This window comes from Botrytis deweyae (assembly GCF_014898535.1).
Source record: "Botrytis deweyae strain B1 chromosome Unknown BDEW_029, whole genome shotgun sequence".
NCBI classification, from domain to species: domain Eukaryota; kingdom Fungi; phylum Ascomycota; class Leotiomycetes; order Helotiales; family Sclerotiniaceae; genus Botrytis; species Botrytis deweyae.
In genome coordinates, this window is record NW_024066236.1 from 1 (window position 1) to 232,288 (window position 232,288).

Here is a 232,288-nt window from a genome sequence, read left to right on the forward strand (position 1 = left end):
CGATTCGATTCGCGACGCAAGGACGGAGTACGGAGGTAAATCCGTGATGATGAGTTGGTGCCGATAGGTGGATAGACGCATCGAAGCTCTTTCGATAGTCGGTGGAACTGGGTGGAGTGACTCCGATTTTTCGCAAGATGTCTGGGTAGAGGGACTAGAGGAAAGGAAAGACTCCATAATTTGATGAAAATATCTAGGGATCCATCGTGCGTTTCTCGATCGAGAAGTTCCGGAGTATCGGTCTGACACGAGAGAAATAGATACCTGGTCGGTCGGCTTGGGCTGCTTCTTGTGAAGTTGTGATATGTCACATGTGTTGATTAGTGTTTGGGAGAACGGCGATGAAGGTTACTCGCTCGGCTTTGGAGCTTGTACAGTAGTTCGATGTGCGAAGTGGTCGCGTGAGGTTGTGCGTAGGTACATATACAGAACAGACTACCTAGTATCGGGATGAGATATCACGATACCGGTATACATTCGAGATAAGGAAATGAAGATTTGATAGATCGATAAGGCAGTGAGTTACCTTACCGTAGTTCGTTCGGATTATCGCTGATTCTCCGTTCCGAGTGGGATTTATGCAATTCGAGGTGGCACCGCATCAGGAAACGTTTGGGTGCGGGTGCGATGTGTGAATGATGGAATTGATTGGATTCGACATCTACCGAAGTTTCCGGAGCTTACAGTCATTGTACAGTAACTTTGAGGCTATTAGACGACAAGCTCGACAAGCACGGCAAGGCGTATTTATATACCAAGAAAGGTGTAGCTTGTTGATTGCGCTGCGCCCACTGATGAAAGAGGCACTGCACTGTTGGAAGTTATCGGCATCATCATATCAATTACGGTACATACGGTACACCAGTATTGTTCTTGTCAAGACTCAAGATGTCTCATTGCGCTTAATTATCTTGACTTGCCTTGCCATGCCAGACTTGGGGCGCGATACGATACTGAGATAGCGAGGCGTATTGAGCTTTGATATCGATAACGACTCATGAGCAATTAAAAAATAGTGAAACATGACGATTTGTGCTGAGATGATCCTCATCATGGGAATTTTGGTACGCGCTTCCGTGGGTGGCTGGGCAATGCTTGGTGGGAGAGAATCCATGGAAATGGTGGACGTTGACCCAGGCAGTCATCAACTGAAAACACGGGCAACACGGGCAACACTGGCGCAGCAGCACAGCATAAAAAGTATACCCATTGGGAAGTTGGAACCCCGCAGTTAATGTGGAAGGAGGTTGATTCCGTACATGCCCAGGTGCAGGTGGCCATGGGAATCCTATAACATCAAAAGTTTTGTGGTCACTGGTGAGTGGCTGAGAAAAGCTTGTAAGCGACACTTGGAGCATCCATGTGAAACTTTCTTTCGTAAAACAACGCGACGACGTCTCCAAGGGCATGAAAGGAGATGAGTTGAGATGAATTGAAGACGTCCTTGATGCGAACTGTTGGAGCTGCGAGTTCAAAACCTGGAGTTCCTCCGCATGCGCCCGAGGGATATCATTTGAGGGTTTCACAGACTGCAAGAGGAATTGTTGAGTACTCCGTGAAGGTTGGATGTTTCCGTCTCATCAGGGGCATCGAACCCACAATCTGTAATCTGTACATACATATGTATCCCGTACTTTGATTGATACCTAATCATTTGCAACATGATATACCACGCATCTCTCCCCTTCCCTTGAAAGATGTGCGAGGCCGTAATTTCGATATTGAATTTGAATCAATACTTAGATATGTACTGCTACTGCTACTGCGACTCCTACTCCTACTGCGGTATCACCACTGGCACTCATCCTTCACCATCCCATCCTCATTTCCTTTAAGTGAAGAATCTTTGCGAGGAAGCCTTAATAAGAGGACTATGAAGTCCAATGCAGCCAATGACAGACGCAGACGGCATGTTCGGAAAAGCGGTCTTTGTTTCTCACGACAAGGGGCTTTAAATTTTGATGTGCGAAAGTTGATGAACGAGACATGGGATTTCATCCAATCATGTCATCCTCCGCCATTTTTCTTTTTCTTTCCGGGTCTGGCGATTCCACTGCATAAAATTGTGCAGGCAATTAGAGGCTCGAGAGGGTGGATGGGGATGGATGGGGATGGATGGAGATTGGGCTAAAGATGGAGCTTATCATCATGGTGAAGCATGGGACTTTGGGAAAAGTATCTTATTTGATATGCTATACAGTGGTATACGGTGGTATCCGCATGGCTGTGAAGAGTTGATAATCTTTATCAAACAGTCGATGTCTTTGATAGTATCTCAGTTTGATATAAATAACAATATAAATAACAATCATATAGATTCTATCGTAGCTACCTATCGTATGAATTTCGAAATGACCCTTTTGAGTTCCGTCGTACTCGTACTTACCGTAGGACCTAGTAGATATAGCAAGCAGCTCTTTCTCTTTCTCTTTGTTCGAAACTCTCTTCACGGGTAATCTCACAGCTTAAACATTTTATAATCCATTCATTCAAATTCATATACATCAGCAGTACCCTGTTTGACATCATTTTGTATCGTCTCCCGCCGCATTTGTAAGTAGAAAGTATGTTCCTTTCAAGTTTTCCCGTTCCATTGCCCGCGGGCAACCTTGGAAATCTCGTGTGGCGGCGATGATTAGTCGTAGTCGGATTCGGATAGCTCGCATTGGTATTCTTTGGGTTACTGAACGGAGCAATAGATTGGAGGTTGGATGGATGGGTGTATGTCCATATTAGGTATGTACGATATACGATGTACGCAACAATTTATTACTTACATACAGGTCTACCCGCCTGTTGAGGATTGAAGCGCGTAGCTAGATTAGATTTTTTTCTTGACCAGTACTTTCAAATCCTGACTACCTCTCGAGATATGCAAGACTCACTTCAAACAGCCCTCACCTCACCTCACCTCACCTCTTGATATTGTTTTACCTTTCTTCCGACCGTTTTCGTTATTAATCTTTTGCAACTAGAACTTCTGACATGATGACCAATTTACAAGAAAGACTCAACAAACAATCATATATTCATTACAAATTCACATGGAAACCATTGAGATTAAAATCAATAAACAAATCAATCAATAATGAAATCAACTGCAAAAAATACCAGTAGAACCTTGTTTACACTTCCGTACTCCGTGTGAGTGTACCTAGTCCCAGGATTTGATCATATATTTTGTTGCTATGAATCGATGTGCCAAGATCACTCATACACTCTCATTCCCTTGCCAAGATCCACCTGCAGTCTTTTTTCTTTCTTCTCTCACTTTTTTACATTGCCCATGGGCCATGGCCCCGGAGCTTAGCTGACATAAGTGATGAACCCAGTCATAATTAAAAAAAGACCTGGTGCGCGAAACCCAGACGAGATCCCGGCCCCAGTTTAGTCAAAGGGAAGAAGGGAGGGAAAATAAGGGAAAGGGCAAGGGAAGGAGGAGAGAAGAGAAGAAAAGGAAAGCAAAGGAAAGGAAACTTAAAAAGGACCAGGGACTAAAAGAAGAAGAAGAAGACTAACAACCCAAAAGATCCAAAAGATCCAAAAGATCCAAAAGATCCAAAAGATCCAAAAGATCCAAAAGATCCAAAAAAGACCTTCTTTTCATTACTTGGTACTTGGTACTTGGTACTTGGTACCTTCGGACTACTTGACTAGTCCCGCGCCATATCCTCCTAAACCCGATTTTCTTATTTTTGGTTGCTTCCATCACTTCCATCACTTCCATCATACATCCGCCTCTTCCCTCTTCCCTCTTCCCTCTTTCCTCATCAATCTTGTGATAATCAGTCTTCTCTTATACATCACACTCCTCCCTCCACCTCTCCTCTGTCCTGTCCTATCTGACCTTCCTTCCCTTCCAAAGTCTTTTATACTTTTGGGTTTCACTACAACGACAACGTCAATTTTAATTTTATGATTCGATAAAATTAGATAATCACATCTTCTCTCTCTCTCTCTCTCTCTCTCTCACACACACACACACAATAAAACACATACAAACAAATCAACAAACAAACATTATCCATCATTCATGAGATAATCTTACATTTCGTCAATTATAAATCAGCATCCTTCCTCTTAAACTCCGCCATCTTCCTTTGCGCGTATCCGCCGATCCCGTAGAAACGCCTCACTCTCACTCTCACTCTCACCCTCACCGTGTGAACAAAAAAAAAGTCTCAACGGCTTCAACATCATCTTCGACCTCTACTTGATCATTCCTTTGATAACTTTACCTCCCTCATAATTTGCCATGCCGGAAACAAATTATTACTCGTCGACAACGTCGCCAACATTTACAAAATCCAAGATGCCGTTCTCATGGCCGTCGATACCAAATCCTATACCTCGTAGAATGAGAAGGAGGCTGAGGTCCAAGTTTCGTTCAAATTTACCTCCGGCTTCATCGATAGCTTCAATTGAGACGTCTTTCAATCCAAAGGATACATTACGAGCTCTCAGGTCACATAGATGGTCGGTGTACGATGGTCAATATTTGATCTTGATCATTATCGCAATCTTCTCGCTTTCAATCAGTCAAGCTCCTGGGCCTCTCATGAAGACTGGAGCTGCTACTCTCTTAATGCTTGCACTTCTCATGCCAGTAACAAGACAATTCTTCTTACCAGTTCTCCCAATCTTCACCTGGTTGGTTTTCTTTTTCAATGCTCGGTATGTGTACCCTTCAATTCACATTGCGATTCATTTTGTCGCTCTCTTTGAACTACTCTGAAACTCCTCTCCAACATCAAATACACGCCAGACCGCTTTGTTTCTAACAGATTTCATAGATTTATTCCTGCCGAATATCGACCACATATCTGGGTTAAAGTTCTACCTGCCCTCGAAAACATCTTTTATGGCGCAAATATTAGCAACATTCTCTCGGCACACCAATATGTCGTTCTTGATGTCCTAGCATGGTTACCCTACGGAATTCTACACTTTGGAGGACCGTTTGTTTGGGCCGCCTTGATGTTTCTTTTCGGTCCTCCCGGTACCGTACCAGTATTCGCACGAACCTTCGGTTATCTGAACATTATTGGGGTTGCCATTCAATTGATCTTTCCTTGTTCGCCTCCATGGTATGAGAATTTGTATGGTCTTGCGCCTGCCAACTATTCCATGGAAGGATCACCTGCAGGTCTCGCGCGAATCGATTTACTGTTCGGTTTTGACATGTACACTACGAACTTTACCGCATCACCTTTAGTGTTTGGAGCCTTCCCATCATTGCATTCGGGTAATGCAGTATTGGAAGCACTTTTCATGAGCCATTGCTTCCCAAAACTCAGACCATTCGTTATTGGATACGCCATGTGGATGTGGTGGGCAACCATGTATCTATCTCACCATTATGCCGTTGATCTCGTAGCCGGAGGCTTCCTTGCCGCCATTGCTTTCTACATCTCCAAGACAAACTTCTTGCCAAGAATCCAATCAGACAAGATGTTCCGTTGGGATTATGACTATGTTGAGAGAGGTGATGCACCTGCCGGCATTTACGAATACGGACTTGCAGTTCTCGAGCAAGATTTCCGTCATGATAGCAGTGACGAGTGGACCATGGGATCATCCTCTTCATTTTCTTCTGGATCAAGAAGCCCAACTGATGAAAACGGATCAGCATGGGAAGGTGATACCCTAGCATCTCAAGCTTCGGATAGTGAGCTTAGTGAGGTCGTTGTTAGGTGATTTTTTCACATCTGCAATAATATTGCACTCGACAAGAGTAATTTCTCTTAACTTTCCAAGTTGATAGAAATTCTCATCATGATTTAACGGCATTATCATGTTACGGCGTTTCCACATGAGCGACTTCTATCCTAATTCGACTTCCGATTTCCGACATTCCCTGGATTACTGGACAGTTCGAACATTTGTACATATACCTCTTTTAACTATTTTCGGGACCATTCAATTCGAAGATTTGGATACACGAGTTCCTTACAGTATATACTAATGATAATACTGCCGGAATCAACTGAACCATGCCGATCTGCTGCGTCATTTCGACATGGCAAGCGATTTCTGGCTAAAACATTTCGATTTCAACTTCATTTCTTACTGTTCATAATACACCTATCATGGTTGATTATGAACATGGGCACTTTTTTTTCTTATTCGCCCACTTTGTGTGAATAAACCGTCCAACTATCGCTAGAGTTACCGCCGCTTTTACCTCTTCTCTTAGGGGGTGTTTTTATAGAGAAAAGTTTGTGCTGGGCTCGCTATACATGTATATTCTCTTCATTTTTTTAATGAGAATTACTTTTTAAAGTCTCTCGCTGAATATAGATTCTGAGATTATTCTTTATTACTTCAGTTGTTTTGTTGGTGGTGGTGATAAGATGAGGAAATGGGGGATTTTAATGTCATGGATGGATGTAATGAGCGTGGGATAAGGGATTATAGATGGATTTCCTAAATGGTTTACCATAACATAGCATAACCTAATTTTGGTTTGGGCTTACATCTGTCGTTATAGACACGATTCGGATTGGATCGAATCGAATTGATGGGATCATCACACACTTTTGGATTTGGAATGACTTTAGGGTGTGATGTATAAAGATGAGATGGAAAGGAGATCGAGGGAAGGGAGTGATTCTCTTTTCTCACGAAGGAATGGCAAGGGAAAAGAAAAAGGAGAGTGTAGTTGAAGTAATGAAATGAAATGAAAAAGAACAAGATGAAGATATAAAGATTAAGATGAAGATCAAGATGAAGGCGATTGATATGAGTTGAATGAAATGAAATCTAGATGAATGAATGAATGGATTTGAATATATTTTGCTTGTGCTTGTGCTTGTGTTTACATGAATGAAGTTTACTCTGTCTGTCTGATTTTGTGCTTGAGAAGTTATTACCAGGTAATAGAGTAGGTAATAATAATTACCTACCTACTGGTTGTAGGTAGGAGTAGGTAGGTAGGTAGGTAGGTATTTATAGGTAGGTAAGTTAAGTTAGATGCTGATTATTATAGTGACTAGTGATTAGTGACTAGTGATTAGTGATTATAGAACATACTATAATGACTAGCGATTAGACTAGCGATTAGACTAGACTAGACTAGAGTGGCGATATTGAGGAGGGAGAGGAGGGAGAGGAGGGAGAGGAGGGAGAGGAGGGGTAGATAGTTAGATAGTTAGATAGTTAGATAGTTAGATAGTTAGATAATGAGTTATTAGTTTATGATTTATTGATTTATTAGTTTATTAGTTTATTAGTTTATTAGTTTATTAGTTTATTAGTTTATTAGTTTATTAGTTTATTAGTTTATTAGTTTATTAGTTTATATATATGAAATGAGATATATATTTGTATATATGTTTGTATATTTATATTAAATTTGAGTTTTTTATAAATAGAGATAAGATATGATTGAGGTTGAGGTTAAGGTTGAGGTTGAGGTTGAGATTGAGATTGAGATTAAGATTAAGATTAAGATTAAGATTGAGGTTGAGGTTAAGATTATGAATATAGATGTGGGTATGAGTATAAATATAAATATAAATATATGAGTTATAGTAATTGAATTAATTATTAAATGAATTAGTTATAAAGAGGTATTTGGGATTTGAGATTTGGGATTTTTGAGATTTGAGGTTTGAGGCTTGAAGCTTGAAGTTGAGAGGTGAGAGGTGAGAGGTAAGAGGTGAGAGATGAGAGGTGAGAGATGAGAGGTAAAAGGTAAGAGGTGAGAGATGAAAGGTGAGAGGTGAGAGGTGAGAGGTGAAAGGTGAGAGATGAGATTTTTAAAGTAAGGATTTATTTATACAGTTTGATGAGTTTAGTTAGATGATAAGGAGAGGAAAAGAGGAGTTTTGAATTTTGAATTTGAATTTTAAGGGAGGAGAAGGGAGTGTTTATATTTAATTAGTGAATAGAATAGAATTAAAAGAGAGGGAAAAGAGAAGAAGTAATAATAGAGTATAAGAAAAATATCAAGATTTCTAATTCTTGAAATAAGATTAGTAAATAAAGGGAAGAGTATTTATATATAGATAGTTATCTAAAGATAGATATAGGTAATAATATTATAGTGGATTTTTATAGTATTAGTATGAAAATATATATTTATTTGAGAAATATAAAATAGTAGGTAGTTTGTATTTAGCGATTAGAAAGTAGGTTGTAATAAAGAGAGAATAGAATATATATAAAAAGAGGGGAAAAGGAAATAAGGAAATAGATGAGAATAGGAAGGATTTAATACTATAATATAATAGGAGCTATGAGAATGAGATATCGATTGTAGATATTCATACATGCGATTGAAACAAGTATATTGTATTTTATTACTATGAAATGAAATGAGAATTGATACTTATAAATAGTATAATACTAGGTACTCTTTTTACGTTATCCTCACTTGTAATTTTAATTTTATTAGGATTTCTCTATAAGGTTATATCTCAACGACGATTCGTATTTAAAAGTAGTAAAAAAGTATACGAATGTAAGATATATAAATTATTTTTTCATGATAAGATTCTTTTATATATATATATATATAATATCCCGGGTATGAAGAAATAATACACGTTCTATTGAATCAAACCGGGTGATGATGTGACTATATGACTTTCGATATCGAGATATTGAGGATTCAAATACTCGATAAAGCGTGGGAAGGTATCATCGCTAGAATATAATTTCAGTAGTAGATATTCGATTGTATGACATGGAAGGATTGCAGATATTGTATTGAGTGATAGATTGTTTTAATTGGAATGTAGAATGAGATGAGATGGATAGAGATTAATCTGTAGTCTGATTGTGTGTCGAGGTGAGATGCATATGAACGATACACAGTGATGATTAGTTGAAGGAATTGAAGAATAAGCGAGGATTTATGATTTTAGTAGAATTGTATCTAGAGGTGCCAGGAGATGGGGACAGGATTTCATATATTGATAGACATGATAGTACTCATGTATTATGAAGTTCAGGAGGGGTATTGGAGTAGGAACTAATGAAAATAATAAATTTGACACTCGGCTTCCTTTTGCAAACCTCTTAGCTTTTTGGTTGATAAAGAATGCGATGTGTAAGGAATCGCGGATAATGTGAAAATGAAGTTTCCTCAATAGCCCGTGAGTGAGCCTCATGAATACGCGGGCGAAAATATTCCTAAAATCAAACCTTGCAGCTTCCCATGATATATCTCAGAGTTGCTAGAACTAAATTTGGTTCTTGATTTTGCCCTTTGGTTTTCGGGGCGAGCTGGTGTTAGTATAAAAAACAATACCAAGAATTATAATCAGCTGATTTTGATACGCTTTCGTGTATGTACATTTTTAGCAACTTGTTTATTTCTGATGATGACATCTATAGTTTTGGATTATTCTACTCGGAATACGTTTAAAATTTTAGCTCTGTAGAATAGTAAGTATCCTGTTTCGTGTGAATTTTCTTATCCAAGATCTTATATGGCATCGAATTCCTTCTTCTTTAAACGAGGAGTGAGAATTTGCATGGTGTTTTAGTTGCTTTGCATTTCGAGATAAGCAGTTACATATATAGTCAGAGATATCCTATCCATGCATTATTTTCTCTCCACGAGTACTACATTTTCAGAGGTTGTGGTGGGGAAAGCGTGATAAAATTGAGGGCAGCAAGTAAGAAACTGGATGCGGAGCGAATTTCTAGAAGGGCGTCTCTAGTGGCTTAAAGTTGATAATCTTTAATCTACTTGGAGCGGTCTTGTATTTCTGAGCTTTAGGGGTATTCCTTCAAATTTTGAACTAACCGAATTGTAATGAATATAATTTCATGTCTTCTTGTAACGCTTGTGTAACAGAATTCTCTATGATAAACATGCATGTGATCATTATCTTTTTGAAGCCTACAAACGCACCTTGCCGTATACTCGCATGCTACTAGTCAGCAATCGGTACATCCATGGTCTACCTCTTGGTGATCCAATTCGTTTGTTGCTGATAAGCAATCATGTCCATTCAAGGGGCTATGTCCTGCGTCGATTATCATTTCTAACCTCTCTTCTCAAAAACCAACTCGATGAGATGATGTCTACCCAAAATTCATGAGCAGATGGCCTCTGGGAACTCTTGGAGACACCAGGGAACAAGATACAGAGTAGCTATCCACACTCTTGAAATGGAAAGTCGATTGACTATTGATGTCAATAGAAAAAGCATGCCGCAATCCACTGCGCAAACGAAATGCCGATTTACATAATTTTATGATCAGAGGCATCGATTGTGTCTATTTGCAAGCGCCCCACGTGAAAGCGACAGAAGATGTTAAAGATTTCTTATCCTTCGTCAAAGCCTGGTGCTCTTTTGTGAAGCATCACCACGACGTCGAGGAAGAGCTCATGCACCCTCAGCTTGACAGTTTTACCAATAGCCCCGGCTGCAAGAGCGCCAACTTTGCGCAACATGCAATTTTCGAACCTGGACTTCACGAACTTGTTGATTATTCAGAGAAGACCTCGCCTTCCAAATTCAGCGCCACCAAGTACGCTCGTTGATCGACGGATTTGCGGATGCCCTACGGAATTATCTAAAAGCAGAAATTCCGGCACTGCTAGCACTGCAGCCCTACAAGAGCGAGGGTACCATGAAGATGTTCAAGGAATGTGAGATTGCAGGTTTCAATCAGCCAGATGTTGGTATTACCTAGCAATATGATCTTACGGTTACAAGACTAAGCGAAGACTGGATACAGCATTGCCACTGATACTGGGTCTGGCAGATAACACGTTCGAGAATGGAAAATACGTTTTCCAAGAAGTACCAGGGTTTGCAAGATATCTTGTCCATTATTGATTGGTATTGTCGTACACATCAGGGCGCGTGGAGGTTTTGACCTTGTGATATGTGGGGTATGCCGAGACCTTTAGCATTCTTGAATTAGATATGCCAGGGTAAAGGCGGTCGTTCAATCTGTCAATTTAAACGAGCACAATACAAACACGAGTATGAGTAGGTAGAGCACGAACAAGTGTATATCTCGACTCGGTAAGTTATGAAGGAGGTAGTGGTTCTACCACAGATATTCGTTTTTCATTTTCTACATCCCATTCAGCAATGACCGTGTGGAAAGCGATTGGAATTCGATAGTACGAGAGCGCATTTCAAACACAATATCATAGAAAACTATTTTTGTAGAGTCTGGTGATGAAGCTACACCTGTGTGGATCTCCTTTTGATTCCTTGATCTTATTGTAAAGCTGAGCAGTTGTCATGTAAGAAGATCTCAAAAGTGTGACTACATTAGAAGAAGTAATATTCTTGAGGTAGACGGTATAAAAGAAATATAATTTAATGAAAAGTCCAAAGGTTTATGGAAGTATTGATGAGTTAATACCTAACTTCAAGTCGATACCTGGGTACTGTATCAATCTGCATGTCAGGATGCTGTTGCATTTCGGCAAGAGTAACCATGTAAAATCGGCCGAACCAGGAAGCGAGATGGCCGACGCCGATGAACCTTAATTCCACCTCAAATGCACTCTAGATGTTACATTGCAATTGACAACCGCAAGAAAGGAATTCTAATAGTTAGGTTACTAATATCTAGTTTCGAGAGGCATCAAACGCTGTGGAGGTTGTCGTAAGCTGTGTATACTTTTTCTTACTGGGAGGTATGCAAGTTCAAATCAGAAACTCACGGATTTGACACAATATCTAACTCGAAGTATTTCTTTGCAAATGCAAAGGCACTTCCCACGCAAAAATCTCCTGGTGTGAGTGAAAAATTTCTTGTCATGTTACATTTGATTTGGAAGAGATCAATCTGCAAACTTCAAGTACGTCATGAGTATGACTTTTTGACCCTGGAGATGTTGAAGCAAAAGTTTTCATTCTCAATATCACAAAGGTTGTGTATTAAGTGATGCTATAATCCAATGATGATATTGACAGGCTATGATGAGTGATAAGGACTACAAGAGCATCATGAATAGTGTCCATGCAAACTTTTCCTTAAGAGAAGTCAGAGTGGTGCTCTGGTTCTTCCACCTTGTCACGATTCACGTTCATTCTTTTGGGGAAAAGCCTTTGTTATTTGTTGATTTTAGGAGAGGTTCTTTTCATCTTAGCAAAATGAATTTGAGTCCTTTGTTTCACAATGCAGCAGAGTCCAGACCTCTGTGCTCTCATTCTATATGGTCTCAAACCTATTGTATAATTCTACCATGAGAACATAGATGCATACTGTCCTCTCCAGGAACAACCATTCAAAAGCATCTCTTTGTGGCAGAATCCACCAGATTGTGCATTTATATTTTCGTAAGAAGGATCTACAGTTCCTGTAGCTTATTGTGAGAAGGAGTTCCAAGGGCTCAGCCTTCCATGTATGGAGAACCATGATTTTCACAGGGAGGAGACTTAATGATTGATGATTTTGGTTTGCTCCTAGAACCCTGTGGTTTTTGCTTCCAAGGTTAGTGTAGAATTGTCCATAAAGAAAGTCATATCTATCAAACATCCTTGCTCGAGCAGTGAATAACTTCGTCTGGCCATTTCGGAACTATCTTTCTCCGGTGTTTACCTAGCAGTTATCCAGTCATATATTTCACACATCTCAGCTTTCTCTATTTTACTTGAATTTACATTGTATCAAACTTTTTACTGTCATTCTTGCAATTATTTTGTCGTTTCCTTCTCTTTCCATCAAATTCAACTCAACAAATAAACACTATTCAATCTCTAATAAACCCCAATAATAACGAAACTGCTCCTCTAAGCTTTGTTTAATTGAATCTCTTATTATGTTTGTCGTTTTTCGAGAGTCATTGGCTCAATTTCAGACCATGATTATGTTAATTTTCATACTGGTCTGGGGACTCTTAAGTGGACTTGCAGCTTCTACAACTTCAACTGATATCAACGCAAATTTCTTTTATCTTACTCTTGATCCAAATGCAACAATAACAACTGTAAGATGATCACTTTCAATCTACTAAACTACTTGTTTGATAGCAAGCTGACAAGTCGAAGTTCCAAAGTATTCAAGTGGTTCCCTCCTCCTCCAACGCACTAGTCATCCCAGGCAATGTTCAAGCTATATGGCCTGCGCTTCAAAACAATAAAGGTATTATTCAAACCGTGGTTGCAAACCAAGGAAGCATCGGAGAGTGGTTTTACATTGGATTAGAATTTTGTTGCACGTATGTATATGTTACATCTTTCTTCACAATTCAATCTTCATTGTTATCCGAGATTGGTGGAAAATAGTTGAAGTGACAAAGCTGACTTGTATAAAACATGCAGACCTGAAGACTGGCAAGCTGATAAAGCTCAGCAGGGTAAGCTCAATGCATATCGCAATATTTATACGCAGGCAGTGGAGCTGATACATATACAGTATATCCAGGAGATCGTATCACTACAAAGTACCAATTGATGAGTGCAAGTACTGGAGTATATAATGTTACATGGAAGGTTGAGAGGGGTTACTCCGGTATTCAAGCTGCCGAGATGTCCTTTACTGCAGAATCTCTTTTCAATCCTCAAGAGCATCGTAAGTCATTCGGCGCACTTTCATTCGCTATGCAGAGCCCATGGCCCAGAAGTAGAATATGCTAACGAGGATAATCAACAGCAACCCCTGGTGGCCAAGGCCCATTTAATAAGGCAAGCAGCTCGGATTGCCTTTGATCCTCCTTCATGATCTTCTGATGTAAACTAACTATCTTTAGGCACTTTTCGCAATCGAAACACAAGGAGGAAGTAAGTGGGACTTTGGGCCAGTTCAATGGGACCAAATCACTATACAAGCCGACACCACTAGAAGTGATTGGTGTCTTAAGTATGTCCTTAACCTTTTCTCTCATTCAATTTGTTCACCCACTCCATGGGCGGTAGTACTCACTCATTAAATGAATCCACGAACTAACAGTTCACGGACCTACCAATAATACGGACTTCCAACATTACTTTTCCACTCCCACGGTTTTCGTCTCCGACAATCAAGTAATCTGCGAATATTCTTCGCTGATCTTTGGTGACACAAAACCACCTGCAGCTCTCTCATCTCTCGCAACCTCACACACTGAATCTGGACCCACCACACAAGATCTGGTTTTCTCACCTACCACAAGCTCAAAAGCTGCAGTTTTCGTATATCGTCAAGAGCCACCTCTTCCAACACCAAGTCTCGATGGCCCAGGTAATGCTCCCACCTCGACGCTCTCGAACGGCCTTCCAGATCCCTCCTATTCTGCGCTTTCAGCTTCCTGGGAATCAGCCAATAACTACTTCAGTTCCTACAATTCAGTCCAAATGTCTAAATACACCGTCGCACTAGAAGTCGATCTGAAGAGCGTCTTTGGAACTACTACCATCACGACGGTGGATGGGGATAGTGCGTTGACTACCATCACAACAGATAACTACAAAGCATGGGCTACCGCTTACGCCGCGGCACATGGAAATGAAACGGGTAATTCTACAATTGCGGATGCTGATCAAGATGCTGTCCACCTTGTTCCGATGCCCCTTCCGTGGTTAATGGCTATGCTTGTCATCATGAGCTCGGTGATCGTGGGTGCTGCTGCTTTTTTTATCTACAGGCCTAGACACAGGGAGGTTTCATGAGGGTGTTCTCATTTCAAGTATGATGAACACTAGCTGTACACTAGATTCTTCAAGAGGTTTAGACACGATTTTTTCTAGAGATGGAGTTTCGAATAGGAATAATTGAGTAATTCGAGAAACTCGTTTCAAAATTCCAAATCAGAGTCTATGTATTACCGTGACATATTTGAACTTTGAGATGTTTTTTTACAAGGTCATAACGAAACCTGGCAGGTACTATTGGAGGAAGGATGTAAGTAGGTACCCACCTATTTCTCTACAACTCAAATGAAAGTTTGCAATCTCCTACGTTATTTGCAAGATGCATTAGTATCCCTTTCTGGTCTCAGATTCAAAGCACTGCACTCTCGCTCCAATGTTTGAATTAATAATACAGATTTGCTTCCAAAATCCAATTTCAAATTTTTAAATCATTTTAGATATTGCTACCTAGACTTCAAATAATTTTACACATCAGATCCTAAGCGATTTCAGAAATTCAAATTCATATATGTTTATACAACTCCTACGATTGAGGCCAGAGATTGACATTCGGCTAATTGGTATCAGAGATCTTGCATGATCTCATCCATACCTTGTGGTTCTAAATCAATAGATCTTCTGGACTGGTTTCGGTGCTTCGAATGTTCAGATATCCTGCAGTTATTAGGATTGGGAGGGAATTTGGTAGACGGTATCAAGGTCGGTAAGAGGTCTAACTATTAAGAATAGGGTAAAGATTATTAGCCAAAAAAGGCAGACATTGCGTGATCATGAGGAAAGAGTAGTCTCTGTCCATGAGGTCTAAAAGTGGATCAATTGCAAGGCACTACTCTTTATCAAATACAGATCATATCTGCGCTCACAAATTCACATATTTGGTTTTAGACGTAAGCAATGGTTTCTATTCGTGATGCGCCTTAGAGAATACTGTATTTGATACATGAGATAGTATGCCATACATAGAAATATACTTTTTTGCGATGACGTTGAATTGGTTATTAATCATGTTATTCTCGACTCGAGACATGGCGCACTATGCAGAGATACCATTACTGAAAGCATCCCACGCATCCTTCTTCCACGGTGCGACCATAATACCCCTCTGAGCGTCACAGACCTTCCCAGTACCGGCATACGCAGTTGATAAATCCTCAGCACCCAAGACTCCACGTGGAGGGACGGATTTCTTCGCCGTCAGTACTGCCATCTCAGCCGCCTTTGCATCGCCAGTTGTATTTGCCAATCTCGACCAACCATGGGTTGAACCTGGATAAAGAATCACATCTTTCTGGACCTCGCTCATTACTTGAATCTGCGAATCCTCTTCGGAAAATGCAGCAATAGAACGAAGAACTTCGCCAACACGTGCTTGTTCTGCACCCGTGATAACTCTATCAGTGCGGAGAGTTTGTAATTCCGCAGTTACTGCTTCGATTCCTTCGGTATCTGAATTGAATAGAGCTATAATTCCGAGAAGTAACACAGATTGTACGTGATTGGGATGAGACTCCACACATTCATAGAGAATATCTTGTGCTTTGGTGCGGGATGATTCGGTTCCATGAGCCCACAAAACTTTAGCAAGGACGCATACTGCATCAGGATTTCCTTTAGATTCTTTGAGAGCGGGCTCAAAATATTCAAGAGCTGTATCGAGATTTTTCAGGTAGTAATGGGCTAGGCCGACAGTAAGATGCGCCGATAGTCTACATTTCTGACGATCTTCTGCAGAAAGCTCATTGCCGCTATCTTCATCGCAGAGTTGTAAAGCGAGGTCTCCACTTTCTACAGCTCCTTCATACTGTTGATTTGCTAATTGAGATCGAGCGAGATCTGCTTTGGCTAAAGCAAATCGAGATAATGATTCTGGTGATTCTGTAACTTCGTAATCAGCTTCAGCTGCTCCACAAATTGTGGTCAAGGTTGTTACAGCTGAAGAAATATCGTGTGCACGCTCAGCAAAAAGTGATGAGAGATGCTTTGAGACAAGATCATCAGGAGCCATCGATTGCACTTGGTTCAGCGCAAACAAAGGCTGAACCAAGTCTGCCACATTGGTGACATTCTTCGCAGCCAGAACTTGATCAAAAGTTGACTGTGAGTATTGCCGATGCGTGATCAAAGAAGACGATCCAGAGATCTCCATAGCATGAGTAAAAAGGAGATTGGCTTCTTTCACATCGCCCAACATGAGAGCAAGAAGTCCCTGTCCAATCCAAGCATGCGAGTAATCCGGATCTGTAGATTGAGCTCTTGTAAAGGCATCATTGGCAAGCTGGTGATCGTTCTGTTGTAAATATAATGATCCTAGATTAGTCCATGTCTGAGCACTTCTCTCATTCAAGTAGAGACTTCGAACAAAAGAATGCTGTGCAACCTTTGGATTTAGATCACTGGTAACTATACCCAAAGCGTTCCAGAACTCTGAGTTGCCTGCTTCTAATTCGATGGCTCTTTTGAAACATCGCACTGCGGCTTTCTGATATCTGGTAGATTTCTTTCTCAAACTGGGTGCCAAGCAGACATGAGCACGATGCTCAACCCAACCGAGGTTGTAATAAGCAACTGCCTGGGCGTGTGTATCGTGAGATGAGGCATGTATAGCTCGCTTGTGAGCTAAAATCGCTGCATGAAGACATCGAGTTCGGCGCACTCCATCCTCTTCGTCGGCAGGAAATAGTCCCTTTGCTAAAACGACATCAACAGATACTCCATCGACCTCAGCGAAAACATCATAAGCAGTTGCCCATTCTTCAAGCAATTTTTTGATATTCGCATCTGGGAACTCGTTGATGCGGCTCCAAACCCAAGAGTAAACAGCACAAGCATCGCCTACAGCTCGCCAGAGGTTGAAAGCATCAGCTCTGCTCTCGAAAACTTGACTAGCAACTTCTATAGCCTCGGTCGCACGTTGAGCTGCTTGTCCAAAAAGCCCTTTCTCAATACTATCCCAGGCACTATCAACTAAAGTCTGAATCAGAGCAATAGAAACGCCAAATTCCGCGGGACGATTTTGAAGTACTGATTTATAGCCCTCAATGGCATCATCAAAATTTCCTAGCTCACGCTTTACATTGGCGAGCATATGCTTTGCAAACCAAGTCTCACCATCCTGTCTTTGTTCAATTTCACTCTCGAATTGTTCCGCATGGTGAAAAGCTTTTGTGGCAGCAATGTAACGTCCGGAATTGTGATAACTTTCGCCTAGGCCGACCCATGAATGATAATCAGAAGGTGCAATGCGCAATGCGGATTGGAAAGAAACAATGCTCTTGGAGTAGTCTTGTTTATTCAACTCGGCAGTTCCAAGAGCAGCAAATGGCCAACTGATGCCCTTTTTCTTTGAACCAGGTGCTGGTCTGACCTTTCCTGAATTGACAACTCGTTGAGCAACTGATTCGACCAGCTCCCACTCGCCCTGGCCTGCGAATATCCTAGCCAAGCGCTCAGCAGCTTCCACTTCCGAGGATGAAAGCTCAAAGGCTTTCTGAAAACACTTTCGAGACCTCTTTTTGTCATTCGAATAATCTGCGTAAAATATACCTAGACTGGTATATGCCGGGGCAAAATTGAGGTTACTTTTCAGTGATGCTAAGAAATATGAATATGCCCCCTTTCTGTCTTTGCGAGCGGATTTCGAAGTATCTATGTTCCATAAGCAAACACCGACACGATATTGTGTCTGGGCCAGCAATTCTCGAGACTTCATATCTTTAGCTTCGATTTGAGGTAAGCATTCTTCTAACTCCTCACGTCCACGAATATAATCGCCATTGATAGCCTTGACCCATGCGGCTTCAGCCTTCACTCGGATATTCGCAGGATCTCGTTGTAAAGCACGTTCAAGGAAGTCGATAGCGGCAACAAAGTCGTCTTCTTCCTCATAAATCAAACCAATTCCTATGAGAGCAGGAGTTGAGGTTGGATTTTCTTTCAACAGACCATCGAATAAAGCTTTTGCTTCCGGATGATTCTTCGGCGATTGATAAAATACGAGAGCAGTACCCAACAAGGCTTTGAAAGATTGGGACGCATTTTTGAACTTTCTGCCAATTTTGTTGGACTCTTCTAATGCAAGCCGATTTGCGTTCCGCATGAGTTCAACCACGCTTTCGTGCTCATCTAAAAATTGATAATACTCTCCCATGAGACGATGTGCCAGTATTGATGTGGGAGAATCCGTCATGCCTTCCATCATCATTGCCAGGCGATCTTCTGCAAGCATCGCAAAGTCATCCAACGTCACTCCTCCTCCGTCGTCTTCATCCGAACTACTTTCATCACCTTTCTCGTTCTTCGTGGGAGCCGGAGTTCGTGGCGGTGGCGGGAATGGCGATATCTCACTGGACATGAATCCTCGAAGAACCTGAGCAAGACCACTCGTAGGAAAGAAATCTATGTATTCCCGCAAATTGTTGACATCCAAGCCTTGAACATGGTCGGGATCTTGCCACTCAATAGCAATATCCCAAGCCAGCTTGTACGGATGCTTAATTAAAACCATATCTGTAGCCAGCTTGAATAGTTTTGATCGTTTTTCTGTCTTTGAGTCTCCGGGTGGGAGAATAACCAGAGTGTCTAGGCATCTTTTAATGAGTTTCTCTTCGTATTGACGGCGAATCTCATCATCAGTGGTCCAGTCTATGATTTTATTGTAAATTTCTTCCAAATCACTATCTTTCAAGACTTCCCGTTTTACTTCGACTGTGACTTGACTAATTTTGGCACCTAATCTTGTTCGCCGCTCTCCTATTTCCTTGTTGATACGCTCTTTCTCTTCGAATTCGGTAATCTGAGCTATGATTTGATAGGTATGCGAGGGATGATGAACGCGACCTTCCAGATATTGATAGATTGGGCTGTCAGGTAAAATGACTTCCAAGGACTTCCTGTGCTGCCAGCGGGATCCTTCATTTTTGGCAAATGCGAGAAATTTGTCAATAACATCTTGACATTTGTATTTGTCGTCGTGAGCTTGATAGATTTGAGCTAATTGCAAAGCTGCTGTTTGGTATTGCTCAACCTTGGAACCGCCTTGCTTCTCGTATAACTGAATGAGACCTTGCCATGCCTGTGGCTCCCCTTCTTTGACTTTCGTCGCAGCGTCGTAAGCCTTCTCCGCTTCTAAGTATTTCGCTTGTTTACTATAGGCAAATCCTAAGAAGATATTCCTGCGGACTGGAAGTTAGAGAGAGATGTTGCTTCCGAGAAAGATATATAAATGCATGTGCAGTGGTACAGAGTTTAACTTACGCCTGGTAGCTATTTGGATCCGAATCAAGAAGCTTCCGGGCTTGCTCGACAGCTTCATCATACTTTTGAGATTGAACTGCAGCATTTATAGCTTTCAGCGCGGCTTTGGTTCCTGACATGTTGTATTACTGAGTAATTTATCCGGCATAGTTATCTCAACAAATCAGGTTTGATTTGTGAGAAAGTGTTGAAGATCAAACGACAAGCTCTAAACTACACATGATGTAGAATTCTAGCAAGCACTAATAAGCTGGGTAGGTACATCATACATTTTTTGATCACAGCCTTGTCCTTCTTGGTGGGGTCTAGCCTGACCTGTCCTGCGCTTGCCATGTCTCCTCGTGCCTGTTCGGCTCGGATCATCTTCGTTAGATAGCGAGTTGTCCGAAGAACGAAGAACGAAGAACGAAGATAGCGAGTTGTACGAAGTAAGTTCGATTAACAGGGTCTTTTCATTGGGTGCGTTTTACCCCTGTGATAGTCGCATCCCCATCTGACATCGTCATTGTTGCCCCCAGATATCAAAACTACCTAGGCGGTACAAATAGAAGGAACCAAGAACCCGAATACGTGGATTGGTACTAGTGTTTGTTTAATTGTTCCTCTCACACTCATATGACTTTTCATCCACTTCATATAAATATCTCTTTCTATACTGCAATTAGGACGATAGAGACATAATTGCTGTCAATCAATCGAGAGAGATTGATAACAGGAACCACACCGATATCGTGTCAAAGCAAGCAAATCACTAAGCGCTGTCTACCAAGAATTAAAGCCATCTCGTACTCTCGCTGCTGTGCGAGACCAATTCTTGAACCTTTCTCGCTCTCTCCCTCGAAGAACTCCTCCACGCCATGTCACCACTGCGCTTAACGATCGAGAATGGCCTCTTCCGCGATTCCCATGGCCGTGAAGTTACCCTTCGTGGAATCAATCTTGCTGGGGACGCCAAGTACCCTAGCAATCCGAACCAACCCTCACATATTGTAAAGGACTTCTTCGATGGGGATCATGTCAACTTCCATACTCGTCCATTTTCTCCAGAAGACGCACATACTCATTTGGCGCGATTGAAACGTTGGGGTTACAATACGATACGATATGTTTTCACCTGGGAGGCAATAGAATCGGCAGGCCCAGGTATATATGACGAAACATGGATTCAGCATACCATTGAAATTCTGCGATTAGCAAAAAGTTATGGTTTCTATATTTTTATGGACCCCCATCAAGATGTCGTAAGTATACAGCCTTCAGGCAATATTTAAAAGACTAACAAAATAGTGGTCGAGATTTTCAGGTGGATCAGGAGCTCCAATGTGGACTCTCTATGCTTGCGGACTTGATCCTAAAAAGTTCGCTGTGACAGAAGCGGCAGTCGTACACAATACATATCCAGATCCCGAGAATTTTCCAAAAATGATTTGGTCTACGAATTATACACGTTTAGCTTGTCAAACGATATTTACGTTTTTCTTTGCCGGTCGGGACTTTGCACCTAAATGTATCATTGATGGTAAGAACATACAGGATTATCTTCAAGAACACTTCGTAAATGCTTGCGCCCACCTTGCAAAGCGCATTCATGAAGCTGGAGATCTCGAAAATGAAGTGGTCATTGGCTGGGAAAGTATGAATGAGCCTAATCGAGGCTTTGCCGGCTGGTCAGATTTATCTACCATCCCAAGCGAACAGAAGTTGCAAAAAGGAACGTCCCCGACTGCATTTCAAGCCATGTTGACTGGGTCCGGAAGAGCATGTGAAATAGCTACATGGGATTTTGGGGGAATGGGACCATACAAATCTGGCACGACTTTTGTTGATCCCCAAGGAGAGACAACATGGTTATCAGCAGACTATGACGAATCAAGATATGGCTACAAGCGAGACCCGGGTTGGAAACTCGGCGAGTGTATCTGGGCTCAGCACGGCGTATGGGATCCATCCACAGATACTCTGTTAAAGAAAGATTACTTTAAGAAGAATCCTCGAACAGGGCAAGAACTTAGCTATGAAGAGTTTACAAACTCATACTTTATGGATTACTACCGCAAACACCGAGATGCCATCAGAGCTCATCATAAAGACTCAATCTTGTTTTGTCAGCCACCAGTATTGGAAATTCCTCCATCAATTAAAGGTACCAAAGATGACGATCCTCTTATGGTATATGCGCCTCACTACTATGACGGGGTCACGCTTATGACCAAAAAGTGGAATCGTCACTGGAACGTTGATGTTTTTGGCATCTTGCGAGGTCGATATTGGACACCGGCCTTAGCTATAAAGATTGGAGAGACAGCAATTAGGAATTGTTTCAAAGATCAACTTGCGGCGATCAAGAAAGAGGGTGAAGACTATATGGGAAATCATCCATGTGTTTTGACAGAATTTGGTATTCCTTATGACATGGATGATAAGTATGCTTACAAAACTGGTGATTATTCTAGTCAATCAGGCGCAATGGATGCAAATCACTTTGCCGTAGAAGGAAGTGCCATGGCAGGTTACACCCTATGGCTTTATATGTGCGAGGTAAGTTACCGGAATTCTCATGACTTGATTTTCACTAACGGTTTACAGAATAAACATTCCCTCGGCGACCAATGGAATGGCGAGGATCTTTCAATTTTTTCCTTGGATGATTTACCACTACCACTCGAAGCCAACCCTTCAACACCCAGCGATTCAAGTACATCGCTAGTAGACCACACAGCTGGACCCAATACCAAAAAACAAAACTCAGACGAGTCAACTGTCAATCCAGGTAATTTAAAAGCAACATTGAAAACTCCCTCAATTTTGTCGAAGCAAACTGATAGCCCTCCTGAACTCACCACTTCCCCTGGTTACCGAGCCGCCGAGGCCTATATTCGTCCATCCCCCATTGCAACGGTTGGTAAAGTTTTGAACTACGGATTCGATCTTCGAAAGTGTACCTTCACATTGCGACTTCATGCCGGCCAAGCAACATCGGAAGACACGCCCTCCGAAGTCTTTCTTCCCGAATTCCATTTCCCGAAGGATAAATGCGACGTTGAAGTTAGCGCGGGGAAGTGGACAATTAGTACTGATGATGCGGATGGAGGGTTGATTCAAAGACTTAGATGGTGGCATGCGGAAGGTGAACATTCGATTAAAGTCACGGGAGTTATAAGTAAACAGAATGTGAACACGGGGGAAGAAGATGATGAGGGTTATTATAAAAACATGCTGGGGTTTGCAAAGTCTTGCACGTTGATGTAATGAATGATATGAGATGAAGAATATATATGGGGGTTTTGAGCATGATTTGGTGTTCGGAGCGAGGTTTATAGGTTATTGACTGAGGATTGTTGGGATGGATGGGTATTGGTTGTTAATAGTTAGACCTACCTATTCTCATAGCGTTGTTTCAAGATTCGAGATTCGAGATTCGAGATGTTCGTTAGTTGAATACCAGCTTGTTGGATGAGATTGTTTGTGCTTGGGGTTTTGCTTGTGTATGTGTATGTGTATGTGTATGTGTATGTGTATGTGTATGTGTATGTGTATGTGTATGTGTATGTGTATGTGTATGTGTATGTGTATGTGTATGTGTATGTGTATGTGTATGTGTATGTGTATGTGTGTTGGGTTACTAAAGAGAGCTTTTCTTGAAGTAGGTAGATAGGATATATGGGATGGGAAATACTTGGGTGTATTTGATATTGAGTATGGATATTTGAGGATGAGAGTGAGAGATTGTGGTGTGGTGTGGTGTGGTGTGGTGATGTAGTGTGGTTACTGGTTTATATAACTACTAAGTTGAGGTAGGATTTACTATATAGATGTTTATGAGTATTAGTAGATATAGTAGGTAGGTATACTAGATAGGTATACTAGGTAGGTGGGTATAATTTAAGGGGAGTTATAGGGGAGTTGGTTATAAGAGGAGTTATAAGAGGAGTTATAAGAGGAGTTATAAGAGGAGTTATAAGAGGAGTTATAAGAGGAGTTATAAGAGGAGTTATAAGAGGAGTTATAAGAGGAGTTATAAGAGGATTTATAAGAGGAGTTATAAGAAAAGTTATAAAAAGAGTTATAAGAGGAGTTATAGGAGAGTTATTTATAAAGGAATAAATAATTAATAATTATTAGATATATAAGGGATAATAAGTTATGAGATTTTGTATTATATTATATTATGTTATATATATGTGAAATTTATTTGAGTATTTTTGGGGGATTTTTTAGATTTTTTTGGATTTTTATATAATATGTTTGGGATTTGGGATTTATAGTTTATACTAGATAAGTTGTAGATGATTATAAATAGATACTCGTTTCGTTTATATATATGTATTATAAAAATGCTTGCTTGCTTGCTTGTAAATCATGAGATTATAGATTGGATTGGATAGTATTGAATAGATAGCATTCTCTCGAGTCTAGAGCTTGTGAAGCTAGGTATGAGGTGGTGTTTCGAAGAATATGTAGTAGTGAGTGAGTGAGTGGGTAGGGTAGGGTTATGGAGATATGAAGGTATAGGAGCATGAAGGTATGAAGTATTAAAGTAATCTTGAAAGTAAGCATTAAGCATTAAGCATAAATAATTAAGCGTTTGCTTGTATTTGTATGATGTTGTGATCTGGATTCTTGGTAGGTATAGATAGATGGATGGATGGATCTGGATCTGGATTTTGAGGGAAATGACTAGGGAGGGTGTATGGATGTATGTAGTATGTAGATGTAGTATGTAGATGTAGTATGTAGATGTAGTATGTAGATGTAGTATGTATTATGATTTATGGTATTGGGATTTTGGGGTGTGGTTTTGAGATGGGGATGGGGATGGGGATGAGGAGTGGAAGGTTTGATTATAGTAGATAGATAGGTAGATAGATAGGTAGATAGATAGGTAGATAGATAGGTAGATAGATAGGTAGATAGATAGGTAAATAGATAGGTAGATAGATAGGTAGATAGATAGATGCAAATGCAAATGAGAATAGACTCCCTCCGTATAACCTAAGTCAAAAGGGAAAATCAAAAAGTGAAACCAAACGGGTAGCAATAAGGACCGGGATGATGAAAGGAGGTGTTTCGTCTGGAGAAATGTCAAACGGGGTGGCGTGCGGGAGGGGAAATCGATTGGGTGATGAGATTTGAGTTTCTGGGTGGTGGGGGAGCGCAATGCGTAGGGTAGGCTCGAGGTAGGGTAGGGTAGGGTAGGGTGGTGGGAATGATGCGCTTGGAGCTTGGAGCTTGGAGCTTGGAGGGCTTTGTAGAGGATATTGGAATGAGGAGGTCAAAACTTGGGGTTGGGGTTGGGGTTGGAGAAGGATGGGGAGGAGGGTTGCTCTTGGGGTGGATGGATTTGTTGTTTTGTGTTGTGTTAAGTTGGGTTGAGTTGAGGTATTGTGATGGTGATTTGATGATGGGATATGGTTTGGCTGGATATTTATATGGTGATCGGGTATGCTGATGAGAGGGGTCGTATATAATAAGTGTTAAGGTTGAGGGAGTGAAAATAAGAGTGACGATCAGATCACGGGCCACATGATCGAAGTCAGGTCAGGTCAGGTCAGGTCAGGTCAGAAGGATTTAGATGCCTCAAGCCAGAGACTCCGTGTGGGTGTTTGTTTGAGAAGTGGATGACAGTTGATGGGCCGATTAATTTATATGAGATGTTTTTGGTTTCTGCTCGAGGAGATACGAAGGCTGGGTTGTAAGTGGTGATGTTTTTCGATGCTGCTGTACTGTGGATATGATGAGGCTTGTGAAAGGAGATTGAGGATGATGGAATGAAACAAAAGAACAGTTAGGTAGCTATATATCATGATTCATAGATCATAGTAGACAATTCTGGATTCGGATCATGCATCTTTTCTAGAAGGAGATCGCAAAGCTCCTCGCACGAATGTCAATGTGGATATGAGATGCTATAGATACGATGCTATACATATGGATCTTCGTCTTGGATGAATCTGGGTAGGTATCTGTCAATGGATTAAACACTGGTCCCTCAGAGGACGCTCTGATGATACGATTCATCTTGTATCATCTTCGTACCCACGGGAGGAAAAGAGAAATGAAGTCTGTGGATTGGCAAGTAGGTAGCGGTTGATCAAATGCACATTCTTGGTATTTCTGTTCACAGGAGAATCTCAGTCCCTGGGTAGGTAGTTGATGAATATCAAAATCACAATCGCTATTTTAAGGATCTTCTCGAGTGTGAACATAGGTATGCTCGTATGTAACACAAATACCTACCCAGGTATAATTTCCACACACAGGAATATCTGTTGATTGGTTCCATGAGCAAGACCAACGGCTGTGCTGTGTGAAACAGACGCATAAGCGAGTGAAATTTTCAAATCATGGCCATCCAGTGGTTGTCAGAGTTTGGTTGGAGAGGTTGATTTGATCTCACCTACCTCGTAAGTGACATTTCTATGTGATGGAATTTTGAAATTTCCAGTTGGGCGCTTAGAGAGAAGAGAATTGAGGTCTGTGAGGTTGTGAAGAGTACATTCTGGGTGGGCTCGTGGGGTCCTTTTCTTATGAGAGAGCCAGCCTGTTGTTATTTGTATTTGGATGTAAGGTTACAATTGGTGGTTGATGGAGACATTTATTATTTTGTATGAGAAAGTCAAAGGTAGATTCTTTGATTTGATATTGATATTGATTGAAAAACATACATAGCCACCAAACATTAGACAAATGAGGTCTCTCATGTATCTCTTTGCCTTGGAAATATAATAATCAGTCCGTCATCTCTATACCTATCAATTCTCACACCATTGGTACTAATAATATTGTAGTCTTCATCTTGTCTATTTCTTCGTATAATATCCATAATATTTATACTTAGGTGCCAATATCACTTCTTCCTCGGAACAATTACTGACTAGGCAATTACTAGTATTTTTTATATCATATAACCTACCATATACCTTATACCATGTACCATATACCATATACCATATACCATATACCAAATACCAAAGTATTCAACTACTGTTTGAGATCTTTCTCCGTCGTCCCTGAATTTGGACTTTGGAATACTTTTTGCCTTTCTGGACTTGGACCTTGGACCTTGGACCATTCATTGCTTGCTTGACCTCTTTACCTCTTGGATCTTTTCCCTCTTGGATCTTTTCCCTCTTAGGTCGTAGATTAGGTAGAGAAAAGAAGGGACCCAGCTTATCCATCTCATCCCACTCCACTAAAAAGCTTCCAATCAGCACCAAAGTTCCCCCCTCATTCAAAACCACTTACACCCGTGCTTTTTACTACTTTACTTTCAACAACAACCTCCATCACCCACTGACTACCACTTATTAACTTGATTACTTGACTATTCGGAAGAAAGAGAACTTATTTGCAAAAGGATTCCATTCCTCTCTTCTTTTCTTCCTTCCTTATCTGAAGTCTTAATCCCTTCCATCTCTCCTAAACATCATTCTCAACTCTGCGACAAGTCACCTTTCTCCGAATTCAAAGGTCCAACGTGAAATCTTGGAAAAAAGGAAACCTCATCCTTGTAGCGGGGCAATCTGAACCTCTTGGTCTGGAACACATATTGGGAAAGATTACAGTACAGGTACAGCATATCTCCTTTCCCAACTGTTTATATATCGGATGAATGGTCTCCAATCTTCGTATTCAATTTGCGCATTTGTTAGAAGAAGTCTCGAGTTGTTCTGGAAGCTCTAGAATCTTTTTGAGGTTGGTCTCTATGCGAGAAGAGAAGGAGATGTGTGTGAAAGCGGGACACGAATAAGAGAGAACAAGAAAGGCTGATTGTGTTTACTTGCCCATACAGATAAACCACGATTCCCATTACCTTCTATCAACCTTCTTCACTGTTAGATCATCTCAGCTGGCTACATTCTGGTAATTACGACTTTGCTGGAGTTATATCAAAGCTGCGACAAGCTGAAGATATTCTTTACCTTCACAACAGGACCGAGCGCAAGCAGGTACAAGTGTTGAGAACAACCTTCACAACTTACTTTCGAGAAAGATCAATCAAATCTTTTCAATCAAAAGCTTGTTGTCTTTGTACAAATCTAGCTTCCAACAACAATTTGTTCTAGAGAAAAGAAAGCCCACCAGCTGAAAGAATATTGAAAGACAAGGTTCAAAAAAAGGGTAAATCGATCCATACTTTGCTTTGACATCGCTTGGAACATCTCCAACTAATGACAACAAAGAAAAGTTCCCGAGCTTCGACATCTCTATTTACAATAAAAATAGCATCCTTCAACTTCAGCACTTACGGTTTATTCCTGTAATCTTTCAGTAAAAGCTGTCTATTAGTGTTTATAACTGGTAGACAAGTTTCCAGCTCTTCAATTCTGCAATACACGATCTTCTTGCTCCATATACCCACCATTGCACCATGGCAGCTCGTGCGCCTAATCCTGCCTCGGGATCTCGAAAGATCTCTTTCAATGTCAGCGAACAATATGATATCCAGGATGTTGTAGGAGAAGGAGCTTATGGTGTTGTCTGGTATGCTACCCCACTTTGTTACTCGCACAATCTTTCGAATGGAGGCAGAGGACGGGAACTTGCAGAGGATGGAGATGTGCTAATTCGATTTCTCTTTATAGTTCAGCTTTGCACAAGCCTTCGGGCCAAAAGGTCGCTATCAAGAAGATCACTCCATTCGATCATTCCATGTTCTGTTTGCGAACACTCCGTGAGATGAAGCTACTCCGATACTTCAATCACGAAAACATCATCTCCATTCTCGATATCCAGAAGCCAAGAAACTATGAATCCTTCACCGAAGTTTATCTTATTCAGGTATGTAAATTTGCAGTGTCAGGTGGAAATAAGACAAATGTACTAACGCAATAGCAGGAACTCATGGAGACCGATATGCATCGTGTAATTCGCACCCAAGATTTATCCGACGACCACTGCCAATACTTTATCTACCAAACCCTCCGAGCCTTGAAAGCTATGCACTCCGCAAATGTTTTACACAGAGATTTGAAGCCATCTAATCTGTTACTCAATGCCAACTGCGACTTGAAGGTCTGCGATTTTGGTCTTGCTAGATCGGCTGCATCCCAAGAAGATAACTCTGGTTTCATGACAGAATATGTCGCGACCAGATGGTATCGTGCTCCGGAAATTATGTTGACATTCAAGGAATACACCAAGGCTATTGATGTCTGGTCTGTTGGATGTATCTTGGCCGAGATGTTAAGCGGAAAGCCCCTGTTCCCTGGAAAGGATTGTGAGTGACGCCTGTACAGAAGCGATGCTCTTTGCTAATAATTCATAGACCACCACCAACTCACACTTATTCTTGACGTTCTTGGTACTCCAACCATGGAAGATTACTACGGTATCAAATCTCGTCGTGCAAGAGAATATATCCGATCGTTGCCATTCAAGAAGAAGGTCCCTTTCAAGACCATGTTCCCAAAGACCTCGGATCTCGCTTTGGACCTCCTCGAGAAGCTTCTCGCTTTTAACCCAGTCAAGAGAATCACTGTCGAAGAAGCACTGAAGCACCCATACCTTGAACCATACCATGACCCCGAAGATGAGCCAACCGCCCAACCCATTCCAGAAGAATTCTTTGATTTCGACAAAAACAAGGACAATCTCACCAAGGAACAACTCAAAAAATTGATTTATGAAGAGATCATGAGATAGACTTTGCCTTTAATTTTGTTTTTAATTGCTTCGGATATCCTTCAACGCATTATTTGGAAATTTAAATCTTGAACTATTGATTAATTTAGTCCTAGAGAGAAGGTACTTGTGGCATTGAAATTTCAAACATTTGAAACTGTACTTGCAACTTTCTGTTCTGGACCGTATTTATCTCGCTTCACTTGGTGACGCAATCTTCACTCGATTTGTGTAGTCTCAAAAGAGAGTCTTTAAATAACCGGATCTTACGAAGATGGTATAAGAGAATATGGCTATCAAACTTGCTTTTTGAGTTGGATAGCCTGAGTGAGGGTGGGATGACGAACAGGGGAGACTCAAAGAGCATTTTCTTTTCATAACTTACAGGATGGAATTCCAGATGGGGTGGCTGAGAATTAGTCAGAAGCGGGATATCATTTGAGATGATTTTTTTGAAAGTGAGATGATGATGGGATGGGATGGGATGGGGATGGAGGATGGAATGCAAATTATGATGGCATGAAATCATGTTACGTACGCCTTCTTCTTTTTTATGTTTCTTTTCATTTGCTAGGGTTCTTTTTCTATTTCATAAAGGTTCATAAAGATTCAGACATGATATGATATGATATGATATGATGTTTACGTGTGTTTGTTGTAACTTGTGTTTGGATGTGACTGGTATTGGTATTGGCATTGCTACGCTTTTCTTTGCTTTTATGATGTTCTAGAGAGATTGGATAGGATGTTTGATTTCTATTGCGTGAAGCATGGTGTGTCCCTTCTCGTGCATTGTCCAGTAATAGCGGATACGAACTGCTCTTGTCTAAATACTTCGTTCTTGCCCTTGTTGAATGGGATCTACGAGCTTTGAGTCATAGATCTTTCTCTCTCTCCCCTAGCTTGAATTTGTCGGTGGAATACATAGGCATGTAGTGTCTACACGACTGGTATAGTGATTTGTAGAAATGACGAGGTGTGGATGGATGGATGGATAAGCGGATATGATGTCTTCATATCGATATCAGTATTGCTACCGTCAACTGAGCATCCTAGTTGATCCCAAATATGATCATCAGCATCTTCCCCCACGCATCCGTACAATCAACTCTCCACTTCACTCCGCTCATTCACCCCCACCCCTCCCCTTCTCAATACTCTCCCGCAATCTCCCCTCCCAGCCCTCTCTCCAAGCCCGATCTAATCCCTCCACCCGTCCCCCAAGCACAATACACGTATTCGCCTCCAACCTCACCATCCCCCTATGCACCCGCGTTCCCCGCTGCAAAAGTATCTTACAGCCGATATTCATTTTCGGGGGAAACCCAATTTTTCCCTGCAGAGGAGAAGACGCGGGGAGAGAAGTCGTAAATGCGTAGATGGTTGCGCCGGTGCGGTCTTGGAGGTGGAGTTTGAAAGGACCGGGGGAGTGGGATGGGGTTGATTTATTTTGGGGTGGGTGGTTGGGGAGTATTTGTGTGGAGGCTGAAGATCCGAGATCGAGGGGGGAGGAAGAGGAGGATTCGTCTGCGACGCGGATGATGGAACGGCCTTGGGTGCGCTCGCCTAGACGCTCGGCTTCCAGATCGAGGAGGAGATCGCTTTGGGAGCGGCTGATGTCTTGGATGTCGAGGACTTGGACGGGGATGTCGGTTTCGAGGAGGATTTCTTTGACGAGGGGGTTTGAGAGGGAGGGGGGGAGGGAGGGGGTTTCTGGGGAGAGGAGGTTGGGGCTTGTGAGGGAGGTGGAGAGGAGACGGTGGCGGGTTGTGGCGAGGAGGGAGGGGAGGGAGGGGAGAGAGGAGAGGTGCGTGGTGGACGGGGTGAGGATGGCGGTTAGGAAGGTGGGGCTGGGGAGGGGGAGGTGCGAGCTGGAGAGGGAGTGGAGGAGTTGTTTGTGTAGGGTTGAGGAATTGGGGGTGCTCATTTTTTTCCTTTTTGGTTCTTGGAGAGAGGAGTGGGTTGAGATGGGATGAGGAGGGAGTGCTTGTTGAGTTATGGAAATTAATGAACGAACTGATTTTCTAGAGGACAGCTAGAAATTGGTGGTGATCGATTGCGCGAAAGACATAATATGTCGTATCGTAATAGCTTTATTAGGATAACATGGTATGACAAGGGAAAGAAGGAGAGAAGCTGTATCTGAATACATTTACTCGTATGTACACTTACGATATTTGCGAAATAATAAAGCAAGTATTGGTAGCCTTGTTCATGTCTTGTATTCCCATCAGCCTTGCAGCCTTCCGGAAGCTTGGGCCGTCAGGCTATAGTGTTTATCAGCCGCGCCCCGGTGAGTTTCTTTTGCCCCAGATCAGAAGGAAATTAGAGCCAGATTTGAGACGAATGTTCTTCCCGGGTAGAGTCGAGGGTGTCACTGTAGTAGGAAAATTTCCCGCGTATATGAAAATCGAGATTCAACAATTTCCCATCTAGTAGCTCGCCGGGTGGGTTTTGTTAAATCTGTAGGAACAAAACTGACAACTTACGGGTCAATCAGATATTGAAAGTGACACACTTTTCTTTATGAAAACACACTTACGACACACATAGATATACAATAGACGTTGACTCAATTACGCTTCATACAAGTTGACAATATATGGAAAGCATATTAACTCACATTCATCCACACTCTTGTTTGCTAAATTGCTTCGAATTGCCTTGAATACATACATACATACTAATTTTGCTAGTCTCTAACCACTGGCTGCATCGAATGATCTATTCCCTCTAGATTCATTCACAACAACACCCACCCACTGCTTATTACCCATCCCTCAAATTTAAAACATCCCTAACAAATCCTCGTTTGTTTTCTTCGCACCACCCTGCTGTAACTGCGTTTGCGCACTAGGAGGTTGGCTAGTACCACTCAAATCTAGCCCTGCAAAACCATTCATCATATCATTCCCCATTCCGCCCATTCCCATGCCGCCAGCAGCTGGAGCAGGAGCAGGAGCATCAAATAAGCCCATCATATCTGCCATACTACCACCAGCATTGGCGCCCGCGGCTGGACTATCTACTCTTTGAGGCGTGCCTGCCAATCCTTCTAATCCACTGGTTCCAGCACTGGGAGGTGCATCTGCACTTGCTGGAGCTGCACCATCAAAATCAATGTCAAGGAGATTCTCGGCGTTATTTTGAGCAGGAGCACCATTTGCGGCTGCGGCGACGGCAGCTGCAATTGGATTTTCGACGGCGTTTTGACGTTGTTCCTGAATAGCGGCGTGCTGGATAGCATCGGCGCCGTAGCGACCTTGGCCCACAAATGTCTCAGGAGGTTTATGGTATACAGAAGCGAGAGTGCTGAGTTCAGTCAAAAGTTGATCGAGGAGTGCTGGGGGAAGGGATGTCATGGTTGTGGTGATAGGGGGCTTATCGGAAAGAATAATGTTCTAGATTTGTTGTTAGTATTCTGATCTTGGTTAGAGAATATTACGGTCATAAATACCTTTGCTATTGAAAGATCACCTGACAACAAACGCCAATATACATAAGCTCTGTCTCTAATATCTGGGTTGTCATTTTCGGCGGTCGATACTTGTAGAACTTTTTGGACGAGTCCCTGATTGTTATCTGGCTTCTTCAAAAATAACTTAACAACAGCTGTCAAGATTTGAAGTTGAGTTTGGGTAAATTCCTCCATGAAACCTTCAACAAATCCTGCAAGGATTTCATCTGCATTGCTGATCTTCTCGGCATACTCGCCAACAATCCAAATTAAAGCTCCCCGCGCGTTTGGCTCATCTAATTCGTCGATATACTTGCACAAGGTTGGAATAATACCCTCGTATCCTGGGTATTTTCTAAAGATGTCTTTGATAACGACAATTGCCTCCTGTACAACGTAGTTGACCTTTGTAGCAATCAAGTCGAGTAATGTGTTGACACACTTTTCGCTCGCGCTCTCAATTTTGATGGCTGCTTGACCAATAGCCTTAACTGCTCTTCGAACAAAATCCATGTCAACTTCAAGAGCGTATTCTTTAAGCTCCGATAATAGTTGATCAACATTCTTGTCGTTCGCTATCCGTACCATAATCTCCAATTTCTGAAGTTTTACATAAGGCGGATCGTTGTATTTGCAGAAGAAGACTCTCAACTCCTTACTAAGAATATCTGGCTTTGCTTGCAAGAGAAGATCTATGTTTCTCAAGGCAACATATTGGACTTCGGGTGCGGAAGCAACAAGAGTTACTACAACTAATTAGCTCAATCCTCCCTCAAGGTTCTCAATAGTCCGGACTGCAATCCAACAACCAGAAGCTTTCCGTTTCTGGATTCGTGTAATTAAAATGCTCTGGAATACTGAATTGCATTGGGAAATCATGGTTCTTCGGAACACCGAGAGCTTTTATCATGTCTGCCAGTCCAGACTAGGACACCTTGTTTTCCTTGAACATAAATATTTCACTTACCAAGAGGTGGAGCCATCTTTTTCAAATATTGCTTTCCCAAATCCGCGTTGACGTTCTTCATATGGAGGAAAACAACTTTGACGGCAGCCAAGACAACACTTGGGTTAACGTGTTGAAACTGAGGAGATACCCTTTCACAAATATGTTCTGACTCCTTAATATCCGAAGCCTTATAATCTGCCAGAGTAGATAAAATAGTTACTCTTCCCCATTCGGTACATTCGTTCAAGGCCATAAGCATCTTCTTTAATGTCGCAGATGTGATACGTAAAGCCTTTGTCTCTGGCGCAGTCTCATTGATTTCCACGAGCGCCGTTACAGAATTAGCCACAACCATAGGGTTAGGATCTCCAATCAATTCTTGCAGAGTTTCTAAGAAGCCGTTCTCGAGACACATTGTAGGATTAAGGTCGAACAATTTCGCAACACAGATTGCTGCAGTCTTTCGTACGTATGGTGATTCATCCCTTAACGTTTTCCGCAGTGGTTCCTCCATATAATCTACCATCTTATCTACTCGAATACAGCCCATTGTCCGAATCGCAAGAGCTCGCACCAGTGGATTTGGATCTTCGGAATCTTGTACGAAAGTATTGACCGCTAGAATACAAAGGTCGGGATGCGATTTGGCATAATTCCTAATGATGAACATTAGCAACATCATTCATCCAAGTCCCAATAAAGAGTCTTGACAAACATTAAATACAAATACACCAGCTTCTTCTGGTCTAAATCTGATGTAGCAATATTCTTTAAAACATCTGGAAACAGCGCAGACACATCTTTGCCCAGGGTCATGGACATGATGGTCTTTTGAATCGCTTCTTTGCGCTCGTAAGCATATTGAGATACTAAACCAGCTCTCAACTCGTATGTTTCTCCCTTCTTGGGTGGTGCAAAGGCACCTTTAATCCTATTCACCGCCATCGCTCACACAGATGGCGACCTTGAGGGTGCCCCTCATACGCCGATGGCTAAGTTGTCGATTGACGGTAAGGCCACGGTTCGTGGAAAGGGTTAACTAAGGTGAGCTTTGAAATTTCCTGGAGGGAATCCGCAAGTGTTTCGTATAGAAAGGGAGAATCGTGAGATTCGTGGATTGTGTTGTAATTGAAGTATAGGGTCAAAGTGGTGGGCAGATTGTTGATACCAGATAGCTTCAGCCTGGTGCGCTTTGTACAGGACTCGCTAGATCTTGAAAGAACAGGGGACCAGCAATCGTGCTTCCAGATGTGAATCCCCTGTCAGATAAAAGTCATATGAAACAAATTGTTGGATAAACTCCTGGAAGACTTCAATATGGTAACATTCATCAATCCCCCTTTTTATTTTTGTTGAGTTGCGAAACTAACGATGGCTTTCTCTAAGGCAAATTTACCCAATCTTCGAAGGCTCTTTGTTGAAGCAAGAACAGATGCTGAAGAGAGCACATATTCAAGGAATGCTGTATGTTTCCTTCAAGATTGAAGATCTATGGCTTTCAGCTCATGAATTATAGTTCTACAACATAGTCTTATTCATATCATCTATTGCAGTATTCAGTGTTGTTGCACAGCGTGTCAGCAAAGTTCAAACCTGATTACTAGCGATGGAATGCTCTATCCAGGCAACTGGAAAGAGACGTCAACAATTTGCTGTACGAAACTTTTCATTATCTTGGCTTTCTAGAGGCTTGAATAAAGTTCCTGGGCCTCGTATGATTGAGCGTGCAGGACTCTGGAATGTGTGAATGAAGAACTCAAGAGTCCAACACACCTGCTTTGGAAGACACTGTCCCTGATCTTCACAGGGCCGGGGTGTAGAGAAGCATCGTGATCACAAACGCAGTGATCCCTTTTGCTTTACCACAGTGCCAAGATGAAATACTACCCACATGGCCTATTACATAAGGGCTCAATCACAAACAGATTTTCTCCTTCCCGGTGACTCCTTGGTATATCATAGCTCTTCTTCCCCGTTCCCCATTGTCCCCGTAAACCCCGTTCCTCTCCCCGTCCGATTGCTATCATCACCCCGGAAGCTGTGGTATAGGTCCATTCTGCGCCAGAACTCCGATTCCTTCTCCCTCTCAAGCGGTTTTCCCATCCACAACCTCCCCAGTAGTGTTCTTTCCTGGCGCAACTGCCTCCTTGCCGTCCTCTTTCTGCTTCTCCCATTGTTCCGGTGTATAGCACTTGGGAGTCCAGGCATGGATGGCCGCAATCTCCGCCTTCAGCGCTCCGTTCACCAACCTATGCCTTGCCAATGTAGTCTTCTTCTCGAATTGCGGTGAAACAATCACGGCAGAGAATGCCTGTCCACAACCTCCTATAGACCAGAATCAATCAGCATGGCGGGGATACTGCGGGGCAGTTGAAGGTATCCGTACCTGACATGTCTTCAATTTCGACGTGACTTGCATTTAATAACTCTGTGATCTTGACCTTGAGAGCTTCAGCAGATACGCCTGAGGCTTCTGCCATTGTTTCTGTGGTGATATAATATCGGTATATGTCAAACACTGTGTTAGAACTTTTTCGAAATTATTGTTATGCGAAATCGGGGATTGCGATTGCGATTGTGATGATGCGAAAATGGCGCCGCTTTAATACATTACACTCTGGAAGAAAGTCATCGCTAGTTGGGCTGTAGACAAAATAAACTCAATATGAACGTGATGTTCTCAAGAATAGTTTCCAAGAACATTGCAATATCAAAGAGAACCATGTCTACAACTTCTTCTCCGTTCACTCAAGCTGTTGTTGCGGCTATGAGAAAGTTGTAAGTTATGGTCAATCAATATCTCCCAAATAGTCCATTTCTCATGGTGCATTGCAGATATCCAGAAAAGCTCGCGGACAGCAGTTTTGATAACACGGGGCGTGAGTTTGATTACCCATCTCTGAGAATCTTTCACTCATAATATTCAAGTTCTGTTGGAGGCACCACATCGTGAAAATCACCTTAAGGATTCAGTTCTTCTGACTGTTGATCTCACAAAGGGGGTTGCAGATGAAGCTATCCGCAGGAAAGATTCAATCATTGTCACATATCGTAAGTATATTTGGTGTCTATTAGAGCGAAGGTATCATATTTCTAATCATTTTTAAGATCCTATCATATTTCGTGGCCTGAAAGCAGTCACCCTTGCCAACTCCCAACAGAGTTCTCTGCTCCGTCTTGCCCAAGAGGGAATCAGTGTTTACAGTCCTCATACAGCTGTAGATGCTGCGCCAGAAGGCCTCAATGACTGGCTTGCCGATATAGTCACCAATCGACCCTTGAAAAAGAATCAAGCGTATGCTCAAATTTTAATGCTACTCGTGAAATGAGACTGATATAAAATAGTATTGGTATCGAATCCATTGATCACGAACGCTCGATTATTAATTCCATCAAGGATATACCCGATGGGTTCGAAGGTGCCGGATATGGCCGAATCGTTCGATTCAAGCAACCTCAGAAGCTAGGAGATCTTGTTGCACGGATGCAATCTTCACTCCAAATTGGAGACCGTATATCCGGACTTTCCGTTGCGGTTCCACAATCCATACCTAGAGGAGAAAAGTCATCTATTGAAATTTCTTCCATTGGCATATGTGCCGGATCTGGAGGATCCATGCTGAACGGCTTGGACGTTGACTTATTATTCACTGGCGAATTGAGCCACCATGAAGCCTTGGCAGCGGTTGAGCAGGGTAAATGTGTTGTCACCGCATTCCATAGCAACACTGAGAGAGCCTATTTAAAGGACCGAATGCAGTCTGCATTGGCGGAGGCAATGGAGGGCAATGCGGATATTGCGGTAAGTGAGATCGATAGGGATCCCTTTGATATAATTCACAAGGATGAGGTGAACTGGTAAGATACTGGGTGTCCTTGCAAGTATATACGAATAACTGTCCGCTTGTGTTCGATAAACAATAATAGTTCGTGTGCTGTCGTGCTATCGCTGTCACTGCGGTATCGTTATACTCTCAAAATGTTACCGCTATGCTGTCGTGCTGTCGTTGCTGTGCTGTGATGAAACTATCGCCGTCATGATGATCTCTTTGCTCTTATGTTAACCCAGCTCTTCTCATTTGGAGGCTCGCCCCTCAAAGCTGCCTCTCCGTCTTCTATACATGCCTGCACGTCACTTCCCCCTACACCTCTCTCTTTCCATCTTCTTAGCAGCGTTAAGACTTTTTCCCATTCCAATCTGGCTTCGTCTTCATTGCCCCCTGTGACCAATGATCTCAGCTTCTCAGGTGTCTCCAATACTTGAAGTACAAGCTTCTTCATGTTTTGTTTTTTCTGGAATGCCGCCCTTTCCTCTGCCCCCATCTCCATGAGTCTCCTTTGTGATTCCGGAATGCCTTCCTTCAACTCAACCTTGATCTTCTCAGCCCTTTCGTAGATACTCGCGATAGCCGGGTCGAGCGTACTGGCCATTGGATTTAATGGGTCCATGTTTGTCCTCATCTTCCTGATTGTCTCTGTTGCCGTAATCAACTTGCTGTAATTATCATAAACCAGTGCCTTTTTCTCCGCGTCTAGGGCCCTTATATCGGTCAGAACTCCATTGTAGGTCCGCAATAGCTCTCCCAGTGTTTGCTTTTCCAGAACCTCCTTCACATATTTCTCCCCGTCAAATCCGTCCTTGTCCATTTCGCTTTCTTGTACCTCACTATCAAAGTGTATTGAGGAAACTTCGGATGCCGCATCGTCAGTAGGAGCGTCTTGTCCCTTTCTGAGGTTATAATATTCTCGCAAAGCGGCACGGTTGCGTCGAGGTATCGCGACTGAGGATCCTCGATTCGGAGACGGCTCAGCTGAACGGGAATGATCTAGACTCGGTCGTGTTGAGGAAGTAGGTGTAGTGAGTAAAGGAACGCGACGCCCGTTAACGGAGCTTTCTCGAGGTTGGGCAATTGTAGACATGATGCGCGGGGTCAATATTTCGCATCAATAAGTGTATAATGCTTCTTGGTTGAATAAGGAGACGGGAATGAGGTGGTGGCTCGAGCGTAAGGCTGAGCTGCCAAACTACAGTTCGCTCTCATGAATCGCATCCGTTGTCCAATGATATAATCACGTCAAAACGATGCGGTGTAATCCTAGACCCTGAGACAAGCGAAAACAAGCTTTTGGTGTGACCTTCATATCCTTGCTTGACGTTCTTACCGAAATTACATACGATCTATATTGGGAAGCCATTGACATGTTTATTTACGCGTAAACACAAAATAAAATGGGCCAACTGTCTAAATTGCACAAACTTCACTCGGTGCTCCCGTGTGTACGGACCGACCGGAACTGGATTAGCGACCCCTAGACTTCGCAACTTCATCTCAATGCAGATCTCGCGTGTGATGTGAACGCGTAGGCATGTCACTCTCAGCTGTATACGAGTGAGATCTTCGATAGAATGTTCCCTTCTCCCCGGACTAAATTGTCCTTACCCCTGAAATGAATTTCAAAGCACATCTCTAAAGGGATTGTTCCCCGATGAGTTCTTAGCTATGAGTGGCTAGGTGCCAGGTAGTCCCTTCTCCTGTCTTTGGATGACAGCTTCTAAAATCTTCACACCGTCTTTATCCTAGTACCCAGTCATCCCCGCCTGTTGCTAGTGCACCGATTAAATGCTCATTTCCGAATAACGAGTTAATGGCAAGCCTTTGCAGACTTGCAAGTTGCAACAATGTAATTAATATAATTTTGGGGCACCAAAACAAGTGTTGGTTGATAAACCACCGAGGTAACGAAGCAGATGTACCGTTGCACGCTGACTTGAGATCGTTATATACGAGATGGCTTCCCCTCTTCGAAGTTTCTTTTATGCCGTTTGCTCCATTGCAAATTGCCTCCTTTCTAAAACATAAAGATGATTGCTATCAAGGCCGTTGTGATTGCAGCTTGTGCAGTTCAAACTGCCTACGCTTTGCCCACTAATGCTTCCCTACCAGTCGTTGATCTTGACTACGCACTTCACCGGGCTACGATAAATGTATGCCATCTCAAATCGGTCACGTTCTGGAGTGGATGCTAAATACAATTACAGGAGACAGGACAGTACTACAACTTCTCGAATATTCGATATGCAGCCCCGCCTATAGGAAATCTTCGATTTGCCGCTCCGATCGAACCAACTGAAGTAAACCGAACCATCAACGATGGCCAGCAGGGTGCTATCTGTGCGCAGGGAACACCTTATTGGGAACAAGTCGCTTCGTACTATTTTCAAGGTGCTAATACATCTACATTGGAATTCGTCGAGGCAGAAGTAGAGGCAGTCGAGAAGAATCTCACTATCTCGGGACTCGCCGCGCCAGCACCATTGACTTCAGAGGACTGCTTGTTCCTCGATGTCATTGTCCCAAAGTCTATATACGATTCTTGTGGTGAAAGTAGCGCCCCCGTTGTTGTTTGGGTTTATGGAGGTGGTTATGTCGCCGGATCAAAATTTGGTTCAGGCAACCCGGCCACGTTGATTTCAAGGAGTCAAGAGAATGGGGATCAAGGTGTAGTTTATGTTGCTCTAAACTACAGACTTGGTCTCTTTGTAAGTTCATATCCATTGATTTGGAGGAAAGTAATTGACCAGGTATAGGGATGGCTTTCTGGTCCCACATTCGAGGAAAGTGGAGCAGCAAATGCTGCTCTTCTTGATCAAAGATTGGCTTTGGAATGGATTCAAAAGTATATTTACCTCTTTGGTGGAGATGCGGATCGAGTGACAGTTATTGGCGAATCGGCTGGAGCTGGGTCGATCATGCATCACATTACAGCATATGGTGGTAGCAATGGCAATGCGCCTTTCTCTCAAGCCATCCTACAAAGTCCTGGCTACCCACCCGTTTATTCCGATGCCCAACAAGAGGCGACTTTTCAAAACGTCATCACTCAAGCACAAGAACTTATTGGACCTAACATCACCTCCGTATCGGATTTGAGAAATCTTGACTTCGCCACGCTGGCCGGGCTTAATACTATTATTACTGCGCGATCGGCTCCGTATGGCACTTTTACTTTCGGACCGGCAGTTGACGGTACTTATGTACCTGAGTTACCGGCCAAATTACTTCTTGAGGGCAAATTCGATACGAACGTCAAGATCATGACAGGGCACAATTCCAATGAAGGTGCATCCTTCACATCTCCCTTCTTCTCTACAGACGCCGATATCGCTACCGATCTTACAACAACTCTGCCCACCATATCCAATTCCACACTGGCCTACGTGACTGGAACCCTTTATCCACCAGTCTACAATGGTTCTTATCCATACACGAGTGTTTGGGAACGAGCATCCCTGATCACAGCCGAAATTGTTTTCACGTGCAACACTCGCTACCTGAACACCGCGTTCCTCAACGAAACACACTCCTACTACTTTGCCGTTCCACCCGGACTTCACGGCGAAGATATTGCATACACGTTCTTCAATGGTGACACTACTACCTCAAACGATGGACTGCCAGTAAACGCTACCATAGCAGCTGATTTACAAAGATACATCATGAACTTCGCTATGACAGGTAATCCCAATGGGGTCGGAGTGCCATTCTTCCCAGAATACCAAAGCAATGCCACGACAATCGTTCTTGGAACTACTGGTTTGGGGAGTGTGCAAACTGATACCACTGCAAACAACAGATGTGCATGGTGGCAACAAGCGTTGTACGAATAGTTTGGGTGTGGATGCGGATTGATGCGAAATATTAATATTCACGTATATAAACACTAGTTGTGGTTTTAATGTTTAAGTTTAGTTTATATACATGTATAGCATACGTTTTTGAGTTCATTGTTTGCCCGTTTGTTGCCTCATGACTAGTACTCTAGCTTGTGTTGATCCGTATTTTTTCAAAGAGGAAATGGCTACCTCAAACCAGATCAGTGTATTCGATGGTCCAGAACACAACCCAATAGCGACAGTCTCTTGGGTTTTGGCATTATGCCATTAATGAGTTTATTGAAATAACGAATTCCTAAAAGTTTGAAGAATTTCAAGTCAGACAATGGATCAATAAACTCATAGCGAGGTCACAAACGAGATGCTCCCCCAGATGGCAGATTTGTCTAAGTATTTTATCCCATACATAAACCTACCCTTTTCATCAATAATTTCTTTTCAATAGATCGTGTAACATGTTCTCACGTGAAAAGTCCGAGACTTCTCAATTCTCAGCCCCTTTTCTGATAATACAAAACTTCCATATACTCTCTAGTAAGCGCGAATCCACTAATCACGAGCATAAATCAAGGACGAACTAGGTTAATTTCTACTTCAATCCTACCAACGCTGATATGCTTTCAACTTCAAGTTTCAATAGACTGACTGTCATGTTAGACTTTGCAATCGTGAGTTTACATGGCAAAGCCACATATTGTGGCGTATGTTCTGTGATACGATAATGGTCGCCTCCGCATGCATGCATGACATGATTAATATTTCACACCTTCATTAAATGGCTCACAAAAATCATCCATAAATCTAGCATCATGACTCAAGACTTTAACTGGAATCTCCTAGGACTTAATAAACGAGAATTCACTGCCTACGCAAATCTTCTTGCACTTCGAAACGATGGACAAGTTGAGCCAGTCTCCTTGGGCACGGAGCTGTCTGACAAGAACGAGTCTACTACCGACAGCGATGCGATTAGTGTAGACACAAGCTACCGTGACCAAATTTCAGATTCAGCATATAATCAATTGAAGACAAAGTTCCTGGATTGCCTGGCGGAATTGACTGCCAATAGGAAAGGCGGCAAATATGTTGCATGTTCCAGTATGATGGAGGGCGAGGAGAATGTGACACTTTGGATCACCCGAAATGGAGGCTTTCAGATTGTGGACAATATTTTCTTTGAGAAGTTAAGCAAGCGTCTAAGTGGCTTGTTCCACGGAAAAGGTACCTGTTAACCAATCAACCCTTGAGCCAAATCTAACTTTTTGTGAAGACTTGCCGAACCGAATAGTCGAGGAGGTGTTTTGGAATGAAATGTTGGCGTATTATGAAGACCGTCTCGAAGAAACTTATATTCCGAACCTGAGGCTGAGCCTCAAGAGTTGCAACACCACATTAAACGATGACAATAACGACAAGCTAGCTACAGCACGTAACGAACTTTTGGTTCTTCAAAATCAGACCTTTGCTAGGCTAGAGGCGGGTCAGAGGTTGATCGACAGACATGGCACGCTTGTCACAAAAGCATATGAACTACGAAAGAGCAAAGTCGTCGAGGAGCTTCTCCAAACATCTCCGAAGTCTACGAAACGGACTGGGGGACTATGGAATGATATTTGTTTTCTCGGTAGGCTTCGGGTCATACTTGAGAAGTTCAAAGAGGTTTCTCTCAAGCTCCCAAGTTTCAGCAATGTCACCATAATCCCAGTGACCGGTGATAGGATACCGCAAAAGGCGCTCAAGGATGCACTCAAGCTAAGAGATACCTTGAATCTCCTTGATCTACCGACCGACACCTTGACAGTCGAAACTGTGATCGGGCCAAGCTGGACTGTTGCCAAGGCTGAGCGGGAGTACGGGAAGTTGCAAAAGCAGGCACTTAACATACATGCTGAGATTCAAATGATTCTGTTCTTGAGTAAGAATGAGCGGTTATTGGATCAATCATTCGCCTATTTTGGTTGCAGCAAGTATAGCTGTTTCATGTGCTCGCGTTTCCTCAAAGCATATGGCAAAATTGGTACAAGAGGTTGCCATGGACGACTATTCAAACCCTGGACGGTACCCGAGGTAACAGGACTAGCTTCTAGCCAGGCGGATAAAGTAGCCAAATCATTGGTACAAGTGCAAAAGGACATTGAGAAAGAATTGAAGTCAGACTTTCACAAAGCAGTACGACTTGAAAAAACGTCTGTTGTTGGTGGAAGCAGCATATTCAGTGACCACAAGGCTGAAAATTCAGGTAAGCACCTGGTAATAGAGCGAAGAAAAAAGAAAATGGAGCAAGAAAGAGTTGCTGGGCTATTCAATAGGTAAGAAGGATCGAGATACAATCTTTCATTTGTTGAAACTGTTATGCAAGAGCTGAGACCCGGACAGATTATCGGTAGGAAAGAGTGATACCGCTTCCCCGAAGCCTACCTGGGGAAATCTGTCAGACGGCACATTGGTAGAGTCAGAAGAACTTGGTGAATGCAACACCTGTGACATCGCGACATCGCGACTGTGCAGTATCTGTAATATAGATTTCTATTGCAGTGAATCATGCAAAACCAGAACACACGGGTCGCATGTGTTCACGTGTGCCAAGCGACCGCTCACCTAGGCTGATTATCTATATAGAAATATATCTGAGGATACCATTCCTGATGAGGAGGAAGTGCTTGAGGATTTTGGTTTCAATCATCTGTCGTCATTTGCCGATCGATCTAATCTTTTGGGGCTGTATAAGGGGTTGTGGCTCGGCGGTGTCCCAGTCGAAGACATTCACAGATGGCAAGTTGAGAGTACCCTTATTGCTAACATCAAAAAGCACTTCTATCAAATCAGCGAAGCTAACCGAGGGGGGTATTTTCCGTGGTTTCTGGACAATCTACATATTTTAAAGAAACCATTATCTCAAGAGGAGTCAACTCAGAATCTGCTAGCCACATTTTACGACCAAGCCCGAGTTTATTTGGATAAAGAAGACCAGCATAAACAGCCAAGTCAATTAGAACCCGAGGCCAAGATGCAATGCTATGAACTTCTAGCTATGGCTCTTCATATGATGCTTCCAAATCCAATCCAAACGAACTGGTACAACTTTGGCTTTTGCACTTGCAATGGCGAGCGAGAGGAAAGCGCGCTTGGAGTGCTCTATGCACGATTACTACTCGGGAATGAACTTCTTGGGGGCCTTCGAGGCAATACCCAACACTTGTTCTATGGTCCGGCGCCGCCAACAGCTACCTTTGCGGAATTCTGGCATGCGTACGAGTCTGGTACATTAATCGAACTCATAGACTCCAAAGGTCTGACAAAAATGCGATCAGAATTCAAGTTCCTGGAACGGTTTCTATCGGGATCACCCTCCGGACCACAACCTTCAGTCTGGTCTTTGAAACAGTGCGTAGCCATTAACAATCTCGCCGAGTTTCCACCAAACGCAACAATACAAGTGGATTATGGGTTCATGAATTGCCAGACCTTCGAAGAAATCTGCATTCTGTTGGAGATTTACAAGAGACTTCTGAGAGAGGTAAATCCGCTAGAACTTCACGAAGCTTGTTTGGCCGGTAAACTCTTTGAGTTTGCGGAATCATATCATGATATGGATGAGGGTCATAGGATGATGATGAGGAATCCATACCCTTTGCGACGGAAGTGAGAATTAGCTAGTGCACCCGCGGGTTTTTTTTATTCACGACATTCACGACATTCACTAGTTATGATCCCTTCACAAAGCAACAGTTAGTTCTTTGTGAATAACAATATCTACATACCTTACAATCAAGCCCAAGACCAACGCAGACGCTCCAAGTGCAATACCCAATCTGAGTGAGGGTAAGATCAAGCCAAACCTAATCTCGTTTGTGCAATCCCTCGCTTATGAGACCAGGATGAATCAACATACCCCCAATATGGATCTAATTCAGCAGATTTCTGTCACATACGACCATAGACTGAAGAGAATTGGGCATCCCGTCCGCTCTGCCATACACAAGCTTCAGATCGGTGGATTAGTAGTTGGGTGGGTGACCACCAGCGAATCCCCACTGTTGTATGTTTTCTTTTTGCTTTTGTGACGGGGGATGTTCGTCGTCGATATTTCTTGGAGGGCGACGAATAGTAGATTTGTGATGTTGGGTTTATATTCTACTTTTGGTTCGGTGTGAGTTGGTGATGCATGATTGACATGTGTAATGATGGAGAAAGAGGATTATTTTTGAGAGAATTTCTGGCCTGTGTATTGTATGTTACTGATCAGACCATCTATATCTTTTAGCTAGATTATTTTCCCTATATCAGCACTCGCTTCGTTTTGATACCATTCGTCTGGAACATACAGTTGTTTATTAATAGGGTTTGTACTAGATGTGGTAAATGATTTCACCAATACTTACTCCTGACAGAAATCAAAGTAACATCTCACTCATCACAGCACATCAGTGGGTCACAAATAAGGAGTAGAAATAATTTCTCAATTATGCGTATAGTGTATTATATGTATATATGACTTACCTTCAAAACAAACAAATTTATATCCCGCAAAGAATGAGGCAATGCAAAAATGAGAGAAGGAAAGAAAGAACGAAAGAGAAATCAAAGACCTACCTAGAGTACTCACCCTACTTACTCAATAGTCTGAAACCCCGTAATCCTATCCAAAACCCTCCACTCCTCTTTCTTCTCCTTCTTTTTCCCAGGCACCAATTTCCTCAACCTATCCGTCCCCCTCTTCATGACCGCGCCCAACTTTCCTCTCATCCCCTTCCCCTCACATCCCTCCTTCTCCTCACACCCCAAAACCCTCTCTTTAACCACCAACTCCCCTTTCTTCTCCCGTCTCCTCTCTCCCCTTTCCCTCTCCTTCTTCTCCGCTTTCTCCTGAATCCACGTCCTCACCCTCTTAACACTCACCCTCACTCCCCTCCTCCTCCTCTCCAACCCTCCACTCATCATCGTAAACGCAGACCTATCACTCATACTCACATGTTTCTCATCATAGTGATTCGCCGCCTGATGATCAAAATACCAATGCGTATACATCGCTGCACCACGGGGCTCGAGTTCCGAGGCTGGAGTCGCGGGTTCGATTTTGAGGGTGTAGTTTGCTTGCTCTTGAGCTTGCTCTTGAGCTTGCTCTTGAGTTTGTTCCTGAGACAGAGCCTCAGGAGTCAAAGGCGAAACGGGCGAACCAACCCCGCTCCCACGAACAGCAAATGCATCTTCGGGCGAAACGGTAAAGGAAGGAGTATGCACTAAAGGAAAGATGTCAGAATCGGATTCGGTGAAGATACTTACATGGGGTCTTTGAACGGCTCTCTGGGCGAGGGTTCCTCTGCGCTGCAGCTGTGCTTGTTTTTGGCGACGAGCGAGCGTGGGTTCGCGGAAGAGGGCGCGGTTGAGGGTTTGTTGGACGTGGGAGTCGAGGTGCGGACGTTCTTGGAGGGGTTGTCCCGGGGTGCGAGTTTGTTTGGGCATGGCTGGGTGGGTGATGGTTGATTCGCTTTGTGAGGTTCAGAGTGTGGGTTTGATGGATGTTGATGTGTGTGTCTCGAGATTTGTTTAGTGTAGATAATATATGATCGACTGTGAATATAAACGTAAAGGCAGATAGAAGATGAGATGTGTGACTCAAAATGTTTTCGTAAATTGGAAAGGAAGAAAACAGGTCGCGGCACAAGAGGCATTTTAAAGGACGAAGGGCATTGTTCTGTCAATCTCATTGTACTCAATTCTCCCTTGTTAGGAGATAAAGAAAGCTTACAATAGGATTGTAGTGAATGGAAAAGACAAGTATCTTTATTCAGCAGAACAAGAAAACTTAAAATAATTCAAAAAATCGAAATCCTTTGCACTGCTTTGTTCTATTTCGGTTCATCATCTAGAATCTAGCATGCATTGTGTATTTTGCCAGTAGCACCAACCACACAAGCTGCCACCTAATTGATCAAACAAGAGAGAGAGAGGGGCATGGCTCATCCAGTATCTACCCGCCAACCCATCCCCTTGAATTCAAAAGCAGGCTGTCCAAACATAAAAATTGGTGCAGGTCTACCAATACCAAGAATGAAACAGAAGTATGAGGACTACCTCTATAATTTAAGGTTATACTCGTTTGACCTATCCAGTTACTGAAGTAGAAAAGTATGCAAATGCAATGTGCAAAAGAGAGACGGAATATATCAAGGAGGCGGTCCAATTCAGCAGACAGTTCGTTAAGCAAATCATAGATCCAGAAATTTGATATATTCGTGCAAGCAACGAGTTCATATAATCATTTGCTTTCAATACATCTGTTCAGCTCCCCCGTATGCTTCTATTTCCAGCATGTCTTGCGTTCATCATCCCCATACATTTCGATTGTCAATAGGGCACAGCTAAGACTGAAATCTACTATATCATTTCGTTCTCATTCCATTTTTGCTATTTATTTTCCCCAATCCAAACGCCAGCCAGCTTAAAGCCATGCAGACCAGACCAGATCGTAACAGACCGACCATATACATATCGTTCAGTATGCGTGATCCCATCTACCCATTACGAGAGACCTAGATAACAGCTTCCACGCTCCTAACCTCTCTCCAACCCCCTAAAGTGTAGATTCGCTTTACTTCGCAACAGCTGCGCTCAGAACTTGTGTTCTGAAGAATCCTCCCTTCGTCCTCTCAATTACTTGTTGGTATACACTGCTTGGTGGGTGGTTCATGACAACTGTTCCTTCCTTGTAATCAATCTTGGCGTCAACTCTGGTATCTCTGATGAGATTGACAATCCATTTTTCACCATCATCTTGGTTCAAACCCAATCTTGCACTCAAATCCTTGATATCAATTCTTTGATGAATCTTGCAGTAGCTCTCACTGATCAAATGTCTTGCGGCCTCAACAAAGTTTTCAGAGGCGGCGACGAGGAAGAAATCGGAACGGAGAACTTCCTCAGCTTCGGAGAGTTTCTTTTGTGCTTCCTCAAAATCGAAGTCAAGGTATAAAGCCTTGATGAAATCGGTAACGGGGTCTGAATATTCGTAGTTCTCTTGCTTAACAATACGAATGATATCTTTGAGTTGTTTCTGATATTGACCAGTGTTGCGTGTACGGTTACGGTTGGTAATGACTGCAGCAGTCAAGTATCTAAGAATCCATGGGCAGGCGGTTTGAATGGTGTTGATGAATGCTGGGGAGAAGAAGAGGTCGCAGATAACGTCACGAGCGGGTTCGTGGTTGAAGAATGGGAACAAAGCCCAGTGGATGAGCCAGGTGCGGTGATGAAGTTGTGCGAGAGGTTTGTTGAAGAGTTTGGTCTCGATCGATTCCTTCACTTTTTGGACTTCCTCCATAGCGGATTCCCAGTTTCCAGTCAAGATCTCACAAGCCAATTTACCCCATGTTGCTGCAGTGACTTTGTCATCGTCGGTAGAGAGGACTCTGAATTGGTAAAGAAGTTCGGCAGCCGCTCCGTAGTTTCCACAGCTGTATTGGAAGTTACCAAAGTCGTATAAGACGTTAACCATCTCAATTGTGACCTGTTTCTTTGTTAGGTTAAATTTTCAGTGACACAAAATTCCCATACGTACATCATGCTCCTTCTTCAAGAACTCCAAGTTAGCAACCTTGTCGCTTCTCAGTCCAGTAACAACATCCTCTCTGCTTAACAAATCTGTGATTTTCTCGCTCTCTTGTCCGAAAATTTCCAATCTTTGAAGAATTTCTTGTCTCTTATTCGCGTATTCCTTTGGTGCTTCATCCACACCCTCGATTTCGCAGTGGAGACTGGCAACATAATCTGTCATGTTGGTCTTCTTCAACAATTCGAATTTTGCCTTTGTGATTTCTGGCGATGGCTCGTCATCTTGGTCACCGACAAACTGTAGCAAAGGGAAGATTAAATGTCTGTCGAGGTGGGTGATGAGTTTGGGAAGGAGATCGTTCTCTTTGGCGATTTCCTCGGGGCTCTTGGCCGCTGCTTGAGCAGCATCATTAAGAAGGTCATTCGCAGTCGTGGGAGTATTGTCCGCCATGATTGCGATCCTATTGTGCTGTCGTGAGTTGGAAATAGTGGTGGGGTTCACGCTTTCGCAGGATAAAGATGTCGGAATTTGATGATTGTGTGCGCCCGCCTACAAAATTTCGCGCTAGTGGAGGGTAGCTAAAATTATTAGCGTCTTTTTTGTCTTTGAGAAGTTCGCGACGTTCGAATGAAGTTTGGGGAAGATAATTGATCAAAAAATCAATCTTTCCACAACCTCATATCCCTTACGATGTCACTACAATTCCTCAGACCTATGGCTTTGCCTAGACCAACCACTTTACGATATTTCCTAGGTGTTGCTAGACTATCTACGAACCCCTCTTCCCCGAGCCCAACAAAGGAAGCAATTTCAACCTCGACGCCAATTCCTTCACAAACTACACCTGCGACAGCCCCGAATCAACCGTACTATGTATCTCGAACGCTGTCCAAACAACTGCCAGTATATGCACTTTCCAAAGCAGGTGGTAACTTGAAGCAGACAAAAATTAAAAAGATTGAAGGAGATATCATGAAGTTGAAGGAGCAATTAGAAGAGGCATTCTCCGACAAGGAGATTCGGGTCCATCAATTGACGAAGCAGATCATAATCAAGGTATGTTGTGTAGTCCTTATGGAGGTTTAATCCATGAGTTTACTGACCATATCACAGGGGTGGTGTAAACTGGAAGTAAAGGAGTTCCTCAAGGAGCGACATTTTTAGTGGGGGACTTGCAACACATTTATGGACGAGAAAGAATTTATACGGGTTTAGTTGTTTCAAAAGCAATATTTTGCTTTGATTATCATTCTACACACTCAATGCCTATATGTACAATACACTCTTACTTTTCAAGAGAACCCATCACCCCTTGTACACAAACCAATACCAGCCATACCACAAGAATCACAGACATGAAGCAAATGCCACGCCTAGCAGGCAGATATCAAATTACAAACGCCGACTCCATACGCTATTAATTCATGCGTCTATGAACCTTAATACATATATGAAAACCCAACCACTCATTAGCCAAGACTTGTAAAAGTGCACAATTGTCGCAATGCCTCTTTCAGTCTAGGCTGTTTGCGTTCATGTAGTTTTATTATTCGTTCCGTCGTTGGCATTCCAGGTATGGGTATCATAGAGGTCGGGTCTTCAGGGTCTCGTGACTTTTCAGCCAGTCGGCGTAATATTCCAATTCCACCAAGAACTATTTGTAACATTGCCTCTTCCTCTGCCGTTTTAGGTACGGCGGAAACTCTGCCATGCGATGGACCTTGTGGAGCTTCGTGACATAATGTTAATACAAGGTGTGAAAGATTCTTTGCAAACCCATCCTCTGAAGTCAACCAAGCTTTTGCAATGCCACTGTCGTATCCTGGTGCAAGGTTTGCCAGAAGTTCCGCAGCAAGTATGCCTTGCATCAACATTGGCTTTCGGGCTTCAACCAGAGGTAGGAAGGTTCCCCGTTTAGGATCTTTTTGCTGATCAGGTATCACCGAGATAGACAGAGCGAATGTTCTTGTCAGAAGGTCAAAAGGTGGAGACGAAGACACGTCAGAGGCAAAGATCGTTTTGTAATGGGTTCGGTTTGGTTCATCCCGCGCAAGAAGCTTGGCAAGACTATCAACAGCAGGATAGATATAATAATGAATAGTTGGGTCGTACTGCGAAAATGTGATTTTGTCGGATCCCATTACGTTTGGGGGCGGACAGGGCGCAAATGCTAATAGGAAATGCAATAAACATAACGCTTGTTCGCGACCAGGTAACTTGATCTCATGTGCAATGTTCGATAGTAATATAACACCGTCTTTCATAAATTCAAGCGTGTTCTGGTTGGTCCTAAGTAGCATATTTCGAGTTCCCAGATACCGTATTACCACGCAGAAGAATTTAATAACAAACTCTTCTGCAAGGAACAAAAGATTTGGTTCGTGAAATGAGAGGTTGCGCAAGATACTAGTTATGCAAATCAGCTTCTCGACTGCTCGGTCGACCTGATATTCCTCCGATCCAAAAGGTGGAATATCTTGTACGGCATGCTTCTCAGCCTGACAGGCGCGAACGACATCTTCATATGAATTTATGAGCATCATATCCGATACCTCTGCCGCGTTTTCGGCTAACAGTTCAACCTGATCCTCGGCGCAATCCACCAGTGTCTCAACCAAATCATCACACTTCATCAACTCTATTGGTAGCCGTTGTTCGGAGGACACCAAGGCCAGAGTATCTAAAGCCAGACGTACTTCGGCATGTAGTCCGGATTGAAGGCTCATGGTCAAGGCATGGACGTCGATGGTACCAATTTCAGTCAATGGTGGAAAATCTGGCTTTAATTTCAACAAGGAAGTCCCCTCGCCACGGAGAACGTCCAAATCGAGGGCGCCCCCATTTTCATCAGGAATCCGCGAAAAGACCTTCAACTTCTCAGGAAGGACTACGTTCATTAGCTCATCTTGATTTGGCTCATCTAATGACGGCACCATGTTAGGATGAGGTGATGCCAATGATATGCTGCCAGACTTGGGTATTGAGGCTGGAGACGGTATTGGATAAATGCCGGTATTTTGCGGCGGGGTGGCCTCGACACTCCTCGAGAGACTGTTCCGAGCATGGCTTTGAGATCCTAAAGGATGTACTGGCGGGGCTTGTGGGGTTGAGAAACCATTCATGACAGGTTGTTGAGGATGATGTAGAGGTGTCATTTGCTTCATGGGGGAAGTTTGTTGCTGCTGGAGATGCTGCTGTTGGGCGATCTGCTGTTGCATGTAATGTGATGCTTGCATAGAGTTCGATGGAGGCATTTGTTTGGTGGGCGACATTTGGGGTACGCCGATAGCACCGCTCTGCTTCATTGCGGCTGCTCTCTGCCTTTGCATATTGGATTGAAAAGCCTCCTCGAACGCAAGAAGATTTCGCTCATATAGAGCCTTGAGTTGCGGAGGCACGTTTTGATATCTCAAAGGATGTATTTGAATGGCTTGCGCAATTTGTCCCCATGCATTTTGGGCCGTCACATTTCTGTATCCTCCATATTTGGTAACTGCCGCATACAAAACATAAATATTGATATGTCTATCACCTACAAATGGATTCGTCTCTAAAGGCAGACCCTTTGACTGCATGAAAGCAGCCAAGCTTTTGAGAAAATTGTTCTGATTTTGATTTTGGGCCATCGAAGCTTGCTGAGGTCGCATACCAGCAAATTGGCCGTTTGGTGCTTGCATCATCTGCCCTTGAGACAATGGATTTACACCGGGCGACATGTTCTGTCGTTGCGCAGCATGTAGATTGCTCTGTTGTTGATGCTGTTGCTGCTGCTGCTGCTGAAGTGATTGTTGCAGTCGCATCTGATACATTTGCCTGGTTTGGTCCAAAGAAGTGTTCTTTTGTTGCGGTTGGTGATTCGGTGGTTGGGCCTGTTGATTATACATTTGAGGTTGTGACATCGTAGGTGGCATTTGTGGCGTCGACATCGCACTTTGCGGTGGTGCCGAAGTTCGTCCTGGTGGGGGAGTAAAATTTTGACCATAGGCAGGTGCATAGGGAGTGTTCTGGGCAAATGTACTACTTTGTGGTGTCTCGACTCGGCTTCCATGATCAGATTGTGAAGGCGAGAAGGGATGGGGAGAAGCGGTAGAAACTCGTTGTGGTACACCGCCAGGTCGTAGCTGATTAGCCATGATTGGAGACGGACTAGCATTACTCGATCCATTTTGTAGATGCGAATATGGTGTCTGTTGAGGCGCATGTTGTGGGGGGACATTGTTGGGTGAAAAATTGGGGTAGACAGCTTGTTGTGGAGTTTGTGAGCGAGATCCAGGTAGCATGCCCGAAGCTTGCCTGGGTGATGTACCTAGACTGTCTTCCCTTGGCCTTGGTCTCTTTGATGGAATAACAGGATTGGTTTGATACACGGGGTTGTTGAAGGCTGGCGACCCATTGCGCATTCCACCATTTTGCATTCTTTGTTGTAATTGTTGATTCTGGAATTGATTGGGATCAAAGGATGATGAAGTGGGCATAAAACCCGATGGGTCCATCATGTTTCCTCCGGTATTCGATTCGTTCATATGATTGAAGCCTGCGCCATTGTGATTTTGGACGGCAGCGTCGTTCATCCAGGAGCTCATGTCTGTGGATGATAGTAGTGGCAACCCATCTGCAGATGCGCACAAGTGTTAGTTATCATCAAAGTTAAGTTTGAATCCATTGAAATCCAGTAGGGTAAAGGTGCAGACGCAGAAATAAAAGATAGAATCTAGCGCGATGAAGTCGCGACGCGCTGATGGGTCAAATGAAGCAAAGGGGGAAACAATTGCTTCATCAACTTTATTATCAACCGCATCCACGATATTCAATCCACATGCGCATGAATAACTACAATATGTCTCGTGACATCCTTCTAACATAAGGATAGGAATGAGAGGAATGAAAGGCAAGGTCTTACCTATCGACGCGCGCTGTTGAGGTCCCAAATTGTTTTGACAGTCTCGGAGTCTCTCTTCACCTGAATTGTACGCTAACGTAAGATTAGGATTAGTGACTAAAAAAGTAACGCCCCAAAATAACCACGCTTCGTTAATGAAGATCAAAGGGGAAAAGAGACTTTCTAGAATTTCAGAAATTATCAACTCACCAACCAATGACGCGATGATGCAAATAGGTGAGTTGGGATAATAGAATTATAAATAAATAAAAAGAAGAATTGGTTATTTTCTAGAACAAAATATGTTGTGTCAGTCAATTATCCATGGCCATTGGAAGATCCAGAATGGTCGAATTGGTGGGTGCGTGGGTGGAATATGATGGTGAGTATGAAAATGAATAGGTATTTGTGGTGATTTGATGGATGAGTGATGAGTGATGAGTGATGAGTGATGCGATGACAAGAGGTATTGTGTTCCAAAGTAAATGATTGCAACATCACATTGGAGGAGAGTGAAAGCGTGACCAATGAGGAGTGTAAGGATCCAAGGTCACGTTTGTGTTGGGTTGGAGGTGGAGGGAGGGAGGTAGTAGCTTGATGGTTAATAATAAGGTACGGTGGTGAGGTAAGGTAAGGAGAGAAAAGGTATCAAGGCAGCGACGAAGCGGTAAGAAGCCCTCCCGTACAACTTCGCCGGATTTGTGCGGATAAGATACATGGGAAGATCAAGAGATAATTGAAAAGATCGGAACATACCCGTCTCAATCCACGGCTCCAAAACCAAGGTCGAATGAGAATAGGATCGGGCAGAGAATGGGGGTTTGGATCCGACGGTTGGCGAAATAATGCTGTATCGTAAAAATAAAAAAATAAGAATCAATGTGAGAATGCTTGCTGTAACACGTTGGTTGAATCAACTGGTGGACCGAATAAGCAACCCAAAGATAATTGAAATGCCTAGGCAGCGTGGAATGAGACTCCAAAATGCGAATTGGAACTAATGAGAAGTCTTCCGGGGGAGGGTTGTGTGTTGCGTTGTTGAGTAATAAGGAGATTGTCGGATGAATGTCGCGGCCTTCACCTGTTTCTTGCTGATGGATGGATAGATGCTGTATTTTCCTTTCCTTTCCTCGGTCGTCGCTCCATTTTTTTTAGAGAGAAAAAGAGAAAACGGCTAACGATGGTTAAGCCAATCATGTCTCGATATCCTTGGCTCAACTCAATTTGTAACCCTTCCATCCGAAAAGATCATTCTCTCATCTTCAATGGATTCGAATGGGAATTCGAGTCACATCAAAAACCGTATAGACTGATCCTTCATCGAGACCTAGGTTATCCTTATTACTGTCAATACCTATCTTCGCAACGTCCTAAAGATTCCTTGGTTAATGAAATTGGGTGAGTAAGTATAGTAAAAATGAGCGATAGTATGTGTGTTGGACTAGTATGATTGGTTCCCGGTCGTGCCTGTTCCTGATGCGGTGTGAAATTCCTGGTCGCTTTAACCTGACGGATTGATACCATAAGAAAATCCGTGACATAAAGGGAAAAGAACTGGACATTTCCAAGATGAAGAAAGTGAAGGAAAGGTTGCAGAAATCAAGGACAGTGTTCCATGATATAGAGATGACTCCATACGAGCCATTTGATGTTGTGAATCCATTTGCTCCAGTTTGTTGTATTGGGAAAATGGAAGGCCGCCCTGTGTTTCTCTCGACAAGGTTTATGATAGTGCGAGGAGGGAGGATACAGGACGGAGGAATTGAATCAATTCCCAAGAATGGCTCGGAACCAGAAAGAAAACGAAGAAGAAAAGGCCGGTGGAATAGAAGACAGAATCATGATGCCAGGGAGAGAATGGTAGGATGAGAGGAAAAAACAGGAACAGAAGAAAAAGAGGGGGAATGGAGTTTTATTTATTTTATTTAATTGTTCAAAGGTGCAGGGCCAATTTGGAAATCACGTTTCCCACCGGGATATAAGCTTTTGGCGTATAATTCATTGCCTTACCTGACGATCCAGAAAAGATCAGATTGATAGGTTACAAATGCCGTCTCTGAAGGATATGCTGGTATGGCACTCGTTCCTTCTTTCACTTCTCTAGACCCATTTCAATTCTCCTCACATCATGGAGATACTAACCATATCACTCACACAAACACACAGACCAATGAGACCCTTCCAGATTATGCCTCTTGGGTTTGGGATGGGATGGGATGCGTGAGAAACGGGATTGGTAATTTGACCAGTAGACACACAGGTGGGCATACGATATTTAGATCTTTCTTTCCGTGAGGTGCCAATATAGTCTGGGGACCTCGTTTCGTTGACTCGTTATTTCCCGGGGATTTCGTTTGACAATTCCTGTGCGTTTCTTTATGATACCTATGTTTTGTGGTATGTTTGTGGCTTCGATTGACATCCACTAATGAGAATAGGTGAAAGGGAACCAAAAGATTAGACGGGACAATCTATACTGTACTCAGGTCGATCAATGCATCTAGGTTCTGTTTTCATGTCATCTAAATACCTAGTAAGCTTATAGAGCATTGCTATCATTGCCTTGACTGATAGCTCCGTGGTACGCTCTTCCTCCTCACAACCATATTGATTCATTGGAAATCAATGAGACCAGTGAAATGCTGCGCGTGGGAAAACGAAGGGAGGATATCGTGTATGGTATTTTGTGGTGATTACTGCGTATCATGATTCCTGCATCTGAGACTATTTATCCTGCAAGTAATGTGCCGTGAAATTGCAACTTCCCTCGCGTTTTCTTCATATTCATTCGATATCTGCCTCGGAGCCGCCCATCCGAATCCGTCGTTGGTGATTGTGGAGACTCAATATCTCGTTGAAGGTTGCTGGGTGGAAGCACGAAAGCTTTGTGGAAGGAGAGATGCTTTTGACAGAATGGCGTTCATGTTGCTAGGGTTTATTTGAGAAGAGTGCCTCAATGGTCTATCAAGCATGCATAAGACAGGGTCTGATGCCTTTAAAAGCCCAGAACAGCGTGGATGGATGGATGGATGGATGGATGGATAAATGTCCGTTAAATCACACATTAATGAATGTCCAGGTGAGGAACGAGAACAAACGTCTAGTGGCACCATGGAAAAGGAAAAAGATGTCTCTTGTGTAATGTACGAGGTGAATACTATCGAGTTAACTCTCATTCTCATGTGTCTAAACATTCCCCTTCTCAGGATCTGAATAAGTGCCTGCTAGCTACCTCGTAACATTACCGTACTCACCTAGTGTTTCCCTACACTTTAGACACTTTCGTAGGTGGTATTAAAAGGGAGGAGTGCAGATGGTGTAACTGGGGCACAACATAAAAATGGATTAGCTTTTGATTTTAGTTTCGGCAGGCACGAGGCTTCTTGGTCGTCATTTCTTTCGCTTAAGGAAGTTTGGGAAACGCCGAGAAGGTTTTAATCCTTGTTGCTCCATCCAAATAAATATATGGAGGCATTGGAGGCGTTGGAGCTTGGAAAGCTTTGGTGATATTATCTCCATGGGCCCATCAAATCATCCGTTAGCTTATCTACGTCGTGCTAGGGGAATTCACCTCTCTCTTTTCCATTGCATAAACATACAAGGTTTCAAATATCCATTGTGTTTACCATTAATCAAACACAACACACGGTACATACGGTACGAGATGGTCAAGAGAAAGGCCAAAGATGTCGGAGATGAAGTTCACGTAGCGCCTCGGAGATCAAGTCGACAAAAAGTAAACAATACTGAGAGCTTGAAAGAAAAGGCTACAACTTCATCAACTTCGTATCCCTCGGCACCGAATACCAAGAAGGAGATCAAAAAGCAGACGGCAAACAGAGATTCTCAAAAAGAAGCAAATGTTAACGGAGAAGTTACTGCACCAAAACCGACTGTTGTAGGTTGATTATTTTCCATACGTTCAATGTTCTCATGCTCTAGTCTCCCGAGACTTATATACCGACCTAGCATTTACTGCTTCATATTTTGATTCACGAGGACCCTCTTGGACAAGCACGTGCTCTTCACAAATCATGCTTCATACCGACTGGTAGTGATTTTATCTCATGCTCTTCAATCATTTTAATAATTTCATTTTCTATCTCTGCGCTTTCGAGTTTAATTCTGGTCCATTTTTAGAGTTCTACCAAATCCACAGAATCTACCAACCTATCTCTACCAAATGGCACCAAATCTACTACAACAGAAATTCTCTCGGGCGAATCCTCATCAACTCGTCAATATTGGCTAATGAAAGCTGAACCTGAATCACGTATCGAAAAAGGTCATGATATTAAATTCTCCATCGATGATTTGGCAGCCAAAACTGAACCAGAGCCTTGGGATGGTATGTTATTCCTTACACATGTATGACATGTAAATATTAATACTAACGTTTTGAAAGGAATACGAGCATATCCAGGTGTGTCACCTTGCCCCTCTGTTTTACAATACCATCACTTATACATAAATTAGCACGCAACAATCTTCGTGCGATGAAAAAGGGAGATTTGGCCTTCTTTTATCATTCATCATGCAAAGTTCCTGCAATTGTTGGAATCATGGAGATTGTTGAAGAACATTCTCCGGATCGTAATGAATCCCCATCAATCATATACTTTCGATTACCATACTAATGAGAAGAATAGTCTCAGCGCATGATCCTACGGCCCCGTACTACGATCCCAAATCGTCACCGGATGATCCCAAGTGGAGTGTCGTACACGTCGAATTTCGCCAGAAACTAAAAACACCTATCACGCTCAAGGAAATCAAAGCTTGGTTTGAAGAAAAGGGAAATGCATTGAATAATATGCAAATGTTGAAGCTGGCACGGTTGAGTGTAAGCAAAGTAACTAGTGATGAGTGGAGATTCCTGGTAGGTGAAATGGAGAAGAATGGGGATGTGATTAAGGAATAGTATTCTCAAGGCACGATGAAAGTGTGATATTTTAGGGGTATTAAAATCTTCTTGAGGTGGATTAACGATGGATACTCACAATTGCACAACAATTGATTTGAATTAATACTTTATACACAGCATTAAAAAGTCAAAGGAAAATAATACAAGTCTCGCTGAAAACCCGTCAAATTATAGGTGCCACACACACAAAGTCGCATGCTCAACATTCTACAATACACAGATCAGTTCACTACGAATCTACCATCCCCAAAACCTATTGTACTTTATTTCGAATATCGATCTTCCCTTATACCTTTCTCCCCTACCCCTGTTTGCTTGTCATTACATTTTCCTCTCCTTTTCTTATATTCCTCTATTCCTCTTCAATTTCATACAAGATACATCCGCATTCCTACCACCTATCACGCTCTTGAGTCTCTACATTCAGATCAACTTGTTTTTGATGTTTCATTATAAATATTGGAATAGAGAGGTTGTTCGTGGATGGGTAGTATCTAAATGTTTGAATGATGGATGTATGGAATTACTTTGTTAAAATTGGATGGGATGGGATGGGATGGTAATCATTGTTATCTGTAGGGAATTTCTTGGTATGCCCAGGTGTTATTTATCTGTTTATATGATATGCTGCTCTTGTTTCTTTCTTTTGTTTCTCGCCTTTCATGTTTGTAGGCAGTGAAGGGATACTTGGGTCTGAGTTGTTGGTTCTCTCTCTCTTGCGCTCTTCCTAGTATTTCGTAGGGCTAGTCAAGCTTTTTCAAAATCACCATCATGAATCAAATTGGGTTTCTTCGCGCTTGCTTCTATATGGGTAAGGTTTATCTAGCTGTCTGTATAGCTAGTTTTTGTGAAAGGGGATTGTTTTTATAGAAAGAGAAAGGAAGGAAAGGAGGAAGAGAAATGGAAAGAGAAGAGGTGTGGTGATGTTATGTAAGTCTCTAAGCTACACAGGTCTTAGTATGGATAAATTTGGGTTTGGTTGGGATGATTTGAGATTCGAGATTCGAAATGCGAGATGTGATGTGTGAGATTTTGAAGATGTGGGTATAGTAGAGGGAAGGGTGATGCGTTGTGAAGTCTCTGCCTTAGCATTCCAAGGTTATGTATTATGATTTTTGAGACTGATGAGTGTATTGATAGTTTAGATTAGGCGAGAAATGAATGCGTGGGGGAATATCTGCCTCTAGTTTGAGGGAAATAGGGTATGAGACTTAAGCTGATGTACTGGATCGACTGAGGATAAACATTGTATGTAGAATAAATGAAGATTGAACTTTTTGTTTTTATTTATCAAGACTTGAGAGAAATAGGGTGAATAGGGACTTGAAGTTTTGAACATGTAGACATGATCTATAAAGATTGTGTGATGTCAAGAGCTATGAAACGTAATTTTCTAGCCAGCTCGAATACAAGGAAGATTGTTAAATTTACATACTTGGTAGGTTCATGAGTACTACTGTAGCAAGGCAATGTTGTATAGCAATCCTCATCTTTCCTGCAGTTTATTCTGATCAAGCATCTTCTCCAATCTCACTTTCCAACCTTGTGTCAAATACCTCAACAACTCCCTTTGCTAATCAAATAGCTTTAACCGACTGGAAACATAGTTCAATGGTAGAATACTCGCCTCTTAGTGTGGACGGACTGCATGTGGGGCACCTCTGAGTGCTTTCGTGGTTCGGACCTACCGTGAGTATGTGTGATGGGAGTTCGAGTCTCTCTGTTTCTAATAATCATTTTATTTTAGGGGTAGACTGCAGAGAAGAGAGGGTAAATAAACTGAGGAGTAGTAGAGCTGGGTACGCGAAAGTGACTTGTGCAACAGAGGTTTGTTGTTCGAGGATGATCTTTAATATACTCCTTACCCTATCGTCGCAAAACAACACATATAACAGGAAGCGAGAACATACTGTTCGAGATCGAAATAAGAGCATGTACCAGTTTGAGAATCTTTGAATATGTGATATGTTTGCTCCGTGGTTTTCCTGCCCGCGGAGAGTGTTTGGTAGCCCCGATGCTTCGGTTTCCTCGAACAAACAGACGGACGAAGATAAATGGAATGAGTTATAAGCAGGACCCTCTACCTAGCCCACGAAAATACATATACTCCATTTCATTTCAAATTCATTTAAACGGACCTCAAACGAAAGAGAGCATATAGGATATCATAATTAACATACAATATTGGGAGTGTATGCAGCTCAAGTACTGCTCGAGAGACACTTCAGAACAAGTGATCTGTCGACAAAGGACACTAATCAAGTTAGGAAGACAAAGAATCCATGAAAGTTGCGAGAACAGCAGAGGGGGAAGGTTATCAGAAAGGCACTAGTTAAGAAGAATGAACGAAGAGAGCGCCAAAGGAAGTGAGTTCAAAACTACTACGGATCCAAATACGCTGGTATTTCCACCGCACTGCCACATACAGTTGACGAACTGATGGCCCAAACTTTTAGATCTCATAGCAGCGGAAGAAATGGAAATATGACTATCTCAGAAGGCAGCTTAGAAAAATAGTATGGCTAATTTGAACCATAGAACCACAATACATATGATACATAAAACTTTCGATGTATTCGTTGTATTTATTCCAGTTTGATTTGAGATCCTCATCATATCAATGCCTTTAGTCATTTTGTACCACGGGCCTGGGCAAGGTAATATAATTGACGTTGAGAATTCAACCCCGGATCGGAGATTAGATAATTGATGCATTACCGCACCACCGACTTTATAATGATTATGTAATTGATGTGATTGGGTGGGTCCGCAAGGCTGCAGCAACCGCTGAAAACTAGGGAAGAAGGCTACATCTGGATTCACTGTACAAGTGATATTGCTTTGGTTTACTTACTTTAGATCTTCGGTATCAAATCCTCTCTCTACTGTACAATATTCTCGAATGAACGCAGCACACGAGGATTTCATTCAATACCGACTTCCTGTACCTTCTTTAATTACGCTGACACAAAACTCTCACTTTCTATTGATTGTAATTCTCATAAACTTCACTTGAGCGTTTGCGAAGCAATTCGATAAAGCTCTTTGAACATCTAACTCTCACATAAATTTAGGTTAGACCACATAATTCGAGACTCATTCTATAAAGACGGGTATCATTGGGAAATAAAGCTCAAGAATTTGCAAAGATTTTCTTGTCTTTCTAGCTTCCGCCATACAGTGATAGGTCACCATGAACGGGTCTACTAATGGGCACACTACAACTACCAACGAGGTATCAGGTTCTCATGCCAATGGAAACACGGCATTATTGTCACAAATCCACGAAGCCTTGAAACTTGTCCATGCTCCGTATTCATCCAACCAGTCTCGCCAACAAGCCTCGAGCTTCCTAGAGAATATCAAAGCCGAAGACGAAGCTCCTTATCATGGGTTTACCCTAGCATCCGATAAATCGCAAGAACCGGTCGTACGTCACTATGCACTGTCTCTTTTGGAGCACGCGATAAAACATAAATGGGCAGCATATTCGGAAGGGCAAGCAAGTGCGCTGCGGCAATGGGTCATTCAACTCTCGGAGAATTTGGCTCAAGAGGACCCCTCATATCTGCGAAACAAGACAGCACAACTCTGGGTAGAGATTGCGAAGAGGAGCTGGGGATCAGAGTGGATTGATATGGATAAGCTTCTCGTGGGTCTATGGGAGCTTCCAGGTACTGTGGTTTATAAGGAATTTGTTCTGTTTGTTCTCGAAACCCTCTCCGATGAGGTCTTCAACGGCGAAGACGCTGTCACGGTCTTACGCGAGGGTGCTCTGAGCAAAGCTTGTGTCGAAATCTTCACACCTGCAGTTGTACTATCAGAAGCATTCCCAAATCGACAGATAGGTACCGTCTTGAGACATGGAGAAGAAGGTTGGCTTGTGAGAATTGGTGGATTGCTAGGCCAGTGCCTTCAACTGGACATTTCGAGTCCTCAGTATCAGAGCTGTGCAGTGAAGATACTGGCTGTTTATAAATCCGTGGTACCCTGGACCGTACCAAAAGCCATCTCCAGTGCTCAATGCGTGCAATATATGTGCAAATGTCTCGCTGCGCCCAGTACACCCGTGCAACTGGTAAGTTTAAAACAGTACCTGTGAAACTAGCTTCTAGAACTGATATCCTTTGTTAGGCGTCTGTTCAAGCTCTATTCGCACTTTATTCTCGTGTGCATTTTTCGGATGAAGAATTCTTAGAGCTTGTATGCCCGATGTATACCAGCGAAGTGGTTGGTCTACTACGAAATCTATTCCAATGGTCTGTGGTAGACGCAAATGATATTGACGATGAAAAGTATCTATTTGCTAAAAAGTTTTCTGAGGTTTGACACACTTTTGACAACCAACCCGTTCATACTGACCTCGTGTAGATGATGTCAAATCTCGGAGTCTTCATAGAATCTAAAATTTCAGCTATACCCGAATCTTGCGATCTTTCTAACCTCTTGAATCTTTTTCTTGCTATTGCTCAAAGTCAAAGCCTTGTCGTTTCGATACCCATTATTCTTACCTGGACAAAATTGCTTCGCTCGCCAATCATTGGAGGGTCTTCTTTTATAACACCTTTAATTGCTCCTCTTCTAGAACTTTCTAGTTCACGCCTCATTCGATATGAGAACATGCCAGATGACTGCGAAGATCCAGAGTACCTATTTCTACAGGAAGATATCGATACACAGCCTGAAAGACATGCATTTCTAGGAAACTATCGACGATATTGCTCTCAAATCATAGAGCTTGTCGTTCGGCAGAAGCAATCAGAGGCCATCTATCATATTTTAAGCCAAGTGGATAACTCTTTGCAGCACCTTTATGATGGGTGCCCCCCCTTTTCTGGTAGATTGCCTCCTCCCGCCCACCCCGATTCTAAATAGCATTTAATTGACCCAATCTTAGTGGAAAACTATTCCAAAACCTCGATAGCAGTACTACGAGTTGATAAGAATTTCACGGTGGTAGAAGCGGCACTCAAGGGATATATGAAATGGAGAGCAGGCCATGGCTCTGACCCTCAGCGAGATGTAATTACACGCACAACAAGATTGACACATCCAACTGACTATCAGCAGGAACAAGAGCGCACAAGTATAGAAGACAATCTAGAAACTTGGTGTCAACGATTGCTGGAGCTCAAGTTTGAAGTCCGTTGAAGTTACACTTTTCTTGATCTTATCTAACCTCGTCACTAGGATCCAATCATCCAAAAGAGAATTATACAACTTGCCGTCGCCTTTTCAACCACGGCTTTAGATAAGAAAGTGGGCTTCATGCTAAAAGTGCTAGAACACATTTTGATGACACAACCCATGGAGTATCCAAACGCCTCAGCTTATACGGAAGCTGTGAAAGAGCTACAAGCAGAGTCTGCTTATGAGTTGCAACGACTAGCCGGGAAAATGCCTGATCAACTATTGGTGAGTTCTTTCAAATTAATTAAGATGTGTTTACTGACCGAGGCTCGCAGGATGTCTATGATCAACTCCAAGCAAAGGTCGATGAAATTATTTCTACCAGAAATCTCGATAAGAAGCGCCAGACATCTTATCAGACTTTCTTATTCACAATCATGTATGTTGTTCCTCACAGCCAAATATGAGATATCGTACTAATGTTAGCAGCCACCGTAACTCTAAAATTGACCCAGAGATTCGTTTACAAAAGCTGCAAGGATTTTTAACACCTGTGCAAGCAAGTTGGCAAGATTCAGAAATGAATCACGCGGTCGAAGGGTTCTCTGGGTTCTGTGACCTACTTGGGTTGAATCGCGTGAGAGACTTCCTTGTCACAAGGCGAGTTCATGAGATACAGGATTGGTCGACTTATCAGCTTGACTCGGAAGCTCAATCGATACAGAAAGATATGGAAGAAAGATTAAAGGTATATTCAATACTGTTGAACGCAAGGGGCTATTACTAAGCTGAGTACAGGCACTGCCATTGAGAACTACAAAATCATTCCTAGGCTGCTCGACCGAGAAGCTTGAGAAAGAAGACCCTGCCTATAAGGTTTCCTGCACCTTATGGAGAGATGCGTTGCCAATTATATTGCCAACTCTTCTAAGATACTTGAGGTAAGAGTGGAACTGCTTATTTTTCGATGTTCTTACTTATTTTTTATAGTCATGCACATGCCTTTCATAATCCTGCAAATTGGAATGAACTTCCCTCGGAGATGGCACCAATTGTCAGTCGAATTCTGACGGATCGCTTCTGGCAATCTGGAATTTCGGTTGGAAGTAAAGATGACTTCTATGCTAGGGTTACTGGTACCAAATCTACCATGGAAGGTCTTGCATCATCTATACGAGGCTCAATTCGTACTGTTAGAGAGTCTTGTTACTCGATACTTTATTCTATGAGTCGTTTGGATGTTGATTTCTATGGCTTTAGCGAGCTTCCTGGACCACTCGCAAATGCTTTATTCGCAGATGCTCATTGCTTGTCTTCGCATCAACTTATTGCTTTGTTGAATGTTGTGCGACTCATGGTGGATGATTGTCCAGTCGAAGTTCGATCTCATTTTGTGCCTCCTATATTGGCTTCCTGCTTCGCTCAAATGGACGCTAAATGTAGTTCCGAATGGGAGAAATTATCTCATAAGGAAGTGGTTCCTGCAGATGGAGACACTTTGACCGAGGAAATGAAGGAAGAGAGCATTCTGCGACAGTTGACACATACATCTGTCATGATGATTGCTGGATTCCTCGATCCAGCACGACCCAGTAAATTGCCAAAGATCTTCACATATGTTACCAAGACTAACCCTTTGCTAGATATCGGAAGCACACCCGCACCGAGGTCAGCCAAAGAAGCTTCGACATTCATTCAAAATCAAGCGAATTCATATCCAAGCATGAGAAAGTTTTGCTTGACATCACAAGCTATTTTAGAATCTCTTCTACTTTTCTTAACACACGCTATTCGCATGAGAGATACCCGTTGTTGTGGGGTTGTCCTCCGTGTTTTCCGATCCATTGTTCCCGAATTTTCCTCGGGCAACGATTCTTCTCTCGCTTCATCGATCAGAGAATTCATCAGCACCGAAGTACTAAAAGCTGCCATTTCGTCACTAAATGAGCCCTATTTCGTAGAACTACAAAAAGATCTCGCTTCCCTTATCGCATCGATTCTAGCTCACTATGCACCCGTTACAGATACCCCTAAACAAATCCTCCTCAGTCTACCTGGTATTCAAGAAAAAGCAGTAAATAAATGTATTGAAGCGTTGACAGTACAGGGTGTTCAACAGAGAACTCAGCGGGCGCTGATATTGGATTTGTTGAAGGATTTGAAGGGGGTTAGTATTAGTGAACAGGGAAGGATCTCGAAGAGTGCAAGTGTAGTGAGGAAGGAGAGGAGCAAAATGCAAGAGGCTTTTATGAGGGGGCCGGTTGAGGATAATAGGAAGATTAAGAGTGAGATTGATGATTTGGAGGGGGTGGCGGGACTTTTTGATAATTAGATGATTGGTGAGGGGGAGGATGGATGGGTGGAAAAGAAAGGAATGGAAAAGGAAGGCAAGGGAAGGACAGTATTGGAGAGAGAGAAGGAGATAATGATAGAAGGGAAAGGAATGGGGGGATAGAGGTCTGCTGAGAATATACAAGTCACAAAAGATAAATTAGGAAAGTGCGTCGTGGATAGGGGTTAGGGTTGGGGATGGGGATGGAGTGCGCTGGCTCATTGATGGGTTTAGTGGGTGGGTTATTAGGTATAGGTAGCTACAGCTACAGCTGTGGCCTCAACCCGTCTATCTTTCTTCATAATACTTTGCGTGGATAGTTACACAGACAGACAGACAGACAGATAGGTATATCTCAAAATCCCTACTGGGTATTCATCTATCTAGGTACTCGCGGTGTGGTTCACAGATAGCATATTGATATTTATACATGTATGTATGTATCTATCTAAGATTCTATATATAACGTATTGGATTTGTGGCGATGTTGTTTGTTTGTTTGTATATATGTATGTATGTATGTATGTATGTATGTATGTATGTATGTATGTATGTATGTATGTATGTATGTATGTATGTATGTGAGCGTTATAGAATTCGCATATTGAGTTCTGGATTCTAGATCTTTAATGAAGTAGGTATGGTATGCATGATAGATAGTTAGACTTACCAGAAGCACTCAGGAATTGGGTCCTATCCTGAACGAGGGAATGTGAGTTGAAACCTGGAACGTGGAACTTGGATGGCGAGATTGTGGATTATGGATTTTGTGTATGAGGGATATATGGATTTCAGCTAAACATGGGAGACGGAAGATGGGACGAAGCTAAAGGGTTAGGGTTAGAGTGGGAGAAGACAGAAAAAAGTAAGTTTCTACTTAACGCCGTGGTCGGAGATTTGTGTCGTCTCGTCTCGTCGTATCGTATCGTATTGTATGGAGATAGACGATGGAGATGGGTTAGATGAGATGATGTATAGTAGTAGAGTAGTGGTACAGTTACTACGGTAGATGCAAGTGTTCGGATTTAAGACAGGGGTGGGAGGAGAATTTCTTGGTAGTTGTGATTGTGATTGGCGGTTAGGGGAGAAAGGTTGGGGGGACTTGGATGGAGAAAGGGAGAAGGGATGGATGGATCGGGAAATGTTTGCGAATGGGTAGATGGATGGATGGATGGATGGGGATGATGAGTTGAGTTGGGTGATTGGTTTGGAGATGGGGATGGAGATGGAGATTGACGGTAGGGAGGTAGATGGATGGTTCTGTTACCTGTAGGAATGGTAATTTCGATCTCGCATATGCAGCGTGGTACAGTACAGGACGTAGCACTAGCTATATGCAAAGGTATAGGAATAGAATGGAACAGAATGGATGCGGCGGCATGTGAGTGGTGCAGAAAAGGAGTTTGATTGGGGGTCAAGAAATGGGAATGTCATGATGTAGATGATTTTGGGTTGATGTGTGGTTGATGACATCTTGGATGCGTCAATAATGTATGTATTGTTTATGTATGGGGTGGTAGGTATCCGGGTACTGGGGTCTTGTTACACCTTGTTTTTCTTTAGAGGGAACGGGATGGAGGAAGGGGATAGAGATGGAGAGGGCTTTGAGATGGGGGTGAGACGAGATGAGACGAAACGGATTGGATTGAGGTAGGGAAAAACGAGGAGGTGTGTTCACTGGTGGAGAAGAGATGAGGTCTGCTGGGGGAGAATGTGTGTATGCTCAATTGACAGATCTGGTAAACGATCTAAATCGGACATAATCCCTGGCCAAGTTGTCTGTCAGGTCGTCAATCCTTCACGCATATGGTGCGTGCATGCAAAGCAGTCCCGATAAGGTTATTGGTAAGCATGCCCTTGGATTAGGTTACCGTTTTAAGAGTAATTGGGTAGATCGAGTGCGTATACCTTTGTGCATAGAAAGGATGATGAGGAGCTGAAACTAGCGTTTTCATTTCAGAAGCTGATGATATTCCCCTGACCTGACGACATGCATTGATTGTCGTGCAGAGCTTCTAGAGACTTCTCTCGCCGTCAAAAGAATAAGGAATATGCTCTACTAATAGCATACATCGTCTAGTTGAATCGGCCGTTAGCACAAAATGTCTTATATATCAAAAAAAGCAAATTCCAAACCCATGGTTTAGCAGTGGGGCGAGCCATCGTCCATCCATCTTTGATTCCATCATCGGCATCACCATCGATCGATTCGAGGCTACTACCTCACGCCTCATCCTTCCAAGACGATTCCGGAGGCCCGGAGAGATGTAATCTCAGGGTTCGTCTACATTCGCCAAAAATGGTCCAGTGAGATCTTGTTTGCACAATTGAATTGGGAAATATTAGGCGTTAGTTTGAAACCCCAGTCGTTCTGTATATTTTATCCTTGAGGGGGATGTTGCGCTTGGGTCGCGTTCTGGTGGGGTAGGTGGATGGGTTTGGGAGGATGTACGTACGTAGACCTCGAGATACCTAGGAAGCATTATTTGATTTGATTTGACAGATGCGTGTGGATCTGGATGTTGTCGAGGTTGTGTGCTTTTTCGACGAGGCACAGAGATGGAGAATGACTCGAGGAGATTGTGGTTGTGAAGAGGTTGTGAAGAGGTTGTGAAGAATGGGATTGGTAGATGGGGGTATTTTATTTGACAATAGGTGTGGTTGCTAGCATGCATCGATCGGAATAACCTTGTTAGTAAAGAGACTTGGGTTTGATCTTGGGAAATCGGAATGAAGGGGAGATGGAAAGAGGTTCCGGGCTGGACCAAGGAATGGATGGATGGATGGATGGATGGTAAGGTAGAGCGGCTCGGGATCTTGCAGAACGGGAAATCTCAATGGAAATCTGAGATTGGAGATTGAAGGTGGTATCACTGGTATGGCATGCCATTGCCATGCCAGGATAGATTAGGTTTGAAGAGGGTGTGGTGCCAACGTGTATTGTGAATGGATTGTAGACTGTAGTGTCGGTATACATTTGCTTGATCTGGCGAAGAGCGGAAATGAATGTCTGAATTTGTTTTTTGACTATAGGTAGGTACAATTTGTAAGCCGTTTGTGGTCAAATTGGATCACAAATTGCGGTTGATCCATTATCAATGAATGTACCTAGGTGATGAATCATGAATGTCATGAATGTCATGAATGTGATGAATGCAGCCTCATTGTTATTATTAATAGTGGATTTGGATTCAATGCCGATGACCTAGAAATTAGAATGCAGGTGACTTGCGGTAGATGCCGTTATTACGGGACCGTTATTCCACTTATCGTTCGATGTCTCGACTCTCGAGATGTCAAGCAAGTTATTGGAAATGTCTGACTACAAAGTACTTTGATATACAGTACGTCCTGGCTATGTGTAGACAGCAATTGATAGATATATCTACTTAGATACACACATACTCATACACATACACATACACATACATATGTTCACACTCACTCACACCTATACCATATATCCATAGATCCATAGATCTCCAGATCGTATGATTTAGAGTTCAATATATTTCCACGACTTCTTACGACATTGCCGGACCCTTTTCCGAGATCTCCCAAGAAGAACTGTCAAAGGGGACTCTGTAGATCTCTCGCGGCAGTATGACCTGATCTACTTCATTTGTAGAGATACCCATGTAGAAGGTCCAATAATGACCCATACATACCTGCACACAGCTGCACATGCTATGCATGGAAATGCATCCAATCCAAGAACCACCACCGCGAACACAACAAACAAGAACTGGTTTGATGGTCGATCTTTTTGATACGACTGGGGACTCGAGTAAGTATCATTTCGAGTGACACTCCCCGGATAATGAATGAATATACACATATATATATATATATATATCTATTTACCTATATATATATATATATACAAATACAGCCATACATATATATATACAACCATTTAACAGTTGAACTCCCACATTCGCACGCTTAGACAGGTGAAATACCTCCAAAAAATCCAACAGTGAGACTGTCTTTGACGGTTAACCGTCGCACGATAAGAGAGTTCTTTGGAACTTTGCTTCATAATACGCCCCCAAGGAATCATCGCACTGATAGCACGTCGTTTTACCGTTTTGACCAAACTACCCCCGCTTGCTCCACTGCCCCTTTACTTAATCACATTTTCAACCGTTTGGACTTTGCACACGGGAGAATCAAGAGGAATCTAGGCCGGATAACCTATCCACCGGTATACCAAATGTTTCTTTCGTATTTCCTATGCACTGTAGTCTGTCTGTAGGTATGTATAATAACACAAAATCTCCCTACAATTTCCTTATTCTCCGAGGGAGGACGGCAATACCGTTGGGGGATAGTTGCTATCGACAAAGTATACCTACCGGCTTGAGCCGGAGAACTGGTAGGTAATTTCTCCAATTTCTCCAATTTCTTCCGAGGATCGTAATTGAATGAGTGATTGAATGATTACCTATCATCGGTAAATGCGTTTCTCCTAGGGAAATCTTTGAGATCTATTGCCTTTTTCATATATCCATTCTTCATTTTGACTTGCATTTTCATTTTCTATTCAGCTGAGAGTTTTACCCGTACTCTCTCTCTCTCTCTCTCTAATCATCCTCCTCGACTCCAATCCTCTGCAGTGTAAAATGTGTGGAATCTTGGATATCCACCTTCCTTCGTGTCCCCTGCTATTCAAAACATAAAAAGAAGTCTCCCCAAAAGAGGGGTTAGGGGTGGGATTGATCGCTCAGAGGTCTCTCGTCCAGGGGGGACCCTTGACTAAAGGATAGAGTTTGCATCAAACATCCCTTGACATCGGCGACCAGCTGCACGATTGATTCAACTGGTAAGGAAGCTTGTTTGTAAATTGTATGCTTGCTTGCCTGCTCGCCTGCTTGCCTGCTTGTCTGCTTGCCCTTCAATGCTTTTTTTCCCTCTCCCCCAGTTTTACTTGATCATCATTTTTCGATCTTCGAAACAATCTACCGGTAAATCTAGATGGTTTTGTTTTAAATACTGCCTAGTGCTTGCTACTTGCTACTTGCTATTTGCTACTTGGTACCTTTGCTAAAACCCACTAACTAGTATCCGTCTAGGTACCTAGGTAACGGGGATGCTCTACAATTTGCAAAACCCGTACTGCAGGTGGCTCTCTTCCAACGACTTCAAAGCCTTGAACTTATTAACCATTTATTAAACATCCTAGACTGACAGATGTCAATCCATCTTGTTTCTTGCTTTCATCTAAATCATATATTTCACCTCTGTTTCTCCACTGCTACCGGTATCTCTATTGCACCGTCAAGTCAAGTCAATTTGATTAGACCTTCTGTTTTACATGCTTATTCCTAGCACGCACTTTTATTCTTCATTAACTGCTCAAACTTGTGACCGAGGTGTAATCGGGGGAATAAAGCTTGTTCTAGCTTGTCTCATCGGAGCTGTTACCGAGTTGTAACTTCATGTATGAGTTTCAGATCTAAAGCACAGCCATTTGTCCATATCGCATGGGTTTTAGAGCCTCGTCCCATATATCGTTTACTGTATATTCACATCATCTTGTCCCTTTCCTCGAATTTCCTCTGTTCGAAACTTTGGATGATCAATTGTGAGCTGGAAGGAAACAAAGTATTCAGTCAAACCTATTGTTATATCAAGGGTTCATCTTGTCAAAGAATAAACAAAGTCAAGGTATATCAAGATGGTATACTGTGGAAAGCCTTCACGGGGCTGCCAGATGTGCAGAACTCGAAGGATAAAGGTGTGGTCTTTAACGTTGTCTATCACGGAGAACTTTTGGTTTGCTAATATCATCCTCATAGTGTGATGAAACCAAACCCACTTGCAACCAGTGTCAAAAATCAAGACGACAATGTCCAGGATACAAGGATGACTTCGATCTTGTCTTCCGTAATGAGACAAAAGCTACAGAAAGACGAGCACGACGATCATTAATGAACAAGAGGGGCAGCAACAACAACACCCAGATCGGATCAGTGAATAGAAGTGATGCAACTCGCAAGTTTTCAATTGTCTCTAACTCAAGTTCCAACGATGCCGAAATCGTGTATTCAACGACTGGAATGGAGCTGGCCAAGATTGAATCCGATGGCGATGATTCTTCATCTTCAGATGCCCTAGGATTACAAGTGGCCTTCACTAGTCCTATCGAGCAACAAGCACCGTGTTATTTCATGTCAAATTTCGTCATCATACCACAAAGCGGACAAATACGAGGCTCGTTTGACTGGGTATTACCATTGATCAAGACGGAAGCTTCTGACTCGGCGTTGTCACTTTCCTTCCAAGCTGTGGCCATGGCTTCTTTAGCAAATAAACCAAATGCAAGAGGAAGCAATTTGATGTATTTAGCTATTGAGAATTACGCCAAGGCGTTGAAGGTTGTTAACTTGGCGCTACAAAATCCAGTACAACAAAAATCCGATCAGACACTAGCTTCGATTATATTACTGGGATTCTTCGAAACCATTACTCAAGAGAAAGCGAGTATCACGGCTTGGGGATCACATATCGATGGAGCTGTACAAATAGTGAAGATGAGAGGGAAGAAACAGCTAAGGACGAAAGTTGGTGTTGCTTTATTCCAAAGTGTTCGAGGACAAATGGTATGCCAGTTGCCCCTCCTTTTAGTGGATTCGATACTAATATGCATTTAGCTTGTCAACTGTCTATCTTCATCCAAGACTCCTATGCTAGGCGCCGACTGGTGGTGCGCTGATTCTCAGAAAGATGAAGGGGCTGCCTTTGTCAACAGATTAAACCTACAAGTAGCCGAATTGCGTGGCGATCTGAATAGAATACTAATGTCACATCCCCGGTCACCGGAAACTACCGAATTAGTCACTGAGATTATGCATCGTGCTCTAGAGCTAGAGCAAGAGTATCAGAGATGGGAAGAAACGCAAACAAAACAAACAGTGGCATGGGTGGATAATATTCCCGGTGGTGATATAACAAAAGCCGATGTGTGTCCTGGACGAGTTGACCTCTACCCCGATATATTCGCCTGCTCAGCATGGAATTTCTCCCGTGTATCAAGGATATTCATCGCTGCAATAGTTATCCGTTGTGCAGCATGGACATGCTATCCCGTCGACTACCGAACCACGCCGGAATACGCGCAAATGTCGAGGATGGGCCAGGACTTGATTTGTGATATCATCGCTTCTATTCCTTTTATGTTTGGGTGGCATTTAGATGCCGAGGGAAGACTGAAACCGGGAGATCCTATGAGTGGTAACGATGCCACGGGTGTCAAGGCGTTAGGAGGGGCTTATGCAATTTGGCCGCTGTTATCAGTTAGCTGTAGTGATTTCACGACGGATTCGCAGAGGTTGTGGATTAAAGGACGACTCAAATTCATCTCGGAAGTCATGGGCTTGAACCAGGCAAAGGTTGTTAGTACTGTAAGTTGCTTCTTTCCCTTGGCCCTCTCATCTACCATCTCACAAGCATACAAAATTAATGCTAACACACAAAAGCTCCAACTCCGTCTCCCATCTATGATCGTCCGCCGCGATAACATGGGCTACGCACCAGCGAACGCAACGAACTCCGTTAGACCGTCAGGTAAACCGGCAATTATGCCCACGCTCCCCCCTTCCATTTCGGCACTCAATTTTCAACAACGCGAAGCTATGAAGAGGGAAATGTGGGAACGGGAACGGAAAGCTGCGATGGAGAAGGTGAGGGAGGAACAGCAGCAACGACAACAACATTTGGGAAGGAGTGTGTTGGAGACTAGTAGTGGGAATGTAGGGGGAGGAGGGGGATTAAATGGGATTGGAGCGATGAACGGAAATGGGTTAAATAGCAATGTCATGTTTCAATATCAACAGAGTAAATATGGGTTGGGCCTGAGTGGGAACGGGGTAGGAAATGGAAATGGGATGCAGAAAACGGGAGAGGTGGGTTGGAAAATTAGTAATGAGCAGGGGAAGAAATACGCGTGGTTGGAGGGGTTGGGATGGTGGGAGACGACGGTTTGATGTGGGGGTTGGGGAGAGCGAAGTTTTGGATCGGGGTGGGTTTCTTTGGGTGCTGGGTACTGGGTACTGTGCTTTGTAATGGTGCTGGGGTGGGAATGGGAATGGGAATGGAAGGGGTTCGGATTGAAATGGGATGAAGGAAAGGGAAGGGGTGAATGGAGCGTATGGATTTGTTTTGGTTTGACTTGGTTTTGATTTTGGTCACGGAAAGGAAAGGAAAGGAAAGGCAAGGAGCGGAGAGGAAAAGTCCTCGGGTAAGGCGTATACTAGGTATTGTTTACTTTTGTACATCTTGTACATTTCTGTCTTTTACTTTATATTTACAAGACAGTCAGTCAGTCAGTCAGGTAGTAGGCAAAAACTCGGGGTTGTATGGATTTTGGTGCTAAGGTATTCTTTTAAGGAGTTTATGGAGTAGTATAGGGTAGAGAAGGAGGGGGGTTGTTGTCTATTGTATATATATATATTTACTTGTGGAATATATTTATATATATATGTGTGTGTGTGTGTATGTATGTGTGTGTATCTATATATGTCTGTATATATTTATTTATGGAATATATATATATATATACATTATTTTATATTATATTATTTTATTTTACATAGATACTCGAGACTTGAGATTCGAGAGGAATAAATAAATAGAGTAGTATGAATTAAGTAAAGTAAAAGTAGAGCATATTATATTAAAATCAAGAAATTCTAATTCTATTTTGTTCTATTTTATTATGTGGTGTAGTATGGTTTGTATGTGGTGAGGAGGGGTGGGAGGTGGTGGAGGAGTGGGAGGTATGAGAGATGGGAGATGGGAGGTATGGGAGGTATGAGAGGTATGGGAGGTATGGGAGGTATGGGAGGTATGGGAGGTATGGGAGGTATGGGAGGTATGGGAGGTATGGGAGGTATGGGAGGTATGGGAGGTATGGAATGCTCTGTATGAATAGAGAATTCACAATATAAAATCTAAATCTAAATAAAGTTTGCGGATGAAGTGGGGATGGCTGAAAGTGATGGAGGAAAGTGATGGAGGAAAGGAGAGAGATATGGGGGTGAATGGATAGGTAGATGGGTAGATGAATAGATGGGTAAATGGGTAGATAGGTAAATGGGTAGATGGGTAGATGGGTAAATGGGTAGATGGGTAGATAGATAGATGAGTAGATGGGTAGATGGATAAATGGGTAGGAGATAAGAACTAGGGGTTAAAAGTTGAAAGTTGAAAGTTGGAAGTGGTAATTGATTTTATCTAGTGGTTGTTTAGGAGGAGGAGGGGGAGTTGAGGTAGGAGTAGGGGGACTAGGAGTAGGGGGAGTAGTGAGATAGGTAGGTATAGGTTTGGGTGTAAATATAGATTTGAGTTTGGGTTTGGGTAAAGATATAGATATAGATATAGATATAGATATAGATATAGATATAGATATAGATATAGATATAGATATAGATATAGATATAGATATAGATATAGATATAGATATAGATATAGATATAGATATAGATATAGATATCAAGATGGGTAGATACATAGATCTGTATATTAGGCTTACACGAGGAGGATTGTAATATTGTGATGTGATATTATGAATTATGATTTTGTATACGATGTGTGAGATAGAAGTAATCATTCCCGACTCTCTGAATGCATTCATTCAGGGTTCAGAAGAAGGTTGTTGATTCGATATCTAGATAGGCTTTTGAATGTCGACTTGTAGTTTGCATTTTCTTGGGGAGTTTGGGTATTATTTGACTGGGAAAACTTTACGAATGAATGACATTGCGACTATCCATGTTCACTTCTCAAATTTTACGCGAGATGAGGAGGGTGTGAGATTCTGATTTCAGAATGAGTATGGAATTTGTATAGCTTTGCTATATATCTAGTATCATAACCCTTCTATGAAGAGGCTCCATGAGGAAACACTCATACGTGTCGTCGTAAAATCAGTATTCGTGAACCGGTGAAGAGAGCGAGATGAAATGAAATGCCAGATAGGTATATGAGAATCCCAATGAAAATGAAAATGGAAACATCTGATCAACACCCATGTGTTCCGTAAATCCAACGTTTGCGCAATTACAAGTAATGGTGGTCTGGAGCTTCAGATGACCTCTACCCTTTCAACCCAGCCCGGCAACCGGAGTTGGAAGATGAGCGAGTACTGTAGATCTGTAATATAGAAGTATCGATGAATGCCCCATCCATCGATCCTTTCCCAAGGTTTCATGCTTTGCGCAGCTGAACGACTATTGGAGAGTATTCTCTGGTTTGGTTCAGAGAATCTAGTAGTGAGGAATTTGAAAACGAATACGATAATACAAAATGTGAAGAAATAGATTTGGGATATTAGCGAGACTTGCGCCGAAGGGGGCTTAATTTATCTGTTGGATGAGGAGCGAGAATATCTGAAGGGGAAATTAGTTACTTTCTGAGAGTATGGTGTTTGGAAGGAGGACGGAAACAACAAGAGGAGACCTGGAAGCATAAATTCCATAATTATTCCACCCGCTCTTCCCTCATTCTCTTCGGCGCATGGAAAGAGAAAGAGCAAACTTACGGTTTCCTAGATTCTACTTTCCCGCCATTTCCATTGTCCTTGGGGCTATTCCAGCCCAATCTTGATTGATACGCAGGCCATGTACTTAGATTCCAAGCCTTAACCAAGAAGCCTTGGGTTTTATCCACGTAATTTTCATTTTTCAACTCTTTCACTCCAACTTTGACGCCGTCTTTGGTAAACGAAACATTCTTGGACGCCATTTTGTCTGAGGCAGATTTCGAGACTTGTTGCGTGACGAGATAGACTTGGTAGGCGACGAATGCAAATGCGCCGAGGATGATGAGGAAGATGAGGAGAGGGAGCAGCTTGCTGTTGGTTGGGAGCATGGTTAGCTATTGTCTTGAGGTGTTTGACGTTCTACATATTCGATTTGATTTGACTTGATGTGTTGATGGAAGGTAGAGAATAGAGAAGAGTAGGTTTGACAAGATTTCCTGGTGTATGCGACCAAGTTCCAAAGACAAAGAAATATCTGGTAACAGCTGGACATACCTTAAAGCAGAGCGGGGTGGTGGAGGGGACGTTGATGAAGATCCCCAAGCCATTGTTTTGTTGTGTGTAATGGAATAAATGGAATTATTATGGGTATAGAATGTATCGATCTTTGGGGTCGTCTTTCAAATGGAGAATAGGTATAGATTCGAACCACCAAATTGGATGTTGGAGAAGGATATGTGGTATGTGTGGTATGTGTGGTATGTGTGGTATGTGTGGTATGTGTGGTATGTGTGGTATGTGTACTGGTAGATGATAAGTTTCAGATTGAAGGGCTGCAAGTTATATTGCGATTGTTAATTTAGGATATTTATCCTGGTAAAACGTAAAACGTAAAACATAAAACGGAAGACGGAATACGGAATACGGAGAGGGATTTTAGGGATTTTAGGGATTGGGGGATTGGGGGATTGCGCAGTCATCAATTAGATATATAGGCTCATCGGTCCCTATGGTCCTAGGTAGTGATTCCAAATTTAGGGGGTCATAGTGCAAGTACCTAGGTAAGATAGGACCCCAACACAGCCCGGATAATCATTCTCGACACTGTAAGGCTACTGGACAGGCTACCGTGGTCTGCTTGTCTGCTTGTAATAACCTCCAGCTGCCCTTGCCTTGTACTCTAACACGTGATGCTGCGGGACAAAATCATTTGGGTGAGGGCAGTTTTGGTGGAGGGTGCACCAACCAGGTGGGCGTGTGTGAGATGTTTGGCCCGTCGGTGGGCGTAGAATGATGAAAGCCGAAAGGCCAGGATTCCTTTCAGAGAGTGACCAGCCCAAGTCCAAAACTTGAGAATCTCAACCCAAATTCATATCATACATATCCTACCTATGCACAAGTTCAATTCAATGTCATGAATGAATTGATTATAATTTTCCAATCTTCTCTTATTGTCTAGAACTACCCCTGGTCTTTTTCACAATCGGTTCGGATCGCATCTACCCAGGAAGCTCTTTCTTAGCAACGTGTTCCTTGAGACTATCAACTATCGTAGATCTATCCAAGAATTCTAAGCTTGGGTATTGTATTGACTTGACACCTTCCATCCATACTCGACCTACCCCTCGAACAGGACAACATCAAGCTTTCCAAGGGCGACTACCAATTTTCTTGCGCCACTGCACCACATTTTAAATCTCGGAACCGCTGCCCCAGAGAATTAAAACAATAGCAAATATGGCGGCACCACAAGATGGATATCCAGGCCAAGCTTATCCCCCTCAAGATCCATACGCACAGCAAAGTCCCGCGCAGCCAGGCTATGAACAACCAGTGACTTCTCCCACACAACAAGCCGGTCCACCAGGAGCAGATGCCGGAAAGAAGAAGAAGAGGGGTTATGCGACACAAGCTTATGATTTTGGTCAAGGTGCGAATTCCGCCTTGGGAGGACAAACACATGGTGGTGCTCAATTTCAACCCGCACAAGCACCTGCTGCATATGGTGGATATCAAGCTCAACCAGATCCCGCTGCTGCATATGGAGCTCCACAAGCTGGCATGGCCGGCGCTCCTCAAGGTGGTTTCTCTCAACCGCAATACGGCGGCGGTGTGGGGGGCTATCAACCTCCTGATGCTGGATATCCTGGTCCAGGCACACCGGTTACTCCTGGTGTAGCGGGCATTACTCAAGGAATGGGGCAGATGGGAATGGGTGGACCGCAACAGCCTGTTGCGGCTCAAGCTCGTCCTGGTGGTGTTCCAGCCCAGGTTGCGTTGAATCAGCTTTATCCTACAGATCTCACCAACCAACCTTTCAATGTCGCAGAGTTGGACTTACCTCCTCCTCCGATCATTTTGCCTGCAAACGTAAGTTTGAACGTCAATTTTATGGAATTCTATGCTAATGCTTAAATAGTCAAGTGTTACCCCTTCCCCAAATGCGAATTGTCCACCAAAATATGTGAGATCCACTTTGAATGCGGTTCCTACGACCAATTCTCTCCTCAAGAAATCGAAACTTCCTTTCGCATTAGTTATACAGCCATATACTTCGTTGCACGATGTCGACGATCCAGTACCAGTTGTTCAAGATCAAGTCATTTCACGTTGTAGAAGATGTCGTTCATACATCAACCCATATGTTTCATTCCTCGACCATGGCCACAGATGGAGGTGTAATATGTGTAACCTCACAAACGACGTTCCACAAGCTTTCGACTGGGATGCAGCTGCACAACAAAGTGTTGACCGATGGCAACGACCGGAGCTTAACCACGCAGTTGTGGAATTTGTCGCACCACAGGAATATATGGTTAGACCTCCACAACCACTGGTCTATCTCTTCTTGTTCGACGTCAGTTTTGCTTCTGTATCTTGTGGCTTGTTGGCTACTAGTGCCAGGACTATTCTCGACAGTCTTAACAGGATACCAAATGCGGATCGAAGAACACGAGTTGGATTTATGGCTGTAGACTCCAGTTTACATTACTTCCAAGTTCCAAAAGATACGGAAGAGAATGGCGAGACAAATATGCTTGTTGTTAGTGATCTGGAGGAGCCTTTCCTTCCAGTTCCTCAAGAGCTATTGGTACCATTGTCTGAATGCAGATTGAATGTAGAGAAATTCCTCATGACCCTTCCTCAAATGTTCCAGACCAATACAAACAATGGATCATGTATGGGTTCAGCTCTCCGTGCTGGTCACAAACTTATCTCTCCTCTTGGTGGAAAGATTGTTGTAATCACTGCTTCATTACCTAATGTTGGATTTGGCAAATTAGAGATGCGCGAGGATAAAAAGCTACTGGGTACATCAAAGGAGAGTGGTCTATTACAAACAGCCAACAGTTTCTACAAGAGTTTTGCGGTTGAATGTTCAAAGAACCAAGTTTCCATCGATATGTTCTTGTTCTCATCACAATATCAGGATGTTGCTTCTCTTAGCAACCTTCCAAGATACACTGGTGGACAAACCTATTTCTACCCTGGATGGAATGCTGGAAGAAGCGAAGACGCTATTAAATTCGCTACCGAGTTCAGTGATTACCTATCTGCTGAAATTGGTCTTGAGGCAGTGTTACGTGTTCGTGCTACTACTGGTCTCCGAATGAGCACCTTCTATGGTAATTTCTTCAACCGAAGTTCGGACCTATGCGCCTTCCCAGCCTTCCCTCGCGATCAAAGCTATGTTGTTGAAGTTGCTATCGATGAGTCTCTCACCAAGAACTTTGTTTGCATGCAAACGGCCGTCTTGCACACTACAAGTAACGGAGAGCGTCGTATTAGAGTCATGACTTTGTCATTACCTACAACGACTAATCTTCAAGATGTTTATGCATCTGCTGATCAATGCGCAATCACTACTTACTTCAGTCATAAGGCTGTTGAGCGTGCATTGAGTGGTGGTCTTGAGCCTGCACGTGAAGCTCTCCAATCGAAATTGATTGAGCTTCTTCAAACATTCAAGAAAGAACTTGCAGGTGGAAACATGGGTGGTGGTGGACTTCAATTCCCTGCCAACCTTCGTGGATTACCAGTTCTTTTCCTTGGTCTCATCAAGAATGTTGGACTTCGAAAATCGGCCCAAATTCCTTCGGATTTGAGATCTGCGGCTCTTTGCCAATTATCCACACTTCCTCTTCCACTCTTGATGCAATACATCTATCCACGTCTGTACTCATTACACGATATGCCCGATAACGCCGGTATCCCCGACCCGGAAACAAATCAAATCGTTCTTCCTCCACCAATGAACCTTTCATCGGAACGTCTCGTCCCATTCGGTCTCTATCTTATTGATGACGGTCAAACACAATTCCTTTGGGTCGGCCGCGACGCCGTTCCTCAATTGTTAGCCGATGTATTTGATATTTCGGATCGCTCGAAACTCAAGGTTGGGAAAGCGACGCTACCGGAATTGGATAACGATTTTAGTGAGAGAGTTAGAAATGTGTTCCAGAAAGCGAGAGATTATAGGAGTAGAGGCGTCGGCAGTATTGTCGTGCCGCATTTGTACGTGGTCAGAGAAGATGGCGAACCGTCGTTGAAATTGTGGGCGCAGACGCTGTTGGTCGAGGATAGGGCGGATCAGGGAATGAGCTTTCAGCAGTGGATGGGGATGATGAGGGAGAAGGTTAGTTCTTAGGTTGTGAGTTTGTGGGAGGGTGGGGATAAGGTGTGGAAATGGAATTCAGGACGGGGTGGTTGGGTGTATGGATGAATGAATGGATGGGGTGGATGCATGGATGCATGGATGCATGGATGCATGAATGAAAAGAGAATGGTGCGAGAAAAATGATGATGAAGGAGTGAGAATGAATTGAATTGAATTGAATGTAAGAGGAATCAGATGATGTGATGTATACATGAATGGAGTGAACGTCTTAATTTTGAACGTGGAGATTTTCTTTCTTTCTTCTCTTCTTCTCTTTCTTTTCTTCTGCCTATCTACCTACCTACCTACCTACCTACCTACCTACCTACCTACCTACCTACCTACCTACCTACCTATCTACCTACCTACCTACCTACCTACCTTCCTACCTACCTTCCTACCTACCTTCCTACCTACCTTCCTTCTTCTAATTACATCCGTAAGAGATACAAGATGAATTAATTGATTTGGTTAAGATACCTATATACGGATCGAAGAAGGAAGGAGTTCGATTAAGCAAATGATTTATTTCAAATTTTTAATTTTTTTAATTTTCAAACAATCAATTTTTTTTGGGGTTTTTTTTGGTTTTTCTGTGTTTTACTCTTTATATGATTTTGAAATGTAGATTTTGAGATGTAGATTTTGAGATGTAGATTTTGAGAAGTAGATTTTAAGATGTAGATTTTGAGAAGTAGATTTTGAGATGTAGAGTTTGATGTAGATTTTGGGACGTAGATTTTAAGATGTAGATTTTAAGATGTAGATTTTGAGATGTAGATTTTGAGATGTAGATTTTGAGATGTAGAGTTTGATGTAGATTTTGAGAAGTAGATTTTGAAATGTAGATTTTAAGATGTAGATTTTAAGATGTAGATTTTGATATAAATACCTATTCCAACAGTGATCAAGATATAATTTCATTTCATATCATCATTTTTTGTTTCATTTATTTATCTATGCACATGTGTGTGTGTATATGTATGTATTTATTTGTTTCCCATTTTCTTATATTCCCAGCACACCCACCCATCCATCCATCCATCCGTGTATGTATGTTCCAATTCAATTCAATTTGAAATATGAATCAAGTCATCAATCATAAGCAAACAAACAAATATATTAACGCCATTCGTCCATCCATCCATCCATCCATCCATCCATCCATGCTATCAAGGAAAGTATGGCCGGTCCCATCAAAAGATTTTCTTCTCTTCTCTCCTCTCTTGTAGTACCCCCTTTTCATTCTATCCCAAACCCTGAATCTAGTCATCGAATTCACCCGGTTCCAATCTCCCTTCCTCTCTCTGTTCCCCAAGATTGAATTGTTGAACCCCCTCTACCAAGTCCGGCATCTTATCTACCGTCCCCTTACTGCTTGACTTTTTCGCCGCGTGTTCACTAATCCTCTGCAACTCGCTTACGAAACTTTCTCCCCACCATGAACTCGTGTATTTGAATACATATTTTTCCAATTTCTTGAAATTGATTTCTCTTTGTTCTGGAGACATTGTGACGGCATCATGGATAGCATCTGCAAGTTCTTCCGTATTCCATGGATTAACAATGAGAGCGCCATTGAGAGATTGAGCCGCGCCTGTGAATTCAGAGAGGATCATAACACCATGACGTTTACGTTGTGTGGCGATGTATTCGTAAGAGACGAGATTCATGCCATCACGAGTACTGGATACGAGACAGGCATCTGAAACGGCATAGAGAGCGGTGAGTTCATCGAAATTGACAGATTGATGGAGGAAATGAATAGGCATGAATTCAACGGTACCAAAGCGACCGTTGATACGACCGACGAGTTCGTTGACGACGGCGCGGAGATTTTGATATTCTTCAACATCTTGACGAGAAGGGACAGCGACTTGGACAAGGACTACCTTGCCGATCCATTCGGGATGTTCTGTGAGGAAGACTTCGAGAGCGTGTAGTTTTTGTGGGACACCTTTGATGTAATCTAATCTGTCAACTCCGACGATGAGTTTAACACCTTCGAATTTGCGCTCTAATTGAGCAATACGCTCTTCGACTTTTGGCTTTTTGAGAGTTTCAATGAACTTTTCGGGGTCGATACCAATGGGGAAAGCAGCTACTGTGACATATTTACCACGGAATTCGACACCATTGGGTGTTGTTTGTGTTTCCCTACTTATTATTAGTTGGAGTTTGTGAAGAGCAGGATTCATACTTACAAAATTCTAGAGCAGCTGCTAAGGAAATGTCTGGCATAATCATATGTATGGAACCCGATCAAATCGCAATGAAGAACACTCAACAACAAAGATTCTCTGACGGGTAAGATTCTGTAGATCTCACTGGAAGGGAAAGGTGTATGAAGGAAGAATCCAATCTTGACATTCTTCTTGCTCGTGCCGATTTCATCGCGCAACATTTCTGGAAGAAGCATAAGATGATAATCGTGGACCCAAATCAAATCACCATCTTGGACATCCTTAGCAATCGTTTTCGCGAATAATCGGTTGACCTCCTTGTATGCCATCCATTGTGACTCGTCGAATGTAATCTCTCCTGGGTGGTAATGGAATAGAGGCCAAAGGATAGAATCTATGAAGGCTGTTAGTGCTTGCAGATGTAATGACAGATGTAACCGGGCAGAGATGGTAGAAAACACATACTAGAGAATCCATTGTAGTGCTTATCGGCCAATTCATCATCGACGAAAACTGGATGAGCACCATGTTCGTCCTTCAATCTCTTAACCAAAGGCTTTGCTTCAGCATCTGGCACTTCCAAGCCTGGCCATCCATACCACTGGAATGTAGTCGTCTTTGCCAATCCACTCAAACCCGTTACCAATCCACCCGAGGAACCAGTGAATTCATATTGACCATCCTCAGTTCGTTTGATAGTGATGGGTAATCTGTTGGATACCAGAAGTAATCTGCTGGAAGCTTTGGGCTCCTCGTCAACTATGGAAGGCATGTTGTAGTTCTTTTCGTTCTATGATCGTGATGCAATGTGCGGCTGATGGCACAAGTAGAAGTAGAACTGGGCTAGATCAGATAAGTCAGGATTTTAAGTTGAGATAGATCTTCTTGAGATCCTCTTTAGATCTTTAGAGGAAGCTGTCAAAGAAGTAGATGATGGGAAGCTTCACAAGCGATAAACGGGTGTTTCCGGTAAGGCTAAATAGGTAGTATGAGTTGGATAAATTTCCACAAGGTGTGTGAGTGGTTTTCCTGTGAGTGGTTTTCTAGTTCGTTGGCAAGCTTGAGCTTGGGAGTGAATGAATTCCAAGGTTAATAAATAAACTTGGAAACCGTCCGTCCGTCCGTCAGTCAGTCAGTCAGTCAGACTTCAGTCAATCAGTAGGTACTAGGTAGGGTAGGTAGCTTCAGAAAAAAAAACAAAGGACAAAGATGTCTTCAATAGCGATTACATGAACTTTTCAAAGGGTGTGTGAAATTTCTCAGAAAGGGATTGAAGAGAAGAAGACCAAGCAAAAATATCTTTCACTCTATGATAGGAATATGAGTCTTATAAAAGGTTTGTGATATCTCTTTGCCTTTTTCGTTGTCAAGTACGAAGGAGGTATTTTTCGTTCCCCGCCAACAGGAACATGGAATATTCGCAGGTGGTGGGTGGGAGGTGGGCATCAATGATCAAATTAACAACCATTACCTCATCGGCGGAGAGTCTCAGGAGGTTTTCCTCCACCCCATGTGGAAAGTCACCGAGAAGGCATTCGAGAAATTACGAGAGAGTTCGAAGTGGATCCGGAATGTGAAGATATACTTCATTTCTTACTTTAAATGTAGACGGTGTCGATGGTAACCTGGGCGTTATTTTTATTTGTTGATATCAATCATGTAGATCTTCCTGGTGCTCTGCTGGTGCTGCAAATGTTCCTGTAAACTACAAAGTCCTACACTACCGAGTAGGTATAATAAAAACCGATAAGAAGATTATCCTTACCATACAATTTGACCCCGCAGTGAAGAAGGCTGACGAAGGAAGAATACCTACACGACGTAATCCAATTTAAACAATTATAAAAGGCTGCTTGAAGAAAAAAGGTTCTGATTTTGACATATTTAGATTATTATATCTCTATTTAGCATAATTATTATTATCGACATTATATATCAACTACAATATATATAACCTTACTATTCGCCAGCAATGTAAATCAATAAACCAAAGCTATAAAGGAATAAAAATATCTAATTAATTAATCATCTTGAATGAATCAAAGAAGTTCATCCATGGGAACATCATCTAATATTGATATCACCTATGGATAGCTCGGATAGGTAGGTATTCATGATATCCTCCTGCTCGAGTAATTGCGAACTACATTGGTATTTGAAGCTTGGCAGAGAGTACTCTTGTATATCTTCATGTATTGATTGCACCTCCCATCTAGACCTCACAAGACGTCTTTGAATTCATCAGTGTATACCCATCGGCTAAGTTTTCCTAGATGATGGCGTTCAATCTACATTTATCAATGTTCAAACAAAAAAGTCATCAGACGCAGGGTCGTCGTGGATTCTTCAGACAGCATACTCGCATCCAATGCTTTTTCCATGCGTAGAGAAATCTTGGGATAGCTTCCGGCTATATTGATCGTATCACCTACCGGCATAATTTTCCATTTTCCCACATCTATATCCCATTCACGCCGCAGTGTTGCAGCCAAACAATCAAATCATGATGTCTTGCGATTTCGGTCCCATTTGACGGGTGCCTAGATGTACTGCAACCTCATTGTGATATCAATCGTGAATTGGTGATAGAAATACCTAGGTTTCTTATCTATTTCCGGATTCACTTCTGTACAGCTTCCCCTCCGATAATCTCCCGGCCGATAATGGCTTCAAAAGTGGGCAGATATATGTTCACGGTTCAGAGATTCACAGAGGTTCGATCAAAGTATTTCGATCCAAGACAGACGAGGAAATACAAATTGTCGTACTCGGGGAAGAACAACATACCAATTTCGCCATGGAACTCCAACTTCGCCGAGCTACCGTCAATGACATCCCGCAACTTCATCCGCTGATTGATGCGTCGGTGCGAGGTCTCCAAGTCGAACACTATACGCCAGCCCAAATAGCCGGTGCTCTGAAATCAGTATACGGAGTTGATACCCAACTCATCCAGGATGGAAATTACTTTGTAGTGACATCTGGAGATACGATTGTGGGATGTGGTGGAATATCTTATAGGTCCACGTTGTATGGAGGTGATCAATTTGCAACTCGAGATTCAAAACTGTTGAATCCTGACGTAGATGGTGCCAGAATTCGTGCTTTCTTTGTTCATCCTGATTGGACACGAAGAGGTATTGCTGGTATGATTATTCGAGCTTGTGAGAACGCTGCGATAGAAGCAGGCTTTAAGAAGGCTGAAATCGGCTCTACCTTGAGTGGAGTTGCATTCTACGAGAAGATGGGGTACGAGGCATTGGGAAGATCCGACGCGCCTCTCGATGATGGATTGGTATTGGAGATTGTAAAGATGGGCAAGAGTTTGGTATGATGAGACACTCGGTACGAGCGTGAATGGTTGATATCTTGCTGGACCTTTATCTCTTTTGTGGGGTGATATTGTCATGCGGAGTAAGATTGAAGGAGAAGCAATTCTGTGTAATCACATGAATGGGCGTTTAAGAGCCGGTAGATCATATCATGTTGGAGAGGGTCGAATCGTTGTGATGAGAGTTCAGAAATCTCGATTCCTTTTTTGCTGATGAATTAACCGAGGACTTGGGTTGATCAGGATGTAAACTCTGAGCTCATTCATTATCCATGGCTGGATATCTGCCCAATTGTGAGACCCAAGGAGATCGCATCTAGGTAAAATCATCATTTTTCTTTTCGGGACACATACGATTGAAATGCAAATTGACCGAACCGGAAGTTTTGCATCCAGAAAGAGTATCTGTCTTTATTTTCCGTACCGACCACACCGGGTAGGACGTATCTTTGTTGATCCCATGTACAGATCGACTTTAGGCGATTTTAGGGCGTGGCCGGTGTGCTAGACCAATATACAAAATGGCTGCTGAATGGCACCAGGAGATTTTGACATGTTGATCTCTTCAATATACATCGTTGCCACCCAGATTTGAATGACATAGTAGGTTAGTAGCCAAATTTAGGTTTATGCAAAAAATGTGACTCGGTACACGTGAAACAACTTCAGATTATTTATGCCCATCTGGAGTAAGATCATGGGAAGAAAGTTATTTAGGGTAATACAGAACGTTGTTCAGATCTATCGTCGATGAAATCGAATTCAAACATTCCGGATGCCGAATCAATCGAAGAAAGGGTTAAACGAGCTTATCAAGCTTGCTTATGGATTACACAAGACTGGGCAGCTTGGAACGTTTCGAAAATCAATCGAGAATCGAGATTGGGTTGGAACGTTGTCAATCGTTTGGTGATTTCTGACATTGAATACTAAAATTATAATTCAATGCTTTGTGACGATTAGCACCCTTTTTTCGATCTCGCATTGCCCGGGTGGAAGGAGATATTTGGAATCTCTGGATACCTAGTAGGTATCGTTTGATCTTTTGCCGTAGATGGGGTCGGACACTGATATCTGAATGACACTCGATGAGATTAGATATCTACGTATATCTTCAGACCTCTACTCGTAACGATTGGTGTCTCAAACATCTGAGGCTCTGAGCCCTACTTGGTGAGGGGCATTGAGTTGATATCTGATCTACTAGGCTGGGAGGCTGGATGGCTCATGGTTTGTGATTTGTGGCTGGTGGTTTACCTACCTGTGGCTCGTTGGTTCGTTAATTGGAAATTTGGAAATTGGAATACTGCAGGTAGAGAGTGTGCTAGTGTGGAAGGGGCTACTCCGACGCTAATAAAGGTCCCTGAATCGAGAATGACCCCTAGTTATCGAGGAAATGGAGGGTTATAGAATCCAGACTTTCAGCACTCCTCCGACAGTCCGACTCCCCTGTTCTTGGAGGATGTTGTTCTTGGAGGATGTAATGGAGTGTTTCTTTTCTCATACTGATGAGTAGTACAGTACATTCATTGTATATCGTATGCACAGTATGTAAATCGTATAGAATATAGAAATAGAGAAAATCGATAGATTAATTATATCGTCTTTATATATAGATACATACATGTAGATATATGCCTAGTACGTATATATTCAAATACAGATATACTATATATATATATATATACAGAGTATATAAAAGTTCTACTTATTAACACTTGAATTTTAGAAACTCATCATCCCTCATCGTAAATTCTCGATTGGTGGAGTCCAGATTGCGCTGGATTAGTAAGATTCTCAACCAATCATATTGAGATCGTGCCATCTAAGCTCAGATCTCCCTTTGATTTTCAGATCTCGACGACCCTTTAGAAATTTGGAAGTTGCTCCATGGATCGTGGCTTGTTTACAGCATCAGCGAGCAAGAACCTAAACATGAGGTCAATTTTTTCAACGTTCAATAATACCAACAAACTTGGTAGGTATGAAGTGATCAATATGATGAACATTATCTTTCCTTTATCATTTCTTTCTTTTCATAAAAAAAAAGAGCATTATTACCTTCATCAAACTTTACCTACTTTGTAAAGACGTGAAGAAGTCCTTTTTCAACATCTACTCCCATTGCGCACACATATGCAATATCCAGTACCTTCTTCCCATTCAACGAATTGCATACACATACAACCTTGGTCTTCGCTTCTATTAAGAATCCAGAAAGTACCCAAGTGTTAATCACCCAGATTGTGAAAGCTTTCAATCGCATCCCCTCCTCCGGACACACGAGTTACGATACCTGCCTATCTAGGTATTCAATCGGAAAAACAAAATACTTCACGCAGGCTCAAATCTACTTCACACATCCAACAGGTTCGCCAGTGTAGTGTCATAAGGGTATCTCGCTTCTCTGCTTGCATATAATCTTGTTCAAATCGTAGGTCGACTGTGATATTGTCCACGGCCGGTTGCAATGGGTTCTTTACAATTATAGTACCACATATTATCTTCAATTGTCTCGTCGGCTATGAATTTGGAATCAGATTCAACGATGAATGCGACGGCTTCTCATCCTCGAAGGCCTCCGGCACATCTCTCCGTCTCCCTGAGGCACGATACGCCTGATCCTATTGAGAAGGAAAAGTCGGACTTGGATGTGGTAAAGCAGGTTGATACCTCGACTAAGCCAAGAAGTAATTCCACCTCGCCTTTCGGAAAACAAACATCGGACGATTCAGAGGATACTGTTGCCACGAATGTAAAGGATTGGTTTGATCGCTCAAATACACGTCCTGTGGTTGCTGTCAACCAGGACCCTGGAGACACTAGTAAGTTTCTGGTTGGGGAGCTTCACCAGCTCCTGTAAATTGACATAGTTGCAGGTGACCCGCCATACTTTCTTCAGCACAGCTCCAACGAAGACACTGATTCCAGCAAAGAATTGCCACTTCGAGGCAACCGTTACAATCTACACTCATTGAACCCCATATCAAGATCTCGAGATGGCAGTGCATCAGAAGAGTATCGCAGTATCATTGACGATTTGACCATCGAAAATAAGAAGTTGAAGGAGAAATTAAAGAGATATGGACGTTCATCGACTACCCACTTGGAGAACGAGAAGCTTTTCGAAGTCAAAATACATGCCTTATCGGCACGTAAACGAAGGGAGCTAGAAGAACTTCTTCATGCATTTTCTGCCAGTTTTAACGGTTCGTCGGAAGATTTGAGCATTAATGGTCCAACAGGTCGACAGTCAAGATCTTATTCGCTTTCCGGGAAACCTACAAAGCATAAATCCGTTTCATCAGGGTCCAACTCCCGACCGACTGACTCAGCATATGCCTCGATGTCGAGATCCGGGCCCTCGCATAGCTCCTCGGCTGGGGAAGGGTATAGGCCAACGCAATCGCGGGTCGCAGCCGATCAAAAACTGCAGGATTTCTTGCAAGACATTCCCCAGGGATTACAGCCGAGATCAACCCTAGAAATGTCCGAAAATCAGCGAAAGAGGATGGTTGTTCGGCGTCTAGAACAATTATTTACAGGAAAGACAGGGTCGCTCATCGGCGCGCACAGTCAATCTTTGCAACAGCAAGAGGTGTCCAGGTCGGCCGCGAGAGCAGATCAAGCCTCGCAAATTCATTTCCACCCTAGAGAAGGTGTACGCGAAGCTCATATCGGGCCACATAATATGGAACTAGACAAGCAGGGATTAGTAAATAATTCAAAGAATAGCCAATCGCCAACAGAACAGTCAGATTCTCCTCATAAGTCGCGTGGATCCCCTTCACCACAGCAAAGGCCAACTAGGCCCTTGGATTTGGATCCAGACCGTGACCAAGTCGGTTCCGATAACGTCGAGTATATTCGCCACCTCGGAATCTCAGCACCCCAACTATTAACAGAAGAATCACAAGATGCTGCCGTTGATGCCGAGGGATGGGTCTATCTGAATCTTCTGATCAATATGGCGCAATTGCATATTATCAACGTCACACCTGGCTTTATCAGATCTGCAGTAACCGAATTGAGTAGGAAACTTCAAATATCTCCAGATGGAAAGAAGCTGCGATGGAGAGGTGGTACGCAAGGAACAAGCTTAAACAGTGACAGCGGTAATAGCAGTGTTCATCAACGATCCCCACCCGATAGTGATGGCAGTGACGAAGCTTCGCGCAAAAGACGCAAGGTTCATGCCAACAAATTCACTCCTACGGGACAAGCACCCCTGAAAATGATAAACCAGAGCTCAAAGAATCCTAAAGCAATGGATGCATGCTTCTATGAGCCGATGTTTGTTCGTTATCCACAACATACATCCGAGGTGTCTGGTGATGAGAGCGACATCTCACCAAATCATTATAGTCTTCACGGCTTTGCATCTCCTATCAAGAGACTCGGTAACAGTCCACGCGACGATGGGCCATTGACATTCTATAATGGAACGAAATTCTTTAGTGATCTCTCTGGTGATCGTGGCGACCTTGAAACCCCGCTACATATTACTGGCGTTGACAAAGATGGTTACAGCAATCACACTGAAGATGCTGTCGGCTGCTCACCTCCTACAAGACATCTCCTTAAGGACAGGACTCCTTCCGGATCTTTTCTACCATTCAGGCCTTTCAAGGACTATTCCAAAGGAGGAGATCTGTTCCAGCCCCCAGAAACAAGATCACAAACTCCTAGTATACTCTCCGACGATACGGACTTTGAATTTACCACAGACATGACATGTGGCGACCCTGAATCTCCTCCGCCCCTTGCAGAATTTGTCGCCAGTGGGCTCGCCGGCATTCAACCATCCGACCACTTGCTTTACAAGGTTCATACACGATTGACGTCGAATAACGACCATGTTCCTTTCAAGCTTTCTAAATTTTCGGCCCCCCGTTCAACCTCGAAGATTTTACACACGATTTCACAGTCTTCACTAGATTCATTTCACAATCCAGAGCCTCAGAACAAGGTAGATAGCATAATCAGTAAATTGGCTCACTCGACCGATCCTGCTAATGGATCGCCACCGCACCGACTATATGAGAGTTTACCCATCAAGACCGAAAACATTTCGGAACAATTGATTATGCTTCACCCATCACCCCTACCCGAACCGTCCTCTTATTTCGACTTACTTTGCGGCACTGAAACCGTAGGAGACTATTCCGACACCTCCTCTTCTTTCATGGGAATTTCTCATCTTAGAGATGAACCTCTAGAAAAAGGCGAAGATCTGATGTCAGATAACGATATACAAGTGTCATCTGATGACGGTGCTATGGATATTGAAGACGCGGAAGATGATGATGATGATGATGATAGCATTGATATGTTGGCGTATGTAAGAGATATTGATCCAAAGGCTGTGGCGACCCAGGAGCAAAAGTACGAAATGGAAGCTAGTGATAAGAGTGTTCAGTTGGGGAGTGCGGCGAGTAAATCCGTCCCCCCGTTTCTGTTTGAGGAGAGCGAGGGGGTGGAACTTTGAATATCGTAAACGTTTATGAGATTTGGAGTTGGATCTTATTTCGATTGGCGAATATGACGGACTCGAGCATTTTATGGCGTGATTTGGAAGGTTTATATTGGGTTCAGGTCATTCTTGGTTGGGATTTGGTTTAATACCAGCAGTCTATTATTGCTGGTTGTACAAGTGCGGGTGTGGATCTCTGGTTTGGTTTGGCGCAAGGTGGAGATACCATATTGATTTTGAGCGAGCATTGCTAGGTATAGATGAATCATTTTGGGGATGATATCATAGGATATGATTTAAATCATGTACAATGGAATGGAAAATGAGGAATTGGGTTATTTAGTCTTATTAATTAGGGGTTAGTGGATAAAGCCTCCTTACTCTGTCTGACAATTCAGATATTGTTTAGCGATTTTTATATAGCCTTTGAATCTCAATGCTCTGTTAATATAGGGAATGTTTGTCTTCGAGATGCTTTGGTGAAATTGAGTTATTAATAAGTTATTATAATGTTTGATTTGAGATTTGAGATTTGAGATTTGAGATTTGAGATTTGAAAAGTTCGAAATAAACACTACTGGTTAGGGAGATTCTTTTATCCACAAGAGAAGTTAACGTGAATTAATAGGTGGATGGTATATCAGCAATTCCCTTAAATTCATAGATGATTTGAACAAATAAATATAAACTATAGGCTAGGGCAAAGGCGAAAAACAACCTCCACGAGTTTATTAGGGTCTTTGTAATAGCTAGCTTATTGAAAATAACAATTCGTTTCGATCTTTGATGGAATTCGTTGTGGGTTTTTGAGATGGGGATTCTGTAGTAGATTTGTATATATATAGGTACCTATGCTTATAATATTGATATTGATATTAACATTGATACTATGTAATACAGAAGATAATTAATTAGTTTATAATATATACCTACCTACCTACCTCTAGAAATCGAAACTCGGTTACAGTAAGATTAATAGATAGATGGGTTTCTTGATACTCGTATCTTTTTACTTGAAGGTGCTCGTAATACTTTTGTTCGGTATTAAGGTTATGTCCAGAGATTGAAATAATAAATATCTGAGCACCAGTGGAGTAAGTACCTTTATCAACATCTTCTCTTCGAGAAATGTACGATACTAGTACTGTATATTCTCCAAGCTGTATTTATAGGAAGTGTATTGTGATAGTATGCACATCATGCATTACGATAGGTAGGCTCGTAGGTACTTAACCATACGATGCGAACCAAAATCGACTCGGAAGATCTCCCCTCCGTCAAAACAAACCCATGCGACCACCAAAAGAGATCAACCCCCCCCCCCCGGCGCGAAGTTTCGACCAAATTCTTGCATTCCCTACCCCTGAATCTCAAAAATCGGATCCTGGGGCTTCGGGCGCGGGACATTAGATGACAGTTCCTGTGGCGGTTGCCAGACGAATGGTTTCGGTTCCGCCGCCTCATCGTCCGGTTTCGTAGTCATGGTATGAGGATTTGGAGATCTTGAAGGTTGTCGAAGATGATATCCTAGCGCGAAGGCTGCGATGATGGCCGTAATACCCAGTGTGACACCTACTCCTATACCCACTTTAGCACCGGGACTCAATTCACTCGATGTGGTAGCTGGAGAAGATGGGCTTGAAGTAGCTGGAGAAATACTCGCAGTACTTGTTGTCTCAATTGTCAAAGAAGAATGAGAAGAAGTAGCGGATGAACTGATAGCCTTATTTGTAATATTAATCGACTGGCTTGCGAATAAGTCGGGGGTTCCGGTGTGCGTAATTATGAAATAAAATGTCGATCCGTTGTTGAGGTCGAATCCTGGATTACCGTTCGTGCCACTGATATCAATAATCCATGTGTATGAAGTTACCAGATTGGGTATTTGGACTGTGTGGAAACGCTGTTAGTAAGATGAAATGATGTAGTTTATCCAAGTTTAGCACAGATGAGAAAACTTTCGATTATCCAACCACTGTAGATATTCCAATGAAACCTAGTGGTTCGAGCGGGCGAAATGTCTTGAATAGGTTCAATGTATCAAACGGATTTCGAGATATTGGAAACCATCAGGGGGAATGTAAAATAAAATAAGGTTGAGTTACCAGAATTAGGAAGGTATTGATAAGGTGGCTTTCCATTTTGCCAGATGACAATGGTGACCATATCCCAGATAGTATCCCATCGTAAGTCGACTGTGCTGCCTACTTCGTACGATCCTTCGACGACGTGAGAAGCATTGAGAGTGGTGAGGTTTGAGGGGAATATGAAATTGTTAGAGGTGCCCGCTGCGCCAGCACTGCCTATTAGAAAGACGAAGAAAAGAAACCAGATCATGGGTAGATTTAAGTAGACTTCATCTCGTGAACTATGCTTTCTTCTTGAAGGAATCGCCGCACACATAAAGAAAGGAAGGATGAATGTAAAACGCTCGAGGGCTGATATTACAAGGCGCTACGATGTAAGAAAGATGCAGGGGGAGGTAGAACATCGCGTCGTATAGCATAATAGGATCATGAATATACGCAATGTAACATGAGAGAATATATATAGTAGAGATGAATCTCACTCCCGGATTCGATTATAGCCATTCGAGCGGTACTCTGCACCACCAGCATCCAATCCAACATCAGCGACTAATTGCCCAGGCATAATTTGACAGAACCGAGATAACATCCAACACACTTGAGCGAATGATAGCAACTGGCCCCCAAAACTTGATCCTGATGGTTTGAAAGTGGACACGAGATATCACTTTAATCTTGTGGTTTTCGGACAGATGTAGCTGAGTTTTGAATTGGGGTATGAACAACTTATACATATCGCTCTCAGGGTTCAGATCGGCATAATATTTGGCCGAGGCACTATAAAAATAGACTGCTTGGTCCTAAAAATAATAAGCTCTCGATAATAGTGCATACAGAAAACCGACCTTGATAATTACAAAATTTGGAAAACAAAGGATAGTATCACTAAAGCTAGTCTTAGTGCGTTTACCTGTATCGTATATCTCATTGTGGGTGTTTTCTTTGGGTATTGGGTATGCTGGGATTGTTGCTTTGAGATTAAGGAGTTACTGTCATTGTTATACTCATTGGCTACTAGATAGGTGTTTCACAGTTTGGGAAATAATGGATGGGTAGGAGCAGAAAGAGTATTTTGATTATTCATTTCGAGATATCTATTCGTGGGCAAGCTATTTGACATATGGATATGAAGCAGATGAAGTCATGAAGTCATGAAGAAACATGCCCTTGATCAAGTGAGTTATGTCTAGGACTTGGGTGACTGGGGATCATGACTTGATTTGACTTGAGGTGTTTAGCCGAGGACCTTTTCGGCGGCGCTGACTATTAGAGGGGGTTGTGTTAGCTTTTTCTCTTGCTTTGCTTTTCTCTACTCTGCTCTCGAGCTGCGATGATTGAACTGGGATGAGAGAGATGTGTGGAGATACCACGGGGCTGGATGGATAATACCGAAAGTGAAGAAGGGAGAAGCAATAGATTGTAGAAAGGAATGGAAAATGAAAAAACATACCATCTAAACCAGTGTTATCCGGCTCAACGTGAAGGGCCTTGACCTTCCCATCTTCAATTTGGAGCGCGTAACGTTTACTGCGGGGTCCACCGAAGATGGCGGTGCCGTCAAAGGTTAGATCAAGGGCGGAGGTGAAGGAGGCGGTTGGGTCGCCGAGGAAGCGGATCTGTTGGAGGGGGAGAGTCAATGGTGGTTTGGGGTCTGGGGATGAATTGAGGAGGAGGAGATGAGTGGATGGGTTGGGGAGAGGGGGGATAGAACGCATACACCAGATTCACCGGTAGGATCAAGAGTTGAGCCCCATGCTTTGGTACTGGAATTTCGTGTTAGTACAGTCTAATGATTTCATCCATCTATGTGATATCCTCGTGACATTTCGATCAAAGTTCTCAAATGCGAGAGATAGAACAGAGTATGAATAGCAGAATTTCATAAAGTAGCTCACTTACACAAAAGGATCATTAACAGCAACTACAAATACATCACCGGCTTCCTTGAGCTTGGGATGATTGATATAGCCCGGAATGTGAGAATTGGAGCACGAGGGACCTGTTTTTATGTCAGTTAATGCTCATATTTCTTTCTTTTGTTCTTATATATCTGTAAATTTATATATCGAAGGTCTCCAAATCTATTTGAGTAGACACAGATTTAAAATTCTCACTAGAGATTGAAAGCGAAAGCAAGAAAAGGGGGAATAAACATACTGAAAGCAGCAGGAACACCAATGATCAAAGCTTTACCAGTAGTAAGCTCACTCAAGTTAACCTTGTTAGCGGGTGAATTCTCAACCAAGGTGTCAAGATTGGGAATTTTATCGCCGACTTTGATGAATGCTGGGCGGGTGGTGGAGAAAGTGCGGAAAGTTTGAGGGGTTGCAAGACGGCGAATCGCGAATCTGGTAGCCATTTTGTAGGTGTTTTGATTGTTAATTGAGAGATGAATTGGTGTTTAGGAACAATCCCTTCGGGTCAATGAGATTGAGTTGTTGAGTTGAAATGCTGAAGGTATTCAGATGTTGATAGCATGGGGTTGGGAAAAGTTGAAAGGGAAGTTGCAAGCGATGGTGACGTGCTGAGGATCGTCAGTTCTTGCCTCTTTTGAGATGGGATGAAGCCGGCAGAAGCATCATTGTCATTGGAACTTTCGAACTTCACAACATGATAGATACTCGACAATTAGTTTACATACTAGTTAATCTCACTGTTGGTATATTGACTCAAATTGAGTAATCATACCAAGACTCAATTAGTATCGACAACAACCCAATGATTGTATCATCAACGCTAGCTTTCTCGTATGACAATTTAGCACAAAACTTCATCCATCCCAACCTTCTCCAAGAGAAACCAAGAACTTCAAACCTCGGACAAACAATTTCACCGCCAGTACATCTGCATGCAATCAGTAGTATCCCCAAGTTTCCCCTCACCAGGTACACCTCAATGCCAAGTCCCTTTTTTCTTTACCGGCGATGGGGTGATGTAGTCACTTAGCGCTCGTCTCCGATTGGTGCGCATCCAAATGCACTGGAGAAACCTTTCTTGCGAACCAGTCCCGTGTTGATGGCCAGCGCGCTCAACTATATCTTTTGCGGGGATCAACATGGGAATGCCCCCATACCGACCGCATGCTGGAGAGTACGATGCAGAGCTATGTTCCCAGTGGTTACTATTCTCATGCGGGGTATTTTTCCGGAGTACCTGGTCGTGATCAAGTGAATCAAACTTGGGGAATGCAGGGGTATAGGGGAGAGTATAAATGTCATGAATTTTCTCTTGTTGTTTGTATAGTTTCCCCTTGTGTTCTCATATTAGATCCTCCTTACAACTCAAGATGAAGTTCTTCTCTTTTGCGGTGCTTGCTGCAGTGTGCGAGACGGTTCTTGCGGCTCCTGCACTTGCTCCTTTTAGCACATTTTCTGATGTCACGATTTTCACTCCTGGAGCTAATTGGACTGATCCTGGTGTTCTCTATGCCCGAACTGTCGAGTTACCAGGTGGTGTGCTCTTAGCTACATGGGAAAACTACAGTCCAGAACCTCCTCTCGTCTATTTCCCTATCTTCAAGAGTACAGATGGTGGAGAATCATGGAAACATATCTCGAATATTACAGATCAGGTTAATGGATGGGGATTGAGATATCAACCATTCTTATACTATATGACGGAGAAAGTCGGAAAATACCCAGCTGGTACTATTCTTGCGACTGGAAATTCTATCCCGACAGATTTGAGTGAGACTCAAATTGATGTTTATGCTAGCTTGGATCATGGATATACTTGGGAATTCGTATCCACCGTAGCAAATGGTGGTGCAGCTGTTCCTGATAATGGTGTCCCTGCTATCTGGGAACCGTTCCTTCTCACATACAAGGGACAGATCGTTCGTAAGTACTCCCCATAATCTCTACCATCCCATAAATACTGACCCAATAAAAGTCTACTACTCCGACCAACGTGATCCATTATACGGCCAAAAGCTCGTCCACACTGTTTCTTCCGATCTCCTCACCTGGGGAGCAATTGTAGATGACGTTCACTATTCAACCTATACCGCCCGTCCAGGAATGACAACCATCTCCAAACTTCCCAACGGTAAATACATCATGACCTACGAATACGGCGGTGGCCCAACTGTAAACAACACCTCCACATATCTCTTCCCCGTTTACTACCGCATCTCCTCTTCTCCTCTCACTTTCCTCTCTGCACCCGGTACTCCTCTCATCACAAACAACGGCATTCAACCCACCGGCTCCCCATATAACGTGTGGTCACCAACCGGTGGTGCAAACGGTACTATCATTGTCAGCTCTGGCGGCCGTTCGGAAGTTTTCGTCAACAGAGCACTTGGAGCTGCAGATGCATGGAAGACAGTGGCAACTCCAGAGGGAACAAGTTACACCCGACATTTGAGAGTGTTGGATAGTAACAAGAATCATCTTTTGATTGCTGGTGGTGGAATTTTGCCACCTAGTACGACAAATAAGGTTACCGTCAGTGTGATTGATATCACAAAGGGCTTGGCTGCTGAGTCGTAGTTTTAGCCAGCGGTGGAATGGTTGGAGTTGGTTGGGGTATATAATGTACGAGATATGAAATAAGAAATAAGAAATGTATAATTTATTTGTATATACTATATACGTGTGGACTTTGAGTAAGAGTGAGAATTTTGAAAAGAAATCTGGAGGATGATGGAATTTGAAGAACAAACATTACCATGGCATTACATAGTTTTTAATATACAATGCATTTTACAATCCATATGATTTAACGTCCGGAGATCATGCAAGAGAGGTGCTAAAATACGATCCCAAGATTCTAAATTTATATATCACATGTCATACACTGCTTCCTGTGATAGTTTCCCGGATGAGTATAAGCATACAAGAGAATCTACTATAATACTAGCTTTGATAGAGAATGAAATCGATACTACCATACCACTGGCTGATACCAGACAACAAAATAATTATGGAAGTATATAGAATCATTGAGAGAATATATAGACAAATCTCCTAGCTTCCTGAATCCTGCTAGCTTTCACGTTTATATTCGTAGGAACTCTTTCATGGAGAATGTTACTCACCTTGTGTAAGAGAACAAGACCATCATCATAAATTGTAAGAAAGTTGGGAGTTTGAAACTCTTTAATCTACAATATGTCCATGTACATGAATAAAAATGGAAGATACGTGTTTAGGATAAATATAAGTATGTACTTCGATAACGATCAAGAGGAGATTGATAAATCCCAACCAAATGTTCTAAATCTACTCACTCTCCCATTCAGCAAACCAATCCCTAAACTCCAAGATTTCCACATCATTAATCCTCCATCTTCAAACCCCGCATGTAAATCACAACAAACAAAGAATCCGTCTCATCGCCAGCTCAAGTTGAACTCGTGGTGTCTCTAGACCAGATTCTTGTCTCCTGGCTCTCCATGCTATGAATCCATCTGGTCGTACCAATATCGCACCTTGAGATGATATACCCGTTGTGGTTTCGAATATGTTGGCTTCTGTGACGAGATCGCCGTTTGGTCCTGTACTGTATGTGAGTATGTCGATAGCTAGAGGTTTCGATATTAATTTCGCAGCTTCGATCCATGCTTCTCCTTTTGCTCCAGTCAGCAAGGTGAATTTTTGCCCGCATAGATCGAGAGTCGAAATGCGTTTCCCTTCATACATGATCCATAGATGTGGAAGTCTACTACCAGGTCTACCATCGAGGAAAAAGAATAAACTAGCGAATGTCCACGGTTTCCACGTCAAACCACCGAGAGGAGATGTATTCTCTGCGCATATTGAGTTACTAGCATAAGTATATCCGTGTCCCGAGATTAACCCTATTCTCTTATAAAATCCCACTATAACAGCAGGATCCCGAAGATTTAGCGAGACCATTCCCCGTTTATCGCTACCACTTGCCGATACCACTGCTGCGGTTTTGCCTACGGGTTGTCGTTCTGCATTGTATGTTTCTAACAGTCTCTTGCTCGCTTGTTCTTGAAGTACAAGTGCGAGTTTCCAAGCAAGATTATGAACGTCTGTAATGCCAGAGTTTGCACCCTGACCTCCCCATGGAGGCATCTGATGAGCAGCATCACCAGCGAGAAAGATACGTCCATGTTGTAGTTGATCTGCTACTCGTACAGATGGTTCCCAAGGCAGTATGCTTTTGACATCTATTTCAAGATCGGGTATTCCTATTGCAATGCGTAATAACTCTATACATCTCTCGGGAGTGAAGTCCGAAGCTTGCTCGCCTTTGGAGGGGTCATAAGCGAGATGGAACACCCAACGGTCATCATTATTGATGGATGTGAATGCCCCATTAATATCTGAACGTTCGATCACACAGATGGAAAATTCTCGTTTGTGTACCAGGGATTTGAGATCGGCGTGGAATAGTATGTTGATTAAATACCCCATCGTACCTTGTCCAGATGTTGGGACTTTGAGTCGATTTCGAATAGGGCTTCCTGCCCCATCGGCGGCGATAAGGTACTCTGCACGAACTGAGGAGACAGCGCCAGTTTCTCGGTCTTTGAGTGTGGCCGTAACACTATCACTGTCTTGTTGAATACTGATACATTCCGTATAGAATCTCAAATCACCCCCTCGTTCTCTTGCCACATCCACCAAAACTGGTTCAAGCATATCCTGCGTTACAAACGTTCCTTGCACCGGACTAATCGGATCCATCAAACCAGCCAAAGGAAACTTCCTAGGACTATCGATTGGTTTCTTAGCTTCTATTACTTCCTTGAGCGATTTTCCTTTGTGAATACCCATAGTTGCTTTCATTGAGGCACCAGCTTCTCGAACAAGATCGTCCATCCCGAGACCGCGGAATAGTTCCATGGTCCGAGCATTGACGGATCGAGCTCGTGGGTGTATGGATGTTCCCGAGTGACGCTCAATGAGGAGAGATTGTATTCCGTATTGGGAGAGAAAGAGAGAAGCCGATAGACCTACAATACCGCCGCCTATGATCAGGATGGGAATTTGGTGCTCGGCGGCCATGGTAACGAGTTGTGTAATAATGTTGAAGAAGAGAACTGTATCAAGAAAAAAGGATAGAGAGAGATGGTAACAACGGCTTCAACTTTGATTATTTATACTTATAACTGTACGTATACATATGCTGAAGTTGAACTGTTTTGGTATAGATTGAATGAGATGACGTACGCTGAATGGCATTGATTGGCCAAACCAGTAGGATTTTGAGGCCTCCGACCTACAATGGCAATTTGAAACCCGATGCCCGATTTCCCTATTGTTCAAACACGGTATGTGTATAAAAAACTGAGGATATAATATGGCTCACCATAACATTTGAACGGAAACTTAGGTATGGCGGATCAAACGATGGATACCTCTAAGATGTGAGGACCCGACAGATGAATGCTTGGCTCATAACTACCAGCTATACCTTGAAAGGTATGGACTTCCATAGATGCTGTATTGCAGGCTATTCCTTTCACCATTTTTATCGTATTTCTAAGGGATATTGAAACGGCTGTTTGACTTCCTAAGAAGCAACATTCACTCATAGAAGGATTCGAAAGAAAGTGTGAGGGAACTCCGTACGAGATGAGTCGAGATATCAATCGATCGGTTAATATCGGGCGCCGAGTCCGCTCCCAAAATACGCTAGTAGTAAATAGGGTAAGCGCCTCGCCGTAGTTGCCTTGCCGTGCCTTGCCTTGCCTTGCCTTCCGCTGCCTGCTAGTATAATAAGTACCTATTGATTAGATAACGGCCAACAACTGAACTTCAAGAGTCAAGATCCAAGATCCAAGATCCTTTTCAAGAGACAGTAAAAGTGGCAGTACGCGCAGTACTTGTAACATGGATTTATAACACTTAGTCAGACGAACAATAAAGCAGAGCCCACTCCGACCCCAAATCAAACTTCTTACATACTATTTAGTTTGTTCCCGATCTTCTAAGGTTTATTAAGTCTAAAAGTTTATTGCAACCTACGCTTTTAGACACTTTCTTACCAACCTAATTCTTCTCACCTGTTCAGGTCATCTCTACTTTTACTTACAACATCTCTTCCTCTTCCTTCTTCCACCAAACAACGTGAGAAGGGCTCAGCGAATCCTTCAACATTTCTCTCGTTAATCATCAGGTCACCTACATATAGTAAATAATCACACGCCACTCCTGACTCGTTGCTTGCTTTTGAGGGTCATCCACACCGAGATCACTTTTCTTCGGTAGCCTTGTGTACCTAGGACCTCGTCGGCTTTGACGAGCCAAGGACCCATTCACAGTCACCATTTCTTCCCAATCTAAAAAGAGAAAGGCGGCTGAGGCGATATCATACGACGACAAGGACGAGACTCGAACCAACAAACGGATCGCCTCAGCAGCAGCAACTTTAGCATCTTCTGCAAAACCTATAACACCTCCCACGCCACAAACCAACAGCAACAGTATCAGTATGGATTCCGAGGACGACTTCATGTCTGGAGCATCAAGTGACGATGACGTTCTTATGGATGAGAGTGAGAATGAGAATGAGGAGGAGACTGAAGATGGTAACGGTATATTTTCTTGAAACCCTCACAATCACTTCCCCCACCTTGATACAATTGCTGATATCTTTGATGCTATCTAGAGTTCGGTTTCGAAGAATCAGCACCAGACATCAGTTTCAAAGATGATAATGCACAGAAGAAGAAGTCGAAGTTCGACATCAACTATAAGGTTCATCATCCCGAGGATGTTCAAGGTCAACAGGATGAACTCATCAACGAAGTCAACATGATACTCGACATTCGAAAAGAAGACGCAGCTATTCTCTTGAGGCATTTCAGATGGAACAAGGAACGTTTGATTGAAGATTACATGGATCGCCCGAAAAAAGTTCTTGATGATGCTGGCTTGGTGTCGAGTGAATCTGGGCCACCCAAACTTGAGGTTATACCGGATTTTGTTTGCGATATCTGTTGTGAGGACGAACCCGGCTTACAATCATTTGCCATGAAATGTGGGCACAGATACTGCGTCAACTGCTACAATCAATACTTGATTCAAAAGATCAAGGAGGAGGGAGAGGCAGCTCGAATTCAGTGTCCACATGATGGATGCCGAAGAATTATGGATAGCCACTCTCTAGATCTCCTTGTCGCTGCAGATTTAAAATCACGATATCACGAACTCCTTACCAGAACATACGTCGAGGATAAAGAATTCTTGAAATGGTGTCCCGCTCCAGATTGTCAAAATGCTATCGAATGCGGCATCAAGAAGAAAGATCTCGATAAGATTGTCCCAACAGTTGTATGTGATTGCAAGCATCGTTTCTGTTTTGGTTGTATCTTAGCAGACCATCAACCTGCACCTTGTACACTGGTCAAGAAATGGTTGAAGAAGTGCGCGGATGATTCAGAAACTGCCAACTGGATTTCTGCCAACACAAAAGAATGCCCAGAATGTAATTCTACTATCGAGAAGAACGGAGGTTGCAACCATATGACATGTCGAAAGTGCAAACACGAGTTTTGTTGGATGTGTATGGGATTATGGTCGGAGCACGGTACAAGCTGGTACAATTGCAATAGATTCGAAGAGAAGAGTGGCTCCGAAGCTAGAGATGCTCAGGCCAACTCTCGAAAGTCCCTAGAACGTTATTTGCATTACTACAATCGATATGCAAATCATGAACAGTCGGCAAAGTTGGACAAGGATATTTACCATAAGACCGAGAAGAAGATGATTCAACTTCAAACTGCCTCGGGATTGTCTTGGATCGAAGTTCAGTACCTTAACACGGCTAGTCAAGCCTTACAAACTTGCCGTCAAACTCTTAAATGGACCTACGCATTTGCCTTCTATCTTCAGCGCAACAATCTTACAGAGCTGTTCGAAAACAACCAAAGAGATCTCGAAATGGCCGTCGAAAATTTGTCAGAAATGTTTGAGAAACCGGTTCAGGAACTTGCAGTTCAAAAGTTGAAGGTTGAAATTATGGACAAGACATCCTATTGCAATAAACGTCGGATCATCCTGCTTTTAGATACAGCCGAAAATCTATTTAATGGTTCGTGGTCTTGGAGCACAAACTTCTAGATCGCACATTGTTCAGTCTTTGGTCGCTTCTTTGCTACCTATGACTTAGTCTTGGTAGATGGCCAAAATATTTCAAAGATCAAGGAGCGAGAGCAACAACGATTTTCAAGTATGCCAGAAGATTTTGTTATACCTTCCATCTTTGAGCGATGGTCTTCAGGGTTCCCCTCTACCAGTTTCTAGACCTTAAATGTCTTTTGTACAGTGATCAAAGCTTCTCTCTGCATCATTGGGCGTTTGTGCTGGCTTATCTTGGTCCCCTCGACACTGGATGTTTTCTTTATTCTCTAAGCACCTATTGCAATTTCCTCGACCTGAATACCTTTTACGACACGGGAAGAATAGGTACAAGAACACGGTGCATAATTTTTCTTCCACTTTAACTATCTGTCTTCGTCCATTTTATCGATCATGGCGTGACGGGGTTATCATATTTGCTTTTTGCTCCTCTTGCTTGCCTTGTCTTTCCGCAAGCCGGTCGGTCGATCTATCTATGTTTTGGTGGGAATCGAATGGAAAGGAATTTGGTTTGGTTGGTTGCTGGTCGCTTACTTGCTTGCAATGGATTCGGGGAGTACATAGGGGTGGGTAGTGTATGATCGGATATGGCAGGGCGTAGGTGACTGAGCTAGGTCACTATCTAGCAGATAAAATTAAGAACCACAAGATTGAGATTGAGAACAAGACCAGAAATAAAGTCTGATGGATGGGATCAAATAAGATGTGGCGAATCAATGAATTGAGAATTAGCGATGTTACTTTGTATTTCGAAATAAAAAGCGTAAAAAATTGTATCTTTCTGTTGCGTCGTATGATTCATGACGTTTATATCTGGTGCTTGCTGATGCTGATACTTGTCATACTACTTGTATGCTTCACTCATTTGAAGCTTAAGAAAGTACCCTAGCTTAAAATAGCACTTGGAATAGAGCATATTGAGAAGCACAAGACTGGTGCGTATAACGAAGCAATGAAATTCAAACAGCACAATCACAGTTCACCAATTGAGCGAAGAAAAAGGCATAATCAAGTATGTCTCTTGAAATTCATTACATAGCATTCGTATCTGTCATATCGTACGTAGTGTAGACAGTCTTGCTATCTGATAGTATACAGGTGTACCTAGCTTATAGGTATGATGGTGCCAGCAGAGTGGAAAGGGTATGAAAACAACATTGAAGGGAAAGCCAAAATAGAAACGCTTTTTTTTTCGTACGGGGGGGGAAAGGGAATGGTTGAGGATCAGTGATTCTGAGCGTCAATGAATGATACTTAAGCCTCAACGAATCCCTTAACATTCTTCAACCATCTCAAGTACTCCTTCTGTTCCTTCATATCAATGTAATCGGGCACGAAAATCGCCAATGCCTGGTTGATTCCTCGCTCATCCAAATATCTCTCCATCAACACCTGTAAATCCTCGTCCAAGTTTGCGTAAGGAGGACCGACATACATATCTTGACGTTGGTGGACAGCCTCGGTAGTCTTTGCATAGGCGTGCGCGGCGTCCGCATAGTAGTATACGTTATCGACGACGATCATGCCACCCTCGGCGACGGTTTCAATAGCGAGCGCACCTTTGCCCTTCTTCTCGACAATGATGTTTACGCGGGCGGGGAAGCCTTGGGACTCGCCTTCGGCGTCGGAGGGGTTTTCAGGGTCCAGCTCGGAGGGGTCGGCGGGGTCGATGTTGGGGTCTTCGTCGGACATGGCGCGGTCTTGGAATTCGTCGGAGTCGGGGTCGTAGGCGTTGAGGTCGGCGATGGAGAAGGAGACGCGGATTCTGTGGGTGAGGTGGAGGTTAGTTTTGGGGGTTCTTTATTTCTTGAGGGCTGTGAAGACGGGAAGAAGAAGAAGATTTAAAGGAAATAGGTAGATAAAAGAGATTTACTCGGAAGAAAAAGCAAAGAAATAACGTACTTCTCATCACCAAAGCTTCTAGTCAAAATAACCTCTTCCTGTCCAGGTGTATCAAGAATCTCAAAAGGACCATTCTCCATATAATCCTTCACACTTGTAGGAAGTTCCTCATGCTCTTTCATCTCCTCCTCCATTTGGATCTCGCTAGCGAGCTTCTCGGCCAGTTCAGCATCGCTTTCTGGAGCAGCAGACTTAGCTCTGATGCTCGAAGTGGAAAATGCAGATGCGCATTGGAGTCTTGAAGCGGGGAAAGCGGTTTGGAGGAGGGAGGGTCGGGTTGCGGTTTTGATGGCGGTGTTGGTGAGACCGCGAGCAACTCGTGGTGCTGAGCGGGTAAGAGTACGGAGGGAAAGCATGGTGAATTTGTTTATGTTTTGGTTTCGAATTGAGTTTTTGAGGTTGATGTGATGTAGAATTGGGGTTTGGAAGATTTTACAATTTGATATCTCGAGCTCGCCTCTGATGGAACTTTTTTTGAGCACGGAAAAAAAGGTGGATCTTGTAAATTTGAGATGATTTCATAGGCTGTTTTCACGAATGTATTTTCAGACAGAGAATTAATTTGATTGGCTTTTTAGGTGTTAGTTACTACTCCCTATGTGCTAGAAATGTATTTTATTATTTTAAGTTCGTTATTTGTAGATTTGTTGAATATCTCAACTCTATTCAAAGTTTCAAACATGCAAACATGCAAACTCCATAGCACAAATAACAACAATATCGTCCAAACCATATCATCCGCAATTTGCTCCCGCAATTTTGGGTATTGATATAAACTCCACTAACGCCGCCAGTTCTGCTTAACTCAATCATGAAGATCCTTTGGGTGGGAATTTAGTCTCTTGAATATGTCCACTGCTCGACAAGCGCACCCATTTCAAGGTGTTAAGATATGACCAGGTGGATTTTTCCCATAGCGCAAAAGCCATTACATTATCCGAATCAGTGAGGTCTGGTAGATCTGTATATTGTTAGTCGTTGACTTGAAAGTCCCTCGGGTAGAGTATTGACGAACAGAATCCATTTTCGTATTCTTTCTCGTCGGCTGCAATTTTGATTTTCAAGAGGTCCTCCCTTGTACTCGCAGGTCGTCCAGGACGACGCTCTTTCTTTATAGCATTAAGCTCTTCATCGTTCTGGTGTACGAAACTGGATATATTGTGGTTAGACGAAAAGCGTTGAAGGATGGTTGTTTAGGGACCGCATTACGTTTTTATGAGACTATGAATCGCATCGAGCTCGAGTGGCTTCACTCCATTTTCTTTTATGGCATTTTGGAAATAAAGAGCTCGCTCCACTATGATAATATGTTAGTTGAATTGAAGCTTGCACACATCGGATGAAGTACATACACATGGGACGATTGTGTCTCTTTCTCTCAGCAGCCATTCTTTCTAATTTATCATCTCTTCCTCCTGCTCTTCTCAAACTCATGGAATCCCGAGATCCTTCGTGTAAAGCTGTAACTTCACCTCCTCTCTTCTTCGAGATATGCTTCGATGTTTTCTTAAGACTTTTTGGCATCGTGAAGGTTGCAATTGATTGATCGAAGTATATTAAAATGGAATTTCTGATGGTCTGCAGGTATATGTAGTTGTCGATACTCGGTTCTTGAACTTTTTTTCCATATCGGAATCTTTATCGCAAAAATTCCCCGCTTGATAATTTTTAAGCTAGCAGGGATATGAGGTCACAGACTCACCTGCGAGCCTGCAAAATAAAGGGTGCGCCGCCAATCAATTTCACGGTTGCCGTAGTGAAGCCAAAGGAAGTTCCTTGGTGTTCGACGCGCCTTCCACACGCGTTCTTTCTATCATGCAGGTTTAAGTGGATGGACATTTTAGACTTCGAACTTTGGTATCGACGTCTTATCGACATCTTCACAACAACCTACGACAACTTCAACGACCATTGAACACTTATAAGTAATAGTATCCCCTTCCCCTTATTCATGTCTTGACTTATACATTCGTTTCATCCTTTGCTCGCCACCCTCCGACATCCAATTCATGGTTAATGGTCTAATGATTCCTCGAATCTCCCTCTATTGATCCGTTTGTTTTGTGTTACTAACGTTATCGTCAAGATGGGGATCAATGGTATGTATATAATTCATTGATGATTTCTACAAGTTTTCTTATGTTAACCACTTATAGGTCTTCTCCCTTTGCTCAAGTCCATACAAAAGCCATGTAATTTGAAGAAGTTCGATGGCAAAACCCTCGGGGTGGACGCTTATGGCTGGCTTCATCGTGGAACTGTATCATGTGCTATGGATCTTGCTATGGGAAAGCCAACAAGAAAGTATGGAGACCGAGACAAACCTAGGAAGAAATTACTAACCCAAAAAGCAGATATGTTGAGTATTGTATGCACCGGGTACGAATGCTGCTCCATTTCGGCGTCACTCCTTACTTGATATTCGATGGCGATTACTTGCCAAGTAAAGCTGCGACAGAAAGGGACAGAGAAAAGCGTCGGAAGGATAGTAAACGACTTGGGCAAGAGTTATTGAATGCTGGAAAGACTTCCCAAGCATATCTGGAATTCCAAAAGGCAGTCGATGTGACTCCCGAGATGGCCCGCCATGTTATTGATGAGTTGAAGGAGATGGGAGTACAATATGTTGTAGCTCCATATGAAGCCGATGCCCAAATGGTCTACCTGGAGCGAAAAGGCATAATCGATGGAATATTATCCGAGGACTCTGATCTTCTAGTATTCGGGGCTAAATGTCTTCTTACCAAGTTGGACCAGTATGGAAATTGTATCGAGGTCAACAAGGCCGATTTCTGTGCTTGCAAAGATGTAAACCTGACGGGCTGGTCTGACGCCGAATTTCGAAGAATGGCAATTCTAAGTGGCTGCGATTATTTGCCTAGTATGAGCAACATGGGGCTAAAGACAGCCTATCGGCTGGTTCGGAAGCATAAGACGATCGAAAAAGTTCTGCGTATGATTCAATTTGACGGAAAATTTCACGTGCCGAAAAATTACCTGGAATCTTTTTATCAAGCCGAATTCACCTTTTTACATCAAAGAGTTTTCTGTCCCCAATCTCTCACCTTAGTGCTCCATACCCAACCTGATCTTCCACTTACGGAAGATCAAACCCAATTTATTGGGCACGACGTTTTACCAGAAATTGCCCAAGGAGTTGCGAAAGGCGATTTGAATCCTATCACCAAGCAACCTATTGTCATTGGGCGCAGAAGCAAGATGGCAAATCCTTTTATGGCTTCGAAGAGATCTGTATCCACAAGCGATCTCAAGAAGGGTGTTTCAATCGAGACATATTTTAAAGCCAAGCGGACTCCTCTTGCGGAACTGGATATCAATTCCTTTACACATTCTCGTAGTCAACAGGAGGTTCTTTCTCGCAACCCTAGCTCATGGGTTGCTGAACCAGTCCGCCCTCATTTGCAACGAGCTACCACCGATCTCGAACCTCAATTACCTCCTCACCCCACTTCTCAAAGATCCGTTTCGACTGGAAGAAGAGTGTCTTCGCCCACAGAGTCTCGCCCACAAAAGCGTGCTCGTCTATGTGAAGATGACTCCATTCTCCAAACACCAGGAACTGGCCAAAAAGTGGAACTTGGTCGTAGCCGTTTCTTTGCAGATGGATTTGAGGATGATAGTCCAAGTGTTAGCAAGGTCTCCAAGAAAAATAATAAACAGAAGGAAGATATTACCATCTTCTCGGATGACTCCATTGAGGAAGCGATGATGAGCATTCCAGATGTCGATAATTACTTGACGAAAAAGCAGCCTAAGATCGAAATCTTCAGAGAGGCTTCATTCAAATCTACTCTTGGCTCACAGCAAAGAACAAGTACGTTAACCGAGCACGATCGGACTGAAGACTCCCAGGATACGGTCCCTAGCCTCGAATCTTCGACCTCCAGTAGGAATTCATCTGAGCAACCTCCATCTCCGATCCCTGAATCTTCCATCCCGTTTTCAAGTCTGAAAAGCAGGTATTCTTTTGATGCTTCGACTCTGAGAACGCCAAAGACCGTTTTCAACCAAGGTCTCTCAACTCCACCTTCCTCTTCTGCTCAGTTCCAATCGAAGATTCCTGTTTCAACAAAGTTAACCACTGCAGCTGCAAAGAAACCCCTTGCCACCGCTACTAGATCTGTTCTCACACCTCTCCAGCGATTAGGTGCTGCCGCACACAACCGCTTCAACTTACCACCAACCCCACCAATGACTCCTATGCTTGCTGCTGGTCCCATTGCCTTTCTTCGTGGGACAACCGGTCTCTCTTCTCCCGAAAACAGCAAAAACGGTAAATCAAAACTGGCAGACGTTAACCCGGCATCCATTCCATTGCCCCCAGCTGATGCGATTGAGGAGGCTGCTTTGAATTCAAAGGGTAGTGAGGATATGATCATACCAGACAGCGAGGGAGAGGATGAGCTATTGTCACCTATCGAAGAGGGACAAAGTAAGAGTTTCGGCCTCCATTTGGGACGATTTGTATATGCTGGTTAAGGATGCTGAGGAGACCTACACGGAAATGATGAACAATACTACGACCCTACAACACGAAAAGATACGAATATACCGACAATGCTACCAGTAAAACACCGAAGAACCTGATCGATACGCATACTACAGGTAGCAGAAGAGCGCACATTATTGGATTAATTGTTACTGTTAGATTTACTATATTATGGAGTTTGGAGCGAAGGATTAATTCCGAAATTGTGGCATGGGAGGGATAAAAAAAGAGTGTTTGGTGTTGGGAGTAATAGAAAGCTACGAGAAAGATTCATTGTGTGTTTCTCATTACAAGTGAGAAGAGAGAGATGAGAAAATAGATGAAGGCAAAAATGATATCCTGTTGCTCTTGTTTTTGAGCCTCGAATAAGGCTATTAGTTATGGTTAGGGTTAGTATTGACTAGGATTGGAATGAGAACCGATAATTCGGAATGATATATTTATGGTTGATTTAGATATGCATTTGAAAACGCACTGTGAGGTCACAATGATTGGGAGCAATATGTTGTGCTGTCACCATATTTTTTTGTTTCTCTGGCTCAAGTCCCGGTTAGCTTCAAGAACATCTCTCTAGGTAGTGAGTGAAAATCCGCAAAATCTATATCTCCAGTGAGCCTTGTAGATATCGCATCTACCTAGTAGGTATCTATGGTTCCTCGATTCGGCGAGAATTTATCATCATGAGGTGCAGGTGATTAGTTTCCTGGTTGTCTGGTTGTCTAATAAGCGAGTGAGTGAATGAGTAAGTGAGTGAGTGTGTGAGTATATGAGTGTATATATATAAAAGTTAGATAAATGTTATCTAGTACCCAGTGAAAGATATTAGTATTTTGATATTTTGGTCCTGAAGAAAGATTTTGGAATAAGTAGGGCCTTATTATTAGAGTTGGATTTGAATTTGAATTTGAATTTAAATTTGAATTTGAATTTGAATTTGAATTTGAATTTGAATATAGAGTTGGAATTGGATTTGAATACGGATTTGGATCTGGAACGAGAGTCTCAACTTTCAACTTTCTGCTTTCAAGATATATAGATGTAGATGTAGATGTAGATGTATATGTGTATATATATCCCCTAGACTATTAATTTAGGACTCCTTGTATATATAGGGTCATACTGACCAATTAAATCATCAGGATTTAGAGAGATCTCATTATTTTGAAACGTTTTTTTATAATAAATATCAACCAGTTATGATTGTAATAAAAATAAATAGTACATTCGTTATATTTCTATATAATCTTATATACATCTTCAACTTTTGAATAAATATTGAATTTTTGAATTGATATCTTATTATTATTATAAATTATTTATAAATCACATCTAAAGTTCTCTTATTTTGAGAAGTAAAATATAATAATATTTATAAAAGTTTTCAATCAATTTTTTTTTAATTAAAAACATATAGGAATAAACTTCATATATTTATTATCATTTATTTAAGAAATTTAAATCTTTAATTCTAAATATAAGTATTTTTATTTATAATACTATTTATGAGGTTATTGATGTTCTTACTCAGCGCACGGACCACAAAGGAGTCCTAAGTTGGCGGTCTAGGGGATACTCAAATATATATTATATGTATATATACTCAAGTATACACAGGTAACCTTTGGAAGATTACATGATCGAGACTTACTTAATCACAGCTTGGAATCTTTAGATCTTTAAATTTGATAATTGTACTCGAGTAATTGCAATTGCAATTGTAATTGTAATTGTAATTGTATACAAATCCCACATATTCATCAATATATCTCAATCTCAACTGAATCCATCATCTACTCCTCAATCTTCTTCACACTCCTCAGCAAGCCAGCCACCAGCCTACACCAGTATATCGATCGATACAAGCAAGCTGTAGCAAAAAAACCATACCACAATACAAGACAAAGAAAAGGGAAAATGAGATTATCTAACGCCCGCTTGTCCAACCAGATGATATTTAAAAAAGTAAAAAAAAAAAGTTGTAGTAACCCTGCCAGGAATTCTTTTTCAAAGTGATCCCTTCCCTATCTCCCATCCATAATCTCTTGAATCCATCCTAGCCTAGCCTGTCCATATAAACTCCGGGTAAGCTTCTATGCTTTACTTTACGTGTGAAGAATATCTTCCCTATCATTCCAGTTGTCCATATCCCCATTCAACCCTATCCATTTATCTATCCCTAAACAATAGTCTCGCTCTCCTCTCCAGTCGCAATAATAGGAACTGGTAGTCCACGATCCGGGCTTTGTAACACCAATTGCTCATGTCTCCTCGCTCTGATGAAATCGCTAAACGCTCTAATCAAGATGAACCATCCAACAATCATCAATGCATACGCAAACCATTCATTACTAGCGATGTCACCAATTCCTCCACTTCCCGAATCCATTCCTGCAGTAGCAGCCGCATTAACCTTATCGGGGTCGAAATCATGAGAGTTTGGATCGGGAGGTTGAGCATATGATGCATCATTTCCCCCTGAAGGTGGCGTAACGACATTATTTGTTCCTTTCATATAGAAACCATATTGAATAAGCGTAATTCCGAGACCGGCACGGGATCCATTTTTGGCGGCGTGAGTGGTATGTAATAGATATGTGAGGAGAAAACCAACGAGTTGGAAAGACATGGATATCATGGCGTTCCAGATAAAAGAGAATAAAGAGCCAACTGGAAGACCCTCGACGTATACTTCATCTAGTCCACCAAGTCCGGGAGCGAGAATGGTGGTTTCCCAGTACGGTGGTGCGGCATCTGCGGCTGCTTGTTCGTACGTCTGTATTTCGTTAGTACAAGTTCACAACACAATAACATGTATACATACAGGAGGATGTTCTTCTTGTTTCTCGCCTCTCTCAGGCTTAGCACTTAGATTCGCAAAAACACCATCAGATCCCGAACCACCGCCATAAACCCTTCCACCTGTTGGCGGTACAAATGTCGGCACGACGGTTACTGTTCTCTGAGTAGTTGGTCGATCATCGCTCGTCGTCTCATTCAATCTCTCCGTTGACGAAGAAGGATTTCCACGCATTAATCGTTGTCTATCATCTCCATCGTTATCCTCATCATCAGATCCATCATCAAAAGTATCCGCTAGATTTTGGTCGACGGGCGCTACGTGATGTCGTGAAGAAGGAGAGGAGCCTCGCGATCGGAAGGATGGCGGAGGGGATGTAGGTGTCGGAGGGGTATCTTCATCGTTCGCAGATACCTATTGTAGAATGTATTAGTATGTATTCTCATTTTGAATTATAACCATAGCATCCACTACAGGAATCGTGGCGCGGATTAGGTGGGGATTACGCACCCTCTCATATCGTTGCGAACTCATCTTGAAATTGATTTGGGTATTCGAATAAGACAGAAAAGAAAAAAGACCAAGGAACCAGAATGAATGTAAAGGGTTGGAAGGAAAAAGGCGTAGGTCGTGAAGCAGGTGGAAGGGAGAAAAGGAAAAAGGTGGTTTGTATGAAGCGTCAGGAGATTTAAAGGAAGAAGAAGTACGAGTAGAAGTAAGAGGTCGTGGAGAAGGATGGTCCTTTCGGCTTTGTTTGAGATATGAGATGGGTTATAATATTGTTAGGTAGTCCACGGGTACTCACTCTTATTTAGTATACTCGTAATAATAACATAATTAAGTCTGTAGCGCCACACATTCATTCGCTAGAAATCATTGATATTTTATATGGAAACCTTGAAAAGGCGCAGTAAGGAACAAGGACTGGTAAACGGCTTTTGTGATTAATAAGGGGATAGACAATGGGATTTATTATCATAAGTTTAGAATAGAAGTATATGGAAATATTTAGTAAATGTATATACGATCGTCTATATGTTTTATAATTAATATTACAACTACTTCATACATAGATAGATATCATTCCTTCATTCATTCCTTCCGAGAAGAGAAATCACATCCATCTCTGACCCCGTGCCTCAATATGATCTCTTACAAATCATGCCCCCCAAATCACCTGCACACCTGCACTCAATTCTCGCATCAATCACTTCTCCCATACGATATCTATCTACTTACTAACCACACACCTCATCCCATCCGCCCATACCAACTATCCACACCCCCCCTCAAATCTCTAACATCCAAATATAGCAGCACCGCACCACCCGTTAGTTAACAATCTCTAATCTCGCACCGCATCTCGCGCATAACAAACATGCACCCACTAATAGGTAAAACTCACCATCTCTCATTCCTCTCTAGGCTCTAGCTCGCCCTAGAAGCATCATTCATTCCATTCCATTTCAGCATTCTCCCAAAGTCATGACCGCATACTGTACCTACCACCCACATATCCAGTAGCCATCTATCCATCACATCCATAATATAATCTGCATTGAAAATCCATTTTATTTCTCCCCCTCCAATTCAACGACTTCCAAAACCTTCCCTGCCCTGTCGATTCCTTCTGTGTGAATAGTTTGTACGAGAGGATTTCATTTGTTGAAAACATTATGTCGCAATCGGTAAGTTTGGGCTTTCGTTAACCTTTTGACTTTTTGTTTTGGTCTTTGATGTCGATGGTGGTTGGTGGTGGGGTTTGGGAAATCAAAATCCTTGAACTTGTGTTGGGGGCGAGTTACATTGAGATGTTGCTCGCTGGGGCTAGAAGTCTAGATCTTCATGTCATGAGATGAGATGAATTGAATTGAATTGAATTGAATGGGATGGGATAGAGTAATTATGCAATGGGAATATTTGAACCTCTGACTCTGCATAAGCTATATCCTCATTATCCTCAACGCCTCCCTGTCTTGTTCTCCCCTCTTCCCTCCTGTTCCCCTCCTCCCCTCCCAACCCAACCCAAACAACCCAACTAACACCCCCTCCCCCTCCAGCCCGCCACCCGCCACTACCTCCGCGCCCTCTCCCGCTGGCCCAAAGATGCCCTCCGTCCCGAGGCCCAATTCCAAGACGCCATCCGTCGCCGCCTCGAGCGCATATCTGCCGCTGGAAACTTCAACGAAAAGAAAGAGCTCGGTCAGGTAAACGCACTGTATAGTTTGGTGGAGAATCGGTATTTGGGAAAGGTATGTTTGATTTATTCTATTCTATTCTATTCTATTCTACTCTCAGAGACCGAGGAAATAGACGCCAGAGCATGCTCTACTACATTCAATTCCATTTCCCACCAAAAAGCAAAAATAAAAAAAAAAACAAGGAAGAAGCCAAACAACAGCAAACCCCCCAACTAATACACCCCCCTCTCAATCTAGTACCCCCTCACAAGCAAAACCCTCAAACCCGCCAGCAACCCAACATACTACGACGATCTAGTGAAAGAGCTCGAAGAGGCCCCTAACAGGAGTTGGTTCCAACAGCAGGTGAACAGATGGAAGGGAGCTTTGCGATTCCAATGAGAGGTTTACCTTGCATTGCATTACATTACACGTGTGATAATGATGAAAGGGAGAATGAAAGAAAGAAACAAAAAGGGAAATTGGGATGTATTTATAAATAGGTAGGGAATGGAATGGAATGAATGGAATGGATTATGGTAAATACTATCGTAGGCGTTGAGTAAGTTTGATTGATTCATGAGTTTGATGAGTAAAAGATGTCTAGAAATGAAAGGATGAAGAGAAGATTGCATAAGTGCGTGCGTGTATCACTCGGTAAATAGAGGGGTTGTAGATACATTGGGGAATCATAATACATTCATTGAAGGATACTTACTCACTCGAGCCTTGAAACTCTGAATCTCTAGCTAGCTAGCTACCAAGCTCTTTCTTTCTTGTTTTCCTTGCCATTCTTCATTTCCATGTGCCCAAGAGTAAGGAAGGGAAGAGCAATCGCAACTCCTGCTCTGGACAGTAAGTACACATACAAAGCACACAGCTCATCACTCCATTCCTCCTACCGAGACTACAACCCCAGATATCCAAACCTGCAAGCTATCATTCCACTGCAAAGTTGGTACCCTCGAGGTATATCACGGAATTCTACGAGGCCTGTCGATTCTGCACTGTGTGCCCCAAAAAATGCATCTTCCCTTTCCCTCCCCTTCACAATGCCTTCCCCTAAATATATCGACCATTCGGATCCACTCTCCCCATCAACTCAATACTCTGTTCATACATCGTAAACACAATCCCACCACTCAGTATCAACCTGCCCAATCTCGGCAAAGCCCCACTCCAAAACGTAAACAGGCCCTCGTTCTTCGCAATCAAGCTCGCGCAGTGGAAACTATTCTTATACAGCGTTCTCGCCTCTATACTCTGCATGCGCGTCTTCACCGTATCCAGCGGCTGCGTCACATAAACCGTGATGATACCTGCCAATCCCCCGATTCCAAAGGTAGACAAAGCGCCCAGTTTTTCCCCGGGCGCGGTATAGGATTGCGCGAGCTGACGCAGCGAAGTGTAGGAGCCGAAGCGGACAGCGGAATTGGCAGATTGACGGGCGGTGGTGGGGACGAAACCTTGGAAGAATCCGCGCAGGCCTCTTTCGCGGGCGATGATGGGGACGGCGTGGAGAAAGCCTCGAAGACGGGGTTTGGCGGATTTGCGGTCGTCGATTCTGGGGGGTGTGAGATTTTATTTTGTTTAGGGAGGAGAGGGGGGTTTACAAAGTAGTTTTGATACTTTCGAAAGGCGTGACTGCTAATAAACTCTCCGTAACACCAGCTCCAAAGCCAGCAATTACAGTTCTGGGCCCGGAAATCTTTCCATCGGCGTCTTGGAGTAGTGCTTTATATTGATCGAATGCGACGAATCCTATTTGCGATTGAGATTAGCATTCATTAATTCATTCAAACCCACACCTCTCCCACATTATCAATCCCCCTCCCTCTCACCCAAAGCAAATCCCAATCCCAATCCCAATCCCAATTCCAAGGTCCCAAAGACAGCCCAAAAAACAAAACAAAAAAAACATACTAATCCCCGCCTTCAACGAATTCCCAATAATCAGCGTCGTACACCCGGCATACCACGCGCTCCCAAATTTCGGCCACGGAAGCTTCCCGCTCTCGGGCAATCTTCGATTCAGCTGCGTCCGGGTCTTTGCAAATTCAAACGGGTACGTGATGGCGATTTCGACGGCGCCGGCGGTGCTCCCGGCAATGATGCTGCGCAGCGCAGAGGGTCTCTGTTTAGGTTTTTCCGGGACGGCGGCCGTGGTGGAGGCCATGCTGAGGAGGTGTGTGGCGCAGGAGGACGGCGTGCGTGGATGGATGGGAAGTTGGATGTATATGACAGTGACAGTGACAATGACAGTGACAGTGACAGTGACAGTGACAATAACAATAACAATGGCGAATGTGAATTGCGGAATAGAAAGTTGGAGTCTGTTCGAGGAGAACAAGAAGAGCTATCACTAGGTACTAGGTAGGTATCAACAGGGATTCAAGCGGGCGGGAAATACTTTTTTGTGCCTGTGTTTACGATATTTTACTGGGGGATTGTGATGCAATCATATCATATTGTTGAAACCGATGCTCGGTGCTGGCCGCTTTTAGCGAGGGGTATTTTTGTTATCGATTGATAAATTGACTGATAATGGGATCTGCTGGGTTCATTTGGTAGTGCCTAGCAATAGTGTTATGAATACTGGTCTAGCAGTAGAATGTAGAAGTAAATTCAATGCTGAGGTCTATCTCCATCTTATAGGTAAACTCATCTTCATATATCCCATGACATTGACTTGTATCTTTGGCTTCACATTCTAGGTGTGAGGTGAGTACCTACCTACATACCGACATATTATATGCTTGCCGCTTTAGTCTGCCCGCCTAAGCTCTCCTGGTTACCAAAATCAAATCAACAACCCGTCAGATCTCAAGTGCACAGCAAAATGAATATTATAACATCTGAAATTCTTGTTCTGCAATATAATCGTACAGTTAAAAGGTATAGAACTGTTTACTCATGCAAAGATAGGCAGTCTAATGTACAACCAGGATTGTATGCGCGTGGATTGAAACCCCAACCCAATACTCCATATGCATTTCGATCCGCCCTCCCCAACGCCTTGGTAAGTTAACCATTTCCACCAATACAAGGAGGTGATGTTTTCAAGAACAAAAAACTCTACAAAAAATATATGCTCGTCCATTGATCCCAGCCAAATGCCACCCATCCCATTGATTGATTGACCTTACTGATTAAAAACCATGGGTGTTCCACCCAAACTCGGTGCAAGTTGTATGGTATTGTATCCTCCGGGCATACCAGCCATGGAACCCATCTGCTCTCGCTCAAGTTTCTCTTGCTCCATGCGTGCACGATCAGCTTTCGTGATACGAGCTTTACGTGCTGCTGTGTTTCCACCACGAGAACCGGCTCCGCTTGATGTAGCAGCAGCTTTACCACCCGTACTAACACGGCTTGTGGTGGCTTTCTCGCCAGTGGCGGCTTTTGGTTTCCGAACTCGAGGCTTCTTTGCTGGACCCTCACCCCTATGTAACGAATTAGTCCTGCATTGGGTTTCATCAACGGTTTGTGGCACATACCTCTCGAGTGTTGGTTTCTCACCCTCTCGAACGAGAGGACCAGAATATACGAAGAAGCCATCGTTTACAGCGGCAGCTTGTTCCTCCCAAATCATCTCCGAATCATCAACAAAACCATCGTCCTTGTCGTATTCATCCTCCTTAGTTTTTCTCTTAGGAGCAGCTTTAGTCTTTCTTGTACCGCTATCAGTACCTACTCGCCCATCACTCATTCCGCCCATCTCAACATTACTACCCTCTCCTTCAGAATCCAGTGACATTTCATCACCACTCTCCTTGTTGGAGCCATTTCTCTCCAAGGCTGCACCTGCTGCTGCAACCCTTGCGAGCCGATCACGTTGAGCTGCCAATCGGGGGTGTAAGGCATCCCAACCATATTTCTCCTCGGCCGTGCGAGCAAAATTGACATATATGTTTACATCACCATTCAAGGGGATGTCAAGAACAATTGTAGGGGCACGCGTCTCCGTACCATCATTACCTCCGAGTCCCATCAGGCCCGAACCAGGAAGTGGCGGTGGGGTAAGAAGAATATCTTTTTCTTTCTCCTTCTCCTTGCCCTTTGCCGGTGGCTTCGGTGTGGATGTTCCTGAAACTCCGTTGGTTGCGATTTTCTTATTCAAATTACCGTTAGAAACTTGAGGTTCCTTTTGCGCTAAAACGATTGGAGCAGTAGGTGGTGTTGGGGCGGGCATTGGTTGTGATGTTAATGTTGGGGTGGGTGCAAAGGGCCGAGGACTATTTGTCTCAGACATTGATGATAATCCTAACCTGTTAACAATTGGGGAGGCAGGTAAGGAAGTATGTCCGTCTTGTTGACGTTGTTGATGCATTAAAAATGAATGAGCCGATGGCGAGGTCAATGGCTGATTGGGAGGGTCGACAAGACTGGCGATGGAAGGGGATGCACTGGCGCGATTGGTGACTTGAGGTGGAATTGGTGATCCTTGAGAATTATTGTACGAGTGGTGACTGACGAGAGTTTCTCGAACAGGATCATAATTAGATCTGATAGGATCATAATTTTGACCGCTAGTACGGACAGCACTTTGTGGTTGTGGTTGTGGTATTGCCACATGTGACTGAGGTTGACTGATTTGTTGCGGTGCTTGTTGCGGCGGAGGAACTTGAGGTTTTGGTTGAGGTGGGGCGGAATTGAAGAAAGATTTGGGAATAACCTCACTTTGACCCGAATTGGCAATCATAGCGTTCTGTACTGGTGGGGTTGCAGGAGCACTGAAGCTAACATCGCTCAAATGCATGCCAGGAGCATCAGTAATCTTTGTTTGTCGTGATGATTCTCCCCCATTGGTATTTTCGGAAGGTGTAGCCTTTGGCTTTCGTGATCGTGCAGAAGGAGGAGCATTAGGGTCTCTTGGTTTGCGTACCCTTTTAGGTTTTGGAGCGTCGGTATTGGTGGCCGAACTAGCATCACCGGCCTTTGGTCTGGATTTTCTAACCGCCTTCTTTCGGGTTGGCTTTTCTGAAGTTGAAGCGGCGCCATTCGATGGGTTGACGGTGATGCTATTGGAATCATAACGAATTTGTATGTCATCTATCTCGGGACTGGATCTTGGTGGGGATGATAAATCGGAATTGCTGTTGTTGGAACCCATTGGTGGTGAAACCCCGCGAACATTATGAGCATTTGACATTTTGGACAAATACACTCAAATTATTTGATTTGGGGATTTAAATGTGGAATAAACACCATCTATTAATCTCTGGAGAAGTGTACGTCTTTCAATTACGAATTTGTGGATTTTGGTGTGATTTGGATGTCACCCGTGATTGTTGTTGGCGGTAACGGTTGTGGTACGAAAGCGTTGCGGAACTTCTGAATAGCTTCAATTTTGAGACGAGGGTGAGAAAAATGAAAAATGGCTGTTGTTGAGAGGAAGCGAGTTGAGTTTAAAGTGATTGATAGAGGAACAGATCGTTGAGACTCATCGGTATCTAATGGGATTATTTTGAGGCGGTGATTGATAGAAAGACCAAAATGATTGATGAAATGGATTGAATGATTATTTGAACTTGTATAAATTGTCAAGTGTAAATGAGAAGAAGGGTTTGGGTTGAAGAAAAGTGTTGAAAAGGTGTTTAGATATGGAGATTGAGGAGAGGGGGATTTTCGACTTCTTGTACTTTGATCATTACTACGTTTTGGATTTAATTCAATACAAGCGACATTTCCCATTATTCACAGACGCCATTTAATAGTACGGTACGGAAGGGAAAGAGGAGGGGGTGGGAGAGGGCAAAGGGAAAGGCAAAGGGAAAGAGAAAGGTAAAGGCAAAGGCACAGAAGGGCAAGGGAAGGCAAGGCAAGGAAAGGAAAGGAAAGGGAAAGGGAAAGGGAAAGGGAAAGGGAAGTGGGAATTGGATTGGGAAAGAACGGTTGCCGGAACATGGACTGATGAATGGAGGGATTGATTGACTACTGACTTGACTGACTGAGTGACTGAGTGACTGAGTGACTGAGTGACTGAGTGACTGAGTGACTGAGTGACTGACTAACTGACTAACTGACTGACTGATGACTTGAGATGAGAGAGCGCAAGAGAGCAAGAGAGCCAGAGACCAAGAGACCAAGAGAGCAAGACCCAAGAGAGAGAGAGAGAGAGATTGCCCACGCTAGTTGGTCCAAAATGCCGTAGTACTAGCAAAATAATAATAAGTAAGCCTTTTCGGTTTCGATTTCTTTGCTTTTTCCCTACCCACCCTCCACCTTCACTTCCATCAATTGGTACGACCTGGTCTGGGCATATGGGGCTTGGCTTGACATTTGGCTGGTGGACATGGGGGTATGTGTTCGGAGTGGGTGGTGTGTTCCATTGCGGATCTTCGAAGCAATTAAAATAGTCCTGTGAGCTGTAGGTCCCTCGGCAACGCGATTGGTCTGACCAGGAGCCAGGGAAAAGAGAAGCCGTAGAAGAATATCTCCTTCTCCAAGCTACGATGGAGGGTCTGATGGATGAGAATAGACGATAGACGAAACAAGACCAGGGCTAAAGGGGGCAAAGGCTTACATAAGACAAGGCTATTTATTTGGTAACTAGGTAGGTACTCGGTAATTATAAAGTATAAATAAGAATACGGATGTAGGAAAGAATACGGCTGTAGGAAAGAGAGAGAGAGAAGGAAAGAAAGGAAGGAAGAAAGAAAGAAAGGAAGAAGTACTACGAGTCTACGAGTACTAGGTATTCGATAAATCACTTCTCCCTTATTGTTAGCTTGAAGAATACTACTAGTGCTAAATATAATTATCCGTTTTTCCAACAATACGACTGACTGACTCTCACCACCCCAGTCTCTCTACTCTAGTCTCGACTCTACCTCTGTAAACTGACAAGGGGGGGGATGATGTTGAAAACTAATAATGCATGTGATTTTATACCCAGTTATATCCAACGGAAACATCAGATAACATCTCCGTGTGTGCTGTGCAGCCGTATGTGCAGTTCCGCTTCTAAAAGACATCTCTCCATTTTCGGCAAATCCAGTACCAGAATCTACTTCAGTTCAATCTTCCCCTTTATAATAAATGTTCGTGTCGTGGTTGATAAACATTTGGATTCATCTGAGGATATATATATATATATATGTATATATTACCTGTCTAGGTATCTACCTAATATTGGCAATCATGTCCGTATATTATTAACATGCATAAACCTCGAGCCAAAATGTAACAATACCTACAATTGATATTGTTTTCCATCGAGATGTTGTCAATCGTTGCTCGACGTCTGATGGCTTCCCGAAATAAATGTTTGTGAAATGCAGCTAGTCGGATATGAGTTAGCGCATAACCTTATTTTTTTCCTTAGAGGCTCACGTTTTTGATATCCTAGCAGCCTTGCATACGGATCTTAATTTCCCCACAACCTAAACAAAAAGACTACAAAACTACGACCTAGGTACTTTGTGCAAACATATACTAAACATGGAGTTTCGTGGTGAGAGATTTACTGTAAATCTTTCCGATGATGAGGATGAAATCGAATCAAGTTCAACTATTCCATCGAACAATACCCCCTCATTTACCTCTCCCTTCGTCGCAGATATCAAAGAACGTTCTACAAAACCACCAACCGCTCCTCAATTAAAAACCTCAGCAACAGGCTTTCCCGAGCATAAAAAAAGAATACGAGTATCGGCATTCAAAAAACAAAGGGCGGGTAACGCAAACGATTCGGTGGCAGACGTTCCAAATGCAGCGGTAGCAGATTCTCCCAATGCTTTCGGAGTTCCACCTGCTCAGGGACGTCCAACAGGCGCAGAGACGGCAGCTACTCAGGAGGACGATTTCAGTATCGAAAAGGAAAGGAAAAGAATAGATGAGGAGAATAAAATGAGAATAGCTTCCATGTCAAAGGAAGAAATTGAGCAAGAACAAGAAGACTTACTCGCAACTTTAGATCCTTCTTTGATCCAACGACTTTTGAAGAGAGCCAATTTTGATGACGGACGTGGAGATACGGGAATCGATCCCCCATCTTTGACTCAATCTCTAAAGAATGATGAGAACATAACTATACCTCCGGAAAACAAAGATGAAGCCACCCCTGCACCTAAACCAGAAGGAAAGCCAGTCGCGCCTCAAAAGTCTGTGAGATTTGAAGAAGATGAAGAACCGGCAAAACCCATAGATCTAAAACCAGCATCAGAGCCTGCTTCGAGCGTCCCTGAACTTCCTCAACCGTCTATACACTTCCCAACCGCTTCCGCTGTTCCAGACTTAGACCCAAACGACCCTTCGTTTCTCGAGAACCTACATCAGAAATATTATCCGTCTCTTCCAGCTGATCCTTCAAAGCTCGCTTGGATGGCACCAATACCTACACACGGTTCGGTAGCAGACCAAGAATCTCCTTATTATCCAGCAGCGGAAGCTTTGGCAGCTTCAGCCCTTCGATTTGATTTTAGAGGGGGTTTGTTGCCGCCGAGAATTGCAAGAGCCATGCCAATTACCAAAGGGCTACATCATCATGGTGAGGCTCCCGAAGCTGCTGGGTATACAATTCCGGAATTAGCAAGATTGGCTCGCTCTGCGTTTCCAGCCCAAAGGTGTATTGCATTCCAAACTCTGGGGAGATTTCTATACAGGCTCGGCAGAGGCGAGTGGGGAGATCCAGGTACTGAGATGCCAAAGGGTCTTTGGAGAATCGTGGAAGAGGGCAAAGTTATTCAGACTCTCGAGGAAGCTGCTAATACTGAGGGAGGACACCAAGGCAGCAAAGCCTACGCGATAGAAGCTTTATGGCTTTGGCAGAAAGGTGGTGGACATATATGGAAAGCTGATTGATGAATTATGAGAAATGATCTTTGGCCTAATGTTTATGATGTGTACAAAAGATCCTTGGAAATCAGCATGAGTTTTTATATCATGATATGATGACGATTCGCAATCAAGGTGATTGTGTTAAACCCATCTGCCTATTATTTGCAAAAACATCATTTCAATGTCCAAACGCCCACAAAAATGTATACCCATTCTATCAGCCCAGAGCAGAATTTTATGGTACGATGTTCAAGTTTGAGTAGAAGATTCGTTGCATGGCCAGATTCCGGGAGAACGAATAGGCTAAGAAATAGAAAGCCCGAATACTATGGTTTTGAAAATCCACAAGCAAGTTAAAGCGAATTGGTACCAATTTTCAAGCTTTTGCATCAAAAGGTTCTATCATCTCACTCCATTACATACCATCAATCGTAAACTATTATGACAGGATCGGCTCTCAGCAAGAGTCTCGCTAGTAGGATTTCATAACATAAACCGCCATGTCAAGTAGTCGCGCTTTCCAATTTTAAAAGTAGGGGAGTTTCACATCTCTTTCTTAACTTCATATATCTCTTCATTACCTCAAGCCTTCTGCCCTAATTTCTGGTTTTCTCTTTTAACAAAATTTCTAGTCCTAAGTACATCCATTAATTCTTCAATGCTCTGCGCTGCTCGATCTTGGTTTTGGTTTCTGATTTTGTCTCTTCTCGCATGCTTCACTGAATACTAATTCATCTTGTTTTAGAGATCAACATTGTATTGCTAGAAATCGTGTTTATTGTTATTCGCTGAGCATCACTTCGTTTTGACTGGAAGTCAGTAGGTCGTTTTAGGATATTTCTGGAATTTGGTATAACAGGTATCTTGTTGTTATCTAGTCTGGTTCGGTTACCTGGTATTAGGACTCCATGTTCATCGCAACAGCTTTGGCTTTGAAGTTCATAAAACTGCCACACACACACAACCGCGACCAATGAAGGTCAAACAGGAAGGCGAGGAAATAGAATATGTGGGGCGGGAGAGGAAGGAATCGACGAAGAGGTGGAAAAATAAGATGAGGGCTGACTCGGTGATTGATGGAGAGGGCGGCATGGCACCGTTAGAGGGAATGGCACCCTTCGATGATATCAATAATATGTCGCCATTGGAGGAAGGACATGACCCAGAAGAAAAGCATGCCACCGTAGAATCTTCAAAGGACATACATGAGAAGGGGCGGCAATATTGGGTTGAACGGGGGAATAAACGGGCGCGTCTCATTGGTCGTGATGCCGTAATTAGACTATACGTTGGCAATGTTCCATACAATCGTCGTACCTTTGAAGCCCAGAAAGACCTTCTTCGTGCCAAAGTCAAATACTTCGAAGGCCTTTTCACGCTGAGCCCCGAGCTCAGGCATATGAATCTTCCCGATAAAGAACCCACTTCCTTTGCTCTGTTTCTCGACTGGATTCACGACGGGGCGTACGCACCTTTGGCCATCGAAGAGGGCCTTATCCCCTTTCGGACTCGCATCATCCTGTATTGTCTCGCAGATGAATACGAACTCCAAGAACTAATGGATTACACCATGACCGTTCTCATCACAAATTGTGCAATGCACGATGAATTGACGTTCGACGAAGAATACGCACATTTGATCTATCTGGATACGGATGACGGTTCCAAACTTCGTTTGTTCGTGTCACGCTCATTGGCGATTAGCCTTTTAGCCATGAGAGATTTTTCAGAGAAACAGGCCTGGATGATGGTATCTGGTCATCCGGAATTGTGGAGCGATGTGTCGAATTGGATGGATGTTATTAGACAAGGGAGCTTCGTGCCTCCGTCGGATGATTTCTCATCGCCTCAACCGGTGGCGCCTTCAAAGTGTATTTTTCACATCCATGATGTGGGAGCCGCATGTGCATTCATGGGTGATATTTTTTAATGAAGGTTGTAATGTATTATGGGGTTGTGAGAGTTTGTGATGGGAGAAGGGTATGATGTGCTGCGTGTGTTCAATATCATGCGTCTGTACTAGGGGTTTCTGGTCGATAGGCTCTCCCACACTCACTAATTGTGGATGGTATTTCAGAATGGTTGAATCAGAGAACTTGGTATGAGCACTTGTGCCAGTTGCTTATATCTCTTCCACTGTGTCTTCCTTTTTCGCATGAAATATCATCTAATATACATCCCATTACCTAACATATTTCGTCGTTAAGGAAGGTTTTAATTTCGTTCCTTCATAAAACTACGTTGTAGCCAATCATATCCGTAACGTCATTCATAGCAAGTTAACTTAAACTGCCCTTTTCTTTGGGTCTCCGTCGACTTCACCAGTGCTGCTGGCACTTGGCGTCTTCAACCCTTCGCCCTCGACACTGTCCACAACGTCTGCTTGCTCATCCTCATCCCACGCATCTTCCATATTCTCATCCCAATTATCCACTTCTTCATCGAGTGTCCTCGATGCCGCGGCCACACCACTCTCCTGTGCTCCCACTCCCTCCCCCAATTCCAAATCTTGCTCTTCATCTCCGGGTACAACATGATACGTCTTTGCCAATCTCTTACGCTCTAACATCCGCAAATGATACCAACTACACAGTGCGACGCCCGCGAGCGAACCTACGATATTGGCGACAATGTCGTAGAAATCAAAGGTTCTACCATTGGGCAAGAAACCCTGGAGGAATTCGGAGCCGACTCCAAGGATCCCGGTGCAGATTATTAAAGTGAAGTTGAGGTTTCTTCGACGACTGGTATCGAGGATCCAATAGAAGACGACGGTGAGGATGAAGAAGGTTGTGGTGTGCAGGACTTTGTCGTTAATGACTGCGTCGACTTGGATGGATGTTAAACCTGCATAACCGGCGAGTAGGAGAAGGAACAGGAATGCTCCTGTCGTGACAAGATTGTGTTAGTTTGGGAGATCTCTGGGGACATGGGGAAGGGATTATGGATAGGATGGTATGGTATGGTGTGGAGAAGGAGGGGAGGACATGGAACTAGGAGGGGGAGCTAAAGCATGATTTACCTGCAAAGGGCAGCCTTATGCGCATTTTCTTGAAACTCCTCGAGCCTGTTTCTTTGCTTTTGTCGTGAATTGGATTTCCTTGAGTTTAAAAAAGCATCACTGCTAGCTTTTAATAACTAATTTGTATGAGGATTGGAGGTCTGGAGATGGTTGGTTTTCCTTGGGTATTCTGTTGAGACAAGCTCTCTCTTCTTGTGTTCAAAAAGAGTTCAGAGCTTCTGGTTAAACCTGGCAACTTGCAGATTCCTTCTCCATCTCCCATGTGGGTTGGCTGCAGCTCGAAATCACACCTGAGGTTCAATTTCTTTCCAATGGTTAGTCAGTCTACTCGGTGCACCTATCAAAATTCTTGCACGGACCAATATCTTCAATGTTGAATATGGAGATTCAGTACGAGGTGATGTTTAATTCGACCTGTACATGGGAAAATAGATAGATAATTGAAATGTATATATTTATGTTTGTAAATTGTGATGTATTGTAATTCTATACGAATTTTGAAGATATTCCAGGAGTGAGAACATGGAATCCATGAGGAAATGATGGTCCAAATGTTGCTCAATTCATTGTCTTTTCAATACACTACGAGTGCTAGATTTCTAGGTAAGGGAATCACAGACAACGTCCTACAACCACCAAATCTAACCTCATCTCAAGAACTTCATCAAACCATCAACATCAACGCCATAAATTAATCAATATTTTGCGCAAATCTAATACAAAGATGCGCACAATATCGAATCCAATTTAAATCACGAAAAGGCGACAACTCTAAGACGGTTTGTCGCGACGTAGAGATTTGACGTTATGGGCGGCGGAGAGAGGGGACTTTTGTCTCGCTCTGGGGTATCCGGACACAACTCTTCCATCACAAATGGCACATCATGGTCACCTTCCTCATCGAATGTAATTCATTCCCAAAAGACTTACCAAAATAAAAACAACACTCCTCCGCGATCGCATACTCCAAGTATATTCGATGCCACAATGGCTGACTCGGCCAACGTACAGGAGGAGGAAAGTCAAAGGACAAGATTTAAAGAATTATATCGCCGCAGCGAGGCAAGGTTGGCGGGATTGTTTGGCGGTGGAGATTCTCCTGCAGATGCCAATGAAGATCATGATGTCTCGACACAAAATACACAATTGGTCGAGGATGCAACCGCCATTGAACCGGCCAAGCAAGCACAACCACCAAAGAAAGCGGCGCGCGCTATAGACGAAGACAATTATGATGATGATGATGAGGATGACGAGGATGAACAGCAAGATTCCCCCTCAAAGGCCAGGAGCGCGAATGCGTTGTTGTCGCCTTCGAAGTCGGGGAGTTCCCCCATCCAATCTGACTTATCCCCCTCAAAGCACGCGGAACAAAATAAAGATGATGCGGCGAGCGACCAGCCTAAAACTTCTGAAGATGCGCGCAAGAAATTGGAAGAGGAGAAGAAGGCCGTCGAGGATGCTGCCAAGCGCAGCTTCAATACCATATTCTATACATTGGAGAATGATCGGATTGCCATGCTGGAACAGCAGCGGCTGGAGGAATCCGAAAGGCAGACCGACGCGGAAATGGACAATAATGGCAATGCTGGACCTGCCAATAATCGACAAGCCGAACAACATAGCTCCCTGGCCAGTGCCGAGATGGGCGCATCGAGTTTGACGTTGAAGAATCTCTTTGCTCGCATCGACGCCAAGCGTGACAGGGTCCAAGCTACGGATCTAGAGTTGAGAGCCTTGATCAATGAGGTTCGTAAGAATAGAAGTAAATGGGCCAGTGAGGACAATGTCAACCAGGAAGAATTGTACGAGGCTGCGGATAAGGTTTTGAGTGAGCTCAAGGCTATGACAGAATACTCGGCTCCTTTTCTTGTCAGAGTGAATAAGCGCGAGGCTCCTGATTATTACAATGGTAATTTCCATGGCTCATACATGAGTGAACTTTGCCGCTGACCTGAAATAGTTATCAAGCACCCTATGGACCTCGGCACAATGACTAAGAAGTTGAAGACGCACCAGTACAGATCGAAGAGTGAATTTGTTGCCGATCTCGACTTGATATGGGAGAATTGCTTGAACTACAATGGCGCAGATAAACATCCTTTACGAAGAAACGCGGAAAGTATGAGGAAAGAGGCAGCGAAACTTATACCCTTGATTCCAGATCTTGTCATTCGACCTCGAGCAGAAGTAGAAGCAGAGGAACGTCGCAAACAAAACGGAGGGGATGATGCTGATGAAAGTGATGACGAACCTATTATGTCTTCTAGAGGTCGGGGTGAAGGCGGTCGAGGTGTAAAGGGGCATGGCAAGGCACGGAAGAATACTTCCAGGCGTGAAGAAAGCACCCCGGGCATCGATCAAAAACCTGCCATTCAACTCAATGGTGTTCTTGGGAACCTCAACCAGGATGGCTCGGAAGTGGACGGTAGTCAGAATGGCTTTTCTACTCCGATTCCGGGTGGTTCAGTAACCCCTGGCGGCATGAATGGTGTCGCTAGTCAGGGTGATGGTATGGATATTGATGCCCCTTCAATCAATGGCATGGGCATGCAAGGATTTGCGGCAGAAAATATCTATGAAGATGAAGAGTATAAAATCTGGAAGCAGGTCACCAAGAAAAATCGTGCCATGGTCGCTAAAGATCGAAACCGATTGTTCAAAGGTGATAAGTTGAATCCAGATGAGCCTGCTCTTCTACGAAGCAAAGCCGGGATGAGAAGGTGGCTGCGCCAACGGAAACTGGATGATCCCAATGGCTCGAATGTCGAAGGCGCCATTGAAGATAAAAAAGCGAAACAGGGCGCAGAGACTCTTGCCGAAGGTATGGAGGGCGAAGAAGAACAGTTTTTGCCGGATTATTACGATCCGCTATCAGCCATTCCAGATATCAACCCGAGATTACAGTGGGTGGAAGATGCGGATGGTAATCTGGTTGAACAGTCGGGAGAATTTCTTCGAATGGTACCTGCTGGACATTTTACCGCACCGAAAAGTTTCTTGACTGGCAAAGTTGAGGCCAATATGAAGCAAATGCAAGAAACGAGAAAGCTGTGTTCCAAGATTGGTGTTATAAAGCAAATGCAGTTGCAGGCGCAGGTAAGATTGAGATGGCTTTGGCGAGAGATTGAATTTTACTAATTTTCCATGCAGATGTACAACAATCAATTCCCCAAGTATGAGCCTGAGCCCTTCGTAGAAACAGATATCGAACCACATGTCACTTCAGATGATGGTCCTATCATGTCTTCTTGGGTTTGTAGGGCTGCAATGCAACGATCTGTCGCCAAGCTTTGCTATCATGCTGGATTTGAAGAATTGCAACCGTCTGCGTTGGATGTTATAACTGATATTGCCGGAGACTTCTTTGGCAAAATTGTCAAAACCTTTGGTGTTTATCGAGAAGCGCATAAAGTCCCTGCTGCACCTGGCACTGGAAGTAAATGGCAAGAACGTTATACCAACGAAGAAGTCGTCTTGCATAGTTTGGGTGAAAATGGTATGGATATAGAAGCCTTGGAAAGCTACGTTAAAGATGATGTTGAGCGTCTCGGAACCAAACTTTCGGTCATGCATGAACGCATGAAGGCTCATCTTACAGATCTGCTCAGACCCGCTCTGCAAGATAATAGTCAGGATGGATCCGGTGCATTCAACGAAGGCAGTGAACAATTTGTCGGTGGTGACTTTGCAGCAGAACTTGGCGAAGATTACTTTGGTTTCAAGGCCCTTGGTTTGGATAGTGAATTCTCAATGACAAGTCTTGGCGTACCACTCCATCTCCTCCATACGAGAGTTCGTAGCGCATACCAAGGACCCACCGCTGCAGCGCCCCAAGCCGAAATTTTCGCACAACTCGAACCTTTACCACCTATCACAAAGGAAAGCATCACTAGTCAAATTGGACTGGTCAAGAACTTCTTCCTCGCTAAGTTACATGCGAATGATGATGAACCGCTACTAGAAGACGAGGAACTGACTGGGAAACAAAAACCCACTCGGCCACGTCTGGGTCCGACGGGTAAAATTACAAGTCCGAGAAAGAGACCTCTTAAAGAACAGAGTGGTAATGCGAAGAAGAAGAAGAAATTGGATAATGGATCAGCGGTCGATTCACAATTGTCGATTAAGACGGGTGGGAGTGGAAGTCCACAGAAGGGTAAGAGTGAGAAGGGCAAGTCAGGATTGCCAAATGGAAATGCGGGGAGCGTGGAGGAGAGCATGGATGGGAATAGTCCGGTGGAAAAAGATGATGGGGCGACGATTCCAATGAGCCCGGAGAGTATTGGGGAGAGGTAATGGGGATGTGTGAGGGGAGGGTGGGCTATATAAAAGTTTTTGGGTGGGTGGTTGGTTGGTTGGTTGTATTGGGCTTTGCGTATGCATGGCGGTGGTGTTGGGTGGCTATTTCTGGGAGGGGGAGAGTAGAATTGAATGGGATGGATATGATGGGATGTACACATTCACGATCCTATATTTTTCTTCGAATCAGATCGAAGAAAGTAAAGGAACACGGGAAAGACAAGAGTGAAATGTGAAGTGTGCTCGCTGGTTGAAACCACTCACAGAAAAACAACCCGAGCAGCAAGCATCTCGCATCATGGATCGGAATGGACGGGCGGTATGATAGCAGAAAGATAGAAACTCAGTATACTCGTACATATGGGAAAGGGATGGATGGGCGGATGGGCGGTCGTTTTTCCAACGGTACCAGCTGGCTCCACACTGGAGATGATCATCTGGGTAGGATATGGATGGGATGGGATGGGATAGGATAGGATAGGGTAGGGTGGAGTGGGAAACTTTGATATCACCATGATGAATTTTTAAGAGAGCGCGCCGAGTATCTCGAGTATCTCGAGCGGAGAAGAGCAGAGCGGAGCAGAGCAGAGCAGAGCGGAGCGGAGTAGAGCAGAGCAATTCAGTTAATTAGTTCGTGTTATATGTATTAAGATTTATCACTCTTTTTTTTTCTCTCTCATTGCATGATGTGTTTTTTTGGTGCTTTTTGTGTCTTGCGTTTTGTGTTTTGGTTTTGAATTTGATAGGTAGAGTTGAATTGGGTTAAGTACTAGGTATGTAATGGCATGATATAGTATAGTAAACTAGGAGTACTTGGGCCTGCAAGGACAGGCACGTACGGAAGGGAAGGGAATGGAAGGGGATAAACAATTCTCGCTTAAACAAGTGTGATATTTGATATTCATTTATTTATTTTTTTAATAAAGAATAAAGAATGGATGTGATTAGATGGATGATTAAACTCTTTTCTTGCTGGTTATGTATATTCATTTGTTTGTTTGTTTGTTTATTTGGATGGTTGGTTGGTTGGTTGGGTTTGGAAGTGTTGTGTATATGTGTGTATGTGTGGTGAATTGGATGGGATGGGATGGGATGGGATGGGATGGGATGAGATAGAATGGGATGAATGGGATGGGATGGGATGGGATAAAATGGAATGGGATGGGATGAATGGGATGTGTATCTTTAGGAACTTTTCTTTTTGTGATGAGGCAATGAGGGAATGATTTATGAGTATGGGTATGAGTAAGAGTATGGGATGGGATGTGTGGATGGGTTTCTGGGTTGTATGCTAGGTAGTGGGTGGGGATGTTGTTTGGTGGATGGGATTGGATTGGATTGGATTGGATTGGAATATGAGAGGGGGAAGGGGAAGGGAGAGGGAGAGGAAGAGGAAGGGAGAGGGAGAGGGAAAAGAGGAAAAGCATATGCGAATGATGTTTATATTTATATTTATATTCAAGAATCAAGAATCAAGATAGACGATATGATGCGAACTGAACTTACGCGAACTTATGCGAAGCCATTGAATTGGAAAGGGGATGCGCGAATAAGTCAATTTGTATTCTAGAGGAGGAGGGATCAGATGGGGTTTGACATGTTCCCGGGCAGTTTCGCGATTCGAGACTTGAGTAGAAATCTAGAAGGGGAGTGTGTGTGGTCTGATGGACACTCTGATTGGGGAGAGATTGGGAAGTGGAAGTGGGAACGGAGAGTTGGATGTTGGGGTCTGCGGAGCTGGCTGGCGGGTAGGAGGAGCACGTACTTGGGAATGGAACCTCGAGGAAAATTATATGGATATTTACGTTGTTATTACATGGTGTTTTGGTGGGTTGAGGTGTGCTTGTGTGCTTGTGTGGCTGTGATTGTGATTGTTGTGTAATACCTAGATGGCTTTGAAGAGCCTTCTAGACTCTAGAGAGAGCATTATTTATAAGATTGAGATTTAAACATCGATTCTAATGAACTTCTAAATCCACAACTTCACATGTGACTAGCTTGGTACTTTGTATCGAAATCAGAAGGTGTTTGTGTTAATTAAGAATACGCGGGAGGAGAATGAGATCTTGTATGGTCAAAGTCACTTCTTGCTCGCTCTACTATGAATACGTCATACGCATATCTAGTACGTAGGAAACGTAGTAAATGGGATATCTAACGCCCTTGGCCATGCAAATGCTCCAGTACATACATACTTTTGTGTGTATATTTTATACATTCCTGATGGTATTAACGCCCGCCTGCCTTACTTTTGCTTGATTTCTCTGAAGTACTTTCTTTTGATGTATGTTTGCTAGCTGGTATGGTTTCAGGCTGCGACTTGGGGTTGAGCCCCTTGGGTCTCGGATTGGAGCTTTATTATCTGAGGAGGTGTTAGTTTAGGTTCTGGGGGAGATTGGAAGGGGCAACATACCTCCATCTTCAAGCCGTCACTTTTGTCCTGTACATCTTTGATAGCTTGTTCGACTCGTTTTCTAAATAGGCGAGAGACAAAAAGTATTAGGGATTCATTTGTTCTCAAATTCATCTGGAAAGATTACTCCGAAACTCCATTCCGAAAGTCCCATAAGTAAAACATCCGATAGTGTTGCGGAAGAAAGTATGGAATGTAAAGTGTAGAAAGAGGAGATAAGGTACGCACATTTCCTTCTCGATAAATTCTAATCTTCCGTCAACGGCCATGACGGCTTCGGTTTTATCTTGCTTTAGGAGGACTGGGCCGACGAGCTTGTAGATGTTGGAGTCGGAGGAGAGGGCGGAGAATTCCTGGAGGTAGCGGGGTTAGTGCGATTCTGGGATTGGAATTGAGAGAATGTCGGGAGATGTAAAGGAGTGGGACATAAATTGGAATGAGAGAAAGGGGAGATGCACCTTTTGAACGCTCTTGTTTTCTTGTTGTTGGGATTCGAGCTTCTGGCGGGAAGAAATGGAACTTTGGAGATCTGGGGGAGGTTAATACATGGCGGGAAGAAGTAAAGGAGAGGAGAGGTGAAAATGACCAGTTTGGAGTTTTTGATATTCCTCGGTGAGAGCTTGGAGACGCTGCTGCTGTTCTGCCATGGTGAGGATGTGAGGGTATTTGGTTTCTGGTCTGGAGCTTTGAGGAGTTGAATAGGCTGATTATACTCTGCGAAGATTACTTTTTCTGTGCGAGGAAAGCTGCAAATTGTACCAATAGATTGCGATTATGAGCGCCACAAATCGACCGTCTTATAATGTAGTCGTAGAGAATTAAAATAATTTGTCTGTGAATAATATTCCAATATCGAAATTTCGTAAGTTTCTCTTATCCAGTATCAAATTATTGAGATGATGTCTAGCGCAATCGCGGGGCAACCAAAACACCGCCAAGCTCACAAGCTCAAGCGACAACCTAGACTTTCGAATTCTCAATATCCTCCACAGATTCATACCCCAAGATACATAGGACGAGAATACCGGGCGCATAGAGAAGTGATATACTGGTCTGGTCCATTAATACTCGTTTTTATAGTCCGACAGAGTTTAAGTCGTACTCTCTTTGTTGGCCAAGGTTATCGTCGTCATTCTACCAAATTCGAGACTTGTTCAAGTCAATTACAACGACATTTACGAAACCAAACGTCAATCTTGGTGTCCTTTGACAAGAAAAAGAGGCGCCGTGTAAATAATCGCCTGGAGTTCCATTACTATTGAAGCAAGCTTCTCTATCTAGACTTCAACATCAACACTCGCAAACCCCACCCTCAAGATGTCGAACACCGATTTCCTTGGGCGGGCCATAGACGTGGTTAAGAAAGCCATCGAAGCCGATACCGCAGCGGAATATGATAAAGCATATCAACTCTACTACCAATCTCTTGAACTCTTCATGCTCGCTCTCAAATGGGAGAAAAATGCCAAATCCAAGGAAATGATCCGCGCCAAAGCCGGCGAATACATGGAGCGAGCTGAAAAATTAAAAACACATCTTGCAGATGCGGAAGGCAAACGAAAGAAACCCAGTATGATGGGAGCGAATGGGAGTTCGACGGGAGGAAAAGTAAATGAAGAGGAAGGGGATCCAGAGAGTAAAAAGTTGAGAAATGCATTGCAAGGAGCCATTCTGCAGGATAAACCAAATATCAAGTGGGAGGACGTAGCGGGTTTGGAGGCCGCAAAGGAGGCGCTCAAGGAGGCTGTCATTCTACCAATTAAGTTTCCGCATTTGTTCACGGGAAAAAGACAACCTTGGAAGGGTATTCTGCTTTATGGACCACCGGGAACAGGAAAGAGTTATCTGGCCAAGGCAGTAGCTACGGAAGCAAACAGTACGTTCTTCAGTGTGAGCAGTTCGGATTTGGTCAGTAAGTGGATGGGAGAGAGTGAAAGGTACGTTTCCCGAATTTCTACTGTGGAGCTATATGCATGTCTGACAATTCAATAGATTAGTCAAACAACTATTTACCATGGCTCGCGAAAACAAACCCTCTATCATCTTCATCGATGAAGTAGACGCTCTTTGCGGACCCAGAGGAGAAGGAGAATCAGAAGCCTCGAGACGTATCAAAACCGAAATGCTTGTCCAAATGGATGGTGTAGGAAGAGACAGCCGAGGCGTATTAGTCCTAGGTGCTACCAATATCCCCTGGCAATTAGATTCTGCCATTCGACGTCGTTTCCAACGCCGTGTTCATATTTCTCTTCCAGATTTACCTGCACGAACTAAAATGTTCGAGATCAGTGTCGGAACTACTCCTTGTGAATTGGTGGCCTCTGATTATAGAAAGTTGGGAGAACTGAGTGAGGGCTACTCGGGAAGTGATATCAGTATTGCGGTCCAAGATGCTTTGATGCAACCTGTACGGAAAATCCAAACTGCTACACATTATAAAAAGGTAAGGTCTCCAATATCACCTAAAAATCTCCTCTTCGATTTCAATAGATGAAGATGTGACTAACTCCACAAAAGGTCATGTCCGATGGAATAGAAAAACTAACTCCCTGCTCACCCGGTGACGCAGGAGCCATGGAAATGTCCTGGACAGAAGTCGATTCGGATAAGCTTCTCGAGCCACCTCTTCAAGTAAAAGATTTCATCAAAGCTATCAAGGGGGCTAGACCTACTGTTTCCCAAGAAGATATCCAAAGGAGCACGGATTGGACCAATGAGTTTGGTAGTGAAGGTGCTTGATTATGTTTTTGCCTTGATACTTAGTAATAGCAAGAAAAGAAAGCATAGCTGCAAGGAGTGGTTGGGGGAGAGGAGTATGGGACGGGGCATGCTGGCGAAGAAGGCGTTTATAAATGGAAAGCGTTCTAAACTTGAATGAACGTCCGGCACAAGTCGATTTAAATGAATGCTACGAGTTAAGAAAGCTAGAGAGCTACAAGAATAAGATTACATATATGTCAATAATGTCAAGCAAGTCTCACAGATTGATAATTCAAGATCAAGTCCAGGTCACATGGAAAAAGAGAGATCATCCGTAGAAGTAATGAGTTATATGCTTTTTTCCAATTTTATGCACCTCATAGTGTCTAGCCAAGCCATATAAAATACCACCACAAGCCAGAGCTTCTACGGTAAGATTGCTAACAAAAAAGTAGTCCTCAACGCCCATAATAACACAGCTATACTCCGCCATTGATGACCCAGCTGCCCGAAATTTACAAGATGAGATGATAGGAGAAAGAAAGAAAAGAGGACGTCTAGACCATGTTTACGATGATGAAGGCGACATTTATTCCGCCTTGCTCTTCTTCTTCTTTTTCTTCTCGCCCTCTTCTTCTCCGTTGGCTTCGCTGTGTTTACGCTTTTTGTCCTTCTTCTCACTCTTTTCGCTCTTGTCTTTCTTTTCCTTCTTCTCTTTCTTGTCCTTGGATTTCTTCTCTTGTTTGGAGACAGAAGTTGGGGCGATGTCAGCCATTTCGGTATCTTCGGCGGTTGGGTCTTCAACGTTGATGTCACCGAGAACAGCATCCATTGCTTTTTTCTATCAAAATATGTTAGTCAATAGATCAAGATTAAAGATTTCTCCGAGTTCTTACCATGGCATCTTGGTTCTTTGTTGGTGCGGTACCAGTAGCATAGAAATCTAATCTCTCTTCGACTTGGGCTCTCAAAGCCTCACCGAATTTGTTGGTTGGTGCCTCAGAGAAGTTATCGATTCTGCTTGCGATACTGCACTTGTTGGCCAAAAATCTGGAGATACGTCCCTTGTTCTTTGCGCCTGCACGACCAATGAAGCTGGAGTGGTAGATTAATCCGTATTTAGGTGTGTTACCCTTGGTCTTGAGTGCTCTGAACAAGGCCTTCTCAGCACCGAGAATTTGGACAGTGGAGGCTGGGTATTTGGAAAGGTTGGTAAGGGAACCGGCGTGAGAGATAAGTCTGGCAGCAACAACTTCACCGATCAAAGCTGCCAAGTTAGGTGCAACAATTGCCATTTTATCTGTCAAGTATTGGAAAAGGGACCTTCTGTATTCGGCGAGCTTGACGACACGGTTTGCAAATGCGGAAACATTCTCCATATCATTGACTGAGATATCTTGACCCATGGAAACCTTTGCAGCATCAATGATCGATTGCGCCTTATCTCCATCATCGTCAACGAGGGCGGCAATGTCGTGTAAATCTTCGTCGGTCAAGTTCTTCTTGTTACCAATTGCCAAAGCAAGTTTGGCATATGTGTGGTTATCCGAGACGAGTCGGACAAGTTCTGGGAAGTGCCATCCGTACCATTCACGGACACGCATGGAGAAAGTGTTAACGGCCTTGTCGAGATGATCCAAAGTAGCGATAGCTTGAATAATGTGGTTGTCGTTCTTCTGAACTGAGAACTTAACCTTAGCGCGCGAATATGCGTGTCCAAGACCCAATTGAGCTCTCTCGACATCACCCTCTTGTAAACCCTTCAACAACTTTGGTGCGTGCAATCGCAATCCTCTGAGTAAGTCTGCGACAACCTCGGAAGTTTCACCAGTCTCACAAGAAACACCTGGGAATTCCTCCTTGATGCTACCAGCCAAAGTCTTGTCGGAAACACCGAGAATAGTCTTCTTCTTCTTCGATGGCTTTGGCATGTTCAATTCCAAGTTCGACTTCAAGTAATCGGAAAGTACACCCTCGGAGATCATGTTGATATTTTCGAGCGCCTCAGCAGCATTTCTAGAGTAATTGTCAATTCAGACTCTCCGCTCTGCAAGGCATTGAATAGCTAACCTGTATGGCGCAAAATTGACAAGCTTGACCATTTTGCCAAATTTCGCAAGATCTTGACCTGCATCTTGAACTTCCTTCAATCGATTGCCAATTGTGTCAGCTTGGTGCACAACCTGGAAGATTGCGAAACCAGTGGCCGACTCATGGAGAAGATAATCAACGGCAGACATCTTGTCGATATAATGTTGTCGTTGTTGGTGGTTGACTTGTTGGGTTGAAAGTTAAGCTTCCACAAATTTTCAGAAGCTCCTAGGATTATTTTTTTCGTCGTGGGATGCCCGTGAAATGCGCTAGGCTCAAAAAATTCCCAGTAGTTTTTGCCGATTTATCACGTGATATGATTCGCTTGGTCTTTACACTTTCAGGCGAACTAACTAGACTACCTAGTAGATACCCAGGTTCGAACTGGAATCATACCTCACATGGATGCTCCACCACTCCTACACGCACAGAACTCAATTACTTCGACGGCAACTACAAAGTAATCAATCACATACAATAACGATAAAGCTGTCTGTCGTACATAGTCTTTATTGTCGTGTTACACCTCGTGTTTCTTCCTCTTCCACTTCCACGGCTGCCGCAGACAGATTGGATTGCAACAGTTCCAAGCTTCCAAGTATCAACATCGATTTACTCAACCTGCCATTCACGACCACCTCTTGAGAGATTAGAATAACTTTTATCAAAGGTAAGGCCCGACCAAAAGCACACGATATCTAGCGGAGATGAACTTGATTTCCATCAGCATCTTTCGAATGGTTCGACAGTTTTATTTTCAGCACTTCCATAGGGACTCTTTGATTGAACTCTGTGTCACACGCGTAGTTTGATGTACCACAGTTACGTACATATCAAGATGATTTTATGATTCGTTAACTATGCAGCGGGACCTTGTTGTTGCTCAATGCGATTTGCTTTCTTTTCTTCTTTGTGTCAAATTGTTCCTTGTGAGATGGTAGCTATTTCTAGTAGACGCCCTTACAAAAAGACACCAATCAGAACCGATTTCGTCGAAACTTGTTTCACCTTTTGCCAGAGTTGTGCCATTGATGCAGTAGCTCACTCTTGCGTGGGTTTCCTTGTTGCTGTTTACTTCTTCGTCTTCAAAATGGATTCCCACTCCTTTCAAAGCACTCTCTTGCCCAGATAATGTCAATATATTTGATAACCGAAGATGGAGAACAATGCAAGTGGGATAGCAGCAATACTGTCGATTCAAACCATGAAGGCAAGCATGATGTGATAATTATACTTCACTTAATTGTTTTCATTTATGTGAATCGTATTCCAGTCGCATGCATCTCCTATCAATTATCCCACATCCATCTCTTGAATTCTGTACTAACACGAATTTGGTAGATTCTCAAATCGTTGTTGGTGATGAAATGACGAGCAACCAAGCTATGTCTCAATGCACCAAGCCTAGGCAGAATCCCACTGCCGACCTTTGCCAAAGCTCTGTCCAGGTTGTCAACCGCCCTCCCGCTACAAATGCTATCCAGGATATTCAGCCAGGCCCTGTTGACAGCCCAGACACCATCCAAGAGTCTCTGCAACACATGAGGATTGTGCCAGCTAATAAAAGCATGGAAACAAAGCTTTCGCCGATCACACTCGAACACAGGACAGAGAGAGAACGCGTTTTCACTATTTTCTCTTCCCTCCCTAAGGAATTACAGCTCCAAATATGGAAAGAAGCAATCTTCAAAGATGACCTCGGCCATGTCACCGAAGTGTTTTACGTTTCCGATTCAAAAACAGCACAACCAAATCCTCGATTCGTTCCAAACAGGCACCCCTCTCCCCTCTTTTTCACCTGTCGAGTCTCACGTGAGGTGGCCCTCGGAGAATTCAATGCTCTTTTTTTGCAATATGGATACAAAGATCTCCGCGCTCCATCTATACCCGTCTACTCTCGGTGCTCTGATGTCATTTATCTTCAATACAAGTCTGTAACCAATCGCTCCCGCGACTTTACGCAAAATGCTCTTGATGCACCATATATTGTCCTCAATGCCGTCAACCAAGGTATCACGAAGCTTGCAGTCAACCTATGTTATTGGTCCTGCCAGGCATTGCTACGAGAATTTGATATCTTCAAGAAGCTCAATCATTTGTATATTGTGGTTGAGGATCCGGACGGTGCTGAGCCGCATCGTTACAACACAGGTCATGTTCCTAAGGGAAGACGCTTGTATATGTGCAAAGAGCTTCTGGAGCCTAGAAATATTTCCTTGGAAGAAAGTCAGATACTTCCCACATTGAAACAGATCTTTGCACATATGCAAAAGGACGACCCGGAATGGGTGCCACCAACTGTGGAGGTGGTGGGCATGAGGGAATTGTAGAACAGACAGTGATGGAGAGGCGTTCACTGGATGATTTACGATAGGCCCACGGATCCAACGATAGGCGTGCTCTGGGGGAAGAAAGCAGCGAGCTCAACATTTAGGAACAGCGATTCACTAATCAACGATGATGTATTCTTAAATTATGCCAAGATAGGAAAAAATCCAAGTGTAATTTTGATCAAAGGGCCTAAGTTTTGATGATTCTGATTGTATTTATCTTGGTGATGCAATGTGTTGAGAATCAAATTCTGGATGCACGTTCTGCGAAAGGAATTTTTTTCATGTTTTGGCTAAGGTTCTTGATCACAATAAGAACTGCTGGATACTTAAATAGCTAGGTACAAAAGGATGTGAGTGTCACAAGCAAGTGATTATACAGTAATAGTTGGCTCTCTAAGCGGCCGAATAGTTCCTAGTCGGGGATAGCGAGTGTCCCCGGTCATTAAAAATCCATATAATCTGATTGGGTTTGAAAGTATTATAGAACTTCTGATATCCTTAGATTGCTCTAACCTTACTGAATCCAAATATATAATTGGTTTCGAAATCTTGTTCAGATTAGCAGTTCTGTTTAAAAACACAGGATTTCACACACTAATTTGTTGTTTTGGTATATTCCTCACCAAAAACACTAGCGGGGACATTCGCTTTCCGGGGACACTTTCTTTCTGGGGACACTTGCTTTCTCCAACTAGGAACTGGTCGGCCGCTTAGAGAGCCGACTATTAGTTGTTCTTATACCTCGAAATCCATCCGTCTACTTCAAGTGAAGAAATGAATGGTCTATATGAATGACCATACATGCGTTGATGGTATGGAGTTCTGAAACTTGCACTTGATGCTTTCTCTAGCCATGGCATTGAACTACGTATGATTGAAGACCGAGACAAAGTGTAGGCTCTCTCCCACCTATGGCGGCAATAATTCTTTATAATCGTCCACTCTTCACTAATATCTCCGGAACCGGCGCCTTCACCTTATGAAGATATCCGCAAGCCTTAGTCTAAGTCGAACTCACGAAAGGAATGATATGCCGACCATGAAAGAAAATTGAGGGCAGCTTGATATCATTGATCGTAGACAATGTAGCAGCGGCTTCATGCAGATGAAATACCAAGAATAAAGGAGAATGTGAAAGCCGCAGGTCGAAACTAATGCAAGCTCCCGAAACCCATGTAGGCCTGCCATCCCACCACGTCTTCAGCTGCTTAGAATTTTCCGCTTGCATTTTTTCACATAAGGGGCTGTAGCTGAATATATTTCCACCGTCTCAATATCGAACACAGAATCGCCAAAAGTAATCGCCTAAAGTCGACACCTTCTCACGCTTGCAATGTCCTCAGAGACCCACGTACTAGTTGGTCTCTTATTTCGATAACTACTTTCGACATGGAAATGCAGCGGGACGGGAAAATCTTGAATATTACCTTCGCATCCAATGAAACTCCCGGCACCACGTAGATCCTCCCTGGGTTGAAGGACTTCAGATTAGTAGTGGGCAGTCTTGTACAGGTTACTAGACAACTGAGTGGAAGATACAGTGGGTTATTTATCGGCGATCTGGCTATGCAGGCTTTCCATCATACCTGCAAAGAACTCGATGTTTCACCAGTTGAGATTCTGGAGAAGTTCCGGGCAATCTTTCCGGGTTGGAGAAGAGGTGTTGTGGAATGAAGCATAATTGGATCCATGGGTCTTGTACACCTGGAATTAGGAAAGGATTGGTGAGTGATAGGTTTGAAGGGTAATGGAGCGGAAGGCATTCTATGATTGGGGTTTGGATAATGGATAATGGAAGTTGAAAGTTGGATATTGATTTGATGAAAGGAACAATCTCAAAGTTAGGGGTATTGTGGGAAATAGCTAGCGGTCATTGATAGTGAAAATAATGAACCACTGTGACATTATGGCTCTTACATGCTGGAACCAATGCTTGAGCTAGTTGGAATATCTAATGCAGACTCCCAAAATTCCTGCACCTTCTGTATTCCTATCTGAACGAAGCCACCGCTTGCTTCCCTAATTCCATGTTCCACCTTCAGAACTTCACCTGGGCAGTCATATTTCACCGCTTTCGCTATCATCCGTAACATCTTCAGCCACCATTATTCACTATCCCCTTTCCCACATATATACCAAAACAATCTCGCTTCTCACAACAACATCTCATCGTACGACCTGGCGCAGTGGTCTATACAACAGATTTATAATTGCGCTTTAACCACCGCAAGGTGGGTGAGTGTTGAGGGACAGGTGACCCCGGATCGAAGGGTTCATCTGAGAGAAAAAAATCCTGCCAACTCGGGAATTTTCCAGACCCCATCTATCTTAGCACAGTGTTAAAATAGGTGGTTTACCGGATTGGTTTGGTTTTTGCAGTTTTGTTCGCCTGGAGACTTTTTGGGTTTGGTTGCTGAAGGAGCGCAAGAGTGATAACGCAAGAGTGAATTTAAAGTGGAATTTGCGCTATGAATCTCGTTGTCGCGTGTCAGTTATTTTGATCAGCATATATGAGTTGTAAGGTGATGGATGTATTTATTGCTTGGAATATGAGATACGTACAAAGCTCATCACTAATGTCCAAAGCCAAGATTTTGAGTGCAAGTAACTCAATTCCTTTTGGGAGTTGGAATTTGGCGTTGTGGATTTTACGTGTATTCAGGATGTCCTCTCGTGATACTGACCGGTATGAGTTATATCTTTCTGGATGCGAATGACGACGAGTCTACCTATGAAATGATTGAGCTTCACTTATTACGCTCCACTAGAGGAACTTCAGCATCTCGAATTGCACATGTCCTTTCTTTTCAAATTCAATGTTTTAATCTCCCGAACCTCTTTGGAAGCGCAAATGCATTATCAATACCAGTGATAGCTTCTTGTTCATCAATCTTAACATGCCACATAGTTCGACTATGGTTCTTCTATTTTACCATGCAGCTAGCAAAAGATATAGACAGAGAAGGCAGTTGTAATGCAATAGCATCATCGCTAGTGACATTCAAGTAACTTAGCCTAGATCTTTCGAGTTCTGTAAAGCTAAGCGTCGCTACTTCATGGATTCAAAATCCAAGATATCTGAAAGTGTGCGCTTGTCAACTGTCCCACAACATTAGCAAATGGCTTTTGCTTCTGTTTTCGTACCTGAAACTTCCAGGAATACTCAGACTCTTCGTTATATACACTTGTAGTAGAGTAAAAGATACATTCAAGATACGGTACGAGTCAATTTGAGCAAGTAAGAGACAAGATTCTTCGACAAAATACCTGCACAGCAATCTGCCGAAGTGGTCAGGTATTTCCATGTAACAAGTTTCTAAAACTCTTGGTGTGTCGGAAAATAGGCCATCGCACATAAGTGATTAAGAACTGATTCTTAGGGAATGTAGACACACTTCTGTCACACTCTACTATTCAGTTGGGATTGGATGGGACGAGTTGCCTGTTCTCAGCGAGGTTTGCCCTTGTTTCTTTATATCCTGATATGATCTCTCATTCCCCATTCAAATCTTTGGTCAAACCTTTCCTTCCAATGTTGTTATAAACATCCTCCTCCCCTCTCATCGTTGAGCCTTTTAGATGTGCTCTTTGAGCTGTTGCTGAGTGAATAAGAGCTCGTTTCGCATCGCACTCCACTTTTGATGTCAACCTTAAATCCGATGCCTTATGATTCGTTAAGATAGAATTCTCCACATAAGTTAGTCAACTCTTGAAATCTTATCAGATCATTTCTCAGATCTAATCTGATCCTCGGGATTCCCTCGTTACACCAAGTATATGCATCTTATTAAACTTCCACATGAATACCACTTTGTCACATCATCTTCTCACGGAATGGATACACACTGTTCGAAATGTTGTTGTTCATACAACTTCACAACTATCGACGACGGACGATTCTGAGGAGGAGCCAGATGAGAATAAACTCCAGAAATTGATCGATGGAGCGCTGTACAATGAAAAACTTATCAATACTTACCCTTGGGTTATCTTGGGGTTTGTATTGATTCTATCGGGTATACACTGGACGGAGAAGTCTGTACGATGGAGAAGAAGGGCTTTATGGAAGAAAGGGGATAGATGTCCACACGATTTACTGGACGATGAACCATCAAAGACAATTCGAGAGGAGGTGACAGACTATGGCGATGCTAGTTCGTCCGGGAGCAGTACATTCGGTTCAGATACCCCTTTTATTAAACGCGATGATGAGAATGAACGCATGCCTCTATTGTCCGGAAGCCGTTTTTCCAATAACACTCCGTCGAATCGAATCACCATCATCACCCGCATCAAAGCGTTCCTCGTATACCAACCTCGACCACTCCCCTATTTCAATAAAGTTCTCCCTTCAAACGGCTCTTCAATATTCATCATGTCGTTTCTTGCCCTCAATATCTTCTACACCTTCTTCAACATCTCATTCACATTGTTCGAAGCTTCCGTGCTTGGAGACCGAGCAGGCCTAATATTCGGTGTCAATCTCCCACTGCTATACATTCTCGGCGCAAAGAACCAACCACTTAAAGTTCTAACAGGTGTCTCCTATGAATCTCTAAATATTATTCACCGGCGACTTGGAGAACTAATCATTGTTGCTGCGCTCATCCACGCTGGCGCCATGTTCGTGATGTGGTATGTGATCTTGGTACCATTTAGTGGTTGGACAATTTGGGATTTTTTAACTCACCCGTGTATCTATTTGGGACTATCGGCTTTATTCACATATAAATCATTATATTTAACGTCGCTGGCGTCGTTCCGTCAGCGATGGTACGAGGTGTTTTTGGGATTGCACGTTGTGTTGCAAGCTGGTGCTTTGGTCATTTTGTATTTTCATCACAGGGGAACGAGAACTTATGTTGGATGGGCTCTTGCGATATTCCTCGTGGATCGCTTGGTATACCGCCTTTGCGCGAAAAGTATTATGGCTGAGGTAGGTTTTGACTCCTCTCCTTCATTTCTCACACAATTGACTAACCCTACCTAGGCTAAAGTCAGTATCTACCCTGACAACAAAACCCTCCTCCTAGCCTTTAATCTCCCCAAATCACCTACCACAGTTTTCTCCCAAACCCTCGGCCACTCGATCTCCTCCGGCTGGAATGCAACCGACCACGTTTTCCTCACCATCCCCTCTCTAGGTCGTTCCCACGCACTCCAAGCTCACCCCTTTACAATCGCCTCTCCAGCTCCCCTTCCCTCCTCAAAAACCTCCAATCTCACCCTACTAATCCGAGCCCGCTCCGGATTCTCCGCCGATCTCCTTCGTGCCGCCCAAGTCAAAAACACACTAAAATGTCGTCTCGACGGTCCATACGGAAGTAGTCATGCTCGTTCTCTTCTTGAAGATTCGGATCTCGCGATATTAGTTGCAGGAGGGAGTGGAATCGCTGTTACGTGGCCAATCATACATCATCTCCTGAACATGTCAAGCGAAGGCGAAGATCCCGAGACTAGAGCACTAACGACTAAGAGGAGACAGAGAATTGTAATGATTTGGATTATTCACAAAAGTGCACATCTTGAATGGATTGATGAGAAGGAGAGGGAAGATTTGGTAAAGAATGGGGTGGAGATTATTATTCCGGGCGCTACGACGGAGGTTGGGAGACCGGATTTAGATGGGTTGATGGACGGGGTTATTTGCGGCTCAGGTAAAGAGATAGAGAAGAGACAGAAGATAGGTGTGGTGGTTAGTGGACCGGATGGATTAAATCGAACGGTAAACAACAAATGTGCCGAATTGGTCCGAGAGGGTAGAGATTTAGAGGTCACGATTGAGAAATTTGGATGGTAAATATCGAGGGCTTTCTTTCTTGTTCTTTGAAATTTTACTTGGATTGAGTTGGTACATAGAGAGCGAATCTTTCTTGGGTATTTCGTAGCATTTTGAATTTAGCATTGACGAGGAGAATTTGTGATGATATGAATTGAAATGAGTTGAAGATATATGATGCATAGATAGTTATTACACACATCCTGCACACGCGATACAATACCATGCAAATGGAACGAAAGTACATACATAGATATACACGGTTAGCAAATATCAAACAGAGCACATATTTTACAAGCTTCTCATTTTTCCTTTTGGAACCAGAATGATGATCTGAAGCAAGCTCCACTTGCCCCCCTCGTTTCTCGGTTCCCCTTTGTATCATTCATCTAGACATAAGCCAAACCATTTCAGTATCATCATTGTTGTGCAATATGTATAATATAGACTCGAGGAAAGAAGTCTCACAATCACAATCTCACAAGAATATACACACATACATAGAATCAACCCAGCATACTCCAATACCCCAAACCAAAACCCAAGTCAACAAATACAGTATCACATCCTACCACACTCCCATGAAAAGATACAATTCAAAGATCTACATAAATCCCAAGTGTCATCATCACTACAAACAGATATAAAAAGACGCCCCAATCATCACACAAGCAGAATATTTGCGATTGATATCTACTACAATATCATTATCAGAAAGTCATTCAGTTCTATACTGCGCAGATTTGAGATGAATTCTAATCCAGTTGTACGTCCCATATTTCATATTTCATTTCATATCCCAAACTGAAAAAACTCTATCCAACTATATAGATCTCCAATCATATTATTTATAAAAAATCCAAAACTTCAACTGTAGTGAGCAGTCCAGACAGACGACAAGAAAACCAGTCTGGCAAAGGCGTTGGGTATTCAATAGTATAAGAGTTAGTGCGTTAGTGCTTTGCTCGCTACATGTAGATCTTTCTGTATGGTATTAGCTCTACTTTCTCTCTCTTATTCTGTACATATTTCTTTTTTTTCTGTCTTCCTGTTACAATGTCTTCTTCACAATGCACTCCTCTCCATTCTCCGATTCCGCAGTCCTCTTCCGCTTCACCCTCACCCTCACCCTCACACTCCTCCCCAAACCCCTTTCCCTAAGGATATCTAAACGCAATAGAAGATTTCAAGAAAAGTACACTTCACTCTCTCTACATATTCTCTCTGTTCTCCCCATAATCCAATCTAAACTCAATCTCCTATCTCCTCAAAACTTCCCAATCTCCCTCATACCCCCCACACCCCTTTATTTCCCAGTCTTTACAAGTATCACAATCGAAGCATACACCCACACATCTATACATTTACACGTGTACACATTCATACATCTATACATTCATATACTACATCTACACACTACATCCACATACATACTTTATAATATTAATATTAATATATATACACTATTATATTATCACTTTATTATACACTATGACTCGCTATTACAACTCTACAACTCTACAACACTACAACACTTCACCCATCCATACCTCACCTACCCACATCTACCCATACCTCACCCACACCCATTCATCCCACCTAGATCTAGCCAGCAATACCAAACCAAAATACTCCAACTCAACTCACCGCAACTCACCTCACCTCACCTCACCTCACCTCACCTCAACTCACCTTACATCCACTCCAATCCCAAATGCCAAATCCAAATTCAGTCCAATCCAGTCCAGTCCAGAATCCAGGACCCAATCCAGTAAATACCTAAATACACCCATTCACCTAGCCACTCATCCACCAACCCACCCATCCACCTGCCCACAAACTTACAAATTCACAACTCACAAATCAATATACATCTATATATATACCTATATATATCTAACTATTTACTCATCTATATATCTACCTACCTATCTATCTACCTACCTACTCAGATGAACATCACAAAAGCACATTCCCATCCAATTCAATCCATTGACTTCCAATCGTTCTATTGACTTCACTACACAATCCCTCAAACCCTCAAACCCTCAAACCCAATCCTCAAATCTCCAACCCATCAATCGCACAAATCCCCAACTCTCAACTCCAAAGGTCTAAAACACATCAAGCACTCCCCTTTTATAAACTCACAAATCCCCAACTCTCAACTCCAAAGGTCTAAAACACATCAAGCACTCCCCTCTTACAAACTCACAAACTCACTTCTTCTTCTCCTTCTTCTCCTTCTTCTCCTTTTTTTTTCTCCTTCTTTTTCTTCTTCTCCTTCTTTTTCTTCTTCTCCTTCTTCTCCTTCTTCTCCTTCTTCTCCTTCTTCTCCTTCTTCTCCTTCTTCTCCTTCTTCTCCTTCTTCTCCTTCTTCTCCTTCTTCTCCTTCTTCTCCTTCTTCTCCTTCTTCTCCTTCTTCTCCTTCTTCTCCTTCTTCTCCTTCTTCTCCTTCTTCTCCTTCTTCTCCTTCTTCTCCTTCTCCTCCTCCTCCTTCTTCTTCTTCTTCTCAATCACTCAATATATATACATTTACATATACCAGACAACTCATACATTCACATATACCAGACCACTCATACATACCTAGATACCCGTGGACACATTAGAGTAATACTAATTCAACCATTGGGTGGCATTCAATCGCCGTGCAGTCACACAAACAATCAAGCAATAAAACAATCCCAAAAATGTAAAAATGTACCAATACCAAATCCCATATCTAAAGTTCTGTTTCTGTCTGTACTGAACTACCAAAAGGAAGAAGAAGAAGAAAACGCAAAAATCGCATCGATAGCATCTTTCTTCTTTATTCCCTCATTTGTATGCATCCATTTCTCTCCATGCTCCATGACAGCGTCTTTATTTTTCCACCTGTAACATGCATGTCATCCCAATTTCATTCTCTTTTCCATTCCCATTTCCATTCACAACTCAACTGACATCTCAGATGAAACCTCAACACCCATTCGCTCAACCACACGCCAACCCATCACAATCAACAACAACTCCCTTCCCAATATATACATCTACTGAGCAACTGGCTCAGGTGCCTTGACACCCTCCTCACTAGGAACCGGCGCTGGAGCAGTAGTTCCAGTTGGGATCGTACCTGCATTAACGTTCTCGGTGTTGATGACATGTTGATCACCATTTGTCGATGCCCACTTGGGAGGTTTAGCCCAAGCTGGATCTGTCCAAGGACCCTCATCACTCAATGCACAACCACCCTTACACTCGCAGCTACCTCCAAAAATCTTCGGTAAGTTCTCCTTAGGGACTTGCGCCAATAATTCCTTTTGATACCCTGATCCCAAAACATGAATCTTCTCAACGGTAATAGGATCCAACCAACCCTTAACAACACCGAAAACGGTGGAGAAACCCCATGGTGCATTGATCAAATACAATTTGCCGAGACGCTCTGGATAATAGTTTTGGGACATGACAGAGGCTTGTTTTACGTATGAGTAAACGGAAGGAACCTTGGAGATTCCAACGCCCTTGAGATCCATAATGGTGCAGCAGGTTTCGAGGAGAGAACCAGCTTTGCGGGAACAGGCTGGGAGACGGGGATCGGCCATCTTCTCATACTCGACAGCGAGGTTTTGAAGCATACGCTCGGAAGAGGTGATTTTGTACATGGCGTTAAGGTCGATGTTGCCCATTTGTTCAATGTAGACTGGACGGCCATCCTGTGGGAGATATGTTAGATAGTGAACGAGGAAATGCGAGGGCAAAGACGATCTCGCAAAAGAAACCAAACAAAGCCAAGAAGAGACGTACCTTATCAGTCTTATGATAGTATTGAGGATAGTACTTAAAAACCTCCTCCTTCTCCTTGTAATCAAAGGTACGGACGAGTTCATCAAGACCGAAATCCTTTCTCCACTGCTCTGCATCCACGAACCTATTCTCCAGTATCAGTATTCATCATCCTTCCAATATATAGGGAAAATCAAAGGTGTATATATCGAGGGTTCTTACATCTTCTCAGCCAATGTGACGTCGAACTTACGTGCTCGTAGGAATCGAAGCTGCGAAGAGATAACAATTAGCCATATTCAATATGGATTCCCCTTCCCCATCAATCCTTCGCACATCATCAAACCCTCAAAATCAAGCAACAAACAGCGATCGAGCCCAGAAAATAATCTCGATCATCAAAAGCACTAGTAGATTCCCCCCTCTCCCCTCTTCCCAAGCCCAAGCACCGTCACCAGCACCACGAAAAATAAACAAATAAACAAACAAACAAACAAACAAACATACCAAAGTAAGCGTATCCAATCTCTCCGTAAACCCCGCCGCCTCCAACTTCAACCTCAACTGCTGCACCTGCGCATCCTGTTCTGGGGTTGTGTGTCCAGGGTGACCACTCTGAGCCGTAGGCGACGTGGTTGGGAAATCATAGTGATCGTATTTGGGATCGAGTTTGATTTCTGAATTGGCTGCCATGGTGTCTGATTTCTCACGATATGCGATCTCAAAAATGCTCAGGGTAATATGTGCGGCGAAGAATAAAGGAAGAGAGGGAAGATAATGTAATGGGGGAGGGAGGTGTTGATGTGCGCACAGAGATTCAACTTATTGCCAGGTAAGTTGGCCGAACTAATAAATTATTAGATCCAAGAGGGGCTCTAGCTTTACGAGGCTGGAAATGGTCCCTTGGGAAAGTGTTTACGAGTATCGTACATCTCAATTATCACCTGCCAATTCTCCATATAATATATTTTATTTATTCTACAATTTAAGATACCAAAAAACCTGTATTTCATTTTTCTTATTTTATTTTTTCTTGTTTGATATGTAATTGATTTATAATTCTAATAAAACAATGTAAATACTCAACTGTGCCTTCTTTTTTCCCCTACAAATAGAATGTACGTATGAGCTCACGATGATTACATCCACCCTGTAAGCGAGCTTGGTAAGGAAAAGTTCCCCTGATCGATCCCCTGATCAGGGGCATGTATTCAACCCCAAATCGATATATCTATCGTTCGATATTAAAAGGCCGTTGGGACTTGGGAGCAAATAAGATCAAGGTTAGATCTTACGAATATCGTATATCATACATATATCATACGAGCATGCATTTCAAGGGGAGAAGCTCAATTACGTGGAGATTGTATCTCCTCTGTACTGAGTATATCTATTGTACCAAAGTTTCTATCAGGAGCCAGAAAACTTGAGTATGATCTATATTGATCAAATATCAACACACCAATAAAATATCAAGAGTTTTATTTCTCTACATCAGATCTCGAAGATCTTTGGGTTTCTTTTCCTCGTATTTGGACCAGAGATGGTTTGGTTTGAGTTCTCCTGAATATCATCATCATCATCGACATCATCATGTCATAAGAAAGCTCCCATCGACATCCCAGAACTTTATGTTTTCATTATTTCTCCTCCAAAAACTCTATCAACCATTAGAACTACCCGGCTTCCCATCCTTTTCCTCTGCAACCTCCGATTCATTCTTCTCTTTTCTCTTCATCGTAACATCCCAATTGTATACCCTAGCTGTAGCAACCTCCATGGTCTATTCATCAAAAGAGTTTCGTCAGCTTAATCTCTCTCCACTCCGCAACTTTCTCTTTTCCCCAGTCATGGTCTGTGGGTGAAGTGGAGTAAACATACCGTAATCTGTTCTCTCAAGAAATCCAAATCCTCCTCACAATTCGCGAAACTTTGTTTCGCAGCCGCGAGTCGGTTCGAAAGTAATTCCTCCGCCTCATCAATCGGATATGCTAACATAACATTTGCCTGCCACCTTGTCAATTTACCTCCACCACCTCTTCCCCAAATGTTAAACGTACCCCCAACCATAGATAAACCTCCTCCGTAGCCGGAATATTGGCTTTGGCGTACAAGGTATCATTCAACTCAAAAGTAGCCTGTATAGGATCCGCACCCTCCTATCAAGAACATATCAGCTCCAATCTCTCAAGCCCCCCTCCGCTCACCTCACAGCATAGTACAAACATACCTTCCTCGTTTTCAAAAACCTCACCGTATCCAGCGTCTTCTGAATATCCGGCATGTTGATTTTCAACCCGGCGACTCTCTTTTGTTGATTTACCTCCATAAATTGATATTTCCTAAACAAATTCCACAGTATGAGCTTCTGATTTCTCGAATCGTCCAATGTCCCAATGCCCCAATCCCCGGAATCCCCAAGTCCAAGTTCCCAAAGCAAACACTCCTCCGTTTGTGTAAAATATCCAAATATAGAGCTCCAACCTACGAAATCATCTCCTGGAATCTCTTCAACGTAGGCTCAACATCCGCCCTCGTAGTAACATAATCCTCGACTCGATCCACGAATGGTGCATATGGAATGCCTCGCTCATTTGTGCGGGCGGCATCTTTTCTGAAGGGTTGAGAGTTAGCTAGTTTTCTGCGAATTTTAAGAACTTCTTCTCTGCGAATGGTAGTAAAATCTTCCCACAAACTCCAGTAAGCTCCCCAGACCCCTCTCCTCTGCAGATCAAATTACATAGTTCACCTCACTGCCATCCGCAACAACTCGGCATTCTGTGACCTGGGGAATGCTTCTGGATGGATAGACTATAGGAACCTCTCTTCCTACAGAATTGCAGAACTGGGTAGTTTCATTTACAAAGGCAGATTCTTCACTTACTTAGTATCTGTATCCGCCATATTTGACGTCTGCGAAACAAAAATATTTATGCTATTCAAAATTATCGAAACTGCCCACTACAACATATAGGTAAAGTTCTCGCTTATGTAATACTGTGGTGCTGCATCATCTTCACCCCCGCCAGAGATGCAATTGTCACGCTTTATGTGCTTTACAATCTTCATTGTCGCAAGTTTTTCATAGCGTTCGTTATATAAATTAACAAATTACATCATGTTCATTCACTGTTGAAATAATCTCGCAAAGAACAATGTTTTTCATCGGTATATTTATATTCAGTACCATACTAGTAGATGTGTAGACATCAAAAACTAATGTGATAGTGACCAACGATCAAAGATCAAATGTAAGCATTCTGACCAAGGAAAAGTAACCTTCCTTCCCAAAGAGAAAACCATGCATAATAGTTATTATTAGAGAAATGAGAACTCCCTATTCTACACACTAAAAGGAAATTCCCATCGCCGATTTCCGTCCTCGAGTTACTCGAGGGTATTCAATTTGTTACAACTTTAGCACTTTGGCTTGATCGAAGTACATTTATGCCTTGGCCTTAGCAAGACCAACAGTGTTCTTACCAAGGTCATAGACGGAGTAGTATCTTCGGAGGAAAGCATCACCCAAGATAGCAAGAGGTCCAACTGGCTCTGGGAAGTCCATACCCTAGTAGATTGTTAGCAGACATCCATGAATAGAATCAGTGCCCAAAGGAAACTTACCATGAAGGTGGAGATACAGGAGTCTTGAACTTCGAGAATGTAATCGTAAGGGCCAATAGCGAAGTCATGACCGCTGAGGGTGAATGTAAGATCTGGGAGACTGTCACGCTTGGCACAATCGACAGTATATTGACCGTTCCATCCCTTCTTAGCACCGATTTCCTTGTTGAGAAGCTCAGCAAGAGTGGTCGGGAGAGCAATGAGAGAAGTTCCGGTGTCAAGTATAACACCAGTGTTGTCAAGCTCGGCCTTAGCATCACCAAAGGCGATCGCATCAAGGTCAACTTCCCAGTAAGCCTTGCGTCTCAATGGGATCTCAGTAATCTTGCCCTCGTAGTGGTCCTTGTTGACGCCACCGAAGATAGCCTCGGATGCGTCAGTCTCATCATTGGAACCCAAGTAGAAGGCAAAAACTGGCTCGTCCAAAAGACCTTGGTCGATCATGCTATAGAAAGGTGGGACGATACTGTTTACGGAGATGGTATCATAACCGAGACCCAAGATACCGTCAAATCTACCGAAGGCAAATGCAAGACCTGGCTCTTCAGTAGCTTCGGCAAAGACTTGGTCCTTGATCTTGAGATCACCAATGGACATGACATCCTTGGAGGTGAAACCACTCAAGCTTCCAGAACCGTATCGGATCTCGAATGAAGTTCCATTTGCCTTGTAGGTAGATGATGAGGATGAGTCGTACTTTGTGTGAAGGTAGCACGCGATCGAGCCGCACTGGGAAGATGGAACCCAAAGGTTGGAACTTCCGGTATCAAGGACGACCTTGAATGTTTGTGGTGGTGTACCGATAGTAATTTCTGAGAAGTCTATTCGCAAGTTAGCATCTGATTAATGCTTGGTGGCGGTGTATGTCCTTACATTGAGCATTGAGGAAGTTGGAAACTGGAACAGTGTGGTCGCCTGCGTCGTGAACGGAAGTCTCCTTGAACATCTCGCTGGCGTGAGATTCAGGTCGAACACCCATATACTTTTGACCCAAGTGTTTAGCATGCTCCTGCATGTTGGCAGTAGCAAGTTGCTCACTCAGAGATACCTTCTTGAGAGGCATCTTGTGAACACCGGCGCTCACACTGCCGAGCAGCGATGCTGCGGCGAAAACTGCACCCTTCATGATGTAGATTTAATTCGTGTGTAGTTTATTGGATTGTATTAATGAATTAAGAAAATGGGAACGATATCTTTGATGGAATTGCAAAATGTTGGATAAAGTAGAAGAGTTGGTTGTTGATGAGAGAAAGGAAGATGGCTGAGATGAAGGTAGAGAGAGCTTCAGAGTATTAGCAAGAGCAAAGCAAAGCAAAGCAAAGCACGGCAGGATGCACGAGCACGAATGAATGACGATAGCGGTCGCCTATTACGGTTGCCTCCACAGCCCGACCCACTAATACGCTCAAAAAGTGAGATCTAGCCAATGAAAAGTGATCATGAGTCTAGTCGAGGACATTGGCGCAAGACTCAAAATGATTAGATAGATACCGATATCCCGACATTTATGTCAGTTTCACTTTTTGGGTAATCAAGTAATTCATTGCTACATCTATTTATCTATTTATCTATCTACGTCGTAATACTCGTATAACTATTGGTATTTATCTATTATCTATCTTAATCAAGAGATAGATAATAATAAATCACATGCTCTTCGTACTACCTACTTACGACTTACTCTATCTCCGTATCCAGATACTACCTCAAGAATACCTAGGTACGACCTACTAGATATATAATATCCAAACACTCCCTAGTATATTCCTATATCATCGTAAATCATCCATAACATCAATACTCATTATCCACTCCAGTATCAATCAAATCAAATCAATAACTATCAACCTTTTCATCCTACAATACCTTTCTACCTACTCACTTACTCACCTCCTCACCTACCTACCTTTCTACCTACCAAATACCCAAATAACCTTGGAACCATCCGTACCCGTACCCGTATCCCATCCATGATCCATCCCCTTAGCTTAAAACTTAATGAAAATCTTATCGTGTCATGTCAGGCACAACGCGAACAACTGCTTATGTGGATCCGGCGCCAACCGCCTTTTCGCCCCAGATTTCAGGAACACAGGAAAGGCTGGAGTGGCTTGCCTCGGATCAAGAGAATGGATGTGAAGGAACATCGGAATGGGTTAAGATAAACTACGTGTCTAGCCACATATGATTCATTGTCTCACTTATTAGACACAAGATAGGTACGTAGGTAGATATGAAGATATGTAAAGTAAAGTCGGCCGTGAATGAAAGGAATAACATTTTGCTTGACCAAATAATCACCCATATTATCTACCTACCTAGGTAGTATTTTACCTAATTATCCTGGTTAGATCTTAACCTAAATCCATCCCTCTCGCAGTACGTTCAGCGCCCATAATGTATTTTCAAAAGACAGAAATGGTAGCTGGTACAAGATCGGCAATGGTTTCTCCCAATGAACATTCACGTTTTGGTCTCTAATACGTAATACTTCAATACAGAGTGATGATAGAAACAGTTGATTTTCTATCTAGGTATCTCATATGGTCTATTGAACTCGACCTCTAAAACTTTTTTCCCTCATAAACCCCCTGCTACTCCCTGGTATATCATGACGACGTTGAATCAGTCAACAGAAGTAGCGCCTGCAAATGATGAATCCTAATTGCTTTTTCTTACCCACACCCAAACCATGAACACCATAACCAAATGCCAAATTATCAAACATTTACTCTCTCCAGCCCTCAACTGGGAGAGGGAAGCTGCTAGCCCACTCAGCAATCTCCTTTCTTAATTCGTTGATCTTCTCAACTTCACCACCAGCGACCTTAGCCTTGAAGTCCTTAAGCTTGTTGTCACTCTTTGGCAGAGCAGCTTGGACTTCCTTGCAGATCTTGATGCTTTGATCAATGTATGATGCAACTCTCTTGAAGTCCTCAGTACCGAATCCACGACTGGTCATAGCTGGGGTACCGATACGGATACCGCAAGGGGTCAAAGCAGACTTGTCACCTGGAATAGAGTTCTTGTTGCAAGCAATGTTGATTTGCTCCAAGACAGCCTCAACACGGGCACCGTCAAGTGCTTGTGCTCTGAGATCGAGGAGTACCATGTGGGAGTCAGTGCCGTCGGCTACGAGCTTGTAGCCCAATTGCTTGAACTCGTTCTCGAGAGCCTTAGCATTGTCAACAACTTGTTGTTGATATTTCTTGAAGTCATCAGTTGTGGCTTGCTTGAGGGCAACAGCAAGAGCTGTGATGGTGTGGTTGTGTGGTCCACCTTGGTGACCTGGGAAGACGGAGAAGTTGATTGGGCCTTCGAGATCGTAGAGGGTCTCCTTTCCAGTCTTGGCATCAGTCTTACGGACACCCTTGCGGAAGAAGATCATGGCACCACGAGGACCACGGAGAGACTTGTGGGTTGTAGTGGTAACGATATCAGCATGCTCGAAAGGACTTGGGATGACACCAGCGGCGATCAAACCAGAGATGTGAGCCATATCAACAACGAGGTAAGCACCGACAAGGTCAGCGATCTTGCGCATACGGGCGTAATCGATAAGACGGCAGTAAGCAGATGTTCCAGCAACGAGAACCTTTGGTCTGTACATCAAAGCGTTGGCCTCGAGTTGGTCATAGTCAATGATACCAGTCTCCAAGTTGACACGGTATGGGAAGGTCTCGAAGTATGTTGATACGGCAGAGATTCTGGCATATTCGTTAGTTGGATGAAAATATGAAGAAACGACAAATTCGCAACTCACTTTCTCTGGGGAGTTTGGTAACCGTGGGACAAGTGACCACCGTGTGGGAGATCAAGACCCATAAGTCTGTCATGAGGTCTCATGATAGCTTGGTAAACTTGGAGGTTTGCTGGCGAACCAGACAAGCATTGGACATTGACACCCCATTTCTCAGAATCCAAGTTGAATGCCTTGAGAGCACGAGCTTGGCAGGTCAACTCAATAGAGTCAATGTGTTGGTTTCCACCATAGTATCTAGCGCCTGGGTATCCCTCAGAGTATTTGTTTGACATGGGTGATCCCAAAGCATCGAAAACGGCACGGGAGGTAACATTCTCGGAGGCAATAAGGATAATCGATTCACGCTGACGTTGGATCTCGAGTTTCTATATATTCTCATCAGTAATTGGCATATTTGAGGAGATGCATTGAAGTACTTACCATGATCTCAGCGATCTCAGGATCAGTCTCAACCAAAGACTTTTCCAACATCTGTGAAACAATGAGTCAGTCAAATTACCCAGCAATTTGATCGCGGGGCATTTTCTGTGGCAACAAACCTCTTGGTGAGACTTTGGGAGGGCGTATGTAGAAGACATGATTGCAAATTGATACTCTTGAATGCAAAGGAGAGTGTAGCTGATTTGTATATTGAAATACTGAAGTGAAGTTTGCTTGAGAAAATAAAAAAAGTTGAGAGGTCAGACAAAGAAGTATATACAAAAATTTAGTCAAGCTAAGAGTTGCCCCTCCAGCAAGCTAGCGGAATCGGAGTGGATTTCAGCCAATGAGACCCCACCGTCACTATCGACGTGACTCGCTAAAATGAATATCCCGCATTAAAAAAATGGTGCGGGGGAACAATGGTTAAACCACGGGACAATATATGATATTTTGGTTTGAATGAAGATGAATGAATTCAAAGGTCAATTCTACTGTTGATGGAAGAGTCGTACGGAGAATGGGTGTAAAGTGATATTTGAGTATGCTCTTGAATTCGGAAACTTTACTATCATCAAATCTACGAAGCGGTAATCATTACACAACTGCCCGGGGCTGCTTGCTTGCTCTTGTTGTCAAAGACTGAAGGCACGAAATTTGAGGTCTCCCGTGAAAGGGGCTCGCTTGAAGTATCGAAAAGGAAATTTACACGGTGATTTGCTCAATGTGTAAGGTTCATTCATAGTATTTCTTGAGTCTATTTGATCCCGCGAGCGAGGTATTGCCAGGACTCTAGTTCTCCATTGGTGAGAGCAAGTAGCAGTTTTTAATACACAATATCTTCCTCGTCAAAAATTATCAGTACGAGACTCCAAACGTCTCTTTTTCGCTTCCATTTGCGCCTTTTTCTCCCGTTTTGGTTCATCCTTGCTGTTTGGCATACCTGAATCTTCAACGACAAACGTTGCTGTAACTTTCTTCCTCGTACTCTCCGGATGCGAGGACAGGGGTTCTACAGTCGAACCGAGCATCGCAGGCCGAGACTGCGAGATATCCTTACTCGGACTTGATGACGCCTTCCCCGATGGGAGTATGTGAAGCGGCGAAGCTCTAGTATTAGTAGTAATCTCGGGGCCCGAATCTGAATGCTATTCTACTCGTTGACGTAGTGGTATAGGCTGATCCACGAGCTCAATTGCTGTCTGTTTCTTCAATGTTTTTAGTTCCTGTGATTTTATGGAGGTTGATGGAAACAAACTCTTGTGCTTTTTCTTCTTATCTCCAGAATCCTTGTGCTTCTTTTTCGATGAGCGATCCGCATTTTCTTCAGAGTCTTTGTGGCTCTTCTTCGATTTATCGGATTTTGACTTTTTCACCGGTGGTGCATCTTCCATCTCCACATCTGATGCTTCGTCTTCCGACATTGCGATTTTTTGGAATTTGGGAGCGCGTTCTTCTGACTCGCTTTCATCTTCGTCAGATCCAATGATACCAGGTGCGCTCGAAAAGCCAATTGGTTGGTATCGCGCCTTCAGACCTTTGGGTTGTTGACGAACAGGTCGCTTCGCGGGCACTGTAGCTTGGCTGGAGTTCTCCTTAGAAAGGTTAACGACTTGTTGCATATGATATATCTGATCCACGGATTTTTTCTCTGTAATTGTGTGTCAGTGTACTGAAGCGCATTAGGTAGAAGGGGTAGGGTTACCAATGGAGTAACCATCTTTAGAATTGCTTGGTAACAAGATCTTGGTATACGTCTTGTCATCAAGCGGGTCGTGAACGAAACCATAATCGTTGCCATTCTGCGAAAATACTGCTTTGCCCAATTTTGCATCTCGCAGCGACATCTCCGTTACAGAAGCAATGGGTACCGACGCAGGTGCTGTGATATACCAAATTTCTTTTCCCTCCAAATTAGACTTGCTGAATAATTGTGGTGCTTTACTTGAATTCTTCGAAGAAGACTTTTCGAATCCGGGAGGGGGCTTGAAGGGCGCAACTTTCATCGATACTGTTTTGGCATCTTTCCTGATATGACATTAGCAAACAAACCTAGAGTCTATCAAGCTTGCTAAAACTTACTTAGACGACGATGGCACAACAGATTTCTTTGCATTTGCACTTGATTCGTCTTCCGACTCCTTCTCATCGCTCCCACTTTCACTTTCACTCTCTTCGGAGCTCTCAGCCTCGGAACTGTCGCTACTCTCTGCGGCCTTGCTATTCGATTTGGACTTGGATTTAGATGTAGATTTCACAGCGGGATTCGATGGCAGAGAATCGTTGTCGCTATCTGATTCCGATTTGTTTCCCTTTGGCTCGTCATTTTCATTGTCGCTTTCTCCAACAAACTCGGAGCTCTTGAAATCTTGCGGTGATTTGACAATTGGAGTTTTGGTTGCAGTTTTGGCAGAGGATTTCGAGGAGGATTTTGAAGAATCTGCCTTCTTCCTTCGCTCACTAAGGGTCACTTTGGAAGGCCCCATGGTGAATAAGTATATTCTTGTTTGAGGAGAGATTGATGGAGGATTGGTTCAATGGTAGTTGTAAATAAATGGAAAATCGCATCGAAACTTTTTTTTTGGCAAGGCTCGGCCTTGTACGGGAAAACATCGGATCTAAGTTTTTTGATGCGCCGAGCTGCCATCAAACTCTCCTCTCGATTTCATAATTATATAGGAACTTATGTTGTTGATATAAACTATTCAGATAATGTCAAGCAAAAGAAGAAAGCTAGATTCTCCTATAAAACCCCGTATGTTCATTCTATCACAAACATAAATGTAATTTCACTAAATTCAATATAGAGCTCAGTGCTGTGAGTGCTTTCGCAGCCAGAAAGGCACATGCTGCTGCCCAGAGCACTAGTAGTTCACCAAAAGAGACCTCATCTTCTCAAAATCATATTGAGAAAAATTCTCAGCTGGTGACAAACGATGTCCCCTCCAAAAACTACAACCGTGGAAAATCGAGTCCGATTAGAAATGATCCTCCTTCCATAAATCCAGGCTTTATTGTTGAGGGAAATGGACGAGGAGAAGAGCTAGAAAACAATATTTTGAGGTGTGTTCTTTACTCCTACTGGGTTATACTATTAATCCTCCAAATATTGATTTATACCAGTTCTGATTCACGTGAGCAGTCACCTGAAGTGATTTCAAATAGACCGTCGATGGTGTTGTCTACCTTTAAGCCTAGTGATGATAATACCAAGGTGCTCAAAAGCAGAATCCTAGTGTTAAAGCTTGCACCTGGTGAGGTCAGTGATGTTATGCCCGTTAACTATAAAATCTAACATTTTATAGAGATTGGTCATTCTGGGGCAATGTAATCTTGAAGTTGTCGAAGGGCAAATTACGATCTTAGGGTCAATACTAAGAGCTTCGAAGACTAAATATCCAGTATCTGCAGCGACTGCATACTCATTACCAGTGATTAGATGTCCAGATGGGGAACTAAACCATGCAGTTCTCCGTCTTCATCAATCTGATTGTGGAATAAGATCGTTAGAATCTCTCTCTCCGCTGTTTGGAAAGTTATGGAACGAGGATGCCCGAGCCTTCAAATCGGCGCATAGTCATCTTGCGGCAAAGCTTGGAAAAAGCACATTTCAGATTGTACACAAATCCTATCTGCAACCAGTCATCTCACCACCGGAATGGAACAAGACCTTGTCGAAATTGTCCAGCTCCACCCAAACTACCAAACGAATCATGCTCTGCGGCCCCAAGTCATCCGGAAAATCAACTTTTGCGAAATTGCTTGTAAATCGACTTTTGTCTGCAAGTCAGAATGAGAATAGTTCAAATTCAAGAAAGGGTCCTGGTGTTGCACTACTTGATCTTGATCCAGGGCAGCCGGAATATTCTCATCCTGGTCAAGTATCTCTCATTCATATCAAGGAACCAAATTTTGGTCCCTCAATTACCCACCCTATACCGGGAACTAGCAGTCGTATAATTCGTGCACATGCTTTGGGCGCAGTATCACCATCTATGGACCCAAGTCTCTACATGTCATGTGCACTCGATCTATTTGCACATTACCGCAATCTAGCCTCTCTCCATTTCAATTGTCCCCTAGTCATCAATACTCCCGGCTGGGTCTTGGGAACGGGGCTTGAAATTCTCGTAGACTTAATAGCCAAAGTGCACCCATCAGAAGTCATATATATGTCTAAAGCAGGTCCTGCCGAAGTCGTCGAAAGTCTCCAAGATGCAGCCAAAACAACCCCTCTCATTACTCTCCCTTCACAAACTACCGATTTCATGACACGTACTTCGGCTCACCTGAGAACTATGCAGTCGATGTCATATTTCCATCTAGATCCAACAAACAAGAAAGAACTAGCATGGAGCGGAACCCCATTATCATCCATTCCTCCTTGGGAAATCAAATATTCCGGCGAAAATGCCGGTATTCTGGGTATCCTATGCTACGGCGAACAACCACCATCAGATCTCCTTTCTGAAACTATAAACGGCTCTATAATTTCGATAGTCGTCATCGAAGACCCAGCTGCAATACCAGGATACACTTCCATCCAACAAGACAAATCGGAACTCTCAGATCCCAATACTCTTCACGAGTTCAATTCCCCATTGACCCTTGACCTCATCAAGAAACCCCTCATCCTTCCAACTCCTCACGAAAACCTCCCATATTTCAACCCCCTTAATGCGATAACTCTCGATCCAGAATTTTCTCATACCATCGGATCAGCTCTCGTTCGTGGAATTGATACTAAACGCCAGCGCTTACAAATCCTCACTCCGATCCCACAAGACATATTCGAGGAAATCAACCAAGAGGGAAAGCAAATCGTGCTAGTGAGCGGAAAGCTAGATACTCCCGGTTGGGCATACACAGAGGAACTAGTAAGAAGGACATGGATGGAGAAAGAAAAGCGAAGAAAAGAATCAGGCGAAGAGGAAGAAGTAGCAGAATACGAGACCGAGGAGGATGAAGATGCAGAGGAAGACGAAGACAGCGAAGATAGTAATGCAGAAGCAGAGATAGATGTCAGAATTGGAATCGCAATCGAGACCCCGGATGTAGTATCCATCGATACGGACACACCACATCACGCATTCCGCCATATTCCATGGGTGGAAAAACTCACCGGTTCGCAGGGAAGAGGGGTAGGCGCGAGAGTTTGGCGCGTGAGGAGAGATTTGGGGAAGATGGGTGATGCGTAGGGAATGGAGTGGATGAGATCCAAATAATGTAATACAATTCTTGTATTGGAAAGTTGAGATGTACGTACGTATGTACATATATATAATAGAAACTCGTGATAGTGTATTGAGGATTTAGATACACACTTCTCTCTCCCTATCTCCCTATCTATCTCCATACAACACCCTCTAAAGTATTACTAGACACACATAAATATCTATATACTCATATACCAGCTCAATTCTCCATCCACCCATCTACCTACCTACCTACCTACCTATCTAATCAATCAATCAATCAGTCATATACTAGCACATCAACCCATAACCTCATCACCTCCCATCAACCCATAACCTCATCACCTCCCATCAACTCATAACCTCATCACCTCCTATCACCCCCTCACCTCCCATTAATTACCATTACCTCCACAAATCTTAAACTCAAATCCTATCGCCCCCCACTCCAATCTCCAAATCTCCAAATCTCCAAATCTCCAAATCTCCAAATCTCCAAATCTCCAAATCTCCAAATCTCCAAATCTCCAAATCTCCAAATCTCCAAATCTCCAAATCTCCAAATCTCCAAATCTCCAATCATTCCCAAGCTCAAGACAAAACAATATTCATCTATACATCTATTCATCTATTTACATAAAGTATACACAACACACATAGTACACAGAGCACACACAGTATATATAGTAAATACAGCACATAAGCCCATCAAACTTCCCTTCCCTTCCCTTCCTTTCTTCCCCTCTCCCTTCCCTCTCTTTCCCTTCCCTCTCTTCCCCCCTCCCCTCTCCCCCTCACATCTTCAAATCCATATCCGCACCCAAATCCATATCCATATCCAAGACCCACCTAACGACTCACTCCCTACTACCTACCTAAGTACCTACCAAATCCCAACCACATCACCACACCACCCGACACTCAAGCATTTAAAATTCCCTTCTAATTCATTCCATTTCACTCAATTATATTCCATTCTATTTTATGCCATACACAATATATACATACAACACCACTTAGTATCACTTAACACAACAAGATAAATTTCTACGCCATCCATCCATTTATTCACCCACCCACCCCCACCCAGCCATCCATATCTCATTCCGGCTCCACCATACCAGACCATGCAACACCAAACCATATCAAAATCCCTGAAAGACACATCCATCTGTAAATTATGACTTATCGACCCCTCCCAAAACGCCCCAGAAATATCATACATCTATGCTATGCCATGCATTCAAACCCCAGTTCCATGCATTCAGAAGCATAATATAATATAAAGAACAATCATCATGTAGTTGTTTATTTCCCATCTCTCATTATTCTCAAATTCCTCAACTGCACCTCTCAAACCACATCTAGAAATATTGCAACTCTCCATTCCCACCATTCTTTCCCCCATTACTCTTCTGCAATTGCGCCTGATACTGTTGAAACTGCGCTTGCACAAGTTGCTGCGGCGTTTGATAATTTTTCTGCAATGGAGGGAAATCTTCATACGCAACTGCTGGATTATAAACTGGCGGCGTATTGTTTGATGTCCGTTCATTGACATCATCCAAACTCCTATAACCGTATCCTCGTCCCTTTCCCTTTCCGCCACCCCCTCCACCATTACCACTGCCTCCGCGATTATTACGTCCAAAGCCTCCACGTTGATTTCCATTTCCCCTATGATTGCCTCGTCCTCCACGTCCACCACCATAGTTATTTTCTTGACCTCCTCTCTTATTTGATGGCCCTTGATAATTTCCACCATATGATCCATTTGTTGGTTTAGCCTCCGGGGAGTGCTTGCGCTTGAATGATTTATTGGGGAACAAACTCTCGTACTCGTTTTCAGAAAGATCTTCCTTTTCTATCCTCAAAAGAACCTTTTCACCCACAGTACTTTCAAAGACAAATGCCTTCTCTGGTGGAACAGGTTGCCAATTTTGTATCTTACCTGCATCAATTGGTCGAGCTCCTTTGCGCAATGCGAGAACGACTACAGGAATGGGGTTTTCGGTATAAAATTTCTTGGACTCTGGTACAGGTCTGACACGAGCGGCCCAAATCTTGTTTTCAAAGACTGCTGTTCCTGTTACTTCCCAGGTGGTCTTACTTCCCATTCCTCCAACCTTTTGAAGGATGCTTTCTGGACATGGGCGTGGAGTAATAAGAACATTATTAGCTAGAAACTTGGCTTCTGTATCTGGCATGTTCGATGGAAGCTGAGCTAAAGTAAGCAGCTTCTGAGTGTCAGTATTATTGATCAAATATCCAGTATAGAAAACAGTCTTCTTAATCTGAAGTCTCTCGCCATAATTTCTTGCTTCAATGGCAGCATTGTGATCATTGATCAAACGCTGTACCTCGGCAGCTTCCACAACAGGATCAAGTAATGTGGCTCCATCTGCAACTTGAACCACTTCGGCAACGATAGTAGAGCGAGATGGAGTACCACTAGAGCCATTCTGACGTTTGTTATAATCCGTAAAGAAATCTCTGAATGCCTTGACATGTCTGACTCTATCCTCATAGATTCTGATTTCCTCAGCACCTTTATATGTCTCCATCAAACTTTCCAAGAAACATTGTTTGAAGTTCATCGTACTACTGAACCTCTCATTTCTGGGACCTGCTGCTGGTTTTAAGACAATCATATCCGTATCGAGACCCCTGCTGGCAAGCATTTTTTTCAGTAACTCTGAAAATCCAGCCTCGGAACGGCCAGTTAAGAGAATAGAAAGAACATCTTTTTGTTGCATACTCAACTGAATGAGTTCAACGATTCGCTCATTCCACCAACCTTTCCAAGCTCGTGGTTCTTCTTTCTCCACACCTTCACCTGTAGCTGCAAGAATTCTCGAATCGTGCCACCAACCACCCGTCGCAAATGTATCTTGAGTTTGTAGAAATCCAATGGTGGGTCCGTTCCATAATTTCGGATTGGGCAGAGGGCTGTTGAAAACTGTGGAGGTATGTTAGCAGATTATATGTATAAACAGGAGAACAAGGCTCCAAAAGGATGGTAAACTTTGCCCCTCTCGAAACATCGTTCAACTTACGGGTATTATCAAAATCATAAACATGAAGTGCCTTGATTTTATCCACCGCTACAAAAAATTAGCAATTCATCCACCCTCACTCCCAAATCTCTCCCGATCCAAGACATCTTACCAGGCAACTGTTTATCTGCAACAGACCAACGATTCAAAGCCGTGGTTGTATATTGATTGAAGTTGGAACCCCCATTTGGAGTTTGCGCCATGATGAGGCGAGTCACAATAACGTGAAAGCTTCTTAAGAGGATACACAGTGATGTCAAGAGTTCTTGGTATAATGTGCAATTTCTGCGTTCAATTGTCGTTGTTTTGTAAATGCGATTGGTAGATAGCTAATAAGTTCTTGACGTTGCCAGAATTTCTATCTGGTGTTGCAGGTGCTCTCCTCGAATCTCGAAATGCTTTGACCAGCCGTGGCGCTAAGCGTCTTAGAGTTTAGCGTAACAGTAGCGCTACGGTTCTCGACCCTCATTCGCTTCACATAGTGAATGTTTTCTGTATACCGGTCGTGATACTGAAAGAACCTAGTACAACAATCTACAATAGTCTCTATAATTCCAACAATGAAGAATACTGCAGGTGGTTTTCTCAAGATAGTCAAACAAACCATTCATTTAAGCTGTCACGTTAAACCCAACTCCAGCGCATCAAGAGTAGGTATAAAAGCCTTCTCAAACACATCTTCCTCAATCGAAGTATGCGTCGCCCAACCAGCACGGGATAATGAAGCAAATAAAGGTGTTGTTGAGGTTTTGAGTCATGTATGAATTTGATTTTGTTATTGATTCTATTTTTGCTAACGTATTTTAAATAATATGATTATTGAGTAATTTCCTAACAGTACCTATGTAGATATTGAAATGCCCAAAGACCGACCTAGAAGTTATTCGTGGGAAAACATCGAAGGACAAGATTGTTGCGTACAGAGGTATAGAGGACTTGTTGGCAAACGATTCTCTAGCTGAAATGACACTGGAAAGAGTTCGAGAGCGTTTGCGAATAGCAAGTAGAAATGAGAAGAGTTGATAGGTTAGGGGTAGTTGGAGTTTTGTTTTTGCGACCAGTACACCTCTAATGCACCATTCTTCCATACAACATTCGTTGAGATCCGACGCAAGACTTCGTAGAGCGTTCCCAAGATACTCGTTCCAAAGATTCGTCTCAGTCAGTTTTGCCCACCAACGTAACGAGTTCTACTCTTAGTATCCCCTACATCTTCGCTAGTTAGTCGAGATATGCCGATCATCCGTCCAGGAACTTTTTGACAGCGTGCGGCGGATTTGGGTGAGTAATAGCTAAGCGCGCAGACCGATCGATAGCAAGATCAGCTCCAGCTCTGTACGCCGGCACAATTCTTATAATACTCCCCTGTTGGACTCTATTGAACCCTTCAAGTCGATCTGTCGTATCATGTCCGTCATCCCGTAAGCGAAGGAAGAATACATTATCGAAGAAGGGATCGCCGCGTCACCTGGCGAGAAAGCTCCTATGTTGTATGGACTCGGGTCCTCGGTCGTTTGAACCGATACGCCAAACTATGAGTAGTTGGCGGCGGTCAACATGACAGTGTAAAGAGAGTAGAATGTTCAACGTCAATAGCAATAACATCCGATTCCACCAAACATCATTTTGAGTGCGAGAGTGATTTGAGCTTAGGGAACCCCCCAAAATATTACTGGAATATGACACAGGAACGAATTCAGAATTGGGCTGATTTTGTGAGACTTTCAAAGGAATGAAGTAGGATTCGACTAGATAATCGAGATCATTGAACCGACACACGTGATAGCGGTCGACCTCCAAAGGTAAATAGAAACTGGAGGGTGTAGATACAATTTAAGGCAGTGATATTTTAGATACTTGGCATCTTCTGTGGCGCACTACACATGTAATTATCGCTGAACAAAAACAAGAACGAAAATTCCACTAAAGCGGAAAGACTAGGATTTCGCGCTGAGTCTGTACCCTCCACATTCCCATTCATCAACCAAGGATGGGGTACTGAGTAGACGATGTATGCATACTTGTTAAACTTTGGAAAGGATCATCACTGGATGTTATCTGAGTACAAGCAGGATTCTGGTTAACATGTACTCGTATTGGCTTAAAGGTTCCTCAATCGCTCCCGTGAACCCGCATAGATTATATTCCGAGAATCAAAAGAAAGAAGAAGATGCCGAGAAACCCAGGTCAACATCTCTTCCATCAGCGGCGTGCATCCACGTTTGAACGGTAGGGAAAGTTCTGCGAATCAAGAAAAGTGTGTACACAGTGTAGTACAATCTCCAGGTAGTTGTACTCAACTGCGGACAGCAACATTAGTAGCCAAGACATGGAAGTTCATGGGGGGGTCCTGTAAGCAAGCCACAAAGCATGACAAGATGATTCTGCTTTTTTCGATCAGTGGATCCGTCTCATGCGTCAGTAGTTTGACATGCGCGCCGGTTAAGTATGGAGACACCACAGAAGATCCTTTCTTTTTTGTTCCTTTTGGATAAATCCGATAAGAATTTACAGAGTTAAGGTGGAGGGGTGGGTGGGATGTCAGTGGATATCCCGAGATAAAAATCCTTTTGAGAAGCCGATATCCGATTTTTTTTTGATGTACGAAGTAGTAGTGGAGACTTTGGAGATTTTGGAAGGCTTATTAAAATGACATAAAATATTGTAAAAGATCTCGAGAAGGAATTAAACTTTACTCACATGAATGATTACAGAGTATGAAGCAGATGAATTAAGCTCGTATTGAAATATGTTCATCTCGTATGTACGGTATGTATCGTCTAATAGCGTCTAAGGTAGAATATCGTGATGATTGAGTAGGTGGTAAGTACCGGTACGTTTACCTAGCCGAGCCTACCTAGGTAGTGAGTAGGTAGGATGATACTCATGATACTCATGATTCCCGTGATTCTCATGTTGGCTGATAAGTAGTATGATTCTCACGTTAGCTCATTCGTATGATATACCGAGTAGCTATGCGTTTATATAGATATATGCTCGTTTGCTCGTTTCTATCCCCTAGAGTGCTCCGTATACGATCCTCAACGCGTCGTCCTCTTTCTCAACTCTTAGCAACGTCAAAACATCTCAAAGGAAAAGTACACACGCAACTGTGCAGTGCAGTGTGCCAGTAGGTATGTTTCGTATGCATAAAGGGTCACTGGTCACTGATGGCATGTGACCGTAACCCCTCGGCTGTGGCTACCACTGCGTCATTCCCAGCTCTTTGGCACACAGCTCGTAGCTGAAAAGTGGAAACTCTTCTTCTTTGACCGATAAATCAGAGAACAAACGGGATCAAGATTCAAGAGGGGAAACACTCGAAACGTCTGATCGATTCCCATTCCCATTGCTATTGTACTTTATTCAAGTTACGAAACCCATATTGAAAAGAGATAAAGGGGAAGGATGTTGTCATCTATAGCATTTTCCAGTATCTATACAAAAAGGTCGATTGTTCATGCGATGAGATTGGTTCGAAGCATGAAAGAAAGAAGCTCCGGGATTAAAATATGAAGTTCTTTCAAATGAATAATATACTTCGTCTCTGATTGGGTTGAAAAGAATTTCTATCAGAAAATCGAAATGTTGTGATAAATTACAATGCGTGAATGAGTGACGATCAATTGCCACAACACAACATCTTACCTGCACATGCTCGGTTCGAGGAACACCAAGTAACATGGTTCATGACAAGACGAGCACTTATTAGAGAAGGAGGGGGAGTGTATTTATAAATCATACTCGAGTAGGTATTCCTCCCTAGGTTCCTCCATCGTACTTACTCCGTACACCTATCACGACCTGGTCCTCTACTCTACTCTACCTAGTACTTGGTTTGTGGCTCAAAGATGTAAAGGTGGCATGTGCTTTTCTCTCGGTACGAGCCCCTTCATCAAAGCTTTTATGATTCAATACTTGCTGCGACTGGTACATCACATCGTCAAAGACTTTTCAACATTTAACAACACATCAAGTGGAGAGATGCGGAATACTTGGTCGGCAATTAGATCAATGAGGGAGAGAGTCCTCCTACACGACCACCACACCCTATTCTCTTCAAGTCTTGACTCCAATCGTTTTTTTTTCTCTCGATTGCACATATACATGCTTACTAGGTTGTTATACCGATACCCAGGTAGATGCAGATGCAGTAATATGTAATATGTATGTAAGTGCTATGTATCTAATGAATGAAAGTTCCAACTTACTACTTACTACTACATACTTCACACTTGCCAATATTACTCCGTATATTCCAGGTTCAAGGTTTTTGTCATTATCCCATCCAATGCGTAAAATTTAAAATCTTATTACTCTCGGGGATCTCTTCCGAAAGATCAATAAATTAATAAGAGGTGGTCCCTTATTCAAACATCCAAACACTCAAGCAGCCTCTCACCCTTTTCTCGACATCTAATTCGTGCGTGAGCCCAAGTCCCGTCCCTCTCTATGAATCTTGATGTTTTTTCTCCTTCGCCTCCATCCTTGTCTCGTTTTCTCATTGCGGATTGCCTGATGTTCAGGGTTCATGGAAAGTTTTCGTCGGCAAATAAAAGAATAAGGCACAGGAGTACAACACAGCACAGACAGAGGAAAGGGCAAGAAGAAAAAAGTGATAAGTGACCCTGAGCGAGTGAGTGACTCGAGTATAATCCATGATTATGCAGCAAGATAGAGAGAATACTCCATACACATCTCGTGAATACTCCCAGCACACCCGCAGTCCACCCACCATCAGCCGTATTGGTATTAGTTGATCTGATATAGGTATGGTCTACTTCCTAGTCGAGACTAATATGATTTAAATCACATCTAAGGTTTTTAAACTTTCAAAAGGAATCTCCACTTCACCAGGATTAAACTTGATATTCTTGCTAATAGTACGAAGTGTTTCCTGATACCTATCGTGGGTTCATTAAATTGTAGCAACTAGCTGGATCAATCACCAATTCTTGGACCTTGGACTTTGGACTTTGAACTTTGAATATACTTTAGACTCTGAACTCTACCTCTTACTCGCCTACTCGCCTACTCGCCTGCTTGTCTGCTACCCGCTGTCCTCCTACCCTCTAACCCTTCCGCCTCCGTGCTGTATCGTTCATTTTATATCTTTTGGCACCAGCCGCACTACCCTTTCTCTCATCACACCTCGTACCATACTATATACACCTCACACTTAGAAAACTATAATGTCACACTTAATTTGAGGAGAAGAAGAAGAAGAAGAAAAGAGAGAGACGAAAAAAAGGGCAGCCGCAGCAAAGATATACGCATCAAACCTTCTTTCTTCATCTATCCTTCCTTCTCTTGTTCCTCGAGTTCTAGATCTGCAGCCTTTTAATAGAACCACACACACATACCTACACATACCTACCCTCACATACCTACACATACACATACACATACACACAGCCGGACCTCTTGAGATCTGGAAAATCTTCCCGTTCTAGATTGCTTGTTTGTATCCCTTCAATATCCATCCATCCATCCATCCATTCATTCTCTTCAATATCAATTCTTGTAAGTCGTTGTCCCCAATCCGATCGATACCTTATACCCCAGGAAAAAAACATCATCGTTTATCACTCTATCACCTTATCACTCACCTCACCCATATCATCATTCAAATCTCGTTTCTCAAATAATCCTCCGGGATTCTCCAAAAATGACTTCCCGTTAACCGTGTGTGTTGGCCTACAGCTTTTATTACACTTTAGCACCTTTTAAGGCATTCTTTTTATTTTTTTCGACCGACGCGACGGCCCGTGCATCTAGAAAAAGGTCATTTGTACTACTAGGTACCTGGAATCATCGTCCCTTTTTTTTATATATACTCCCGTCTCTATCTATATAGAGGTTATCCTCGCCCACATCGTCGTCGACAAACCAGGTTCTTTGGGGGGAAGGGAACAATATCGCTTGATATTCCTGTCATCGGACAGGTTCCCGCGCAAATATGATGGAGAAGGGTGGAGATATGGCTGGTCCTTCCGCCAACAATTCCAGCGACTTTGTAAGTATACATACACACATTACTCGTACCTTTTCGCGACGTGATGGCGCAAATATTTGAAATATCTTCAATGACTAACATATCTCTCACAGGTCCGAAAATTATACAAGTAAGAAAATAGCTCGTTCGATGTCCGAATTGGATAATTATTCATGCGACAAACCGCTAATTCTGCCAAATCTTTAGAATGCTCGAAGACCCAACATATGAAAGCATAGTACGGTGGGGTGAAGCAGGAGAGAGTTTTGTGGTTCTCGAAGTAGGTCTTCAAATGGGGAAGTTGTTGAATCTTGATTCGGTATTAATATGAAGATATAGAACGAGAAATTTACCAAACAAATCCTCCCGAAGCACTTCAAACACAGCAACTTTGCTAGTTTTGTTAGGCAGCTGAACAAATATGATTTCCACAAGGTCCGACAGAATAATGAGGATAACACACAATCTCCTTATGGGCAAAATGTGCGTGCTATTTCTAACTATACAAAGGCGGCAAACTAATTTATATACAGGCTTGGGAATTTAAACATCCCGAATTCCAAGCGAACAAAAAGGATTCACTGGATAATATCAGACGAAAGGCACCAGCTCCGAGGAAGGTTGCTCAGAGTAATGAAGAAACGTATCCGGCTCATGCCCAACAGCAAATGGATCTCCTTGGTAATCAGCTCGCCGCCACTCAACAACAGTTACAGGGTCTCTCTCGGAGTTATCAGGACTTAGCACAGCTCAACGTAATGCTATTACAACAAGTTGTCGATGCTCAAAAGTTCATCAAAAACCATGAAGGAGTTATGCATGGTCTCGTTGGACATCTGTTTGGTCAGGACGCGCAACGAAGGAATGGTCGGGCTCCAGGACTTTCAAATGGTGCTGGGCCCAACATGCTCGGCCGACCTACAGAAGATGGTCATCCGTCAACTCCATTGCTTCAAGCTCGAAGCCTTCTTGGGCAACTATCGGCCGAGAATTTTCCCAGCAAAGAGTTAGAACAAATGAGTCACGATTATCATTTACGACAAGATTACTCAACTCCCCCAAATGATCCAGGCGGACTTGTTTCAATGCCTCCGATTTCAGAATCAGTGAATGCCCCAACAACGGGCTATTCTATGGACAAATCCGAATTGGATAACTTGGTCTATCCTGTTGGTGCTATCGTCGGTATTGATCCAATCGATCAACAGCATGTCAATAACATTCCATACGCGCTTCCCCCTCAAGGATTGATGCCAAGGGACAGTATGCCCCCTGCCGAGCTGATGCCCCAACCTCCTCGTGCACCCGGTCCGCGTAAGAAGGGTATGGTTTCGATTTGGGGTGAACGGAAGCCCAGGATCTTACTGGTAGAGGATGATCAGGTATGCGCACGAATTGGAACTAAATTCTTGGAATCATTTGAATGTGGAGTTGATATAGCAGTAAGTCTTTACCTCGTTTGTGCGCTTTGTTGTGCATTCAAAGCTTACTCTCAATAGCGTGATGGCCTCGAGGCAGTAAGCAAAATCAACCTTGGTGCAGAGAATCATTTCGATCTCATTTTAATGGATATTATTATGCCGCACCTTGATGGAGTGTCTGCGACTGTTTGCATACGAGAAATACGTGCAAACATTCCCATCATTGCAATGACATCAAATATTCGAACTGATGACATTGAAATGTACTTCCGTTACGGTAAGTCACATTACACATATACACACACATTTCATCTTTCCAATACTGACTTGACTAGGTATGAATGATGTCTTACCGAAACCTTTCACGAAAGAGGGTATGATGAAAGCACTTGAGAAACACTTGGCTCATTTCAGAAAGGATGCGCCTTCGATCGGTTTCTCAAGCCCTGGACCAATGTCACATCCGGGTGGATTTGTTACCCCAACTCAATCGCAGTCTCACCCTCCATTGGGTCTAAACATGGGTCAATTAACTGCCACCCAGTCCATAGTAGATGATACAGCTTCTGGAAAGTCACCTCAAACTGCTACATCTTGGCAGTCGCCAATTCAATTATCAGGGGGGTCTCCAGTTGTAACCTCGGCCCCAGGTAGCTATATGCAGCCTACTAATGGGATGAGAGACCCATCATATTCTGTGACCCCAACCCATCCTCATTCTCAATCTGGTTTCGCTCCGCCTCTATCCGGTTTAGGTAATCAGAGACCTCCACATAGGAGAGGCATATCCGATATAAGTGGTGCCAGTACCCCGGATGGCAATTCTGATCAAAAACGCCAGAGAATGTATGCCCCGCCTGGAAACTACCAGCAAGGCTGAAATATCTTTCTCAACTGCCTACTTTTATTTCAAAAAGACGAGCCCCCCGTTTTAAAAAGCTTGTTGTTCGATCAAGCAAGAATAACCCAAGCTACAATACTTGATTACCTGATGAGGACCTTGGCTCAGGACCTTGACTTACCTCCTTCAGTCCCATAAACTTCTGCTAGGTATCTTTCCGACAGATCAATTCTCAAAGATTCTGCACTCCATCGCTATTGACTCGATTGGTCTTTTAATTTGTATATTTTTCTCAGTCCCTGATTTAGATTTAATTATCTAATCACTGCCGGACAAATTTTTTGGACATTAAAAGCTCAGATAGTAGCTTCTTTTATATTTCTTTCGCGAGCAGGACGGTTTGACGAGAACAATATCCAGCGAGCCATGAAGGCATCTCGGTGTTTGTTGAATGATTAGAAAAAACTTAGATGCGAATCATGGCATGGTTTGGTCTGGAATCGGATGGGACAGGACGGGGCGTTTATATGGATGAACGAGTAGCCGGGAAATCGGACAGGTCGATATATGTCTGATTTATTGTCGAAGTAATCCAACTCGGGACTTCGATACGCAGAATTGACAGATTGAGAAACAAGTATAGCTATTTATTAGCTACCTAGAATTGTTGACGGTCGAAAACTATTCATAGGTTTTTAGATTGATAAAATATAAAAAAATTGAATACCCAAGTTGACACTTTTTTGAGACATGAAAATGATGGCCGTGAAGGGATGGAGCTGACATTTATATACACTTGGTTAAGGATAAGAAATCTAGATCGTCAGCCCACCTCAAGGTCTAGATTCTTAGAGACTCGTGATGATATATGCAGTGAGCCTTCAAGGAAGCGAGGCACAAGACGAGGCTGAAATTGAAATGCGGGAAATAAGTACGGAAGGCTGCAACCCCACCAAATGCTAAAAAAAACCTAACAATAATAAGCTAATGAATGGAAAGGCTATGAATGAGTCAACTCAACCAAGCAACTAATTATTCTACCCCTCGATTTTCATTGATTTTGGATTTATATCTTCTCAACTCAACCTCAATTAATTATTGGACCTTAGAACGTAGTTTTATACAAGGGTATCGATTGTCATTATAATCGCGTTCCTTTATGAAATATAGTAGTCGAAATACTATCTATATATCCCGCACATAAAGAGAGTTTTTTCCTTCCTAGAAAGAAGAGATATACAAGCAAACGAATATGGCACAATCGGCAAAGTCCACCAAGAATGCTGGCGGGGTTGGAGGAAAGGGAGCACAAGGAGGTGGTTCTAAAGGCAAAAAGGGTGCTGCGGCAGGTGGGGGAAAGAAAGAAGATGAGAGAGATGAGACATTGCAAGCTGTGGTCCTGGCCGATTCCTTTGAGACGAGGTTTAATCCTTTTACATTGAACACACCAAGATGTCTGTTACCTCTAGCCAATACTCCTCTCATCGAATACACACTCGAGTTTCTCGCCATGTCCGGTGTCGCGGATATCTATATATACTGTGGTGCACATACCGAAGCTGTAGAAGAATACCTTCATAACTCCAAATGGGATCCACAAACTTCGCCCTCGTCACCTTTCAGCAAACTCATGATTGTTAAAACTACGGCCCACTCGGTTGGAGATGCGATGCGGGATTTGGACGCGCGAAATTGGATTACGGGGGATTTTCTACTGGTTCATGGGGATTTGGTCTCGAATTTACCGATTGATGCTGCGTTGGCCGCACATAGAGCGAGGAGATATGCGAATAAAAATGCTATTATGACTATGATTTTAAGATCGGCTGGATTGGAAGAGCATAGAACAAAATCGAATGGTATTACACCGGTTTTTGTTTTGGATCCAACGAAGAACCGATGTCTTCATTATGAAGAGATGAACCCTCTTCAATCGAATAAATATCTCAGTCTCGATCCGGACATAATTTCAGAAAATTCCGAGATAGAGATTCGAACGGATTTTATTGATTGTGGTATCGATATTTGTACACCGGATGTACTAGCATTATGGGCGGAATCTTTCGACTACGAGGTTCCTAGAAGACATTTCTTACATGGTGTATTGAAAGATTATGAGTTGAATGGAAAGACTATTCACACAGAGATCGTAACAGATCATTACGCAGCTCGAGCATTTAATCTACAAGCTTATGAAGCTATAACCAAGGATGTTCTGGGAAGATGGACATATCCTCTTGTTCCAGATAGCAATTTAGTCGCAGGACAAACATATAAATTCCAACGAGGTGGATTTTGCAAGGAAAACGGTGTCATATTAGCTCGAACTTGCAAGATTGGTAGAAGAACTGTATTGGGAGCAGGCACGAGTATAGGAGATGGTTCGACGATCATCAATAGTACTATAGGTAGAGGTTGTCGAATCGGGAAGAATGTCACGATTAAGAACGCTTATATTTGGGATGATGTTATCATTGGTGATGGATCATCTGTGGAGCAGACTATAGTTGCTAATAATGTTTTGATTGGACAAAAGTGCAAGATTAGTGGAGGATCACTTCTTTCATTTGGTGTGAGGATAGCTGATGGAATTGAAATCGCTAAAGGATCACGCATTACAACCGGACAGAGAGCAAAGGATGATTCTGAGTCTGATGACGATACACCCAACGACCCTAAAATCGTTGGAGAAGGCGGAGAAGGATATGAATTCATCGACGAAGAAGAATTCGAAGATGAAGAATCTAGTGCCTTTCACTCTAGTCTCATATACTCAACCGCACATCTCAATATCTCTAGCGAATCCATCTCTACCATCTCATCCGAAATTTCAGCCGGTGAAGTTGATACTCGATCCCGTCACTCCAGTTTCGCGGGCTCTCTTTCGGATGATGAACATGGACATGGTAATTCAGAATCCTTCCATCATGATGCTGTTCAAGGGCTTCTTGATACATTAAGAGAAAATGGGGATTTTGATGGTGCGAAATTGGAATTTATGGGGTTGAGATTAAGTAATGATGCGGATGATTATCAAATTCGCAGAGCAATCGCAGCGGCTTTTACGAAATTCATAGCGGAAGTTGTAACGGCCGGAACGAAAACAGCGGTTGAAGCAACGGTGCAGGCATTGAGTGTAGCGGGGGCGCAGAAATTCTTGGAAGAGGTCGCGGTGGGAATTGAGAGGGATGAAGAGGGAATGAAGGAATTCCTGGTTTGTTTGCAGAAGGGATTGGTGGGGAAACAGAACGGGGCACCGGTTATGGCGAGTCTTTGCCAGAAATTGTATGAGAGGGATGTGGTGACTGAAGAAGCGATTTTGGGATGGTGGGAGGAGGCAGAAAGTGGAGGGGATGGAAAGGAGGGTGGGGATGCGGAGATGAAGAAGGTGAGGGAGAGGACGGGAGTGTTTGTTGAGTGGTTGAAAGAGGCGGAGAGTGAGGAGAGTAGTGAGGAGGAGGAGGAGGAGGAGGAGGAAGATAGTGAGGAGGAGGATAGTGATTAGAGTATTTGAATGGAAGATGTAGGGGTGGTGATGAATTATATGGTCTATGTAGGTACAGGACATCCAGACCTCGAAGTCAAAATCCTGCGGATAGATATTAGCGAGAATAGATTAGAAGGGAGGGAAAACTTATGTACCTAGCTGGAGGTATCTAAATTTGAGTAAACGATCTTGAAATTTCTTGGGCTGTAAGGTGAATAGTGATAAGTGAAGTGAAGAGTGAAGAGATGTGGTCACTAATTATAAGAGATGAGATTTGTTAGAGATTATATTTCATTGTCTGATTTATTATATGTGGATTGGTAACTTGAGAGGGGGAGGGGGAGGGTTGTGTATGTGTGGTTATAGTAGAGTTGGATTGGATTATTAGTAAGGCTAGGTAGATTAGGTATTGAGTGTAAGTGTTAGTTTTTTTTGTCTTGTTTTTGTAGTGAGGGATTGGATGGGTGGATGGATTGTGATAAGTGAGATTATTTGATATTGATCTTGGTATTTGGAGAACTTTTTGATGGATTGATGGATTGATGGATTGATGACGGATGAAGGTAATATGTCTATGTTTGTATGTATCTATATTTCTAAGTATCCAACTGGATTCAATATATTCAGATGATAGTGATATTACTTAGGCTAGTCAAGTACCTAGTTATGATATACTAAGCGAGGAGATAGTTGGAAATAGGGGGTGGGGAGTTGGTATTGGTATTGAGAGTTGGGTTTTTGGATGTCGGATTCGGATGGCTATTGGTGAGGGGGAAGGGGGAAGAGGGAAAGAGCTGGAGAAGGGGTAGGATGGAGAAGCGGTAGGTAGGTAGGTAGGTAGGTAGGTATTGTGGTGTGTTGTGGTGTGAGTTTATGGTGGGAGTTGAAGTGTGGGAGTTTAAGTGTGAGGGCGGGGTGTGTGTGTGAAGTGGGCAGGGGAGATATGGGTGGGTGGGTGGGTTGGATGGTGGGGATGGGGATGGGAATAGAGATCGAAATAGGGATGAGGATGTGAATAAAGATGTGGATGGGGATTTGGATGATGATTTGGATGAGGATTTTGTATGTGTGCTAGTTTGGGGAGGGAGGGAAGACTTAGAAGGAATCGTGATGGTTGATGGACATTGAGTTGGGATATTTTAGTTTGGGGGTTGGAGATTTGGCTTTGGGATTTATCGTATGGGTTAGAGTATGGAGATGGAGATAGGGGTGGAGCTGGAGATTAGTATTGATTTCTCTCGGGATTTGTGATAGATGAGAGATGGGAAGTAGGGCGTCTAATTTTTGTGGTGTGAGATTTGGCGAGGAGGGTTCGAAGTTTGGATGCTCTTGAGGATGTATCAGTCGTGCTGTTTTGGCGATATGAAAATAGTATCCCCTAGAGTACGTGTTTACGGCGCCCTCGCTTAACAAGGATCTATTGACCAATCAGAACATCAGAATCTTGAGAATTCTTATTATTTTAATACATTTTTTTACAATAGTTATTCAATGCTTATTATTTTGATAAAAACAAATAATATATTCTTTAAAATTTTATATAATCTTTTATTTATACTTTTTATTTTTAATAAATATCGAGTTTTTGATTTGATATATATTTTTAAATATAAATTGTATAGAAATTATTTATAAATACTTTTATTTGAGAAAATGAAATATAATAATATTTTTAAAATCATTTAATTATTATTTTGTAATTCAAAAACTATAGAGATATAGTTAATATATTTATTATTACTTTTCTAATAAATTTCAATTTTCAAATATAATATTGAAATCTTTATATATAATATTATTTATAAAGCTATAAATGTTCTTATTCGGTGCACAGACCACTTTGGGCGCCATAAACCCGCACTCTAGGGGATAGGAGAGATTGGTATTGGTAATAGTGGAGGTTCGGGTATGTGATCTTTTGGATAGAAAAGCATAATATTGGGATAGAGATCAAGATTGGAGACTGGAGGATAGTAATAACGGGAATGTATGGTTTGAAATCTTATGAGTATTGTTATGCTAGCTGGGGAAGTTGGGGATTAGAGGGATGGGGTGGAATAGGAAGAAATTGTGTGGGTGTGACTATTCTGCCTCTTTTTTGAGGGGAGTAGAAGGGAAATTGGTAAAGGTTCAAAGAAGAGAGGTTGAATTGGGATGAAAAGTGGGTTGGTTGTGAGGGCTAGGAGAAAGAAGTAGTGGATTTGGACTTGAATTGGAAGAAGGGGAAGGCGGGGGGAGGGGTGGAGAATGGGTGGGATCGCATATACTGAGAACATGTACATTGGGACTTCAAATAACCTTGTCATTATACTAACTGCATGTAAAGAAGATGCCCAGTCAGAAGAAAATCGTTGTCATAAATTGAATACCACTTCGTCTTGATTCAACAGACACTACAGACCGCTGATCTATCCCAAGAGCTACTTTCTCACATAAGATATAACCATGACTAGCGTCATCCCCCACTATACACATATCCCGCATATCCACTTGCGGACGTCTCTTTGACAGCCCAACTATTAATTGTGCGGCGCAGCAAAGATATTTGACACCATAAGCAGATCAGCTTCTTCATCGTTTGCGTTAAAGATTTTCTTTTGAAATAGAGAAGAAAGAAAAAGAAGTCAAATATATCCCGAAGTTCCAATTTCAACAAACAATGGCTGAATATACATCCACAATCGAAGGCTTCCAGCGCGCGATGGAAGAGAGTCTTTTTGGTCCAGCTGCTGAAGCAAAGAAGTATGCAGAAGCTACCGCTCTTCCTACATTCTATCATGTGATGAACGGACAGAAATCAGATGTCGAGAATTGGGTGAAGGGAATTGAGATGTGGAGGGGGAAGATTAGTGCGTACAAACCTGTCGTGTAAGTCATCTCCTGAGTTTAGCGGGTAGTCTTTAGGGAGGGAGAGAAAGATTGAGCTATGGAAAGCTAACTCGGATGGACATAGCGATCAATTCCTCCGCGATGGAGATAATCTGGCAGCGCATATGAAGGGAACTATCCAAGTTGATGGGGAAGATACGGAATTTGAAAGCTTCATGTTTGGGAAGGTGGATAAGCAGAGTGGAAAGTTGGCATGGTTGCAAGAGAGAAGTATTTGGGGTCCTCAGGGAGGAGCACCGGAGCATGGTGTTAATTAGAGGGGTGGAGTAGAGTCGAATGTTTGTGAAAGATTGGAATATGTGCAGTGCATGTTGGAAGTGAAAATGGATTAGCTAGATCAGCTAGATCAGCTAGATCAGCTAGATCAGCTTGTTTTCGTGCGATGTTGCTGTGATGGATGAGATCAATTTGTGGCTCGATTGTGGCTGGACATTCGACCTCGATTAGTCAGCTAGAAAGATATATTTCCCATGAGAAATCTCACTGCATAATGTCACCCACTTCTCATAAGAATCAACATCGAGTACCTGGATATATCAAGTCAAATCTATGTCTAAATTAGTCTCGGGTGATGGAGAGTATTTGATTGTCTTTATTCTAACCACATCTTGCCAACTTGATCCCAACTGATCGTTGAAAACTTTGGGAAAAACATAAATTGGCAAATTGGCATCAATTTTCACGCATGAGATACAAGCGAGCCGAGGTTTACTGTTCAAAATATGCTGCCACATCAGAATTACATATACTGGATGTTTCCGGACAAGGCTACTGTATTGTTTCAAAGCTGAATCACGAGTTGGTTGATTGGAGTCTGACGTCGACGTAACATTCTCAAATATAGTATTACTCCCAATCGGCCGTCTAAGAGGTTGGCTAACTTTAGGATACAGGATTTGGACGATTGAGCTTATATATTCCTACTTTGATAACCTATTTCACTATGGCTTTAACACTACCGTTCTTTCCCCAAACCAGAGAGCCGTTCGGACGACTCATAACCGTTATGGTGCGCTTAAGCCCACTTGACGAATTCAGGCTGAGAAGTATTCGAAAAGATGTCTATCCACCGAGGGTCAATACAGAAATTTTGCCTAATTTGGAACTCGTCCGCAAACTGGGAACCTCGAATATTGCATTTATCAGGAAGACTCTCTCTGACATTGCACGCGCGCAATCAAAATTTGAAATTGCGCTGAGCAATCCTTTCCTTGTAGATAGATCTACAAGTTTCAGTCTCCACCTGCTAGCCTATTCGCCTGCACTCAAGATCATGCGCAATAGAGTCCGGGATAATTTAAAGGACATTGTCGTAGTATATAACCCAGAAAAGTATAGAGCCCGACATGTGTACCCATATGTTTCCGATGTTGGAACTTTCCCTTGGTCTCAAGATACAAAGATACTACTGAAAGGGGGCATTCCACCGGAAGATCGAGACACATGGTTAGATCACGCAAAACGACAATCTTCTCAGAGGTTGAATCCCGTGACTGCAATCGGTCTCACCATGGTGATATATAACTACTCTCATCGTGTTACACGTGATAATAAAGACTTAACCTGGGTACAAGTCTCGGTTAAACATATGCGCGACTCAGATATCGTCTGCGAAGACTTTCCATTCGAAGGCGAAGGAATCCAGGCTTTTGATGCTAGTAAACGATAGCTATGGCTTTGAAAAGAAATATGAAATTCGAGTACGATAGGTACGTTATGAAATCATTCTTGTATACGAACTTTCTGCTCCTATTACCTTCTGCCTTTGCTACCCATTTTGTATCACCTCTGTTGCTCTATTTGTGTGAATCTGAATTGACTGTTCAGAATTGGATTCGTCTCTGATCTTGTCAAGTCTGCTATTCTCCTAGGCCTGGTGGCCTTGGCTCAAAGACTATGTATTGTTCTTCATCAGTTTTGATATGTGCTGAGACACAATAAGTGTATTCTCTAAGCGGATGTTAAGGGAATAGATGAGGATATTTACCAGTGATTTCAACTCATGAATACCGAAGTATGAGACTTGAGATAGTATCCGAGTTGAGAAACCTAAGATCTGGTTAAGCATAAAGCTGCGGCTAAGCGGCAGCGTCAGTGGCTCATATACTCAAGTTCTTTTGCACTCTCATTGTTTAGGGATGAAATTCAATCGACTAGCAGAATGGGACGGGTGGGCTATGATATAAAATGCAAATACATGGAATGTCCAAGCTATTATCGAGTAAGACACTAGCGATTGCATAACTGTACTAACTATTGGTTGAAAATGCTGGCTATGATTCTATGATCAAGTGTGCAGTAAAGTAGTATACACCGTCAACTTGGAAACTTCCACTAGCTACCGTAGAAATCCTGCTTCGATACCCTTTCCTACCAATCTAGCTCACCACCAATGTGCTCCATAGATTTCCCCGATGTCTTATCCTTCGTAGCTCCGTCAATCTATATGATCCCGTCAACAAACCTCCTTTTCTTTTTGCATCAACTTGAACTTATAACTTTCACCAAACCAGCTACACTCTCATCTATTAACAGCGCCACTTCCTCTAATCCAAACATTCAAACCTCTGCATTTCCCGTACCAGTCTTCATCCATCTATTCGAAAATCAGCAATATCACGCGAGAACGAAATAACAGTTACCACCCCAGATTGAACACAAATATTATTCAAAACTCGTGCTCAAAATGTATCTCACAAGACAAATAATTAACCCCTGCTTTCGAGGAACCATACGCGGTATTTGGAAACGGACAGCTTGGTACTGCATATACTCGTAATATTGAGACCCGACAATGGTCACTTAAACAAGGTAGCTATAACAGATTATCAATATCATAAGAAAAAGTAGCTCCCATCTGATCTGCCACATGACTACGATTGTACGAGAGGATATCTCAATCCACTATTCCACTCTCAATATTGCGAAGAATGAAACGAAGTAACGAACGAACAAACATCCGGCAGGAGTAATTTTACAAAGAAGAATAGTTCAAAACTCTTGACCATCGGCTTCTCAATGAATGGGACTGAGTGAGGGATTCGAAGTACTGAAAAGAGACTGTTGAAACAGATAGGTGGGATTCTCAGTCTTCTTCTTGACATGATACTCGCCATACATCTTTGAGGAAGTGATGAACATCGAAACGTGGATCGTGATTTCATGTATGTAGACTTGTCGTTGGACCTTGGTAGTAGCCGATCTAAGAGGAAAAGCCTACTTAGCTTCTACGACCCACTCACTAGAGATTTCCACTCTATTAAAGTCAAGAAAATATAAATTGACAATTCCCGATCGACTTTGGCGCCGGATAGCTAGCTCAGATATTGCCTGGAAGAATACACAGTGGATAACTTGAACAAGCAGTTCATAAAGACCCTAAGACTAACGCAGGACTTGGAACGAACAACCGATGAATTTGAGCGCAGCGGAAGGTGTGAGTGCGAAAGTAGATTCTAACCTGGGAACGGAGGTTACAACTTTAAATATCAACAACGCGGGAAGTCTATGGAGCTTGAGACAGAAGTTTGTAGGTAAATTGGCTGGTCTTGAGTCATTTTGGAGAGGCTTGGCATGTTGAATTAAGGTGATGAGATTCATACCTCATCAATACAATGAATGCATTTCCATTTAACAGCAAGAATGATGACATCTTTAGGATCTACCTATTAAGTGTCAATTATGACTTAAGCTACTTAGACGTCGGAACGAGCGTCAACATCAACGAGGTATCTCGCCCTCTCTCACCATTTTCACTTCCCAAGTGAGAGTCTTGAGGTATCAAAGGAAAGGAATCTAGACAAGTAAGATTCAATAATGAATCTCTTCCATGAGTAAAGATTTCACCTGTTATTTAGTCTTCAGTTCATGAGCAAAGATGACTGTTTCTTCATTCAATACCCTCGTCTCCACTTGAAGAATAACTGGTGTTTTTCTTACTATTTTGTAACAACGCATGTCTCAAAATTCGAATCAGATATGCCACAAATTAAGTCATTACACCAACGCTTTTGATTGATTGACATATCACATTTCACTCCACAAGTAACTGTTAAAATCGTTCATATTCCATCCAGTGAAGCAGACCAATTTTCATGTCAATAGGGTATAGATTCATGCAGTTTTTGTAAAGTTCCCTGCATTCATTGCAGAAATTATTACTACAACGTAATGTTTGGTATGTTGGTACAATTGCAAAAGCCTAGCATGAATGAAGCATCTGATACTTTTCAGAAATGTCACATTTCAAGGCATTTTCCACTTTCCATCTCGCTCCCGTGCCACTTCTCCCCACTTTCTTTTTCGCAGTTATCATTCCTCTATTTGTAGAAGTCGAATTTATCGGCCTAGAAAATGTTAGAATATGTTGATATGAAATTTTAAGAGTTGATGGATTATTCAGCTCTATACATACCTCTTGTGCACCCTTAACTTGACTAGAATAGGCATCTTCAAGATCAGATTGAATAATGTTATATCTATTCTTCCTTACTGCTCTCAAACCAGCTTCTTGCATGATAGCTGCAATAATAGCACCAGATAATGGATCGTTTCTGATGATTAAACTATCAAGATCGACTTCAGGTGACAATGACATTCTCGACGCAATAGTAGTGAAAATCAAACGTCTCTCTCTGCGATCGCGAAGATTGGGGAACTCGATCTTTCTATCCAGACGACCGGGACGAAGTAAAGCAGGGTCGAGAGTATCGGCACGATTGGTGGCCATAATGACTTTAACGTTGGAAGTTTGGTCGAAACCATCCATTTGGTTCAAAAGCTCGAGAAGAATACGTTGAACCTCTCTATCAGCTCCGGTTTGTGCATCGAAACGCTTTGTGGCGATGGCATCAATTTCATCAATGAAGATGATAGCTGGGGAGTTCTCACGAGCCATACGGAACACATCACGGACCATACGTGGACCTTCTCCAAGATACTTTTGTACGAATTCGGAACCAACGACACGGATGAAGTTTGCAGTTGTCGAATTTGCTACTGCCTTGACAAGCATAGTCTTTCCTGTTCCTGGTGGGCCATATAGTAAAACACCGCGTGGTGGATCGATACCAATTTGCTTGTACAAGTCGAAATGTGTTAATGGAAGTTCGACGGCTTCTCGAATTTCTTGCTTTTGCATATCAAGTCCTCCAACGTCTGCGTATGTAACATCGGGTTTCTCATCAGAACCTAACATGGCAATTGATGAATCGGCCTCGGGGGGTAAGATATCGACTAACGAATTTGAGTGCCTGTGGAGAGCGACAGAGGAGGATGGTTTTAGAAGTTCGCGATCGAGGGTGGATAGAATTCGAACAACATAGTTCGATCCTGTTGATGATTGTACGATACCAGTACTGTTTTGAATGTGTTAGTATCACTAATTGCTGGAAAGATGAACAAGTGTGTGTTGTACTTTTGATCAATAGCTTCCATGAATTGACCTATCACCAAAGGAACACTTTGAATACGTTTGATCTCTTCCTGAGCCCGGACAAGCTCCCTCTTCAAGCTTCTGTTAAAGTAACCATGATTAGTACTTGTATAAATAACAGATAGAGTTCAGATCGCATACCTTTGTTCATCCTTGATATATTCTTCTTGAAGTTGGATATATCTGTGACACTTAGTTAGAATTTCACTTCTGAGGATGTATCCAAGACTATACTAACTCCAAGTGCCTTTGAAGCTTCTTCAACGTTGAATATTCATCACTTCCATCGGTTCCTAAGCCCTCCAGCGAATCTATGTTTGGTATCGAGGATGGTAATGGTTTTCGATGGGGCAAAGCCTGAGTCGCAGGGTTCTCTAATAAAACGTCACCCATATTGAAGATCTGCCGGTTCGATGTGAATGCGGATGTATGGTAGTGGTGAGATGTGGGAGATGGTTATGATGATGTTGTTGTTAAATCGTTTTCAATTCAAGTCCTTAGAAGGCGCGCGTAGTTGTTAGCCTAGCTGAAGCTCAAGGCTGGCTCGGTGTTTGAATCATGCTTAGCTAATCAACGTACCATTCACGTGATGTTATCTTGTGCCTCACATCCAAGGCCCTACAGCATATCTCACTCGGGTGGGAACCTTGCTGTACTATGCTTGTTTTAGACTAGCTCTCAACTAGTTAGCCCCATCTGTGACTCCACCAAATACGGGGGGTATTCATATTAACATTAATCTATCTCCAGGCTCTCGTTTACCTCTTTCATTCTCATACGACTCAAAGCAAGTCATATACAACGACTTTGGAAAGTAGTTACTGAATACCGGTTTGGCCAGAAAGATCCCTTTTACAAACTTTCGACTTTTCTTTGATTATCACCCAAATCTATCAACGTCCAGCTCGTCCAGCTGCCAACCATGTCGTCATCTATCACGATTCCAACTAGAAATTCCAATAAGGCTGCTGCTACAGCAAGCCCAAGCAGCTCCTCGTCATATTCAAGCTCTCCTACAACATCACAACAATCTCCATCATCAGCTGCTACTTCTCCAAATACTCGATATGGATATGATAGGAGAAGAAGTCTTTTGAGTAAGTGCTTCTCCTCGTTGGTGCTTAGAACCTCATATTTCCGGAAGATAGGAGTTGTGAATTGGTGGGAGTATAACGGATCTTCGGACGGGATCATCAGTCTCATGTCAATCAGCAGAGAACATGACTAACATATCTACTTCAGGCACAGCACTTGCAAAGGAAGAACATACTACAATTAATATCGGGGACCCTGACGGCACACCACGACTTGTACGTTATACTGCGGCGTGAGAATGCTATGATTGAATGTGTACTTACGAGTATTATTTATAGATCACTTGCGTGCGTTCTTCACAAGGGTTTGATTGGAATCCAGGTAAAGAAAGCCCTATGGTCCTCCTTTCTAATATGTTAATAATTTGTGATAGAAATATTCTTCCCCTCCTATATGGAATCCGATTTCGAATCGCTCGAACGAAAGCGCGAGCCTGTTCTTGAAATTAGGTTGAGCGATGAGGAAATCAAGCAAATGTTCCCTCAATAGGTTGTGTACAAAACACCAGTGGTGGACGTTGATATAAATCGATGGGTTTGGGTTGCACATTCTGGCGCCGAGGGTTTGAACATATCATTACGATTTCACGGGTACGGAGGTGCGTTATATCTTAGGTAGCCTGGTCAGCGATTGCGAGTGGCATATATTATTATTTAGGGACTGGTGGTATTTGGTTTTGTTAGGAGACTTAAGGAGTTTGGATACAATTCTTTTGGTATTTGGTTATTGGGTGTAGCGGACTAGGCGTCCCTCTTTTTACAACAGATTCCCCTTGATCAATCCAACTATTTTTTAACATGCATTGCTAGTCCATAATTGCTTCTTGATTTTCTGATAAAAAAATTATGGTGGCGGAAAAGAAAGCACACCGAACTCAGCCTCATGTGAAGACCGACCGCATCCATAGGCTTCATAGGCTACACTCGGGGCCACCGAAATGTTGCGATACAAGAAGTAACACCAACTGCAAATTCAACCAGAAAATCATGACTACTAGGAGGTATATCTCAAATAATTACCCAGGTAGCCATATTATGAGATTTTTTTGAGAGATTATTCTTAGCCGGCTGAGATATTTTTTTGATGCCATTTCCATTCGTGATGAAGTCATCGCTAAAGTCTCCCTACTGTAGTTACCTAGGTAGCTACTTGTGCCGATGATTCCGTGTTTGGTTTTTGGTTTTTAGTCTTGTTCTTTCCGTTCTGAATATAGATTGTATACTTAAAATACGACTGTGTGCTCGGAGTATAAGACATTCCTCTTTCTTTTTCTTATTCGATTCACAAATAACTGAATCGCTCAGTGCTGAAATGACTCCATCCCCACAAGATGTACGGTTAGCTATCAGCTTTCACTATCTAAGAACCCCACTCGTGTTATCGTGACCCCGGCGCTAATCGTGGTTAGCTTAGGTTGAGCATGCGGAGGGTATGGATTAGGTAATCGGAGGGGGGGGGAGGGGGCTGGATCATGTATCTTGTAAATACCTATCCCGTGGGAGATCTAGTTAAGAGAGATGATCAAAATCGTATTGTTCGGTTGATGTTAGGCAATCGAGGCAATCTTCTCAAGAAAGTTGTCTTGTTGTGGCTAGCTCACTCCGTCCTATAATCTTCGATATCCCTTTCATCGTCAAACCGTGTGTGCACGTGCATCTGTACGACTGGATTCAAGATCCCGATAACATTCAACCATTGGTAGGCCTTGGATTCGAACTCACTGCTATAGAGATTATCACAATTAAACCTGTTTATGCGTGCACCAGCATTATATAAGGATGTTGAAGGGATCGTTGCCAATGAAGCTACCGCGGCCAATAGATGCTTCGGTAGTGTTTAAGATCAAGTCAAAGTTTACATCAGGGATCAAAGTTTAGAGGGTGTCCTCCTCATGTTTTATTTTGAAACTCGATCATGATTGGATCATCCCATTTCTCCACAAACTATGTTTTGATGATCAAATGTATCATGTGTATTGGCACGGTTTCATATTCATGATATTCTATTGAGGTAATTTAGCAGCAACGAATGTCTCAAGACACGGAGCAATCAACCATACTTGTAACTTATCTAAATGGTTACAAAATCGTTGTAATGTACAACATTGTTACAATAATAGTGATACATAGCAGCAGTGCTGTAGCTTCTTTGGAAAATCTCGCCAAGCTTTAATGTCCTCGCTTCTTCCGCTTCTACCGCTTCCATTCGACGCTAAATTTAAAAGTGGATAAGCGCCGGACCGGCTAAATTCACAAAGTGTACTCCAAAATCAACCTCACTAACACTAATAATACTAATACCACCAATAACACCAGTCATAAAATTCGTCATATTCTCATGCAAACCTCCATCCGTTGTCGGTCCTTGTCATATCTTGCATATTTCCGTAAATCTCTCGTGGTATATTCTGTCTCGTTGAGATTCAACCGGGTAATCTGAATGAGGATTTGGAACTGCCAACGTTTGTTGAGCTGGCTCTGCTGAGGTGATGACATTGGCATCCAAGTTTGGATTGAACCAGTTTGACTGAGACTGATGCGGCCAATTGTTCATTGTATTCATATCGAGAGATTCGGTGTTCAACAATGTCCAATCATGTTGAGCCTTCGGCGAACATGCAGAAGTCGATGTTGGGCTTGGAGTTGGATAATGAGAAAACCTATCGGTCCTTTCGATCCAGATTTCGTCAACATTCTCAAAGGTTTGTTGAATAGGAGGAATCTGAAGGTTCAAGATTTCCTCTACCCTTGAAGGCATGAGGCCGTCTTTTTCCAACATCGAAGATGGAATTCGTACAGAACATTTTTGCTATAACATCGATTAGAAACTTCACTTACAAAATATTGCTACCATATACACATACCTCTGAATATACAGTAGATCCTTGGCTAACTCCCAACTCCTCCGCCGCATACTTCATCCTTCCTAGGACCCATGTTCTTTGCGATTTGCTAACAAAATCCGAAGTAGCGACGGAAAACAAAGGCCACAATATGAAAAGTCCAGATAGACCTTTCGCACGGGCATCGCTTTCATCTCCGCACGCGAAGCTGTGCTCAGAAGGGATTTTGATATCCATAGCTGTTGGTATTTCCCCGAGACAATTAGGGACGCTGGCAATAACGTCCCGAATCATTTCTTTTCCGGATATCATAGCTTTCTCATACTCCACAGTAGTTCGGTAATCTTGTGGTGAGCATAGCCAGGCAGCACATCGGACGATAGTACTATTATTGAGTAATCGCGATCCTCGGGAGAGATTCCAAATATGAGCTACCCAAACTTCGTGATACTTGTCGATCTTACCAGGAAAATATTTAGATTCGGCATATTTCTCTTCCGGTATAGCGTCGATCCATCCTATGGGCTTATAATTGCATTGAGCTGGCATTGATTCCGCCCATTCCGAGTAGCTTTGTTCTATGGCTTCAGCTTTTCGCATCAAATTCAGGACATTTTCGAAGTCTTGGGGAGTTCGTTTCGCGCTGGCCATAAGTTTGTCACATTCAACACGCGCTTCCGCAACTTTCCATTGAAGACGATTACACATTGTCGGGCCGCCCCTGGATTTGTCCCTTCTCTTAGTAAGGACTTCATTCCATTCCGCTGGGATATCGAGCATCTTTCCGTTGAGGAGACAACTTAGGTTCTGTTCTCGTAAATTAACCGACTGATCTAACCAATGACACAAACGATTTTAAACGTACCAAGTGTACTTTCACGGTCCATATCAATTCCAAAGTTAAAGGAGTCATCGGACCTTCTACATCGCGCATCTTCAAAAGGGCTGTTGCACCAGTCACATGGGAATTCCAAGTGTTCCAGCCTTCCTTCTCTTTAACGAGACTATATGCCATGGTCTACTCACAGTTAGTAACGGCATCTTCAAAGAACTATGGAGAAAATAGACCTCAAATAGCGCAAGTAACATAACCGCTGCAAGTGTTGTATCTTGAGTGGCTTGTTTAGGATCGCCTATGGCGTTAGTGACGTGACGTAATGCCTTCAAGTAGGCCTGCTCGGCTTTTGGCTTCAGCATCCTAGCATTTGGTTGATTCCCGAAGGTAGCCAGCGCCACCGCAGATAGTGAATCTGATAAAACGGCCGAAGGTTGAAGCTTCATCAATGGAAGTAAAAAGCCGAGGAAGCCACATCTCACTGCTCCATGAGGAATCAAAACATAATTTGAAAGAAAGAAACAGATTGCACGTTCTTCCAATGCCGCTGTCAACGGCGGGCATGCCAATTGTGTTCCATTCTGTATTGCTTCTATCAATCTCTGGACGTCTGGACAAGAGTTTTGCCTTGGTCTCCATCGTGTATAAGGTATTACATTAGATTCAGAGTTACTCCGATTATGAGGGCGAGCCACTTGAATTGTAGCAAGAGCTGCTGTGGTTGCGATTGCATGAGACGTTTTGCGCTGTGCCGAACTCGATCCATTACGATGCATAACGTCAAAGATTGGTCGATATCCAGGACAATCGCGCTTCAACCTTTGGCAGTTACCACAGCCTGGCTTTTTCTCATCACACTGATTTGTGTTAGTACCCTTAGTATGCTGCATTGAGGGTGACATCTACCTTGACTCGCCGAGATCTGCAGAGATAACATCCTCTGGATGGCTTCCCAGTGTTAACCATCTTGTCAATCCAATATATTATGAACTTTAAGTTTGAATATTCTTTTTGTGCCGAATCTAAAGTCAGGTTTGCTTCACAAAATTATTGTTTCCTTGAAAAAGACAGAGGCCTCCCAATAACTTATGGATGGCAGAAACTACGCAGGAGCAATGCCAATTCATCTTGTTTCTCCGTGCGAAATCTCAATCCGTGCTAGGTTTCAACCCTGATAGAACAGTTGGTTTCGGATATCACAGCTGCTAGAGTATTCGGAGTTAATCAAAAAGACATCCTAAGATTGGCTCATTGGCCAGATGAAGTTTCTAGACGTCTCATCAGTCTTCCTCTGCGCCTCGAGACCCTAGTTCCTAATTGTTCGCTACTAGCATATCACATGTATTTCCACCGTTGCAAGGATACATACTAGTGCTGATCCTCTAACACAGAACTATCCGAACTGCCGGAAAGTATGCGTCAGTACGGAAACTAAACCTTAACGTAATCCGGTAAACTCAATCCAAATCGAGACAAGACAGACGGTTTAATCAATAATGACACTTTCTATCTGACAGAATACCTGATCTGAAACCCGTTGCCCCCAAGCGCTGTCAGAGATTCGAAAGTTTAACCAACTGCAGCGTGGTAACACCCGAGCGTTCTCAAATTGAAGATTTTCCCTATCTGCTGCGCAGAACTTCTGCGCGATTTAAGGTTTCATTCTAAGTTTGTTTGTTCCCTCTGAACAGCGATGCCATAGCTTGCTTTTTTTAAAGGGCGATGCTTTACTTTATAGTCTTTACCAAATATGTGGATGGTCCTAATTTGTTCTTGATTCGGACTCTGAACGCTTGGTCATTATTCTTTCATGAAGATGGAGTTAGGTTTAAGTTTACTACTGGGGATGGAGGTCCACATTTGTTCGGAATACGGAATGTGATAGATTCTGCGCAGATGATTGCCACGCGCTTGAAGACTTGGAGGGGATGTGATACGGTCCAGGCTTTGACACTTGCGTGTTATTGCATATCACACGTCATATGTATAAGTCTAGATGTTTAGCTGGGAATAGTAAGGTACTCCTCAAACAACGAGAGCGCTCTTGTACTGGGTTGTATCTATCAGGCCCCTGGAGAAAGCTTCGTGGTATTGAATCACGACTGACACGTGCCGCTACTATTTAGTCTGGAGTAAGTAAGTGGCATCGGGATGTGACAGGCCAATCTAGTTTGAAGGGCGTGAATGGAAGAGTGGCTGTGTCTAGATTACTAGGAGTCCCCCCGCGGGATTTCTGTCGCCCGAAGAGGGGAACGTGAAAAGAAACTTTAGAGGGAACGGGGAAGAGGGGCAAAGCGGAATCGGAATAGCTATCAGGTAATGTTGGTGTGCTTGAGGGTGTATACTAGCATCGTATCATAGGAATGCATCTATCCAAAATGTGAGATTATTATGTACATAGGAAATGTAGAACAGATAGGTATTTTCGAAGGAAGTCTTAATATCTAATTCGTAGTAGCTACCTAGATATCTATTCGATGATCTACTCGTGAGTATACGTCAGAAGTAAGACGTGAAATATCAGTGAAACCCCCCGGGGCCTCTCAGAGTACATAATAAAGCTTGCACGTAAGTTTATCCAACGGGAGTAGTTTCAGGTGCAAAAGAAAGAAAGAGCAGAACCCTGGTGAGGTCAGATGATTACTAATCAACATCCGCGCACGGACTCTAAAAAGTCTAGATGCTCTGCTCTTGTGTCGTGAAGTTGTTTTCCGATAAGATGGTTACCGACTTGTGAATGTAAACAAATAGTCTGTGAAGCAAAATTGAGGCAACGACAATTTGATTCCACACTATACAGCGTAATTGATTACCAAGTACATTTATACTTAAATTTCCAAGTCCACGAGAACGAATTCCTTGATTCGCCTTTTCGGTAACTCGAGTTGAGATAGTCCAGATTTGTGAACGCGGAGAATTTATTGCGCAACGCCATTTTCTTGCTTTCATCTTTCATCCTTTCGTCGTCGCGACAATCTCTGCTGATAGCGGAGGGGAAAAGCGCAGTTGTATAGGGAAGAAGAGAAGGAAAGGAAAACAGACAGAGATAGAAAACAAATATGGCAGAACAACAACGGAAAATCGAACTCCAATCGCCAGATGATTTAAAATATCTAGTCGCGAATGTAAAGAGGGCGGCGCGGGAAATGATTGATCGTGATCTACCGCCGATAGAGGGGGAGGATGCGATGAGGAGGTTGGTGGAGGAGATCGTGGGAGAGGTTTGTGATATTTCTTTTTCTTGGATGCTGGGGATGTTGGGTTTCGGACGGGAGGAAATGTTGGAGAGACGGGAAACGAAAAGGAAATGCTGAGATTAGAGAATGGAAGAATACTGACTAGCATAATAGTACATACACAAGACTTTCCTCACAGCCTCCCCCAGCATCTCTATAAATGGCATGGAACCCCAGCGTAAACTCATAAATGCCAATCTTCAACCGGAAGAAAAGGATAAAGATATTATCGAAGAACGCGAAGAACACGAACCTTTTGATGGGCAGTTATGGGAGAGAGCAAAAGCGTTGGCGGTTAAGGAGGAAGAATTAGTGGAACAGATTGCTGCGCTGAGGAGAAATGTGCCAGCGATGGTGGTGGAGAGGGAAGGAAAGTGGAAGAAGGGGGTGGAGGAGGACGAGGGGGAGATTGAGGGGTGGAGGGAAAAATTGGGGATGGAGGATGAGGCAATTTTTGCGGAAGGAGGTAGTGGATTGGGATTGGAGAGGAATGAGAGGATGGTGGAGGTGGAAGGGGATTGGGAGAAGGGGATTGGTGGGTTGGAGGGGTTGTTTAGGGGGTTGCCGGAGGTGGGGGCTACGAGGGATAGAGCGGGACGGGCGGAGGAATATGTTAGGGGGACGGGGAAGAGAGGTTAGGATTGTGGGGATTGAGTTGAGTTCTATGGGGAGAAATCTTCGTTTGAGAGAAATGGAATGAGGCGTTTAGGTGTGGTTGTTTTCATGGATACTGGAAGATTATACCCGGATTTTGATTAGTGTTTTGAATGAATGAATGAATGGTCAAAATGATTTTGTTATTCTATTCCTGAGTTTACTTAATCAGCTTCTCACACTGTGGTATCATTTCCTTCGTCCTTATCCAATGCTTGTTGCTCTTCTGCCCGTTTTTCGGCTTCAAGAGAAACTCCACCCTCATCACCATCTTCGCTCTCATCTTTAATCTTTACCTTCTCGTCCTCATCTTCAATCTTTACCTTCACGTCCTCATCCAGCCCATCTCCATCCTCTCCCTCATTATCTTCCTCGCCCTCTGCCCCGTCAGTCTCCTCCTTGGCCTTTAACTTCGCCTCCTTCCTCTTAGGGATAACCTTCGAGAAAGCCTTACCCCAATCACCCGTTTCCAGCCACCGTATCATAATCTCCATAACATGATTCACAGTCAACACAGTCCGACTTTGCATAGTCATATATTCTCCAATAGGTAATTTTGCGGTTGGGATACCCGCATCGCAAGCTCGTTTGTAGCAAAGGCCTTTGTGACGGTTTTTGTCGACTATGCCGCCGATTACATAGGTTGTGTATGGGGAGAGAGTAGTGAGGGTATTTTCGGAGTCGGAGGAGAGGTAGACTATATTTGGAGTGGTAGATGAGGAATTGGTTGCGTCTGAGGCTTCTGGAATGGATGGATTTAGCTGTTCATCAACTTCTAGCTGTACAGCTTCCGCTGATTCTAGTTCCGCTGATTCTGGTCCCGCCGATTCTGCTTCCTGCTTCTTTGATCCTCTGCGCGGTTTCTTGTATTCCTCGAGTCCATTTTCTGTCGCCAAAGCACCTAGCAACTTCCCGCCTTCAGCTCCCCTCATAAGTCCATCCATGATACCCGCGGCCTCCATCCATCCCTCTTCCATAAACTTAACTCCCTTCCAACTATTAAAATTACCTGCCAGTACCCCCTCAAACCTCTCCTTCATTTTGCCTCCCCATCCCGATATTCCCATATGTCCTCGATAAACCGCAGTTCGATTATCACTATAACAGCGTGTTACTTGCGCTGTTAATGATATAATTTCTTTTTCCATCATGTAGGATTCAAAATCACAATCAATAAGGAAAGAAACTGGGACTTGAACAGGTCGACGGGATGAGGAAGGTGGAGGGGGAGGTAGCAGTCCAGCTGCTTGAGCCGCAGCTTTACGAGCCTGCTTTTCTTTGCGCTTGATGCGCCGGAATTCGGTACGCTTGGATTTGTTGGCTTCCCATTCTTCTTGCTTCCTGCGCTTTTTTAATTGCGATTTGGAGAGGGGATTGGGTTCATTTGAATTTGCTACAGCGGTGGACTCGGTGGTATTGGATTTGGGATTGGCGGGGGCATCTTCAGTACTTATTGAATTTTCGAGTTGCATTATTGTGTCATTGGAATTGCAATTGGGGGCAATTGAATCGGTAGAGTTCGATGCATCGTCGGTAGGTGCGACTTTGCGGATTTTAGAGGGTCGTTCGTCAATGTCGGACATTTTTGTATAGATTGGGGAAGTTGATGAGGGGGAAGCTTGAACTTCATACGACTGAGAATATCTAAATTGATTTTCTTCTTCACCGCTTTGGCAGAACGCGTGATTTATGGTTTAGCGTGTCGCCCGTCGCGTCTCCTCCACTCAATTCATGGGAAATTGATTTAGAAATTTGACTTTCATGATTTGACCTCTATTTTCTTGACTCTGGAGCATTCTGAAGACATTCTTCTGTAATCGACATCCAGGAAAATCTCTCAAAATGTCTTCTCGTCCTGAGCTTAAGGTACGCCACCTCTTAATTGCAGACTTTGGGCTTGAAGATCTCTCACTGACACTCCATATTAGGTTGACGATGAGCTCGGATTCATTAAGTTCTTCACAAACCTACCTCAGAGAGATGGAGAGACTATTAGAGTCTTCGATAGAGGAGACTTTTATACTGCTCATGGAGACGACGCGACGTTCATTGCCCGCACTGTATGTATTCTTGACGAACGGAGGTAAATACCTAGGTATATATCTGACAATTTTAGGTCTACAAAACTACTTCAGTCCTACGAGATCTAGGCAGTAATTCTACCAAAATTCCCTCAGTAACGATGACCGTAACAGTATACAAAAACTTTCTGCGAGAAGCACTTTATCGAATGGGAAAGAGAGTGGAAATATTCACAACCTCTGGAAGAAACAACTGGAAGGTCACAAAGACTGCATCGCCGGGAAACTTGCAAGACGTGGAGGAAGAATTAGGAGGATCATTTGATGCTGCACCAATCATACTCGCGGTGAAGGTTTCCTCCAAAGCATCAGAAGCAAGAAATATCGGTGTCTGTTTCGCAGATGCAAGTGTTCGGGAATTGGGAGTCAGCGAATTTCTCGACAACGATTTATACTCAAATTTTGAATCGCTACTAATTCAACTGGGAGTGAAAGAATGTCTAATTCAAGTAGACAGAACGACAAAAGATGTGGAATTACAAAAGCTTAAACAAATTATCGAAAATTGTGGTTGTGCCTGGACAGAACGAGCAGGAGGAACCTTTGGGACCAAAGATATCGAACAAGATCTTGCAAGACTTTTGAAGGATGAGAAATCTACGGGAGTTCTTCCACAAACGGATTTAAAACTTGCTATGGGTTCAGCTGCAGCACTTATCAATTATCTGGGTGTGCTACATGATAATTCGAATTTCGGACAATACCAACTCTATCAGCATGATCTTTCGCAATTTATGAAACTGGATGCTTCTGCGCTCAAAGCTCTCAATCTTATGCCTGGACCGAGGGATGGATCGAAAACTATGTCTCTTTATGGCCTACTCAATCATTGCAAAACACCAGTGGGAAGTAGACTTTTGGCACAATGGTTGAAACAACCTCTAATGAGTTTAGAGGAAATTGAAAAACGACAACAATTGGTAGAGGCTTTTGTTGAAGATCAAGAATTGAAACAAACCATACAAGAAACACACATGCGATCGATACCTGATTTGTATCGCTTAGCCAAACGATTTCAGAAAAAGTTAGCGAATCTAGAAGATGTCGTTCGAGCATATCAAGTTGTCATAAGAATACCGGATTTCATCAAAACTCTCGAAGATGTTATGGATGAAAAATATCGTGATGCTCTTGATGAAGCATATACGGACAAACTTCGTGGATGCAACGCTAGTCTTGGAAATTTAGCAGAAATGGTGGAGACCACAGTCGACCTCGATGCTATGGACAACCACGAATATATCATCAAGCCTGAATTCGATGATAGTCTCAATATCATTAGGCGAAAGTTGGACAAATTAAAGTATGAAATGGATCAAGAATTCCGTGTAGTAGCCAAAGATCTCGGCCAGGAGATTGAGAAGAAAATTTTCTTGGAAAACAACAAAGTCCATGGCTGGTGTATGCGTCTCACACGGACGGAAGCATCTTGTATTCGAAACAAGAGCAAATACCAGGAATGTCAGACACAAAAGAATGGTGTCTATTTTACCACCTCCAAGCTCCTCTCCATACGCCGCGAATTCGACCAGCTCTCGGAGAATTACAACCGCACCCAATCTAGTCTCGTGAATGAAGTTGTAGCCACAGCTGCATCCTATTGTCCAGTCATTGAACAACTTGCCTCTGTTCTTGCCCATCTCGACGTTATCGTTTCGCTAGCCCATACCTCTGCGCATGCCCCTACATCTTATGTCCGTCCGAAGATGCATCCTCGTGGAACTGGTTCTACGATTCTTAAAGAAGCTCGCCATCCTTGTATGGAAATGCAAGATGATGTTCAATTCATTACTAATGATGTCTCGCTTATTCGTGATGAGTCCTCGTTCCTTATAATTACAGTATGTACTACAATTTCACCCTTACAATGTCTCAGTTTATTACAGACATTGTATAACTTAAGTATCTTTAACTAATGACCGAAAAGGGCCCTAACATGGGAGGAAAGTCTACATATATCCGACAAATCGGCGTTATAGCACTGATGGCTCAAATCGGTTGTTTCGTCCCTTGCTCAGAAGCAGAACTTACAATCTTCGATTGTATATTAGCGAGAGTAGGAGCGTCAGACTCACAACTCAAAGGCGTCTCAACGTTCATGGCAGAGATGTTAGAAACGGCTAATATACTTAAATCAGCAACTTCAGAATCTCTTATTATCATTGATGAATTGGGTAGAGGTACTAGTACATATGATGGATTTGGCTTAGCGTGGGCCATCTCTGAATATATTGTTAGGGAAATTGGAGCATTCAGTATGTTTGCTACGCATTTCCATGAACTGACAGCGCTGGCGGATACTTTCCCTCAAGTCAAAAATTTACATGTGGTGGCGCATATTGATACAGAACCTTCGTCGCAAGAGAGGAAGCGAGAAGTCACGTTACTCTACAAAGTCGAAGAGGGAATTTGCGATCAAAGTTTCGGTATTCATGTAGCGGAACTAGTCAAATTCCCAGAGAAAGTAATAGGCATGGCGAGGAGAAAGGCAGAGGAGTTGGAAGATTTCGGAACGAGTGTAAAGACTGATAATGGAGATCCAAGTAGTCAAGAATATGGAAAGGAGGATGTGGAGGAGGGAAGTCGATTGTTGAAGAATATATTGAAGAAGTGGAAGGCGGAAATTGACGGGAAGGATATGGCGAAGGAGGACAAAATTGCGGTGTTAAGGAGGCTGGTGGGAGGCGATGAGAAATTGAGGGCGAATCCGTTCTTTAAAAGTATTGAATGTTTATAGAGAGTTGGGACAATGTGGAGGGTGATGCACTTGATATGGCATGTAATTGGCGTTCAGGAAAATTGGAGGTGATAATATGGCTTGGCTCGCTGGCTAGGTGGGCTGGCTGGGCGGCGCTGAGTTGAAAAGGTACAATACATATAGTAGATAGACATGTTCCTTTAACGCTTATCAACTATAACAATAAATATAAACCATGAATTTACAATTGGATTGTTGAGTTGCCTAATTCAAACTCAGGATATCGCATAATCCGCTCTTTTCTATAAATTGCCTTCTTTAAATACCTTTTTTTCTTCTCATGTCACATCAATATTGTTCCTGAATGTCTGTAGTCTTCTCAATGAATCACAACTCTGTCATTGTTTGAGATGTCCTTGGTAAATTGATTTCACATTTTAAACGGTTCCCATGTCACATGATTGATATGAATATAAAGCTTTTGAGCCTTAATGATCAAATAGTGTTATTTTGCATCCTGTGAACAGACAGTCACATCAAATTTATAACCCTACGCGAATACCAGATTTCAACTGGGCAAGTGAGATTCTTAAGATAGGTACTAAGTTTGAGGCGGGAGTGAGTGAATATATAGAAAGTGAATGCAAAATCCTGTATCAAGAATATCTACATCATGGATATCTCATACCACAGTGCTTAAAGACCTTATCCTCGCATGTATGTGAATCTGATATGAGATGTCGTGTTAAGATGGAAAACGAGATCTAGCACTCTCTATACACAACAAATGAATTCGGACTAATGGGTCAAGGGAGTAGAGGCTTCAAGGATGTGTAAGACCCAGGTGGGAAGTGAGCATTGGAGATGAAGGTTTGGAGGTGAGTGGAGGTGTTTGAGATTGGACGTCTAGGAGTTCTCAGAGAAGGATGGAGAGTAAAGATTCAACTGTCAAGAGTAAATTATTGAAAGCTAGCATGTTAGTCTCGTGGCATATAATTTTATTTCCTATCAGAGTGAACAATATCTCAGCGATAGTAGTCTGACGCGTGATTCTAATATCAATTCACCTAAAAGGTATTCCCAGCACATCCTCACCACAATTTTCAATCACCAAGCCCATCATCCTCTCGTTACTTGATTTTTCTCCACCAACACATCTTTAAAGAACATGTCTTTCTCGACAAGCAATTCCTTTCTCATCATGAAACTTTTACTTGTTCCTTTCCCTTCGTCCTCGATTCGAATTTCAATTTAATCAGGTCGATGAGATAATGATGCGGAGAAGTACATATTAGAATCGATTTCAAATCATCCGGCAGTAAAATTAAAGTAATGAATAAAATATTTAAACGTACTCCTCAATTGGGTGCTTTCCAGAAACTGGCATACCGCTGTCATCATTTATGTCAGTCATCGTGTGGAGTTTGGTTCAAAAGTAGGAAGGAAAACGAGAATTCAGAATCCTTAGTGATTGATCAGTTGTTCAACAACCGTGACTTAAAAAACTGACGAAGGGCAAAGATGGACTTTTAATAGAATACCCCTCTTCAGGCGACAGCAGACGCTCTTTAGAAAAAATAGATAAATCTGACGAAAATATGCAACCAAATGCATGTTTGGGGAATGAAATAATCTCCCCTACTTAGTCAGATTCTCGTGGCTTACGCATACCTAGGTCCATACCTAGGTCGGGTACTTCTAAAAACGACAGATTCGGTTCTCGCTTGTCGAGATAAATTTCGCATCAAGAGGTATAAAATAAACATACAATTTTTAGAACTGGGACTCCCAGATCTTGACGTAACAGCGGATACACAGTTGATGAGGTGAGCTAAAGCTGGAAGTGGGTTTGCTGACTTGTAATGGCCAACTAAGTCTATTCCGTTGTTTCGATTTCGAGTTAAAGAGAACAAATGATGGGAAATATCAATGTTCGGTGGTACATATAATTGACAATAACAAATGAATAGTACCCGTTCGGTTGAATTGACAACAATTTTCAAATCAAGATATTACTGGTGTGTTGGGTGAAGATCACAAAAATCAGAGAAATCAAAAAGCTGCATCTTCAAACCGCACCGTCTCACATAAAACTTGATTCCCAATCTAATAATTGGTCAGGCAGGTGTCTGACTGGAAAAGAAGCACTTAATCAGAAGTCTTTTATAGAGGAGCTTGAACTGTGCCGAGAAGTATCGAACAAGCTAACTGATGTGCATAAAGTGGATCTTCCAGTTGCTAGAAAATAGAGTGAATAATCAGAAGTCACATTGTGTTATAAAACCAACTTCGTATTTGGATTTTGACAGAGATACAGCTCGAAATGGTTAATTTCTTTCCATCGAAACCCAGGCCCTCCAAAAACTCCAGACTATGGGGATTTATCTGGAATTTCTCTTCCATTGTGCAATATTATTGTTATTTTGGAACGGTATCAGGAATATCCATTGTTGCGTGTTGTAGCGCTGTCACTATTCGGGAATAATGTCGTTGCGAATTTTTGGCGGTGAAAATTTGGGTTGAATGACAGCGAGTGACAATGTATGATGGGTAATATTTTTCATCGCGAAAAGCACACTGGAGAGAAAAAAGATACAAATATTATCTCCCGCATTGTCTATTTCGCAGAGCCCCTGGGGCCGATATCTTTTGAATTGGTGGCATGTGTGGGAAGAAATCCCATGTATGAGGCAGGATTTATATAGTCGATTTATTTTGAATGGTACACCGCTACTCGTAGTGAATAAACATTAGGACGGCTTAATACGAACTAGAAAGCACTGCAAGCAACATGAGGATAAAAATCGTTACGAAGACAGAGCTCTTGCAATTAAAAGTATCTAGATGTAAGATCTTACCAGGTATGTATTTCACAAGTCAAGCTTCGGTGGATATCCAGGAATAAAGTTGACGGGTTGTAGAGCCTCTTCAAAAGCATATGATGAGATGCAAGGTTTGAAAGCCATAACCACTTGGTATGCTGACCAAACTGTGCCGCTGATGAAAGATGCAGTCTGGTTCATTCAAGCGTACCATTTGTATCTTTAGAGAGGCTCATGGAGAGCCTCCTTATACAGAGCCCAAGTTGAAGAACGAAAGAAAAGTTGCCATGCCCTAAGGTAAGAGCAGCGTAGAAGTGAATGATATCCATCATTTGAAGTTGTTCCGTAAGTCACATCTTTCAAATTTGTTTTACATCAATACTAATCGCGCAGACATTCATCAACGCTTGTACCTCCCTTCTGATTTGTGCATCCATATGACCAAAAGTCTTCACATGTCTGATTATGATTTGCTGTTTGTACAGCTCATACATCACAGAAATGGTATTTTGAAGATCTGATAGGGCTCAATTTGGGTGCCGCTCTGTTTCGGGAGTGATTGCTAATTAAGGCGGAAGTCAACATAGCTTCATGTAGTGCATGTGCCTCTTCGAGAGGCAATATGTTGAACGCAATGCCCAAGGCTGAAAACACATTTAAACTTTGCATGTATCCGCGAAGAGAAAAAAAGAATAACAGCTGCTGTGAGTTGAAGACAGAGGCGTTTCCATATTGAACTCTGACTACGTAATCCGGTAGGAGTAACCTTTCAGAGTTAGATCATGGCGGTCAAACACCTTTCGGAACAGATGGATCTGGCACAAGCCATTCTACATTTCGCCCTTCCATATGGCGGTATTGGTATCGCGACAGATATTATCACGCTTTACATATCCGGCATGCTGCTGTGTGGTAAAAGTCCTCTTATGGAACAATTGTTGCGGAAATATATTAGAAGATGGGACCAGCTTAAATCATGCTCATTTCAACGCCATCTTAACTTTCATGCAGTTCTCATCGACCATAGTCATTTCACCAATAGTGATAGCCCAAAGTCAGAATTGCCAACTTCAGTTTATAGCGTCCTTAAAGCTCGTTACCTCTCTAATTTCGAGCGCAATTGCGTTTTCCGCTAGCCGTCAAGAATCACAAACAAGATCGGAGCATTCTGAGCCTACGTTGATACCCATCTGACTTTTGGCAATATTTGTTGCAACGACAGCACGCAATTACTTTAGCGAGTATCTTGGTATGCCATAGCCTCAAATTTGGGGCCATTACTGGGATATATGGTATTACTACAACCACAGTCATTCTGTTAATAATGATAGTTTCAGCTCTGCATCACTGGTATCGGTCGTACTTAGAAGGAGACAAAGATGCTCATGAAACGAATTCGGATTTAGATGGTGACGCGCACCCCCCGAGATCAATCCCAAACTTGGGACTTGAATGCTACAGGGTATTAACCCGTGTGTTAGACTCTCCGTCATTAAAATCAGGCTGTATCGTATGGGGAATCTGTGCAACTTCAACGCAAGTCTATATTGATTTGATAGTCGGCTTGGCTGCAGAAAATGTCGGTGGCAATCCCAATCCCAAAGCTGGACTCATGACTTGGTTGTTTTGGTCGTATTTCGGATCCCAGGCGCTACCACTACTTAGCTGCTGAAATTAAGGAAATATAATCTCTGGGACATTTTAAGAGAAGACTTCTTCGTAGTCTTCATGGATGAAAACAGAACACAAAATGATAGACAAAACAAGTAATGAAGCTTCATGTCAGTGGCCTTACATGCCTAGGCCACCGGTGTTGTACTGAACCTTGGAAGCTCTTGATTGAAACGGTAACCATGTCGGGTATCTAGGATAGAAAATCAACTCCCTCGACTAACACGACTTCTTCATTGAATTGCCATTAAAAGCAGTTGTGTTGCAAAATAATATAAAGACATTGATTGAGTTGAAAGTCTGAAATTGATGTCCCAACATGTAAAACGCTTCTGTATTCTGCATTGGAGCTCACCGGGGCTTTCTCAGAAAACTGTTGGCGCGATCCGCTCGAAAATGGGGGTCGATTGTAGTCTTGTAGACTTCGATTCTAAACTTCTAGAATTTCTGGAATGCGACGATCGCACGCGCTACACGCGACATACACGTTATTTCGTTGTACAGACTGACAGATTCACCGTCTGTTGGGGTTTACACTATCCCGATACAGTGGATATCCATTACACTGCGGGGTTCGACCGGCGTCTTATCGCCTGAAATTACTGTTTGCAGTCATCGCTTCGCAGCCGAGGTACGCTAAATCCGCTATTGTTGAACCCCCCCCGCAAGAAATTCATCCACATCACCGCTGGGATATCAAGAACCTTGAGGCAAATCAACGGAAAATGACCAATCCGTATAGATAACATCGATGTTCCATTCGAAGGATTTGGCTCCATCCCAATTATATGTCTAAGTATATTTCATCTTATCTCTTTGATCTCATTCATCTCAAATACAATGTCATGTGCGATTCGAAAACCTTGAATCAGACTGGTGAGATTTCTTTTAGGCTATTTGCTCTTTGACAGTAGGGATATCTCGAAACATCAAACCAAACCCGTCGACCAGCATACAGCAATACAGACATTGAGAATTGAGATAGAAGATGCGACTGTAGGGAAAACCTCAAAATATGGACTCGAAGGATGAGCACGAAGCTCAGGAAGCCAAGGCCAAATCATCGTTATCTATTCGATCGCAACCGTTAGCCTTATCAGCCACATATGAAAATGATGCAACAAATCTCCAAGCTATCACGACTACCCAGAGCAATACATTTTCTCTGTCCGCTGTAGAACCAGTCGATGTCCAGATACGAAACCTCTCGGTGAACGTTGATATCTCCCCTTCAGCACTTTCAATTGAACGATGGATACCACGAAAGAAGGCCCAAGATGGATTTGCCACTCCCACCACGAAACAAATCCTACACTCAGTCTCTGCCTCGATGCCCGTCGGAACACTTACTGCCATTATTGGTGGCAGTGGTTCGGGAAAGACAACTATGTTAAATACAATGGCTGAGCGCATGACAAGTGGACGATTAACAATTGGTGGAACCACAACTTTCAATGGCATGGAAGGTGTACATAGTGTTCGTAGTGCATATGTCATGCAACAGGATGTATTACTACCGACTTTGACAGTCCGAGAGACTTTACGATATGCCGCAGATCTGCGATTGCCGCCACCGACAACTGAAAAGGAAAGGAGGAACATTGTGGAGGAAGTAATTTTGGAGCTTGGTTTGAAGGAATGCGCCGACACACGAATTGGTAGCACACAACACAAGGGGTGCTCTGGAGGCGAGAAAAGAAGAACGAGCATTGGCGTACAATTGTTAAGCAACCCAAGCGTCTTATTTCTGGACGAACCGACCACGGGACTTGATGCGACGAGTGCATTTCAGCTAGTCAGGACCCTCAAAGGGTTGGCCAGGAAAGGTCGGACGATTATTACAACCATTCACCAACCTAGATCCGAGATATGGGGAATGTTTGATGGTCTAACAATCTTGACAAGAGGTAGTCCAGTATATTCTGGCAAAGCTGCGGACTGCTTGTCTTGGTTCAAAGGAATTGGCATGGAGCTACCGGCATTTGTCAATCCAGCAGAGTTCTTAATTGATATAGCTGCTATCGATAATCGCTCCCCTGAACTCGAGGCAACTTCTTCTGCAAGAGTTGAAAATTTGAAACTTGCTTGGGCAGAAGAAAATGACAAAAGGTTCTTCCAAGTTTCGGAAAAGGTTACAGCTACTGAGACGCCGGGTACAAAACCTCTTGGAGCAAAGAATTGGACACGTCACTCTCCGTTCGTTCGTCAGACTCGCGTACTAACTTCTCGAACCTTTGTCACAACCTATCGAGACCCTATGGGCATGTTTGGATCTCTTATAGAAGCGATAGGGATGGGGATCATGAGTGGGTGGGTGTTCTTTAACCTGGGGCAAGATCTTTCTGGTATTCGCAGTCGCGAAGGTGCCCTTTACAATGCTGCCGCATTACAAGGGTATCTCATGCTCTTATTTGAAACATATCGTCTGACGATTGACATTCAACTCTTTGATCGTGAGAATAACGAGAATGTTGTGGACGTTATTCCTTTTCTGCTCAGTAGAAGAATTGCAAGGTTCTTTACCGAAGACTTTCCTGTTCCTCTGATATTCTCACTCATATCTTATTGGATGGCAGGCTTTAGATCAGATGGCTCGACTTTCCTTACTTTCTTTTCTATCGTACTACTCTGTCAATATATCGCCGTCACCTTCGCCATGACGTGCATAGCGGCTTCAAGAAACTTTGCTGGTGCATCTCTCATTGCAAATATGGGTTATACAGTTCAGAGCTTTGCCTGTGGATTTTTTGTACAAGTAAACACTATTCCGGTGTACGTGCGTTGGCTAAAATGGACAGCCTACGTATTTTATGCGTTTGGTGCTTTGTGTTCAAACGAATTCGTAGGCCAGTTTTATGATTGCCCTTATGAAGGCGGAGAATCGAACCCAGCCTGTGTTGAATACACAGGCGCATTCATCATAAATTCGCTGGGATTTCCTGATAACTGGGTTGTCAGGCCAATTATTTTCCTACTCTGTTATTCAATCATGTTCTACGGACTTGCGGGCATTGGTCTACGATTCTTAAAAGTTGAAATGACGATTGCCAGAGCTAGAGGCTCAGATGCGGACTTTTCCGCAGGGAAAGAAAAGATGACTGTAAGGTCTGCGGCGGAGGTTCGAACTGTGAGTAGATATTCTGTTTTCTGCTTCCCAGTGATATCATGAATAGCAAAACGTGAATTGATGCACGCTTGCACTTGACCATGTCTATATCGATTTGTGTGACGGATTGGCACTAACTAGCATAGGTTGATATCGGCCTTGATAAATTCGCCTTAGATCTCGAGAAACGTAATTCATTTGGGAAGAAACTACCCACCAAAATCATATTAAATCCAGTCACAGCAACATTCCAAGCCGGTGTGTTAAATGTCATTATGGGACCATCAGGCAGCGGTAAAACATCTCTTCTCAATGCGATGGCTTTGCGACTACGTAATTCTATTGGAACAAAATATCGACCCAGTGGAGACATGACTTTTAACGGTGCAGTGCCATCGGCTTCAGTCATACGATCTGTTTGTTGTTATGTATGTCAAGATGATGATGCACTCCTGCCTTCATTAACGGTTAGAGAAACCCTTCATTTTGCAGCTGGGCTACGACTTCCATCGTTCATGACAAAGGATCAAAAGATTCGACGTGCTGAGGATGTTCTGCTGAAGATGGGTCTGAAGGATTGTGCGGATAACCTTATTGGATCTGATCTCATTAAAGGTATATCAGGTGGTGAAAAGCGCAGAGTAACTATCGCCGTTCAAATTCTGACGGATCCAAGGGTGAGTCTAAGAACTTTATCTATTCCCCTTCCCCTTCCAATTGGAAACAATTCTTGCGCTGTTTGAAAATGCCATGACTCTAATTCTTCACCATAGGTGCTTCTCTTGGATGAACCAACCTCTGGTTTAGATGCATTCACCGCTTCATCTATCATGGAAGTGCTTCAAGGTCTTGCACAAGAAGGTCGAACTCTAATACTCACAATCCATCAATCTCGTTCGGACACCTTTAAACATTTTGGGAGTGTTCTTTTATTAGCACGTGGAGGCTTTCCCGTTTACGCTGGTAAAGGCTCTGATATGATTTCACACTTCAATAATTTGGGCCATCCATGTCCCACTACGACAAATCCAGCCGATTTCGCACTCGATCTAATCACCATTGATTTACAACAGTCTAGACGAGAGGAGGCCACTCGTTCCAGAGTAAGAGATCTCATCAATTCCTGGTCATCCGGAGATTTCACAAAAGCTATCATCCCAACCACAATATCTACCCCCGCAGAACTGGGCTCTCTTGTTCGCAAATCCTCTGGCTTCTTCTCTGCGTACCCAATTCTTGTTCATAGAGCTTCGATCAATTTCCGTCGACAACCTGATTTACTATTAGCTCGAACTATGCAAGTCTTAGGTCTCGCCATCATTCTCGCTTTGTTCTTCGCACCCTTAAAACACGACTATTATTCCGTACAAAACAGATTCGGTTTCATCCAAGAATTTTGTGCATTTTATTTCGTTGGCATGCTGCAAAATGTTGCTGTCTATCCTAATGAAAAAGATGTGTTCTATCGAGAAAACGACGATGGTATTTATAGCGTCGAAGCATTTTTCGCTCAATATACTACACTGGAGATACCATTTGAGATATTCACATCTTTAATCTTTGCGATATTGACGGATTTAGCTACGGGATTACCCAGAAATGCTCAGGTATTCTTTGTGTGCTTCTTTAATTGCTTTTGCATTATTAATTGTGGTGAGAGTTTGGGTATTATGGTATGTTCCCCTCATCCGAGATCTGGGATTCATAGTGGTGACTAACATGACAATAGTTCAATACCCTCTTCTCCCACACTGGCTTCGCCGTAAACCTTACAAGTGTATTCCTATCAATAGCCCAATTTATGTCCGGTATCATGTCCATTGGTATGCCTGCGTTTCTCCAAGGAGTAAACTATCTCTCGCCTATTCGCTACGCTATTAGAAATTTAGCGCCGTACACCTTGAGAAGTATTGTATTTACGTGTACTGATGCACAGAAACTGCCAGATGGCAGTTGTCCGATTAATAACGGAGTGGAGGCACTGGATCTTTATGATTTGAATACGGATGCCTTGTGGAATATCATCGCGCTAGGCATTTGTACTGTGATTTATAGGGGCTTGGCTTATGTGCTGTTGAAGGGGATGAGGACGCATTGGAAAGGAGTTGGCAAGAGAGGGAAGGGGAGCGGGAGATCAGATGAACCGAGAGTGTGTAAGACGTAACAAAGAGTCTCAAGTAAACTCTATTGTTGCTTGCTAGCTATTGCAAACCATTGAACGCCAGTGATTCTTTGGAACTGAACATATTTCATAGATGGTACATTATACTCTGTCTTTGCATTTTATGATTTTATTGTTCATGTGCATCTACATAATCATCTTTATTTGCTATTCAACATAAACAAAGTTCATTCATAGCCTTCAAACCCAAACCTAAAAACCATTTTATGCATACATCATCATCACCCCCTTTCTCACCGCTTCTATTCACAATCTTCGCTCAATCACTCGCTAAACCAAATCACCTGATTTCCAGACCACAAGAAATGAACCACCAGAGCTCATCTCATTGATCTGTGTTTAGTTGCATTAAATCATCGCATCACATCGAGAGATCAATACCCAATTCCTCACCACTTTCCGCGTATGTGTGATGTAGTATCTCACCTCACCTCACCTCACCTCACCTAATTAGCGCGCGGCGCGGCGCGGCGCATTTCTAGTGTTGGTTGGTGGGGGATAAACGAGGTTGCATTTTGATTTTGATAAGCGGTGTGACTCGCAAGCAAACTGGTATGCCGATGAAGAAATTTGATTCGTTGGAATGGTGGGGGCGGGATGATGTAAATGGATGGGTGGATGGATGGTAGTGGGAGGATGATGTTGGAGATTTGGTATGAGCGGATGGGGGTGATTGTTGGAGAAGAGTTGGATTGTTGGAGATTTGTATTTTTTTGGGTGGATTGAATTGATTTGATGGTTGCTGTGGTGGGGATGTGCTTGGGGGCGAAATGGGGGCTGTGTGGTGGGACTGGGCTAGGGGAGGAAGATGTGAAAGGGTGAGAGGGAAAGCACGCAAAGTGATTATTTGTGGGAGTGAAAAGGTGATTGTGATTGTGATAGTGATGTTGTAATGGTGAAGTTGGAATGAATGTGTAGGGCGGAATAAATGCTCAGGAGGTAGGGAGGGGCGAGGATTGATGGGGTCGGTAGATGTATGTCAGATTCGATGGACTGGTGGACTCACGATTGTGATTGTGATGTTGATGTTGGTGATGATAGGTAGTTGGATTCTGGTTGGAATCTTCAGGTTGCTTGGTGTGATCGGAGTGGATGAATTTTGTTATCTTCCCGTTGATGATCTTGTTAGCTAGTAAGTCGGGTACCCTATTTTCGGGCTACTTCCCTTTTGGACCACTTTTTATACTCAAAATATATCAAAAATGATATTTTTAATTTTCTTATTTATAAATAGAATTCAATAAAAATTTGTATATATATAATTTAAATCGATTTAAGTTTATTTTAAAAAATTTAGATTTTTAGGATTTTTTTATATTGAGAATTAGAATTTCAAAATATCGATTTTTAAATTTGTATACGAATTTTATACAAATTTGAAACTTTTATAAAATCTTTAATAATTTTTTAATAAAGATAATTGAAAATAGATTATAAAATTTTACTCTAAATTTATAGTATATTTAATTTAATAAATTTAGAAAAAATAGAATTTTTTTTGAATAAATATTTAAAGAGATATTTTTAAAATGATAAAGATTATTTATACTATTTTAAATTTATTATATATTATATTTCTATATCTATTAATTTTTTTGACTTTTTTTTTGAATTCTTATATAAATTTAAATTCAAAATTTTCAGAAATATATATAGTTTTGTTTTAATAATCATTATTAAAAAGTTATTAAAGATTTTATAAATTTTATAAATTTGTATATAATTTTTATTCTTACAAATTAAAAAATCAATATTTTGAAATTTTAAGTCTCAATATAGAAAAATCCTAAAATTCTGAAAATTTTGGAATAGTTTTAAATCGATCTAAATTATATGTATATAAATTTTTATTAAATTATATTATATATTGATGAAGATATTAATAGGCTAAAAAGTGATTTTTGGTGTGAAAGGGTGGCCCAAAACAGGGGTGGCCAGAAAGTAGGGTACCCGATTTACCTAGCGAAATATTGCCATTCTCAAAGCCGTTAGGTTGTGGAGTTCTCTTGTGTTGTAGTTCGTGATTGGTGTGGGAATGATTTCGATCCTGATATCAGTTTTAGTTTCTTAGTCTTATGCTTGTGGTTGTTGATGTGGTATCAGATTTCTGATTTCTGATTTCTGATTTCTGATTTCTGATTTCTGATTTCTGATTTCTGATTTCTGATTTCTGATTTCTGATTTCTGATTTCTGATTTCTGATTTCTGATTTCTGATTTCTGATTTCTGATTTCGTATTATGTGCGGTCATAATCAGGGGTGGCTCGCTGAAGATAACTTGGTATATCTTGGGGTTTCTTGGGTTTGGATCGTGAGCCAGTAGAGTTGGAGAACAAGAGCTAAGCAAGGTGCTGTGTGAGATCGCAAGGAATGATATGTGTATCTTGGATGTTTTGAGGCTGAGATTAATGCTAATGAAAAGCACGCAGCTAGCAGGTTGAGGCGATGTTGTGATGATTAGTGATTCGTGATTAATCGATCGTCAAGCAAGCTCCTTATCAAGTTGGTATTACCAACTCTTGAGATAGCAATACCGAATGAATTTCTCTGCAAGACAAGAGCCAAGGCATCTCACGTATCCCTGATCACCGGATGAGTCAACCGGAAAGTTCTTAGGGCTCTGGGCTGTAAACTTCCGGCGTTGGAGAAGCATGACGGGCTGATGACACATACCGTTGAAGAATTGTGTGTTTTGAGTTGATTATGATAGATCCCGATTATTCTACTGGCATAATCCGTTGTCAAAACCGGTGGCATCGGGGGTAAAGTAAGCTGCTTGAGTGGAACTGGGAAAGTTGCCCCGGTTTTGAAGCTGGATCCTGATCACCCATAAAATTTCCTGATATACTTGATGCAAGCGGCGTTGATGTGATTATCTATCGTTGCTTGTCAAGGTATAAGACTTTAGCCTTACGTTACTAATCGAAAGAGGTCAATACCGGCTGTTGTATTCATGATCCATCGTGTCCCGTCCGTTTTCAATCTCATGTACAGGGTATCCTATTCTAATTGGTTTGGGGATTTAATAATCTTCACTGTTGGACTGGAGTCCGGACTATTGAACACTCTGCTCATATACGCCATACCTGTTCATAACCCGACCGGCACTACTTTCAAATTCAAGTTCTTACTGATTTTTGACGATGTATTAAAGATAGATGCTGATGGGGTATCTTGAAATCTCACTCATCTCTCCGCATCTTAGAGTATTGGCTCAGCTCAGTTGATGTCAAAGCTGCGATACACTTTCAGAATACCTAGGCGTGGACACTTCTTCACGTCTGGCTTATGTCAAGCTTTATCTGACTTTCCCGTTTCTTATTCCCAGATAGGATTCTTACTGTGCTATATCTTTCTAAAATTGAAGCTTCTTACTGTCTGTTGTGTTCTCAAATGCCTCGTCTAATTTAGGCTGTGGGGGCTGATCATATGTGATATGGGCGCAATATCTATTTCTGATATACAAAAGCTGATTGCTGATGGATATGTACCGGCAATTATGTGAGGTGAGATGAGTTCTATAAGATAATGTACCGGTTAATAGACGACGGCCAATTATTGTGTCAATTCCATGGAATAACTGGGAGCCGCACTTACTAATCCATTGATTTTCATTTCAATTATCCAATACATAAACTAGTTTCAAGGATTCAGGCGTGAATTATCCATACATTGTTCCAAGATGAACATATCCAATTCCAAGGTCTCGGAACCTTCAAAATTTGTCCCCGGTCGTAGTCTAGAGCATGGATATGCCGATAACTTGGAACGGGTAAGTTTTGAAGGAAGGTGCCAAGTATGGGGCAAGGTGATGTGATATCGGCTAATCGTTGTTTCATCACGGCGGGAGGTTCGTGAATAACGCCAAATCCTTATATCTTATCACTCATACAATGGTTCCCATGTACCTACAGTCTCACTTGAAGTGATCTGTATCCTTCCACATATATAAAAGGTGCAGATATTGATCACTGCATGAGTTTTACTTGTTAGTCAAAGAGCCTGATCCTGGCCATTATTTGAGAGATGACATAACTTAGAATAGCTTGAAGTGGCGTTTTCACCTCACCTTCGGTAAGCTTTTCGATACGCTAGAATCGTTCTTGGCAAGAATGCGGGGATGTTTCGAAATCTGCCCGTGGCGTAGGAGTTCATGTATTCGACTTCCATGCAGTGACCGGATTGTCAACTTTAGATCTTATCTCAAAATTCCTGGGCACTACGATTGACGAGTCGGTACTCGCCCTGAGCCCTGGTTTCTAGAATTATTGTAGGTATGTAAATGTGATTCGTCAAAGCTACTGGAAGCCGTGAATGAATATTGTTGCTGTTTCAAGTTATTAGTCTCGGGGTCCCTCTAGAAGGCTTTTTGGACACTTCAAGTCATAATCATTCACCCTGTTCATCTTATCTAGTAACTGCTAAACATGACCATCTTCAGAGACAATTCCAAGAAACGGAAGCGACGATCCGTGGAAGTGGTTGTTGGGATTTACGATCGTTTCCAGTAAATAGTTACGTGGCCAACGGCCAATGGCCTGGGCCACGCTGCAGAATTACGCACTGGCGTTCTTGAGAGACTCCAGATTATTCTAGTTGCCTGTTCCTGATAGATTGTTTAGCATGAAACTCATGTGACCGATGGAGAGTACCGTATCTGCATGTGTATTAGTCACAGGTGTACTTCTTAACTACCTTCTGATCAGTCAACTTCTATGCCTACATGCCTAGTTGAGATACCGATTCAGGGCTTGCATCTCCGAAATCTGTTGTAGCTACTATCTTCATAAGCGGCTCAAACATTTGACACTATTTTACAGACCAGCTTAATCTTGATTCAGATACAAACTTCGCATCAAAACTTGAAATAGTGTCTAAAACATATCATCCACAGCGACCGATAGTCTGGAGGATCATCATTGGTTTCAACTGTAAGATTTAACTCGTCAAATACCATGAGTTTCTCCATCAATATTTGTGTATTGAGAGCAGATTGTAATATGGTCGTGGTATATTCAGGGCTATGAAACGGCGCCAAGTTTCGGCTGCAATCTACCGCAACCCCTGATGTAATGTACCTCCGGCATTGATTTTGTACTGGTACTTCTCATCGTCTGCAATTTTAAGGCTTAATGCCAAAAAAAGTTTGACAACTTTTTTTTAGAACAGAGTTCTGACAGTCATGTGATAATTATGTTTTGACAACTGCGAGCTTTGTGACTCGCAAATTTGTACTACTGCCGGCCGTGTTGAATGCTAAAATCTGACAGATGAAAAAATATTATTATTCAATTTTCATGCCGATACTTAGTGTGCTTTGATACGCGGAGTTACGACCAAACGTGCTGATGCTGAAGAAGTTGCACCTCGTATTATCCCGTAAATCATCAAGCTTATGGTCACACCAGCTTGATTGACGAGTTTGAGAGGACTCTATGATGTATACGTGGTCAGTATTTAGACAGAATATTTGGAAAAACTTTGGTTATGAAGTTACCTTTGAGGAAATCCAACTTCCATTCACAAGTACTTGGATTTCAACGGCGTTCCAGAGCAAAATCAGGAGCAATCTCGGATCGGTCTGTCGTGTTATCATCGGAATGAAAGTCATGTAGGGCTGACATACCAGCAAGGTAATTTAAATCCTCTTCAACTGAGATCCACTTATAGGCCCCCTCAGTCATACAGACGGCGGAGCAGAGGAGCTGGGATGAAACATTAAAATCTCCAGCCTACCTATCCGAAGATGGGGGTTTACGTCTAAGCGAGAAAGTCGGGCTGATCTAGACACCTCTTGAACCGTGGGGTAAGCTGTTTCATGGGCAGTACCCGAATGTCGCTCGAGTACAACGTGAATATCCGGCGGAAAAATTGAACGGGTGCATTTAATCGAAATGATACACAGTTTTAATGTTAGAGCGTGCCATCATATTTTATCAATGGACCAAATATAGCACAGAGGCCGTTCGTTCTATTAGCAGAGAAACTCATTTTATCTTCCAAACGGACAAGTTGAGCTACTCGTAACTCCAACTGAGAGTCACAACTTCCATTGTTGCAAGGCTCTCCGCGCCATCGTAGCATTCCCAGAACTTTTACTGGAGACTCTTATATTCAAAGTTTCTTGAGGTTCGAGATGTCATCGTCCCAATGATCGCAGGCTCATGCAACTCATAGCCAATGAAACCCATGAATCTAAATGAAAAGTGTTGGCTAACGCCACGAGATGGTTCACTGATCACAAATAGCACTTGAAATACGGAGTATGCAATTAGATCGCAGCCTTGTTCTTGGATGGAGGTTAAAAGGCGCTTATAAGCATACAGCTGATCTCTACAGTATTCAGAAAGGTCTTGTTTGGAATTTCATGGATAGCGGGGTGAAGTCTTGAAGGTATTTGTATCCTCCAGGATCAGCCCTTTTACTGTGGGGGTTCTCATGGTTTTAATGTGGTGGGAATGATTGGCGGGGTGTGATTTGGAATAGTGTTTCGATCCCTCGCGGGCTCCCTCGAGGTAAGACTTTCAGACGATTTTGATAGGTTGATACTGTCTCTTAGCTCATCCCAACATTATTATCCAGAGTCCCCATTCCAGAAGTAACTTTTTCGGAACGCCCGGTGCCTCGTATAATTTCTTTCGATCGTTATCTACGAAATTGGAATACTTCCACCATGTTTTGGTACCGAGCAGTACCCCTTCGGAACTAATATTTGTACAAACTCTCCATTCTTAGCCAAAGTACTCGCCAAGGTTTCACGTTCTCAATGGAGGAGCTGGAGAAGGAAATTAATTAAGGTGTGGTTATACTGCGTTCATGAAACATTAGATGTATATCTAAGATTTCAAGCCACAAAGCCCCCATTCAGATAAAACAGACGCCGATTTTCCCCTTGGAAATTATTTTGGGAACGTGGGTAGGGTTCATGGGCAATCAATCGTCTCCTCGCGTTCCTCTGGCTACCCCAACTAGATATGAAGATTATGCGTTGTTCGAACTGCTATTAGCTATCATGCTATGACGTGCATAACACTGACGGTCACACCAGGGTTAGTTTATCTAACATCCTTACACGTACCTTATTCCGATACTTGGGCTTACGGTCCCTTGTTAGTCTCGATGCCACCTCGTTTGGTAGGTATCGAATGATGAGACCCGATTTGTCTAAACGACACTAGTCTAATTACCCCTTTTCGTCTATTGTTACAAACATTTGTTCTTGTTATCTTCATCCAACGGCTTGATCATACATACTTCCACCGGTACTCTTACTGTTTCACGCACTAGATCTACTGCAATCTTCCAGAAGGGGTATAGTATTGCAAAATATGTACAGTATACTACTTCTGATGTTTGTGGTACTTACCACTGCAGACCTCGTTTTTCTGTACCGGAATCTTGCATAATGATGGCACAAACAAAATTCAATTAACATCCCGTCTTAACTGCATACATAGGTACACGTGGGGTTTATTATATCCAAGTAACAATGATTTGAAATAATACAAGAATGCTTAAACAAGGATTCTGCATGTGACAATACTTGTGATTTAGACCTGGTAGGTTGGTGTTGGTTCGTCAGTATCCCAAAACATGTTTGTACAATTAATTATCTTCACGATGAAATTGCTACCACTTTAAGTCGTAAAGATGGCTACCTACAGTTTGTTTATTAATTATGAAGGTACTTTCAATGTCAAAAGTCCTACCTCAGCTGTTAGCCAAGCTCCCAAACTGCGGTTTTCCGACTGAGATTGGACCCTCCATCAGATCTACACGAGGGTGTCTGGTCTATGTACCGCTCTCTCAGATACCTGTACAAAGAGCAATCTTCACATCCTTCAGGCTAGCAGCACCGATATCACTGGTTCAAGCCTCGATTCCAATATTAAAATCAAGCTTCACGATTACCACGAAGCCACTGCATGGCTAATACGACATTTCCCTAGTCGGCGAATTAGAGATCGGGTGCCTCTAAATCCCTGTCATCATGAATGAGTGTGGTCTGACCATGCATAAGATGTACGGTTCGTCTTTTTTAATATCATGGTCACCTACTCTTATCCTTGCTAAATGTTTGTCAAATCTAAGCCTTGTCCATAGGACCTGTCTGCAAACTATTTTGACACTCGGTCAGGCATAAAGCTGTCAGCTGCTTTCAGCACGATATGTTCAGGAGTTACAGTCTTTAACTATTCAAATCCCTATCAGATCCCCCATTAATGGGAGCTACGAAAAAGAGAAAGAGAACCACTGCCGATGTTAAATGGAGAATATGATTTTTTGCACATATTGCGGAAAGAGTTTCACTCGGAAAGAACATTTAGAAAGACATATACCGAGCCGTAAGTCACGAAAACTTCTATTATTACCATTGAATAGGAGAATTCTAATACAACCTCTATCTTGCAGACACAAACGTAAAGCCACATAGGTGTACATTGTGTCAACTATCTTTTCCCAGAAGGTATTCACACCCCGTACTTTGGCTATGTCAAAACTCGAGATCCACTAACTGTGCAATCTCTAGAGATCTTCTCCAAAGACATCACTCCACATATCATGAAGCAAAAGATCCAATGGAGCCATTACCAGGTGGTGTTCCAACGGTTAACGGTCGAACACCCATTGCATGCATCAATTGCGCTAGTGCAAAAACCGGTTGCGATAAAAGGGTTCCTTGCTCAAGATGTTCTGAGAAAAATCTTCCATGCGCAAGCAGATATGCCCGACGTTCATCAAAGGCTGCAAACCGGTCCTCAAGCTCGCACAAAAAGACACCGCCAACACAAGAGCCACTGCATGACCCCATGGATCAGGACACAGCACCAAAGGAAACATTACCGGAAACCAAAGTCAGTCCCACAGAGACACCCATAGATCCGCAATTTATGGTAGCAACACCAGAAAAGAATACATATCCTGCCCAAGACGTACGATTTACTGTTGATGGCTTCGGACCCTCCCCAGGCGAAAACCTTGGGGGGATGGAACACTCGATGTTCGGCAACACAGATCCAATGAATGGGAACGTCAACTACCATGACCTGATGGCATGGAGTCACTACCCCTTAGATATTGAAATATACTCCATGGGATCTGAATTATCCAGCAGTCTAGTAACGCCAAACTTTCTGGAACCAAGCGATACGTCTTCAATCTCCGAGCCACTATTTACTGGATCTCTGCATCCATCTCCATCGATGTCGCATACTAAGAGCGCTAGCATCTCTTCAGATGCTGACCGTCCAGCCAAGCTTATCGAAATCGCGGTTCCCATTCTGACAGATAATAGCTCAGATGACTTTGAGCTCCTGGTCGCCGCAGAATCGGCGTGGCCTCTTGCACGATGCAATCCACGACTGATTCCTGGGCCGTCAGCAAGAACAGCTATAGCATACCTCGAGAATCTAGAGCAACATTCGAAGCATGACGCCACATGGGATTCGCTAAATCATGATTTGGAACCAGCCGAGATTCGATATGGAGATGGAATATCTGTTATGCCTGTGAGTGCAAGCACCAGAGATAGGATTATGGCCATCACACAAAGCTTTCTTCATACAGCTTTGGAAACGCATCGAGGAGGTTTGAAAGGTTGGCCAAAATCTTCCAATTACACAAGTCCTGATGCAGGATTCAATTTCCTTGTCCTACCTCCATCAAACGTCTTGGAGTATTTTCTTCGAAGTCACGTTCGAAGCTTGGCTCCTTACTATACTCTTATCAATGGCGGAAACCTTGATCCCAACGAATTAATGCTGAACAATCAGACTTCAACATTACTACTGTTGTTAATGATAGCACATGGCGCTGCAGCTCTTCCAACCGCTGAAGCTAGATGTTTGACTGCGGGGCTTACGGAAGCTTGCCGCATATCGCTATTTAAGGTGATCGAAAAAAATGTTGATTTATCAGCTGATCCTGTGGTGTTCAAATGCGCACTGCTTTTCACGATACTCGGTGCTTGGGGTGGAGATGCTTCTCACATGAACCTAGCTATGGCACAACGAGGGATGTATCTTTCGGTAAGTAATTATTAAATCAAATCAAAGCTTTCAAGGTACTTATTTGTTGAATATAGATGCTAAAACATGCTGGTATGTTGGAGCCTCACATACCTATGGCGCCATCCTATCACGAGTCCTCAAATCTAGACGACCAGTGGAAAATTTGGCTACAGAGAGAAAAGAAAAGCAGGTAAGATTCCAAAGCCACAATCTCAATTTGTTTTCATCCATTATAATCCAATGAGCCATGATAATTCGCTCAGTCGTGTGGATTCTCTCTATGCGAAGGCTGACAATAGTTTAGGTTGGTCTACAACTGGGTCATGGTAGACCAGGAGCTGAGCTTATTCCACGATACCTCACCTATTATGTCAATTACAGAACTTGAGACTCCAATGCCTGGAATAGAGTGCTTATGGCTGGCAAAAGATGCAAATGATTGGGCGGCAATTGTTCAGCAAACATATATTGGCACTGATTGGCTCCTGAATCCAAATTCTATCAGTACACCACCAGTAGGACCTTCACTCTGTGGCCTCTTCCGAGACATGTTATCGGATAACATTGAACGTCGACACGGACAGTTATCTCCGCTGCAGCTAAAACTTCTCCTTCACCCGATTCATAGCTCTTTGTGTCATCTGCATCAAGCTTTAACTTTTCATTCTGAAATATATACCTCCCGACAAGGAACTAGATCCGTTACCAAAGCGTCGAATCTACTACGTCTTCAGGAAGCTCAGTCATTGCTCCAGAAATGGTATGACTTGTGTGAGATTCATGCTAGAAACGATCCAAGTTGTCAGGTTACCCGAGCTAATCTCGTCTTGTACCATCTCATAAGCTTGAATGCGGTGACATTCTTCCCAGAGATTGAGCGGCTAGCACGAAAAGAGGACTTTGACGGAACAAGCTTGGAACTTTCTCTTCGCTACAAAAGATGCATTTACAATTCTGGAGAAGCAATTTTCCATTGTGGACAAGTCATTCGTCTTGTGACTTCGATGGCAAAAGAGGGACGTCCGCGTTGGTGGTCGGTGGCTATCTATCGTGCCACTATGATCTTATGGCTTGAAAGTGTATCACGCATTGACACCTATACACAAAAATGTGATAAGGGCCCAATATTTCCGATTGATGCAGTGGCACCCGATCATCCCTCTGTCAAAGCTTATTTATGGAATGGTGAAGGTGTTCCAGTACTCAGCAAGGCCGACGGGTACGTGGAACTTCATAGGCCTAATGATATCATGAGCCATTGTATCTCGTTACTCGAATTTGGTGTTACTCTACCAGTGTCGGACGGGATAAGAAGGAAATTATTGGCGTTTTCGAAGAATTGGAACATGGAAATCACATTGCAGAGAACATAGAGCGTCAGATATGCATTTCCTTAGGAGTTCCGGACATGTACATTTCGAGGGTTAGAGTTATTCTGATGTTAGTATAAGGGAATGTCTGAAATGCGACGCTACTTTACCATGTTGAATTTTGTTATCGTAGAATTTATTTACAGGCTCGCATAAGCTGGAAAATTATTGGATTCTAAAATTTGATCAAATCACAGACACGCCTCCGAATGTCACTATTCATAGTTTTGTTTTGCGTTGCTTCCAGAGGAACCCTTTGTAGCACGGAAGACTTACCGACGAAAGGCTGGGATCATACACGAATATGCATGTACAGGCAGTCGGAGATGTCAATCTTGATCAAGAAATTGGTATAGATGGAGAGGTGGCCATTAGTTGCAGATGAAGCACAGCTGTTGATGTGTATCTTATCTGAAATTCTAGGGATTTGGGTGGGGAAACAACTCTTGGCGTCGAACTAACGAGAGGGGATCAGGGGTACTCGTTAGGTAGAGAAGCTCAAATATGGACATATATCTCGAAACGGGAAAAAGTTTGACAAACAGTTCTAAAATCTGGCAATGTTTACTTCCTCAAGTTGGTATGTGCAAATTTCATTGATTGGGCTTTGCCTTCCCCGGACATCCGATGGGGTATCCCGCCACAAATCTTGGTGCCTGTTCTACTATGTAAACAACCAACAGGACTTGAATGATACGAATTGAAAAAGGATTGGCTTGTTAAAGACAATCGGATTTTGACACTTTCTATGAAGCCGATCACGTTTTCCCCTCGTGATTAGAACTTGCATGCCCCATGCCTTGGTAAGCGATCATGAGATCTAATATAAAATCAAATCGATCAATATAAAGCTGGGGAGTCTTTCAAAACCTCTTCACGAGATATTAATGACCCCATTCCAAGACACTGAAATGATTCAAAACAGGCCGCTTCTTCCAGCCCTCGACTAGGTCTAGTCAGCTTTCTATGCAAGTGAGATCGTATCTACCACACCGTATTCAAAATCCAAACATGTTGACACACCCACAGATAGAGCCTATTATTGTAACAGCTCGGGGAACGATTTTGGTATGGGGATGGTAGTATTGTCAGTCAGCCGCTGAACCTTCTCTGTACACCTACTGGCATTGAAGCCTGGACAGCAACGGCTGATTGCAATTGAGCCTGTCTACCAACAGAGAGCGTTACTCGAGACGGTGGATTTCGCAGGGAGTCGGAAAGCTATTGGTTTGAATGCGGATATACGTGAATTAGTCGATATCGTCCAAGTGAATGGAGAATACCCTTGTTCACGCCAGCATCACTGACAATCGCTTTTCTTAACATTTTGATCTATGACTCGATGATTATACAGCACACGATCAACTTTGAAACAAACCAAGAGTAGACATCCAAGATGTAAGGCGATATCAATTTGGAATTGCAAACGATACTGAACCATGTGTTATCCAAAGATGCTATGTATTACTTGCATCGCATCAAGATATGTCAGTACATTGCTGTGAAGACGGTGCTATTGTGGTGCGCTTTAATTATTCTTGTAATTGTCAGCCCATGACCTTGGTATTGGTATCTTTGAGGCAACCTTTGTGCTACCTGCAATTTCTTTGCCAGTGGTTCACCATGAAAGCTGATGGACAGCTTGAAAGTGTACAACTCACGAGTACAATTGAAGAGACTCGTATTAATCAAGCACCCAAGAACTATGGTGGAGCTACTATCAGTGGGTTTTAATTAAGAGTAATGACGTGTGAGACGGCCAGCGAGGTGGCCGCCAAGTTGACACCACCGATCGAGAGACTGCTTGCCCGAGATAACTCACAAGAGCAGTTTTATCGATGATTCTACGGGCTTTGACAACCTTAAACTTTGGATTCTCTGATTTTGATTGAGGGAAGAGAGAGATTTGAAATCGTTCACCTTAAACTTCACGATACGTGACAAACGCCAAGTATGCTTATTTACGTATTCCACCCTCGTGTTACTTGACACTACACCAGTCATGGCTAAGGAAGTTGTAGTTTACCTTGATTTTTCCGTATCCAATACCGACAGAATTGTATTGCATAAATACAACTTGTCATTGACATTATTCACGAATGAAGACCTACAAAAAACAAAGCTTAAGAATTACCCAAGAATCAATTAATATGCTAAACATATGCAGCCTATTCCCAATCTCACAGCTCATCCAATCGCCTTTCAAGGCTGCTACATCTTCCACTCGGATACACCCGAGAAGAAGACTAAGACTTCAGGCTATATCGTCGCAACGGCATTTGCAATCCGGACCTAGACCTTCTACTACGGCATTGGATGAAGATCATTTGAAAACAACCCAATGACTGTATTAATTTTCCCAGACTTCTTGTGAGCTAAACTATAAATTTAACGGAATGTGATACAAGCTTTCGGGCCATCTTCGCTTGTGTTGTATAAATCCCGAACATTCTCAGCTCGCAAGACATCCGGGAGGCTCGGAACGAGCAAGTTTCCCAAATAAATATCGACCGTTATGTACGTTTAGCAGCCCCGGTCCTTGCCCATGACCGTCATCTTATCTTCCACGATAGTTCTGATCAGGATGCAACTTAAATACAAGGAGTATTGAAAGTCCCATGTCCCGCTCGCAATCGAATCTCATATGCGCAGGCTGGAACATAGGCTGTACAACATATGAGGTGGGTGGATGGACAAGGGTCGTCTAAGAGTAAGCTGCAGAATCGATGCAGATACATATTGGTGGCTTCATTTGCGCATGTTCTCTGCCGCGTTTGAAAACGCGAAGTACATGCTGATTTGCATGCAAGGAGTATGGTCGTAGGTGTGGAGTGTGGCGCGAGTGCAGATGTGTGGAGTTGGGAGGCAATAGTGACGGTTCACGTATACATGAGGTTTTGGTGACATGCTACTTCTCAATCACAGCTTTGCATTGAATATTTGTCTTCTGCGTACTAGCGCAAAAATTTTATTCATTAGAGCTATTTTTGCCCAAGTAAATTGAACTTGGAGGGAAAAATGATATTATATACGGTCACTACCTAAAATGTCAAAAGTGTCGTTTTTGCCGTTTTATGTATTCACCGTGTTATATACACACAGTGTTCAAGGATATAATTGGAAGACTGTGTTTAAATCTCATGGGTCATTGCAGTGTGTATATTCAGTTATCATACGTGGACATCAGTAACGAGAGTGGTATTCATGAAAAGGGAATATTGTCAAAATCAAAAGCATCCACCGAACCAAGTACTACCCAATTCTAATACAATAAACAAGCATGAGATCTATCCTATCACATGGTAAGAGCCTCCCTCATGAAATCCCCTAGGAGCTTTATCTGTGAAGTAGTCAGTGTATGTGCGCCGTTTTCAATAATGCTATTCAACTTACATGAGGCGTGTGCATCATAGAAAAATGATTCCCAGGCATATGTCTGGTGACAAATTTTTTGTTACCCAGATATTTATCCCATATGTTAGGCCCAAAATCGGTTCTATTGTCCAGCAAGAATTGAGCATGGCCATATGGGAAAGGATCCGGTCGTGGATCTGTTGGTAATTTGCAAACGCCGTCTTCACACCAGATGGCCATCACTTGAGGTACCTTCTTAGGATCTATTGCTTCAGGCATGTAAGTCGAAAGAGCTTGCACGGAAGCAGCAAAATGAGGGAGAAGCCATTCTGGAATTTTGCTTGGATCGCCATCGCCAAGAAGACCAATTTCGGCGAACCACTTATGAAGTGAAGATGGAAGAGGTTCAATAATATCAGGACATGGAGAGTCAAGGAGAATGAGCTTATCGACAACTTCGTTATTCTTGGTAAGTTGGCTGACTATTTCATAAGCGATAACGCCACCAGCACTCCATCCGGATAAGGTATATGGCCCCGTTGGCTGGCGACGCTTCATTTCTGTGATATAATGAGTAGCCATACCAACTACACCACAGGTGAATTCCTCGGGGGTCTTCATATATGGTGAGTTGAGACCAAAGACAGCAACATCAGATGAGAGCGCCGGGATCTCGGTGTATGAAGTTGCGGATCCGCCTCCATCTGGAACCATCCAAAGATACTTGCTGGCTTTCCTCAAATTCCCTTGAAGTAAGATTGAACTGGCTATTCTTTGAGAAGTAGACTGCATGTTCGGTTTGGAGACAGGAGCTGAAGGTTTAGATGGCCTTGGCTGCTCGGATGGTGCCTTAGATTTAGGCTTAGGCTTTGGCTTTGAAGGCACTTCGACGTTGAGAGCCTTCTCAATATCACGAATAGTCTGGTTGACCTGGAAGAGATCAGATGGAAGAGAGAGACCTGTCTTCTCTCGCAATCGTCCAAGCACTGTAAGAGCCATGAGTGAATCCATACCAAGTGAAGCGAGGTCAGGGCAACTCGCAACCTCTAGAACATCAACCGACATTTCCTCGGCGATTGTAACTCTAATTACATCACCAAGATTATTCACAACCCCAATGGTAGATATATCGTCATCTGAAGGATCTGTGAATTCCGAGTCATCTTGTGGGTCGTGTACTGATTCCCCAGGACTAGGCGTAGTGACAGGCGAACTAGGATCTTCGCTGTAAGCAACAGATGGCTTTCCCTCGAATTGTGATAAGAATGACTTGAAAGCTCCAATTGTGGGATGGTTGATGAATTCGTTAGAATTAATATCAATGTCCATTTCTTCCCGTAATCTTCCACAAACTGTTAAAGCCATGAGTGAGTCGGCTCCAAGATCGGTAAAGGCGACGTTGTCAACAAGTTCATCGTGTTGTACGCCAACTTCTGCTGCAAGGATATCCATAACTTGAGAAGTAATTGACGTGAGCTTTTCATTGACCTTGGAGAGATTAGCTTTTGTAACCTGAACCTTCTTGATAGCCTTTGAGTTCGAAGCCTTGGGAGCTTGGGGTGCCCGGAGCGCAGGAGATGGCTTCGTTGGACCTGCGGCGGTAACGCCTACTGGAGGCAAGAACATATTGAGAACTTTTCGAGGTATGGCTTGGAAGGCTAAACCACCGACCATACCGATAATAGTATCCCCATCAAACACGTAAACATCGCCAGCCATAGTCTTATCTTTGCGCTGCTGCATCCTGACATAGGAGCGGTAGGTCTTATCCGCACTTAAAGGCTCCGAAAATTTCAAAGAATCCCAACCATGTGAGATGTAGACTTTTTCTCGTGAATCAACAGCATCAGAACCATTGACGATAAATCCAGAAATATGCGCCACGCTGTCAATCCAGTACGGACTGCATTTGAATGTCCCATCTCGCTCTGTAGTTTGAAAGACGACACGTGATGTAGCTTCCATCTTCATGCTATCAAGGATGACCTCTTCCATGCCACGATATTTCTGGTCATAGTCTACCAGTGCAGCAAACAACTTATAGGCAAGTCCACGATTGATTTTAGAGACTTTACCATTCCTCTCAGCTTCTTGCAACCAATCAATTCGTGACTGAATGAGATATGCAGTTCGTTGAAAGTCGGCATGATATTCTTCGGTATCGCCAAAGTAGACTTGACAATTTGCGTGCTCGACTCGAGCCTTGTCAGTGCCCGTTGAAAAGAGAAGATCGGCACGACCATTTGCCGCATTGATTGTAGCGGTGAGAGTGAGTACTTGAGATTTTCCTCCGGGGTCAGCTATCAATGGTTTGGGTACCTTCATTCTTCCAACGTCCAAGCCTAGATTCTTGACATCAGGTCGAAGAAGCTTATAACCGTACTCGCATAAAGTCATGGCCATATCTGCGTACAAAGACTAGAACACTGTTAGCTTGAGCAAGGTTTTCACATCGAATTACTAACCGATGGGCATAACATAGCGCCGTTAACGAGATGACCAGTAACAACCCCACGAAGATCAGCACGTGCTAGATCAGACTGGGCTGTAACAACGGCAACGTCTCCTTCAATCTTTTCACTTACGACGCTATGAATGGTGGAAGTCGAGAGCTTAGGCTTGGGGGTCTCGAGCTGAAGAGGAGCTTTGTCTGGCGATTGTCCTTTTGTCAAGCACCAATCTCCGACGTACTGAATCCAATAATTCTTGTCGTCGAACGCATAGGTGGGTAAATCGAGAAGATGGACTGAATCATTGAAATCTCGGTGATACTCATTCCAATCAATTTCAAGACCAGCAGTGTGCAAGACGCTGAGGCTGTTGCTGAGGGTTTTATATGCACTTTCATTCCTGCGAAGGGATGGAGCAGCAATAGTGGAAGTACCAACTGTTGCTTTAATGAGTCCCAGGCATACTGGATGCGGTCCTACCTCAAGCCAGACAGTTTTCTCATCTATGACACCTGAATTTTGGGCAGAAACGAGTCCATCTAAGAAATTGACAGGTTGTCTAGCATGGTTGCGAAGATATGCAGCGTCAATGTCCTCCGATTCGTTAAGGCATCTACCAAACAAGGACGAGATGAGAGGGATTTTCTCTTTACCGAAGTGTACAGATGCAGCCAACTTTTCGAATTGGTCCAAGATTGGCTCCACTTGAGCAGAGTGAAAGGCAAAGGGAACTTTTAGTTGCGTGCATTTGAAACCAGAGTTGCAAAGTTGATCAGAAACATTAGAGACTTCAGCAGCCTCGCCACTAAGAACTGTCTCTCGAGTGCTGTTGATGCAAGCGATGTTCACTGAGGTTCCAATATCGCCCAATGCTTCGGTCACTGCCGATCTCGATCCTTGAACAGCAAGCATTGCATGAGTCCCAGCAGTGCATCGTTCAACCAAGAGCTGAGCTCGACGTCCAACCAAATAAATGGTGTCACTAGCAGACAACACTCCGGCAACATTGAGTGCGGCGTATTCACCCAGACTATGGCCAATTACAACAGATGGTTTAACACCCCAAGACTCCCAGAGTTTAGCCATTGTCATTTCCAAGCACACAATTGAAAGTTGCACCACCACGGGCGACAGTCCTTGAGCATCAGTCACACTGCCATCAATCAAGGAGATGAATGATGGGAAACCAAGAACTGTAGCAAGATTATCAAATTCCATGATAGTTTCCTTGAATAGGGACGAATTCTCGAATAACTCGCGACCCATAGCAGCATATTGTGATCCCTGACCTGTGAATAAGAATGCAACTTTGGGTGGCTCTGGAAGAACCGGAATGAATTGTTCGTGTAATTTGGATTTCAGGGCTATTGAGACTTCGGATACTTCGCTTGCTGTTACTGTCATTCTCCATTTGTGCTGTATTCGACGTGCAGTAGTCGTATATGCCAAATCTGCCAGATTTATGTCTCGATTTCGTTCGAGATATGATATCAGACGCTCTGCGTTGTTAAGCATAGCAGACTTAGACTTGGCAGTGATTGCGATGACATGTGTGGAACGAGGGTCGGCTATTTTGGAAGGAAGTTCGGGTGCATCCTCAAGTAATAATCCGGTGTTTCCACCAGCAGCGCTGAAATTATTGACAAAGATACGTCGTGGAGCTCCGGACTTCTTTCTGGGAAGTGGCGTGTTCTTGAAGGCTATGTGCACATTGCGTTCCTTAAGATCTTTGGGAAATCCTTGATTGATCGTCTTCTTAATTCCAACGTGGGGGGGTATGGCATTCTTCTGCAACATCATTAAGCATTTTATGAGAGCGGTGACACCAGATGCGGCTTCGCCGTGTCCGACATTCGCTTTGATAGCCCCAAGATATAGCGGTTGATCCGGTCTTCTCTTTCGATCTGCCGAAGCGAAAACATTGGTAACAGACTTCATCTCTGTCCCATCGCCGGCTTGAGTCCCAGTACCATGCATTTCCACGTAGTCAATATCATTGGGATCAACACCCGCATTATTCAAAATACGCTTGTAGAGAATCTCCTGTGTTCCTCCGTGAGGGTGGGTGATAGAAACAGCGTCTGCAGAGTGGTTGGTAGCACTTCCAAGAACAACACCCAAAACATTGTCCTTACTGTTAGAGAAAGCAAAAAAATCAGTTTAGAATCATGGAGAATACACTTCAAGAATTAGACTTACTCAGCTAGTGCATGATCTAACCTCTTGATGATAACAGTGCCAATTCCGTCGGCTCTGCAATAGCCATCCGCATCATGATCAAAAGTAGCGCATGGCCCATTTTTTGATAAAAATTGCCCTCTACTAAGTCCTGAAAAGATGTCTGGGTTTGTCATACACGAGAGACCACCAACAACGGCTGTATCACAATCTCCGGCCCATAGAGATGTGCAAGCAAGTTGGAGCGCAGCGGCACTAGAGGAACAAGCTGTATCGATATTGAAAGATGGCCCAGAAAATCCAAAATGATAGTTGATTCGCCCAGGTCCGAAGGCTCTTACGCCTCCTGTAATGAAATACGTATCCACATCTTGGGCCGCATTTATCTCACGCCAGTCGTCACTCGTCTGCCCGTAGAATGTACCAATTCGATCGAGCTTCGTGGAATGCGTTCTATTTGGAACGTAACCAGCCATTTCTAGAGCTTCGTATGCGGTTGCAAGACCAAGACGTTGCATAGGACACGTTTGATATGCCTCTCGAGGGGACATGTTGAAGAATCTGGGATCGAACAGTCCTGGATTCTCAATCCAGCACCCGTAAGGAGTATGACTGGTATTTCTGATTTTGCTTGTAGGATCGAAGTGTGTCGCAACATCGAATCTGTCTTTTGGTACCTCTCGATGGACATCTAGGCCATTTTCAAGCAATTCCCATAATTTTTCGTGGCTTGCAGCATCTGGAAACCTTCCAGCCATTCCGACAATGGCAAGCTTGCATCTTCCTGGAGAAACCTCCATCGAGCTTTTTTGCTTAGCTGCCTGTTGATTTCCGGATTGAGGCGATCGCAGAGTTATGTCTAGTTCCGTCTGAGATTCTAGTACCGCTGCTAAGACTTTGGCCGCACTCGTAGGACCTACTCAAAATTAGCAAATTGACAAAGTTTCTCTGGAAATATATTCTTACCAAATGGAATAATCAGGCACTCTCGGCCCTGGAACTCTTTCCCTTTCTGCACGCAACCTTGAAGAATTTTGCTGAATAAAATTGGCTCTGTCAACATCTCTAGTAGAATTGCTTGCAGTAGCAATTCTGGCTCTTGTTCGGTATACCAGGTTCCGGTCGTACAAGAAATCACAGGAAATCTAGTCTTGAGGTTTCCAAGCGCTTCTCGGACTTTTTTGTCTTTCAAATGTAAAATATGCTCTACATTCAAACTCGAACGAAGATGGGCAGCATGATAGGGGCCGTATACAGGGATAGAAACCGGCTTCGCTTGGAAAGCCTCGGATGCAAAAAGTGATCTCAAAGTGGAAGGAGGCCCACTTATCGCAATACTTTTTGAGGTTGTTGCACTAATATATACTTGATTTACTATGGGTGTTTCCTTTGAAAAGTCAGTAAAATCGGCAAAATGAGCAAATTACAACGCACATTTTCTTTGTGAAAGTCGGTGAGTATCGAGTTCACCTCGCTCTCTTGGACAGCGGGAACGACGTAAGTCCAGCTTTCTGGCAACTCTAATCGACTATCGAGTCTGTCGGCGAGGGCTGCGACGTATGCACCCGTTCGAAATGCCATCAACATCACTTGAATAGCGATGGGTATCAGTTGAGAGATCGATGGGGAAGAAGCAATTGCAGCGGCAGCAAAAAGTCCGGTGCACAAGCCAACAAGGCAGGTTTCACTAGGACTAGTCGAATCTCCATGTTCTTTCTCGTGGCGACTGGTTAGATACATTAGTGACAGAACTGGCTCTATATAGGGTCTATACTAACTCAATGTATTGCGACAACTGAGCAATGCACAAAAGGGCACTGTCTATAGCAGGACTTTTGATAGTACCTGCGTGATATAACTTATTTAGTTCGAGTATCGTGGAGAAATCTGGTATCCCATTTCGCTGGAGGCTTGGTAATCTATCGATTTCTTCCCTAAGGGCAGAGCCAGCCTGCTCGAGGAAAGATCTCGAAAGCACACTCGGTCTCCCATGTTGACAAAAGTCGGTCAAGAAAGTATGCGTGTCCAATGACTGGTCGCCAAAGACCAGGAAAGACATTTTGTCCCCCATATTCAGTATGATACAAGAAACTAAGTTGGTGGAAAATCCTGAGGGAAACCTGCTGGTATTTCATCAACTCTATATGCACAACTTGCAGTGGCCTGTATTATTGAATCTCCAAGAAAGCTCAGCTCATCTCATCTGATTTGAAATCAATTTACGGAGTAACCTCTACCCTCAACCATGTCATGATGGCAAAACACTGTGGATCATTATCAGCTCATTGACTTCTGATGTCTTTGTCCGGTCATCAATCTCAAAATAATATGACAAACAAGGGTCGAAAAGCTTGTTTTGAATGATGGAGTGTGCGGGCCGACTAAGAAACGTAGAC

General features: G+C 42.9%; 70 protein-coding genes across 70 annotated transcripts; 38 read left to right on the forward strand and 32 right to left on the reverse strand.

Annotated features, from left to right (window-relative positions):
* Positions 1–1,022: 1,022 nt before the first annotated feature.
* On the forward strand, positions 1,023–1,235 carry EAE98_009535 (uncharacterized protein; the record flags this gene model as incomplete). The annotated part of the gene is made up of 1 exon (XM_038957156.1): positions 1,023–1,235. The coding sequence occupies one exon, from the start codon at positions 1,023–1,025 to the stop codon at positions 1,233–1,235; it is 213 nt and encodes a 70-aa protein (XP_038806349.1).
* A 2,268-nt stretch (positions 1,236–3,503) lies between these two features.
* EAE98_009536 (uncharacterized protein) lies at positions 3,504–6,793 on the forward strand. The gene is made up of 2 exons (XM_038957157.1): positions 3,504–4,674; positions 4,794–6,793. Exons 1-2 carry the CDS (start codon positions 4,256–4,258, stop codon positions 5,695–5,697), a joined length of 1,323 nt encoding a protein of 440 aa, XP_038806350.1. The 5' UTR covers positions 3,504–4,255; the 3' UTR covers positions 5,698–6,793.
* Positions 6,794–10,147: 3,354 nt separating this feature from the next.
* EAE98_009537 (uncharacterized protein) lies at positions 10,148–10,501 on the forward strand (the record flags this gene model as incomplete). Its single annotated transcript, XM_038957158.1, has 1 exon — positions 10,148–10,501. The coding sequence occupies one exon, from the start codon at positions 10,148–10,150 to the stop codon at positions 10,499–10,501; it is 354 nt and encodes a 117-aa protein (XP_038806351.1).
* Positions 10,502–12,745: 2,244 nt separating this feature from the next.
* On the forward strand, positions 12,746–14,573 carry EAE98_009538 (uncharacterized protein; the record flags this gene model as incomplete). The annotated part of the gene is made up of 7 exons (XM_038957159.1): positions 12,746–12,913; positions 12,975–13,144; positions 13,248–13,282; positions 13,342–13,497; positions 13,547–13,587; positions 13,676–13,769; positions 13,876–14,573. 7 exons carry the CDS (start codon positions 12,746–12,748, stop codon positions 14,571–14,573), a joined length of 1,362 nt encoding a protein of 453 aa, XP_038806352.1.
* A 1,015-nt stretch (positions 14,574–15,588) lies between these two features.
* Positions 15,589–19,927, reverse strand: EAE98_009539 (uncharacterized protein; the record flags this gene model as incomplete). The annotated part of the gene is made up of 2 exons (XM_038957160.1): positions 15,589–19,726; positions 19,809–19,927. 2 exons carry the CDS (start codon positions 19,925–19,927, stop codon positions 15,589–15,591), a joined length of 4,257 nt encoding a protein of 1,418 aa, XP_038806353.1.
* A 738-nt stretch (positions 19,928–20,665) lies between these two features.
* EAE98_009540 (uncharacterized protein) lies at positions 20,666–23,057 on the forward strand (the record flags this gene model as incomplete). The annotated part of the gene is made up of 3 exons (XM_038957161.1): positions 20,666–21,049; positions 21,096–22,346; positions 22,395–23,057. The coding sequence occupies 3 exons, from the start codon at positions 20,666–20,668 to the stop codon at positions 23,055–23,057; spliced, it is 2,298 nt and encodes a 765-aa protein (XP_038806354.1).
* A 5,122-nt stretch (positions 23,058–28,179) lies between these two features.
* Positions 28,180–29,453, forward strand: EAE98_009541 (uncharacterized protein; the record flags this gene model as incomplete). The annotated part of the gene is made up of 4 exons (XM_038957162.1): positions 28,180–28,292; positions 28,394–28,589; positions 28,647–29,028; positions 29,077–29,453. 4 exons carry the CDS (start codon positions 28,180–28,182, stop codon positions 29,451–29,453), a joined length of 1,068 nt encoding a protein of 355 aa, XP_038806355.1.
* Positions 29,454–30,558: 1,105 nt separating this feature from the next.
* Positions 30,559–31,359, reverse strand: EAE98_009542 (uncharacterized protein; the record flags this gene model as incomplete). The annotated part of the gene is made up of 1 exon (XM_038957163.1): positions 30,559–31,359. One exon carries the CDS (start codon positions 31,357–31,359, stop codon positions 30,559–30,561), a length of 801 nt encoding a protein of 266 aa, XP_038806356.1.
* A 704-nt stretch (positions 31,360–32,063) lies between these two features.
* On the reverse strand, positions 32,064–35,150 carry EAE98_009543 (uncharacterized protein). Its single transcript, XM_038957164.1, has 4 exons — positions 34,554–35,150; positions 33,857–34,494; positions 32,890–33,635; positions 32,064–32,833 (listed from the first exon to the last, which is right to left on the reverse strand). Exons 1-4 carry the CDS (start codon positions 34,781–34,783, stop codon positions 32,219–32,221), a joined length of 2,229 nt encoding a protein of 742 aa, XP_038806357.1. The 5' UTR covers positions 34,784–35,150; the 3' UTR covers positions 32,064–32,218.
* Positions 35,129–35,833, forward strand: EAE98_009544 (uncharacterized protein; the record flags this gene model as incomplete). The annotated part of the gene is made up of 3 exons (XM_038957165.1): positions 35,129–35,158; positions 35,225–35,302; positions 35,355–35,833. 3 exons carry the CDS (start codon positions 35,129–35,131, stop codon positions 35,433–35,435), a joined length of 189 nt encoding a protein of 62 aa, XP_038806358.1. The 3' UTR covers positions 35,436–35,833.
* A 91-nt stretch (positions 35,834–35,924) lies between these two features.
* On the reverse strand, positions 35,925–36,318 carry EAE98_009545 (uncharacterized protein; the record flags this gene model as incomplete). The annotated part of the gene is made up of 2 exons (XM_038957166.1): positions 35,925–36,163; positions 36,225–36,318. 2 exons carry the CDS (start codon positions 36,316–36,318, stop codon positions 35,925–35,927), a joined length of 333 nt encoding a protein of 110 aa, XP_038806359.1.
* Positions 36,319–36,560: 242 nt separating this feature from the next.
* EAE98_009546 (uncharacterized protein) lies at positions 36,561–37,700 on the forward strand (the record flags this gene model as incomplete). The annotated part of the gene is made up of 5 exons (XM_038957167.1): positions 36,561–36,616; positions 36,674–36,717; positions 36,767–36,889; positions 36,947–37,133; positions 37,184–37,700. 5 exons carry the CDS (start codon positions 36,561–36,563, stop codon positions 37,698–37,700), a joined length of 927 nt encoding a protein of 308 aa, XP_038806360.1.
* A 173-nt stretch (positions 37,701–37,873) lies between these two features.
* EAE98_009547 (uncharacterized protein) lies at positions 37,874–38,758 on the reverse strand (the record flags this gene model as incomplete). The annotated part of the gene is made up of 1 exon (XM_038957168.1): positions 37,874–38,758. The coding sequence occupies one exon, from the start codon at positions 38,756–38,758 to the stop codon at positions 37,874–37,876; it is 885 nt and encodes a 294-aa protein (XP_038806361.1).
* Positions 38,759–39,701: 943 nt separating this feature from the next.
* On the forward strand, positions 39,702–41,507 carry EAE98_009548 (uncharacterized protein; the record flags this gene model as incomplete). The annotated part of the gene is made up of 3 exons (XM_038957169.1): positions 39,702–39,824; positions 39,879–40,379; positions 40,428–41,507. 3 exons carry the CDS (start codon positions 39,702–39,704, stop codon positions 41,505–41,507), a joined length of 1,704 nt encoding a protein of 567 aa, XP_038806362.1.
* Positions 41,508–42,322: 815 nt separating this feature from the next.
* On the forward strand, positions 42,323–45,159 carry EAE98_009549 (uncharacterized protein; the record flags this gene model as incomplete). The annotated part of the gene is made up of 4 exons (XM_038957170.1): positions 42,323–42,734; positions 42,784–43,822; positions 43,890–44,090; positions 44,133–45,159. 4 exons carry the CDS (start codon positions 42,323–42,325, stop codon positions 45,157–45,159), a joined length of 2,679 nt encoding a protein of 892 aa, XP_038806363.1.
* A 965-nt stretch (positions 45,160–46,124) lies between these two features.
* Positions 46,125–46,976, reverse strand: EAE98_009550 (uncharacterized protein; the record flags this gene model as incomplete). Its single annotated transcript, XM_038957171.1, has 1 exon — positions 46,125–46,976. The coding sequence occupies one exon, from the start codon at positions 46,974–46,976 to the stop codon at positions 46,125–46,127; it is 852 nt and encodes a 283-aa protein (XP_038806364.1).
* A 664-nt stretch (positions 46,977–47,640) lies between these two features.
* Positions 47,641–49,515, reverse strand: EAE98_009551 (uncharacterized protein; the record flags this gene model as incomplete). The annotated part of the gene is made up of 2 exons (XM_038957172.1): positions 47,641–49,020; positions 49,072–49,515. The coding sequence occupies 2 exons, from the start codon at positions 49,513–49,515 to the stop codon at positions 48,106–48,108; spliced, it is 1,359 nt and encodes a 452-aa protein (XP_038806365.1). The 3' UTR covers positions 47,641–48,105.
* Positions 49,516–49,755: 240 nt separating this feature from the next.
* EAE98_009552 (uncharacterized protein) lies at positions 49,756–50,229 on the forward strand (the record flags this gene model as incomplete). The annotated part of the gene is made up of 2 exons (XM_038957173.1): positions 49,756–50,121; positions 50,179–50,229. 2 exons carry the CDS (start codon positions 49,756–49,758, stop codon positions 50,227–50,229), a joined length of 417 nt encoding a protein of 138 aa, XP_038806366.1.
* A 305-nt stretch (positions 50,230–50,534) lies between these two features.
* Positions 50,535–53,648, reverse strand: EAE98_009553 (uncharacterized protein; the record flags this gene model as incomplete). The annotated part of the gene is made up of 1 exon (XM_038957174.1): positions 50,535–53,648. The coding sequence occupies one exon, from the start codon at positions 53,646–53,648 to the stop codon at positions 50,535–50,537; it is 3,114 nt and encodes a 1,037-aa protein (XP_038806367.1).
* Positions 53,649–57,608: 3,960 nt separating this feature from the next.
* Positions 57,609–58,865, forward strand: EAE98_009554 (uncharacterized protein; the record flags this gene model as incomplete). The annotated part of the gene is made up of 5 exons (XM_038957175.1): positions 57,609–57,842; positions 58,085–58,292; positions 58,350–58,367; positions 58,421–58,537; positions 58,594–58,865. The coding sequence occupies 5 exons, from the start codon at positions 57,609–57,611 to the stop codon at positions 58,863–58,865; spliced, it is 849 nt and encodes a 282-aa protein (XP_038806368.1).
* A 3,196-nt stretch (positions 58,866–62,061) lies between these two features.
* EAE98_009555 (uncharacterized protein) lies at positions 62,062–66,330 on the forward strand (the record flags this gene model as incomplete). Its single annotated transcript, XM_038957176.1, has 11 exons — positions 62,062–62,946; positions 63,003–63,191; positions 63,240–63,705; positions 63,766–63,890; positions 63,939–64,010; positions 64,059–64,283; positions 64,334–64,437; positions 64,488–64,746; positions 64,797–64,939; positions 64,989–65,590; positions 65,642–66,330. 11 exons carry the CDS (start codon positions 62,062–62,064, stop codon positions 66,328–66,330), a joined length of 3,759 nt encoding a protein of 1,252 aa, XP_038806369.1.
* A 4,923-nt stretch (positions 66,331–71,253) lies between these two features.
* On the forward strand, positions 71,254–74,350 carry EAE98_009556 (uncharacterized protein). Its single transcript, XM_038957177.1, has 4 exons — positions 71,254–72,070; positions 72,132–72,935; positions 72,987–73,736; positions 73,812–74,350. The coding sequence occupies exons 1-4, from the start codon at positions 72,011–72,013 to the stop codon at positions 74,316–74,318; spliced, it is 2,121 nt and encodes a 706-aa protein (XP_038806370.1). The 5' UTR covers positions 71,254–72,010; the 3' UTR covers positions 74,319–74,350.
* A 1,588-nt stretch (positions 74,351–75,938) lies between these two features.
* On the reverse strand, positions 75,939–77,626 carry EAE98_009557 (uncharacterized protein). Its single transcript, XM_038957178.1, has 3 exons — positions 77,369–77,626; positions 76,874–77,185; positions 75,939–76,721 (listed from the first exon to the last, which is right to left on the reverse strand). Exons 1-3 carry the CDS (start codon positions 77,419–77,421, stop codon positions 76,694–76,696), a joined length of 393 nt encoding a protein of 130 aa, XP_038806371.1. The 5' UTR covers positions 77,422–77,626; the 3' UTR covers positions 75,939–76,693.
* Positions 77,627–78,158: 532 nt separating this feature from the next.
* Positions 78,159–81,858, forward strand: EAE98_009558 (uncharacterized protein). Its single transcript, XM_038957179.1, has 2 exons — positions 78,159–79,183; positions 79,233–81,858. The coding sequence occupies exons 1-2, from the start codon at positions 78,551–78,553 to the stop codon at positions 81,459–81,461; spliced, it is 2,862 nt and encodes a 953-aa protein (XP_038806372.1). The 5' UTR covers positions 78,159–78,550; the 3' UTR covers positions 81,462–81,858.
* Positions 81,859–82,735: 877 nt separating this feature from the next.
* On the reverse strand, positions 82,736–84,425 carry EAE98_009559 (uncharacterized protein; the record flags this gene model as incomplete). The annotated part of the gene is made up of 3 exons (XM_038957180.1): positions 82,736–83,627; positions 83,675–84,047; positions 84,119–84,425. The coding sequence occupies 3 exons, from the start codon at positions 84,423–84,425 to the stop codon at positions 82,736–82,738; spliced, it is 1,572 nt and encodes a 523-aa protein (XP_038806373.1).
* A 2,025-nt stretch (positions 84,426–86,450) lies between these two features.
* Positions 86,451–86,987, forward strand: EAE98_009560 (uncharacterized protein; the record flags this gene model as incomplete). Its single annotated transcript, XM_038957181.1, has 1 exon — positions 86,451–86,987. The coding sequence occupies one exon, from the start codon at positions 86,451–86,453 to the stop codon at positions 86,985–86,987; it is 537 nt and encodes a 178-aa protein (XP_038806374.1).
* Positions 86,988–88,917: 1,930 nt separating this feature from the next.
* On the forward strand, positions 88,918–92,911 carry EAE98_009561 (uncharacterized protein). The gene is made up of 2 exons (XM_038957182.1): positions 88,918–89,809; positions 89,864–92,911. The coding sequence occupies exons 1-2, from the start codon at positions 89,509–89,511 to the stop codon at positions 92,470–92,472; spliced, it is 2,910 nt and encodes a 969-aa protein (XP_038806375.1). The 5' UTR covers positions 88,918–89,508; the 3' UTR covers positions 92,473–92,911.
* A 738-nt stretch (positions 92,912–93,649) lies between these two features.
* EAE98_009562 (uncharacterized protein) lies at positions 93,650–95,202 on the reverse strand. Its single transcript, XM_038957183.1, has 2 exons — positions 94,563–95,202; positions 93,650–94,347 (listed from the first exon to the last, which is right to left on the reverse strand). The coding sequence occupies exons 1-2, from the start codon at positions 94,858–94,860 to the stop codon at positions 93,815–93,817; spliced, it is 831 nt and encodes a 276-aa protein (XP_038806376.1). The 5' UTR covers positions 94,861–95,202; the 3' UTR covers positions 93,650–93,814.
* Positions 95,203–95,778: 576 nt separating this feature from the next.
* On the reverse strand, positions 95,779–96,903 carry EAE98_009563 (uncharacterized protein; the record flags this gene model as incomplete). The annotated part of the gene is made up of 5 exons (XM_038957184.1): positions 95,779–95,807; positions 95,995–96,160; positions 96,262–96,307; positions 96,444–96,543; positions 96,702–96,903. 5 exons carry the CDS (start codon positions 96,901–96,903, stop codon positions 95,779–95,781), a joined length of 543 nt encoding a protein of 180 aa, XP_038806377.1.
* A 927-nt stretch (positions 96,904–97,830) lies between these two features.
* Positions 97,831–99,037, forward strand: EAE98_009564 (uncharacterized protein; the record flags this gene model as incomplete). Its single annotated transcript, XM_038957185.1, has 2 exons — positions 97,831–98,383; positions 98,436–99,037. 2 exons carry the CDS (start codon positions 97,831–97,833, stop codon positions 99,035–99,037), a joined length of 1,155 nt encoding a protein of 384 aa, XP_038806378.1.
* An 819-nt stretch (positions 99,038–99,856) lies between these two features.
* Positions 99,857–101,527, reverse strand: EAE98_009565 (uncharacterized protein; the record flags this gene model as incomplete). The annotated part of the gene is made up of 1 exon (XM_038957186.1): positions 99,857–101,527. The coding sequence occupies one exon, from the start codon at positions 101,525–101,527 to the stop codon at positions 99,857–99,859; it is 1,671 nt and encodes a 556-aa protein (XP_038806379.1).
* A 1,429-nt stretch (positions 101,528–102,956) lies between these two features.
* On the forward strand, positions 102,957–104,587 carry EAE98_009566 (uncharacterized protein; the record flags this gene model as incomplete). Its single annotated transcript, XM_038957187.1, has 2 exons — positions 102,957–103,053; positions 103,134–104,587. The coding sequence occupies 2 exons, from the start codon at positions 102,957–102,959 to the stop codon at positions 104,585–104,587; spliced, it is 1,551 nt and encodes a 516-aa protein (XP_038806380.1).
* Positions 104,588–105,499: 912 nt separating this feature from the next.
* EAE98_009567 (uncharacterized protein) lies at positions 105,500–106,863 on the reverse strand (the record flags this gene model as incomplete). The annotated part of the gene is made up of 2 exons (XM_038957188.1): positions 105,500–106,370; positions 106,508–106,863. 2 exons carry the CDS (start codon positions 106,861–106,863, stop codon positions 105,860–105,862), a joined length of 867 nt encoding a protein of 288 aa, XP_038806381.1. The 3' UTR covers positions 105,500–105,859.
* A 453-nt stretch (positions 106,864–107,316) lies between these two features.
* Positions 107,317–108,031, reverse strand: EAE98_009568 (uncharacterized protein; the record flags this gene model as incomplete). The annotated part of the gene is made up of 4 exons (XM_038957189.1): positions 107,317–107,468; positions 107,523–107,656; positions 107,717–107,804; positions 107,860–108,031. 4 exons carry the CDS (start codon positions 108,029–108,031, stop codon positions 107,317–107,319), a joined length of 546 nt encoding a protein of 181 aa, XP_038806382.1.
* Positions 108,032–108,593: 562 nt separating this feature from the next.
* Positions 108,594–111,007, forward strand: EAE98_009569 (uncharacterized protein; the record flags this gene model as incomplete). The annotated part of the gene is made up of 3 exons (XM_038957190.1): positions 108,594–108,606; positions 108,664–108,811; positions 108,862–111,007. The coding sequence occupies 3 exons, from the start codon at positions 108,594–108,596 to the stop codon at positions 111,005–111,007; spliced, it is 2,307 nt and encodes a 768-aa protein (XP_038806383.1).
* Positions 111,008–112,684: 1,677 nt separating this feature from the next.
* EAE98_009570 (uncharacterized protein) lies at positions 112,685–114,727 on the reverse strand. The gene is made up of 3 exons (XM_038957191.1): positions 114,325–114,727; positions 113,839–114,228; positions 112,685–113,790 (listed from the first exon to the last, which is right to left on the reverse strand). Exons 1-3 carry the CDS (start codon positions 114,346–114,348, stop codon positions 113,194–113,196), a joined length of 1,011 nt encoding a protein of 336 aa, XP_038806384.1. The 5' UTR covers positions 114,349–114,727; the 3' UTR covers positions 112,685–113,193.
* A 199-nt stretch (positions 114,728–114,926) lies between these two features.
* On the forward strand, positions 114,927–116,725 carry EAE98_009571 (uncharacterized protein). The gene is made up of 3 exons (XM_038957192.1): positions 114,927–115,502; positions 115,875–116,066; positions 116,253–116,725. Exons 1-3 carry the CDS (start codon positions 115,491–115,493, stop codon positions 116,394–116,396), a joined length of 348 nt encoding a protein of 115 aa, XP_038806385.1. The 5' UTR covers positions 114,927–115,490; the 3' UTR covers positions 116,397–116,725.
* Positions 116,726–117,056: 331 nt separating this feature from the next.
* On the reverse strand, positions 117,057–118,170 carry EAE98_009572 (uncharacterized protein; the record flags this gene model as incomplete). Its single annotated transcript, XM_038957193.1, has 3 exons — positions 117,057–117,558; positions 117,608–117,755; positions 117,918–118,170. 3 exons carry the CDS (start codon positions 118,168–118,170, stop codon positions 117,057–117,059), a joined length of 903 nt encoding a protein of 300 aa, XP_038806386.1.
* A 966-nt stretch (positions 118,171–119,136) lies between these two features.
* EAE98_009573 (uncharacterized protein) lies at positions 119,137–121,107 on the reverse strand (the record flags this gene model as incomplete). Its single annotated transcript, XM_038957194.1, has 2 exons — positions 119,137–119,437; positions 119,492–121,107. 2 exons carry the CDS (start codon positions 121,105–121,107, stop codon positions 119,137–119,139), a joined length of 1,917 nt encoding a protein of 638 aa, XP_038806387.1.
* Positions 121,108–123,437: 2,330 nt separating this feature from the next.
* On the forward strand, positions 123,438–124,799 carry EAE98_009574 (uncharacterized protein; the record flags this gene model as incomplete). The annotated part of the gene is made up of 1 exon (XM_038957195.1): positions 123,438–124,799. One exon carries the CDS (start codon positions 123,438–123,440, stop codon positions 124,797–124,799), a length of 1,362 nt encoding a protein of 453 aa, XP_038806388.1.
* Positions 124,800–125,748: 949 nt separating this feature from the next.
* EAE98_009575 (uncharacterized protein) lies at positions 125,749–126,705 on the forward strand (the record flags this gene model as incomplete). Its single annotated transcript, XM_038957196.1, has 1 exon — positions 125,749–126,705. One exon carries the CDS (start codon positions 125,749–125,751, stop codon positions 126,703–126,705), a length of 957 nt encoding a protein of 318 aa, XP_038806389.1.
* A 354-nt stretch (positions 126,706–127,059) lies between these two features.
* On the reverse strand, positions 127,060–127,822 carry EAE98_009576 (uncharacterized protein; the record flags this gene model as incomplete). Its single annotated transcript, XM_038957197.1, has 2 exons — positions 127,060–127,661; positions 127,798–127,822. 2 exons carry the CDS (start codon positions 127,820–127,822, stop codon positions 127,060–127,062), a joined length of 627 nt encoding a protein of 208 aa, XP_038806390.1.
* Positions 127,823–128,419: 597 nt separating this feature from the next.
* Positions 128,420–132,143, forward strand: EAE98_009577 (uncharacterized protein). The gene is made up of 3 exons (XM_038957198.1): positions 128,420–129,709; positions 129,761–130,896; positions 130,951–132,143. Exons 1-3 carry the CDS (start codon positions 128,605–128,607, stop codon positions 132,094–132,096), a joined length of 3,387 nt encoding a protein of 1,128 aa, XP_038806391.1. The 5' UTR covers positions 128,420–128,604; the 3' UTR covers positions 132,097–132,143.
* A 2,264-nt stretch (positions 132,144–134,407) lies between these two features.
* EAE98_009578 (uncharacterized protein) lies at positions 134,408–135,159 on the reverse strand (the record flags this gene model as incomplete). Its single annotated transcript, XM_038957199.1, has 5 exons — positions 134,408–134,461; positions 134,513–134,573; positions 134,741–134,865; positions 134,971–135,041; positions 135,099–135,159. 5 exons carry the CDS (start codon positions 135,157–135,159, stop codon positions 134,408–134,410), a joined length of 372 nt encoding a protein of 123 aa, XP_038806392.1.
* Positions 135,160–135,829: 670 nt separating this feature from the next.
* Positions 135,830–137,251, forward strand: EAE98_009579 (uncharacterized protein; the record flags this gene model as incomplete). The annotated part of the gene is made up of 3 exons (XM_038957200.1): positions 135,830–136,449; positions 136,505–136,955; positions 137,030–137,251. 3 exons carry the CDS (start codon positions 135,830–135,832, stop codon positions 137,249–137,251), a joined length of 1,293 nt encoding a protein of 430 aa, XP_038806393.1.
* Positions 137,252–137,507: 256 nt separating this feature from the next.
* On the reverse strand, positions 137,508–139,533 carry EAE98_009580 (uncharacterized protein). The gene is made up of 3 exons (XM_038957201.1): positions 139,283–139,533; positions 138,109–139,228; positions 137,508–138,053 (listed from the first exon to the last, which is right to left on the reverse strand). Exons 1-3 carry the CDS (start codon positions 139,450–139,452, stop codon positions 137,802–137,804), a joined length of 1,542 nt encoding a protein of 513 aa, XP_038806394.1. The 5' UTR covers positions 139,453–139,533; the 3' UTR covers positions 137,508–137,801.
* A 1,047-nt stretch (positions 139,534–140,580) lies between these two features.
* EAE98_009581 (uncharacterized protein) lies at positions 140,581–141,633 on the forward strand (the record flags this gene model as incomplete). Its single annotated transcript, XM_038957202.1, has 1 exon — positions 140,581–141,633. One exon carries the CDS (start codon positions 140,581–140,583, stop codon positions 141,631–141,633), a length of 1,053 nt encoding a protein of 350 aa, XP_038806395.1.
* Positions 141,634–145,435: 3,802 nt separating this feature from the next.
* Positions 145,436–147,688, forward strand: EAE98_009582 (uncharacterized protein; the record flags this gene model as incomplete). The annotated part of the gene is made up of 2 exons (XM_038957203.1): positions 145,436–146,572; positions 146,627–147,688. The coding sequence occupies 2 exons, from the start codon at positions 145,436–145,438 to the stop codon at positions 147,434–147,436; spliced, it is 1,947 nt and encodes a 648-aa protein (XP_038806396.1). The 3' UTR covers positions 147,437–147,688.
* A 1,938-nt stretch (positions 147,689–149,626) lies between these two features.
* Positions 149,627–150,138, reverse strand: EAE98_009583 (uncharacterized protein; the record flags this gene model as incomplete). Its single annotated transcript, XM_038957204.1, has 2 exons — positions 149,627–149,934; positions 150,123–150,138. 2 exons carry the CDS (start codon positions 150,136–150,138, stop codon positions 149,627–149,629), a joined length of 324 nt encoding a protein of 107 aa, XP_038806397.1.
* A 309-nt stretch (positions 150,139–150,447) lies between these two features.
* On the reverse strand, positions 150,448–151,876 carry EAE98_009584 (uncharacterized protein; the record flags this gene model as incomplete). Its single annotated transcript, XM_038957205.1, has 4 exons — positions 150,448–151,113; positions 151,205–151,328; positions 151,406–151,455; positions 151,691–151,876. The coding sequence occupies 4 exons, from the start codon at positions 151,874–151,876 to the stop codon at positions 150,448–150,450; spliced, it is 1,026 nt and encodes a 341-aa protein (XP_038806398.1).
* Positions 151,877–152,846: 970 nt separating this feature from the next.
* EAE98_009585 (uncharacterized protein) lies at positions 152,847–154,087 on the reverse strand (the record flags this gene model as incomplete). Its single annotated transcript, XM_038957206.1, has 6 exons — positions 152,847–152,966; positions 153,065–153,190; positions 153,244–153,342; positions 153,414–153,525; positions 153,672–153,797; positions 154,068–154,087. 6 exons carry the CDS (start codon positions 154,085–154,087, stop codon positions 152,847–152,849), a joined length of 603 nt encoding a protein of 200 aa, XP_038806399.1.
* A 541-nt stretch (positions 154,088–154,628) lies between these two features.
* On the reverse strand, positions 154,629–155,933 carry EAE98_009586 (uncharacterized protein; the record flags this gene model as incomplete). The annotated part of the gene is made up of 3 exons (XM_038957207.1): positions 154,629–154,751; positions 154,808–155,628; positions 155,681–155,933. The coding sequence occupies 3 exons, from the start codon at positions 155,931–155,933 to the stop codon at positions 154,629–154,631; spliced, it is 1,197 nt and encodes a 398-aa protein (XP_038806400.1).
* A 1,602-nt stretch (positions 155,934–157,535) lies between these two features.
* EAE98_009587 (uncharacterized protein) lies at positions 157,536–159,148 on the reverse strand (the record flags this gene model as incomplete). Its single annotated transcript, XM_038957208.1, has 4 exons — positions 157,536–158,514; positions 158,571–158,935; positions 158,991–159,041; positions 159,110–159,148. 4 exons carry the CDS (start codon positions 159,146–159,148, stop codon positions 157,536–157,538), a joined length of 1,434 nt encoding a protein of 477 aa, XP_038806401.1.
* Positions 159,149–160,181: 1,033 nt separating this feature from the next.
* On the reverse strand, positions 160,182–161,476 carry EAE98_009588 (uncharacterized protein; the record flags this gene model as incomplete). The annotated part of the gene is made up of 4 exons (XM_038957209.1): positions 160,182–160,198; positions 160,249–160,641; positions 160,696–161,018; positions 161,073–161,476. 4 exons carry the CDS (start codon positions 161,474–161,476, stop codon positions 160,182–160,184), a joined length of 1,137 nt encoding a protein of 378 aa, XP_038806402.1.
* Positions 161,477–161,702: 226 nt separating this feature from the next.
* Positions 161,703–164,290, forward strand: EAE98_009589 (uncharacterized protein; the record flags this gene model as incomplete). The annotated part of the gene is made up of 4 exons (XM_038957210.1): positions 161,703–161,745; positions 161,798–162,053; positions 162,114–162,249; positions 162,296–164,290. The coding sequence occupies 4 exons, from the start codon at positions 161,703–161,705 to the stop codon at positions 164,186–164,188; spliced, it is 2,328 nt and encodes a 775-aa protein (XP_038806403.1). The 3' UTR covers positions 164,189–164,290.
* A 1,259-nt stretch (positions 164,291–165,549) lies between these two features.
* On the reverse strand, positions 165,550–167,444 carry EAE98_009590 (uncharacterized protein; the record flags this gene model as incomplete). Its single annotated transcript, XM_038957211.1, has 3 exons — positions 165,550–167,144; positions 167,242–167,289; positions 167,354–167,444. 3 exons carry the CDS (start codon positions 167,442–167,444, stop codon positions 165,550–165,552), a joined length of 1,734 nt encoding a protein of 577 aa, XP_038806404.1.
* Positions 167,445–167,801: 357 nt separating this feature from the next.
* On the forward strand, positions 167,802–168,264 carry EAE98_009591 (uncharacterized protein; the record flags this gene model as incomplete). Its single annotated transcript, XM_038957212.1, has 2 exons — positions 167,802–167,999; positions 168,091–168,264. 2 exons carry the CDS (start codon positions 167,802–167,804, stop codon positions 168,262–168,264), a joined length of 372 nt encoding a protein of 123 aa, XP_038806405.1.
* A 3,367-nt stretch (positions 168,265–171,631) lies between these two features.
* EAE98_009592 (uncharacterized protein) lies at positions 171,632–176,231 on the forward strand. Its single transcript, XM_038957213.1, has 8 exons — positions 171,632–172,764; positions 172,945–173,257; positions 173,350–173,366; positions 173,444–173,516; positions 173,576–173,719; positions 173,770–174,678; positions 174,736–174,934; positions 174,993–176,231. Exons 2-8 carry the CDS (start codon positions 173,201–173,203, stop codon positions 175,535–175,537), a joined length of 1,944 nt encoding a protein of 647 aa, XP_038806406.1. The 5' UTR covers positions 171,632–172,764; positions 172,945–173,200; the 3' UTR covers positions 175,538–176,231.
* Positions 176,232–176,750: 519 nt separating this feature from the next.
* On the forward strand, positions 176,751–179,003 carry EAE98_009593 (uncharacterized protein; the record flags this gene model as incomplete). Its single annotated transcript, XM_038957214.1, has 1 exon — positions 176,751–179,003. One exon carries the CDS (start codon positions 176,751–176,753, stop codon positions 179,001–179,003), a length of 2,253 nt encoding a protein of 750 aa, XP_038806407.1.
* Positions 179,004–181,644: 2,641 nt separating this feature from the next.
* EAE98_009594 (uncharacterized protein) lies at positions 181,645–182,131 on the forward strand (the record flags this gene model as incomplete). The annotated part of the gene is made up of 2 exons (XM_038957215.1): positions 181,645–181,853; positions 181,939–182,131. The coding sequence occupies 2 exons, from the start codon at positions 181,645–181,647 to the stop codon at positions 182,129–182,131; spliced, it is 402 nt and encodes a 133-aa protein (XP_038806408.1).
* A 686-nt stretch (positions 182,132–182,817) lies between these two features.
* On the forward strand, positions 182,818–183,543 carry EAE98_009595 (uncharacterized protein; the record flags this gene model as incomplete). Its single annotated transcript, XM_038957216.1, has 1 exon — positions 182,818–183,543. One exon carries the CDS (start codon positions 182,818–182,820, stop codon positions 183,541–183,543), a length of 726 nt encoding a protein of 241 aa, XP_038806409.1.
* A 2,650-nt stretch (positions 183,544–186,193) lies between these two features.
* On the reverse strand, positions 186,194–187,701 carry EAE98_009596 (uncharacterized protein; the record flags this gene model as incomplete). Its single annotated transcript, XM_038957217.1, has 5 exons — positions 186,194–186,220; positions 186,289–187,231; positions 187,291–187,389; positions 187,450–187,491; positions 187,547–187,701. 5 exons carry the CDS (start codon positions 187,699–187,701, stop codon positions 186,194–186,196), a joined length of 1,266 nt encoding a protein of 421 aa, XP_038806410.1.
* Positions 187,702–188,230: 529 nt separating this feature from the next.
* EAE98_009597 (uncharacterized protein) lies at positions 188,231–188,892 on the forward strand (the record flags this gene model as incomplete). Its single annotated transcript, XM_038957218.1, has 4 exons — positions 188,231–188,405; positions 188,551–188,618; positions 188,682–188,724; positions 188,777–188,892. 4 exons carry the CDS (start codon positions 188,231–188,233, stop codon positions 188,890–188,892), a joined length of 402 nt encoding a protein of 133 aa, XP_038806411.1.
* Positions 188,893–190,770: 1,878 nt separating this feature from the next.
* Positions 190,771–193,046, reverse strand: EAE98_009598 (uncharacterized protein; the record flags this gene model as incomplete). The annotated part of the gene is made up of 5 exons (XM_038957219.1): positions 190,771–191,211; positions 191,267–192,052; positions 192,111–192,263; positions 192,314–192,937; positions 192,987–193,046. 5 exons carry the CDS (start codon positions 193,044–193,046, stop codon positions 190,771–190,773), a joined length of 2,064 nt encoding a protein of 687 aa, XP_038806412.1.
* A 1,782-nt stretch (positions 193,047–194,828) lies between these two features.
* EAE98_009599 (uncharacterized protein) lies at positions 194,829–195,955 on the forward strand (the record flags this gene model as incomplete). Its single annotated transcript, XM_038957220.1, has 2 exons — positions 194,829–195,301; positions 195,431–195,955. Exons 1-2 carry the CDS (start codon positions 195,140–195,142, stop codon positions 195,953–195,955), a joined length of 687 nt encoding a protein of 228 aa, XP_038806413.1. The 5' UTR covers positions 194,829–195,139.
* A 143-nt stretch (positions 195,956–196,098) lies between these two features.
* EAE98_009600 (uncharacterized protein) lies at positions 196,099–197,553 on the reverse strand (the record flags this gene model as incomplete). The annotated part of the gene is made up of 1 exon (XM_038957221.1): positions 196,099–197,553. One exon carries the CDS (start codon positions 197,551–197,553, stop codon positions 196,147–196,149), a length of 1,407 nt encoding a protein of 468 aa, XP_038806414.1. The 3' UTR covers positions 196,099–196,146.
* A 173-nt stretch (positions 197,554–197,726) lies between these two features.
* EAE98_009601 (uncharacterized protein) lies at positions 197,727–200,998 on the forward strand. Its single transcript, XM_038957222.1, has 4 exons — positions 197,727–197,836; positions 197,899–198,030; positions 198,087–199,892; positions 199,979–200,998. The coding sequence occupies exons 1-4, from the start codon at positions 197,813–197,815 to the stop codon at positions 200,786–200,788; spliced, it is 2,772 nt and encodes a 923-aa protein (XP_038806415.1). The 5' UTR covers positions 197,727–197,812; the 3' UTR covers positions 200,789–200,998.
* A 5,259-nt stretch (positions 200,999–206,257) lies between these two features.
* Positions 206,258–210,512, forward strand: EAE98_009602 (uncharacterized protein; the record flags this gene model as incomplete). The annotated part of the gene is made up of 4 exons (XM_038957223.1): positions 206,258–208,369; positions 208,495–209,025; positions 209,122–210,021; positions 210,078–210,512. 4 exons carry the CDS (start codon positions 206,258–206,260, stop codon positions 210,510–210,512), a joined length of 3,978 nt encoding a protein of 1,325 aa, XP_038806416.1.
* Positions 210,513–218,805: 8,293 nt separating this feature from the next.
* On the forward strand, positions 218,806–222,541 carry EAE98_009603 (uncharacterized protein; the record flags this gene model as incomplete). Its single annotated transcript, XM_038957224.1, has 4 exons — positions 218,806–218,875; positions 218,943–220,558; positions 220,615–220,730; positions 220,845–222,541. 4 exons carry the CDS (start codon positions 218,806–218,808, stop codon positions 221,911–221,913), a joined length of 2,871 nt encoding a protein of 956 aa, XP_038806417.1. The 3' UTR covers positions 221,914–222,541.
* Positions 222,542–225,038: 2,497 nt separating this feature from the next.
* On the reverse strand, positions 225,039–232,074 carry EAE98_009604 (uncharacterized protein). The gene is made up of 7 exons (XM_038957225.1): positions 231,671–232,074; positions 231,327–231,618; positions 230,859–231,279; positions 229,914–230,808; positions 227,730–229,848; positions 225,304–227,682; positions 225,039–225,250 (listed from the first exon to the last, which is right to left on the reverse strand). Exons 1-7 carry the CDS (start codon positions 231,961–231,963, stop codon positions 225,206–225,208), a joined length of 6,444 nt encoding a protein of 2,147 aa, XP_038806418.1. The 5' UTR covers positions 231,964–232,074; the 3' UTR covers positions 225,039–225,205.
* Between the last annotated feature and the right edge of the window lie 214 nt (positions 232,075–232,288).

What these genes read in the sequence shown, in the direction of transcription:
- EAE98_009536 (XM_038957157.1), top strand. Translation starts at nt 4,256, where the DNA reads ATGCCGGAAACAAATTATTACTCGTCGACAACGTCGCCAACATTTACA. An exon ending in GTTTTCTTTTTCAATGCTCG is followed by an intron (nt 4,675 to 4,793) that starts GTATGTGTACCC and finishes CAGATTTCATAG; the next exon opens with ATTTATTCCTGCCGAATATC.
- EAE98_009543 (XM_038957164.1), bottom strand. Translation starts at nt 34,783, where the DNA reads ATGGCGGTGAATAGGATTAAAGGTGCCTTTGCACCACCCAAGAAGGGA. An exon ending in CTGGTGTATTTGTATTTAAT is followed by an intron (nt 34,495 to 34,553) that starts GTTTGTCAAGAC and finishes GTTCATCATTAG; the next exon opens with GAATTATGCCAAATCGCATC. An exon ending in AAAGATGGCTCCACCTCTTG is followed by an intron (nt 33,636 to 33,856) that starts GTAAGTGAAATA and finishes AATTAGTTGTAG; the next exon opens with TAACTCTTGTTGCTTCCGCA.
- EAE98_009556 (XM_038957177.1), top strand. Translation starts at nt 72,011, where the DNA reads ATGGTATACTGTGGAAAGCCTTCACGGGGCTGCCAGATGTGCAGAACT. An exon ending in GCAGAACTCGAAGGATAAAG is followed by an intron (nt 72,071 to 72,131) that starts GTGTGGTCTTTA and finishes TCATCCTCATAG; the next exon opens with TGTGATGAAACCAAACCCAC. An exon ending in AAAGTGTTCGAGGACAAATG is followed by an intron (nt 72,936 to 72,986) that starts GTATGCCAGTTG and finishes ATATGCATTTAG; the next exon opens with CTTGTCAACTGTCTATCTTC.
- EAE98_009557 (XM_038957178.1), bottom strand. Translation starts at nt 77,421, where the DNA reads ATGGCTTGGGGATCTTCATCAACGTCCCCTCCACCACCCCGCTCTGCT. An exon ending in CCACCCCGCTCTGCTTTAAG is followed by an intron (nt 77,186 to 77,368) that starts GTATGTCCAGCT and finishes CCCAACCAACAG; the next exon opens with CAAGCTGCTCCCTCTCCTCA. An exon ending in AAAGTAGAATCTAGGAAACC is followed by an intron (nt 76,722 to 76,873) that starts GTAAGTTTGCTC and finishes TTTCCCCTTCAG; the next exon opens with ATATTCTCGCTCCTCATCCA.
- EAE98_009558 (XM_038957179.1), top strand. Translation starts at nt 78,551, where the DNA reads ATGGCGGCACCACAAGATGGATATCCAGGCCAAGCTTATCCCCCTCAA. An exon ending in CGATCATTTTGCCTGCAAAC is followed by an intron (nt 79,184 to 79,232) that starts GTAAGTTTGAAC and finishes ATGCTTAAATAG; the next exon opens with TCAAGTGTTACCCCTTCCCC.
- EAE98_009561 (XM_038957182.1), top strand. Translation starts at nt 89,509, where the DNA reads ATGAATTTGGAATCAGATTCAACGATGAATGCGACGGCTTCTCATCCT. An exon ending in CCAGGACCCTGGAGACACTA is followed by an intron (nt 89,810 to 89,863) that starts GTAAGTTTCTGG and finishes ACATAGTTGCAG; the next exon opens with GTGACCCGCCATACTTTCTT.
- EAE98_009562 (XM_038957183.1), bottom strand. Translation starts at nt 94,860, where the DNA reads ATGTGTGCGGCGATTCCTTCAAGAAGAAAGCATAGTTCACGAGATGAA. An exon ending in TCAATACCTTCCTAATTCTG is followed by an intron (nt 94,348 to 94,562) that starts GTAACTCAACCT and finishes GTTTCCACACAG; the next exon opens with TCCAAATACCCAATCTGGTA.
- EAE98_009570 (XM_038957191.1), bottom strand. Translation starts at nt 114,348, where the DNA reads ATGAGTTCGCAACGATATGAGAGG. An exon ending in GTTCGCAACGATATGAGAGG is followed by an intron (nt 114,229 to 114,324) that starts GTGCGTAATCCC and finishes ATTCTACAATAG; the next exon opens with GTATCTGCGAACGATGAAGA. An exon ending in AACAAGAAGAACATCCTCCT is followed by an intron (nt 113,791 to 113,838) that starts GTATGTATACAT and finishes AACGAAATACAG; the next exon opens with ACGTACGAACAAGCAGCCGC.
- EAE98_009571 (XM_038957192.1), top strand. An exon ending in AGAATCGGTATTTGGGAAAG is followed by an intron (nt 116,067 to 116,252) that starts GTATGTTTGATT and finishes CTCTCAATCTAG; the next exon opens with TACCCCCTCACAAGCAAAAC.
- EAE98_009577 (XM_038957198.1), top strand. Translation starts at nt 128,605, where the DNA reads ATGGGCGGCGGAGAGAGGGGACTTTTGTCTCGCTCTGGGGTATCCGGA. An exon ending in GGCTCCTGATTATTACAATG is followed by an intron (nt 129,710 to 129,760) that starts GTAATTTCCATG and finishes GACCTGAAATAG; the next exon opens with TTATCAAGCACCCTATGGAC. An exon ending in AAATGCAGTTGCAGGCGCAG is followed by an intron (nt 130,897 to 130,950) that starts GTAAGATTGAGA and finishes TTTTCCATGCAG; the next exon opens with ATGTACAACAATCAATTCCC.
- EAE98_009580 (XM_038957201.1), bottom strand. Translation starts at nt 139,452, where the DNA reads ATGTCTGCCGTTGATTATCTTCTCCATGAGTCGGCCACTGGTTTCGCA. An exon ending in GTCAATTTTGCGCCATACAG is followed by an intron (nt 139,229 to 139,282) that starts GTTAGCTATTCA and finishes CAATTACTCTAG; the next exon opens with AAATGCTGCTGAGGCGCTCG. An exon ending in CAAAGAACCAAGATGCCATG is followed by an intron (nt 138,054 to 138,108) that starts GTAAGAACTCGG and finishes ATATTTTGATAG; the next exon opens with AAAAAAGCAATGGATGCTGT.
- EAE98_009592 (XM_038957213.1), top strand. Translation starts at nt 173,201, where the DNA reads ATGATGGAGAAGGGTGGAGATATGGCTGGTCCTTCCGCCAACAATTCC. An exon ending in AGAGTTTTGTGGTTCTCGAA is followed by an intron (nt 173,517 to 173,575) that starts GTAGGTCTTCAA and finishes ATGAAGATATAG; the next exon opens with AACGAGAAATTTACCAAACA. An exon ending in AATGTGGAGTTGATATAGCA is followed by an intron (nt 174,679 to 174,735) that starts GTAAGTCTTTAC and finishes TACTCTCAATAG; the next exon opens with CGTGATGGCCTCGAGGCAGT.
- EAE98_009601 (XM_038957222.1), top strand. Translation starts at nt 197,813, where the DNA reads ATGTCTTCTCGTCCTGAGCTTAAG. An exon ending in CTTCTCGTCCTGAGCTTAAG is followed by an intron (nt 197,837 to 197,898) that starts GTACGCCACCTC and finishes ACTCCATATTAG; the next exon opens with GTTGACGATGAGCTCGGATT. An exon ending in CCTCGTTCCTTATAATTACA is followed by an intron (nt 199,893 to 199,978) that starts GTATGTACTACA and finishes ATGACCGAAAAG; the next exon opens with GGCCCTAACATGGGAGGAAA.
- EAE98_009604 (XM_038957225.1), bottom strand. Translation starts at nt 231,963, where the DNA reads ATGGGGGACAAAATGTCTTTCCTGGTCTTTGGCGACCAGTCATTGGAC. An exon ending in GTGCCTGATTATTCCATTTG is followed by an intron (nt 230,809 to 230,858) that starts GTAAGAATATAT and finishes AATTTTGAGTAG; the next exon opens with GTCCTACGAGTGCGGCCAAA. An exon ending in GCGCTATGTTATGCCCATCG is followed by an intron (nt 227,683 to 227,729) that starts GTTAGTAATTCG and finishes ACAGTGTTCTAG; the next exon opens with TCTTTGTACGCAGATATGGC.